This window comes from Heptranchias perlo, chromosome 38, assembly GCF_035084215.1.
Source record: "Heptranchias perlo isolate sHepPer1 chromosome 38, sHepPer1.hap1, whole genome shotgun sequence".
NCBI classification, from domain to species: Eukaryota; Metazoa; Chordata; class Chondrichthyes; order Hexanchiformes; family Hexanchidae; genus Heptranchias; species Heptranchias perlo.
In genome coordinates, this window is record NC_090362.1 from 19,439,607 (window position 1) to 19,678,546 (window position 238,940).

Consider the following 238,940-nt stretch of genomic DNA (forward strand, 5'->3'; position numbering starts at 1 on the left):
CCGTCCTTTCCACCTGCTCACTTGTGCTTGCTGTATCACCCAGAGTGGACCCCTCTAACTTACTATCTACACCACGCAGGGCGCTGATTTTTGTGCTGGTCCACGGAAGGGTGAGAGCGAATAATGGCACATCTTAGGGAGCGTTCTCCCCCTCAGTCTGTGTGACTGCGATGCCCGAATTGTCTGACCTAGAAGAAGGGGAGTGGTACAAGGGTTAGCACATAGAGGCAAAGCTAAGCAGTAGGCGGCATAATGCAGCACCAGGTTGTCATACTGAGTGTGTGAGTTCAGCAGAAAGCAAAAAGTGTGGATGCCCAAACACCCTGCTGTTCTTGGCCTCCAGCCTGGCCATCTCCAATGCTGTGTGCCCTCTCTCTGCCAAACGATGTTGATGCCAGTCTCTTTCATTGGTGCCAGTGTCTGTGGAGTTGTCGGACTGCCTCCTGTTCTGGTTGGCCCCTTGCTGTTGTGTGCCACCTTCTCCTGTAAGAAGAGTGGAGGTGAATTCATATGTGGGTTTTCAAGATGTATGAAGCAGATTAACATAGTGTGTACGATGACAGGAAACGCAGCAAGTGAGCCTAGAGAGAGATGTACTTGTGAGAGCAATGGCAGGTTTTGATGGGGTGAGTGCAAGTGGAAAAGAGGAGCAGTGAATTGTTGTATACTGACTTGAGGAGATGCATGGGAAGCAGGGAAGGGAAGGATTGATAGTGCTGAGACTAAAGTAGGGTCACGCAGAGCTAAATAGAGAGTAAGAGAGATGTGAAGGGGAATCTTACCTTGGTCGTTCTGGTCAGATTATTTATTGTTTTTTCTCGCACAGTAGCCAGGTCTTGGGGACAATTTTTGTGGCACTTACATGCCTTGAGAAGGTGGTAGGGGCCACTTCACAGGGCACCAAAGACACCCCACCTCCTGTTTAAGGTGTTGCAGGTTGCCTATAAATAGCGGGCTCCTCATTGTATGTTCCACCCTCCCAATTGATGAACTACCTATAGGGAGCATGCTTCATGCTGGCAGATCACCGATTTAATTTAAGTATGGCCCGATCATAAAAGTGGCACAGACCCCCAGTATATTCCTTCAGGTGGGCACAGCACATGCCCTGTCCATTGCCCACTTGATTAATGGCTGTATGTGAAAATCACCTCCCTGTGATATGTAGTTACAGTGAAAGTTCTGTGTGACGTGGGCTTGTCACAACTTAAGATGCCAACCCAACGTTCCATCATTGTATATTGGAAGAGTTTAGAACTTCTGGGGGGATTTTCCTTCCTTTCTTGCTGAGAAATTGAAGGCTTTTTGTGGCTATTCATTGATATTGCCTGTTAAATGCGATTGTTAAATTGTTGTAAAATTATTTATGCGGTTGTCACCAAAATATTCTTCTCTTCCCCGCCCTCAATTCGCTCATTCATTCTTCTCTTCTCCCTCTCCCTCCCCAACCTCAGTTTATATTGGAGCTCTTTGCCCCCGTTCACCTGACCTGAACCCGCTTGGATTTCTGGAGCTAACATTTCCCTGGTGCAGGCCTACCCTTGGCCTGGAGCAGAGGAGCAAAATCAACTGCAAGCCTAAGAGGAGGAATGGAGGAGTGACTGTGGAGCCTGGCTAAAATCCAACAGCCAGAAGGTCTCCAACTCCAAACACCCTTCGCTGCACCTTGTAGGGAGGAAAATGACTGCCTCCAGATGTTTGCTGCTTGCTCCTCCGATCTGAGCTGGGCACAAAGCCCTAAGCTGAGGGTGAACCTCTGGTGTGGCCTCTGCCAAATGGAGACCCAGGAAAATGAGGCAGGAGCTAAGTTGATGTTAGTCTTACTTAATTTCCACGTTATTACCACACGCAGGGCGTTTAAACCTGTTGCAGGTATAAACGCCCTGCCCCTCCATGGGAAATTCCCGGAAGTCCCATTGCTGAGTACAAGGGGGCAGAAGTTATGCTGCAGCTATACAAAACCTTGGTCAGACCGCACCTGGAGTACCGTGAGCAGTTCTGGGCACCGCACCTTCGGAAGGACTTATTGGCCTTGGAGGGAGTGCAGCGTAGGTTTACTAGAATGATACCCAGACTTCAAGGGTTAAGTTACGAGGAGAGATTACACAAATTGGGGTTGTATCCTCTAGAGTTTCGAAGGTTAAGGGGTGATCTGATCGAAGTTTATAAGATATTAAGGGGAACAGATAGGGTGGATAGAGAGAAACTATTTCCGCTGGTTGGGGATTCTAGGAGTAGGGGGCACAGTCTAAAAGTTAGAGCCAGACCTTTCAGGAGCGAGATTAGAAAACATTTCTACACACAAAGGGTGGTAGAAGTTTGGAACTCTCTTCCGCAAACGGCAATTGATACTAGCTCAATTGCTAAATTTAAATCTGAGATCGATAGCTTTTTGGCAACTAAAGGTATTAAGGGATATGGGCCAAAGGCAGGTATATGGAGTTAGATCACAGATCAGCCATGATCTTATCAAATGGCGGAGCAGGCACGAGGGGCTGAATGGCCTACTCCTGTTCCTATGTTCCTACGTTTCCTAAAAGAACCAAAGGGGAGATGAGAAGAATTTGTTTTAAGGAGCGAGTTGTAATGATCTGGAATTCACTGCCTGAAAGGGTGGGGGAAGCAGATTCAATAGTGACTTTCAAAAGGGAACTGGATAAATATTTGAAAAGGAAAAGAATTTGCAGGCCAAGGGGAAAGAGCAGGGGAGTGGGACTAATTGGATAGTTTTTTCAAAGATCCGGCTCAGGTACGATGGGCCAAATGGCCTCCTTCTACACTGTATGATTCTAAGAGGGTGAAGATCAGAAAAGGTTTCTGCCCTTTTCTTCCCTTTACTTTGTGCCTGTAAAATAAGAGTTCCCTGCACGCACATCAGAGGACAGTCAACCCTTTGGTATTCTTTTCGTGTACACGGACACTTATCAGTACATTGAACAAAAATAATTTGTCCTAGATTTAGCTTCCCCTTTAAGAATTTTCTCTTCAACCTTTGCATTAGAAAACAGCAATAAGGGGCCTTTCATATATAGACTTCAAGGAATTTTGACAGCAGGATTAACGCACTCCATATTTTGTTTTTAAAAGAGAAGCATGTTGAAATTTATATCAGGAGGACTCTGCTCCCTTCTTATTAATACAAAGTTAGGTGTCAAAGATTAATTTTTCTTCAGCATATGTAAACTAATTTGGTTGATTGCAGCCAATGGAGCTGAAAATACTGAATATTAAATTAATATGCACAGGACTATAATTCTCTCGTGGTTTATATTTTTATTACTAAGATATTAATGAAGCAATGACACAGAGGTTGAAAGATTTGTGTGTTTGCATCCTTTTCACCATGCTTCTGCACCCCTTAGTTTCACTTTCTCAACAACTACAGAAGTGGTTCAGTAGATTAAGGGGAACTGAATGAAAAGGCTGTGTGAGGATTTCAGTTCTGATGCTTCCGAAGGCTTCCCCGGTCAGTTTTAATCAGGATCACGCTTTCAAGGCCCGATGCTCCCTTCTCTCCCCCTTGTCCCCCACCCCCTCTGACTCTGAAGGAAATCACCAGTTGGCATAGTGACCAGTTGTTCCGACGGCTAGCGCTCACTCCATTCCCAGCGCCGTTTTACAATTACGATTGTGCGACCGTACGCACAGGAACAGCAGTAGGCCATTCAGCCCCTCGAGCATCTTCTACCATTCAATTAGATCATGGCTGATCGGTATCTGAACACCGGCAGCAGCTTCTGGCAGTTTTGGTGCTGAATGTCTCCACTGAAATGGTGTTAGGAATGAGGCACATCATTGGTGCAGAGTAGGAGGGAGCATGACTGTCCATGTAACTGCGTTGCGCCTGACCTGGGAGTGCAGGATGCTGATACCTGGTGCTCAAAATAGGCCCATTACCAGGCTCTAACATTTCTCAGCTTGATAAGCACACAAATCCACAAAACCAAGTGAAATAAATGTCTCATAAATAGTGCATTAAGGCAGCTTGAATCCATGCAGTTCTCAATCCCAATTAAAGCTTCACCTATCCCAGTCCTGTCACCAGTAATTGGCCTGATACTGACTAAAGCAGTCCAATGCTCTATATATATCTTCTATGTATAGCAATACTTTGTGGAATTCAAACAAGTCATGCACCCGTAGTGATTTGATGCCTTGTGCTTTGTGGCAATTGGATGAAGATATCAGTACCTACAGAAGGCAGTGGTAAATCAAACTCTGCTCGTACTTTAGCAGCCAAGAATGTGCTATTAACAAAACTAAAAGGGGTTAGATGTTATATGTCTACGGAAGACTGCTGCCCTCCTACGTCTGATTAGACTGTACTAATGAGTTGAGCAATGCAACACTGTTTATAAATAATGCAGGATCCCTAATGGGGTCTCAGATAGCGGCACAGTGCTAAGAACATTAGAAATAGGAGCAGGAGTAAGTCAGTCGGCCCCTCGAGCCTGCTCCGCCATTCAATCAGATCATGGCTGATCTTCGACCTCAACTCAACTTACCCGCCCGATTCCCATATCCCTTGTTTCCAAAAAGAGTCCAAAAATCTATCGATCTCAGCCTCGAATATAAGAACATAAGAAATAGGAGCAGGAGTAGGCCAATCGGCCCCTCGAGCCTGCTCCGCCATTCAATAAGATCATGGCTGATCTGATCCTAACCTCAAATCCAAATTCATGTCCAATTTCCTGCCCACTCCCCGTAACCCCTAATTCCCTTTACTTCTAGGAAACGGTTTATTTCTGTTTTAAATTTATTTAATGATGTAGCTTCCACAGCTTCCTGGGGCAGCAAATTCCACAGACCAACTACCCTCTGAGTGAAGAAGTTTCTCCTCATCTCAGTTTTGAAAGAGCAGCCCCTTATTCTAAGATTATGCCCCCTCGTTCTAGTTTCACCCATCCTTGGGAACATCCTTACCGCATCCACCCGATCAAGCCCCTTCACAATCTTATATGTTTCAATAAGATCGCCTCTCATTCTTCTGAACTCCAATGAGTTGAGTCCCAATCTACTCAACCTCTCCTCATATGTCCGCCCCCTCATCCCCGGGATTAACCGAGTGAACCTTCTTTGTACTGCCTCGAGAGCAAGTATGTCTTTTCTTAAGTATGGAGACCAAAACTGTATGCAGTATTCCAGGTGCGGTCTCACCAATACCTTATATAACTGCAGCAATACCTCCCTGTTTTTATATTCTATCCCCCTAGCAATAAAAGCCAACATTCCATTGGCCTTCTTGATCACCTGCTGCACCTGCATACTAACTTTTTGATTTTCTTGCACTATACTCAACCACCGAGCATCCACAACCCTCTGGGGTAGAGAATTCCAAAGATTCACAACCCTCTGAGTGAAGAAATTCCTCCTCATCTCAATCTTGAATGACCAACTCCTTATCCTGAGACCATGCCCCCTAGTTCTAGACTCTCTTGCCAGGGGAAATAACCTGTCAGCATCTAGCCTGTCAAGCCCCCTCAGGATCTTATATGTTTCAATGAGATTAGTATGTTTCTAATGAGATTAAATGAGTGCTAACCGATGAATGTTCATGTTAGTGTTTGTCCTATAAGGCTTCCTTTGCTGACATGTGTAATGACAGGTGGACCTTTGGTATACCACAGGAAAAATTTTTGACCAAAATGTATCTTATTGCGAATAATTTAGTGTGGCAGTCGCCAACAGGAAAAAAGAACACAAATAACATTGAATTCAAGGATGTGAATCCTGGGTGATTTAGTGATCCAGAAGATCTCATTAGTCTAGATGTTGACATATAAAGGGTAATTTTGCACAGCTTTGTTCCCAGTATGGAGTCTTGCTTGATAGAATCGTGGGTCACAGAGTCAGATCTGTTGTGTTATCGTTCTATCTCTGACTTGAGCTCCCATCTAATGATGCTCCATTCTGGTAGGAGCGTCTTACCACAGCAGTGAAAAGTTCAGTCGCCCTACAGGATTCTTCACTTTTCCCTTATCTTGACGATCCGCTCAGGTCTCCTACGCCAAGTCTTGTCATTCATCTCTTCTGTATGAGGCTGAAGTGTCTCAGTCGAGCCAGGAGACTTTTAAGTTCTAGCTTGACCTTTCTGTGACCAACCCCAATCTTCTATTCCTCCCTTTCAGATCTATTTCTCGAGCTTTGCTCTCTTTCTTCACAGGATAAGGAAATCAGAGAAATGGAACTCCTTCAACAAATAAAAAAAAACAATGTATGCTTGTATCATTTTTCACTACCGAGAGAAGTCCCACTGATCCTCATACAATGCACACCTTATTGTCTAGATTTGTTAGTACAAAACTGAACAGTAGCAATTTATGAGATTTATGAGATTGTGATCCCATCAGGAGCGAGTATCAAGATTTCAGACACACACCTCCATCTCCCATCATTTTCCGTACGTTATTTTAATGGATGGTAAGTCATGGACAGCATGTACCTGAATTCCTGATATGTGATTCCGACAAGCAAGACTCTACATTATGGGTGCAAACTCTTAAAATGACCCCTCACAGCTCTAAAATGGAACGTTCCAAAATGTTGATCAGTAACACATTTCTATTTTGTCTTTATTTCTGAGCTAAAAAAAAAAGTTGTATCGCAATGCTGCGCCTTGGTTAATAAAAGAAAGTTTTAAAAATCTTTCTGACCCTTTGAGCAAAGAATTTTCTTTTGCAATGTAAACGTTTCTTCATAAATTAAGGTTTTCTCCCCCCCCACCACCTTGGATTACACTTTCTCACACATCTGGAAAGAGGTTGAAACCATTGCTGTGAAAGTAAGGACAGAACAAAAAAGAGCTGTTGACACACAGGAATTTGGAATATAAGCCACTAAAAAATTAGAATGCATCTCCTGCATCCTTGACCCAACTCCCTTTGCCCCACCGTTGGCGGCCGTGCCTTTAGCCGTCTAGGTCCTAAGCTCTGGAATTCCCTCCCTAAACCTCTCCGCCTCTCCTCCTTTAAGATGCTTCATAAAACCTACCTCTTTGACCAATCTGTTCGTCACCTGTCCTAATGTCTCCTTCTTTGGCTCGCTTGTCAAATTTGGTTTGATAACGCTCCTATGAAATGCCTTGGGACATTTTCCTACGTTAAAGGCACTATATAAATGGAAATTGTTATCGATATTTGTGTAAAAGACTGTACAGATTTAAGGAACGAGAACAAATGCACCGTATCTTTAAATGTCAGAACTGAGTTCCTTTAAACTAAAAAGACTGCAAGGTTTATGGTGTGGCATTAGCATAACCTGGGAAGGGAGGAGGAATTTGGTCAGAATCTGTTTCCGCTCCATCTTGGCTTCATAGAGAAATTCTGACTTTTATTTCATTCACTTGCCCCCTCCCTCACCCCATCCTCAACTCACTTTTGAAGACGGATCTGGCAAGATAGAGGGATTCCCCCAGAAATCCCATCAGTTCCGCTCAACATATAGCCAGTCGTAAGTATGTCTGCAGGTGCTCTGATTGTACAAGTGCCGTAAGTAAGCCCCACAGTGCCGTATCCAAAAGGCAATAGATCGCAGATGCTTCTCCAAAATCCCGCTGGCTCCGTGAGTGCCTCAATAGTGAGTGCCGTTACTGGTGTGGGTTCGTGCCCCCTTATCACATACCCTCGTCCCTAGGATTTAGGACAAGGTCAGGGCTAGGGCAACCGGGTGGGCAGAAGGTCCCGACCACCACACACTTCCGAGAGCTGAGTGGGGCCTCCAAAATTTCGACCCTAAAGTTACCAATGAAACCTGGCTGTCAGGCCGACTTCGCTAACTGCCAGCACAGCTTTCACTGAAGGAGGGAGTGCCTTTTGTTGAGAAAACTAATTGAATGGCCAAGGGTCACGGTACAAGATGCTGCCAAAGATTAAAAAAAACAACAGTTGGAGAAAAAGGCTGCACAGATAAAGAAGCAGTGTCACAATTTGGGATGTAGCATTGACATCAATGGAAATAAAAATCAGGGAGAGATGTAAAACGGGCTGCTGATTTGCTATCATCCGTTTTACACTATCACATAAAGTCAAAATGGCCCCTTGAATGGTCTCAATCTCATTGGCCTCTGAAGAGGCCCCATACCACGTTCTCGCAGTAATTAGGGGTGGGCAAATAAATGCGGCCGTGCCAGCTTCACCCACGTCCCGAGTACAAATAAAAAAGATCCCTCGTGATCGATGAAGTTGCTGTGTGTTTAGAAACGGTGACTAATTCTGGTACAAAATTCCACCCAGTAGAGAGATCCAGTTCAAAGAAAATTTGTATTGAAAATTTTACAACCTTTTAAAGCTTGTGCATGGAAGCTTTTCTTTAATTACTCAATTGTGTGCTGGTTGCTATTGAGTTATAGATGTCTATTTTTAAAGAGACTGAACTTTTATTAATGGCTTAATGATAATTTAGGACCGTATTGCAAAATACAGTGGTTTATTTTAGTGCTGCCTGGCCTGTGATATCTGGGTTATTCATGGATTCAGTAGACAATGAGTAAAAATAATCTTCCCTCAACAAATGAAGAAGGCAATCTTAGTAGGCATAGTTGCTATGGCAATAGGTTTTTAGTAGAGGCAATTGAAATGGGTTTTTATCATTCTTGAACTAATGTACACGGAGAGGGAAGAAAGGCACGATTGAAACCCAGCGTAGTGTAAACATTACCAGATCTCCCTCTTTTGCCACCTTTAAAAATGTTTTCTACTAAATTGTCACAAAATCTTAACTATTTTAAGATAATTGGCAATAGAACCAGAGGGGAGATGAAGAGAATTTTAACACAGCGAGTTGTTACGATCTGGAATGTGCTGCCTGAAAGGGCGGTGGAAGCAGATTCAATAGTAACTTTCAAAAGGGAATTCGAAATATACTTGAAAAGGAAAAATTTGCAGGGCTATGGGGAAAGAGCAAGGGGGTGGGACTAATTGGATAGCTCTTTCAAAGAGCCGGCAAAAGGTTCGATGGGCTGAATGGCCTCCTCCTGTGCTGTATGATTCTATTATAAGCAGATACCTGAACACGTATCCAGTCACCAGATCAGGTGCCATCTTTTGGACGAGCCATTAAAACCAAAACCCCCTCTGTATGTTTAGGTAGATGTAAAGAACTAATGGCACAATTTAGAGAAATGCAGATGTTCCAGGACATTCATCAACATGACCATAATAAAAACATATTTTAAAGCAGAAAACATTATCAGACATTATCAATTGATGACTGTCTTGAGACTAATTCCAGTAGCCCAATATCATAGATACGCCGTGAAGGTTATGATTTACGTGTTCATATTAGTGACAGACTTGCACTGAGGGTTGTCCAGCAGCTGTTGTATTAAATTGTTGGACAGTCAGTTAGGAGATCCAAGTTTGAATCGCAGTCTTCACGACGAACTCCTCTTATTCGTCTCCTTGTCCGCATGTTGCCATTCTTGGGCAAGGTGAGCTAGAGAAAGAGGAGGGGAAAAGTGCTCCAGAAGGTGTCAGCATGTCTTCTGCTGGATCAGAAAGATGTACTGATGGTTTCCAAGTCTAAACCAACCCAACCTCCTAGCTGAGCAAGAAAAGACAGAGGAAAAGAAGGAAGAAGCGTTTGGAAAGTTAGCCTCCTCATCACTTTAAATCTTCTCCAGGAATATAGTTGAGATCTGCTGGATCAATCTGGCAGGACTGCAATTAACTTTGAGCAGTTCCAATGGACCATAAAGAAGGAAAGTAATATAGTATTTGCCTTTTCCAGATCACTAGCTGCAGTATTGGTATTAGCAAACACAAAGACAGCCTATAATTTCACATTAGAATAAGAAAATACAGATGGATATTTCTTTTGACAAGTTCAGCCACTGTAAAACTGGGGTCTAGTATTTGTGTCAAGCTTGGCTGATATTGGAATAATTAAACAGAAGAGATTTCCCTGACTCCCAGGGATAGTTGGCATCCATATTACACCCACAACAAGCTTCAACCCAAGCCAGGAGAAAATGTTTCACCTCAAATAGGCTGCAAAGTATATACTTTATTGTGTTGTGATGTGTTATAATTGGTTAACTGCGGGTGTGTAGGAATGGATTAATATGGATTTATAATAGTAACGAATCTTGTGTGGTGTTGGTTATAATCAGTTGGAGGATGTGCTGTTTTATGATTGAGAGAAGTGTTAGTTCTTGTGATGCATAGTGTGTTATTCTGCTTGTTTTGAAGGCGCTATATAAATGTAATTTGTTGTTGAGGTGGAGTGTGTTTCATGTGGCCTCTCTGTAAGGTCACAAAATCTAATTGCTGTGATTAGGCACATCCTGTGGTCAGTTGCTGTTTTATGAGTATGACATTTGAGCCAATTAGGGTGCAATTGATTTTTTTTTGCCTCTCCCAGAAGATTGTGAGATCGTAGGGAAGGTGGGGGTTGGGGCAAATGGACAGAGTTGATGGTGTGTGTAGGTTGTACAGTGTTGGGATGGGTCAGGTTTGATGGAGCAGTCAGTCTTTACCTGTCCTTTTTGTATGTAAGACCATAAGAGATAGGAGCAGGAGTAGGCCATTCGGCCCCTCGAGCCTGCTCCGCCATTCAATGAGATCATGGCTGATCTGATTTTTACCTCAACTCCACTTTCCCGCCCTTTCCCCATATCCTTTGACTCCCTTGTTGATCAAAAATTTGTCTAACTCAGCCTTGAATATATTCAATGACTCGGCCTCCACAGCTTTTTGGGGTAAAGAATTCCAAAGATTCACGACCGTCAGGGAGAAGAAATTCCTCCTAATTTCCGTCTTAAATGGACGATCCCTTATTCTGAGACTGTGCCCCTAGTTTTAGATTCCTCCATGAGGGGTAACATCCTCTCAGCATCTACCCTATCGAGTCCCCTCAGAATCTTGTGTGTTTCAATAAGATCTCCTCTCATTCTTCTGAACTCCAATGAGTATAGACCCAACCTGTTCAATCTTTCCTCATAAGACAACCCTTCCATACCCGGAATCAACCTAGTGAACCTTCTCTGAACTGCCTCCAATGCAAGTATGTCCTTCCTTAAATAAGGGCACCAGAACTGTACGCAGTGCTCCAGGTGTGGTCTCACCAGCACCTTGTACAGTTGTAGCATGACTTCCCTGTTTCGTAAGCCTGATGCAGACTTGCGCATGTGACAATTTCAAGTATGATGGACGCATTCGTTGCAACCAGAATTTTGTTTTTTATATATATATAGTGTAACATACATAGAAATAAATCCCAATATTAATGCAGATCAAGATGCAGGGTTGAACCTGTGTTCCTGGTGGTGAAGGGAGTGGGGTTGGAGGCGAGGTTGTAATGTTGTGGCTGATTTATAAGCCTGTGCTCCCTGCGAGTGCAGCTCCCCACCAGGAGCCCGGGATGGCAGAATCGGCCCCTTGATTCAAGTCATGTGATTCAACTGTAGAAACCTAGGGGTAGGTCTCGACTTTATGCCATACTGTAAAACAGGTGATAGTGAGTTGGCAGCCCCTTTTACATTGCTCCCGATTTTAATTTCTGTTGAAGTCACAAAGGCAAGATTTACCCCCTCTTGCCCATCACAATTGCACCATGAGACTTAACAGCAAGGGAAAGGTACAAACTTGTTCATAATCTATAAAACTCCCCCACCCCCACTCCCTTGCCACAGAAATTCCAACCATAAGGTTCATTCAGTGAACTGGACCTCCCAGCATGGAGCTTTACTTGACAGGAGTATCAGTCGGAGAATCAGCATTAGCACCAGGAATAAATGATTGTGAAAGTCGCCGGTTTATCTTAAAAGTTCAACTGGTTTACTAATGTCCAAAAGAAAGGGGATCTACCACCCCTCTGTGATTCCTTGATTAAAACCAAGATTAAAAATAATAATTGTTAGTGGTGGACAAAGTAGGCAATGCAGGAGTTACATGACTAGTCCTGATATTGTGCCCTTTTCATTTATTACATAGAGAGTACAGCACAGAAACAGGCCATTTGGCCCAACTAGTCTATGCCGGTGTTTATGCTCCACCCAAGCCTCTGCCCACCCCTCTTCATCTAACCCTATCAGCATATAAACAAACGAAAGTAAGTTAAGACCAGACACGTCAGCACAATAACACTGGCCCTTTAAGCACTTCAGTAATAGCATCTCCAAAACATGTCTGCATTTCATTGTGTAATATTAGTTGTCTTTGAAATAGATAAAGATATTTTTATATATCAGAGTGGCGACAGCAAATGTTCAGCATTATCTTCTGGGACCATTCATAATCATCACAAACCTTTACATTTATTGATAATTGTACACAAGTCTCTGCAGCCATTGCTAAATCCCAGAAACCTCCATAGCCCACGATGAACTCACTGGTCCTTTCTTGCTTTGTATTTTCTTATGTCCTTGTTACACTCAATTAGATCTGAGACTGAAATTAAAACAGAAAATGCTGGAAAACACTCAGCAGGTCAGGCAGCATCTGTGGTGATAACTTTTCACCAGAACTGGAAAGATTACACAAATTGGGGTTGTATTCTCTGGAGTTTCGAAGGTTAAGGGGTGATCTGATCGAAGTTTATAAGATATTAAGGGGAACAGATAGGGTGGATAGAGAGAAACTATTTCCACTGGTTGGGGATTCTAGGAGTAGGGGGCGCAGTCTAAAAATTAGAGCCAGACCTTTCTGGAGCGAGATTAGAAAACATTTCTACACACAAAGGGTGGTAGAAGTTTGGAACTCTCTTCCGCAAACGGCAATTGATACTAGCTCAATTGCTAAATTTAAATGTGAGATAGATAGCTTTTTGGCAACCAAAGGTATTAAGGGATATGGGCCAAAGGCAGGTATATGGAGTTAGATCACAGATCAGCCATGATCTTATCAAATGGCGGAGCAGGCACGAGGGGCTGAATGGCCTACTCCTGTTCCTATGTTCCTGTGATGAACAGCTTTTAAACAAGTGCAGAGTCAGGGATAAGGGAGGCAGGAAAGGAACAAAGAATGATGGGATTTTATAGAGTGGAGGGTGGGGGTGATTTAATGACAAAAGGGGTGATGGTGCAAGGCAAAAGGTAATGGGACAAGTGGTGGGTGCAGAGACGGTGTAAATTGTTACAGAATGTCCAAGAGAAAATGGGTGATAAAGTTGTTGAACTCAATGTTAAGGCCAGAAGGCTGTAAAGTGCTGAGTCTGGATTGGCCTGGCAGGGGTGGGGGGTGGGGGTGGGTCGGGGGGGGGGGGGGTGGGTGGGTCGGGGGGGGGTGGGTCGGTGGGGGGGGGTGGAGTCGGGGGGGTGGGGAGCAGCACAAAGCTAGATTATCAGGGGTAGTTGATAATTTTGTTTCTCGCTCTGTATACAGCAGCGATGCTGGGTCTGTAGTGGCGGGCAGTTCCCTTCAGAAGTGTGTAATTCTCCATCCTGATGGATATAATTATTTCATATCCCAATTCAATTCCTCAGCCCGTGTCAATAACAGGACAAAATCTGTTCCTTCTCACATCACACCTTTGGACCAGAGGGAATATGTTGGTGACAGGTTTTGACATGTGGCCCTGTCAGATGCTTGAGAAGGATACAGCATGGCTGTTCGATGGACAAGTGTCTTTCTTGAGATGAAGTGCTATAATTGGAGCTCTTGTCTCCTGGTTCTTGATATCGTATAGAATGAAACATTATTATCTATTCATGAGAAACAAAATAATTTCTGCTAGCTGGCAACCAGATAACTGAATCTAAATGTGGTAGAAAGCATGTTATCAGTCTGCTTATAGACTGGATTTTCAAAGCATGCGTCACCGAGTCACCTTAATATTATCAAAGCACTCAAGTATTCCTTTCAGGCCGACCAGCAAAATGATCACTTTAATTTTTGGAAGAACTGTATTTAAAAAAAATCAACCTGACTATATTTGCTCAGCTATTTAAGATGTATATAAATACATTAAAAGGATTGCACACAGCATGCACTTCCTGTGTCACATTTACTTCCTGTAACACTTTCCCCAATCTTATTTTGTTGATAATATTTCTATTGTTATAAAGCAGCATATCCTCCAAATGCTACAGGGGATTTTTTTCTCTCTCTCTCTCTCTCTCTCTGTCTCCCTCTCTCTCTCACACACACACACACACACACACTCTCACTTTCTCTCAGTCTCACACACACATACACAGACACACACTCTTTCTCTCTCACTCTCACATGCTCTCTTTCTCTCACACGCACTGTCATATATATGAAAGGGATATACCTTGTGAAACAACAAAGTGGCATTTGCTGTCAGAGGTCCAAAGTACACTGCTAAAAATAATAGGGAAACAAGAAAAACTTTCACCTATTGTCAAGTCCATAGCTAAAGGAGCAAGTAAGGGGTACAATCATTTCTTGTTTGCTCTGATGGTGAAATTCATTGACAGCTTTAATAATTTTAATAACTATCTAGTCAATCTCCTGTTTTGCACACAGAAAGTCAAGTTGAAGTGTAGTTTTTATGAGAAGCAGTGTACAACCCTACCTCGCTGCTTCTCAAATTGCTGTAAATTTTATAAAATCAAAGTATATTATTAATAAAAATAATGACAATGTATGACTTTAAAATGCGGATTGAATTACATCTGCACACTCAGGTCCAATCATCTCTCGTCCTCTAATGTTAAAGACTACACTTCAACTTGACTTTCAAGTTAGTTTTTTAAATTATTAAAGCTTTCAATGAATTTCACCATCAGAGCAAACGAGGAATTATTGTGCCCTTTACTCACTCCTTTAGCTTTTGGGATTGACAATAAGTGAAAGCCCTATTTGTTTGCCTATTATTTTTGGCACTGTATTGCTGTTCACAAGTTTTTCATCTGATATTTCCGTCTGAATTTGAGTATTGTTTTTAAAACAAAACAAATCATGGTTATATCAGGTTAAAATGGAGCTTTTGACCAAGGTTTTACAACGCGAATGAAAATCTATGGGCCTTTGAAATTATGCTGGTCAATATTAGCTTGTAAATATTAACCATCTTATAAAAAGAAAGAGGTTAATTCCTCAGTTAAATTAGCAAACAAAAGAATTAAGTACAAGCTCATTCGAAGTTCAGGCACAGTGTATCTTCAAGGCTTCTGAAATCAGAATATTCCTTCGAAACCAGTCACTGACTGACTTCAGCTTAGAGCCATCTCAAACAATTATCTTGTGATTACCTAGAAACGGAAACCTATTTCCCAGCACTGCAGACTGATTGTATAAATTTTAGATTGAATGTAATCTTACAGCACAAGTTCTGGGGAGCAAGATCTTAGCAGATGTGTTATGTTGGGTCAGCTGACAGCAGAGACCGCATCTAAAGAATTATAAGTGGGCGTGGGAATGAGAAGAAAATCAGGTGAAATTAGACATCCCCCACACACACACACACACACACACACACACAACCGCAATTCCCTAGGGATAACTACAAACTGAAGATAATCTGCATGATTTTTTAACTGGGTCCGGAAACCCATCAGTTTACTGTAATTGTCGCTGGCATATCAGTAATTGAAAAACCTATCAGTAATTCAGATTCAAACAAGAGTTACAAGGCTCACAAATGTGGGGGATGGGAAATAGTCACCTTAGCCTCACAAAGCACCAGAATGAAGATCACGCTGGTCGTTAGATCATCAGAACTCTGATTGGAAGGTGGTGGGGAGCTTTCCTCTGCTTGTTATATGTTAGCAACATTATAAACATACGGGGATAGGGCGGGGGGAGTGGGACCAGCTGGATTGCTCTTGCATAGAGCTGGAGCGGACTCGATGGGCTGAGTGCCCTCCTTCCATGCTGTAACCTTTCTATGATTCTATTCTATCATAGCGGGAGGATTTTCACTGACAATGTAACCTTGTCTTTCGTGGTTTGCTGAGAAAAGGGGAGAAAATTGCAGGGCTACAGGGAAAGAGCAGGGGGAGTCAGTCTAATTAGATAGCTCTTTCAAAGAGCCAGTGCAGGCACGATGGGCCGAATGGCCTCCTTCTGTGCTGTAAGATTCTATGAAACAGCAACCCAATAATGTCTAACCAAGGCAGTGAGCTCACTGGTGCTGAAATGACTATCTCCATCTAAGGTAAGAGATAGCTACAAATTGGTTATAAAGCAATCACATCAGATAATAAAAAATACTGCAGGTGCTGGAAATCTGAAATAAAGAAACAGGGAATACTGGAAACACTTAGGTGAGTCAGAAACCCATTTGCTGCACTGTCGATAACCTGGCAGTATTATTGTAGAAGTTGGGAGCAGCCAGAGGTTTTTAAAAAAAAAAATACTTTCAGGTTAAAACAAAACTTGAAAAATTTTTCAAATTTATTCGAAACACCTGTTGAAAGGAGGTTTGGAGACTCTCGATTATCGACCAGGGGCAATCCCCTCCATTATGGTGAGTAATTGTAGCTTTGAATTGGACCATTATGTGTGTACACTCACACACACATACACACACATACTCTCGCGCGCACACTCTCTCTCTCTCACACACACACACACACTCCCTCCCTCTTACACACACCCCCACTCACCTCTCTCTCTCTCACACAAACACACACCCCCACTGGTCTGCCCCTTCCTCCATAATACAGAAACCCCATTATTCTTTGGTTTCCAGTGAATCATCTAAAAATACAAGGAGTCACTTTGGTGCACATTTTATTTGCGTATTTATTGTAATAAATGAGCTAAGAATTTACATTTGCTTATTTTCCAAATACATTTTATTCTACATTCAACAAGTAAATAAAAATCAGTGAGGTGGTATTAAAACTGCATCCCCCATCCCCCCCCCCCTCCCCGATGCCAACACAGAGAGAAAGCATCCTCGATTGGTGACTGCTGTTTTTATTTAATCAGTCCCGGTAATTTTAATTCCCTCACAATGAGACTTTTTTCCCCCTTCAAATAATACACAGTAGGAACTGAACTGACAGCATTGTGCAGTCAAGGGCTTTGTATAACCTACACTGGCCATAGCTCTGCGCACTGAGACCCATGTGACAAAATGATACCACTGTTTTGCTGGTACAAAGCAGGGTGGCTTTAGTGATACGAAAATTTCAAAAAAGCGAATACTGTAAGGTATATTTTTTTGATATAAATACATCTTTTATATACAGTAAAGTAAAAGTAATCCCAGTATTACCAAACAACTTGTTCTTAGTTTCTGACCTCTTCCCTGATCACATTTCTGTCTCATTCATGTACTGGATTTGCCACTTTTAGATTTAGTCCAAGTGTGTGTGCTGGATCGATAATCCTGAGCAGTGAGAGACACACTGGATAATAAAGGATGGCTAGGAACATATAACAGAGCTATAAAACAGAGCTTGATATATAACAGAGATACCAGTTCAGTGATGTTTCAAATCGAATGTTGCTCACTAACTTTTTGTCAAGGTCCACAATCCTGACCAACAACTTCCCTGAGGGTCACTCATAATCATCGTCTTCCCTGAGGGTCACTCATAACCATCGTCTGCCCTAAGGGTCACTCATAACCATCGTCTGCCCTGAGGGTCACTCATAACCATCGTCTGCCCTGAGGGTCACTCATAACCATCGTCTGCCCTGAGGGTCACTCATAACCATCGTCTGCCCTGAGGGTCACTCATAACCATCGTCTGCCCTGAGGGTCACTCATAACCATCGTCTGCCCTGAGGGTCACTCATAACCATCGTCTGCCCTGAGGGTCACTCATAACCATCGTCTGCCCTGAGGGTCACTCATAACCATCGTCTGCCCTGAGGGTCACTCATAACCATCGTCTTCCATGAGGGTCACTCATAACCATCGTCTTCCCTGAGGGTCACTCATAACCATCGTCTTCCCCGAAGGTCACTCATAACCATCGTCTTCCCCGAAGGTCACTCAGAACCATCGTCTTCCCCGAGGGTCACTCAGAACCATCGTCTTCCCCGAGGGTCACTCAGAACCATCGTCTTCCCCGAGGGTCACTCAGAACCATCGTCTTCCCCGAGGGTCACTCAGAACCATCGTCTTCCCCGAGGGTCACTCAGAACCATCGTCTTCCCCGAGGGTCACTCAGAACCATCGTCTTCCCCGAGGGTCACTCAGAACCATCGTCTTCCCCGAGGGTCACTCAGAACCATCGTCTTCCCCGAGGGTCACTCAGAACCATCGTCTTCCCCGAGGGTCACTCAGAACCAGCGTCTTCCCCGAGGGTCACTCAGAACCAGCGTCTTCCCCGAGGGTCACTCAGAACCATCGTCTTCCCCGAGGGTCACTCAGAACCATCGTCTTCCCCGAGGGTCACTCAGAACCATCGTCTTCCCCGAGGGTCACTCAGAACCAGCGTCCTGCCCGAGGGTCACTCAGAACCAGCGTCCTGCCCGAGGGTCACTCAGAACCAGCGTCCTGCCCGAGGGTCACTCAGAACCAGCGTCCTGCCCGAGGGTCACTCAGAACCAGCGTCCTGCCCGAGGGTCACTCAGAACCAGCGTCCTGCCCGAGGGTCACTCAGAACCAGCGTCCTGCCCGAGGGTCACTCAGAACCAGCGTCCTGCCCGAGGGTCACTCAGAACCAGCGTCCTGCCCGAGGGTCACTCAGAACCAGCGTCCTGCCCGAGGGTCACTCAGAACCAGCGTCCTGCCCGAGGGTCACTCAGAACCAGCGTCCTGCCCGAGGGTCACTCAGAACCAGCGTCCTGCCCGAGGGTCACTCAGAACCAGCGTCCTGCCCGAGGGTCACTCAGAACCAGCGTCCTGCCCGAGGGTCACTCAGAACCAGCGTCCTGCCCGAGGGTCACTCAGAACCAGCGTCCTGCCCGAGGGTCACTCAGAACCAGCGTCCTGCCCGAGGGTCACTCAGAACCAGCGTCCTGCCCGAGGGTCACTCAGAACCAGCGTCCTGCCCGAGGGTCACTCAGAACCAGCGTCCTGCCCGAGGGTCACTCAGAACCAGCGTCCTGCCCGAGGGTCACTCTCAGTAATGCTGCACTACAGGGTGATGGGGCATGGGTCTGCAGCAGTGAGCTGTTGTGCACAGGCGCTGAACGCAGATGATGCGCTCTCCCACGGGGAGAAGAACATCGTTGGATCAATAGTTTTAATTTTACTATGACTGTTTCACTTACTGTTTGGTAGGTGAGATGGCCCCGCCTTCTAATAGTGTTGCCTTCCTTTCTTTTGGGGGGACCAAAAAAATGGAGGGAATAACACTGAACACCAGTTTGGACAACATTCTACAGTGAGGAGGTTTAGAGGCACACGGGACAGGGGGTCTGTCGAGAGCCAATGGGAGATCGGTCACAAATAGTCTCTGGGCTGCATTAGGAATATCAGCCTCTTAAAACATGAATCAAAAGTTGACGTTTGTTATGCAAGCCCAGAGATTATGGGGTTGAATTTCCATGGGGGTTCTCCTGATCGTCTCCTGAAACTTTGGCACAATCTGGAGAAATGGTATAATTGGCATTTACTCTATTCCTGGAGTTTCCTCGAACCTTCCACCGAAGCTACAATTGGCAGATCCTCCGCAGAAATTCACCCCCTCTGTTACAGCCTTCACTTATTCCTAGCCATCTCTCATTTCTGTGTAATGTCTACATTTTTAGGAATATTATGATAAAAGATTACTCATCAAGCCATTATCTTTCAAGTTGAAGTTGAATCTTGCCAAAAGTGGACTGTCCCAGTATCTGTGATGAAAGCATTCGCAGTGAGACAGGAACGTGTGACACGAGGGAAAATGTGACTAGAATTTTTGCAGTCTGTTGCTATGTCGGTATATACAGCAAAACCCAACCTTTCTCATTCATTGAAAAGATTTTAGAATGCAGTGTTACAGTCCCTGCTACAATGTACACAGTTGTTGGCTTTTTCTTTGAGAAACCGTATAAAGTACCCTCTTTTTATAACTTAGTTTTCATATTCCAAAAGATATCATTGTAAAAGGTCTACTGTGTTATGTACATTTTAAGAAAAACGAGGCATTATATAACATTGTTAAATTAATTGATACTTGAACAATATCACAAAATACTATACAGGTCAATGTCCTCATTAACCCTTGGAGATAAAGCCTTTCTCTGCAAAAGTATACAATTATTATTGTTTCCATTCACTTGTGTCACCTACTGTACACTAAAGTGGCATTTGGTTGAGAAACCTGTGAGAGGTTGAGGTGAAGGTGAGAGGCCGAGGCCCATAGTGTTAGGATATCACTGAGGATGAAAAAGTAAGTGAGAGTTAAGGTAAATCATGATGTAGTGATTAGATGACACCAAACTTGGGTTTTGAAAGCTTTGGATTGTAGGAGGTAAAGAGTTCCCCAGTTTTGAGGTTCTGAGGATTTTGATGGTATAGCAAGTCTTGGGCCGCCGCCATAACTTTGCTGGAGATGCAGCGGAGACCCAGAGTACACGCGTAAACAGGGTGTCCACTCCATCTCCGGCAAAGATACAACAGCAGAGCGAGAGCAGCTCCAAGGAAATTCCTGGTCTTGATTTCAAACGGTGAAGATGCAGAAAGGAGGAAGACGTGTAGGATGGGGAATCACGAGGCAAAGGAGAGAAACATTCAGAAGAACATTGATCATAGTTGCATTAACAAAATTAAAAGCGACAAGAAAGATTGTGATGAAGAAAGAGAAGTTGGAGGCTAGAACTTAGGTTGCCTCTCAAATGAGAATTTTTTAATATCCTCTCCAAGAAGGATTTGAAAATATAAAACCAAGCAAATTAAAAAAAAAATATTATCTGGGATGCTTGTCTTAGGAACATAGGAACAGAAGTAGCCAATCAGGCCCTCGAGCCTGTTCTGCCAATCAGTTAGATCATGGCTGATCTGTATCATAACTCCATTTACTTGCCTTGGTTCCATAACCCTTAATACTCTTGCCTAACAAAAATCTATCAATCTCAGTTTTGAAATTTTCAATTGACTCCCAGCCTCAACAGCTTTTTTGGGGAGAGAGTTCCAGATTCCCACTGCCCTTTGTGTGAAGAAGTGCTTCCTGACATCACCCCTGAATGGCCTAGCTCTAATTTTAAGGTTATGTCCCCTTGTACTGGACACCCCCACCAGAGGAAATAGTTTCTCCTTATCTACCCTATCAACTCCTTTAACCATCTTAAACAGCTCAATTACATCATCCCTTAATCTTCTGCACTCGAGGGAATACAAGCCTAGTCTATGCAGCAAGATGTCTATGTCTTATTTAATCCTTGAAACCCCATCCACATCAACATTCAATAGATGTGATACATGGATGGCACTGACAAATGGTAATTTGTCTACTTTAATCTGAGAGGCTCAGTCCTGAATATCTTGGGCAATGTTTCCATCATTTAATACCTACAAAAGTCATCTTCTGCAAGAATTTACTACGAAACTTAAGATTATTGGCAAAAGAGAGGAGATGAGGAGAAATCTTTTTAAGCAGAGGAGTGAGACTAATTGGATAGCTCTTGCAAAGAGTTGGCACAGGCATGATGGGCTGAATGGCCTCCTTCTGTGCTGTAAGATTCTACGATTCCATGAAATATTGTAAGATATAATTAGAAAAATGGGAGGAGCCACACATTTCTTAACTCACAATTGGTGGATGGTTCGCAAACTGCTCTCAACTCAATCCTGACACACTCTTCATGCACATAAAAAAAATCAGCCATTGGTTTTCTCCCCTCCTCTCCTCTTGAAGGCATTGATGATGTACATGGATCCATGGGTGATTATCATCATGTGGTACTTCACCCAAGGGGCCATTCGTCATACATGAGCCGCGACGGTCAGTTTTAGTACGCTACTTGACCCCAACAAGGTCACAAAGGAGCCTCATCCTTTACTCACCTGATGTCTACACACCCACATTCACCAGGGAATGCTGGACCTTGATCGGAAGTGGATGTAAAAGTCAGATAGTCAGGTGGTGAAGGATAGAATACTAGAGCCTAGTCTTCAGTTGTTTCCGAGCCTTTATTCTCAGAGATCCCCATTACACACCCAGCACCCCCTAGATAAGCTCCCTCCGATAAATGGATACAAGAGAGTCCCCAATTGATACCCACCACCTAAATACAATTAACACTGATTGATATAAATCGCATGATACAATTAACAATGGAAACCCTGCTTGATTTTCCCTCTCTTTCTAGCTCATAGGTTTGAGGCCGATTTTAGTGATCCTACCACTGTCCTATCTCAGCACAGACTCATGTTAGAATCAAGGACCTTCCTGGCCTGAATGGGTCAGTTATTCACTCGGCTATATCAGGGGAGCACTTCTGTGCACCTTCTAATTGCATATTTAAGATTCTTGTCAACAGAAAAGAAAACAAGAATAAAACTATCAGCCCAAGTAATTGTTAAAACGGTTCACCACGGTCCAGTGGATGCAGTGTAGAAGGAACTGGGCACTCATAGGACAATGAGAATGTAGCAACAGGATTAGGCTATTTAGCCCCTCAAGCCTGCTCCATTCAATGAGATCATGGCTGTTCTGTGACCTAACTCTATATATTCACCTTAGCCCCATATCCCTTAATAACTTTAGTCAACAAAAACCTATCGATCTCCGATTCAAAATTAACAATTGAGCTAACATCAACTGCCGTTTGCGGAAGAGAGTTCCAAACGTCTCCCACCCTTTGCGCGTAGAAATATTTCCTAACTTCACTCCTGAAAGTCCTGGCTCTAATTTTTAGGCTCTGTCCCCTAGTCCGAGACTCCCCAACCAGCGGAAATAGTTTCTCTCTATCCACCCTATCAGTTCCCCTTAATATCTTGAAAACTTCAATCAAATCACCCCTTAATCTTCTAAATTCCAGGGAATACAACCCTAGTTTGTGTAATCTCTCCTCGTAATTTAACCATGGAGTCTAGGTACCATTCTAGTGAATCTACGCTGCACTCCCTCCAAGGCCAATATATCCTTCTTAAAGTGCGGTGGCCAGAACTGAATGCAGTACTCCAGGTGTGGACTAACCAGGGCTTTGTTTGGCTGTAGCATAACCTCTATCCCCTTGTATTCTAGTCCTCTAGATATAAAGTATATCATCATTGTGATTGTGAGTTCCAAGTATTTTAATGCAAATTACCATCCTAATTTGCTCTTGCCTGAAATATTAAAGAGATCTTGGCCTTCACACTCATGAAAGTAATTTACCACCACTATATAGAGGAGACATGATGAAGAGCACTTGATTGTAGAAAATGAACTATTCAGTGTCATTAGTTATGCAATCCTAAACACCGGAGGCACAGTTGAGTTACATCATTCCTGTCAGAGATTATTTGCATTCAATTTGTACTACACGTGTTTGTGTATAGTAGTTAAACCCTTAAGATATTTTGGAACATTTTTTTTCCATTGAACTCTTGTGGTGGTGTTTTGTGGTTGTAATTATGATACTGTAGGGAGTAGTGGTGGATTGTTGAGAAAGTTGAAGGGTTAGATGTAGTCCAGCCATCGATCTTTACAAACCTCAATGTTGAGTAATGACACCTACTGTGTTTACAACAGTGAGGTCTTGTGTATCCTTTCATTGAATAATTCAGTGAAAAAGGAGACAATTCAGCCATTCATGCCAGGGCTAGCCCCTGCAAAAGGACCTATCTACTCAGCCCATTTTTATGCTTCTTGCTAATCATTTTGGGAAGTATTTTTTTTCAGATCAGTGGACAGTATTTCTGCTGTTTCCACCCAGGGAGATAACTAGATTATCAATTGTGACTGTTGGTGTTGGAGGAGATTAAGATAAAGTGAGCTTACTCACTGTAGGACATTGGGCAGCTTCTTTTTCTCTTTAGTAAGTGTGGCTCAGTAATATAACTATGTTGAACAGCAGCTTCTAGAGATAAGGACAAAGAGTGTGTCAACACAGTGAGGCTGAGTTGGGGGATGAGTGAGGATGTGCAGGTGGGTTGTTTTTGCAAAAGATATCGGATGGCCTACACTGGTCATGTGGGAATGGGAAATACAGCAATTGAGCAATTAAGTATTTTAATTTCAGTTGTTTGGACTTCCTTGATTGTGCCAGCTGCCTAATGTTTGTCACTGGTTATTAATGATGTGGAGATGCCGGTGATGGACTGGGGTTGACAATTGTAAACAATTTTACAACACCAAGTTATAGTCCAGCAATTTTATTTGAAATTCACAAGCTTTCGGAGGCTTCCTCCTTCCTCAGGTGAATGCTGTGGAAATGAAATCCTCGAACCTCTCGCATTTATAAATCACAGAACAATACCTGGTGATTACAGACGTTCTTTCCAACTGCCCGTTGCCAAGGCAATCAGTGTGCAGACAGACAGGTGTTACCTACAAGGTCTCCGAATATACAAACCACCAAAAAAAACAGAGATAGAGAGGCAGAAACATGGAAAAGATTTCATGTTTCCATGTTTCTGCCTCTCTATCTCTTTTTTTTGGTGGTTTGTATATTCGGAGACCTTGTAGGTAACACCTGTCTGTCTGCACACTGATTGCCTTGGCAACGGGCAGTTGGAAAGAACGTCTGTAATCACCAGGTATTGTTCTGTGATTTATAAATGCGAGAGGTTCGAGGATTTCATTTCCACAGCATTCACCTGAGGAAGGAGGAAGCCTCCGAAAGCTTGTGAATTTCAAATAAAATTGCTGGACTATAACTTGGTGTTGTAAAATTGTTTACACTGGTTATTAAGAAACTGATCCCTAAGCTACCTCATCTCCTACCCTGTGGAGAAAGGTTATGGTAGTTAAAGTAATTCCAGTAGTGGATTGTGGGAGGCATAAACCAGTGGTGGGATTACGAGTAAAGCAAATATTTCCCTTTCAATACTGTAGTTCAACTCTGGTCCTCATATAAGTTAAGGTGCAAGTTGAGAGTTGAATAATTTACCACTCTGAATTCACTGATCACTGAGACACGTCTATGATCCCGTTTAGTAAAGCTGCATTACCCTACATTGCCCTGACAACGCATCTCCACTCCACCCTAAGAAAAGCAACTCTTTGCTGCTGTAACAAGCTGGATTCTCTGTATTTGCTCTTCAGAGCTGAGAGTGTTCCATTGATTTCTGAGCTCAAGGTAGATCTGTGCTGTAGACGTAGGTAATTGTGAGTCAGGTGGAGGGAGCCTGATATTGGGTTAAGTACAATATTCCTTTAGCAGGAATAAATTTATAACCTTATAAGAGTTTATTTTCTTTCCTTGCATCACACTGAAACTTAGAACTCAAAGGTAAAGGTTACCAGTATCTTTTCTACTATTTTTATAGCAATACTGATGTAACCAGGTGCCAGCCAATAATATGACTATTACAAGATAAGGCACGGCCAAATAAACTACTACTTTCTTTCAATTTCTTCCGAACATGTTCATCTTAACAATTTTTCCCAGATTACAAACTCAACGAAACACATTTGCGTTACATAATCTATAATATATTAAAAGCCTTGTGTATATCTCACACATCCTGCAGGCACCACATTTCGTTTGTCACACTTTCCCCATTATACTTTATTGCTAACATCCCCATTATAAAGCAGTGTATCCTCTGATTTGCTGTAAGCAACACCACGTGAGATCTGCTAGTAATAAATCGAAGTTTGAAGCCTTCTTTCTCTCCATCACTGTCTGGGTTGCACAGGTATATGTGTGGACTGGCTCTTTTCCCATCGGTCTCGGTGAAATCATTTGGTGTAAGTTTAAAGTGACACGAATACAAATTTGCTACACTTTTGTCTAACTCTGAACTTCAGATACATAATTTTGTTTGAAAAAATCCTTCCTTATTTGTATTTCAAAACAAAATGAGAGACTATACAATATTTCTTCAGCATTGTATTGTCCTGCTAGGGCTGTGATAAACATTTGTACGGGCAGTAATGTGACACATCTGGTCCAATGGGATGTTTAGGGCATTGCTTCAAGTATTACAGCAGGGACCATTGTCCAGTTACAGTCAGATTAGTTGGTCATTGATGGTTGGCTGATTGCATTCAATGATTGTTCTTGGTTTGAAAGACTGACTACCTGTCCATAGTGGTAGGAGAGGCAGACATCTCTTTGGAAGTTTCTTTCTGTGGGCTGCACTCCTTCACTTTCTCAGTGTGCTGGGTTTGGCTTCTTATTCTAGATGACCCAGATATTTTTCCAAGTCTATAATTACTTTACAAAAACGTTTTACTTTCTCTTTAGTTGACCCTCAGAAGGTAGCGTAGTGTAGTGCTAATGTTACTGGACTAGTAATGTAGCGTAGGACTAATGTTACTGGACTAGTAATGTAGCGTAGGACTAATGTTACTGGACTAGTAATGTAGCGTAGGACTAATGTTACTGGACTAGTAATCTGTAATCCAGCGAGAACGTGAGTTCAAATTCCATCATGAGAATTTAAATTCAGTTTTTTTTACAAAATCTGGAAATAAAAAGCTGCTATCAGTAAAAGTGACCACAAAGCTGTCGGATTGTCATAAAAACCCAACTGGTTCAGTAATGTCCTTTAGGGAAGGAAAGCTGCAATCCTTAATATGGTTAATATGGCCATAAAAAAGGCAAACCAAGCACTAGGGTTCATTTCTAGAGGGATAGAATTGAAAAGCAGAGAAGTTATGTTAAACTTGTATAGAACCTTGGTTAGACCACACTTGGAGCACTGTGCATAGTTCTGGTCTCAATATTATAGAAAGGATATAGGGGCATTGGAGAGGGTGCAAAAAAGATTCATACAGATGATACCAGAACTGAGAGGATATACTTACCAGGAAAGGCTGAACAGGCTGGGACTCTTTTCTCTAGAAAAGAGAAAAATGAGGGTTGGTCTGATAGAGGTCTTTAAGATAATGATAGGGTAGACGTAGAGAAAATATTTCCACTTGTGGGGCAGTCCAAAACCAGAGGCCATAAATATAAGATATAAGGAGAAACTTTACCCAGAGTGGCAAGAATGTGGAACGTGCTACCACAAGGAATAGTTGAGGTGAATAGCATAGATGCATTTAAGGGGAAGCTGGATAAGCACATGAGGGAGAAAGGAAGAGAAGGATATGGTGATAGGGTGAGATGAAGTAGAGAGGGAGGAGGCTGGTGTGGAGCCGGCACAGATCAGTTGGGCAAATGGCCTGTTTTGATGTAATACATCTCTCATTTTGGCAGACATTTTTAACTTGTTCTGCTCTTCAAATATTGAATATGAGCTTTTATGTTTCAATGCATCTCTCTTTGCTTATACAATGACATCTTTATGATTAAAAAAATATTAATGACACCAAGCTTTTAAAATTTATTGAGCCCTCCAATGTACTCCACTGAAGGCACGCACTAACAGCTCCAAAGGCACTGGCCATATTCCAGGACCTCACCCAAATGATTATCCTTCATGTGTGAGCCTAGACAGTGAGTGCTGCCGGGCTATTTGAGTGTGATAGTCTCACAGCTAAACTTGATCCTCCTCTCACCTGGCAGCTACACATGGCACTTTCTAGCAGGATTTACTGGATAGAGACCAGGAGAAGGATACCTGTCTGATTTTTCTTTTATCCTCCGGCTTAGTCTAAGGGCACTGATGACAATTATGGCGCCTGAACTGCTTTCTTGGCTGAGATCAGCTAACTCACTATAGACTGGGAATGGAACCTGGATCATTATGGTCTGTACAGGTCAGCTTTACACTGATCCGTGAATCAACCATCTGAGCCATCGAGAGAGTTACTTAATCCTGCTTAATGTTTCTCTTATATTTTTAAATCTTACTTAATAAGGTATTAACACCTCATTTGGGGAGTTTTTGGTATAGTCTATCTATGTATAATAGATACCTCATTGAACAAATTCCAAGAGTCACTCTACTAAAGAAAAAAATCCACATAAATCTTTGCTTTTGAAGCCCTTTATGTAATGCTGCATGTTATGTGCAAGGAATAAGATGGAATACTTTGTCGCTTCCTTGTAGGTAACAACCATGCTATGTTTTAACTTACCTTGCAGTCCCCTCACTCGCCCATTGTTAGTAGAAAACATTTTCAAATTGCAGTACGTTATGAAGTTTACCAGGGTACTCAGCTATCAATTGCTGGGGAAAGCCCATTGTTAGTAATATAACTAATAGAACTGCGATAGATAGTGATGGGATGTAAGGAGAAAAAGTTACCTACAATAAGCGTCTCATGTAAAGGATACTCCAATGAGGTCTCTTCGACTCAAACTCCCAATTTTAATACCTGAAAATTACTTTTTTTTTACTTTCCTTGGTCTGACGCCTGCCCCTATGCAGAACACATCTGCATCAGGCCATGACAAACTGACCGTCTCCTTGCCTTGACCCTAATTAATATACATTATCAATATCAATTAACATTGGAGTCCCAGAACATTTTGACAGCTCTAAAAACCTGAGAGCAGAGGTTTCTCCCACTCATGTATATCTGATAGTGTAGAGCCATACATCAATTGAACTTCTTCTACTATAGTCCTGACCCTGGATGCATTACTGGGCCATTTGTTGGTGCTAAATTGTTTCTGACCTTTAATGAAGCTTCAAGAGTCATTGAATATTGTTTTTTTCAAAAACATTACATTTTAGTGTCTCTATATCATTCTGCTATTAGTTCTAGTACTGCGAAAGAGGCCATACTTTGTTTATCTGCAGCAGTTTATACAGTTTATCAATTATCCATTCCCTTTGTATGAAAAATTTATAAAATAATGTGACACAAAACTATAGCTCTAGAGTAACTGGTTATCTAAAAAAAAAATCACAGTTATACAGAAGAAAAGAGAATTATATATAATAAACTAGAGAGCATGTGACCTGCTAGGTCCTCATATAACCTCACAAGTTGGAAGGGAGCTTAGACCGGACAGGTTCCAAATCAGAACCAAAGCTTACTGATCCCTTCCGAGGAACAGATTCGTCCTTAGATAATGTAGTTGGGAAAGTAGCAGCAGATGCTCCAAGTACTTGTCCTTGTGGTTGAGGTAAAGACCCTGAGGACAACTGCCTAGGTAGAGTCATACGCTCAGGGATGGAGCTGCATGGTTTGCTTAGACGTGCGGGTCTAGAAAAGGTTGTTAAACTGCCCGCGGATTCTCTGACTGAGGAAGGGCTGCTTCGATGCATTGCTTGAGCCAACTCTTGGGGCAAGGATGGCTGAGAAGCAGAAATCACCTTAATGTCCTGCGTGAGACGGCCGATTGGCTGCGTACTTTTTACAGTGATGATTTGTTGAAGTGCTGGAGGAGTTTGTGGCATCAGGAGAGAGCTATGGGATCCTGATACATCAGGTGGGCCACAATGAAATGTTCTTTTAGTCACTGGACTTTGAACTGGAGGATTTGGAGCATGAGGGGTGTAGCACAGAGACGCGGTGCCTGAATGTTGCAGCTGTGACACAGGAGCTGACGGATAACTGGGTTTTTCTGGTTGAATTTGGACCATGGTGCTTGGTTGTTGTCCTAATCCACTTTGTGGCATTTGAAAGTGTGCTGATGGAGAGCTTGAACTGGCTTGAGGAAGGAGACTTAAACTGGGTGAAGGAGATCTGCTTGCAGCTTGATGAAGCTGGCTTAGATTAGCTGAGGGAGAACTAGGTGTCAGTTGCTGGAACTGGTTCAGTCCAGCTGATTGTGCGCTGCTTGGAAACTGAAGATGACCGGGGTTCACCTGAGGTGATTTGGAGGCAGGTTGAAATTGGCTAAAGCCAGTGGTGGCAGGGCTAGACAAAGGCTGGTGGAGCTGCGGGAAGGTAGGGGAGGACGATCCTAGGGTACACTGTTGTAGACCAGATATAGGTGAGCTGCTTAAAAACTGCTGGAGTTGTCCTAGGCTGGCTGAAGGTGAGCTAGCCCTAGACTGTTGAATTTGACTTAAACTAGTTGAAGTCGCACCTGAACGAACATGTCCTGAGCTTGCAGAAGGAGAACCAGTTGCAAGTTGCTGGAGTTGATTCAAACTGCTGGATGCTGAGCCGCTTATGAGCTGATGTGTCTGAAATAAAGAAGCCGAGGGTGATTCTGCACAGGGTGTCTGTAATTGTGATGGTGTACTAGATGGAGAGCCCACTGAAGAAGGTCCTGTGGTTGGAGCAGAATATTGCACCCTCCGTAGCTGTCTTGGTGTTTGGCTGGATTGTTGTCCCAGCGAACTTAGAATGGATACGGGAGGCTGGAATATACTTCCAGGGAGGCCTGGGTGGTGATGTGTGAGTGCGATAGCCACAGATGTGGTGGCAGCTGCTGCCTGTAGTGGTGCTTGGACCAGTGGTGTCCAGATGACTGGCGCTGGAGAGGAAACCGTGGGTGCCGGATTCTGGATGTTCTGTGCCATCTCCCTGTCGTGCTGTACAATCTGCTGTATGATCTCATTCTCCTGATAGTTCAAGGCACCAGAGTTCAGGTCATGCTGCACTTTATGGAGCAAAATAGAATTTTTCTTGCCTGCAGAAACAGAAAGTGGGAACATGTTAGAATATATGAGGAAGCTTCTCGTCCCTCACATTTTTATGGTCCCTTCTCAGTTACTGTGTTCACTCTACGACGGCAGAATTCCTTTGTTGAGGCATTAGAAGTCATCGAGGTAATTCCACCATCCAGTTCTCTCAGTGGGCTTGTGCGCCTGTGATCTCCTGATCCATGAGTCCTGCTCTTCACCCCTCACATGCAGCCTTCAGCAAAGCCACTACCTGGCGGAAACCAGGCTGGGGGGCAGTTAAAATAATGCCAGGCACTTACCCCCTCTGATCCCTCTGCCTTCCCACCGTGTGCCGGTATTAACCTGCACTTTTGAGCCGGTGAGGAGGACAATCGCAGGAAGGAAGCAGGATCCTACTTTAAATATCCAGATCAGGGCCGATGATGCCATTAGGACCCGATCTGCAATTTTAACCTGAGGCCTGAGCGGAGGAGCAGCGTCTGGCGGGGCTCTGCAAAGATTTATTTAAATAAGGCCCTGCCGTTAAGATCGGCAAAGTCGCCACGTCCCTGGGTTCGTTATCTGCTTACGGGCCCCCCCCGTATCCTTCCCGCCACCTCTACCCCTGTGAAAATCGAGGTCTTCGAATCTGATTACACACTGTATAATGTTCTGTTTCTTTTCTCTGTTGTCTGATATAATAGTTTACATGTTTTCTGTAATTAAAAAGAGAGTTTAAGATACACTGCAATCATCTCAGTCAGATTTAAAAGCATGAAACCGTTCTGTTCTGATACTGAGCCCTAAAGACGGGCAAAATCAGAGGTTTGATACCAGATCCGTGCCGAGTTAGCGAATCTTGGCCAGGGTTGCTATAGGAGCGGCACAAGTGGCCGTGACTACGCAGGAGGGAAGAAACAGCCGCTCCTATTTGCTGCCCAGTGACCTCTGGTGTCAATAGCAGATGTAGGAGGTGGGTGAGGGCTTGGCTGTAGCACCTCCGTGACTGAATAACCTGATGTTATTCACTGTCTAGGCTCATATGAGACAAGAAGATGGGTACTTTGGTGAGATAACGCAGGGCTGTCGTTTCCCATAGTAAAGTGTGGAGCGTGAATCAGCACCTTCAGGGAGTGGAAAGGAAACACATAAGAAAAATAACTCTAGAACAAAATATACTGTGAGTAGTTTGTGTCATGTATTGTCAGACTATTGCGTGGATCTGATTAAACCCTATTATAAATATTACTATAGTTATCTACAGTGTATAATCTTGCCATACAGTAATTAAAATGTCAGTTCTAAAGTGTGCAATGAGTTCAATTTCATCAGTTAATTAAACGGCTGCAAACAGATCTTCACACTAGCAATTCATTTAAATCATGGTGTGATGGATTACAGGCTGCATACCTGACGTCTATATTCAAACATTTTAGCCCTGAAAGCCTATAGGCCAGAATTTGCTGCAACAAAGCATCTAACGACGTCTGCCATTAAGTTAGACTTGCCTCTGCTCCCTTCAACTTAAAAAATGTTCGCCCACAAAAGTGATAACAGCGCAGCGAGGGAAACAGGGCATCTGGGACCTGAGTGAGCAGAGCTGAAGGCATGGCCACCAATGGTGGAGCAATTAAAATCGGGGCTGCGCAAGAGGCCAGAATTGGAGGAGCGCAGAGATTTCGGAGGGTTGTAGGGCCGGGATCTACCATACGCTCAAGGTTGGAGATTGGTTTTTTCCTATCAGCCAAGATTACACTGCTGCTGGAAATGCACGTGTAGATGTGATGCGAGGACAGTTTCGGGCTTGGCTCTGAGTCTGAGCCCAACTGTTGAATAGCCTGTCGGTGCCAATAATCACATGGGAATAATGGTCGCTTGGGTGAGATAGTAGAGGGCAACTCGCAGCCAAGGCAGCATAACCCTTCAGGAGAGGAAAGAAGATTGGTGAGAGAAAGAAAGTTCTTCACTTTAGCCGATTTTATATTCAAGATGCCCGCCATAGCATTGGACACACTGGCCAATGCAGATAGGCCTTAACCCATTTGAAATTTGAGATACATTCACAGAGCAATGTGTCGTATGGACCCTTAGGGCCTAGAGTGGAGCATTACCTTTCATCTCCAAACCTAGTTCTATAAATGAGAGAGTTTAACACAGTGTAATTCTCTCCAGACCAATTAACTGTATTCTTTTTGGCTAATCGAACTATTCACAATTAATAAATGTACATTTGTGTACACTGTAGCTCTTCCGACATCATGGGAACATTATCACCTCCAATGTCCTCCTACAAATCACACACCATCCTGACTGATGGAACTATATCGCTGTTCCATCATTGTCGTTGGGTCAAAATCCTGGAATTTCCAACCTAACACCATCACGGCAGAACCACCAGCACAAAGACTCCAGTGGTTCATCAAAGAGACCCACTGCCACTTATTAGAGCAACTGGGAGCGGGCGAGAAGTGCGGCCCTGTCTTCCTTGCCCACACGACAAGAACAAATTAAATAAGACACACCGCCCTTTGGTTTCTTTCTCATAAAAGAAAATAAGCAAAATTGCTGGAGAATGGAACATTCATCCACTTTCAACCCCATTACCAGCATCGAGCATGTTTTAGGCCAGGCGCTGAGCAGACCAATAAAAGAATTTGCCCAGGCTGGATTCAAATCCAGGACATAGATTGCCTTTTATTTCACTGTACAATCCAGTTCCCATTAGTCTGTTCTCTTTAAAAGAACAATCAATTCCTACAAATGACACATTTTGCCTGAAAACTGAGCTGATTATATCGGGCTCCTCTGTACGACAGCCATTCAGAAAGATTTCTAAGGCGCACAGAATACAAGGACCACTTCAATGTGAGCCACTTATCCTATCTAATAACCTGTTTGTTGTGCGTTTTATCTGTGTCCTGGTTCCTGCCCAACAATATTTAAGTGCAGATTAAAAGTGCATAATATTTAAGAACAGCAAAATACATTGAAGTGCTTAAGTAGAGATTGCAGAACAACATAACCTGTTTTAATACCATAAGTGGTAATCATGTTCATAATAGCAGATAATCCCGACATTCTCCACACTGAGTATTAAAGGCCACATTGGTTTTATGTTTGAACTTTATTTAGACTATTCATCTGAGTGATGAGTAACATTGGCATGGGCTTGATGGGCTGAATGGCTTCCTTCTGTGCTGTAACCATTCTATGATAAATAGGCAGGATTATGTCCATTCTTTGGCTATTTTATGATTTTCACTCATTAGGGTAAATTCAGTGCTTCTAAGGTTCCAGCAGGCAAGCCACATAGAATTACATAGAATTTACAGCACAGAAACAGGCCATTCGGCCCAACTGATCTGTGCTGGTACTTATCCTTCACACGAGTCTCCTCCCAGCCCTCTTCATCTAACCCTATCAGCAAACCCTTCTATTCCTTTCTCCCTCATGTGTTTATCTAGATTCCCCTTAAATGCATCGATGCTATTCACCTCAACTATTCCTTGGGGTAGTGAGTTCCACATTCTCACCACCCCCTGGGCTAAGAAGTTTCTCCTGAATTCCCTATTGGATTTATTAATGACTATCTTATATTTATATTTATAGTTTTAAAGGGAGCATGGATCAGAGCTAGGATTATAAAATGTGTTATCCCCATTCTCTATCCTGTGCTCCCTACGGGTGCAGCTCCCCACTGAGAGTGTTGAATATACCCTAGTATTTAGTATTTTTAATCTTTAGACAAAAGATTGCATTGTGTGGTACGCATGTCTGTGCCTCTCTTAAAAAAGCTGAAGAGCACTTTGCAGAATTTGAATCCAGTAAATCTCTCGGCAATTCTTTTATCAGACAAGGGACAAAACTGAATGAGATATTTATATAGAAGATCAAAGGCTCCCATGGCCTAGGGGATAAAGGCACTGTCCAGTGTAATATTAAGTCTTACAGACCAGTAATTCCCAATTCAACGCCTATTCTGTGCCGAATTAGCTAATCCCACTCAAGGTATCAGTCGAAGTGCTCCAGTTGGCCTGGGCTGGAGAGGGGAAAAGTCAGTCAGGGTTCCTAATGAAAACTATTCACCAGTGACTCCTGTTGGAAAGTACATATGCGAGGTTATCGAGTGAGAGCAGGACCAGGTCAGAGTGGCCATTTTGGTAAGAATCATATAATGACACAGCAAAGAAGGAGGCCATTCGGCCCATCATGCCAGTGCCGGCTTTGTGAAAGAGCTATCCAATTTTTTCCCATAGCCCAGCAAATTTTTCCTTTTCAAGTATTTATCCAATTCCCTTTTGAAAGTTGCTACTGAGTCTACTTCCACCTCCTTTCAGGCAGCACATTCCAGATCATGACAACTCGCGGCATAAAAAAAATTCTCTTCTCCTCTCTGGTTCTTTTGCCAATTATCTTAAATCTGTATCCTCTGGTTACTGTTCCTCCTGCCAGTGGAAACAGTTTCTCCTTATTTACTCTATCAAAACCCCTCATAATTTTTGAACACCTCTATTTAATCTCCCCTTAACCTTCTCTAAGGAGAACAATCCCAGTTTCTCCAATCTGAGAATAATTGAAGTCCCTCATCCCTGGCATCATTCTAGTAAATCTCCTCTGCATCTTCGCCAAGGCCCTGACATTTTTCCTAAACTTTAAGAACTGTAAATGTGGAACTCTACTGCAGTGTGGGTCAGTAGCTTAGGAAAAATGGAACAAATACATCTAGATCATCATCAAATTTCATAGGAAAGAACAGTATTATGAATTATTATTCCATAGAATACGAGGGATTAATGCTGCTTAATATTAATGAACCTTCTTCTGACCCATATTCGGAATGTAAGTCACATGTTATTTAAGTATCTCAAGATGAATAAGAATTACTCAAACTGGCTAGCAGGTCACTGAGGGCTAAAATTTTGACGGCGTCACATTACGAACTCTGCTTGTATGTATATGTATGTGGATATCTAGGCTTTGGATTATACCTAAATCATTAGCTCATACACCTATTAAAAATAAATTGAATTTGGGTTCAAGCTTCAAAGAATACTGAACACCGTCTGCTGATTAAACAGACCATGTTGCATTTCCCTTTCTGCTCCTTGAATGTTGTTCTAAAATTATATCACAGAAATATCACTTCACAGGAAATGATGGGACTGCTGCTGTTTAATATTTATGAAATTCAACCTTGTCTGACCCAGAAAAATCAGCATTTTTTAAAATACATTTATTGCCTCTGTAGGTTGCTAACCACAATTCTCTCTGCTCTAAATACAATGGTGGCGGGGCTGGGCTGTGCATTTCCCATGCCAATGTTAATGCCGCTCCATGGCATGGGAGGACACCAAGAAGTGTAGAGGAACAAGGGGACCTTGGAGTGCATGTGCACAGATCCCTGAAGGTAGCAGGACAGGTAGATAAGGTGGTTAAAAAGGCATACGGGATACTTTCCTTTATTAGCCGAGGCATAGAATATAAGAGCAGGGAGGTTATGCTAGAACTGTATAAAACAATGGTTAGGCCACAGCTGGAGTACTGTGTACAGTTCTGGTCACCACATTACAAGGAAGATGTGATTGCACTAGAGAGGGTACAGAGGAGATTTACGAGGATGTTGCCAGGACTGGAGAATTTTAGTTATGAGAAAAAATTGGATAGGCTGGGGTTGTTTTCTTTGGAACCAAGGAGGCTGAGGAGATTTAATTGAGGTATATAAAATTATGATGGGACGAGATCGAGCCGATAGGAAGGACCTATTTCCCTTAGCAGAGGGGTCAGTGACCAGGGGGCATAGATTCATAGTATTTGGTTAAAGGATTGGAGGGGAGCTGAGGAGAAATTTTTCATCCAGAGGGTGGTGGGGGTTTGGAACTCACTGCCTGAAAGGGTGGTAGAGGCAGAAACCCTCAACTCATTTTAAAAAGTACTTGGATGTGCACTTGAAGTGCCGTAACCTACAGAGCTACGGACCAAGTGCTGGAAAGTGGGATTAAACTGGGTGGCTCTTTTTCGGCCGGCACGGACACGATGGGCTGAATGGCCTCCTTCCGTGCTGTAACTTTCTATGATTCTATGATAGGTCAAGAGGGCAGCGTCACACAAGGTCAATTTACCTCAAGCATTAGAAGATGGAGCACCTTGTTTCCACTTGGCACTCCATCTGTGCCCTGGTTCAACAGGCAACTGAGGTAAGTGGGCTTGAAGAGCAGACGGCTTTTGGAATTGAAAGCTGCTCACATACTGATGCTTGTTGAGGCTGGATTCTGGGAGGTCGGTGTCTATGAGTCAACTCCCAGTGTTTATCGGACTCAATTCAGCTCCCTAATCCAGATGGTGGAATCACAGACCCAGTTTCTTGTGTGTCTATGATTCTGCAGCTGCGATAAAGGAACCCTGATAGAGTAGTATAGTGCTTTGAACAATGGCATGGGGTCTTCAAAGGCCCAAATTATGAGGGTCTGCTTGAGCGTGGGATGGAGATAGAGCAATAACATTATCATCCCAATTCTCTGACTCAAGCTTGCTGCTAGTTCTGTGCCAACAATGGAGCCTCACAATTTTGGCTCTTTAATGTTTTCTGAACAGGCAGACAGGGCTTTGAATGAACATCTCATTGAAGAATAACCTATGAATACAGCACATATGCTTTTTTCAACATGTTAACACCTCCATTAAAGTAGCAATCAAAATAATGCATTAAACATTCTATTGCTAGTGCTGCATACTGTAATTCATAGGCTACAGCATTCAGTAATTGTGAGATCCAGTGGGATATCACCCATACGACACCATTCTTTTTATTATTCTTGTCATCAGATTTTCCACCACACTACTTGGGATGAGGCAACCTGGCCGTTCTAAGAACATAAGAAATAGGAGCAGCTAGGCCATTCGGCCCCTCGGGCCTGCTCCGCCATTCAATAAGATCTTGCCTGATCTTCGACATCAACTCCACTTTCCCGCCCGATCCCCATATCCCTTGATTCCCTTCAAGTCCAAAAATCTATCGATCTCGGCCTTGAATATACTCAATGACTGAGCATCCACAGCCCTCTGGGGTAGAGAATTCCAAAGATTCACAATCCTCTGAGTGAAGAAATTTTTCCTCATCTCAGTTCTATCCTGAGACTGTGCCCCTAGTTCTACACTCTCCAGCTAGTGGAAAAAGCCTCTCAGCATTAACCCTGTCAAGCCCTCTCAGAATCTTATATATTTCAATGAGATCACCTCTCATTCTTCTAAACTCCAGAGAGTATAGGCCCATTCTACTCAATCTCTCCTCAGAGGACAACCCTCACATCCCGAGAATCAATCTAGTGAACCTTTGTTGTACCCCCTCTAAGGCAAGTATATCTTTCCTTAGGTAAGGAGACCAAAACTGTACACAGTACACCAGGTGTGGTCTCAACAAAACCCCTGTACAATTGCAGTAAGACTTCCTTACTCTTGTACTCCAACCTCCTTGCAATAAAGGCCAACATACCATTTGCCTTCCTTATTGCTTGCTATACCTGCATGATAACTTTTTGTGTTTCTTGTACGAGGACAGGCAAATCACTCTGAACACCAACATATTTAATAGTTTCTCACCATTTAAAAAATATTCTGTTTTTTTATTCTTTCTACCAAAGTGAATAATCTTACATCTCCCCACATTATAATCCATCTGCCACCTTCTTGCTCACTCACTTAACCTTTCTATATCCCTTTGCAGGCTCTTTGCATCCTCCTCACAGCTTACTTTCCCACCTAGCTTTGTATCGTTAGCGAACTTGGATACATTATACTCGGTCCCTTCATCTAAGTCATTAATATAGATTGTAAACAGCTGAGGCCCAAACACCGATCCTTGCGGCACCCCACTAGTTACAGCCCGCCAACCTGAGAATGGCCCGTTTATTCCTACTCTCTGTTTTCTGTCCATTAACCAATCCTTTATCCATGCTAATATATTACCCCCAACTCCATGAGCCCTTACCTTGTGTAACAACCTTTTATGTGGCACCTTATGTATGGTAAGGGATGAGATTTCGTCTGGTTGGCATTTCTAGAGAAATCATAAACGTAGTCGAGAAAGGAAATCTTCACCGCAAGACTCTTGATTACAAAACAACAGCCCCTGCACCTCAAAGTAATTCATTATATGTGAAGCACTTGGAGACATTTCTGAGGTAATTCTTTCTTTCAGTTCTCCAACCCTGTGGTGAACTTAATGACATCCAGCTCGCACCTTCCCCAGATCGACTGCTGTAACTGGGGCATTATCACATGAGGAAATCCAGGTGCAAACCTTCATGTCAACACATTGAGTTATTCATTTTGACCTGGGTTTTTGTTCATATATTTTGAGTGAATGATTTCACTATTCGAACCGAAGCTGCTTTTACATTGCATGGGACTTGCCCGAGTGCAGCCAGGCTCCCGAAGCACGGAGCTGCTACACGGCCAATAGCGAGCCAAATCTGCTGGAACTTTCTAAGTCTGGTAGGGAGTCCCACCTTTAACAGGCCTTCTGGGGCATTGATTGCATGAGACCTGCACTTCAGGATCCAACAGCAGGAGAGCAAAATAAAAACACCTAAAACGATATAAAATTTAGAGTGTCTTTTTTCTGTGACTTGCGCGCACGTGAGCAGTTCAATCCTTTCTGACTAAAACGCCAGTTGGTGGGACATCCATGGCAGCAGATGGATATTTCAAACCTTTTGATGTCTCATCTGCAGAAACTATAAATTGTTCCCGCAATGGAAAGCAGTAATGTAAAACAAACCTACTTCTCAGAGCCAAGGGGTTAATCCAACAGCATTCATCTCTTGCCTGCTTTTATCGGCAAAGCTACATTGTTGAGGTCACATACAGTCAGTGAGGGTCATCCATAGTAATCAACTCTAACATCAGTCAGGGAAATGAATTGCCTCAGCCTAATTAATAATTTATATACCATTTGATTGCACAGATTTATAACGGTGAGAGATGAAGGTTGGATGATGTTAAAGATCACCTGTTAGGAGGAGAAAGGAATTCCTAGTCGGTTTTCAATGTAGCTACCCAGAACATGCAGTAAAAGGCGATTCCATGCCACTGCTAATATTGAGCAAAATCAAAATAATTTGAATAATTAGCTATTGGATGGCAAACGTTAATACCTGAAAATCAGGTAACGCTTTTCAAATGGTATCAGCTAACTATCATTTGTTGATTTACTTGAACTTATCTTACTCTTTTCAATCGCGGTGCTTTTCAAATAAATAAAGAGAGTATGTGCTTAGCCATATTTTGTTTTCATGTCGTTGAATGGCTTAATTCCAAATAATCCTTCGTGGAGCCCTGAAAGGAGTCTGGTGTTAATCACCAGCAGTGGGGTCCATCGTTAAGATGTTATAAACCAGTAGCATCCACCTAAAATGGTCTGGATAATGTACGTGAGACACTTGATTGCTAAGGAGACTGGTCCATTCTATCATTTCAACCCCTAATATTGCCATTTCACACTTCTAAAATCTTGCTCTGATAAAACTTGGAGTTACACATTTTAAAAACACAAGTAACATTTCTTGCTCACTGAAAATTAAAAAAATAAATCATTGGAAGCAGAATTACTTGATTGTAATGGCATGACCAAAAATTGTGAAAAGGTAGTGTGCACAAACACAAGATGTTTAATAATTATATAAATAGTTTTAAATAAGGTGCAACAGCCACTATTAGGTTAATCTTTCTGGATTCATGTCTTATTATAAGTAGCATACTGTCACTTCTAAGCTGTTCTTCCTTTCGTTCTCCTTTGGCTTGTGAATAAAAGTACCTTGGAGAAGGCGTGAAAAAGATTCATAAGGATGATACCAGAGCTGAGAGGATATATTTATCAGGAAAGGCTGAACAGGCTGGGGCTCTTTTCTCTAGAAAAGAGAAGGCTGAGGGGTGACCTGATAGAGGCCTTTGAGATAATGAAAGGGTTTGATAGGGTCGATGTAGAGAAAATGTTTCCACTTGTGGGGAAGTCCAAAACTAGAGGTCGTAAATATAAGATAGTCAATAATAAATCCAATAGGGAATTCAAGAGAAATTTCTTTACCCAAAGAGTGGTTAGAATGTGGAACTCGCTACCACAAAGAGTAGTTGAGGCGAATAGCATTGATGCATTTAAAGGGAAGCTAGATAAACACATGAGGGAGAAAGGAATAGAAGGATATGCTGATAGGGTGAGATGAAGAGGAGGCGTGCATGGAGCATAAACACGAGCATTGACCAATTGGGCCGAATGGCCTGTTTCTGTGCTGTAGACTCGATGTAACTCGATGTCAGGTACACCGTGATTCTAGCTAGACTTTTCTCTGAGGTGGTGCGTATGTTGCTAGTGGCACTATTTGGTCGTTGGCTACCAGGAATGCTGACCAAATCCCCTCTCCCTCTTAAACCCTCAGTAGTAGTTTTTTACTGCCATTGCTGGAAGGAGGGTGGGTTTTGCCTGCCTGCTAGCTCGTGGGTACTTCGTCGCCCCGCAAACACAACCAGTGTTCGCCCCAGAGCAGCAGGCGTGACTGTTATTATCAAACTGTAATGGGTTGGCACATCCACAGATTTCAATATTCCCAAACATCCTGCTGTTTGTGTTCAGGAATAGCTTGCCTTGCAAGCCAGCAATTCCTGGGGACAATGCATATTCAAAGGGAGATTGTAAAATTATCTTTTTTAGTTGTTTGATTCATTTCAAATTCTCCTCTGGTAAGACAAATGGATCATATCCAGTTCTGTCACATCTTAGAGGAAATGGCAAACAGCTGGCAGATGTTTATTCTGACGGTGTCAGAACTCGCTCCTCCAAATGCTTTACTCACAAATTAAGCTTGACCTTAAAGATCAATTGCATTGTTTCATTCATTTTAGTGAAAAAGGCAGATGTGGGTATAAAGTAGGAGTTCCCTTTGTACTCATCCTAACCTTTGCACTAAAATTAGTGGAGGAAAATATACTGGCCAGTGATGAGGTTGAGAACTTCACATGAAAGGCTAATGAATTATGTAGAGCGGAGTGCAATCTAATGACATATTTGCTTCTGTTAATTACATTGTGATAATAAGTGTAAACTAGATTATCTGGTCTTTCGTCTTGTTGTTTCTGGGATTTTGCTGTGGCAAAATGAATGCCTTGCTTGCTCCCGTATCAGTCACCGGTCTTTAGAGTAATGCATTATACATGAAATGCTCTGAGACATTTCCGTGATAAGGGGCTATGTAAGTGTAAGCCTTTCGTGCTTTGAAAGGACAATCAGAGGGTTTCATGCCAACCCGATATAAGTTTCCTTAAAAAAAGATTCAAGATTGACCAATTTTGCACCAACGCTTGTAAAATAAGATGGTTCCTTTATTCCTCTGGAAAATTTGTGGACAATTTCACTTCATTTTCGTCGGTTGTTGGATTTTTGCAGGTACGTTTTATAAAATGATCATCTGAAGCGTAAGACGGTCGATACAACTATCTTGTTGGTCTGTTAAACTACACTTTTTGGATCAGTCTGAGTCAGTTTCAATGTAGGCAAGTAGTGGACGAGTACTTCAAGGAAGCAATCTGACATTGCTGCACTGAAGCAAAGTTTAAAAAGTTCATGTGGGATAAAGGACCACTTCAACTTTCATTCAAATTGTACCAGTGGGAGTCGTGTCAATTTTAGCTGTCACTATTCATATGAAAATTGTACCAGCATTTCAATTGAAAGACAGCACTTCTGAAAGTGCAGCACTCCCTCAGTACAGCATTAAAGTGTCAGCTTAGATTATGTGCTCAAGTCTCCAGGGTGCGGGGTTGAACTCATGACCTTCCGACTCAGAGACAAGTGCGCTATCACTGAGACAAGGCTGACACTACTAAATTACCCATGACATTGCTCACAGTCAGTTCACAGGCTAATTAAAGACGAGGAAGGTCATTCGGCCCATCTTGGTTCAACCATCCAGAAAAACCCGATGTTCCACCACCACCACCCCCACCCATTGCAGTGTTTACATAGAAACATGGAAAATAGGAGCAAGAGTAGGCCATTCGGCCCTTCTGGCCTGCTCCGCCATTCAAAATGATCATGACTGATCGTCTAACTCAGTACCCCGTTCCCACTTTTTCCCCATATCCCTTGCTCCCTTTAGCATTAAGAAATATATCTATCTCTTTCTTGGATACATCTAATGACTTGGTCTCCACTGCCTTCTGTGGTAGAGAATTCCACAGGTTCACCACCCTCTGAGTGAAGAAATTTCTCCTCATCTCAGTTCTAAATGGCATACCCCATATCCTGAGACTGTGACTCCTGGTTCTGGACTCCCCAGCCATCGCGAACATCCTCCCTGCATCTAGTCTGTCTAGTCCTGTTAGAATTTTATATGTTTCGATGAGATCACCTCTCATTCTTCTAAACTCTAGTGAATATAGGCCTAGTCAACCCAATCTCTCCTCATACGTCAGTCCTGCCATTCCAGGAATCAGTCTGGTAAACCTTTGTTGCACTCCCTCCATGGCAAGGACATCCTTCCTCAGATAAGGAGACCAAAACTACACACAATACTCCAGATGTGGTCTCACCAAGGCCCTGTATAACTGCAGTAAGACATCCCTGCTCCTGTACTCAAATCCTCTTGCAATGAAGGCCAACATACCATTCGCCTTCCTAACTGCTGGCTGCACCTGAATGCTTGCTTCCAGCGACTGGTGTACAAGGACACCCAGGTCTCGTTGCACCTCCCCTTTTCCCAATCTATCACCATTCAGATAATAATCTGCCTTTCTGTTTTTACAACCAGCGTGGAAAACCTCACATTTATCCACGTTATACTGCATCTGCCATGTTCTTGTTCTTAAATAATCCCAGTGTTTTCACCACCACTACTCTATCCAGCAGTCTATCCCATGTGTTGACCACTACTTATGTGAAGAAGAACTTCCTGATATCAGCCTTAAATTTGCCAATTACTAGTTTGAACCGGTGTCCGCTTGTCCTACTCTCACAATTTAGTTTAGTCCTGGTCCAGATTTACCTTTTCCAGACCCTTAAAATTATCTTGTACATCTCTCTCCGATGGCTCCCTTATTATAGACAAGATGGTGACAGAATTGGGAGAAACCTCAGGAACTCGGTCCACAGTGCGACCCAGTGGCCAGAGCATGCAGCTACATCATGACTGTTGACATAGCAAATTTGAATGACAAAATGTTGATGTATATACAATGTTAAACCTAGATAGGAAAGCATGAACAAAAGTCATGACAACAAGAGGCATTATGATCAGGACGTCCCAAAGTGCTTTACAGCCAATGAAGTACTTTTGAAGCGCAGTCACTGTTGTAACGAGGCAGCCGATTTGCGAACAGCAAGATCTCACAAACAGCAATGTGATAATGACCAGATAATCTGTTTTAGTGATGTTGGTTGACGGATAAATGTTGGCCAGGACACCGGGAAAAAATCCCCTGCTCTTCTTCGCAATAGTGCCATGGGATCTTTTACGTCCACCTGAGAGGGCAGACGGGGCTTTGTTGAACGTCTCATCCAAAAGACGGCACTTCCGACAGTGCAGCACTCCCTCAGTACTGCACTGACAATCTACATTTTGTGCTCAAGTCCCCAGAGTGAGACTTGAACCCACAATCTTCTGATTCAGAGGTGAGAGTGCTGCCACTGATTATAATATATCCCTTGGGGAAACCTAGGGACTAAAATTCTGGTCTTCATTAATTTTAGTGAAAATGTTGAAATGAGTAGATGGATTGCATTTTACTTTCATATTTTTCCGCTAAACTTAACAAAGACAGGATTTTCAGTCTCCAAATAATTCCCATTTTATTTCCTTAAATGTCACGTTCCCTTTGACAACGTGTCCCAAATCTCCTGTTATTTCTCCAATTATCAGTCATAGGGTTTTAATCATCTTTTTCTATACTCATGAAGCCTCTATAAGTTCAGTCCACTATCAGTACATGCATGTGATTATCTTATTTTATCGCATAAATGAGATTTGTCAAGGATACATTAGTGGAAAATTCGCATTCAGATTTCAGCGGCCCAGTTCTATCTGTGGTTTCTACACGCTGACCTGTAGAGTTTGACCATCGATTGTGGAGAAGATTCTGGCCTCTTGCGCATCACCGATTTCCACTAATCCATCAATGGCGGCCGTGCCTTCGGCTGCCTGGGCCCTAAGCTCTGGAATTCCCTCCCTAAACCTCTCCGCCTCTCTCTCCTCCTTTGAGACGCTCCTTAAAACCTACTTCTTTGACCAAGCTTTTGGTCACCTGTCCTAATATCTCCTTATGTGGCTTGGTGTCATATTTTGTTTGATAACACTCCTGTAAAGTACCTTGGGACATTTTATTACATTAAAGGCTCTATGTAAATACAAATTGTTGTTGAGTGAGGTAAACTAATTCAGCACATACTAAGAACTGAACATAAATCCTTCCACATTAGCCTAGATTTTCTGATTGGCATTACTTCAATATTGGACCCTAAAGGGTTATAACTGGCATTAAAATAATTCATTTGGACCAAGTGTCCACCAATAGAGCTTGTTGGGGAGACACTGTTCTTTTTTAACTAAAAAGCAGTAACACCATTGATTATTTTTTACGTCCATCGTGCACTAAGTCAACCAAAGAGAACTCAATTCACAGTTCATTAAAAACCTGCAATCAATCTGTTTGATACACCTTCCCAATACTTTTTCCATACTGTTGCACTCACAACACTGATGTTTCAATGCCATTCCTAGAATTATTTTAGTTTGCGTCACTGGAATCGTGAATTAATTGATGGAAGATCACTACATGTAATTCAAGCCTTAGGAATGTTTCCTCGGCTGCGGCTTGTTAAACCAAACTAATCTAAGCATCACCGACTCAATGAAACTTTATTGAAATGCAATGAAATCCATCTTATCAGCTTGACGTCTGCAACGCAGTAAATCCTCGCCATTCGATAACCTGCGACACATTTAATCAGACTGGCTGCTCCTTGTAGTATATTGGAGAATTCATACTTATTCATATTTTTTCTATTGAAGTGACACTTATTATCAGGAATTTGTGATTTGCGAGCTAGGAATTCTTACTTGCAAAGGAGGAACGATACCAGAAACTGTGAGAACAATTAGAAGGAGCACGAATGAAATTGTTTGAAAATTAATTGTAGTGTAAGTTAAATTTGACTTGCATAGATGTTACATAGAAATTACTATACAGAAACCAGTCATTATGCCCAACTAGTCAGTGTTGGTGATCTTGTTTAGACAGGTATGGTAGATTTGTGCATTTTCTGCGATTTTTGATGTTCCTGAGTTTGCCTGTGTTACACACAGGAATCTGTGACTAGTGACACGTGCTGACATTTTAGAATGGAATGCCAACCCAAAAGGCAAGGTTTCTCAAAATAATGTTACCCGCTAGACGTGTATGGCAAATGAAGGCAACTGGTCAAGAATGAATAAAGGCCTCGATATTTACGAGGAGGCGGGGAGGGAGCAGGGGAGCGTGCTTGCGGGGGTGATAGCCGGAAATCCCGGGAACGCGGAGGCCCTGCCGAATTTAACAGCAGGACCTCATTATCATTTTTCTACTCTGTTTCCCGCCCAGCAGCCAGCCAGATTGACAGGCTGGCCGGCCGGCTGGCGGGCGGGAAAACCAGTGGCAGAAGGTCGCAGCTTTGATCTCCCTAAGGTCGTGGGTTCAAGACCCACTCCAGAGACTTGAGCACATAATCTAGGCTGACACTTCAGTGCAGTACTGAGGGAGTGCTGCACTGTTGGTGGTGCCGTCTTTTGGATGAGACGTTAAACCAAGGCCCCGTCTGCCCTCTCAGGTGGATGTAAAAGATCCCACGGCCACTATTTCGAAGAAGAGCAGGGGAGCTCGCCCCAGCGTCCTGGCCAATATTTAACCCACACCTAAAACACATGATCTGGTAAATTTATTTCTTTGCTGTTTGTGGGAGCTTGCTCTGCACAAATTGGCTGTCACGTTTCCTACATTACAACAGTAACTACACGTCAAAACTACTTAATTGGCTGTAAAGCACTTTGGGATGTCCTGAGGTTGTGAAAGGCGCTATATAAATGCAAGTCTTTCTTTCATGACATTCCATTCCTCTTCTCATTCTCTTTTAATCATTTATGCCACTTATGGCTGCTATTCACCCTCCCTCCAAGCTCCCCACCCCCATACCCTATTTCTCCCGGTCCCTAGATTGATCACAAGTCGGTCATTTTCATTCTTATTAATCCTTCCTCATTCTCTTTTTCCATTTCGCTCCCATTTGTACAATTGATAAGCTGCTGATGTTTTACGCTTTGTCTTGTTTCCCAACTACTCCAGCACTTGACCCAGCTTTGACAAATGAAGACCGCGGGCTTTCAATTCTATAGCGCAACTGTCATCTAATGCAATGATGCAGCTGAGAGCCAAGAACTCCTGCACATGACTCAATTCTCCTTCACTGATAGTAATTCAACAAGCATTTCACAGTGCACATCGTGAAACCCTTTGTAATGCTGAGGTCTAGTCGTCGAGTCTTTTAATGCTTGGTACATCAGCTTCTCACAACAACCCAGATCTTCCTCAGCTAGTACAAATCAAACCAATATCATTCATAAAGTGACTCTTTCTACACCAATTCTCTCAGTATTTCTGCCATCATTGGTGTTATTACTGCTTCCAGTCTGACTTAAATAAGTAAAGGAATGGTTTGTATTCTCATCAAACTTCCATATTCATTTAAAACCTGTCAGCTCTCCATTAATTCCCACCATGCTCGTTAGCTTACATTATTCATTTCATGATGTTGAGTGGTTCCTGAGAGATACCTTTAGTTTCTCATTGCTCTTCCTGTAAGGCAGTATCAGACATTGCTTTGAAGTGGTGAATTTATTACACACTGCCTTTTTAGCTTCAGTGGAAAGCTGTGTGCTACAAAGGACCTGTCATCCATTCTGCAGCTATTCCAAATACAGCTTTTCCTTCTGGTTATAGTTTTGATGCTAGATTGTCGCTCTTCGTGAGTCACTTCACTTACAAGGCTTAAATTTATTCTCTGATAGCTCATATATTCTACCTATTTTTATCTTTCTTTTGATACAAAGGAACAATGATTGCTTTACACCAGTCACCAGGTTGATCCACATGCTATCACTAATACAGAGCATCACCTCCTCTGTTTTTCCCCTTTTTAAGAGTCATCTCAGATGTGATCAAATGTGTCCTCGATGACTGCATTTCTCCACTTCTCTCTCTAACAGAATTGATGCCTCCACCACAGGCATTTCTGACAAATGCTGAGTGACTCTTAGCATTGGTGGAATTTGGATGGTTGTGCAATTTATGTTCCGTTCTGCGGTTCCATTACTTTGGTCATTTATTTCTGATGATTACTCTGCTCATCTCTCGCTTTGCATGTTGCTGTGTTGTCCACTATGGAGGCAGCTATTGCCCTATTGTAGTGTCCATTAGCTGCTTCTGTGCTCTTGCATGTCTCTGCATTGCCTTCTCTTCTTGGCACTGTTTATGCTTCCTTTGCATTTCTTGTGCAGTTTTGTTGTATTTTTCTTCCTTTTTTATCAACTACCATCTCACCAGAGATATAAGGTCCATTAAGTAGTGTTTGAAGAGATTTGGAAAGAGGGTTCTATCTAACCATCCATCTATCTGCTGAAACTTAACTTTTTATAAATACCCAAATATTAATGGGGTGGGGGGAAAATAACATCCCCTGCACCAAACAGATACAGGTTTGAGTTCCAGCAAGTGTGGATGTTCTAATTTATTATCCTTGGGATGAAAAAGGACAATGAACTACCAAGGCCAACAAAATGGTAGAGCTTTGTGTTCAAAACTGATATTACCCTAAGTCTGAGGAGATCAAGTAACTTGCAAATGGCTTGTGCCACATATTTATGTTGGTCCTCTCATTTTCAATACCTAAAGCTAACTGGTCTGCATGTATGAACATATGTAAATGATGGGCAGGAAAACACATCGTCAGTGTGGTATTAACCTGTACACATGAGGACACTCCAAGGTTCAATCTTGAGTCGGTGCTGAGTTAGACAAGAGAACCAAAAGAGCAGCATTTCAAAGTAATTTGTTGTGATGACATTTCTAAGAGGGGGTGTTAAGGCATCATATAAATCCAAGTCTTTCTTTCAAATACCAGGCAATCAGCGATCACCTGAGGGGAAAGATTTCTTCTGTGCTTCTGGGTGTAACAACATTTTGAATTGATAGTTCTTTCTAAATTCTTTGGTGATATCACTACAGCTAAGCTGTTGATTTAAAGAAAATTCTTTACGCAAGGAAGCAGTGAGGCTACACTTGATGAATCTACTGAAGACTCTGGCCAAATAGGAAGTCACTGTGTGTAATAACATAGCAGGCGTAAAGTCCCACCACTGTATGCTACAGCATGTTGGTACAGCAAGCTTACTGTGCTACCAGCCGACCGTATGTAGGTTGATGACTTATGGTGTTTCTGTTATACCAAGTTCCTCCTCCTTCACACCAATTGTGTGACTGTGGATGATAGAAATTGCTGATATTAGGTACAAGAACTGCAAAAACAGATGACAGCTTTTCACTGCTTTATAGCAGGCAAGGTGAACTCCTGTAAAAATGAAAACACTGATTTGGAGTAGATTGTGTTGGAGCACTGTGCATTGACGTTAGTGCTGTAAAAACTACAGGTAATTGAAGCGGATATAAAAAGGTACTTACTTTAGAATTTCAATCAGAAACATCCGGCAGTATTTCCTGAATGTTAAATTTAATGCTGCTCAATATTAAATTTAATTGTTGGTTAAAGGGGAGATGCACTCAATTTCAGGGCAAAAATATATAAAGGTTAGTAGAATATAACCATAAATAGGGTATATTGTATAAACCTGAATCTGAATATTTCCATATCAATAATGATCCCAAATCAAACATGTTACAAGGGAGAACGACAATTAATTTCTCCTTTTTATTAGGAGAAAAATATCCAATTTTTTTCTGCTCCTACCCTGAAGCCATTAGAATAGATATTCATAGAATCATAGAAATCTACGGAACAGAAGGAGGCCAGTCGGCCCATTGTGACTTTGCTGGCCGAAAAAGAGCTTTCCACCTTAATCCCGCTTTCCACCTTAATCCCACTTTCCACCTTAATCCCACTTTCCAGCTTTTGGTCCATAACCTCGTAGGTTACGGCACTTCAAGTGCACATCCAAGTACTTTTTAAATGCAATGGGGGGTTTCTGCCTCTACCACCCTTTCAGGCAGTGAGTTCCAGACCCCCACCACCCTCTGGGTGAAAAAAATTCTCCTCAACTCTCCTCTAATCCTTCTACCAATTCCTTTAAATCTATGCCCCCTGGTTATTGACCTCTCTGCTAAGGGACAATAGGTCCTTCCGATCCACGCTATCTAGGCCTCTCATAATTTTATACACCTCATTTAAATCTCCCTCAGCCTCCTCTGTTCCAAAGAAAACAATCCCAGCATCCAATCTTTCCTCATGGCTAAAATTCTCCAGCCCTGGCAACATCCTCGTAAATCTCCTCTGTACCCTCTCTAGTGCAATCACATCTTTCCTGTAATGTGGTGTCCAGAACAGCACGCAGGATTCAAGCTGTGGCCTTCGGTGGCAGCACAAAAATGCCTGTTATACGCCTCTCCCGACACTGATTCCAATAGAACTGAATATCGGATGGGGAATATAACAGGTGGTCGATGCAACACCGCCCGTTCTGTACTGCCATCCAGGTTGGATGTCTATCCCCATTGACTCTTTGACAAGGTACAGGGCCATGGGTAGAGGGCCATGGGTAGAGGGCCATGGATACAGGGTCATGGGTGCTGGACACCCTCTGGCACCTCACCCAAAGTGACAGATATTCATGTATCTGCCTCAATGCAAGCATCAGCAAATAATTGATCAGAACTACAACTAGAATGAGAGTCTAGAACTACCACCCCCCACCCCCCCCACCACCCCCCCACCCCACCATCCCCCCCCATCCCACCCCACCATCCCCCCCCACCCTCCACCCCCCACTCCCCACCCCACCCCCCCAACCCATCTCCCCACCCACCCCCCCACCCATCTCCCACCCATCCCCCCACCACCCCCCCACCCATCCCCCCACCCATCCCCCCCACCACCCCCACACCCATCCCCCCACACCCATCCCCCCACACCCATCCCCCCACACCCATCCCCCCACACCCATCCCCCCACACCCATCCCCCCACCCATCCCCCCACCCATCCCCGTCTCTCTTTCAGCTCCTCTCCTTTCTTCTCCCCCTCCACTTCTTCCCCTCCTTTGCTCCCCCTCCTCTCCTCTCTGCTCCTCCTCCGCTCCTCCCCTTGCTCTCTTCTCCCGCCTCCTCTCCTTGCTCTCATATCTACTGCCCCTTTTCTTCACTGCTCTCCTCTCCTTAAAAAAAAGTGCCCTCGGTCTTTGTTAATTGTATCCAGATGATTTATATCAATTAGTGTTAATTGTATTCAGGTGGTGTGTACCAATTGGGGACTCTCTTGTATCCATTTATATGAGAACTTATCTTAGGGTATGGAGAGAGTAATGTTGATCTCTGTGAATAAAGGCTTGGAAGCAACTGAAGACCAGGCTTCAGTATTCTATCCCTCACCACCTGGCTATCTGACTAATTTCAGTCTTGACTCCCCGTGTCCAACGCCATGAGACATCGATCAGTTATAATATAACATTGAGGGAAGTGCCTTGATGCCTCTTCCCAAAGCTGTCTGCTGCTAAGACGGAGTTACGTTGAAGCTAGCCTTCCCCTTTAAGGCTGTAAAATGTAACTCAATCAGAACACAAATCTGATCTACATCCTCAACTATGCCTAATGGGGAATTGCTCTAAATAGGCACATTGTGAAGTCAATTAGAGGCTTAATTTTTGTTTCTGAAGATTGTTTTAAAATAAACACTCTCTGATGCAGTAATAACACCCCTCTTCCTCAGAGTCAGCAGAAGGAAATGGTTTATTGGTCTCAATGCTGTAGGTTGACAGCTGCTTGTAAATCCCCAATTCCTTTCCTGGGAGAGGAGCCAGATTATCAAGATTAGCAGAAACCAACAGGAAATGTCTGGATTTTTTTTTTCTTATTTTATACCTTAGATAATTCTGGTTTATTTTACATAAATATGATATTTGAGCCAATTGGGGGACTTTGCATATGGCACCTTTCATGCCATGATATTTCACACAAATTACTTTTGAAGTGTAGTCACTGTTTTGTAGGAACATTTTCCAGACAAATTATGCACAGCAAGATCCCACAAAACCACAGTGAGTTAATTTGTTTGATGATGTTAGTTGAAGAATAAATGTTTGCCAGGAGAACTCCCCAGTCTTTTTTGAATAGTGCCCTAAGATCTTTCGGGACCTGAACAGCCAAGTGTACCAGCTCACCCGAAAGACAGCACCTCCGACAATGCGGCACTACCTCAGCGCTGTGCCGAAGCGTCAGCCTGGATTGTGTGTTCAGGTCCTGGGGGAGTGGTTGAATCCACAAACTTGACTCAGAGTTGAGAGCGCTACAAGTGGATGAAGCTGACACTTAATGGATGGATGGATACGCAAAGCTTTGTCATGTTACCACTTCAAAGTTTCCTCACGGCAAAGACCAGGCCAAGGCATTAGAAGCAGGTTCTCTCTACAAGATAAGTTGGCCCAGAATTTGCTGGAGTGGGGCATCTCAGGGTGAACTCCGGGAGTTGGATTTTTTTTTCCTCACCCTTCAGCTCCAATTATTTTTGTGCCGCAAATTGATCGAAGTGCGAATTGATGACGGGGCAGCTGGGACTTTGGTGAATGACAGGACCAACTGTCTACCCTCCTTAACCAATGAAATTTAAGGATAGTGAAAGAAACAGAACGAACGACAGCGAAGGAAATAGGGTGAATTGGAGTCAAATAAAGGGAAGGGAAAGAAAGATCGGATTAAGGGAGAGAGAGAGAAAAAACAGGCAGAAAGGAAAAGTTTTAAAAAATTAACTTTAAACAATGTAACATTTAAATTTAATAAACCCCTAGGAACAATTTACTACCTACAGGAGTGAGACTCCACAATCCAATTGTTCCCTTTCTGGACCTCCAAAGTTAAGTGGCATTCAGGATTATAAATCACAACAACTACTTGCATTTATATAGCACCTTTAACGTAGTAAAACGTCCCAAGGTGCTTCACACGAAAGTTATCAAACAAAATTTGACACCGAGTCACATAAGAAGATATTAGGACAGGTGATCAAAAACTTGGTCAAAGAGGTAGGTTTTAAGGACCATCTTAAAGGACGAGGAGAGAAAGGTGGAGAGGGGGAGAGGTTTAGGGAGGGAATTCCGGAGCTTAGGGCCTGGGCAGCTGAAGGCACGGCCGCCAATGGTGGAGTGATTAAAATCAGGGATGCGCAAGAGGCCAGAATTGGAGGAGCGCAGAGATCTTTGTAGGGCTGGAGGAGGTTAGAGATAGGGAGGGGGCGAGGGCCATGGAGGGATTTGAACACAAGGATGAGAATTTTAAAATCGAGGCATTCCTGAATCGGAGCCAATGTAGGTCAGCGAGCACAAGGGTGATGGGAGAACGGGACTGGGTGTGAGTTAGGATACGGGCAGCAGAATTTTGCATGAGCTCAAGTTTATGGAGGGTGGAAGATGGGAGGCCGGCCAGGAGAGCATTGGAATAGTCCAGTACGGACGTAACAAAGGCATGGATGAGGGTTTCAGCAGCAGATGAGCTGAGGCAGGGGCGGAGACAAGTGATGTGCAAGTAGGTGGTCTCGGTGATGGAGAGGATATGTGGTTGGAAGCTCATCTCAGGGTCAAGTAGGACGCCAAGGTTGTGAACGGTCTGGTTCAGCCTCAGAGTGCGGCCCCGAAGAGGGATGGTGGTTAGGGAACGGAGTTTACGACAGGGACCAAAGACAATGGCTTCGGGCTTCCCAATATTTAGTTGGAGGAAATTTTTGCTCATCCAGTACTGAATGTCGGACAAGCAATGCGACATATGACAGTGGAGGGGTCGAATTAACAGCATCATTAGGCCATGAAATAGCAGCCCTAACTTTCTGCGGTGAGTTTAATTTGTACTTATGGCACAAATGCTGCAATTTCTTGACACTCATCAGAAGGTTGAGGGCCAGCTTCTGTTTTTGCGAGGCTAACTGCAGAGCGGCTCAAATCGTCCAGCAATTTGTGGTGATTCAGAACTAATGGTGTATCTCTTCCTCACCACAAGTTATTGGGTTTTGTACACACTAATAACAACACGCGCCATTAAACTCGTCGTTATTTCCCCAGCAAATTCTGGCCCATCATTCCTGGCCAAGAGAAAGGTTATACAAACTGCTCTGTCAATGCCATTACAAGGAGTTTGACAACAGTTGAACACAATTTAATCTGGTCATCATCACATTGCTGTTTGTGGGAGCTTGCTGTGTGCAAATTGGCTGCCGTGTTTTCTACAACAGTGACAACACTTCAAAAGTACTTCATTAGCTGTAAAGCACTTGAGACATCCTGAGGTGCTGAAACATGTTATATAAATGTCTTTCTTTCTTTCATTCATTCATTCATTCTTATCTTCTTCCTAATGTTTTCTGATGTACTCATCTAATCAGCTGGAGGCAGCCTTAAGGTAACAAGGTGACGTTATGAGGCGCGATAAAAGAGGGCGGTGTACTTTTTTCCCCCTTTTACTGTAGAGTGGGCACAGTACTGAGGATTAGCAAGGTTACAGTGGCTGGGATGTTGCTGTAATGACGAGCAGTATTTACTTAAGTAACGACCTGTATCCAGCACAGACTGCCTCTGTCCCTAGAAAGTACTACTGTCAAGAAAGTAGGTTATCATTATTAATTTGTGTGCTCACAAGGCAAGGAAAATAAGTCCAAAAAATTAGAACATTCTTCTCATGGACAAACTGTATTGCACCATTTTCTATTCAGTTTGATTTTAAATATGGTCCACATCGAGGTGAAGGACGAGGAATTAAATATTAGAGTCATAGAGTTATACAGCACGGATAGAGGCCCTTCGGCCCATCGTGTCCGCGCCGGCCATCAACCCTGTTTACTCTAATCCCATATTCCAGCATTTGGTCCGTAGCCTTGTATGCTATGGCATTTCAAGTGCTCATCCAAATGCTTCTTGAATGTTGTGAGGGTTCCTGCCTCCACAACCCTTTCAGGCAGTGAGTTCCAGACTCCAACCACCCTCTGGGTGAAAAAGTTCTTTCTCAAATCCCCTCGAAACCTCCCGCCTTTTACCTTGAATCTATGTCCCCTTGTTATAGAACCCTCAACGAAGGGAAAAAGCTCCTTAGTATCCATCCTATCTGTGCCCCTCATAATTTTGTACACCTCAATCATGTCCCCCCTCAGCCTCCTCTGCTCCAAGGAAAACAAACCCAATCTTCCCAGTCTCTCTTCATAGCTGAAGCGCTCCAGCCCTGGTAACATCCTGGTGAATCTCCTCTGCACCCTCTCCAAAGCGATCACATCCTTCCTGTAGTGTGGCGACCAGAACTGCACACAGTACTCCAGCTGTGGCCTAACCATTGTTTTATACAGCTCCATCATAACCTCCTTGCTCTTATATTCTATGCCTCGGCTAATAAATGTAAGGAATCTTACAACACCAGGTTATAGTCCAACAAATTTATTTTAAAATCACAAGCTTTCGGGAGACGAAGGAGATAATCTCCGAAAGCTTGTGATTTTAAAATAAATTTGTTGGACTATAACCTGGTGTTGTAAGATTCCTTACATTTGTCCACCCCAGTCCATCACCGGCATCTCCACATCTCGGCTAATAAAGGCAAGTATCCCATATGCCTTCTTTACCACCTTATCTACCTGTTCCGCCGCCTTCAGGGATCTGTGAACTTGCACACCAAGATCCCTCTGACCCTCTGTCTTGCCTAGGGTCCTCCCATTCATTGTGTATTCCCTTGCCTTGTTCGTCCCTCCAAAGTGCATCACCTCGCACTTTTCCGGGTTAAATTCCATTTGCCACTGTTCCGCCCATCTGACCAACCCATCTATATCGTCCTGCAGACTGAGGCTATCCTCCTCGCTATTTACCACCCTACCAATCTTTGTATCATCAGCGAACTTACTGATCATACCTTTTACATTCATATCCAAGTCATTAATGTAGACCACAAACAGCAAGGGACCCAGCACCGATCCCTGTGGTACCCCACTGGCCACAGGCTTCCAGTCACAAAAACAACCTTCGACCATCACCCTCTGCCTCTGCCACTAAGCCAGTTTTGTATCCAAAGTGCCAAGGCACCCTGGATTCCATGGGCTCGTACCTTCTTGACCAGTCTCCTGTGTGGGACTTTATCGAAGGCCTTACTGAAATCCATGTATACCACATCCACTGCGTTACCCTCATCCACACGCCTAGTCACCCCCTCAAAAAATTCAATCAAATTAGTCAGACATGATCTTCCCTTGACAAAGCCATGTTGACTATCCCTGATTAATCCTTGCTTCTCCAAGTGGAGACTAATTTTGTCCTTCAGAATTTTTTCCAATAATTTTCCTACCACTGATGTTAGGCTCACTGGCCTGTAGTTCCCCGGTTTTTCCCTACTCCCCTTCTTGAATAATGGTATTACATTAGCGGTTCTCCAGTCCTCTGACACATCCCCTGTGGCCAGAGAGGTTCTGAATATATGTGTCAGAGCCCCCGCAATCTCCTCCTTTGCCTCACACAGTAGCCTGGGATACATTTCGTCCGGGCCTGGGGATTTATCCATTTTTAGGCCTGCTAAAACCACCAATACCTCCTCCCGCTCGATGTTAATATGTTCGAGTATATTACAGTCCCCCTGCCGTATTTCTATGTCTACATCGTCCTTCTCCATAGTGAAAACAGATGCAAAAAATTCATTTGGAACCCCTCCTACATCTGCCGGCTCCACACACAGATTGCCATTTTTGTCCCTAATGGGCCCTATTTTTTCCCTAGTCATCCTCTTACCCTTAATATACTTATAAAACATCTTAGGATTTTCCTTTATTTTGCTCGCCAGTGTTATTTCATGGCCCCTCCTTGATCTCCTAATTTCTTTTTTAAGTATCCCCCTGCACTTTTTGTACTCCTCTAGGGCTTCCTCCGTCTTTAGCCTTTTGTATCTGCCAAAAGCCCTCCTTTTTTTCCTAATCCATTCTCGTATATCCCCTGACATCCAAGGTTCCCTGGAGTTCTTGGAACCACCCTTGACCTTTACGGGAACATGTTGCCATTGTATGGTCTCAATCTCCCTTCTGAAAGACTCCCATTGCTCCGATGCGGATTTTCCTACAAGCAGCTGATCCCAGTCCATTTTGGCCAGATCCTGCCTTATCCTATTAAAATCGGCCTTCCCCCAATTTAGAACCTTTATTTCTGGCCCCTCCCTGTCCTTTTCCATGACCACCTTAAATCTCACCGAATTATGGCCGCTTTTTTGCAGCATCAAGCACCCTAGGTCAAGTATATCATGGGGGAGATGTAATGAGTGAGAGTAAAGAAGGCTAGTTTCCTTTGGGTCGTCAACCCCCTCCCAACTGAACCTGGGAGCTGGTCAGGTGGATTACTCCTGGAGTGCATTCTGTCTGATACGCCTGAATCTGCCTCAGTTTCTCTGTTAATAGCACTAGCCTAGACCAGTTGTTTCCCCAGTATAGGCCCATCCCCTGTTGGGGTCTTGCATCTGGAAGTGGGGGTGGAAATTCAACCACTGCTGCAGGCTTGAGAGGCCTGCAGTAATGGTAATGGCCACCAGCCATGGGGAATTCTAGTTACAGTCCATAAACAGCAGCTAGCGGGCCTGCACACACACAAAATAGCGTTTAGTTCCTGTAAAGGAAAGGTACTTAACTTTCTCTGGGCTCCGCCTGGTCCTTTCTCCGATCCTCAGAAGCAAGTTTATTTTCTTGCGTGTTTGTTTGATGGTGAGAGATGCTGCATTAGAAGAATTTGCAGGTAGTGTGGTGGTGTTAGCTGGGGATGGATATGTTTTGGGGACTGAAATATTTCGAGTCCCACATTAATGGAAGGAATTTTAGATTTGACAAAACAGTGCAAAATCCACACAAAAATGAAAATTAAAAATTGTTCTTTGACCTTATTTTGTGACTATGATAAAGTACTTATGAAAGTCTGAATGTTGCAGGAATTAGGTCAGAGATCATTAATGGAGGGTCAAAAGCTGTGGGCAAGGTTAAAAGTTGCAGCGGTGGGTGTCAAAGGTCACATGGCTACAGAAGGGTTAGTACAGTCTTATAATTTAAAATAATTTTTCACACCAAAAAAATCCAATTATCTAATCATTTGAATTAAGCAATGTTATCAATAAAGCAACCTTAATGCTAAAAAAATTAAATTATCAGATATCTTGAATTAAGAAACTTTGAATTTGTAGTAGACTGTACTTGTTCACAAATTCTCCTTGAAACACTGCTGGTGAAAGTACTGGTTCATTATCCTGCGCACCCACTGGAGGAGATGGCGTAGAGCGTCTCCATTTCAACACAGTGAGGATACAGAGAGAAGCAAGAATGTGCAGGATAACATATTCAGAGCTTAGGAGGCACAAAGTAGGAGAGTTCAGAGGAGCAATGACCATGACTATATCCAAACAATGGAGAAAGGTGAGAAAGATTGCAATGGAGAGTGCAAGGTTGCAGGTCAGTGGCTAGAGATGCATCACTTATCAATGCTTCCATTTTGTAATAACCATTCCATTCTGCTAATTTGATGCGATAATTTCCCATTGTCAGTTCATCAGAAGAACAAGAATATATTTAGTCAAAACAACTTTGCGACTGGATGCTATTCATAGTGCTTTAATAAGCCTTAACATTCTGAAGGGTTCTAATTAGCCTGAGGGAAGCAGCATTTGTCTTCCTGTGTTTCTGTCATCGTTACTTCAGGAAGTGTGATCTAAACCTCTGGCAGCATGTTGTCATTATATGAAAACATTCTTTTGACAGAAAATCTACAGGGAATACCGGCCCAGAAGTCATTGCTGGTGATATAAGTGGATGCACGTTTAAGAGCCAATATCTGACACTCCCTTGTCCACTTTGAATGGCAGTGTTTAAATCCTATTATTTTAAACGTGTAAACTTCTCTGTTAAAATAGTGGACCATATGAGCATGTCAAGTGTTCGCTCACTCAGATCATTAACAGTAGTTTCTCAGCTACTGTCTGTTCCACTGAGGTGGATACTTCTGTCAGTGCTGAACAAACAAGAAACTGCAACAGTAAATGCGTTGACTAATAACTGAATGTGAAAGAGGTATAAAGACAGTCCCTAAAGGGTAGTCACTTATTATATTGGCAGCCAATTTGCACACGACAAGGTCCCATTAATCGTGGCTTTCAGAAGGGAATTGGATAAGTACTTGAAAGGAAAAAAATTGCAGGGCTACGGGGATAGGGCGGGGGAGTGGGACGAGCTGGATTGCTCGAGTATAGTGCCAGCACGGATTAGATGGGTCGAATGGCCTCCTTCCGTGCTGTCACCATTCTATGATTCCATAAACAGCAATGAGATAAATTACCAATTAATCTATTTTGGTAATGTTAGGTGAGGGATAAATATTGGCCAGGACACTGGCGAATTCGCCTGCTCTTCTTCGAATAGTGCCACTCGACCTTTTCCATCCACTTAAGTAGTTAGATGGGGCCTCCTTTTAACAACTTATCTGAGAAAGGGCACATCCAACACTCTCTCAGTACTGCATTACTGAAATGCCAGACTAGATTATGTACACATGTTCTGCATTGGTGTTTGAACCCACAACCTTCTGACTCAGAGGTGAAAGTATGATCAGCCGGCCCATTACAACCAAGGCATTATTTTATATATTTTTAAAAATAATAATATTTTATATTAAACGGCAATTGGAATTAGGGATGCAAAAGCACCACCAGTGATGTGATCATATATCCCTCTACTTTCTAACCTAGTAAACTGTCTCCCAAGAATGTTTACCATTCCCCTTTAAGTGAATAAACATTTTCATTTGAAATCAATTTCTATGAATTCATAGCCAAACACCCAATGATATAGTTGCACACTCAATTCGCACTAAGGTGCAACCACAATAAATACCCCTCCTAAATCATTATAAGCACACGCTGAAAATCTGACAAGTAACAGATTACTTATTAAAATTATAATATTCTGAGGTTTCAATTATATTGTCAAATTTACTTTGCTTCCTCCTGCTCTCAAAGGACTGTTCTGCTGATTAGGTCACAGGCTGAATCTCAGTCATACTCCTTCCATTATCTGCTCAACTCATTACTTCATTCAGACAACAAAAAAAGAAAAGAGCAACATAATTTTGGCAATTAAAAATGAAAGGTCTAGATTCAAGATTGCAAACTTTTGAACGCTGACTGAATTGAAAAGATGTTAGGTTAGGGATTGAAATTTTTTGAACTTGCAGTTCAGTGGTTATAAAAGGTTCTCAATACTTTAATCGATATTACAATTTGGATTAATGATGAAATTCATTTGCACCTTTGTCAATTCTCTTCACTGCTGCATGTCTGTACTCCGTGTTTGGGCTTGTATTGGTTGTTGTGTACGCCCAATACCCTGTGAAGATCTTGCAAATATCAACATTGAAAATCACATATTGGCATACTATCAGTAGATGAGATCATCTGTGAGAATTCATACATTTTTCCTCCCTTCCAATTTTTCCCCAGCTCTTGTTGGGGTATGGTTCTATTGGCACCAGAAACCCTCTGCTCCATCACCAAAGGGCCAATCCACATGAGGCAGCAAATGTTGGCAAGCTGATCAGGTGTCAGTCGTGGCTCAGTGATGGCCATTTGTGTTCTTCAACCACTTTCCCGATGAAGATTAGCTAGCTCAGCACCACTCTTGTCTATGTGGCTCAGTGTCACAGCAGCTGGTGTAAGTACTTACCAAGTGTGTGACTTCACACTTTACAGAGAGAACACAGTGCAATGTTCTAAATCTCCTGAATGAAAGTAACATTGATGCAGGAGCTGTGCAGGATCTAAGAATTAAGCATACTTCTTATCATTTTTCTAGGTGTTCTTATGGAAGTGAGAGTGAGAGGCTAAGAAAGCCAATCAGGAAAAGAGGAGTCCACATCTCAAATAGGATAAAAAGGAGATATACCTATTCTGTCGAGTCTGTCGAGAGCCACTGTTTCAAAGGCACGCCTCATCATTGGATATTCTTCCAGCACTTCATTGAAGTGGTCCACAGAGAGCGAGTACAGCCTGCAGTAAGTGTCGGCTCGCACACTCGCTGTTCGTCGGCCAAGGGTCAACAAGCAAATTTCTACAGAGAGGGAAAGAAAGTGCAATCGATTAATATAGTCATTTACTTCACTGACCAACAAAGCACCTGTCCAAATCTGAATGCTTCCAAATTGGGCCAAAAGCTGATGAGTTGGAAAAAAAACCCTGAATTTTACAACGCATTCACACTACAAGTGTAACCTTAGTGTGAAGCAGTTTCACTTTGTATCAATGCTGCCGTTATTGTGTAAATGCAGCCCTGGCCTGACACTGGAATGAAGGAGGGATTCTGATTCTACATCACTACAGAGTCTCACACACCTTCACACCCAATTTACGCTCCAGCTTTAGAATTGTTACAAAGTGGTTTTGGCTTTGCCCCGATGCAAAAACGCGCAGAGTGTAAGTGTGCCGTTATTTTAAAATCAAGGCTGGAAAGGATATCGAGGCATCCAAGTGAAAATAGGTCACAGTCGCAAAAACTCTGAGAAATGTGAGAGAGGAAAAATTGGAAGTCACCAAGGACACAAATCTTTAGAAAAATGCTCCCACTGACTACTTTGTTCACTGCAAAGCTTCAGTGTGCTTGCAGTTCGGTAATACAGATTAGATAGAATGATTAAGTAACAGAACAAAACCCCCTTGGTTCAAACTCTTCGTAACGTAAGTTCTTTTCAACTACATGTGCCTAGGGCTCTGACTGATTTGAGCCAGTGCATGTCACACAATAGATTCCACAAATATGATTCTGACTCAAATAAAGGGATGCCAATCCACTAGTCAATTTCCTATTCATTCAAACCATATAGGATCTTACTGAATAAACCACTTCACATTCACTCACATTGTACACAATCCCAAGAGACCAAAACCATTTCCCATTTATTCCCATTGTAACAAATGTCTATGGACCAAACCACATCCCATTCATTCACTCTTTTTTTACAAAGAAATAATTTCTTCTTCACCAATTGCTTCTTCATTCCCATTGCATACAAATTGATGCCTCCCATTTTTCTATTGTTGATATTAAGCGCACATTAAGTCAACCCAATACCAAACCTCACCTTGTGAAGCACACTTAGAAGTTTAATCACTGTTATCTGAATATCTATTATTTTCTGTTTAGATTTATATTGATCTGCTGAATGAATGATTAAATAAATGTACCCACTAGCCATTTTAATTTACGCTTTGTGGGATTTACGATTTGAAAAGAATTAATTTAGCAACCCAGTCATATATATTAACTGGGACTTAGCTGTATTGTATTATTCTTAGCCTCCCTCACAAGCATTGTTGGAAAAATTGCAGAGTGAGATTTAGTGCAGTTAACAAATGCCACCCATGATGCATTTATAATGCATTGCTTTTCACACCAGCATTATAACTGGATTGGGTAGTTCCAATCACCTGGAAATGTAACTAATCATCTTGTAATGTGCTTAATGCATGTTCTTTACTTATCCTCCCCCATTCCCACCATCCACGTGTCAAAATAAGAGCTAGCACTCAACAAAAGGAACCTTAAAAGCAAAGTCCTGCTTGAGGCAAATTGATTATCTCATGTCAGAAACAGCAGAAGGCTGAAATAAATCTTTCATTTTTCATTAGCAGAAATAAAGCCATTCTTGTGTACAGCACCAGCCAGGCTGAGAGATGCTGGGGATTTATCCTAGTCTTGATGGCCAAGTATTAGTGTCGAGCAACTTTGGGATTTAGACTTGTGACCTCTGTTGCTAAGAAAGAAAGACTTTGCATTTATTTAGGCCCCTTTCATGTCCTCAGGATGTTCCAACACGGTTCGCAGCCAATGAGTTACTTTTGAAGTGTAGTCACTGTTCTGAGTTATATTGTTCTTTTGGGGTTACATTGTTTGGGACCAGGCTCAAATTGTGCTATTTTTCCCACCTTGTTTTCTGCTGATCTGAGTTTTGTATTATTGTTTACATGTCTGAATGCAGAATTCTCTACCACAGCCATTGTTGAAGCAGAGTCCGTAACCACTTCTAAAGTACTTAAGTAATTGTTAGAAAAAGCAGAGTGTTAAAGGGTATGGGGTATGAGCAAGACAGTAGGGATTGAACTAGGTAGCTCTTGTGGGGGAAAAGACTGGCAGAGATTTGATCGGCTGAATGGCCTGTTTCAGTGCTGTAACATCCTACGATTCTACGAAGGTGTGCAAATGTTCTAATAGGGATCATAAAAATAAAATGTACCTCGTCAAAAAGATGTAAAAAAAAGATGTAAAAAAATACCTAATAAAATAGCAATAGAAAAAAAGTTGCATTTACATTGGGTCTTATTATGTCTAAGAACATGGGAACAGGAGGAGGCCATTCAGCCCCTTCAGCCTGTTCTGCCATTCAAATAGATCATGGCTGATCCGTGCTCTTAGAAATGTCCCAGAGAAGCAACTCACATATAGTGAATTACGTTGAAGTGCAGTGATTATTATGTAGGCAGACTCGGTAGCCAATTTTCGCATTGCAAGATCCCACACACAGCCATGAGATGAATGAGCAGTGAATCTGTTTTTGGCTTTGTTGGTTGAGGGAGGAATGTTGGCCAGGACCCCAGGACAATTCACTGCTCTTTATTCGAATAGTGTCCAGGACTTTTTAACAACCATTGGAATAGGCAGACAGGACCTCATTTTAATGACTCATCTGAAGGCCACTAGTTATAACAGTGCAGCACTCACTCCCAGTTTAGACCAAGCAGGGGGTACAAATGACTAAGCTAAACCAATAGTTAAAAGGGGTGATTATCTGAATGCCCACTACCACCAAGAAGCCTCACCAGCCAGCTGCACATTTCAGGAAATTGCAGGCATGCTGCCCAGGAGTTTCTATTTATTAGTATGCACAGTTGGTTAGTAGACCACTTTCGAAAAATCAGCCCTGAACATATTTTTAAAAATTTGTTCTTGGGATGTGGGTGATGCTGGCAAAGCGATGGTGTTTGTCCGCTTCCTTGAACCTCAGCAGTCCTTGTAGCGATGATGTTAAATAGGGAATTCCAGGATTTTGACCCAGTGACCATACAGGGGGGAGATGAGGAGAATTATTTTTTAACTCAGTGAACTGTTATGATCTGGAATTCACTGCCTGAAAGGGCGGTGGAAGCAGATTCAACAATAACTTTCAAAAGGGAATTGGGTATATTGTTGAAAAGGAAAAATTTGCAGGGCTATGGGGAAAGCGCAGGGGCAGTGGGACTAATTGGACAGCTCTTTCAGAGAGCCGGCACACGCACGAAGGGCCGAATGGCCTCCTTATGGTTCTGTATGACTCTATGATTCTATTCTATGGTGTGTGAATTGGAGGGAGAACTTGGAGGTGACGTTGTTGCCCTGACATTGCTGCTCTCGTCTTTCTCAGTGGTAAATGTCATGGGGCTGGGAGGTGCAGTCGAAGTAAGCTTGGCGTTCAGACAATTGTCTTTGGGGGTTTTAACACAATTAAATTTATTTTCCAAGCTGCCTACAGAGCAGCCTTTTGGGCAAAAAGTTTATGTAAGAGTATGAGATGAAGTTCTTCAATGGACATGTTTTCATTCCAACCCCTATGTCGACAGGTGCAAACCTATTTAAATGTAATACCCTGCTGCTGTTCACTTGATTCCTTTTCTCTGAATATCGCTCAGTTTGAGAACATGTTCAGACAATACTGCAGCTGTTGAAGTGATTAAAATTCACAGACAGTAATAAAAGCTGACTATTTTACTACTGCCTGTTAATTGGACTGGCACAAACTACTTCAGTTTTCTCGAAGAAAGCAGTGAGTGCACCTTGAGAAACAGGGTGGTGCTGGGAGAGCTAATGGGTTGTGAACAGCGGAGCGGTTCGATGAAGGGTTTAAGTATCTCCAGAGATGGTTTTAAGCACGCAGCAGACAAGGATATGTGAAGGGTAGTACTGTCGGACTAAACCATGGAGAAGGGATTGTAAGATCGAAGAAAGAGATTGTTGTATTATAAATCCACTGACAAGAAGGGGTACCAATGCAGGAGAAAGTATGAAGAAGGGAAAGACAGTAACGTAGGTGCAAAGTGTGGACAAGGGAAGGTCAAGACTGTAGGCTCAAAATGTAGAGAAGGAAGGTAGGACTGTAGGTCCACAAGTTGAAGAGAGGCTGAGAACAGACCATTTTAAACAATGGCATGTAAGGGAATGACTGAATGGAGTAACAATATGGAACAGCAAATATATTCATGCTAATTATCTCTTTATGTCTTGGGGCATTATCAATTACCTATGTTGCCCAGCTCATACAAATTGGACACTGAAACGAGGCCTAATGTAACAACACAAAGCTTCTCGGGTTCAGTAGTAGCTCTGGAACTACAACACAACTCCACACTTCTGCCCACCTGGTCTTCCCTTTCTCCCCATTCTTTTTCTTTTCTATCTTGACCATTTTAACACTTTAAGCACCACAGGTACAGCCAGGTACTGTTGGGCTGTGGAATTCACCAGTGAGTATACTGTCACCAGCCTTTCGGGTTTCATGAATAAGAACGTTTCCTGGTCACTAGAAATCTACCCTTAAATTCCAGTCCTCAGTCGATGAAAGCTCTTTCTTTAAAAACCATCCTTAATTACAACCTTGTGTATTTTTCAAATGCACTGGGGGTAGATCTTGACTCTGTGCAATGCTGTAAAACAGGTGATAGTGAGTCAGCAGCCCGTGTTACATCTCTCCCCACTACTTGAATGGAAATAAAAATCGGGAAGAGATGTAAAACGAGCTGCCGACTCGCTATCACCCGTTTTACACTGTCGCACACAAAGTCAAGATCTACCCCAGTCTGTTCCTTAACTAGGGAGCCCTGTACCTAGTCAGGGGTTCCTGATCTCCTTTCAAATTCTAGTCGACACTTGCCACCAGATAAATTGACTGACCACCTTACCTCCAAAGTAGGAACCATCCGAAAGCTTGGTCTCCTTATTGCCTTTTGTAAGTACACTGACTATGCCGTGCTGAATGAAGTACATCTTCTTCCCTATCGTCCCCTCGCGGATAATGTAATCCCCGGGCTGAAAGACTTCAAAGCGCAGCTTAGTCAACATGGATGTGACGAAGTTAGGATCTGCGTTCGCAAAGAGGGGCATGGAAGCCACTAGTTTCCGGCAGTTAAAGTTTATGATTTCCTGCAAAAAGGATGAAGGGAGAACAGAATTAAAACTCAGGTGCAGGCAACATCTCAGCTGCAATACGCGAATGATGGAATGGTTTGCAAAAAAAAATTGCCGTGGTTCATTTGGCTTTGGCATCAGGTTCATTGCTACACCATGTCATTATAAATTGTGGCTTTACTCCAGGTGAGTCACCAGTGACATTAATCAGTACGAGGCAGAGGTCTGAAGTTACTGAGACTTATGTATACATCTGCTGTCCATCTGTTACCTGGCAACCACTGATATTGCCTCCATGTCGTGTCTTCAAATCTAAATCTGAAACTAAGCTGGAGCAAACACTCAAGGGGACGCTGGGGGAAGGTCTATGAGTGAGTGGTAGATCAGGGTCTATGAGTGAGTGGTAGATCAGGGTCTATGAGTGAGTGGTAGATCAGGGTCTATGATTGAGTGGTAGATCAGGGTCTATGAGTGAGTGGTAGATCAGGGTCTATGAGTGAGTGGTAGATCAGGGTTTATAGTAAACTGAGTTGGAAGGGCGCAATACAATATGGGTTGAGGCCTACCTCCACGATAACCGTTTGACTGAGCCAGAGATATCACATGAGCTCAGGGCACACGTTAATAAAAGCTTGTCAGCATTTGGGAGAGGGTGTTTTTTCCAATTCGATTGTCTCACATTGAAGAGGGTCTGCGATCATAGGGAGCGCAGTTCAGAGAATTGGAGACTGCAGAGTTGTATCCTGTCTCGAATCTGTGCGTCCTTTGAATGTACCTCCCCCTTAACTTGGAATAGGCTCACAATTCAGAGAATTCCCTCGACTGGATCTTATAATGGAATGAGGCGGAGGCTGTGCTAACAATGTCAGTTACAGATATCAGGGCTGATTCTGTGATCCTTCGCTCCCAGTGAGATGCAGAGCTCGCAAAGGAGAGCAGGTGAGGAGATCGTGGGCCTAGAGCCCATGATTTTCCATCCATTACAATCCCTATGAATGCCATTCTTTGCTAGGAGCGTCTGATCGAAGAATTATGAGCTTATACCAAATTGAATGGATTCATAGGAACAGGAGGAGGCTATACAGCCCCTAGAGCCTGTCCTGCCATTCAATGAGATCACGGCTGATCTATAGGTAAATGCGGGTACTAACTCCATTTAACCTTCTTGGCTCCATTTCCCTCAATGCCCTTGGCTAGAAAAAATCTATCGACCTCAGATTTAAAATGATTAATTGAGCTAGGATCAACTGCTTTTAGTTTTTTGTCCATTTGTTAAGGGGAGAGATCTAAGATCTAAGTGTTGCAGATGTTGTGTTTCTTTCGCTGGTACTAACCTGCTTAGTACTTAGCAATGGCATTTCATAAAGATCTTGTACGGCTAATCAGAGCTATTGAGTGCTAGAACTAAAACTCTAGTTGAGGTAGTGACTCTCTGCTCCCACCCAGCCCCAAGCCCCGTTCTCACTAAAGGCTTGATCTTTGGAAAATAACTTAATGTTGTGGAGAACTTTGTTCATTGATTTTTTTTAATCTCTTCTCTTCTCTCCTGAAGACTCTGACTCCCACTGACATACAGTTCCACAGTAACTCTCTAATAACTCACCCAAGTGCCCATTCTTTATGTGTGAACTTTGACGGTAAACGTCAACAGAACATTCACTCATGGACGGTGTCACAGCCAAGGCCGATCCTGTTCTCACCTGATATCCAGATGGGTTCACTTTGCAAGAGATCATCACTGGATAGAGATTACAAACTGATTTTGGTCCTCTTCCCACCCCTTGGACGTTGAGGCCCATTGTAGCACTGGAACTGGTATCCAGTTGAGATCAAACCTAGTCTGTGCAGCTTAGTACTGCATTAGGTGGTCTTCTACCGATTGGCCTCTTGAGAGAGCTGAGGCTGCATCTTTGAACCGAGAGCATCAAATTCAAAACGATCTCTTTAAACGTTCTGTTGTTATTTTTCTTCCTAAAGTCTGCCTTTGTCGTGATTCTTTTAAGGTTAAAACGACTGGCCGGAAACCTACTCTAAGACCTCTGACCATCCTGCTTTTTTGGCCGTTGTTGCAAGTAGACAAGTGTGACACAGGGTGACCGATGCGTGCATTTTTTCCTCCCTCTTTCTACAGTGCCTTTGTTTGGTAACTCCCCAAGGTGACATGGCTGAGATCTGTTGACCTGTAAGGAACCTACATTTACCCACAGTAAGGGCATTTACCCACATCCCAAAATCTGTGGCACGGAGTGATAGGCCTCCAGGGAAATGCCTTCCATCCACCATGACCTTTTTTTAAAAACGCTGTTACCAAGAATTATCATCAACACTAACCTCCTTTTGTTTGCTCTTAATTGAATCTGTGTGTTTGAACAGCAATGACATAATGGGGACTAGTTATTATCGCGGCCCACAGACTGAGGGAGCAGAGCTCATACTGATTCACCCCAGGTCAAGAACAGCATCTAGCCACTAATGTTATTTTGGCTCCAGCAAACACTGACGAGCTCAGAAATTCCTTCAAGCTAGTTCCTCCTTGGATGCCATCAACACTTTTTAATCACAAATTGCCAAAGAAAAAAAATATCAACAAAACCAGACATAAAAAGGGTAAAGTTAATTCTTTGTAAGAGTTTGATTTCCAAGAAGGAGGGGGGTCTTTAGAATGTTGCTTGCTCTTTAAGCTTGCGAAAGGTTTCATCTCTCTATAAGGCTCAGTGGGCAGATAAGTGAACAATGGACTTCATTTTGATGCTAAGGCCCTCGGCTTTAAGTTGACAGGAGGTACACCTGCTGCAAGACGAAACTCGTAGGTCTGTTTTTCTCTCTAAGATAAGACTGCTTCACCGTAGCTAGGTATTCTGCTAAGCAGCCCCTCCATGCAGTAATGACACGCTATACTCTTGTGGCTGGCCAATGTATGCTTGGACCAGGGACTGAGTTGCAATATAGAATGCAGGACAGAATCTGTATTCACACGTCAGCAGTGTTAAATAGCATGAGTGTCCTCGTGTGGCATTGCCCCTGAAAGTTATCCCATAACCCCATTTATTATTACAGAGCTGACTTTGGAGGGCAGCACATTTTAGGTTGCATATATGCCTCTGGAGGCATAGAACATCACTTCAGGAGGTGATGTCTTTCCTTGGCCAGCAAAGTGCTGCCAATAACAAAGGTTAATAGTTGCTGCTGGCACCAGTTGCCGATCTTTCAACTCACTCGTACCATGGGATGAGGGGATGCCCACAGCCAGTACGGGAAAATCAGTCACACTTTCTGATTGGATCTTGAGAAATTTCAGTGTATCGAAAAATACGTCCCTGAGCACATCTTTAATAAAATTCTTTCCAAAGCTCAGCTCTGCTTTCCACCTTGGATCGCTCTTCCGTTCTGTGTACAACTTACGCCATACTGACACCGCAGTCATGCAAATGGCCATTAGTAATGCCACTGGCGATCTACTAGCAGTGTAAACCAAATCTTTGGATGTTATAGAAAGCGAGAATCATAAAGGTTTGGTCCCAACTATCTGAAAACATTAAGGGCCAATTTTGTGGAAACATTTAAAACTTCACAGCCAAGCCAGGAGAGTTCTGTGTTTGACCGCTGCTCACCTCACGCAACGGTTCGCTCAACTCCCCGAGTATACTCTCCTCATCAAACATCTTGCCCTGAAAGCGATGCTCGTAATAATCGTGGATTCGCTGACGCATGTCGGCAGGCAGCTTGTTGAAGGACATATACTGCTCCACTTGCTTGTACTGCGAAGGGGGGAAAAAAGACGATAGGTTATTGGACATTGATGTGAGAGACAGAGAGTATTTGATAAGCTGCTGGTCCAAGGCTAACAGAACTTTTAATGCTGTAGCAGCAAACACCGTAACAGCCACAATACCTGAACAGGACACTGGACGATAACCAAAGCATTCTAGTGAAGGGTTTGGAATATTAACTTATTCTATCCTTTCTGTGCTCTCCCCCTCCCACTGAGACTCATCTTGTAGCTGTGTGAAAAATGGCAAAGAGTACGAGTTACTGGCACCCCCCCCAAACACCCCTCCCGACCAGGCTAGGCATTTTCGAGGCCATGGGAAAGAGGAAAGGTGCAGCTCTCCACCGCCCCTCTTCATTGAGTAGGAAATAGGGCCTAAGGTGGAGGGAAGGACAGTTAACCGCAGCCCTTACCCCACTCGGATGGAAATCCTGGCCACCCCTCCCCTCCTTTGAACCCCCTACCCCTTTGCCTTCCAGTCACAGGCAGGTGTTGGCGTTTCTGGCGACTTGGGGGTGGTGGGCAGCCCAAATTCCGACCGTCGTGCTGCAAGCATCCGCCGGCTCCGTGCCAATGGAGGGCCCGGCCACTGACTCCGCACACCGTGGCAGGAATTCAGTGCTGGAGGGCACCAACGGACATGATCCCAGCAGAACTGCCGGCATCGTGATTTTCGGGTTCAAACCATTTGCTCCGATTAACAACGAACAATTCACATGGCCAATTCACTGGTACTCTTTCATTTCAAACAGAATATCAACGCAAAAGCTGAAGAAACACTCGGGAGTATAACCAGAGATATGAAACCCTCTCAAATTAGTGTTGCCAACCCTTCAGGATTGCCCTCGAGTCTCCAGGAATTAAAAATTAATCTCCAGGACACCCAGGAGAAATATCAAAGGGTCATTAAAACAATTGTGTTTGTATTTTCATTTCCTTTGAATGCTTTCCTTTATTAGTTATAACTAGGCTGTTTGATCAGGTGGGGTGTTGGAGGCGGGAGGCCATGTGATGAAACCTCCAGGGATGCGTCCAACCATAGTTGGCAATCCCGTCTCCAATAGTTGTTCCACTACCTCTTCTGTTATGTACAGGCTGAACAACTCTAACCTACCCACAAAGCAACATGTTGGAAGACCATGCTTCGTTATGACTGCAGGAACCACATTGGCAAAGCCCTTGATGAGAGAGATGCTTCTCCCAACGAGTCCAGTGCTTTTACTGTGAGCTGTTACTTATCCATCTCTCGATAAATGAGCACGCAAGCATCGTCAAGCCAACGCCAATGATATGGGCACGTCCAGGAAACCAAGAATAACTTTCAGAGCACAACCGGTTCACTTAAGCTGAGGGATGCAACAACTCTTTCTAATGGGGGTGCATTGGACTTTCTTTTTACAAAAGTTGTGCTCCTCTTTGGAGGTTCAGGCATTGACCCAGTGTAGATCCCCAGGTGGGCCCCGCTTCTGCCCCCATCAGTGAGGTAACGCCTGGTCTGTCCTGGCACAGCTCCACCAACCATATGCTGGGTCCCAGTGAAGTGTGCGAGAGACCCCAACTTGGGGCATGGTGTCCTATTCCCCCCCAGGGACCCCCGCCATCCAGCCCCACGTCGCCCGGCATTCCCTTATGACGATGGCCATATTTGGAGTAGGTGGACCAACAGGTCACTGCGGAATCCGTGACTTAAGGTCAGAACTTGCCGTATCCAGGTCCCAGCCTCGTTACCCCCATTCCACTGAAGTTACAATGGGAGTACATCAAAATGACCATGGTCTTTTTGCCCCAGTAAGTTTATTGTATGACTGCACTGTATGAGTCAAAGTAGTCTCCATGACTTCTAGCAAACCTGTCACTCGGTGGTGATGATACCTCTGGGCTGACTTGGGCTACACTGACGTTGCAGAAGCGCTTCAGTACTAATGTCCAGAGCTCCCAGTGCTGTGGAATTTGTCCCAGTTATATTGCAGGGGCAGAATCCACAACACCAGGATAACAAACATAACTGCGCAGGGAGAGAATCGCACGTACATACACATATTTTAAAGTCGTGAGTTACAGCTTTATTTTCTGACAGTGGCTGGGGAAGTTTTAGGCCAGTGGGAGATCAAATGCATCACTGGCCTAGCATGGACAAGCTCAGCCTGCTCGTGCCATCGCAGCAGTGCTGCAAGGTAAATGGTCCATTCAATATGGTGTTGCCTACATAACCACAGTCACTGTGCTCCGAAAAGCAATTCATCATGCGAAGCACTTTGAGACATTTCCATGGTACGAAAAGCTTCTATATAAATGCAGGCATTTCTTTAAATAGGCCTCGCGTAATCCAGGGTAGAGGTTGGTCAGTATTTAGTCACAGTTACGATCGAATGAATTATCCCTTAAAACACGTGGTGTCACATGACTGGCAAACAATCAACCTATTTCCTGGACTCTACCAACCCTGCCCCTTCACTCAGGAGGCTCAAAGTCCAGTGCGTGGGCTACATGCAGTCTCAAGCTCTTCCATCAAGCCCTCAGATCCCTGGTTGCTAGTCCTACTTGCACTTCTAATTCTTATTCACTGGTTTGAATTTCGTGAGCCTGAAGGTTGGAAAGAGCCGTTCCTAAGCATCGTTAACTCATCGGTGAATAAACCCTAAATCAGAACACGGAGATCTGTCAGTATCAGCAGGTAGCTGCGAATTAATAGAAACATGGTTACAAACTCTACACGTGGCTCCCATGGCATGAAACCAATGGGGCATTCAAAGACAGAAGCTTGGACTTACTGCCATAACCCCCTCATCCTCTGATTTTTGTTCTAGCTCTTTTGGGATGTATAAGCCAATTATCCATTCGGAAGCCAAAGGTAAAAATGCCTTTTGACTCATTGTTACTCTATAATCTGGTATTACGATGATAACAAGATTTTTGACTTTAGATTCTCACAGGTGCTGGTGCCTACTGCCAGATCTGTTGGACTTCTTACTGGTGTTATTGATGACAGATCACGCTGTGAGCAGATGTGAGAGAAACATCAACATAAGTTATTCTGGGAATACTTCATTCATGCAGAGACTCAAACTCTTGCATCAGTGGACTGGGGAAATCAATCATATTTCATGCATACATTAAACTGGCATCCTAATTTTTCAATGGATTAGGTCCAACCAGAATGGATTGGCTGCGATATTTAATAAATAAGACAGGAGCAAACTGACAATTTCTTGTATCAATGAATGGAATTGTAGTGAGAGAACTGGAAAAATTAACATTGGTGACCTTTTCTCCCTTCCTCTCCTCTCCTGAAGGCATTGATTCTTATTGGGATAGGGTCCAAATTCACTACCATTCTTTAAGTGTGAGCCCATAAAATGAGTGCCTGTAGGCTATTCAACTGTGAGGTCATCGCAACCAAGCCTGATTCTGCGCACACACATAGCAACAACAACATCTTGCATTTAATAAATGTTGGTGTTCAGAGGGATTTCCTCGTACAAGAAACACAGAAAGTTAGCATGCAGGTACAGCAAGCAATTAGGAAGGCAAACGGTATATTGGCCTTTATTCCATGGGGGTTGGAGTATAAGAGTAAGGAAGTCTCATTACAATTGTACAGGGCTTTGGTGAGACCTCACCTGGAGTACCGTGTACAGTTTTGGTCTCCTTACCTAAGGAAGGATATACTTGCCTTAGAGGCGGTGCAACAAAGATTCACTAGATTGATTCCTGGGATGAGAGGGTTGTCTTTGAGGAGAGATTGAGTAGAATGGGCCTATACTCTCTAGAGTTTGGAAGAATGAGAGGTGATCTCATAGAAACATGTAGGATTCTGAGATGGCTTGTCAGGGTAGATGCTGAGAGGGTGTTTCCCCTGGCTGGAGAGTCTAGAACTAGGGGACATAGTCTCAGGAAAAGGGGTCGGCCATTTAAGACTGAGATAAGGAGGAATTTCTTCACTCAGAGGGTTGTGGGTCTTTGGAATTCTCTACCCCAGAGGGCTGTGAATGCTGAGTCATTGAGTATATTCAAGGCTGAGAGCGATAGATTTTTGAACTCTAGGGATATGGGGATTGGGCGGGAAAGAGAAGTTGAGTTTGAAGACCAGCCATGATCTTATTGAATGGCGGAGCAGGCTCGAGGGGCCGTGTGGCCTACTCCTGCTCCTATTTCTTATCTCTTTATGTTCTTATTTAGCACCTTTAACATTGTATAACATCCCAAGACGCTTCACAGGAGAGTTATCATACAAAATTTAACACTGAGCCACGTAAGCAGATATTAGAACAGGCGACCAAATGCTTGGTCAAAGAGCTGGGTTTTAAGGAGCACCTTAAAGGAGGAGAGAGAGGTAGAGAGGCGGAGAGGTTTAGGGAGGGAATTCCAGAGCTTAGGGCCTTTCACAGCTGAAGGCACGGCCGCCAATGGTTGAGCGATTAAATTCAGGGATGCGCAAGAGGCCAGAATTGGAGGAGCGCAGAGATCTCAGAGGGTTGTAGGGCTAGGGGAGGTTACAGAAATAGGGAGGGGCGAGGCCATGGAGGGATTTATACACGAGGATGAGAATTTTAAATTTGAGGCGTTGCCGTACTGGAAGCCAGTGTATTTCAATCATAGGGGTGATAGGAGGGTCTCTGGACAGGGGTTGGAAAAAGGTTCCTCTCCTGAATGCTGAGGTGAATTGTACACTCCATCTGCGGCCATAGATGGAATCAGCTAGTTCATTGTAGACCTGGGATTCAAACCCAGGGCTATTTGGTCTGTACAGCTTAGTTCTGGTGGTGCCTTTACCAACAAGACCATCAGGGGAGCTCTACTTGCCCGCCTTAACGTCAGTAGACAAACTTGGAAAGGAAAATAAGGAATGTGGAATGACATGGGGATTTCTCACTGAACACTGAGTGCTATAGATTGCAAGCAAGCAACGCTCGCTTTGTTCAAATCACTACTTGTTTTAGCAAAAACATCATAAGGACTTTGTGAAGATAAAAGCAATAACAAAACACACCTCTCCATTACATAACATGCTGCTCGGGGATAATTGCTTTATAACTGCAAGTGCTTGGATAATCTATGTGCTTTTAGATTTTTCACCCCAGGGAAGGCAATCTACCAAGTTATTATTGTATAGAGTCATCGTCTCAACAGCCTCGCTAGAATATATCCAGCAAATAAAGCACTTTTGCAGAACATGCTTTTTGCTGTGTAGTGTGAAAACATATAGTACAAGAGAGAAAATTACCAGCATCAAAGGATTAAAGGAGGACTCAATATCCCCCATGTACAGAAAGTACTTTCTCTGCACTTTTATTCCCTGCGCTAATAGCTGTGCGAACCTTTCAAAGTTTATTTCAATTTTTTCATCTCACTATTCTCCTTCTCCCTCACACATAAGTCCTCTTCCTCCTAACAAGTTGACATGACAGTCTGGACCCCACATATCTCTCCAGCTTTGCCTTTCTTGACGGTAGCAGGCTGCCGCAGTTTGCAGTGTTGTTTGTTGCCGAGTCACAAGGTTGTGCATTTAAGTCCCACTCCAACACAGAATCTAGGCTGACACTCTAGTGCAGGACTGAGGGAGTGCTGTACTGTCACAGGTGCCATCTTGTGGATGAGGCATTAAACCGATGCTCTGTCTGCCAGTTCAGCTAGATGTCAAAGATTCCACGGTGCTATTTGAAGAAGTTCCAGGAGTGGTCTTGAGATCCTGCTCAATATTCCTCCCTCAACTAATGCCACCAAAAACAGATTGATTGTTCTTTCTTCTCATTGCTGTTCGTGCGATCTTTGTGCAATAAATGGCTTCCACATTTACCTACACCAACAGTCACTGCATTTCAAACAAATTCATTGTATGTGAAGTGCTTTGAAACATAATGCTCGAGAGCGTGCCATATAAATGCACGAGTTCTTGCCTGCAGCAACAAGTGAGGTAATCCAGCCACTTTGTAAATCATTGGTGCGACCACAATTAGAGCAATGTGTACAGTTCTGTACAAAAAGGATATTGCAGCTATTGAAAGGATATAGAAGAGAACAACCAGAATGATTCAGGGGATGGAGGGATTGGATTACGAGGAGCGAATTACGAGGAGTAAATTGGATATATTCTTATTGGAAAAGAGAAGGCTGAGAGGTGATCTGATTGCTGTTTTTAGGATTCTAAAGGGACTAGATAATGTGGACCGTGACAAGTTGTTTCACCTTCTCCAAAACAGTAGAACCAGGGGACGCAGCCTGCGCTTGAAGTGGGGTAAATTCAAAACTGATCTGCAGAAACACGAGCAGGTCAGAGGCTGGGTATTCTGTGGCGAGTGACTCACCTCCTGACTCCCCAAAGCCTTTCCACCATCTACAAGGCACAAGGCATACTCTCCACTTGCCTGGATGAGTGCAGCTCCAACAACACTCAAGAAGCTCGACACCATCCAGGACAAAGCAGCCCGCTTGATTGGTACCCCATCCACCACCCTAAACATTCACTCCCTTCACCACTGGCCCAGAGTGGCTGCAGTGTGTACCATCCACAGGATGCACTGCAGCAACTCGCCAAGGCTTCTTTGATAGCACCTCCCAAACTCACGACCTCTACCACCTAGAAGACAAGGGCAGCAGGTACATGGGTACACCACCTGCACATTCCCCTCCAAGTCACACACCATCCCGACTTGGAAATATATCGCCGTTCCTTCATCGTCGCTGGGTCAAAATCCTGGAACTCCCTTCCTAACAGCATTGTGGGAGAACCTTCACCACACGGGACTGCAGCGGTTCAAGGCGGCGGCTCACCACCATCTTCTCAAGGGCAATTAGGGGTGGGCATTAAATGCCGGCCTCGCCAGCGACGCCCACATCCCATGAACGAATAAAAAAAAAAACAATTTCAGTGAGTGAGTTGTCAATCTGTGGAACCGACTCCCTAGAGAGACGGTGGAAGCAGTTGGCATTGATTCATTCAAATGCAAACTGGATAGATTTCTTTCAGATTTCAGAAAATAATATTTTGGAATACAGTATATGAGTAATTTGAGACATGACATGTGGTGAGTGTAACAGGCTCCGGAGGAATAGGTGACTTTGGACCTATGGTTCCAAGAGCTCTCCACCACTGAGGGTTTTCCTCACCTCATGTCTGGGTCTGTTGTAGACTAATTGATGGAGATTGATTGCTTTGATTGGTCAACAACTCCATTATCATTGTATCATGCAACTACCAGGATGGCAGAAGATGAATTAGGTGGGTCCTAGCCTTTTTTTGCCTCGCAAATATTACGTTCCTAAGTAGGGGCTCGGGAGAGACAACGTTGGTCTTCACAGAAAAAATTGAGAAAACAAATCAGAACATTCACAAAAAAAAATCAATGGGGATAGAAACAAAAGCTGAAAAACCAACTGACTTTTATAAAAAAAAGTTTGCACTCCTGACGCAGAGCTTTGCTGCTGAGAGCACATAAGGGAATATAAGGCACGGAGGTTAGTGTGCCCTTACACAGTCTGGCCAATGTTCCACCCATAAAGAAGAGAAGGTTGATGGGTGACCTGTTAGAGGTCTTTAAAATTATGAAAGGGTTTGTTAGGGTAGATGTAGAGAAGATGTTTCCACTTGTGGGGGAGTCCAAAACTAGGGGGTCATAAATAAAAGATAATCACTAATAAATCCAATAGGGAATTCAGGAGAAACCTCTTTACCCAGAGAGTGATTAGAATGTGGAACTCGCTCCCACAAGGAGCAGTTGAGACAAATAGAATAGATGGATTTAAGAGGAAGCTAGATAAACACATGAGGGAGAAAGGAATAGAAGGATATGCTGATAGGGTGAGATAAAGAGATGTGGGATGAGGCTTGTGTGAAGTATAAACACCAGCATAGACCAGTTGGGCCAAATGGCCTGTTTCTGTGCTGTACATTCTATGGAATTCTATGTTGATATGAATAAAGAATAAAGTCAGCTACAAAATACAGACACTGACTAATGCACACTGTGCCGGCAATGCAAACTCATAAATTTACTCTGAAATGCCACAATTAAAATCACTAAAGTTTTATTATTGGATACAGAAAAATCTATGACCTGACCTCTCCCTAACATTACCAGGGCTGCCATTTTGGGATCAAATCTCCAAACAGGCACTTCTTGCAACCCCTTGGTATAGTTTTACCCAAAGCAAAATCATATATTGTGAAACTGCTAAAAGAAATACATCGTGCTGGTGGCATCTGCAGTTAACCCTAAGTTAAAATGTACTAGAGCTGATCTTTTTCTTTTGGTTAGGGGAGACAGTTACCTGCATGTATCCTCCCTTGCGCTACCCAGGCACCCTTGAGGTACAGGCCCGCCCTCTGTCTGGGCCTAGCACCAGAAGGTCAGAGGTGAATAAGATGTTAAACCGAGGCCCTGTCTGCCAATTCAAGGAGATGTAAAGGGTCCCCACGGTAGTATTCACAGAAGAGCAGGAGTATTTTCCTGGTGTCCTTGGCTAACATTTATCCCACCGCCAAAACAGACAAACTGGTCATTTATCTCATTTGCTGTTTGTGGGACCTTGCTGTGCGCAAATTGGCTGCCGCGCTTGCTTACAAAACAACAGTGACTGCACTTCGCATCACTCTGGGGTGTCCTGGGGGTTTGAAAGGTGCTGTATAATCAATAGTTTTTTTCCTCAAACTTGAAACGAGCATTGCTTCCATCTCAAGTACAAAAATGCCAAGAAACCTTAATCCAGTCCTCTCGAATGTACAGTGGCCTCATAAATTCTAAATTCCTGAAAATATATCATTTAAAAAATGAGGAAACAAAGGGATGAGAGGGTGAGAATAATTGTATTGGTGAAATTTTTTATTAAAATTGTCTTATTTTGGTATTCAGTGATATGAAATAGTGAAAAAGCTCTATTACTGTAATTTGTTTCAGTGTTTTTTTAATTCATTCTTGGGATATGGGCATCGCTGGCAAGGCCGGCATTTATTGCCCATCCTTAGTTGCCCTGAGAAGATGGTGACGGGCTGCCTTTTTGAACCATTGGTTAGTAGTTTAATACAACTGAGTGCCTTGCTAGGCCACTTCAGAAGGCAGTTAAGAGTCAACCACATTGATGTGGGACTGGAGTCCGTATCGGGTCAGACCGGGTAAGGACGGCAGGTTTCCTTCCCTAAAGCACATTAGAGAACTAGTTGGGTTTTTACGACAATCTGACGGCTTTTAACTTTTACTGATGCATGATGAATAAAATGAATGCAGGAATTTACAGACGCAGAAAACTAACTGATTCATCAGTACCTTCCAGAAGGTGAAATGCTGCCCATTTCCTTTCATTCTGAGTTATGCTAGGTGTTCCCTGCAGTCCTTTGCTCAGTGCCTCACGCCTGCCAATTTTCAGTACAAAGGACAATCATCAGGCAGAGACGGCTGATTTTATCATTTAGCCCCATTTCATCACTCGGTTGCGGCCGATAGATTTATCAACTTCCCTGGTATTAGTTGGTTTCCCCTTAACTCACTCAGGGCTGATTTACAGCTCACTGCTTGGGAAGTACACAGTCTGGAGTCAAGGAGCGAGGCAGAGCTGAGACTGGGAGTTAACACATCGAGTCTACAGCACAGAAACAGGCCATTTGGCCAAACTGGTCTATGCCGGCCTTTATACTCCACATGAACCAAAGAGTGAGATAGAAGTATTGTATACAATTTTACAACACCAAGTTATAGTCCAGCAATTTTATTTTAAATTCACAAGCTTTCGGAGGCTTCCTCCTTCCTCAGGTGAATGTTGTTTTCCACAACATTCACCTGAGGAAGGAGGAAGCCTCCGAAAGCTTGTGAATTTAAAATAAAATTGCTGGACTATAACTTGGTGTTGTAAAATTGCTTACAGTTGTCAACCCCAGTCCATCACCGGCATCTCCACATCATGAGATAGAAGTAAGCATGAGGACAAGTTGCAGCATAGAAGGTGAGGCTAAGTTGATAATATTGTATAACCACTGCTGAGCCTTTTGATGAGCTTATAAAAAAACAAATTTTTAATTGCAGGGTGGAAATTCGAGTGGTGGTTGTTGTTTTTGTATCTTCCCTTGAGGAATAGTGCAAAATAGTGGAAGGATTCGCAGGTCGATTGACAGTGTGCGACATGAGCACTCCTTCCAAGGAAGTAACTGTCTTTACACCAGCTGATAGGTTATGGCAGGAGGGCCACAACACATACAATGAAGTGGGGGGGACACCCACACCCCCCCAGACAAGAGTATCCCACCGGATGTCAACCCCGAATTCACATTCAGTGTTAAGAAGCAATTCAGTGAAACATTTGAGAGATCCGGGTGAAGAAATTTTGTAAGAAGAAAAGACCACCCGGCCCATCAATACAGTCGGCTGCATCTGAGGGAAAGCACTGAAAAATTACTCCCTCTACCCCCAAAAGCAAAACACCAGAACAACGTTGCATCCTGCATCTTACATCCTGGCCAAGCAGCCTTCCTTGGCATGACCCTCCATGATTGCAGCAGTTCAGGACCCAGAGTATTTGACGCAGCATTCAATTATCTCTAACTGGCGGCAGATTTGCTCTGTACAAACAGTTGCAGCAGAATCATAAATGCTGCATTTATTGCGCAGACGATATCCATCCAGATCTCAAACAGCATCAACTGGTTGTTGCAGATATTCATAATTCTTCAGGGGAAAACATTCCTTCTAATCCCAAGACTTCACAAAATAATTACAGACAAGGAAGGCCATTTGGCCCATCTTAATTCATCTATCCAGAGTGACCCTACAGTCCCTCAATGCAGCATTCAATTGTTTCTTAAACGGTTCCAGGGCTTTTGCCTTCGCTACTCTGTTTGGAACTCTATTCAAAGTGTTCTTGTGAAGAAAAACTTCCTGACATCAGTCCTAAATCAAATTTTTTAGCTTAAAGTGATAAATTGCCACATAATAGACTTGTTTGCAAAATTGAAGCCCATGGGATTAAAGGGGCAGGTGCAGTGGCGATACAGAATTGGCTAAGAGACTGAAAGCAGAGAGTAGTAGAGTAGTGGTGAACGGTTGTTTTTCAGACTGGAGGGAAGTTTACAGTGGTGTTCCCCAGGGGTCAGTATTAGGACCACTGCCCTTTTTGATATATATTAATGACCTGGACTTGGGAATAAAGGGCATAATTTCAAAGTTTGCAGATGACGCAAAACTTGGAAATGTAGTAAACAGAGAGGAGAATAGAAACAGACTTCAGGGGGACATAGACGGACACATTGCAGGTGAAATTTAATGCGGAGAAGTGTGAAGGAATAACAAGGAGAGGCAATATAAACTAAATGGTACAATTTCAAAAGGGGTGCAGGAATAGAGAGACCTGGGGGTTCACGTACACAAATCTTTGAAGGTAGCAGGACAGGTTCATTAGGCTGTTAAAATAACCATACGGGATCCTGGGTTTTATAAATAGAGGTAAAGAGTACAAAAGCAAGGAAATTATGCTAAACCTTTATAAATCATTGGTTAGGCCCCAGCTGGAGTATTGTGTTCAATTCTGGGCACCTCACTTCAAGAAGGATGCTTCAGGTGACGAAGGAGGAAGCCTCCGAAAGCTTGTGATTTTCAAATAAAACTGCTGGACTATAACCTGGTGTTGTAAGATTCCTTCTTTATTATAGCAGTGAGGGATAATACAAGAGTTAGAGAGGAAAGCAAAAATGCTGACTCTCTCCCTTGGGATTTTTCTCCAACTAGTGAAGTAGGTTTCATCCTCCCACCGAATACAATGGCACCATCATTATTGTCTAATTAAAAGTCAGAGTGTCGTCATTACATGTTTTTACAGCTGTCTGTATATTCCGTTTGTGTTTCTTGTAAGTTATTTTATATTTTCTTCATTGTCCGGGGAGGATCTTGATCTCAGACTTCTGACAATGCTGCTCTTGATTTGGCTGTTTGAAAGGTGCATGAGGCATTAATGAGGAAGTTGAAGGATTTTTTTTTGATCCACCCCTAGGCTTGTTAGATTATCAAATCCATTCCCATAAATGTTTATCAAGGCCAAGTCAGCCATGAGGTTTAAAAGGGAATCAGAGGGTCGCTTCCCCCTGGGACCGCCTGATCTTCAAGGGTGTGAGGAAAAGACAGAGAAATTAGATTAGGATAGATAGCAGTAACATGAAGCTCGCAAGAACACAGGCACGGGGACAGAAGGCTAAATGGCAGCTTCCTGTGCTGAAGCTTCTGTGATTCTGAGTGTGTGGCTTGAGCAAGCTATCCTCCAATCTTTCCCCCTTCACTGTGGGGAAACCACCTGATCTCCACCTTGGGTCTCCAACCCCCTCAATAATCTGTCTGTAAGGATCAATATTTCATGCGGGGCGATGGAAGATTTGGATTTTAATTGGGAAGGCTTGTAACAAGTACAGACTGCACTGCAAAGTTTTCCTGTTGCTCTGAGGCATGCTAACACACATATTTATATCTATACTGTTAGCTGCTGCCTCTAAGCACTGCACCTTCAAACGAGAGTCTCACAGCAATGCTGTCACGTCACCCCCACACAAGATCAATTTTTCATATCAGTTAATGTGCGGTTTTGTCATTTCCTATCATGTCCAGACAGCGAAGGAAGTCAAGTCAACTCACTGCTTTCATTTTATTCTCCGTGGTACCGAAACTTGCCTGACAGATGCTGAACATGTGTCCACTGGCTCTGACAGTCAATAAGCGATGATGTAAATAATGAAACTTACACCAGAGGGAGCAGGTTGGAAGTTAATTAGGGCCTCAAACTTGTAAGATTATATAAATTTCTCCAGAGACAGTCACAATTTATTAAAAAAATATGAAAATAACCAGATGTAAGAGTCCTAACTGTTGGGCAGAGGATTGTACACTGAATTTAACTGATTAGAGCCAATGTGAACAGTAACTTGCAATTCTGTCTAAATTAAGAGTTGTTTCTCTTCATTGGTCTGGAGTTATACAAACACCAATTTGGATATCCATCACTGTTCAATACAGTTTATTAACTTAAAGAATAATCTTTGAAATCAGATACACAGTAATACAAATACGTGAACTGATTGGAGTGTATTTGTGAATGATTGGAGTGTATATGTGAATGATTGGAGTGTATATGTGAATGATTGGAGTGTATATGTGAATGATTGGAGTGTATTTGTGAATGATTGGAGTGTATATGTGAATGATTGGAGTGTATATGTGAATGATTGGAGTGTATATGTGAATGATTGGAGTGTATTTGTGAATGATTGGAGTGTATATGTGAATGATTGGAGTGTATATGTGAATGATTGGAGTGTATTTGTGAATGATTGGAGTGTATATGTGAATGATTGGAGTGTATATGTGAATGATTGGAGTGTATATGTGAACTGATTGGAGTGTATTTGTGAATGATTGGAGTGTATATGTGAATGATTGGAGTGTATATGTGAATGATTGGAGTGTATATGTGAATGATTGGAGTGTATTTGTGAATGATTGGAGTGTATATGTGAATGATTGGAGTGTATATGTGAATGATTGGAGTGTATATGTGAACTGATTGGAGTGGGCACAGGAAAGGACATCGAGGTGAGGGCTTGTCAGCACCAGAAAAGCAAATCTCTCCTAGTTCAGTCAGCCAGTGGCAGCATCAAGAGCAGATAATAGTAAAATTTGTATTAGCAAAAAAAATAGTGCTAGGGAAATTAATGGAGCTAAAGGCCGACAAATCCCCAGGGCCTGATAATCTACATCGCAGAGTACTAAAGGAAGTGGTCCTGGAAATAGTGGATGCATTGGTGATCATCTTCCAAAATTCTACAGACTCTGGAACAGTTCCTACAGATTGGAGGGCGGCAAATGTAACCCCACTATTTAAAAAAGGAGGGAGAGAAAAAACAGGGAATTACAGACCAGTTAGCCTCACATCAGTAGCGGGGAAAATGCTAGAGTCTATTCTAAAAGATGTGATAACAGAACACTTGGAGGGCATTAACGGGATTGGACAAAGTCAGCATGGGTTTATGAAAGGGAAATCATGCTTAACAAATCTACTGGAGTTTTTTGAGGATGTAACTAGTAGAATAGATAGGAGAGAACCAGTGGATGTGGTGTATTTGGATTTTCAGAAGGCTTTTGATAAGGTCCCACACAAGAGGTGAGTGTGCAAAATTAAAACACGTGGGATTGGAGGGAATATACTGGCATAGATTCGAATTGGTTGACAGACAGGAAACAGAGAGTAGGAATAAACGGGTGGCAGGCAGTGACTAGTGGGGTACCGCAGGGATCAGTGCTTGGGCCCCAGCTATTCACAATATATATCAATGATTTGGATGAGGGAACTAAATGTAACATTTCCAAGTTTGCAGACAACACAAAGCTGGGGTGGAATGTGAGCTGTGAGGAGGATGCAAAGAGGCTCCAATGTGATTCAGACAAGTTGGGTGAGTGGGCAAGAACATGGCAGATGCAATATAACGTGGATAAATGTGAGGTTATCCACTCTGGTTGTAAAAACAGAAAGGCAGATTACTATCTGAATGGTGATAGATTGGGAAAAGGGGAGGTGCAACGAGACCTGGGTGTCCTTGTACACCAGTCGCTGGAAGCAAGCATTCAGGTGCAGCAAGCAGTTAGGAAGGCGAATGGTATGTTGGCCTTCATTGCAAGAGGATTTGAGTACAGGAGCAGGGATGTCTTACTGCAGCTATACAGGGCCTTGGTGAGACCACATCTGGAGTATTGTGTGCAGTTTTGGTCTCCTTATGTGAGGAAGGATGTCCTTGCCATGGAGGGAGTGCAACAAAGGTTTACCAGACTGATTCCTGAAATGGCAGGACTGACGTATGAGGAGAGATTGGGTCGACTAGGCCTATATTCACTAGAGTTTAGAAGAATGAGAGGTGATCTCATCGAAAAATATAAAATTCTAACAGGACTAGACAGACTAGATGCAGGGAGGATGTTCCCGATGGCTGGGGAGTCCAGAACCAGGGGTCACAGTCTCAGGATACGGGGTATGCCATTTAGAACTGAGATGAGGAGAAATTTCTTCACTCAGAGGGTGGTGAACCTGTGGAATTCTCTACCACAGAAGGCAGTGGAGGCCAAGTCATTACATGTATTCAAGAAAGAGATAGATATATTTCTTAATGCTAAAGGGAGCAAGGGATATGGGGAAAAAGCGGGAACGGGGTACTGAGTTAGACGATCAGCCATGATCATTTTGAATGGCGGAGCAGGCCTGAAGGGCCGAATGGCCTACTCTTGCTCCTATTTTCTATGTTTCTATGTAAGATACATTGTAGTTAGATTCAGAGTAAAGCTCCTTCTGTGCCCCAAGATGCCTCAGTTCCAATCTTAGAACAGCACATCTACTACACCAATGTGATATTTTCCATTTCTAGTCATCTCTGAGTGAGATGCAACAGTTAGTATCAATTGTTTTGTACTGTTGGACCATGTCAAATAGGAACTGCTTTTAAACTGTCCAAACCATGTATGACCCTTGAATGTGAATGAAGGTGCAAAGGCCTCATCTTAACTTATTGTGCAACTGATTATCCAAAGGAGGTAACAGGAGGGGTAGATTTTCTCCATATGAACCTAGACACTGGCTGTTGGCAGACAATTTTAATACGAAGAGTATCACTGGCAATTTGACCATCCAAAGTCTGCTGATGTGCAATATTCCAGCAGGGATTACTGAGTAATAATCAGAAATAGATGTTCTGGCTGATTTTAACCCTCCCTTATCTCTGGAATACTGAGGCCAGGTGTAGCATCCCTATTACAGTCGCAACTAAGATCAATTGACTAAACACAGACTGAAACTGAAACCATCTTCATCTCTATGGCTCAGTAGTGCAGCATCTGATGAGTCCCAGTAGCTCAATCCCACGGTTCCCATCAGCCTATCTAAAGTAGAACATGTTGACTGATAACTACTCCTGTGTGAATTACCCTGCATTTATATTCACATTAACATCCATCTGTCAGATCTCAGCCCACATACAAGTATTTGTATTTGGTTTAATTACAATTACAGCACAGAAACAGGCCATTTAGCTCAACCAGTCCGTGTTGGTGTTTATTCTCCCCAGGGGCAGTAGTCCTAAACCCATGTTCCCATATCACTTTATTCCCCATTCCTTCAACCACCTATATAAACTATCCATAAACATTGACATGGTCTCTGCTTCAATCACAAAGTTTGGTACTGCATTCCACAGCTCACAACTTCCCAATCTTAATCTTATATTTATGTCCCCTTCATTCTAGATTCCACAACCACGAGGAACAATCTGTTTCTATCCACCCTGTCCCATCCTCTCACAATTCTGAACACCTCTGTCAAATTATCCTGTAACCTCCTCTGTTCCAACAAAAGCAGCCCCAATTTTTCAAGTCTTTCTTCACATTTGTATTTCCTCACACCAGACTTCACCCCAGTGAATCCATGCTGCACCTTCTCTACTGTCTCAACATCTTTCTTATAGTGTGGAGACCAAAATGGCGCACAGTCCTCCAACTGTGGCCTCACTCAGGTTTGATACGGATTCACCTCAACTTTTATATTCTCTTGCTGCAAAACTCGTATTCCATTTGCATTCCATTCTCCACTTGAGGTGCTGCTTTTCATGTCTTGTGAACCTGAGCCCCCAAATCCTTCCGCTCTTCCACATTGCTCAGTCTTCTCTCATTTAATTACTTTTTTGTAAATCAAAATTTACCACCTCATGTTTACTGACATTGAATTCCATCTGCCACTATTTTGCTCATTCCACCATCTTATCAATATCGACTCACAGCTTCCTTTGGCCCTCAGAATTATTAACTATACCTCCAAATTTAGTATTGTCTGCAAATTTTGACACCACGCCCTCTAAACCATTGATGTATACAATAAACAGACGCAGTCCGGAACCAATCCCTGTGGGGACACTGCGACCCACTTCCAACCACTCTAAGAAACTTCCCTTAACTCCTACTCTCTGCTTTCTAACCAGTTTTTAATCCAATTTGCTTACCTCCCTCTTTTTCCATTCCTCTTTAATCCAATAGTCTCCTCTGGTACCTTGTCAAAATCTTTCTGAAAGTCCATGTTTGCCACATCCACTCCTCCATCCACCATACCTGCCACCTCCTCGGTCAGGTTTGTCAAGCAAGATCTTCCTTTCTGAAATCCATGGCTGCTTTTAATTATTTTCTCTTCATTTCAACATTTCATTAAAGATTCCAAAACTGTCCCTACTATAGATGTTAAGCTAACTTGCCTGTAACTACCCACCTTAGTACTTTTTTGAAAATGGGTGTAACATTGGCTATTCTCCAGTCCTCTGGCACAAGGCTATGCTGTATTACTTTAACACAGTGCTGTCCACAAACCGATCATACAAACTGAATTCAGAGGGAGCGGCAGTCACTAGGTATGAAAAATAAAACAAAAACTAATACAGCCCACTAATCAGTGACGCAGCTTCTTGTGTATCAGGACTGTGTATATGTAAACTTGATTAAATTCATAAATCTTTAGAAGGAGGTAATTATAGTTCATGGGATTAGGTGCACAGATTTTGTTACTATAATTCAGTTCTGAGGCAATCAATTATTTTGTTAATCAAATATCCTATTGATTGATGAAAATTATTAAATGAACATTTAATGACTTTAAACAATGCTATAATTGTTTTACCTGTTTATTCAGCATCCTGTGCAATACCGTGTTATACCAATGCTGCACTGGCGTTACACTGCATGTTCCTGTCAATCTGCGGCCTCAGGCCTTTGCAAGGGGACTGACAGACATAACCCCAGGTCTGCTGGGAAGTGGGACCAGCTGGGCATAAGATGGGCAGCAGCACCACCAACAACTTGCACTTACATGGCACCTCTAATGGAACAAAGTAACCCAAGGAGCTTCACTGAGTGAGGGTGTGAGGGAGTGAAGGAGTGACATGTGGTCAGAGCTGAGCACCAGTAGGAAGGAGGGTTAGGGGAGATGGTTAAAGGTGCAGTGGAAGAGATTGGCTTTTGAAAGTAGGAGGGACGCAACAAGGCATTTCGGAAGAGAATTGTAGAGTGCAGGGATGTGATGGATGAAGGTCCTGCCACTGTTGGCAGAGCAAGAGCAGGAGCAAATGTACGGTAGACCAGATTTAGAGGAGCAGAGGTTTCTGTGTAGAAGCAGAGCTGGAGGAGGTTGCAAAGGTAAGCTACAGTGAAGCAGCTGAACGATTTTAAAATTTTCATCCTTATTTACAAATCCATGTGCTGGGGTCAAGGGAACCAGTATGGATTGGGTGATAGATGATCAGGATTTACTGTGAAACACGATGTGGGCAGAGAGGTGTCTGGATGAGTTGGAGTTACGCAGGGTGAAGCTCAGCAGTCCGGAGTGAAGAGCATTCGAGAAGTCGAGCCTGGAGTTGACAAAGGCATGGATGAAGGTTTCAGTGGCAGGTGACGCAGGGATACCGAAAGGCAATATCTTGGAGATGCAGGGTATGCAGTCCTGGTGATAGATTGGACATGAGGTTTAAAGCTCAACTCAGGGGCAAAGGGGATAGCGAGGTTGCACACTGTTGTATTTGGCGAGTAGCTGTATTACTGGGTGACCAAGTACACCACTAAACCCCTCTCCCGCACAAGTACCTCTCCTCAATCCAATACTTGCTGTCATCGCCAACTACTCTTCCCCACCTCTGTGAAGCATCCTGGGTCCTTTTTCTCCCCATTAAAAATGCTAAATATATAGAAGCTGCTATTGTAAGGAAAGGAAGACTTGCAATTACAAAGCTCCTTTTCACATCTACCGTAAACGTTTCAAAGTGTTTCCCATGTAATGCATTACATTAAGTGCAGTGACCGTTGTTATGCAGGCAAATGTATCAGTCATTTTGTGTAGAACAAGATTCCACAAACAGCAGCGAGATGAATGAATAGTTAACCTGTTTTTGGACATGGTGATTGAAGGAAGAATGTTGGCCAGGAAACTAAGAAGGTGCTTCTTCGAATAGCCACCATAAATCTTTAATGCCTACCTGAAGCACCAGAGCAAGCAGATGGGGCCTTGGTTTAACACCTTATCCAAACTAAGGCATCTCCAACAATGCAGTGCTCCTTCAGCACTATAGTCCGAGATCTCTTCCAATTCTGGCCTCTTGCGAATCCCAGATTTCCATCACCCCACCATTGGCGGCCGTGCCTTCGGTTGCATCGGCCCTCTTAGCTCTGGAATTCCCTCCCTAAATCTTTCTCTCTCTCTCTCTCCTTCTTTAAGATGCTCCTTAAACCCTACCTCTTTGACCAAGCTTTTGGTCACAAGTCCTAATATCTCTTTATGTGGCCCGGTGTCAAATTTTGTCTGATAATCGCTCCTACGTTAAGGGCACTATATAAATGCAAGTTGTTGTTATTGTTGTACTACAGCGTTAGCTTCGATTAAATGTTCAAGTCCTGGAGGAAGCCGTGAACCCATGATCTTCTGGCACAGAGGCAAGAATGCTACCAACTGAGGCAAATTGAAAGCAGGTCACTTTCAGAGACCTCAATATTGGACAAATCCAAGGAGCGAGGCTTTCAGTTGCAGGTCGTGTATCAGAGATCTTACTTTCTCTCTTCATGGTTCACCTAGCTGTGGGATTTGTGTGTAAACTGCTGGGTTTAATGGGCATTATCTACATACTTGTGTTTGCAATCCAAAGGTTGGGAGTCGGGCAAGATCACAATTCCATGCCTGAGGCTTGTGCCAAAAGCAGGAGAGTTGCCAGGTATATTAACTTGCCCATCATGTCAGCCAGAAGCAGTGAGTAAAGTGGGGAACCCCTCCTCCCTTTCCTTTGAAACGGAGCCCAGAGTTCAGCCTGCAGAGACTTGTGACCCAAAGCAATGAATTGTCCCCTGATCCCTGAGTCAGGCAGCAATATTGATGAAACCTTCACACTCTTCAGACATTAATCATGCTTTTCACTTGGGAAGGTGATTGCCACTCTCTCAATATCACATCTGTTATTTTTCATTTAAAAGTAACACCACAGGATAAAGAGAAATCTTACATTTTATTTCTAATTGAACTGCTGTGAGTTTGCAGAGTCCTGGTTGAATTGCTGTAGTGTAACATCCTTAGTGTCGAGGGTCTGAGCTATGATGAGAGACTCAGACTTGACAGCCTGGATAGAAGGCCTTTGAGAGGCGATCTTATATAAGATGATCAAGGGAATGGAAAAGATAAAGCCAGAATATTACTTTAAATTAAATTGCAGTAGGACAAGGGGACACAGGTTCACACTAAAGAAAGAAAGAAAGAACATGCATTTATACAGCACCTTTCATGACCTCAGGATGTCCCAAAACTCTTTACAGCCAATTAATTACTTTTGAAGTGTAGTCACTGTTGTAACGTCGGAAACTAATAAAAAGGAAGACTGATGGCAGGAAGTTCTTCTTCACACAAAGAGTGATCAGCACATGGGATGAACCTTCAGGCAGAATGATGGCTGCTGAAATGGAGGTGATGCTGCAGAAGATGCAGAAGATTCACCACGTATCAGCATCATCCCCAAGGATCAGCACTGTGGAATGGCAGGATGTAGGTTGGAGACAGGTTGGAGGCAGCACCTGACTGTTACTGTCACTGGCTACACCGACCCAACGCTGCATGTTAGCTGCAGTTTTGATCTGTCTTATCGGTTGACCTAGAGCCTTGAAGTCCACTACAATCGCTAGCAGATAGGTGCCAGGTGGCACCTTGGCAGATACTGCCTGTCTGTTCGCCACCCTGGACTTCTTTCATGCCGTACCGATGGAAACGTAACCCGCTGTGATTGGGGTGCTTCTGAAGAACCATCCAGCATTGGTTATTCAAGGCTTCACATGTTGTCTCTGTGACATTAGGTCTGCTGCTGCCACAGACAGTGGGCAGAATGACGTGGTGTCATCCCACCCGCATTTTAGTATTTTAATTAACTTCGCTCTCTGGTCATGTTTTAAATGCCAGTGGAAATGCACGCAATACGCAAACTGGCATGCTGGACAGGAAAATGGGCATAATGGGTCTCTCTTGGCGGTCTGTTACGCCGTGCGTGCACCAGTGTATGAGGCTTAATGAACATGAATAGCTGTATAGCTCACCTACTTACCTAGGTCACAGGGCACAGCTTGCTGCATTTACGTAAATCGTAGTGCAATGATTGACGTTAGTCACACACAGGGCATGTCTCACCTTATTTAACCAAGACACTGATCTAGATATTCCACGCAGTGAGTTGCACCACTTTTCTGCCAATGGAAAACGAATTGAACCGGCCGATGATCTGGAGAGGCATTTACGTCTGAATTTTCAGAGTCAGCTCATTTGCATAGCCATTGGCTTAGCGATTGGCGTAAAGCGAGGGAGATCTGTGCTGGGTCGCATGGAAGTTAGAGTGTAGCCTTTAAAAAGCCAGTTCTGGGTGAAGATTGCAGCAGCAGGCTGGGGACGCAGCAGGTAAGTAAGGATCAGTGCTTGGCTCAGTCAGTTCACTGTCAGCTAGCTTGACTCAATGACTGTTTTTGTATGGCTCCCTTCCTGCAGGTCCACCATAGCTTCTGCCCCATTTTTGCTGCCAAAAAAGTTACTTGCCCAGATTATGTGCTGAAATTACATTGAAACCAGCACGGAATTTCCAGGCTGCAATGTTTATCTTACCCTGTAAATCTGCGGCAATAATGCAAGATAAAATTAAAGTGGCAATCTGTGGAGAATGATGGTAAGAGTCCTAAACTCATCCTTGTCAGTGGTACCACACCGTATGGTACAGCTCAATTAAGCTAAATTATACAATATGGGCACAAAACAGAAGGGAAGATTGTATGTCATGTAAAACAGCACAGGTACGAACATATGAATTAAGAGCAGGAGTAGGCCATTCGGCCCCTCGAGCCTGCTCTGCCATTTGATAAGATCATGGCTGATCTGATTGTGACCTCAACCCTACTTTCCCGTCTACCTACTGTAACCTTTGGCTCCCTTGTTAATCAGGAATCTATCTAGCTCAGCCTTAAAAAATATTCAATGACCCTGCCTCCACCGCTCTCTGGGGAAGGGAGTTCCACAGACCCACGACCCTCGGAGAGAAAAAATTTCTCCTCATCTCCGCCTTAAATGGGAGACTCCTTATTTTTAAACTGTGGCCCCCTTGTTCTAGTCTCTCCCACAAGGGGAAACATCCTCTCAGCATCTACCCCTTCTAGTCCCCTCAGGATCTTGTATGTTTCAATAAGGTGTAGGAGTGCATGTTCTAGTTTGCAACAGAATCGCAGAACCTTGTAACAAACTGATAACCAACAGAAATGTGATACGATCATCTTTAATTGGAAACTATGGTGCATAAACCAGAATGCTGTGTTGGATTAATTTTCAGTTACCTAAAATTGAGTCTCTGTAGGTCCAAGAGTTTTTTTTACATATAATATGCCTAATAATGCAGCCATGCATGGACTGTTATTTTAAGAAGCCCTTCAAGACTAACCTTCCTTTAAAGCCTTGTCTTTGTGTGTCAGGGCCTCAGCTGTTGGAAGGTGCCTGTAATTATTTCCTTTATAGATCTTGTTTGGAGATGCCAATCCTTTTAGTAGTGTAGCGGCTGGTGTCTTGAAGAGTGTGACAGCACTGCGATATACAGTAGACCCTGAGCAAAGCAAGAACTCGCAGTTCATGGTGACGAGTGACACACTTTGTTAAACACCAGGCACTCACCGCTCTTGTCCTTTCCCAAGATATGTAATGCAGACTCATATCATAATTGCAACCATCTGGACTATCAGCAGACTGGCCTGCTGTACACTGTGACACTGCCGTGACCTCTCGAGCTAGTTTGCATGCATTACCATTCTAAGATTTTGTCAGAATCCATTCATATTGGTGAGTTATCGGGCTCGATATTAACCCCCCTCACAACCCACGACAGGCGGGAGAGGGTCAAGGGTGGGTTAAAAATGAATAATCGTGAAATGCGAGCCCAACCTGCCATTTTTAAGGCGGTGGGTTCCGAGCCGTGTCTGTGTCCCGCTCTCGAGAGACGGGACACCTCATTATAATATTTAAATCAGGCTCCCCCAGTGCTGCTAACGAGGCAGGGGGTGCAGGAGTGCTTCCCCACGGCCCCCCCAAGCAAACCTTAAGCCGATCGCAGCCCTTCCTCGCTGCTGCGATCAGCCGACCCCCTCCCTCCAAACCTACAACCCTGAGCCTTCTGCCGCCCCCCACCCTTCAGCCCCGCGATCTGCCGACCACCCGCCCTTCAACCTGCGATCTTTCCCGATTGCCGGGGGACTATCCCCAACGGGGCAAAGAAAAGAATATCTCACAAATACATTAAGGGTTCAATTGTTAATATTCACATAGTGTGTGCAGAGAAAGAGGGTGAAGTGATTCAAGGGATATGTGGAAACTGGAGAAAAGAGTCTCTGTTGGACGGAGAAATCAGAAACCATGGGGGGCAATTTTAACCTAACAGGCCCGTCGGGAAACTGGTGAGCATCCGGTGCAATGCTGGTTTCACATCCCACCCGATCTTACTCTCCATTGAAGTCAATACAGGGTGTAAAAACGGCGTTCCACCCGATCCCGTGGGATTCCCACCCGGTGAGTTAGGTTGGAATTATCCCCATGGATATTTTCTGCACCACACCCAATGTCCTGTTTATGCAACCTCTCCAATGGATGTTTCTCCTCAACTCAACGAAAGGGATTTTTCTGTGTCTGAAAGTGAATGTGACGATGCCTGAGGAGAGGAAACCAGCAACCAAGAAGGGCACCAAGAATAATGTGAGTAAAGTCACCGCAAAGAGCGGCAAGAAGAGGAGAAGGTCGAGGAAGGAGAGTTACTCTATTTACTATCTACAAAGTGATGAAGCAGGTTCACCTCGATACAGGCCTCTCCTCCAAGGCCATGAGCATCATGAACTCATGTTCGATATTTTTTGAGCGCAGCGCAGGTGAAGCTTCCCCTCTGGTCCATTACAGCAAGAGCTCAACCATCAGCTCCCGGGAGATCCAGACCGCCATGAGCCTTTTGCTGACTGGGGAGCTGGCCAAACACGCCATGTCGGAAGGGACAAAGACTGTGACCAAGTACACCAGCTCCAAGTAAAACTCCAGAGTCTACTGGAACAATACCAAAATTGGGTTGTTTAGACCACCAGTGTGTGTCGATCTGGAAGAAACCCTTCCAACCTGGGGGCATTCACAATGTTTACAGACCATTGTAAATGACAGCTACTTGCATTTATACAGCATTCAGCACATGAGCAAGATGCCTGAGAGCATGTTACAATAAGGAGGAATGGGACACAGTGGACACTCAGCACTGGAGAAAGGGGAGAGCAATGTAAAGGTTAGGATAAGCAAGTGAAGTCAAGGAGGAGAATTTTGAAAACGGGGAGGGAGGTGGCAAGGCAAAGGGAACTCGGTAGAGAATTCCAATGGTGCAGGAGCTGAGTGCCATTGGTAGAGGGTCTGAGGGGTGAGGAGAAGCCGGGTGTTGGAGGAGTGGAGGGTGTCCCTACGGTAAGATGAGGTGAGGCCACCGAGTGATTTGAGAACCAGAACATATCGGAAATGTAGAGCATTACAGTTTCCAAGTGACAGTCTAGACAGAGCATTAAGCATGAATGATTAAACCTGATAAATCTCTGCCTTTTACTCATAAATTTAATGTCATGGGTATTTTGTTTTTCTAAAGATTGTTACAAAGGGTGCTGCCTAGCCTCATCTGCAAAGCAATCGCATTTTAATCAGTTTTAAGCACAGTTAGTGTAAGGAACCTTTAACTCAGTCAGTAATACTTTCCGCTGTGCTGTCTCCAGGTCAGATACAGTGACAGACATGATAGCAGGCCTGCTGTGTTTGTCCCTGTATCACTTGTTGCCTAGGAAACTGGGTCGGACTGCAGGTACGGTAGTAACACAGAGTCACAAGTCCCTCTTCCCAGACACATTGAAAACAGCTACTTAGGTTTTGATTTTTTTTGTTAAAGATATAGACGGGAGATATTTTGAAAATAAATGATCTTTAATGAAATTTAGTTTGCCAATTTGGTAGGGTGAGGAATATTAGCAATTATGCCACTATAATTCCTGTCTATGGCATACCAACTGATCCAGCATACATGATAAGTACTGTAACGAAGTAACTGAAAATGTTATAGTTGCACATTTTCAAGCAACGTTCTCAACTTTTCATTTCTTTCCGATAAATCAGACAAAGAAGCAAGATATATAGTGAATAGATACCTTAAAAAGAAAAGAATTGCAGGGCTATGGGGAAAGAGCAGGGGAGTGGGACTAATTGGATAGCTCTTTCAAAGAGCCGGCACAGGCACGACGGGCCGAACGGCCTCCTTCTGTGCTGTGTCATTCCAAGTTCTCGTCACTCTGGGGGAAATTTTAACCATATAACGCTGCTGGCACAGAGCTTCACGCATCGTTACCGCTTGTCAGGAATGCAAGCCTGGAGGTCGGTGCACCCAATTTGCAACCCACATGATTTTCCGTTCAGTAATGGTGCAGGCCGCAAATCGTCTCCACCGGCCTCTGCACCGGAATTCCCGACATGCGCTCCAGCCAGGCGAAGCTCCGTGCCACGAGAGCTGAAGCAGAAAATTTAGCTTATCAAATAAAAGAAAGAAAGAGTTGTATTTATACAGTGCCTTTCACAACCTCGGGACGTCCCATGATACTTTACAGCCATTGACGTAGTTTTGAAGTGGAATCACTGTTGTAATGTAGGAAACGCAGCAGCCAATTCGCGCACAGCAAGATCCCACAAACAGCAATGTGATAATGATCAGATAATCTCTTTAGTGATGTTGGTTGAGGAATAAATATTGGCCAGAACCCCCCAGCTCTTCTTCAAATAGTGCAGCAGGATCTTTTATGCCCACCTGAGAGGGCAGACGGGGCCTCGGTTTAATGTCTCATCCGAAAGACGGCACCTCCGACAGTGCAGCGCTCCCTCAGTACTATATTGGAGTGTCAGCCTAGATTATGTGCTTGAGACTCTGGAGTGTGGTTTGAACTGATAACGTTCTGACTGAGAGGCGAGGGTGCTGCCACTGAGCCACAGCTGACGCCTTGTGTAGTGACATAAGCTGCTTTTATACCAGTGCTTGTCCAGGCCGGATTCTAGGCGAGCAACGCCCACGAGCTGGCTCCCTGCATCTGTGCGAAATCCGATTGACTTATCCAAGAGGTGGGAGGGGTAGATTCAAAGACATATGAGAAACTGGGCTTACGAATCTACCGCTGGGGTAAGGGGAGCTGGATTTTATAACGCGCACGGTCATCGAAGCTGATCTCCTAGTCCAACCTAGACAGGCACCAGTATAAAGGTGGCAATGTTCCTCACAAAAGCACAATCTTTGTGTTTATGGTTTAACTGGAAGCAGTGAATGAAGGAAATATTCACAAAGGAAATCTTCACAAATGCATTTATGACGTTGCCAAATGCAGCAAGCATGTGTCAAGAAAGATCAGTGCTGCAGCGTTGCGTGATATTACTGTGACGGAGACAATGTGCAGTTTTTAAGTTTTTCTCCTTCCCATACTGCCTCTTTAGAGACTCGTGTCAACTTGGCTTAGTTGTAGCGCTGTCCCCTCCGAGTTAGAAAGCTGTGGGTTGATGCTCCACTGCAGGGCTTGAGCACATAATCCAGGCTGACATTTCAGGGCAGGAGGGAAAAAGACTGCTGCGCTGTCAGTTGTGCCGTCTTTTCCAATGAGATGTTTAAATGGAGGCCTCGTCTGCTTGTTCAGGACCTCACCGCACGATTTGATAAAGAGCAGGGGAATTCCTGGCCAACATTAATCCCTCAACCATCGCCAGCAGAATAGATTAACTGGTCATTTATCTCGTTGCTATTTGTGGGACCTTGCTGTGGGAAAGTTGGCTGCTGTGCTTGCCTACAAAACTGTAAACAATTTTACAACACCAAGTTATAGTCCAACAAATTTATTTTAAATTCCACAAGCTTTCGGAGGCTTCCTCCTTCCTCAGGTGAATGGTGTGGAACAACAGTGACTACACTTCAAAAAGTAATTAATTGGCTGTGAAGCACTTTGGAATGCCCTGAGGATGTGAGAGGGGCTATATACAAATGCAAGTTTTTCTCTTTCTTTCTTCATATAGACTGGAAATTACACTGGGTGATATCATACGAATTGTAAAAAAAAAATCACACTGCTCTAAGTTCATCTAAAGTTAATGTATCATTACAATTTTTGGGAAGAAATTGGAGAGCTTTACTCTGCATCTGACCATGTTATATCTGGCCTAGAAACACCAATGTTGATACTGGATACCAAAAATGTTCCATTTATCAGAACTGACATTTGTCATATGGATCAGCACAGTTAATCTCCTGATATCTATATATTATGTTAAAAATCTTCTGTTTGTATGCATTTCCTGTCCAAAAATATCACTACCTGTTGTCACAATTTTTGGTCACGCTTTACATGTCAACATTTAACATTAAAAATGCCTACATAATCAGTTATAATGAATATTCACTATGTAAACAAGTTCTAGTGATTCTGTAGTTGCAGATTGTGACCATTAGGTGGCATTGTAGCTCCACTGTATCCTGTACCACTCTATCCTCTGACAAGCCATGAGCAATGCCACAGGAGGTCCACTGATACATACAAAGTAATGAAGGGCAGTTTTTGCAAAGTGAAGCCTAAGGCAAAACAACCTTGTGTCATCCGTGTTCCTACCGAACAGAAAATAGTCCCTGGTATCATCAAAAGGGAAACTGAGAAAGGCTGCATTAATATAATAGCATTTTACTTAGCAGCTAAAAGAATCAGACTTTACCCACTGATGTGAAAAAAAGATATGACTCAAGTAAATGGTTATCAAAATCATTTTTTTTACATGAATGCACTTGATCTGATTGAATACTTATGTGGTGAATTACTTCATTCAGAACAAATCAGCTGCACAAAAAAATTTGGCAAGTTTAGTGGTAATTCTTTAAATGTTGGTGGGAGTGAAGAGTTTTCAGTTGTGACTAGAGCCACCATTAATAGCTTCTGCCTTCTTTGTTGGAAAAGTAATTATAGCAGGCTTCTATTTTGATCATAGATCATCTTAATATTGGCTAACATGCCTCACTGCTTTCCCCTTTCACAGGAACTGTAAACCACATCAAGCATGTAAAGGCAGAGTTTCCCTCATAAATCTTACTGTCAGTGTCTGTGTTAGTGGGAATCCTAATAGTAACCATGTTAGCTACGGCAGGAACGTCCAAGCTATTATATTCACAGGCCCTGTTGGCATCACGGTGTCGTATGTACTCATTAATTTGCATCATCTCAAGTTGCTGGTCCTAAGGGATATTGGGGTTCTGATTTAGGATTTGTCCAGTATCGAGGCAACAGCATGAATTCCAACTCTTTCCAAATCTCCAGGCCCGCCAAATTCAAACAACAACAACAACTTGCGTTTATATCGCACCTTTAACGTAGTAAAGTGTCCCAAGCCGCTTCACAGGAACGTTATCAAATAAAATTTGACACCAAGCCACATAAGACAGGTGACCAAAAGCTTGGACAAAGAAGGAGCTTTTAAGGAACATCTTAAAAGAAGAGAGGTAGAGAGGCGAAGAGGTTTAGTGAGGGAATTCCAGAGCTTAGGCCGCCAATGGCGGAGTGATGAAAATAGGTGACAGGACAAGCTAGCAAAAAAAAAACGAAACATAAACACAAAAGGACTGAGTTTTCTGGTTTTCGAGGGCTGGGTTGCTGGGGTTCAGGGGCCGTGAAAAGTTGGACATTCTTGCATGACAAGACCAAAAAGGGATTTTATTTGATACCACAGTGTGATTTATATCCTTTCAGGTAAATATCTACATACACGTCTTTCCAGATGTACACTGTCAGCAACTGCTCATCCTTACGTTATGGGGTCTAAATATAACTATGGAGGATAGCAAGCGATGGACCAGCAACTCAACTGAGGAGAACTTAGTAGCATTTACAGGCGGAGGCCTTTGCTGAAAAATTTGTACCCTTCAGTTCGTGCAAGTTACAATATAACAAGGAGAATTTCCCTGTCCTTATCTCTACTCGGTATTGAGGTTCCAAAACCTAACGCTACAGTCTGTGAGTGGGTGGGGAGAGGATTATATTTTCTGACCTACTACAAAAAAAATTGATACTTGAGTGCGCATTAGGATAAATGCTATTTAGTGGTGCTGTGACTGGGGTGGAACCTTGCTCTGATGTGTCCATGTGATGTGGCCATGGTCAAATAGCCTGCTGACAGCCAGGAGGTGATTTTTTTCGAATGCTCACTCCCAGCTTAGAGCCTTGCCCACCAGAGACACGTGTCAAGAAATTGGCCCTTCAGTGTCTAGGCCTCCTGCACGATGAATGTACGTGGATGTGTTACTAGTGAGAGGGCAGCATCCGTGAAGACGCTCACCAGCAAGGTGGTGGAGAGGGACAGAAAGGGAAGGAAAAATCCACATAATTAAACTTTCTGTGTTCCTGAGATCATGTCTGAGCTTTCCCGTTGATTGAGTGTTCCTACTATTTTTGATTGGTGCTTTTCTTCTTTCTGATCGGCTCCAATCACATTTTGCAAAAACAACAAAAGCAATACTACGAAAAATAAGTCAGCTGCCCTGATAGTTCCTGCTTGAAACTCCAAAACCAACCCAGCAAAGATACAAAAGCAAAGAGGTAAGTACTAAATACTTCCATAATGCCTGCCAATAAGTTCAGCAATGCCTTAAGCAGCTGATTCCCTTGCAGTCTCTCCACCTTTTTTTGTATTCGTTCATGGGATGTGGGCGTCGCTGGCGAGGCCGGCATTTATTGCCCATCCCTAATTGCCCTTGAGAAGGTGGTGGTGAGCTGCCTTCTTGAACCGCTGCAGTCCGTGTGGTGACTGTTCTCCCACAGTGCTGTTAGGAAGGGAGTTCCAGGATTTTGACCCAGCGACGATGAAGGAACGGCGATATATTTCCAAGTCGGAATGGTGTGTGACTTGGAGGGGAACGTGCAGGCGGTGTTGTTCCCATGTGCCTGCTGCCCTTGTCCTTCTAGGTGGTAGAGGTCGCGGGTTTGGGAGGTGCTGTCGAAGAAGCCTTGGCGAGTTGCTGCAGTGCATCCTGTGGATGGTACACACTGCAGCCACGGTGCGCCGGTGGTGAAGGGAGTGAATGTTTAGGGTGGTGGATATGAGCATCACTTCAGCCCTAAGCTGCTGCTTGCGTACCTCCCACTTAACAGTTTTGGCCTTCTGTGCCTCTTGATTTCTGGGTCGCCCACTTTCTGAAGGGTTTTGCCACTTGCCCGTTGCTTGCTCCCCACCTTGCCTGGGTCCTGTCCTCCTACTTGTCCCCAGGCCTGTATGTCCACTAAGATTTGACCAGTCTCATACATGACCCATAAACAATGTTGCAGGAGATGTACCAGTAAATATGTAACATGTTATGATGTGGAATACACTGCCTGAAAGGGAGGTGGAAGCAGAATCAATAGTAACTTTCAAAAGGGAATTGGGTCTTTACTTAAAAAGGAAAAATGTGCAGGGCTACAGGGAAAGAGCGGGGAATGGGACTAAACGGTAGCTTTTTCAGAGAGTTGGCACAGGCACGATGGGCTGAATAGCCTCCTTCTGTGCTGTAAGATTCTATGATTCTATGATAGGAGAAAACCTGGTTTGAAATTCACAACAACTTAAACCTGGTTTGAAATTCACAACAACTTAAACCTGGTTTGAAATTCACAACAACTTAAAAGCCTCGATACCTTTAAGCTATATGGAGGATGCAGAAGGTTTCTCTTAATACATGCGATTTTCAGTCATATAGAAAGAGGCCTTTGCATATTCATCACACAGCTTGATGTTATGTTATTTCTAAGAGTAAGACTGCTTGGGAGTTTGCATTTTTTTCCCTTTAATTGATGTACGGAGAAAAACAGCTTCTGGGTTTTACTTGTGAGGCTAATTATAAAGATCAACAAGAAAGAAAATTCCTTCTGCTTTACAAGGTTGCTCAACTGTGAATATTTATTATGTATTGTTCTATTAATTAATACTTAACTATTGTTGCTCCTTTCATCTTAAGGTGGTTTTCTTATTTACTTTTGAATTTGTTATATAGCACCTTTCACGCCCGCACACTTTATAACCAATACATTACTCTTGAAGTGTGCTCACTGTTATGCAGGAAATCGCGACTGCTAATTTGCACACAGCAAGATCCCATAAACAGCAGATGAATGATTGACCAGCTAATCTGTTTTGTTGGTGTTAGTTGAGGGAGGAATGTTGGCCAGGGTGCCGGGAGAACTTCTTTAGACAACGCCACTGTCTCCTTTACCAGCAGATGGGACCTCGGTTTAACCTTTCATCTGAAAGATGGCACCCGTGAAAGTGCAGCGGTCCCTCAGTATTGCATTGAAGTGGCAGCTTAGATTATGCGTAAAATATGAAAAGCTCCTTTTAATGCTCTTCATTGAGTTACCGTGAAGCCTTTATGTTTTGGGGTCCAATGGCGGTACAGAGCTCTGGGAGTGAGAAAAGGCCATTCAGTCCATCCAGTTTGTTTCATATCCTGGTCTTCTTTCAAGATGGAGTCTGATCATTATTTTTCCATTCATCTTTTTTCTATCCCAAACAAATATATCTCTTCTCTCTGCTGAATTGGGAATTGATCTGATTCAATTATCTGTTAACAGAAGTAATCTTCCAAAGAAAGGCTTTATTTACAGGTAAACAGCAATTAAGCATTATTTTATATTATTTTCTCAAAGAGGAACAAGTTAGTCAGTCTTTCTGGCTTGTGCTCCAGCATTATTGTTAATCCATCTGAATTTGTCGTTTGACAAATCATCGATTCTCTTCTTCACTTGCCTTCCACCCTCTCTCAGTGTGATACTTATGCTGGTAATATGTTTAATGGACCATTCTGAAAGTACTGGCATCATAACGCATTACCTGACAGTCTTAGATTACTGGGGACAAACTGATTGGGGAAGATTTTGACAGGAATGAACCACCCTTTTTATTTTTTATTGAAATCAACATTTAATTTTACTCTTCTGTATCTATATTAATATAGCTATATCAGCAGATTTAAAGGGCGAATGATTTTTTTACAAAGTAATAAATCAGGTAACCAGAATCTATATTTGTATATATAAATATACAACCTATGCATTGGCTCTGATTCACTATTAAAATTTTCAGGCAACTTCTTATTTTTTGCACTAAGTGACATTCTGCTCCAAAAGTCAATGACTAAAGCCAAGATTTTCCAATCGACATTATTTTAATACCGAAAGTAACCCATTTATTTTAAATATATTAATGTCAGACAGGAAATCTAGGCTTAAATATGAAGATATGATTCCTAACATTAAATTCAGTTTGTGATTACTTTTGCGTCTGACCATGTTCTTTGGTTCTTCTGTCCTGATTTTATACATAATGTACCTCCATATCGACCATTGTTGATTCTCTTCATTATCATAAAAGCTTGGATCATAGCCCCTCCTTAATACTTTTCTTCCAGTGAGTGTAGAGTTAGCTTCTTTTCTTTATAACTCAACAATCTGAATCCTGGAATTACCTTGGTTGCCGTTCTTTGATAGTCTTCCACTCCCTCTTCATCTTTACCCCATAGTGTGCTGTTCGAGTTATCAGGCGAGGTTCTCTTCTCCTGTCCCAGCTTATGATTTCCCGCCTATTAAAATGGTCGGCTGGAAATTGGGGCAGCGCACAAGTGGAAAATCTGCCCATTAAATCTGGGCATGAGTGAGTTGCGGAGACTAGGATTACTATAATTTATACAGCACTTGGGCTCCTCTACTTGACGCTGGCAAATCACAGCAAAGGTCTATGATGTGACCATGTCAATCTTCAGACAACTGCAGCAACCACATCTTTTATAAAAAGCCTATCAAGGTGCTACTCGGAGGAGAAAAGTAGCAGATGCTGAGACAAGATGGAAGGGTTGGGAGAGGTAACAGAAGGCTTGGTTGCAAAGTTGGGTTTTGAGAAACCTTTTCAAGGTAGGGAGGTAGTGAGGTAGAGGTATTTAGGAAGGGTGTTCCAGGCAGTAGGGCTGAGACATCTGAAGGCTTCCTTACCAAATTGGAAGAGAGGGAGAGAAGTGCAGAGAGGATTGGAGGCCATTGGAGGGGCTTAAAGCTAGAGAAGGTTGCAGAGGTAGGGTGGGATGAGACAATGGGGGGTTTTGTAGATGAGGTTGAGGACTTTAAATCTGCAGGAAAGAGAGCCAGTTTACGTCAGCGAACATAGAGGGCTGGGCAGAGTGGGACAGAGGGGACAAAGTGTTTTAGTGGCAGCCTCCTTCTGATCAGTGGCTAACTTTTCGTGTTAAGAAAGTGCATGTGGGTGTGCCTGAATTCTCCTAGCATTAGAAATATTGAAAGGTGAGTTTATAAAGTTCCAATATATAGGCTGGGTACTGGGTTAAATGCAGCTTTACTTCAGGCCGGAGTTATTTTGCACCTAGTGCAAAAGGACATGTGGCACGATCCCTGTTACTGGAGGTGATCTTGGATCTCTTGCTTTAGTGCGCACGGAAGTCAGATCACTGACCCAAGTTATACTGCAATTTTCACATTTATGCAAACACAAATACACTTCACATCGCTGCGAGAACTGCAGTATAATTGCATTGTTATTTGCTGGAGATTTTTACAGTAGTAAATTTTTACAGATAGTAAATCAAGAAGTATTAGCTTTTTACATCTGAATACAGGCTCTCCAAGTAACAAAACTGGATTTTCACAGATGAAGGGAATTGAAGACAAGGAAACTCTTTCATCAACGTTGCACGCGTATAATCAGAATGTTACCTGTCTTTGAGATCTCAAGTTCATCCTTGCTTTAGTTAGTCCGATTCACAGAGAGTGAGGCTGATTAAGCACCATTTTGAAAACAGTGCTAATTTAAAGGTTTTATAGATATATCCATACATAGATTTTGGTTACCTGATCTACTACTTTGTAAAAAAATCATTAGCCCTTTAAATCTGCTTATATAGCCAAATTAATACAGATACGGAAGAGAAAATTAAATGTTGGTTTAAATAAAAAATAAAAAGGGTGGTTCATTCCTGTCAAAATCTTCCCCAATCAGTTTGTCCCCAGTAATCTAAGACTGTCAGGTAATGCATTATGATTCCAGTACTTTCAGAATGGTCCATTAAACATATTACCAGCATAAGTATCACACTGAGAGAGGGTGGAAGGCAAGTGAAGAAGAGAATCGATGATTTGTCAAACGACAAATTCAGATGGATTAACAATAATGCTGGAGTACAAGCCAGAAAGACTGACTAAGTTGCTCCTCTATTTGAGAGAATAACATAAAATAATGCTTAATTGTTGTTTATCTGTAAGTGTAGCCTTTCTTTGGAAGATTACTTCTGTAAAAGATTTTTTAAAAATTGACAATTCCAATAAAGAACTGGCATCATAAATTAATGAATTAGTACAATGTGGGTCCTCTGATTATTCAGTGACTAGCTGAGTCATATAGACTAGCATGATTCAAGGATCAATCCCCAGTCTGTGCTGGAGTTAACTGATCTCAGCCTGGGCAGTGGTGAGGCTGGTACAAGTGACCGCTGCCCCTAATAAGGAAGGGAAAGTTGTCTTGAATTTCTGTTCCTGATCGCGATCCAGCAATGCCTGTTTGAAGTGTGCGCAGGATGTGAGGATAGAATCGAGGGCAAGCTGTGATGCCACTGTAGTGGAATAACCAGTGAAGGCTCAAATGAATAACGACACTTGGGTGGGGTACCAGAAGGTAACTGTACCCATGGAACTGTCTCCTAGTAAAGAATCAAGATAAATTCATCCTTTGCTTGTACCTGTTACAATTCATGGTTACAGGAAGTGTTCAAGTTAACAAGCTTAACCCACCAGTGATCCCATCTAATTTACCGAAAAGCTTTCACTTCACCACTAATTCTTGACTGCTATAAAAACATAGAGGACTTTGCACTGGTAACCAATATGAAGGGTCCATAATTCGTAAGGTTTGAAAATTGGCCAGACTGATGGGTTGAAAAGGTTCTTTATCTGCTGGCTGCAAGGGTCCCATGTGAAACATGGTTAGACGGTCTCAACCCAGTTCAAATGGGCCCACTTTAAATTATTAATCTCAGTCAAAGGTCCCCCACTTCCACAAGGATAGGTTGCATCAGAAATGCAAATGTCACACTGCTGCAGTAGCGGGTTCTTTGAGTTTGAGTTAAAACATATTGTTGGGAGCTTTATTTTGCATCTAACCTACGCTTTTTATCCACCTTGGAAAAATTCAGCGCTGGTACTTAGTGCAAGTAATGAAAAGCTGTTGCAATCTCCAGTGCTGGCATCTCTCTCCTTGATGAGTACTAAAAATTCGCACAAAAGAAGATACCTAATCCATTTACTCACCTTCCTTCAGTCCCTTCTCTTCCCAGAAATTAATTGAATTGCCTCTTGAGGCCATTTCTGTTGTTTGCACCATCGACCATCTCTGGTAATTCCACTCATCTATTATCTTCTGGGTGAAAAAAGTTCACCTGACTTCTCTTCTTACTCTTAATTTTTAAACTTGTGTCCCCCGGGGTTTGAACCCTTCACCATAGTGAACCATATCCATGGATCACTTTCGTCATCCCCTTCATAACCTTGAAAACTTCAATTAAGTTACTTTTCGGGTTAATTTAACGCTGTTACTATGGTTAGCAAAGTTTTGGAAAAAGGAACTTAAAATATCCTATTATATTGATCTGGCCTCATGATATTTTTGAATTCAGAGTTACCCCAGCCTCCTTTTCAGGATAATTATGAATTATGGTAAATGATATCAGAGTAGATTATTAGGGGTTTAATTAACTAATAATGGGAATACAAGAGGGTGGAAAGGTTGTATCTTGCTCTGAGCAGAAACATTTCTGCCCGTGTACTCCTGTTGTCTTCAGTGATTGAAGAAGGTTATTGTCACAAGCTGGTTTGTGACCTAATCACCTTGGGCTCAAAGCATCTTTTAAAACAAAATGAGAGAATATCTGTTTCTTGCCATTATTAACAACCCGCTAACAAAATTGTGGGACTTTGCAACTTTGAAAAGTACTGTGCATGATGATGTTGTTGGCAGATCACTAATTGCACAGTAAAAGAAACTTTCTTTCATTTTCGTTAAAGAACCTCACTTTCTGAGATATACTGGCCGATTCTGCACACCCAGCAGGGAAGCATGCTCACAAGGAGCGCGATGCAGGTAATTGGGGTCCTCCTTCATCTGCCCACTTATATGAACAGATGGAAAATCGTGGGTTGTTGCCCACGTCCTCCATGGCTGTGCTTCCTGAGAGCTCTGCTTTCCACTGGGAATGCAGAATCCACCCGTAAAGAGCAGCTATAGGAAACACACATTGCGCAAAACAAAACTTTTAAAAAACTCAGATCACTTACCTGCTCAAAAAGTCTGAAATGAAAATCCATACTGACTGAGGTGTTATTTTATTACCTTGGATAGATTGTACAAAGCCTTTTATGCCTGTGATCCACCCTTGGTCCCAAAGCAAGTCAATAATCTGTCACCCTACAACCAATGTACAAATGTAATAAAATAGACACACTCTCACAGGTAATGTAGCTGGTGAGCTATCAGTAATAAGCATAAATGTTACTGGTATCATAGATGCATTTAAGGGGAAGTTAAATAAGTGCATGAGGGAGAAGGATATGCTGATAGGGTGAGATGAATTAGGGCTGTAGGAGGCTCGTGTGGAGCATAAACGCCGACACCAGCCAGTTGGGCTGAATGATCTATTTCTGTGCTGTAAGTTCTATGTAATCTTGCCAGAAACCTTGCAACTTCTCTGCAGGCTGCTTTTTTGTCAAGTGAGGTTGAGTGAACTGTTTCGGCCCAACTTGTTTGTGTCGGTGTTTTTGCTCCACACGAGCCTCCTCCCTCCCTACTTCATCTAACCCTATCAGCATATCCTTCTATTCCTTTCTCCCTCATGTACTTATCTAGCTCCCCCTTAAATGCATCTGTGCTGTTCACCTCAACTACTCCTTGTGGTAGCAAATTCCACATTCTAACCACTCTCTGAGTAAAGAAGTTTCTCCTGAATTCTTTGTTGGATTTATTATTGACTATCTTATATTTATGACCCCTGGTTTTGGTCTCCTCAAGGGGAAACATCTTCTCTACGTCCACCCTATCAATCTCCTTCATAATTTTAAAGTCCTCTATTAGGTCACCCCTCAGCCTTCTCTTTGCTAGAGAAAAAAGCCCCAGTCTGTTTAGTCTTTCCTGATAGTTATGACCTCTTAGTTCTGGTGTCATCCTTGTGAATCTTTTTTGCACCTTCTCCAGTGCCTCTATATCCTTTTTGTAATATGGAGACCAGAACTGTGCAACAATTTTGGACTGGTAATGTGTTTTTATAAGGTCAGGCAGCTTTGGATCAGCTCCCAGCCCAGTCTGAAGTTCATATGATTTGGGTATGAATAGGCCACCTTATGACCAAATTATGTAACTCTTAATGTCAAGCAATAAGGCAGGAGAGACACCCTCTATTCAAATTGTATATAACTACATGTCACAAAACATGGAAGTGAGGTTCAGACAGTGAATTTGAACACCAAGATTGTGTTATAGTTGCATGATAGACTATTCAAGTCAGACATTGTTTAAACGTATGTACAGTATGCTCTCAAAGTCTTTGGAATCTGTAAAAAAAATCTGTATTACAAGCAACATACGTATTATAAATGGAGTGGTTTGTATAATTTCAGCATTAGAAAGAGAACCATAACATTTTGTGATTGAGGTATACCATAATCTCAGATAGAGTGTTGGATGGACAACTTTTCTTCTTGCCCTCTTGGTCTATCAAAATGGTTCAGATGGGTAGAAAGGGTGAGCAAATTTCCAAGTGAAATAAAAGCAGAAAATGCTGGAAATGTGCAGCAGGTGAATCACCGTTCGAAAGGGAAAGACAGGTTAATGTATGACTTCCTCTGCAGAACCAGCACCATCAAGCCTCTTTTGCAGGACTGATGTGGACAAGTCAGGAGATACCCAATAACCCTATAAAGGCACCTCTCCTTTCTGACCATGCCAGATTGATGAACCTCAATGTAAATCTATCACCCTTTCTCGTGTCAATTGACCAGCTATGCAAATCCAGAATTTTCTCATTTGTATTTCAGATAGAATCATAGAATCATAGAAGTAACAACATGGAAACAGGCCCTTTGGCCCAACATGTCCATGTCGCCCAGTTTATACCACGAAGCTAGTTCCAATTTCCTGCACTTGGCCCATATCCCTCTATACCCATCTTACCCATGATTTCCAGCAGCTGTTATTTCTGCTGTGTTAGTTGGGTAATTCCTAAGCTATCAACATTATTATGGTATTTGATGCTACATTTTTGCATTTTGTTTCTTTTCTTTTTAGTTTGCTGTTAGACCTAATCGAAAACTAAGTAGAAGAATTTGAAACGGTTTAATTTTCACTCATCAAAGAGGTGCCATCTCTCTCTGGCTGTGAGCGACGATGAGGATTCTGTCAGCAGCTTTGCTGAAACCTCTTTCCTAGCAGAGGTGAATAGAGCTGGCCGGCTTGTGCAATGACCGACTGGTGCTTGGCATGTGGCAAGGTCACCGACTTGGAAATCTTGTCAACTGTTCAAACAGTTAGCGACTGCAGTCTGTGACAGCACAAAGGGAGCATTTGCTTTGCTGCTTAAAACCACTGTGACAAGATGTAATATCAGCACTGCTCACCTACAGCTACGTTGCATTAGTTGTCATGCTAAATAATAAAAGCAGAGAATCTAATCGCGATACCTGCAATGAGGCTGCTGTGGTCAAAGCTTACAAATCACATTTACACTGATATTGCTCATATTTTTAGGCGTCAGCTTCTCTGCGAGATTTCAAGCCCAGATGGCTGAGGACAAGGTCAACCCTAGATGCGATGCTACCTTGTTGAATAGCTTGTTATCTAGGCTCACACGTGGGAGATTGGTCACTTGAGCAAAGTACTGGAAGGCAACCAGTATCTGTGGGGACAGGCTCCAGCATAAGCCAATAACTTTGGGAGGGGAAGCAAGCAAAAAGACGAAAATTGGGGGTTGGAGTCGGGGTGGGGGGAAAGACTCATTTAAAAGCAAACACAATAATTTCAGAGGCTGCTAACAAAGTAGAGGAAGCACTAGGAAAAAAATTTCCAAATATTGCCCCTGTTTCTGGACCAATTTCCTGTTTTAAAAGTTGAAGAAAGTCTTGTAAGATGTTAGAATCTTCTTGTTATCTTTAGAATCCATTTCACCTTGTAGCCATCCTCCTATCCTTTACCCTTCATAAATTCAAACTTGTCCAAAGCTCTACCTTTCCCACACAAAGTCCAGCTCACCCACCACCTTGCTTACTTACACTAGCTGTCTGTTCCCCAAAGCGCTGAATTAAAATCCTCGTCCTCATCTTCAATTCCTTTCATGGCTTTGCGCTACCCTACCTCTTCAACCTGCTCGGCCTCACATCTTCTTCCACTACCCATCCCTCCCTCCCTTCATCCCTCCATCGGTGGACAAGCCTTCAGCGCCTCAGTCCTAGACCCCTCCCTATACCCCTCCTCCTCTCCATTCTCTCCCTGCCTTTAAAATTTTTCTCAAAACTCGTCTCTTTGACAAAACAGTTGGTCACTTCCGCTAAGTCTCCTTCTATAGCTTGAGATCCATTCCTATTTTTTCCCCACTGTACCTTTTTTTAACATTAAAGGTAATATATAAATGCAAGTTGTTGTTGTAATTGTTAGTGACAATGTTAATAGCACTGATTTCAATACTGGAAATATATTTCTTGATGCCTTGTTTATCTGCTTATTGCTAAGACAAAAATAGTGTTTTATATATACACCAGCCATAGAATTCTCCATGAAATTAACTGAATATTATTTCTTAGTAAACCTTCATTGTAATCATTAAACCTTCAGGTGACCACCACCTTACATCAACAACGCAGAGCATATTGGAGCACAAATAAATTAACCCAAAATCAAACGATGGCATCCTTCCATTGAATTAACGGTGTTATGTTAACTTGGAGCAATTTAAAAACAGCAATACAATCTCTGAGTTCAGGTGACACACCTAAACATTCTCGCAGCTTAGGACAAGAATGGAACCCCCGATTAAATTACAGCCTTGTATTCACTCTCAGGTATATATTATTCACTACAATATTGCGTGTTCCTGAATTAAGAATATGTCCGCAAAATAAAACTGACAGCTTTAGTATCAGGTGTACTGGTTCACCACCAGTGTCTAGCCATTCAATATTATCAAGAGATCCCTGCAACAGCACCTCATCACTTAAGACACAAATGAAGCAACATGTTTATATGTCCTTACCTTCTCTTGATACTGCCTCCGAGAAGAGTCCAATGATTGGATGAGAGCTGTGGCATGCCCGATGAACATGGCATAGCAGGTAGCTCCTACTATCATACTGAGCATGGTCAGCCAGACGTCAGACATGCCAACCGGTGCCTGCTGTCCATATCCAATGCACAGCATGTGACTCATTGCTTTGAACAGCGCATAGGAGTACTGCTTTCCCCAGGAGTCATCCTGTGAAAGAGAACAAACCACCAGAGTGTAAAAACAGAAGCAGGATTGATGTAACCCAAACAAGTCAGGAGTGGCCTAAATAGACTTGAAGAGGCTGTAGTCCTGTCATTAGACGGAGAAGAAAAAGAGCCAGATCCACTTAATTTTCTACACTGCATATGCTGTCCTTGCCACAGTGGTCAAGCAACTGAGCTATGTCAAAATATAACAGACAACAGTCAGCATATTTAATAAGGAAGCATAAATAATTAAGTTGCATCTTTTGTTTCCTTCTTTCTCTACATCAATTTCCTCCCCCCTTTCCTGAAGGACTTGATACATGCTGGAGTACAGATCAGTGGAAACTGGTAGCCACTGCCTCACCCAAACATCCATTCTTAATATGTGAGCTCAGGCAGCAAGTGCTGGCAGTTATTCAACAGTAGAGGATATCACAGCAGAGCAGACAACACTAACACACAGACTTTCCAGCAGAAGTCACTAGTTAGCGATCAGGCTGAATTTTTCCCGTCCCTGATACAGAGTTACTGAGGGTAGTTGTAACACCCAGTACAATTATAACAACCACAACAATTTGCATTTATTATAATGCCTTCAACGTAGCAAAATGTCCCAAGACGCTTCACAGGAGCATAATCAGACAAAATTTAACACAAGGATATTGGACAGGTGACCAAAAGCTTGGTCAAAGGGGTTGCGTCTTAAAGGAGAGAGAGGTAGAGAGGCGGAGAGGTTTAGGGAGGGAATTCCACAGCTTAAGGCCTAGGCAGCTGAAGGCATAGAATCATAGAAAAGTTACAGCACGGAAGGAGGCCATTCGGCCCATCGAGTCCATGCCGGCTCTACACAAGAGCAATCATGCTAGTCCGACTCCCCCGCCCTATCCCCGTAGCCCTGCAAATTTTTCCTTTTCAAGTACTTATCCAATTCCCTTTTGAAAGCCACGGTTGAATCTGCCTCCACCACCCTCCCTGGCAGTGCATTCCAGATCACAATCACTCGCTGCGTGAAAAAGTTTTTCCTCATTTCACCTTTGGTTCTTTTGCCAATCACCTTCAATCTATGTCCTCTAGTTCTTGACCCTTCCACCAATGGGAACAGTTTCTCTCTATCTATTCTGTCTAGACCCTTCATGATTTTGAATACCTCTATCAAATCTCTTCTCAATCTTCTCTGTTTCAAGGATAACAACCCCAGCTTCTCCAGTCAATCCACGTAACTAAAGTCCTTCATTCCTGGAATCATTCTAATAAATCTTTTCTGCACCCACTCTAAGGCCTTCACATCTTTCCTAAAGTATGGTGCCCAGAATTGGACACAATGCTCCAGTTCTGGTCGAACCAGTGTTTTATAAAACTTCATTAAGATTTGCTTGCTATTGTACTCTATGCCTCCATTTATGAAGCCCAATATCCCGTGTGCTTTTTTAACCACTTTCTCAACCTGCCCTGCCACTTTCAATGATTTGTGCACATATACCCCCAGATCTCTCTGTTCCTGCACCCCCTTTAGAATTGTACCCTTTAGTTTATATTGCCTCTCCTCGTTCTTCTTACTGAAATGTTTCACTTCGCATTTTTCTGCATTAAATTTCATCTGCCACGTGTACGCCCATTCCACCAGCCTGTCTATATCCTCTTGAAGACAATCACTATCCTCCTCACTGTTTGCTACACTTCCAAGTTTTGTGTTATTGTGGCATAGCCGTCAAAGGCGGAGCGATGAAAATCAGGGATGCGCAAGAGGCCAGAATTGGAGGAGAATTACCCCTGCGGAGATCAAACTTGGAACCTTTCTGATCTGTGTGGCTTAGCTTCACACTGGTCACTTATCAATTGAGCTATCGGAGAAGATGTAGTTATAAGCTGAATTTTAAGTTACTTTAACTTTTTCCCATCACCCCCTATTTGGCTCGCCCTGCCCATGGTTCCTGTATGATTCCCTTGTCAGGCTTGTGACCTGTTTCCAACTAATGCTATTCCCATACTAATGGGGTGCAAAAAAGGGCAGCCTGGATGGCTCATTCTTGGACTTTCCCTCAATCCTCTGCAGGAAGCTATCTGGCTTCACTGATTCGACTCCTACGACAGGATGGTTGAATGAAGGGTACAAAACTACATGCTGTCAGCAGGTGACACAGCATGTTTCTGTCCCTGTGCATTGTGTCTCTGTGCAACACCTTAAAATTAAATTTGTAAAGAAACAACACCCAACATTTCTGTACAATGCATATATTTAACATGGATATATTTAATGCACTATCCTCATAACTAACTTTTTATGGAGCTATAAGTTAATTTGACGTTGAAGGAGAACACGGCCTCTTTATTCTGGATGTATATGTGACCACAATCATTCTTATCGATACTGCAGTGACCTTTCTCGTTTCTTACAGATATGTAAAGGTGAGCCAATCAGCTGTGGCGTTACTCACAGTAAACCAGATGAAAAGCTCATGATGTGATTTGTTGCATGTTGTTGCCATGACAGTAATGATGCACAACTATTTCCCCTCTTGAACCATAAAAATTAGGTTTGCCAAACATCTTTTCTTGAAGGCAGCATCCCTTTAACAAATGAAGGTCGGTCAAATCCATAATTGACGATTTGCTGCCATATGAAACAGTATTCTTAATCATGAAAAATTCGACTACAGTGTGAATATAACAGTTCTGTAAACAACAGGGGGGAAATCATGCTAAGTAATATCAGTTTATATATGTCAACCTCATGTAGCACAATTTCATCCCAAAGGTTTTTTAAGGTGGACCATCACTGTTTCTGATCTCGTCCTTCATTTCAGACGCCCTCCTGTTTATTTTAAGGTGCCAACATATATTTTAGAGTGTATTTGCCCCGTAACATTTCAATGAATACAATCTCATAATAAAAGTGGTTGAGGGATATAACAATGCACAGTGGTAACTGATATATTTATTTGCAGCGTGTGTTATTATAAAACCTCAATGTGTATTGCAACCTTAGTCGCCACAGCAAGAAAGCAGGCCTCGCTCCCCGCCCCCTCATCAGTCAATACCAGCCTGCTCAGAGGTGCATGACAGCATTGGATTGACTTGCCCTCTGATTGTGCCTGTTCTTGGTGCATTGCCTTGATGACCCAGCTGCTGCTGAAAGCTCCCCATGTGGGAGAAATCACAGAAGCGAACCAATGTTCTACTGGTCTGTGGCAGAGGGCATCACTGTAGCAACATGCTGTGCCAGCATCCCGCACAGCAAAATCGATACTCTATTTGGAAAGTGATAGAGCCATGCGTTGTGCTTATTAGGTTTGCTGCTACACTTAGCTCGTATGTAGAGGACATTATGACATGTTCCAGGCACCAGACACTCAATCATCATCATCATCGTCATCACTATCTGGAATAGCCCACACTTGTAAAGAACATATTTAACACTTTATTGTACTATACTTGACTGTGTAACTGTGACAGTTAAATGAGATGCATGTGCGTTTACTCCATACACCACATCATGTAGTAAAGAGGACAATGTGGCCTTTAGAGATAGAGCCAATTGTAAAAAATTGTTGGGTGCGTCGTGGAATTCATTAAATATGTGCCAACTGTCAGAATCTTTGAAAATGTCCCGCTATGAAAGGAAAGCTGCAGCCTCCCCCAGCTCCCTGCAAAGCTCCGTCCCTTCCCCTCCTCCAAATATATTCTAGATTGGATGACATCACGGGGTTGCTGCGCACTCTATGATGTCCAGCTATCCATCAGCATTTGGCATCGATCATTATTATCATTATTTCTCAGCAATACCTTCTGCATAATGTTGTATAAAATGACGACAGGACATTCTATCCAGAAAGCCTTGCAGAGAGAAGCACGAGGACTCCTAATGCCAAGAAAATGCAATATTAGACGCATATATTCTTTTCATTCCCTACATGGTTGAGAATTATTTTTTGGGTCAACTATTGAAAGGTATTTTTCCAACTTATTTTGTATCACCTTGGTTTTAAAATGTTTTTATCCCCTGAAGTTCTCTTGTAGCACATACTGTTCCCAACAAAGAGGACCAGCAGGAGGCCTAGTTCCAGGTCTCTGCTAATAAGAACATAAGAACATAAGAAATTGGAGCAGGAGTAGGCCAATCGGCCCCTCGAGCCTGCTCCGCCATTCAATAAGATCATGGCTGATCTGATCCCAACCACAAATCTAAAGAACACAAGAAGTCGGAGCAGGACCCGGCCACATAGCCCCTGGGCCCTCTCCGCCACCCATAGGGCATTGACCGATCCGAACTCAGCTTCATGTCCAATTTCCTGCCCGCTCCCCATAACCCCTAATTCCCTTTACTTCTAGGAAACTGTCTATTTCTGTTTTAAATTTATCTAATGATGTAGCTTCCACAGCTTCCTGGGGCAGCAAATTCCACAGACCTACCACCCTCTGAGTGAAGAAGTTTCTCCTCATCTCAGTTTTGAAAGAGCAGCCCCTTATTCTAAGATTATGCCCCCTAGTTCTAGTTTCACCCATCTTTGGGAACATCCTTACTGCATCCACCCGATCAAGACCCTTCACAATCTTATATGTTTCAATAAGATCGCCTCTCATTCTTCTGAACTCCAATGAGTAGAGTCCCAATCTACTCAACCTCTCCTCATATGTCCGCCCCCTCATCCCCAGGATTAACCGAGTGAACCTTCTTTGTACTGCCTCGAGAGCAAGTATGTCTTTTCTTAAGTATGGAGACCAAAACTGTATGCAGTATTCCAGGTGCGGTCTCACCAATACCTTATATAACTGCAGCAATACCTCCTTGTTTTTATATTCTATCCCCCTAGCAATAAAAGCCAACATTCCGTTGGCTTTCTTGATCACCTGCTGCCACTCCGGAGCTAACCGTTCGGATAAGTGTCTGATCTCCACTTTGAGCTTCCTCACACTGCGACGTAGCTGAGATCAGGCACTCGGTGTATGAGAAATCAAGGCTGCATTTTACCACAACGTGGCAAAGTTTGGATGCTGATAAATGCAGTCACTATTCCTTCTGTTAATTTAAAGAAAATACAGGTACAAAGGTAAACTTTCCCCGTCAATAAAAGCTGGACCGATGTAAAATCATAGTTAGGTCTATTTGATGCTACGTTACCTCTTGCATTGTAGATGGAGAGCAAGACACAGATTTCAAAAGCAACAAAAAAATTGCCAAATTTGCATAATTGCCCGTGGTTGAGAACTGTGCTGCCACGGGTTCATTTATTATATCCAAACTAAAGGTTAACAACTTTGCCTAATTATTTGTGTAAATGCTAGATTTACATATGATCCATGGTTCAGTTATGGAACTGTCAGTTTTGGTCATTTTATTTATTGCACTAGTAGATCTCCTATGGCATTGCTCGGGGTAAGTCAGAGAATGCTCTGTTTTATAAGGTGCAGGTAATATGCAATGTGCTATGTAATAATGAGGGGAGTACTCATGTCCTGATCGCCTTTCCAAATAGCTGTAAAGGGGCTGTCTGCTGCTCCACGATTGAATGCAGAGCACATTGGAGCCCAAATAAATGAACCCAGAATTAAATGAAGCCTTTGTTCCATTGTGTTAGCATTGCACATGTTATATTTCCCTCCCTCCCTCTCCCTATCTCTGTAACCTCCTCCAGCCCTACAACCCTCCGAGATCTCTGCGCTTTTCCAATTCTGGCCTCTTGCACATCCCCGATTTTCATCCCTCCACCATTGGCGGCCGTGCCTTCAGCTGCCTAGGCCCTAAGCTCTGGAGTTTTCTCCCTAAAGCTCTCCGCCTCGCTACTTCTCTCTCCTCCTTTAAGACTCTCTTTAAAACCTACCTCTTTGACCAAGCTTTTGGTCGCCTGTCCTAATATCTCCTTACGTGGTTCGGTGTCAAATTTTGTTTGAAAATCGCTCCTGTGAAGCGCCTTGGGGCGTTTTACTACATTAAAGGCGCTACGTAAATGCAAGTTGTTGTTATTGTTTTGATCAGCTTATTATTCTTACGCTAAGATGCAACTGTGTTAAAGCTGGCCTGCCCTAGTCAGGTAATAAAGTCTAACTCGAGCAATGTAAAAAAATCTTTTTCTAGTCAATACTCCCTGTAGAGAAGTAATCTAAATAAGCATATACTGAGGTTAGTCAGAAGCTAATTGCTGTTGCTGATGGAAGTTTGTCTGTAAAAAGAGCCCCATAAGCAGGAAATGCCACCTTATCCTGAGACTTATCAGATCAGTGTGGCATTTTTAGGTGTGACAGATGCATTAGATGCAGTACTGTCATGATAGATATATACAGATTCATTATCTTATTCGTTTCTCCATTCATTGCTTTAATTTAATTTGACACAGATAATTGTCAAACGAACTAGGGGGAGATGAGAAGAAATTATTTATCGCAGTGAGTTGTTATGATCTGAAATGCGCTGCCTGAAGGGACGGTGGAAGCAGCTTCATTTCGTAACTTTCAAAAGGGAATTGGATAAATACTTGAAAAGGAAATAAAATTGCAGGGCCATGGGGAAAGAGCAGGGGAGTGGGATTAATTGGATAGCTCTTTCAAAGAGGCACGATGGGCCGAATGGCCTCCTCCTGTGGTGTATGATTCTATGTTATCCCACTTGAATCATAAAAGCATTCCATTGCACGATCACAGGAGGGACCATACCTCATGATTGTGTCCATTACCACCCAGCCCCGCCCTAACCAAAGTGAGTCCATGTACGAATGTGTCATAATTTACCTTAGTAACTCAACCCAATCTAAAAATACCCTAAATTTTGATAAAAGGGGAGTCGAATATCTAGAGAGATTTAAGGGGAAAAAAAAGTAAAGTTTTGATCAGTAAAAATTGGTCACTCAATTGTAACTTAGACAATATATTCTGGACATTAAAAGTAAAGATTGTCTTGTATTTATATCTATTCATTAAAAAGCTAAATGAATATAGAATCATAGAATCATAGAAGTTACAACATGGAAACAGGCCCTTCGGCCCAACATGTCCATGTCGCCCAGTTTATACCACTAAGCTAGTCCCAGTTGCCTGCACTTGGCCCATATCCCTCGATACCCATCTTAACCATGTAACTGTCCAAATGCTTTTTAAAAGACAAAATTGTACCCGCCTCTACTACTGCCTCTGGCAGCTCGTTCCAGACACTCACCACCCTTTGAGTGAAAAAATTGCCCTTCTGGACCCTTTTGTATCTCTCCCCTCTCACCTTAAATCTATGCCCCCTCGTTATAGACTCCCCTACCTTTGGGAAAAGATTTTGACTATCTACCTTATCTATGCCCCTCATTATTTTATAGACTTCTATAAGATCACCCCCAAACCTCCTACTCTCCAGGGAAAAAAGTCCCAGTCTATCCAACCTCTCCCTATATGTCAAACCATCAAGTCCCGGCAGCATCCTAGTAAATCTTTTCTGCACTCTTTCTAGTTTAATAATATCCTTTCTATAATAGGGTGACCAGAACTGTACACAGTATTCTAAGTGTGGCCTAACTAATGTCTTGTACAACTTCAACAAGACATCCCAACTCCTGTATTCAATGTTCTGACCAATGAAACCAAGCATGCTGAATGCCTTCTTCACCACCCTATCCACCTGTGACTCCACTTTCAAGGAGCTATGAACCTGTACTCCTAGATCTCTTTGTTTTATAACTCTCCCCAACGCCCTACCATTAACGGAGTAGGTCCTGGCCCGATTTGATCTACCAAAATGCATCACCTCACATTTATCTAAATTAAACTCCATCTGCCATTCATCGGCCCACTGGCCCAATTTATCAAGATCCTGTTGCAATCCTAGATAACCTTCTTCACTGTCCACAATGCCACCAATCTTGGTGTCATCTGCAAACTTACTAACCATGCCTCCTAAATTCTCATCCAAATCATTAATATAAATAACAAATAACAGCGGACCCAGCACCGATCCCTGAGGCACACCGCTGGTCACAGGCCTCCAGTTTGAAAAACAACCCTTTACAACCACCCTCTGTCTTCTGCCGTCAATCCAATTTTGTATCCAATTGGCTACCTCACCTTGGATCCCGTGAGATCTAACCTTATGTAACAACCTACCATGCGGTACCTTGTCAAAGGCTTTGCTAAAGTCCATGTAGACCTCGTCTACTGCACAGCCCTCATCTATCTTCTTGGTTACCCCTTCAAAAAACTCAATCAAATTTGTGAGACATGATTTTCCTCTCACAAAACAATGCTGACTGTTCCTAATCAGTCCCTGCCTCTCCAAATGCCCGTAGATCCTGTCTCTCAGAATACCCTCAAACAACTTACCCACTACAGATGTCAGGCTCACCGGTCTGTAGTTCCCAGGCTTCTTCCTGCCGCCCTTCTTAAACAAAGGCACAACATTTGCTACCCTCCAATCTTCAGGCACCTCACCTGTAGCTGTCGATGATAATATGTTTAATAATGTGATATTGAGTTATGAGAATAAGTACAGATCGAGTTAATTGAATACTGTGTGGGAATGATGGGCCTTGAGCTGTTGGAACGATGGAAATGTCAGGCGAAGGAAGCCAACCAGTCAAGGATGTAAAATGTAGCATGTAAGGTCACATAAATATTCTGCTTTATTTGTCTTTGAGCACAGATAGAAGCTTCCAGAACCTTTCCTCAGGAAATTAAGTGGGTTGGGCAGAGTCCAACATAGAGCAAATTGTACATGGTCTATGATGGGACAAATAACCTTTGTCTTTTTGTTTTTATGATATATTTTTGAGGAGTATGATAAAAGGAGACAACAGACAACAGAAGAATTGGGAGCAGGAATAGGCCACGCAGCCCCTCGAGCCTGCTCCGCCATTCAGGAAGATCATGGCTGATCGTCGACCTCAACTCCACTTTCCTGCCCGATCCCCATCCCTGTACCCCGATGCCCCCTAGTTCCAGACTCTCCAGCCAGGGGAAACAACCTCACAGCATCTATGACGTCAAGCCCCCTCAGAATCTTATATGTTTCTATGAGATCACCTCTCACTCGTCTAAACTCCAGAGAATATAGACCCATTTTACTCAATCTCTCCTCATAGGACAACCCTCTCATCCCAGGAATCAATCTGGTGAACCTCCGTTGTACCCCCTCTATGGCAAGTATATCCTTCCTTAGATAAGGAGAACAAAACTGTACACAGTACTCCAGGTGAGGTCTCACCAAAGCTCTGTACAATTGTAGTAAGACTTCCTTACTCTTATACTCTAACCGCCTTGCAATAAAGGCCAACATTCCATTTGCCTTCCTAATTGCTTGCTGTACCTGCATGATAACTTTCTGTGTTTCTTGTAGGAGGACACCCAGATCTCTCTGAACACCAACTTTTAATAGTTTCTCACCATTTAAAAAATATTCTGCTTTGCTATTCTTTCTACCATAGTGAATAACCTCACATTTCCCCACATTATACTCCATTTGCCACCTTCTTGCCCACTCACTTAACCTGTCTATATCCCTTTGCAGACTCTTTGGGCTCGATTTTACCGTCGGGTTTCCTGTGGGTTTCCAGCGGGGGGGCCCCGAAAATCCCGATATCCAGTCACGTGATGGGAACCCGCCACGATCCCGCCGACTTCCGGGTTCCCCGATGACGTGCGGGGGTGCGTGCGTGGCCCCCGCTGGTGGGAATCCCGCAGGCAATTAAAGCCAGCGGGATGCCACTTGAGGTTATTTATTTCGCTTGTTCAGGTCATTAACTGACCTGATTAAGGGACTGTGTGTGATTTTGGGGAAACATGGAACTGTTTCACACACTGGGGGAAACAGTCCTAGTTGAACTGGACGTGTTGCAGCCGTCAGCCTGTGGCAGCTGCAAAGGTCCATTTGACAGGTGTGGGGGGAGACCCTCACTCATTGCAGGAGGCCGCTCTGTCACTTGGGACAAAGTGTGGCCTCCACCACCCCCCTCCGGACGGTCAAAGTCACCAACCTGCACACTCACCCCGGGGTCCGGAGACATGTGCCTACCTTGCGGACCCCCTCAGATGTACATATTGCGGATGGGGGCCGCCGTAGCTGCAGTCATGACCCCCTCGGAGGGCGAACAGCATCACCAGCCTCGCCATCCACGCCGTCCACCTCTGACACGTGGAGCTCCACAACAGAGTGCTGTGACACATCCACCTGTACAGCAGGAGGGAGGGCTACCGCAGAGAGAGACGCGTTGCAGAGGGCACTACCCTCGCCACAGGGTCCACAGACCGAGGCGCAGCTCCCCGGACCTCTCTAAGCAGCAGTGCACACGAAGGCGCAGATTCACTCGACATGTAGTCGTGGAGATCTGCAGCCTCTTTCATGCCGAGCTGCTGCTGGCTGGCCCCAGCACCATCTGCTTACCTGTCGCTGCCAAAGTCACCACTGCCCCCCACAACTTCTCCTCCGCATCCTTCCAGGGTGCAGCCGGGTACACCGCCGATGTCTCTCAGTCGTCTGCGCGGAAGAGCCCTGCAAATACACCTGCACCTACTCTGCAGTGACACAATGGGTGGCATCAGTGGTGGGTCCTCATAGTGATACCCAGGAGCGGGCATTATTGGACACAACAGACAGGATTCGCGGAGACATGGCAGTGGTGGTACCAATATAATGTGTGATGTTTGTTGCTCTGAAATTCAATATAGGTAACACCCATGGCAAACCCTCAGACACCCTTGTGCATCCCCTTCATGCTCATGACACGTTTGCCTTACGCTGCCTACTGCACATATGCGATGCATGCCCTGTGGCTGCAGCACAGGTGGTGGCAGGTTGAGTGAGGCTGGCCGTGAGAGAGATGCACGAGAGGGTGAGTATGGGATAGAGCCATGAGATTGTATGATGATTGGGTTGAGTGGTAGTGGCGGGGTGAGTACTGGCGAGGTGAGTAGGTGCAGGTAAGATGAGGATGGGGTTTGAGTGGGTATGAGGGGTGATGTGACAGAGTAGTGTTGGCGGTGCCGAAGGAGATGTGGGGTGGGGGCAGTGTTGTGGCAGACGGCGTGTAGGGGAAAGACTACGTCTTCTCACTGTGGCTGACCTACTGAGGTCATTGGAGCGCCTCCTGCACTGTATGCAGGTGGGCGATATGTTGGTGGCGCAGGTGACCCCCTCTGCCACCTCGAGCCAGGCCTTCTTGGTGGCAGAGGCAGGCCGCTTCCTCCCGCCCGCCGGGTGGAAGATCTCTGTCCTCCCCCTCCTCCTCACCCCATCTGATGATACCTGGGGTGAGGCATCATTAAACTGGGAGCAGCCTTCCCCTTGGGCTGCTCCATGCTGTAATTTGTTCCATTGGTTGCAGCATCTGTCAGTGGAGGACTGCCCCTTTAACTAGAGAGCCTCCAGCTGACAGATCGTACTGCGCATGCGCAGCCCGCCCGACGCGCAGACCAGCAGCGCGGACCCCGGAGGAGCAGGTAAGTGATTCCAATTAGTGGATTGCCTGCTACGATCGCGCGGGCAACCCACTAATTTCACCGGGCGCGGAGGCCACGCACCCGAAACCCAACCCGCCGGAAACCCGCAGGCCTGGTAAAATCAGGCCCCTTGTGTCCTCCTCAGAGCTTACTTTCCCACCTGGCTTTGTATTGTCAGCAAACTTGGATACATTACACTCGGTCCCTTCATCTAAGTCATTAATATAGATTGTAAATAGCTGAGGCCCAAGCACTGATCCTTGTGGTACCCCACTAATTACAGCCCGCCAACCTGAAAATGACCCGTTTATCCCTACTATCTGTTTTCTGTCCGTTAACCAATCCTCTATCTATGCTAATATATCACCCCCAAACCCATGAGTCCTTATCTTGCGTAGCAACCTTTTATGTGGCACCTTATTGAATGCCTTTTGGAAATCCAAATATACTATATCCGCTGGTTCTCCTTTGTCTACCCTGTTAGTTACATCCTCAAAGAAATCTAATAAATTTGTTAAACACGATTTCCCTTTCATAAAACCATGTTGACTCTGCCTAATCATATTATTTTAAATTCACAAGCTTTCGGAGATTTTCTCCTTCCTCAGGCAAATGTTTCAAGATCTCCTTGAAGCCTACGCATTTATACATATTGAACAATACATGGTGTTTACAGACTGCCCCTGCAACTGCCCGTTGCCAAGGCAATCACCGTGTTCAGACAGAGAGGTGTTACCTGCAGAACCCCCGAATACACATTCAACAAAAAAACAAACAGGGAAAAAAAAGAGAAAAAAAAACAGAGAGAGGCAGAAACATCCGGAAGGCAGAGAGAGCCAGCAAATGACCCATTATATTAAAAACAGATAACATTTGTTCGCTGGTGGGGTAACGTGTAGCGTGACATGAACCCAAGATCCCGGTTGAGGCCGTCCTCATGGGTGCGGAACTTGGCTATCAATTTCTGCTCGACGATTTTGCGTTGTCGTGTGTCTCGAAGGCCGCCTTGGAGTACGCTTACCCGAAGGTCGGTGGATGAATGTCCATGACTGCTGAAGTGTTCCCCGACTGGGTCATTTGCTGGCTCTCTCTGCCTTCCGGATGTTTCTGCCTCTCTCTGTGTTTTTTTTTCTCTGTTTTTTTTCCCTGTTTGTTTTTTTGTTGAATGTGTATTCGGGGGTTCTGCAGGTAACACCTCTCTGTCTGAACACGGTGATTGCCTTGGCAACGGGCAGTTGCAGGGGCAGTCTGTAAACACCATGTATTGTTCAATATGTATAAATGCGTAGGCTTCAAGGAGATCTTGAAACATTTGCCTGAGGAAGGAGAAAATCTCCGAAAGCTTGTGAATTTAAAATAAAATTGCTGGACTATAACTTGGTGTTGTAAAATTGTTTACAATTGTCAACCCCAGTCCATCACCGGCATCTCCACATCATAATCATATTATGATTTTCTAAGTGCCCTGTCACTACTTCCTTGATAATGGATTCCAGCATTTTCCCGACGACTGATGTCAGGCTAACTGGCCTATAGTTGCCTGTTTTCTCTCTCCCTCCTTTCTTGAATAGTGGGGTTACATTTACTACCTTCCAATCCGCAGGAGCTGTTCCAGAATCTGGGGAATTTTGGAAGATCACAATCAATGCATCCACTATCTCTGCAGCCACCTCTTTTCGAACCCTAGGATGTAGGCCATCAGGTCCGGGGGATTTGTCGGCTTTTAGTCCCATTAGTTTCTCAAGTACTTTTTCTCTACTGATATTAATTGTTTTAAGTTCCTCACTCTCATTTGCTCCTTGGTTACCCACTATCTTTAGTATGCTTTTTGTGTCTTCTACTGTGAAGACAGATACAAAATATTTGTTTAACGCATCTGCTATTTTCTTATTCCTCATTATAATTTCTCTTGTCTCAGCCTCTAAGGGACCAACGTTTACTTTTGCTACTCTCTTCCTTTTTACGTACTTGTAGAAGTGGTTACACTCTGTTTTTATATTTCTTGCTAGTTTACTCTCATATTCTATTTTCTCCCTTCCCATCAATTTTTTGGTCATCCTTTGCTGGTTTCTAGAACTCCCAATCCTCAGGCTTACTACTGTTCTTCGCAACATTATAAGCCTCTTCTTTTAATCTAATACAATCCTTAACTTCTTTAGTTAGCCACGGGTGGATCGCTTTTCCCATGGTGTTTTTATTTCTCAATGGAATGTATATTCATTAAGAATTCTGAAATATTTCTTTAAATATCTGCTACTGCTTATCTACCATCATACCTTTTAATCTAGTTTCCCTATCTACCTTAGCCAATTCACCTCTCATACCTATGTAATTGGCTTTATTTAGGTTTAACACTCTAGTTTCAGACTTAAGTATGTCACTCTCAGACTCAATGTGAAATTCTATTATATTATGATTACTCTTCCCCAGAGGATCTTTTACTATGAGATTACAAATTAACCCTGTCTCATTACACAATACAAGATCTAAAGATCTAAATTCCCTGATTGGTTCCAGGATGTATTGCTCTAGGAAACTGTCTCTTATGAATTCCATGAACTCGTCCTCCAAACTACCTTTGCCAATTTGATTTGCCCAGTCTATAAGAAGATTAAAGCCCCCATGATTATTACATTAAATTTGTTACAAGCTCCTATACAACAGCAAGCGGTTGAAGAGAACAGACAGAGAGTTGAGAGACTATTGAACTGTTCAATCCTGTAACTAGAGTTCCCTTCCCTCTACATGTTATATTGTGTTGACATTTCTTAGTACTTTCTACTCGCTTGAGATTGGTATGACTTGGCTTATTTTTTCACAACCAGTGACTGAATGAGTCACAACACAGTCACTCGTGTTCAGTCAGGTCATGATGTGAACAAAGATCGTGCCACACCAATCATGAGGAAGTATGCTTTGTTCTTTCTTTTCCACTGATCAGTTAGGTTACTTTATGTCCATGAAGCAGAACCAGTTTGCCAATGACGCTGACATCAACCTTATTCCACAGAAAAGTACATTCTAATCATTGTTCATTTATGCTGCCAATCTTTGGGTCACATGTAGCAGTAGAAGCAACATTTTGTACGTGGAGTATTAGGATTCTGACCACTTCAGAGTTGAAATGGTAGCTTTTGCATGACGGCCACAGCTTCTGTCTGTCTTCTTTTCAAAGGAGGAAGTAACTCGATAGGTTTAATTTTCCAAGCTTGCATTACTGGCTATTTGGGTGCCCATTGCTCAGAACTTTCCAACTATTAATTAAATGATTGGAAAAATCACTTCCGAATTACTAATACATGCTCCTGGCTGGCATACCTGCCCCTCAAGAGAGCAAAGTCAGAAAATTAACACATACAGGCAACTATTAATTAGTGGAAATTAATGGACAGCTTTAACCAGAAAAAAATTAGCATTTATGTACCTCATCGCATCTCTCAAAACACTTCACTTAATGAACTCCTTAGAAATACAGTGACTGCTTTGTGGCAGCAAAAGTTGCAGCCATTTTGTGTACAAGATCCCATGCACCATAGAACCATAGAATTTTACAGCACAGAAGGAGGCCATTTGACGATTATGTCTGTGGCAGCTCTTTGCTACAGCAATTCAAAACTAATCCCATTGCACTGTTCAGTCCCCATAGCCTCATATCTTTTTCTGCTTCACAGGTGAATGGGCCAGTTTTCAAGGAAAGTTTTTTGGCCAAGGCAGTGGGAGAACTCTTTTCTGAATAGTTCCATGAGATCTTAATCACACACCTAAACAGCCAGTTGGGGCCTCATTTTAATGTCTTGTCCAAAGGGAAACACGTCCAACAGAGTAGCAATTCCTCAGTATTGCACTGGAGCGTCAGTCTCTGATATGTCCTGAATCATAGAATCATAGAAAGTTACAGCACAGAAGGAGGCCATTTGGCCCATCATGTCCCTGCCGGCCGAAAAAGACCTATCCAGTTTAATCTCAATTTCCAGCACTTGGTCCGTAGCCCTGTAGGTTACGGCACTTCAGGTACACATCCAAGTACTTTTTAAATGAGTTGAGGATTTCTGCCTCTACCACCCTTTCAGGCAGTGAGTTCCAGACCCCCACCACCCTCTGGGTGAAAAAATTTCTCCTCAGCTCCCCTCTAATCCTTCTACCAATCACCTTAAATCTATGCTCCCTGATTATTGACCTCTCTGCTAAGGGAAATAGGTCCTTCCTATCCACTCTATCTAGGCCCCTCATAATCTTATACACCTCAATTAAATCACCCCTCAGCCTCCTCTGTTCCAATAAAAACCACCCCAGTCTATCCAATCTTTCCTCATAGCTAAAATTCTCCAGTCCTGGCAACATCCTCGTAAATCCCCTCTGCACCCTCTCTAGTGCAAACACATCTTTCCTGTAACGTGGTGACCAGAACTGTACACAGTACTCAAGCTGTGGCCTAACTAGTGTTTTATACAGTTCTAGCATAATCTCCCTGCTCTTATATTCTATGCCTCAGCTAACAAAGGAAGGTATTCCATATGCCTTTTTAACCACCTTATCTACCTGTCCTGCTACCTTCAAGGATTTGTGGAGAAGCACTTCAAGGACCCTCTGTTCCTCCACATCTCTCAGTATTGTGTATTCCCTTGCCTTGATTGCCCTCCCCAAATGCATTACCTCACACTTCTCTGGATTGAATTCAATTTGCCACTTTTCTGCCCACCTGACCAGTCCATTGATATCTTCCTGCAGTCTACAGCTTTCCTCCTCACCATCAACCACACGGCGAATTTTTGTATCATCTGCAAACTTCTTAATCATGCCCCTTACATTTAGGTCTAAATCATTAATATATATCACAAAAAGCAAGAAACCTAGTACTGAACCATGTGGAACCCCACTGGAACCAACCTTCCAAACACAAAAACACCCATCGACTATTACCCTTTGCTTCCTGCCACTGAGCCAATTTTGGATCCAACTTGCCACTTTCCCTTGGGTCCCATGGGCTTTTACTTTTCTGACCAGTCTGCCATGTGGGACCTTGTCATAAGCCTTGCTAAAATCCATTAGGGTTAGACTACATCAAATGTGCTACCCTCATCAACCCTCCTTGATACCACCTCAAAAATTCAATCCAGTTAGTCAAACACGACCTTCCCTTAACAAATCCTGCTGATTGTCCTTGATTAATCCGTGCCTTCCTAAATGATGATTTATGCCGTCCCTCAGAATTGTTTCCAATAATTTGCCCACCACCGAGGTAAGGCTGACAGCCCTGTAATTACTCGGTCCGTCCTTTTCTCCCTTTTTAAACAACGGTACAACATTAGCAGTCCTCCAATCCTCCGGCACCACGCCTGTAGCCAGAGAAGATTTGAAAATGGTCAGAGCCTCCGCTATTTCCTCCCTTGCTTCTCTTAACAGCCTGGCGATTTATCTACTTTCAAAGATGCTAATCCCCTTAATATTTCCTCTTTCACTATGTTTATCCCATCCAATATTTCACACTCCTCCTCCTTAACTACAATCTCTGCATCATCCCTCTCGTTTGTGAAGACAGACACAAAGTATTCATTAAGAACCAGACCCACATCTTCCGCCTCCACACATGGGTTACCTTTTTGTTCTCGAAAAGGCCCTATTTTTTCCTTAGTTATCCTTTTCCTCTTTACGTATTTACAAAACATCTTTGGGTTTTCCATGATTTTACTTGTCAGTATTTTTTCATGCCCTCTCTTTGCTTTCCTAATTTTGTTTTTAATTTCACCCCTGCACTTTCTATACTCCTCTAGGCTTTCTGCAGTATTGAGTTCTCGGTGTCTGACATAAGCTTCCCTTTTTTGCCTTATCCTACCCTGTATGCTCCTTGTCATCCAGGGGCTCTAGATTTGGGAGTCCCTCCCTTTTTCTTTGTGGGAACATGTTTACTCTGAACCCCTTGAATCTCCCCCTTGAATGCCTCCCACTGCTCTGACACTGATTTATCTTGAAGTAACTGTTTCCAGTCCACTTTTGCTAAATCACTTCTCAGCTTAGTAAAATTGGCCTTTCCCCAATTGAGAACTTTTACTCCTGTTCTATCTTTGTCCTTTTCCATAACTATGTTAAATCTAACTGAATTATGATCACTACCACCAAAATACTCTCCCACTGATTTTTTTTTACTTTTCCCTTCTGTCTCTTTTATTTAATTTGATTATTTCTTACCCTCTCTTTTTTTTGCTGTCTATAACTGTTTTTACAATGATTTTAATGTTGTACCTTTCACTTCCTGTATTTAACGTTCCAAGCCTGCAGAGACAGTTAACGCAGCTTGTCAAAAATGCTGCAATCTGATTGGCGGAGGGGAGAGATCGATCCTCTCGCTTCTCCCATTGGTCCTAGCTTCGCTTGAACTAACACTGGGCTCTTCTCCGCTTCCTATTGGAGGAAGTGCATCCATAAAAGACCGTGGTAAGTTAATGGGTTAGTATAAATCTATGGAACGCCGAGGAGTGTTGGTTTGCCGCTCCGCGCAATTTCTGCTCCAATATTTGCATCTCTTCTGCTAAAAGAACAAACTACTTGAATGCATCACTTGAGCTTTCTCAGTGGCTCAGCAGGTAAGTGTAGGCATTCCATCTCCTCGTAAACCTCTGCGTAAAAAGTATTCTCCTAATCTCTCCCTCGTTCTTTTGGCGATGATCATAAATTTAGAGAAGGGGTAGAAAAGATTTACTAGAATGATTCCAGTGATGAAGGAGTTCAGTTACATGGATAGACTGGAGAAGCTGGGTTGTTCTCCTTAGAGCAGAGAAGGTTGCGAGGAGATTTGATAGAGGTGTTCAAAATCATGAAGAGTCTAGACAGAGTAGATAGAGAGAAACTGTTCCCATTGGCAGAAGGGTCAAGAACCAGAGGACATAGATTTAAGGTGATTGGCAAAAGAACCAAAGGTGACATGAGTAAAAACTTTTTTACACAGCGAGTGATTAAGATCTGGAATGCACTGCCTGAGGGGGTGGTGGAGGCAGATTCAATCTTGGCTTTCAAAATGGAACTGGATAAGTACTTGAAGGGAAAAAATTTGCAGGGCTACGGGGAAAGGGCGGGGGAGTGGGACTAACTGGATTGCTCTTGCATAGAGCCGGCACAGACTCAACGGGCCGAATGGCCTCCTTCCGTGCTGTAACCATTCTATGATTCTAAAGTCTGATTTTTGCGAGGATTGTTTTACCACTCACGGGACACCGGACGTCAGATTGACTTGAAGGCTGATCTTACCTTGATTTCCATTGGGTTGTCTTTCCTTCGGCTAGCTGGATGCAACTTGCTTCAAGCTCTGCCATCGTGAATGATCCTTTGCCACTTGTTCCTGCCACAAGCATCATGCTCCCATGTGTCAGCTGAAAGGCCACATTTTTTTTAGATTGGTCTTGAACTGGCCACCACGAAAGCATCTTGGGTAGTCTATTATTAGGGCATTCAGACAAGGTGTCCAGACCACTGTAGCTGTGCCTTTACTATCATTGCCTCTGTGGCTGGCATATTTGCTCCCCAAATTGCAACTCCACGCGACTTTCAATTAGAACAACATGGCTCTCCAAACAAGGTGCAAAACCAATTTAACAGCAAATATGATAGCTTTCTGGAGTAGCTGACACTTAACTGGAAAATCACTGCAGAAAGGGGACAGAGGAATGACTCAAGGAAACTCAAACAGTTCCGAGGGCAGCCGTGCGCTGAACAGAAACGCTGTTTCCATCCAATTCCGTAAGTGGTTCAGGTAATAAGCAAATCAAAACATTATTTTCCACAAAGTGCTAGCTAGCGCCTGCTACACTGTACAATCCAGGGCTCTACAAAACAATTACTTCTCTATCTCAACAAAAATCAATTCCAAACCAAATTGCTTGTGTGAAATATTTTAATGAACACTCGCACCAACTCAATCTGTTTGTTCCGGATTAAAAGTGTTTTTTTGGTTCACAATATATTGTGCTGTTGGGTGAAGCGATCAATCAGAGCAGTGTTTCTCTCCAACTCTGTGATCTGTACGTGTTCCAGCCCCAACAGCGTTGAAGAAGGTATGTTCTCACTGATAGCTATCAAGGGGATCAACTGAAATGAAAAAGCCACATATCTGCTCACCTGTGAAAATGATTCCCCGACACAAAACCCTCCGAAACTGATCAGTGTGAATTTAATGAGAATTTATTGCACAAGTGTAGTAAGCTCGAGGCAGCTTTGTTTCGCACCGACGCTGAAGTTTATAGGGGTTGGGATGAGTTTTCCAAGACCCTGTGCTATCAACGGCATCTCAAGACCCCAGCCCCAGTCTCCCTCTTGATCTCCGATCGCCCTTAAGACCCCTTTTCCCACGGGTCCCCGGCTGCGGCCTCCTGCCGCCAAGTTCCTGCTCCCACCTGCCCGCCAGCGCACTGCCTACTATTTGTTCTGTCCATTTATCTCTATGGGCAGTAAACCAGGAGCTGTACGCCTGTGATTTTCTGCACCACACCAGCTGCGCGCAAGACCCTGGTGGTGCTGTGGTGTCTCGACGAAATTACCCACAGTGTAGATGCAGCATTACAGCCTGACCTGACGTCGCAGTGAAACAGACTAGGACTCCCTGGGGGAGGGAGCATCGTTCCGCTTTGCCTCTGGCTCAATTCGAGCTTTAAATCCCAAATTAAACACTGAACAAGTTTAGTGCCAGGACAAAGCTTCATACCCATCCCACGCTGCCGTGTAAATAGGCCATGAGGATAGTGCGGATGAGAAATGGAGAAGATATCCCAGGGCAGTAAGTGTAATTACTTTGGAGGCTGGATTTGAGTTGCGAAACCCTGTTTATTGAGTGCCAAATTCAAAGTGTTCAAGCACTATTTTGCCTCACGTTTGTAAGCATAGACTTAACATCACACAAACATAAACTGACACCAGTATGTTACGACCTCATTCCAGTGCAGTATTGAGGGAGCACTGCACTGTCGGAAGTGTCGTCCTTCTGCTTTCTCAGGCGGACATAAAAGATCCCATGGCACTATTCGAAGCAGAGCAGAGGAGTTCACCCCGGTGTCCTGGCCAACATTCATCCCTCAACCGACATCACTAAAACAGATGCTCTGATTTTTTATCTCATCGGTGTTTGTGGGATCTTGCTGTGCACAAATTGGCTGCCGCGTTTCCTGCATTACAACAGTGACTACACTTCAAAAGTACTCCATTGGTTGTAAAGCGGTGTCCTGAAATCGGGAAAAGCGCTGTATAAATGCAGGTCTTTCTTTCTGTTTACATAAAACAAAAACTATATGAAATTTACTGCAATCAATGTGGAATTTGATTGCAATGAAAAGCTGTTTTGATGGGAATACTTGAAAAAGAAATGCTAAATTTTATTCAAGCAATTTGTCTAAGATTGATTTTTGTTTTTGAAGTGCAGAGGTACACGAGCACTTCAGTGTGATGTTAGATTAATCTCTGATCAAGGCAAATTCTGCAGTTATTGGGATTTGTAGAACAGTGTTTGTAAATGTCAGAGCACAAAAACACGCTCAGACATTCTGAAAAAAACAGAACTGCTGTAATCTACACTGGGGGTGAACACAGGAACAAAGGGACTGAAATTCATATTTTCCCCAAGGTGAGATAAATTTGTTCAAAATTAAGGGACCACCAACAAAATTGCAGGAATATGAAAATCTTTTTAGTGTCTGTGCTAGACTTTGTCAATACATTTTTACAGTGGTAAGAATAGTCAGAGCAGTGCTAAACACCAACGAACAGTCTGTGCACACTACCCACTTTTCAATCACATCTGCATTTTAGCTAAAGTTAGCAAGAACAGGAATTTTATCTCTAAGTGTAAACTTGTAGCATTGCAGTGCAAAAAGCAAATTTTATTCAGGGTTACAACACGAGACTTAATGGTACCAGGTGAATACTCAGGCTTTTATCTGAATATATTTTGTGATTTGTTCTCACACTGCCGCCATTTTGATTACCCTGAAGAAATGAGCCCACAAAATGGCTGCTGCCCCTACCATAGGAACTTAGGAACAGGAGCAGGCCATTTAGCCCCTCGAGCCTGTTCCACCATTCAGTGAGATTATAACTGCTCTGTGACCTAACTCCATAAACCCACCTTAGCCCCATATCCCTTAATACCTTTAGTTAACAAAAATCTATCAATCTTAGATTTAAAATTAACAATTGAGCTAGCATCAACTGCCATTTGCAGAAGAGAATTCTAAATTTCTAGCACCCTTTGCTCATAGAAGTGTTTCCTAACTTCAATCCTGAAAGTCCTGTTTCTAATTTTTAGGCTATGTCCTCTAGTCCTAGACTCCCCAACCAGCGGAAATAGTTTCTCTCTATCTACCCTATCAGTTCCTTAATATCTTGAAAACGTCGATCAAATCACCTTTTAATCTTCTAAATTCCAAAGACTACAACCCGAGTTTGTGTAATCTCTCCTCATAATTTAACCCTTGGAGTCCAAGTATCATTCTAGTGAATCTACGCTGCATTCCCTTCAAGGCCAATTTATCCTTCCTAAGGTGCAGTGTCCAGAACTGAACACAGTACTCCAGGTGTGGTCTAACCAGGGCTTTGTATGGCTGTAGCATAACTTCTACCCCCTTGTATTCTAGTCCTCCAGATATAAAAGCCAGCATTCCATTAGCCTTTTTGATTATTTTCTGTACCAGTCCATGACATTTTAATGATGTATGTACATGGATCTCTAAGTCTCTTTGGACCTCCATTGTTTCGAGCTTTTCACCATTTAGAAAGTACTCTGATCTATCCTTTTTAGGTCCAAAGTGGATGACCTCACACTTGCCTGCATTGAAATCCATTTGTCACAGTTTTGCCCATTCACTTAATCTATTAATATCGCTCTGTAATTTTATGCTTCCGTCTACACTGCTTACAATGCTGCCTATCTTTGTGTCATCGACACACTTGGATATGTGGCTCTCTAACCCGTCATCTAAGTCGTTAATAAATACAGTGAATGGTTGAGGCCCCAACACAGATCCCTGTGGGACACCACTAGTCACATCCTGCCAATTTGAGTACCTGCCCATTATCCCTACTCTCTGTCTCCTGTCACTCAGCCAATTTCCTAACCAGGTTAACAATTTGCCCTCAATTCCATGAGCTCGACTCTAGCCAACAGTCTCTTATGGTGGACTTTATCGAATTCCTTCTGGAAGTCCATATAAACAACATCCATAGACATTCCCCTGTCCACTACTTTAGTTACCTCTTCAAAAAATTAAATCAGGTTCGTCAGGCATGACCTACGCTTTACAAATCCATGCTGGCTCTCTCTGATCAGCTGAAAATTTTCATAGTGTTCAGTCACTCTCTCCTTAATTATAGACTCTAGTAATTTCCTGATAACAGATGTTAGGCTAACTGGTCTATAATTTCCTGGTTTCCCTCTCTCCCCTTTCTTAAATAACAGAGTGACATGCACAATTTTCCAATCTAATGGAATGGTTCCTTAATGGAGAGAACTTTGGAAGATTATAGTTAGGGCATCTGCAATGTTCTCAACTACTTCCTTTAAAACCCTGGGATGGGAACCATCTGGTCCTGGGCATTTGTCGCTCTTTAGTGCTGTTATTTTCTTCATTACTGATCATTTGCTTACGTTAATTATGGTAAGTCCCCATCTTTGATTCAAAATTAGTTTCCTTGGGGTGTCCGGCATGCTATGCTCTTCCTCTACTGTAAATACTGACGCAAAGTAATTATTTAACACAGAAACATAGAAAATAGGAGCAGCAGTAGGCCATTCAGCCCTTCGAGCCTGCTCCACCATTCAATATGATCATGGCTGATCCTCTACCTCAATACCATATTCCTGCTCTCTCCCCATAGCCCTTGATGTCCACCATTTCCTTATTTTCATTTGCAATATCACCATTACCAGTTCTTAAGAGGCCCACATTGCTCTTGACCACCCTCATTTTCCTAATATAGTTGTAAACATTTTTTGTGTTGATTTTGATAATCCTTACAAGTTTATTTTCATACTTCCTTTTTGTAGCTTTTACTATCTGTTTTGTCATCTTTAGCTGTCCTTTGTATCTCTCCCAGTCGCCAGGATCTGTGCTACATTTTGCATTTTTGTATGCTTTTTCTTTTAGTTTTATGTTGTCTCTTATCTCTTTCATCATCCGTGGCTGTTTTCTTTTGGCAAGTAGAACCCTTTGCCCCTTAGGGTTACAAACCCATCCTGAAAGACTGATAAAGGAATAAACTTCATAAATTGGATAACCTTTTCTCATTCCTTGCTTTTGTACGTGTGAGCTTTGGTGACTGCCAAAATTACCTCGAGTGGCAACCTTAGGTATCATTTGCCTTCCCTCTGAGCTGGACAGTGTTGGTTGGCAGTGCGAGGAGCTGAACGGGTAGAGGGCAATTTTGAAACGGGAATTCAAAAAGAAATCAACAGTGTTCCTGAAGTTAGATAATAGTGATTAAGAGAGAGAGCAGCTACTCTCCCAGTTTATCAGACTGTGCAAAGCTGCACAATGCGATTCCTGTTGTTATCACTGTCAGTTTTTGTTAGTCAGATTATACCTTTCTGTTACTGCAGGAGCTGTAAACTAAAATGTCGGGGACTTATCTGTAATGAAATTTTAATTGAGATACTGTAGGAGCTGCTGGACTTGTGTCTGATGTGATAAGAAAATCATAATGAATTGGATTATAAACAGTCTCTTGAGCATTTTGCATTTTTAAAATGAGCCTTAGATTTTTCCAGTCGCAAGAATTGATTAAACGTGTTTCCACTGTTATTTTGTATTTCATTCATTTTTCACTGTTACTAATTACAGCTTCAGACGTAACCACACCCATATTTTACTGTCTAATCCAAAACAACCATTGTTAACACAGCTACAGCTTTATACCTTACATTTAGACCCAACCTAGGAACATGAGGGGTGACGTCATGATATTATATTCCCGCCACACAATCTCACTCACCGGGACACAGATTGAGATTTGGGGCATGGCCTACCCATAATTTTATATATATAATGTTGGAAAATCATTGGGAGCACACACCTGAATTCCTAGCAGGAAGCATGATTTTGTAAAATTACTCCTAGACCGGCTGAAATGAACTGTACACATAAAGAAAGAACTTGCATTTCTATAGCGCCTTTCACAACCTCAGGACATCCCAAAGCACTTTACAGCCAGTTAAGTACTTCTTGAAGTGTAGTCACTGTTGTAATGTAGGAAGCAAGGTCCCACAAACAGCAATGAGATACCAACCAGATAATCTGGTATTTTAGTGATGTTGGTTGAGGGGTAAATATTGGCCAGGACACCGGAGAGAACTCCCCTGTTTCTCCTTCAAAGCTACAGATGAAGTGTTAGCACTGGCTGAAAGACTGTGCTCTTTTGTGATCTATAATTCTGCAAGTGTGTATTTTTAGGCCATTGATTGAAACACAATGTCCTAACTACAAAAATATAATTTCTGAAGACAAGTTTGGAATGTCACGTGCAATATTTTGGCATCTTAAGGACAGCGACCCATTGAAGAAGATTAAAAGAGTGACGGAGACGATTTGGGGTTTATGACTGTAAACTATGAAGCGGAACCTGCTGAATTGAGCTTGTGTTCAGGGAAGAAAATAAAATCGAGGGGAGACATGATTCAGGTTTTCAAATGTTCACCGGGATGGCTATGGTAACTTGAGCTGTCAGACAGAAGTGGAGGACATGAGGATACAGGTTGCCAGCCTTCAATTTTGAGATTTTTTTTCCCCCCACAGAGTACTGGATACATACAACAGAAACGGAACACGATGGTGCCTGAGCTGCTGGAACTTGGCAAAAAATGGGGTTGTACTGGTTCATTGTGATTGACTCTTAACTGCCCTCTGAAGTGGCCTAGCAAACCATTCAGTCAGGGCACCTAGCGATGGGCAATAAATGCCGACCTTGCTAGTGACGCCCACACCCCAAGAATGAATAATAATTTTAAAAATGGCTAAACTTTGTGGCAGCCCGCCTTATGAAGAGGAGGTAATGCTGGGTGTAGTCAAAATGCCTCGGGGGTCATTTGTTGTCCTCTCACTAACTCCTCTTCCTCATTTCACTTGCGCAATGCAATCGGAACCCACTAAGAAATACTTATCCTTCTCTCTTATCATGGTGCGATTTAAATGCCAACAACGTCCAAGAATAATGGAAAAAAAAAGGTTTGCCAAGGAAAGAAAAAATAGAGGACAGTCCAGCAAAACTAACCAAAAGCAGGAACAAAATGCAGCGAGAGGAATTTAAAATAGAAAATAAAATGAAAGCAGAAACCAGCATTTCCCTTTAAGAAGCCTCCTCGAGCAGACCAAGTCCCAAGACTCTTCATCCGGCAACTTTTTATGGGTGAGGCTTATGTTGTGGGCAGAGACATGACATTTGGCTTTAAACTGGTGATTTACATGTTGAAATGGGGCCATGCATGCCCGTATTTCAGAGTAGACATAGAAATGATGTGGTTAGAATGTGGAACTTGCTGCCACATGGAGTAGTTGAGGCGAATAGCAGGGAAGCTGGATAAGTACATGAGGGAGAAAGGAATAGAAGGAGATGCTGATAGGGTGAGATGAAGTAGAGTGGGAGGAGGCTGGTGTGGAGCATAAACACCGGCATGGACCAGTTGGGCCGAATGGCCTGTATCTGTGCTGTATGTTCCATGTAATTCTTAGCCTTTGCCTTCAAAACACTTAATTGGAACATTAGATGCCTCACAAATAGATCATGTGAGATCGCACACCACTTACAAAATCTATGCAGTCATGCCAAGGAGGGAAACCAGTCAATGATTAATAAGGCAGGATGGAACATCAGAGAGACATTCTAAACTTTTGCCTGAATTATATCCACAGTGCCAAGAAGTAACCTTACAGATGTTTTCCTTTGGGTATATTTGGTCGAGTCCATGGTGGAACTGATTCATTAAAGATCTGTGGGAGGAATGGACTTGACGGTCTGTAGGGCCTTTCTTTCATATTCTTATCTGGCTTTATCTGGTCTTAGAGGGGCATTGGTTTCATGAAAAAATCTTTACCAAATCTTTTCCATTTGTTTATAAGTGCACAGCACAATGACACAAATCCCATCAAGATGTTCTTTAGATGTGAGCTCATGATCAGGAGCATAATGCACAGCTTTTCTGTCTTATGAAGTTGTTCAATTCTGTTTAAAGCTCCACAAAGACACAGACACAAGCACAGGTCAACGATTCACAGACAATACCAGTGACAACTGCCAGTCTTGCCTACTTAGAGAGAGCAGGAAAATGGAATCCAGTGTCAGCCTGATCCATGTGGAAAATAATGGCCACTTACGTGTTAAAATTGATTGCTCACTATGAACTTGGTTACGGCTGCTCAAACTCATTTTACTTTAGGACTCTCGCAGCATGCAGAGAGAATAGATTTTCATGTTATCAAATTAAATCGTATTGTACAAATTAAAATCCAGGGCCGAGCGGTGAAAGTGTTCTCAACCATTGTCCTACCAAATCTCCCTTCTCTATATAATTTAAGAGAAGATATTTCTTTTACCTGTAGGGCTAACCATGTTACTTAATGAAAACATCAACGATTCATCTGTAAGATATGCCTTATCCCAGGAGACATATACTGAGAGAAGAAAGCATGATAGATATCATCAATTATTGGCACTATGCCAGAACCAATAAGGGAGAATGTCTGTACAAAATGGCTACCAACGAGACAACCTTTTATATTTTTTTTAGTAGACTTGCATTGCTTCTTTCTAAGGGAAGCTATTACAAAAAAATCATGAACAACCCAAAGAAAGATATTCCTTTTAGTATAGAAAATATAGTTGATCTAATTAAGATGTTTAAGATGATTAAAGGAGTTGATAGGGTAGATAGAGAGAAATTATTTCCTTTGGTGGGAGAGTCCAGAACAAGGGGGCATGACCTTAAAATTAGAGCTAGGCCGTTCAGGGGTGATGTCAGGAAGCACTTCTTCACACAAAGGGGAGTGGGAATCTGGAACTCTCTTCACCAAAAAGCTGTTGAGGCCGGGGGTCAATTGAAAATTTCAAAACTGAGATTGATAAATGTTTGTTAGGCAAGAGTATTAAGGGATATGGAACCGAGGCGGGGAGATGGAGTTAAGATACAGATCAGCCATGATCTAATTGAATGGTGAAACAGGTGCGAGGGGCTGAATGGCCTATTCCTATTCCGATGTTCTTAAATGATTTGTTTCAAACCAATTAGATGAGCAGTACAAATCAAAAATAAACTAGGATTGGAGAATACAGATACAGTACCCAACCCATAGAAATTCCAATGATTTTTTTTGTGCTGTATGCTACCATTATTAACAATTCTATATTACAGTTTAAACATAAGAAACTATCTATATATTGTTAAAATCGGTATATCCTCTCTTATTTCCATTCAAAAGTCCTATGAGATTTTCAGTGCTGATGTGCCCACATCTGGTGACCCCTGTCCTGTCACATTTTCCCATTAACCCGACAGCCTGTGATGCTGCAGTTCCATTGCTAAGGTGGCTCTGCAAGGCAATTCCTGGCTTCTTAAACAGCTCCGTCAGCCATCTTGGTAAAAGTGAGTATTAACTTCTTCGAATAATAATCATGTTATTTATAGAACACTTTGTTCTTCCGCCCTGCTTTTTTTATCCCATAAAATGATTGGAACGCCACTGTGCCTCCGCCACTGGTCTGCAGACATTCTAGCCCCCTTCTCCTGGGCATCGCCCAGTCACCATTACCTGCCATGCTGCCATCATACTCCGCCCCTTCTAGCTCCTGCTGCACACCCCTGTGGGTCAGCTTCTGTATCCCTCGTTACTCCCCAGTGGGCAATTAGGGGCGGGCAATAAATGCTGGCCTTGCCAGCGACGCCCACATCCCGTGAACGAATAAAAGAAAAGTGGAGGTGAGGGGGGGGGAAGGGGAGTGGTGGGATACAGAGAGCAAGTGGATTGGCTTTCTCCTGGGAAGGTAATGGAGGCAGACGGTGTCAGAGCATTCAAGAAGGAGCGGAACACAATCTTTTAAAAAAAAACTGCTAGAGATTGAAAACAATAAACCAAAAATGCTGGAGAACCCTCAGTCTCTGCAAAGAGAAAAGAGAGGCTCACATTTCAAGTGTTTTGCTTTCCTCAGAACTGAAAGTTAAAGGATAAGTAAGCTTTTTGTAGGATGGAAAACAGGGGGAAAAAGAAAAGAGGGAGAGGAAAGCAGACAACAGATACTCCACTCATTGAGAGAAGGTTAATTGGTCCATATCTTACAGTTAAGAAAAACTAAACCAACATACAAGCGTAAAATCCAACAAAAAGTTAGATTGATTGCAGGACATGCTGATTACTCTGGAAGATTCTAGGCATTATCTATTACTGATAAAATAATGGGTTAATGAAACAACAACAACGTGCATTTATGTAGCGCCTTTAACGTAATGAAACGTCCCAACGCATTTCACAGGAGCGTAATCAAACACAAATTGACACCTAGAATCATAGAAAGTTTATGGCACAGAAGGAGGCCATTCGGCCCAGTGTGTCCGCGCCAGCTGAGAAACGAGCCACCCGGCCTAATCCCACTTTCCCGCATTTGGTCCGTAGCCCTGCAGGTCTTGGCTCTTCGCGTGCACCTCGCCAAAGAATGAGACATACGCACCGAGTTGTTACGATCTGGACTGCACTGCCTGAAAAGGTGATGGAAGCAGATCCAATAGTAACTTTCAAATGGAAATTGGATAAATACTTGGAAAAGGAAAAAATTTGCAGGGCTGTGAGGAAAGAGCAGGGGAGCGTGGTTAATTGGGTAGCTCTTTCAAATAGCCGGTACAGGCACAATGGGCCGAATGGCCTCCTTCTATAATATACGATTCTATGATTAGAACAAATGACCAAAAACTCGGTCAAAGCGGTAGGTTTTAAGGATGGTCTTAAAGGAGGAGGGAGAGGTTTAGGGAGGGAATTTCAGAGCTTAGGGCCTAGACACCTAAGGGCACGGCCGCCAATGGTGGAGCGAAGAAAATCGGGGTATAAATAAATATGTTTGATGTAAGTGGATGCTGTTTGTTTTTGTTGGCAACATGTGTAAACATTGAAGAGAATTGGGTACCGGTTTAGTGCAACATTTGTTAATCTTTCAAACTTGACAGAGCTGGACGTTTTATCATCTTGAGAGAGCACTCACTATAAGCTGCACTGCGACCATCAATGGCTCCATTACATACAGGTTTTGTTTTCCCAATGAATCAGTGGTTAACTAATTACACTTTTTGTTAATGTGTTGACGTGATCTGGGCAATTCGTTCGTAACTTGACAGAATCCTGAGAAACGGAGACACACAGTGCTCTACAGTGGCTAAAGGCAGGTGAGGGAGTTGAACTGAGGGGGCACTGTGGAAATAACACCATCAATCACTGTCTGTTTACACCACCATGTGGAATGGGAAGTCAGTCTGTTAGAGGCGGATGTTTTCACTCCCAGGACTGCACATGCCAGAACCAATTTTCTAAAAGAGGTGCGGGTGGAGAGAGGCTTTTTTCTTTACACCTAGTCCAGTTCTAATGAAAATCACAAAAGGAAGATTAGCAATCTGTATGATCATTGCACAATTAAATAATGTTGAATTTACACTCAGTTGTGCAGAATGGGGGCGAATAAAGTCACTAAGAGATACAGAGAATCTTTGCTTGTATGGGCTGATCTGAAGTAAAACATTGTTGTTTTCAACTTAGTCTGCATAGAAATCCTTCTTGGATTCATCCCTTCTAGAGTTAATGGGGGTTATATTGGACAACCCCCGAAACCGGGCGCGAGGGTCATGGTGCGTGATTAACCAGCACCCGGTCGTTGAAATGCAGGCTGCACGTAACATTCGTGCTGCCTGGTGATTTACCTGATTGCTGCGTCCAGCCAGGCCTAGCTGCGCTGTTGAGTGGCTGTTCACCAGCAGTGGGCCCCAATATCATGAGTGGCTAACACCTCTTAAAGGCAGTCTCCACGCTCTTAAAGGCAGCCTGCACGCTCTTAAAGGCAGCCTGCACCTCTTACTTGCAAAATATAAGATACGAGTCCGCACCGAGTCTGAATGGAGATCAGACATCGCACATGTAAAACACAGATCCTGTCCATATGTTTACAAACTGTTGAGTTACTTTATAACATTGAATGAGGGGTACATACTGCTAAATCCCACATCGTCCAATCTGCGTGCCAGACCTCACCAATCTGCCGATCTGAGTTTGTACCAGGCCTGTGAGAGAGCGTGAACCCAGGTTCTCTGATGATGCTCTAGAGGCCTTGTTGCAAGAGGTGGACAGAAGGAAGGGCATCCTATATCCACATGGGGGCAAGAGGCCCTCCAGACATATGCTCCCGAGGCAGTGGCAGGCAGTAGGAGATAAAGTCAATGCCAGACGCGTAGCACCACGAACATGGATGCAGTACAGGAAGAAGTTCAATGCTTTGACACGAGTGGTCAAGGTGAGTGAGGTCAACTGTCAAGTGGCGTCTCCTACCAACTGCTTCATGCACTATACCCCCCCATCACCCACATACCAACAAACTCTTTCCATCAGTACTCAACTTTTCCAATCAGACGCTTCCTCTCACCATCGCACTTTACCACTGTTGCAAGCTGCACACCCACAACTCACAGGTCACACAGACTGGCAGCTATTCTACCATGACAGGCACATCACCCAAACATCTTGCAGGACACTCACCGACACACGTCCCACTTTCTTGCAGGAGAAGGTGGCGCATAACAGGAGGCAACAAGTGGCAGTGGCTCCGTGGAACATGAACCTGCTGTCCTCTCTCAGGATGACAGCATTCCTGAACCACCCCTGCCACTCTGACAGTGCCCTTGCTGTTGCCTGTGAGCTAGCCAGCCCACTCCCTGTAGAGTATTGAAACTTTATTATAGGAACATAGGAAGAAAGGAACAGGAGTGGGCCATTTAGCCCCTCGAGCCTGTTCCACCATTCAATGAGATCATGGTTGATCTGTGACCTAACTCCATATACCTGCCTTAGCCTCATATCCCTTAATACCTTTGGTTAATAAAAATCTATCACTCTCAATTAACAATTGAGCTAGCATCAACTACCATTTGTCGAACAGCGTTCCAAACTTCTACCACCCTTTGCGTGTGGAAGCAATTCCTAACTTCACTCCTGCAAGTCTAATTTTTAGGCTATGTCCCCTCGTCCTAGTATTCAAGTATAGGAGACCTCCAAAAACAGGTACAAATGCATCAGCAGCTAGAAGCAATAATCCAGCAACTAACCTGTAACTTCTGCATTGTCCCTTTAAATAGCATTGGTGGGGGGGTCCTCCATGCTGTTTACGACCTGTTCAGCTGTGCGTTGGCTGGAGCGTTGAGTTCTAAAATCGCACCTGTCCCTTTAAATCAGCGTCGCACACTGATCTACCGCATATCCTCCCCACTTTACATGCTGCCGGTGTTCGTTATCTGCGCGTGCGCAAACGCCTTTACCAAGATGGCGTCTGGCGCAGGTCACTCTAGAACATTCCGGATGCCATTTTGGGTCCTTAGGAGGCTGCATAGCACCCACAATTTATAGCCCTATAACTCTTATAAACAAATTGTTCTTGTGCTCTATGTTGAGACTCTCTTTAAAAGATTAGAGGTGGAAATACTCTGATTTAAAGGGTTTCAGCTGTCGAGACGTTTTTTTGAAAAGGAAACAGTTCACGTAACTCTCTTCCAAGAGCGTAAATGAAAATTTCCTCTTTAATGGGGTTTATGTGGCAAGACTGTCCTTTTACAATGGGTGAAAATGGTGAGAGTCTCTTTAAAAACAAGGTGACAAGAATCTGTTAATAACAACAATAACAACTTGCATTTATATAGTGCCTTTAACATCGGAAAACGTGCCAAGGCGCTTCACAGGAGCGATTATCAGAGAAAATTTGACACCGAGTCTCATAAAGAGATATTAGGACAGGTGACCAAAAGCTTCGTCAAAGAGGTAGGTTTTAAGGAACGACTCAAAGGAGAGAGAGGTGGAGAGGTTTAGGGATGGAATTCCAGAACTTTGGGCCTAGGCAGCTGAAGGCACGGCCGCCAATGGTGGAGCGAAGAAAATCGGGGATTCGTAAGAGGCCAGAATTGGAGGAGCGCAGAGATCTCGGAGGGTTGTAAGGCTGGAGGAGGTTACAGAGATAGGGAGTGGGCGAGGCCACGGTGGGATTTAAAAACAAGGATGAGAATTTTAAAATCGAGGCATTGCCAGACTGGGAGCCAACGCAGGTCAGCGAGCACAGGGGTGATGGGTGAACGGGACTCGGTGCTGTTGGACTATAACCTGGTGTTGTAAGATTCCTTACATTTGTCCACCCCAGTCCATCACCAGCATCTCCACATCATCGGTGCGAGTTAGGATACGAGCAGCAGAGTTTTGGATGAGCTCAAGTTTATGGAGGGTGGAAGGCGGGAGGCCAGCCAGGAGAGCATTGGAATAGTAGAGTCTAAAGACAAGGGTTAAGTGGCAAGATCGTCTTTTTACTATAGATGAAAGTGGTGAGACTCTTCAAAAAAAGAGAGGTGACAAGAATCTGTTTAATAGGAACAGAAGTGACCACTTTAAAAAGGGTAGAAGTAACAAGACTCTCTCTTGAAAAGTAGAGCTGGCGAGACTTTTTAAAAGGAATAGAGGTAATAAGATTCTCTTTAAAAGGGTCAATGGTGAAAAGACCCTCTCTTTAAAATAACTGAAGGTGGTGAGACTCTCTGTGAAGAGTTAGCGATGATGAGAATCTTTTTAGAAAGGACAGAAGTGATGAGATTCTCGCTCTGAAAGAAGCAGAGCAGTGGGATTCGCTTTGTAACGGATACAGGTGACAGAATTCTCTCTGTAAGCCAATTTAATTCAGCATCAATTGGTCTGGAAAAAATGCGACAAAAGGGATTAATGAAAGCCAGACTACAATGTCAGCAACTCTGACACATTCAAAGGAATATAGCCAACGTTATTGTAACATAGTTGAATAGCTTGAATAATAAATAAGGGATTAGCCTGACAGCTTACCTCATGCTGCCTGCTATTCATTGCAGAAGCCCTCAATCATTTCTATTGTATTTAAAGAGTTACTGTCTCTCATAGTGTTCCTTTTTTAAAAAAAAATCAAAAAGTCACAATTATCAATAATTTGAAATCCTTTTGTTTTTTATTCGGATTATTTTAAATATTTCTGATTAAACAGTGACTCCTGTTGACAACGCTGGAGCTATTGGCAGTGCGACAGGACCGAATTAACATACACAGTTGACGCTGAATTATCACTGTGTTAACAACTGTCTCTCTGCTGAGCTTAATGCAGCTGTCAGGCTTACTAACTCCTCCAAGCCTTCACCTCTGAAGCCATCGGCACTTACTGATTAAAAAGAAATACTCCAACAAGAAAAGTAATAGAAATAAATAAAAAGAGTATGATGATTTTCTGCCATACTGTAACTGATGATACCAAATCATTAAAATCTAGGTGTCAGCTGTCCCACTCGAGACTTGAGCACAAAATCTAGGCTGACACTCTAGTACAGCACTGAGGGAGTGCTGCACTGTTGGAGGTGCCGTCTTTCGGATGAGATGTTAAACCAAAGTCTTGTTTGCCCTCTCAGGTGGATGTAATAGATCCATTGGCACTATTTTGAAGAAGAGCAGGGGAGTTCTCTCCGGTGTCCTGGCCAATATTTATCCTTTAACCAACATCACTAAAACAGATTATCTGGTCATTGCTGTTTGTGGGACCTTGCTGTGTGCAAATTGTCTGCGGCATTTCCTACATTATAATAGTGACTATACTTCAAAAGTACTCCATTCGCTGTAAAGCACTTTGGGACGTCCTGAGGTCGTAAAAGGCGCTATATAAATGCAAGTCTTTCTTTCTCTCTCTCTCTCGCTGAGTGACAATTGCAAGTGTTTGGACATTCCAGTTCCTAGTGAGTCAATGAGTTTCCAATAACTGGTATCAATGACACTTGCTGTTCATCCAACAGGGAGGCAAAGCACTTTGAAATGGCGGCATTTATTCCTGCTTCTCTGCGATGGCCCCTGTACCACAGTAAAGTGTTCCATCTAGTTGCACAAAACTGTGGCTTTGCAACTTACAAACATCATTGTTGTTTGTTTAAGGAAAGTTGAACTGAGAACAGCTGGAAAAGGTTAATCTTTTAAACTGTCCCAAGGTACCTCAGTTGGATAGTAGGAATTCCCCACTATCCCTTGCAGACAGCAGAGACTTCAATATCAGTAGATTGACATTTATATTTCAGGCGCTGTGTTTATCACAGTATGTGTCAGGTGTGAGCTCCTGAGAAGAATGACAACATGCATTGACTTAACAACCCTATTGTATTAGTCACTGACTCATTCATCCTCCAGGCTCTGCACATCAACGCACAATTTCTGTTTACAGTTTCCGTCTTCACCTTCCCATTGTTCGAGCTTTAGGGTTAAATTTAGTCCATGCGAAACATGGTAACGCACTTGTATGAAATTCCATTGTCTGCTATTTAGCATTAAAGTTGTAAACAATTTTACAACACCAAGTTATAGTCCAGCAATTTTATTTTAAATTCACAAGCTTTCGGAGGCTTCCTCCTTCGTCAGGTTTTCACATCGTTCACCTGACGAAGGAGGAAGCCTCCGAAAGCTTGTGAATTTAAAATAAAATTGCTGGACTATAACTTGGTGTTGTAAAATTGTTTACAATTGTCAACCCCAGTCCATCACTGGCATCTCCACATCATAGCATTAAAGTAGCAGGCAAAGGAACTTCATGTGAACATGTGAATATCTGTCTGTGATGCCTCACAGGAGGAAGTCAACCCATCTATTTCTTAGATTTTTGCACACCTGGTTGTGATACTTTAGTAAGTGAGGGAGTGCTGCACTGTCGGAGGTGCCGTCTTTCGGATGAGACATTAAGCCGAGGCAACATCTGCCCCCTGAGGTGGACATAAAAGATCCCATGGCACTATTTCGAAGAGCAGGGGAGTTCTCCCCGGTGTCCTGGCCAATATTTATACCTCAACCAACATCTCACAAAAGCCAACTCTCCGAATGAAAATGCCAATCAGTGTCGAATTCCGAGCAGTTTTGCAATGTGGGATCAGTCTCATTTCACTTGGATGTTTTTTGCTAGATTCTATCATTGGTATTTTATTGCAATACTGTGTAGTATAATGTAGAGGGAGGTACAAAATCACTAAATGGTTCTTTATGATATTTTTAGGGATAATTCCCTTTGGGATCTAGGCTCAAATCCAACCCAATCTAATGAGATCTGAGGGGGGGGGGGGGCTGGGGGGTTGGAATTCACCTCTTCATGGTGCAGTTCGGGTGGGGTGGAATTTCTGCCTGCCCTTTTGGATCCACCTCAACCAATTTTCCTGGATCGGGATTAATTCCGTATGCAGGGTGGGCTCCCGGAGGGATTCCTGGTATAAAGAGGGAGCACACCCGTGCAAGGCTGGAAAATCCCAGAGATGGCGCAGCACCAGAAGGGGCGGAGAGTGACCTTAAAGGGGCAGGAGCGCCAGAAAGATCGGTATCAAGGCTCATACTGAAGGCCTTCAGCAGTTAAGCGCCGGGCTCGACTTGGAGGGGAGGCCAATGAAAGGACCTCTCCCCTCCACTAGAGGAACTGGGGGCTTTGGCTGGCGCTTCCCAGGACCTGCTACCACCTTCCACATGGCAGCCCTGGGAAGCGGCAGTAAGTCGGGTGGACGGGAGGGAAATCCATAAGGGACTCAGGTCCTGCGCCCCTGTTGCCATTTGCATGAGGCGGGTGGTGGAGGAGTGGCCAACGCTGGTCCCGGTTTGGGGAGGGAAATCCCAGTCAGAGCAGCAGGCCTCACTGCCCGAATTTTCCCTCATTCTCCGCCACAACCCCGCCCAATTTCGGATCGCAGAGGAGAATTGCCTCCCCCAAGGTCTTTTGTCTTTGTTGATTGTGTGGGAAATCCCAATTCCATTTTTAATGGTTGGACATCCACAGTAGAGTACTGCTCATAATTTAGTGCTAAGTGACGAAAGAGATCATAAGATGGCTGGTGCAAGATTTGAAATGGTAAACTGCTCTTCTGAGGTTGGGTTTAAAGTACGTCGGGGCATAGTACAGGGAGCTTTCCACTGCATGTAATCTATGGCATACCGAACCTTGGCATGCTTGACGCTAACGTTAGGTGCAAAAATTGTTAAAATGTTTCATTCCCGTTTTGAGCATAAAATTCACCTAAAGTTAAAAAAACACAAGAAAGAGCTCCCATGATGTGCCAGTAGGTAAATGCACCACGGAGTGTGGTACTGAACCATACAAACCAGGAAGATGTCAGGTTGAGCCCCCTGGACTGTGCAGAGTCTCTTGATCTCAGTGACTGTAGTGATGGAGATGCTACAATTATCCGTGCTGTCTCTTGGAAAAAATTGGCCAGGATTCCGACCACTTGCTGTGAACTAGTTATAACTGTTAGAACGTGTGTGTGTATAGCCTGAGGAGCTGGGAGACACATAACTGGAGTGCTACAGCACCACTAAAAAGAAAGATTTGCATTTCTATAGCACCTTTCACATCCTCAGGACGTCCCAAAGTGCTTTGATGAAAATTTTGAAGTGTAGTCACTGTTGCAATGTAGGAAACACGGCAGTTAATTTGCGCACAGTAAGGTCCCACAAACAGCGATGTGATAATCACCAGATAATCTGTTTCAGTAATGTTGGTTGTGGGATAAATATTGGCCAGGACACCGGGGAGAACTCCTCTGCTCTTCTTCCAATAATGCCATGAGATCTTTCCCATCCACCTGAGAGGGCAGAAAGCTTAACGTCTCATCCGAAAGACGGCACCTCTGACAGTGCAGCACTCCCTCAGTACTGCACTGGAGAGTCAGCCTAAAGGTGGATGGATATAATTACAGCGTGACAAGGTCACATGGCAGTTTCCATTATAAATGTGGACATAGGAATGGGAAAATATGACACAAAAGTGTGACAAAAACACAACGGCAGAAAGTAAGGTTGCACAGAGACAGGAAGTATGCACAAAGATTAGATTTTTTATATATTATGGTTTGTAATTGGATTCCTTTTTCAGCTTGGTGAAAGACCCAAGCCTATTGTGCAGGACTTCACCAAGACTGAACAGAGAGAGATTAGGTAAATCAAACATTGGTGATTAATTATTGCCAAGATTGGGTTGTAAAAGCCTGTAGGTGGTAGGAGGAGGGGAAGACTAAGAGAAGTAAGGAGCCCAGTGGTATTGAGGTCCTGGGAAAGAGTGTGTTAGAGTAGGAGACAACAAAATGAGTCTTGATTTCAACACAGTGTGGTTTAGAAAGGAGGAAGAGTGTGCAGGAAGGCATATTTGGAACTTTAAAAAAAAACAAGAGATGAAAGTTCACAGGAGTAAAGATCAAAACAGTACTGATAAAATAGAGAAAGGTTGCAACAGGTTGGTTGCTAAAGGTGAGAGAGAAAGATCACCCATCAGGCAACAAGTTTTTCCCATAAGTCAGTAATTCTTGCAAAATATGTTCCAAGTGACCATATAGGCAGTGTCTGCTTTTCAAAAGGAACCCAGTGGCTCATTCTCTCAAATTCTATTTTCAGTGTAGCTCCTTCTTAACTTGAGGTGTAAAATAGAAGAAATTAGTTTTATTTACGTTGTCGCTCTACGCTTGGGATCCAGTGGATTTACAACGATCAGAACGTTGCATCAAAATCACAAGCAAAAAAAAAACCCACGACTGGCTGGTAAGGATACAAATCCTCAGTCTCCACAGCAGTTACGATGGATTTCTGTGCAAATCACCGGTGTGTGTGTGTCCCAAGATGATGGGAAAAGATGAAACCTTTACCTCAAACTGAAGGAAAGTATCAGTTTAAAGGGATGATAAGCAGAACAGCTGAACAATGTAAAGCAGAAAATATGGAACAAGAAAAGACCATTCGAATATCAAAAGGCTAGTAAATATGATCAATATCATTGAAAATATTTTCTATTAACGTATAATGGAATAACCCCTAGATTTTCCCATCATTGTTAGTTTAATATTGGCATTAATCTGCGTAAAATGAACTGTTTAAATCGACATCTATTCCGATGGGAAAATCTATGCCGACATTTCCAAAGTTGTCAACAATGGACCAAATCCAATGTGTTTATTTTCAGTTCTGATGAAAGGTCATTGACCTGAAACATTAACTGTTTCTCTCTCTCCACAGATGCTGCCTGACCTGCTGACTGTTTTCTAGCATTTTCTGTCTTTCTGTCTTTATTTCAGATGTCCAGCATCCTCAATATTTTGTTTATTTCCAGTGGTGACTTAGGTGCATTCTCAAGACAATGCCTGGCGTCAAAAACAGAAAAGCAGCAAGCCGCTTCCATTGCACAAGTCAGAGGAAAGTGTATAAAGGCCTTAACCTAAGTTTGCTGACCTGTTTCTGCTGATTTGGCTCCTCGAGTTGCCTCTCCCGATAGCTACAGGAAGAAGCACTTTCAGTCCCATGGGACTGACGGCTGGGGGTGAGAGGGTTCAAATGTGACAGCGCCACCTCCATCGAGAGCTCTTGTTTTCACTTACTGGAGGGAAAGTTTTGAAGCCGAGATTTATTGGCACACTAGAGAGGCAAGAAACCACGGTCCTCTGGTGGGGATGGGAGATTAGGATTTTATGCATGAGGTTCACACTGGATGCCACAGCTTTGTAGGCCTGAATATTTCATGATTAAATCGACAATGCCTTCTTTTCTTTTTAAATAAAAGTATTTAAAAACAAAATCATGAGACTACAGGATAATCATCTCATTCCTGTGGGAAACATATGCAGCTCCCTCACAACCAGTATCCCTGTCCCCTGTACTCAGGTGGGTCTACGGCACACATGGCATTGTAGCCTTACTGGTGTCTGCAAACAATAAGGCCATGAGTGGGACTGGAATCACAACACTGCAGACTTTCACCCGTCCTTCTCTCCAATTCAATCTTCTTTTGTCTGCTTCAGACTGACTGCCAATTGCAAACCGAGTCCAAATGATAAGGATCATTGCCAGCCTCATCTAACACACTGCCATCATCCAATTCAAAATATTCTGACTCACATGATGTGTGGGGAACGTATTCTTCAATTCAACCAGCCATTACAGAGTGCCTGGCTAGTGCTGGGGATTTACTCCTCGCTCCCGTGGTGACCATCACACAGTGACAGATGCTAGTCTTAGGAATCAGTAGGAGGGAAATCAGCAGACTTCCTATCAAGATAATATGGTATGGGCTATTTTCACTGTGACTGGAAGGCCAGTCATTACAACTTGAGAATATTATAAATCGGCAAGTCAGTTCTTCATTTGCACCTCAGTGCTTCAGGACATTGGGGAAAGGGTTTATGTAATATTGCTCTGACTCTGCGAAATGAGAGTAAAAAATGGTTTTAAAGGGGTACCGCACTCACGAGAGAAGCATCCTCTTCGTCTTGTTCACAAATACAGAAAACAACATGAATTGTCTGAAAAGGCATCATGGTGACACTTGCGCTCGATGGCCATGCTTCCACTCTGTCATCACCAGCCCACTATTTTCCTCTCCATTAAGATGAATGGGGGGTGGGGGGAAGAGGCGGGGTGAATCATGGGCTGGCAAAAGAAACAGTGGAAAACCCTGGCCGATAAGGCATTAGTGATGCACGTGTCAGACGTGGCTCAGTGGTAGGACACTCGCATCTGAGTCAGAAGGTCGTGGGTACAAGTCCCACTCCACTGACTCGAGCACAAAATCCAGGCTAACACTGCCAGTGCAGTACTGAGGGAGTGCTGCACTGTCGGAGATGCCGTCTCTCGGATGAAACGTTAAACCGAGGCCCGAGGGCGGACGTAAAAGATCCCATTTTGAAGAAGAGCTGGGGAGTTTTCACTGGTTTCCTGGCCAATATTTATCCCTCAATGGACATCACTAAAAACAGATTATCTGGTCATTATCACATTGCTGTTTGCGGGATCTTGCTGTGCGCAAATTGGCTGCCGCATTTCCTACATTACAACAGTACTTGATTGGCTGTAAAGCACTTTGGGACATCCTGAGGTAGTGAAAGGCACTATATAAATGCAAGTTCTAGCCTTCTCATTCCACAAATATAAGAAGGTTTACCAAGCACTTCTCACGAAGAGGCTGTCCCTTTAAACATCGTACACAGGGGAGCAGACGCATCTACTTTGTGATATCACACCTCGAGAGATCTGCAGCTAACAATCGCACATATATTTCTTGCACACTTTGAAAATGAATGCATTTTTATTTAAGAAAATACATTGCTGGCACAAACCTGTTACATTTCACGAGTACATCATAAATCTAAATGGCAAAGTCATTTGCAGCACTGTAAATATTTTGAAAAATAGGATTCCATTCATTGACGAGCAGTTATAAAGTGTACGTTAAAATCTAGTGAGAGCCTCCAGCAGCCCGGTTCATTTAGTTCATGTAGTGCAGGCAGAGTAACAAAAAGGATTCCCATCTCAAGAAGAATTGAGTAGAATCCTCATGGCCGTCAAGAACCAGTGCAGCTGACTGTGATTGCTTGTCGCACATAATTTTTACCAGTGATTTCAAGCATTAGCATTTCAGAGGCTCCAGACAGGCAATTTCTCATCCTTTGATCTGACGCCAAGACTGTGTGAGGTGTATGTGACAGATTTCACATGATCGCGTGCTTGCGATCAAAGGGAACAAAAGCCTATAGTTCCCTTGGTGGGAGTTACCAGTTATTCTATGAAATGTTTATACAGAAGGAAAGGTTGGTGCATTGATCAATTGTTTGAAGTATCAAGAAGATCCTCGACCTCACTGAATGAAACCAAACTCATCGTCTGTGTTTAGGAGACGGCAAGCAATGGATGGAAACTCACATGGGCTCCATTGGGGGAATGCAACAACAACAACAACAACAACAACAACAACAAGCATTTATATAGCATTTCCATGCACTCCTCTACACCCGATTTTCCTGCCTTCTGTGCATAGGAACAGGAAAATCTGTCCCTAACATCTATTAAATCCACAGCCGGACCCACTCAGCGTACGTTTGATGGGACATCTTCAATGAATGGTCTATAGCCACATCCAAATCTTTTCCCTTTTCCACCCATGCACGTGGGCATCTAAGGCATTTGTTGAACTTTTTACCCAATTTTGAGGAAAAGGTTTGATACGTTGGATACCTTCCGAGACACTGGGACGTTTGGACTCTTTGTCCTATTTGACCTGATAATACTGTTTTGAATTCCCTCTGTGCCTCTCTCGGCATTCTCCAAAGGGCCCATTGAGGCATTCATCATTGCTTCCTTACAAGCAGCAAACCCAACTGTCTCATCCTCCTTTCTCGATGATGTTCCCAACCAGCGCGCCGCGCCCACTGGGGTCTGATCTTGCCATCCTCCTTCCCGTCCCCTATTATCGCTGACCCCATGGACAGGCATGCAATCTCCCTCCAGAACTTGTGAACAAGGCCCTTGCCATCCATGATCTTATTGTGGATGATTGCATTGACATCATGGCCTTGACGGAAGCTTGGCTCACTGAAACCTGCCCGCCCTAACTGTCGCGGTGGCGGTGTGGTCCTTTATCACTAAATCTCACCTTGATCTGCCCCCTACCACTCCTCCTTTGAGAACCTCACCTTGTTCCACCCCTGTCACCTCTCTTAAAATCCTAGTTCTCTACTGCCCACTCAAGCCCCGCTCCAAGTTTCTCACTGAGCTTATTACAGTTTAGGATTTTTGCAATGGTCTTCTCTCTCAACAGTGATCCGGAAGTTTTACCTTTTCTATCTTCTGTCCCGTTTACCCCACTTGCAGTAATCTGCTCACTGGATTTTATGATGTTCTGGCATTTTGCTGCCAGACACTCTTCGAAATGCTAAATATTGCCAAGCGAGCCAGAGGTTTAATGATCAATTTTGCAAGGCCTGCACCACCAGTGGGCCCCTTGTATGCAGTCAGCGCTCGTATTGGAAAACTGCGGGCGCAGTGCCCACGATTTCCATCCACTGATTTAGAAAGGGGTATATTTTCCGTCACGCAGTGGCTGTGTGCACGGTCCTTCACGTCCAGCACAAAATGAGTCAAATCTTTATTTACAATTCAACAGTAAAAAATAGTCAGCAAATACTGAAAGAAATCATGCAGGGCAGAAAGAGGCCATTTGGCCCATCGTGTCTGTGCCAGCTCTTTGAACGTTATCCAATTCCAAAGTACAAATATGCAAGCATATACAATGGGAAAGTCCATAATGAGTTAATTAGCCTTCATACGAACAGCTTTAAACTGAGTCTAGAAGTATCTGTAAGTTCAATGAACAAGGTTCTGTTTTTTTGGATGGTAAATTCAGCCTGCTTCACCTTCCTACAACGCTCTGTATGGGCATGATTTTAAATGGGAAAAACAGGTGGGTTGAGGGTGGGGAAGAGGGGGGGGGGGGGCAGTAAAAATTTTTAAAACTAAACCCGATCCCCCAACCCGCCCACTTCCGGTTTTCACGGAGGCAGAACAGCAGGCGACCAGCCTCATTAAAACCGTTCAAGGAGGCTGCGAGCGTCCATTTTGACAGGTTTCTTGTTTTTAACCCCTGGGGGCCGTGATTCCTGGGCCTTCACGCCACGTGAGAGGAGGCAAGAAGGCCAGAAACTGAGGGTAATTGCCTTTATAGCACAGCCCATGGGAGTAGGAGTGCTTCCCCCAGCCCAACAAGCCTACCTGCAGTGATCCTACAAACGCTATCGATCCCCCCATAACGATCTCCGACCCCCCCCCACGATCTCCGACCCCCCCCCACGATCTCCGACCCCAACCCCTGATGACTGACCCCCCCGATGAACCCCAATGACTGACTCCCCCCATGACTGACCCCCGCTCCGATGACCCCCAACGCCCTGATGACCCCCCCCCCCACCACCTAACATTTATCTGTTCCCGTCCTCTTCCTTCCTCTTCTTCCGTCAAGAGGACAGAATTGGAGGAACGCGAAGTTCTCAGAGGGTTGTTGGACTGGAGGAGGTTTTAGAGATAGGTAGGGGCGAGGCCATGGAGGGATTTGAACACAAGGATGTAAACTTTAAAATCAAGACTTTGCCGGACCGGGAGCCAATGTAGGTCAGTGATCAAGGGGTGATGGGAGAAAGGGACTTGGTGCAAGTTAGTCTACGGGCAGCAGAGTTTAGGATAAGCTCAAGTTTATGGATGATGGTGGATGGGAGGCCGGCCAGGAGAGCAGTGAATGAAACCTAAGCCACTCGTTCTCATCAAAAACCAGCACCGGGAATTTCCACGGGGTTTCTCCCGTAACTTTGGCACCCTACCTTTGACAGAAACGCTCTTTATTTCTGCCAAATCTTCACCAAAGTTAGCCGGTGGAGGGGGAGAAGTCCCAAAGAAATTCCTGGTGCAGATTTGGACTGAATTCTCACATTGTTCTAAACTCGTTTGAACTCCTCAAATCGTGAAACCAGCACTTCTGTCAAAGCCTTGATGTAGAGTTTCCCAGACATCCTTGCCAATACTTTGTAGAATTAAACACTAGATGTCACAAATACAACAGCAACTATCCAGGAACAAATGAACAATGAACAAGTCTGGGTTGAACAAACAAAATCTTCACAATTGAACAAAGCAGTTGATTGCACTTCAAAGGAACAATGCTATGAATCAAATCAAAGAAACAATCAATTTGATCTTTTGCTTAAAAACATAAGGTGAGCTTTTTAAATAAATAAACCTTTGTTACCGAGCTCATAAAAATATTACTCAGAGCCTCGCCTATTTCTTCTCCCATTTCCTTAAGAATACTGTGCATGTGTAGTCGGTGCTCATCCATGCAGCTCTGCCATTTCCCCCCAGTCCACAATGCGCTGGAATCCTTTGAGAAAGGAAGAAAGGATGTGCATTTATATAGCGCCTTTCACAACCTCAGGAATTCTCAAAGCGCTTTGCAGCCAATGTACTGTTGAAGTGTAGCCACTGTTGCAATGTAGGGAATTACATTAAGGCAAGGTGATTAAGTTCGTGGATGAGGGCTGTCCGGTGTATATGATAACAGTTGGATTTGATAAGGTTCCACATTTGGAGCTTTCGAAGAAGATAGAAATACATGGACCTGGAATTTCCTCGGTCCTGCGCCATAACTTCACCGGAAATCCCGGTCTCGCGCACGCAAATGGGATTTCCAACGCACTGTGACGGTAGTGGAGCAGGAACAGCCCCAAGCAAATTCCAGGCTAGGGTATTACTGTTATATGGATAGCTAACCCGCAAAGTAGAGTGGCGAGAATGGGCTTGACGTGCCAAGCGACCTTTTTCCCATTTTTATGTCTTTATCTCCAAAGCTGCCCACTCACAACACTGTTAAAGGTGGACGTAATACTACAATGTACTTCATTAGCTGTAAAGTTCTTTGGGACAATCTGAGGTTGTGAAAGGCGCTATATAAATGCAAGTTCTTTCTTCACATCAGGGGTGCAGTATTACATGCACGTCCTTGAACAAAATAAAAACTTTTGATCACTGGTCATGAATAATTTTCCATAAGGTCGGTGATTATTACAATTGTAATCTGTAGTGCCAGTGCTGTCTGGGGCTATTTTATCCTGTGGAGCAACCTATGAGCTCCATACAGAAGGGTGTTCATGAGAAATGCCCTGAAAGACATTAGATGTGTTCTAACCTCAGTTTGCTGGTGTAAGTAAGACTATAAGGCCCTGTGAATAAGTTTATCTCAGTAGTAACCCAGAAGGAGTAAATGGAACCACTGCAGAGGGAAATGCAGAGAGGGGCCGTGATTGTTGGCAGAATCCATGGGGTTAGCGGTGGTAGGGGTGAGTAGGACGGGGAGGATGTTGGCATGATTAGGCTCCAGTGGGCGCGCTGGGCGGGAAGGTTGGCAAGAGAGGAGGATGAGGCAGTTGGGGGTTGCTCCTCGTAAGGAAACAGCGACAAGTGCCTCGGTGGGCCCTTCGTGCCAAGAGGGGCACAGAGAGAATTCAAAACAGTGTTATCAGATGAAATAGTAACTTATGAAGAAACAACTATGCAAAGCTTTTTGGGATCTGGTGCCCCCCCTCCTGACCACCCACCCCGCCACCCTCCAAAGCTCCTGTCAGCAGCTGCCTTTCTGTATGTAAGTAAAACATTGAGCCAGCTCCTTACTCAGATGTAAAGAGGTTTTGCAAGTGTGTTGATTTATTTAAGTCATTTTCTGGCTTCCTGACGAATGCATTTTTGTCGTACCATTCAGTGCAAGGTGCAGACTAAATCAGAGGTCATAAATTTTCTATGAAGCCAGTACTCTGTCAAGTCCCTTATGGGATTAATTATCATTTTCCACTTTAACATTTATCACTTGTGTGCAAACCGCCTTTGGATATGTTTCCTCTACATATATTACATATTTTCCCTCTCAGTTACATTTTAATTTGACGTGGGCAGGAAGTCTCTAAATACAATAAATTGATGAATTCAAACTCTGACACGATGGATCATTTTCATTGCTGTTTTGAAACATTAAATAATAGTCTCTCACTCCTTCCTGTGCTGTAATTGTACAATGATATTGGTGGGCTTTGCATGGCATTGCTCTTGGTAAACTGGGGAATGTTTCGTAACAACAGGTCACAAGCGATGTATTATTCTGCTGCTAGGTGGGACCTATGCATAATCTGACCTGCCCCTTTAATGCCATAGATTATTCCTCAGGCAAATCCTGAGCTCAATTACAGGCTAATTGCTCTTCGACACATCCTGAGGTCAGTTAAAGGGTTTTTTTTTTGCAAGAGAAGATTCTATGAAAGGAGGGAAAATCAGAGTAAGGATCATCATCAAGTCAATCTTGTGTGGCCTCCCTGCTCCAGGTCAAAATCCTGCTGTGCTCTATTAGTAACAAATATCTTAATATGTTTGCATGAAATTCGTTTGTATACTATTTTACATGCATCTTCAGCAATGACTTCTCCTTTCACCCCTGCACCATGACCTCTGCAATTGGTCAAGGATCTATCTTTGGCCCCATTCTCTTTCTCATCTACATGTTGCCCCTCGGTGACATCATCTGTGGGCACAGGGTCAGCTTCCACAAGCAAGCTGGTGACACCTGGCTCTAACTCTCCGCCATCTCTTCCAACCCCACAATTGCCTCTGTGCTATCAAGGATGAGTCGTAGCTTCCTTCAACTGGGTATTGGGCAGATGGCAGCAATTGTTTTCACCCATCACCATAAACTCCACTGCCTTGTTCCATCCCCACCCTCAGCCACACACTCAGACTGAACCGGGTCATGTGAAATTTTGACACCTGCTCAACCCAGAGATGAGCTTGAAACCCCCACATCTAGCCAACCAAAATGGTTTATTCCCCCCCACCCCGACAACATTGCTTGCCTCCACCCCTCCCTCAGCACTCCACAACTGAAACCCTTATCCAGGCTTTTTTAAAAACTCATTCTAGGGATATGGGCATTGTTGGCAAAGCCAGCATTTATTGCCCATCCCCAGTTACCCTTGAGAAGGTGGTGGTGAGCCTTCTTCTTGAACCGCTGCAGTCCATGTGGTGACGGTTCTCCCACAGTGCTGGTACGTAGGGAGTTCCAGGATTTTGACCCAGTGACAAAGAAGGAACGGCGATATATTTCCAAAGTCAGGATATTGTGTAACTTTTAGGGTAACTTGGAGGTGATGGTGGTGGAGGTCATGGGTTTGGGAGGTCGTGGGTTTGTTACCTCTATATTAATCTAATGCCCTTCTTGCCAGCATTCCCCATCCTTCAAATTACATAAACTCCAACTTTTCCAAATCTATGCTGCCCTATTCCTGTCCCATTCATCCATCACCCCCGTCCTCACTAACCTATATTGGTTCCCTAACACATAAAATTTAAAATCCTTGTCCTCATCTTCAAACATCTTTGACTGATTTCAACTCCTTGAACTTCAGAAAGATATTGAAAACCATGTCAATGGCAAAATGTGAAACAAAAAGCACGTAAAAGAAAATGATCCTGGTATGTTGTTGATTCTAATTCACTTCAGTGAAATGGGACATGATTAGATATTGGCCTTCTACTCCTAAATTAAAACTAGCAATACCCTGTCATGAATACTCCAGCTGTGCTGTGTAACACATTTCTGTTGTGTATGGTGACATAAGTCACGTGTAATATCTGGGAGAAAAAAAAATTTAATCAGCCTACTCAAATTCCTGAGAATATGGAGCTTCGTGCAAACTCTACGCCCAGGAGGTTACTGTAACACTTATACTTTGTATTTTTAGATACTCTAACACCTTGAAGACGTATGTAATGTTTAGATAAGGGTGAAGGCATGTAAGATTGATTGAATGTTGTGATAAATGGCCAGCTAATCCACTGAAGGTGCTTAGTGTAAAATGGCAGCTTGTCAGTGGCCATTATCTCCTTCACTTTATGCCTGTTCTTATCAGGATCCCGGCAGTAACACTAGTGCAACACATGAAGAATGCCAGAGGAGAGGAGTGAGTAACAAGTTTGTTATCAGGCGACTTGGTTAATATCACAACGTCTGCACGACTAATGGACATCAATGTGGACGGGATAAATAGGAGAGCTTTCAAGCAAGTTCAGTTCTTGGAAAGCCCTGCTCAAGAATTCCGTTCCAACATTGCTGTGTGGGCCAATGCAGATTGTAAAGAAGCTGTGTTTTCCTCAACAGAAAACTTGGTGTATCAGTTCTCCATTTTACATTCTAATATTTAGTAAAAACTTTTAAAAAAATTAAACCTTGATCTCCAATCTGATAAAGTGCTATTCCGAGAGCTTGATTTCATTTTGGGAGATTTAACACAGGCAATAAGACACACAGAGACCCATCCATGTAAGGATAGCCCACCATGTCAGCATAACCTGGAAACTATTGCTACGGACACAAGCAGAAGAATGCTTAACATGTTTATATGGCATTTCTCGATCTGTTAATTAATTGATCGCAACTGGGGCGGCAGTCTAGGTACTACAATTGGCTCCTGTGGTATACCCCATCTTCTAATTATGATTAAGTAAGATCTACACATATTCTACTAGTGTTGAGAGAGCTACTCACCACCATACTGTTGAGAGCCACCCAGCAGTCCTCTGGGAAATCCTGCAGCATGGGTACCAGGAACTGGAGGCAGCCATCCCAGTGACATAACAACAGCATCATCCCAATCAGGTTAACAATCCGTACCACCGCACTTGCCAGGTCGTAAGTCATGTGGAAGATCTACCCAATCAAAGATAATGGTATAATTTGTTAGCTTCTTTTGAGACAGGCCTTTATTGATTAGAAGATTAATGAATGGTAATAGATTTGCAGGAGAAACTAATTTCGGTGCAGGAGGCAATCTGACATCCTCTTTTTATTAAATTCACTTGTCCGATTCATTCAATTCAGTCTACTGCTGTTCAGTACATTGGGACCGGAAAATGGAATGACCTTTAGGGTTCAAAGGTGAAGGAATTTCAAGGATGTCATTGATAGATTGGAATATCTGATGCTGCTTGAGACACCATTAACATTCCTTTATTGTTTAGCCCTCAGAGGTGGCTCAGCCTTCCTGCCATGATATCATGAACAGACAAAATGCTATTCTGAGAGCTTTCCTTCATTTTTGGAAATTTTAACCAAGGCATTGAGACACACGGAGACCCATCCATGTCTTATCCAGCCCAGTATGGATAGCCTATCGTGTCAGTATAACCTAGAAACTATTGCTAGGGACACAAGCAGAACAATGCTTAGCATGTTTATAAGGCATTTCTCTATCTGTTAAACAGTGGACAGAAAGGTGTTAAGCATTCATGCACTCTTATTGCCAACAGTCTACCCTAAAATGACTAGACTCAAAAATGATGATATTCACATTATCTGCTGTTCCCTGCAGGATATAATATGCATAGTCCACGTGATCTCCTGGACTGGTTTCGACTGCCTGAGGGGTCGGAGAGGGATTTTCCAGATTTTGTTTTACCTATTTGGCCCTGATTTTTTTTCCTGTTTTTTTTTTTGCCTCTCCCAGGGGGGAGGGAATGTCTATCATTTTCGTATATTCGCAATAAACGAAGCTCATGAAAATGGTGAGAGATGAGCTGAAAACATTTAGAAGGACCAATTCTAAAGTACAAAACATTTAATCATTTTGAGTTTTTCCAATTCCTAAACATTTTCATCAACCATTTAAGAGATGCCGATGATGTATCTTAGGTCGTATTATAGAGACATTAGTAAAGAAACTACACATAAACTACAAGCTGCGGTAAACCTGTTATCCCAGGTATGTATTTAAGGCAAACATATTGATTGCTAGACAGGATGCAACAATCCCAGAATCTTGTTAAAGCAATATTACCAACATACCAATAAGGGTGCAAATATTTTCCTGAATAATATTTTCAATCATGGTGATTATACATGTCTTTTTATATATTATATAGAGGCTACCCAATGTAATCATTTAAATGGCTAGTTTCACTCACTGAGTAGTTACCAATATCCATATTCATAGCATCATTATAAAAAACAGGAATTTTTTTCTGTATCATTTAGTGTATCATTGCACCAGTGGAGTGAGGCATGCAATGATAGGAGTTTGTACAGCACATTTCCTAGACTGTAAGAGCTTTAATGGACCCTCTACATTTCAACAGAGGAAATGAGAGGACTGATCACTCCATCGTACTCAAACACACTCCCTAGCAGTCAGTTACACCGTAGGATTTACGTCACTCGTCCATCCTCTTGGTTGGGAAATGGTTTACGATGTGATTAGAGGAAACATAAATAACGAAGGAAGAAATAACAAAGAATTAGGGACACAAAACAAGGGGAAAATATGAAACGACATACTACAGAACGGAAAGTGAGGAGAATGGCAAACTTATTTCTAGATATTGCATTAAAATGTTATTTTACTAACAGTTTATTTATTTATTTTTGAAATTCAGACATTGATTCTGGCAATGATGCCTCTGGCAGTTTTTATTCTGCCGGCCCTATCCATCGTTGCTTTGCTATACAAATTATTGTGATGATGCCTCTGGCTGAGGGTTCGCTACTCCCTGCCGTTACTATAGAAACAGCAAAAATACAAGGACAAATCAGCAAACACCAGACACTTTTATCCCAGCAGACAATCACCGTCTGATTTGCCCTTTGATCTTTAAGAATAAACTAAACTTTTTCATAGACCGTTTATTTTGAAATCTTCCGACTCAAACCAACTGACTTCACTTATTAAGGTGCAATGCTCGTATCAATTGATCTGAATATTCTGGCGAATGACTTTTTCACAAAACACTGCAGATTCAGTTGGCAGTGAAATGTGTGGATTTCGAACCTTGAGAAAGGAAATTGAAAAGATAACAACAATTTGCATTTATATAGCGCCTTTAACATAGTAAAACGTCCCAAGGCGCTTCTCAGGAGCGATTATCAAACAAACTCTGACACCGAGCCAGATAAGGAGATATTAGGACAGGCGACCAAAAGCTTGGTCAAAGAGGTAGGTTCTAATGAATGTCTTAAGGGGGAGAGAGAGGTAGAGAGGTGAAGAGATTTAGGGAGGAAATGCCAGAGCTTAGTGCCTAGGCAACTAAAGGCTAATGATGGAGCGATGAAAATTGGGGATGCGCAGGAGGCCATAATTGGCCAAAAAGCACAATGATGCGCAATAAAGGTGTGGGGTGGGGGTAACCAGGAGCATTGAGTGGGGGAGCTGTAATTTAGCAGATTGCCCTTTCACCTACGGAATCAGAGTTCAAATCCAATCATGACTGATTGGATGACGGTGACCTCTTTCTGCGAACTAATAAGATGAAAATATGTTTGGAAAATCTGAAGCCATATTTTAGTGGCTGAAGATCAACAGGACAAAATTACCTCTAATGCAGCAAAAATTGGCATTGAATTGACAATCTCACTCAAAGAGCTACAAGGGTGACTGCTGGAGGAGCTGATATAGGATGCTATTATCGTCAAGCCAGATTAGATGAATATCTTTCTCTGCTGGCTGTAAAGATTTGAATAAATTGAGCTCTGCCTGTCCATTGCTAGTAGATATGAGGCCACCGCACTAAAGTTCAATGATGCAGCATTAAACTGACAATCTACCTTAGAGACATCGGATGGTTGGTATTTGAAATGGAAATATCAAATTGGTCCGATAGTGGAAGGGGAGTTGAAGTTGTGTTTATAGCGCGTTGCGGAAGAATTGCTGAGTGGCGCCGTAAATTTGTTCATTTTTTGAACACATTTCGATGGCGATACCAACCAGAGAAACCCTTTATGCTGTCGCTACACGTAGTGACCACAGCTATGCTTCCTCCATTGTTGAGACAATGCAAAGGGAACTTTACCATTCAGCTGACCAGGACTACACCTGACCTGGGAGTACCAAAGAGTTGGCATTAAAGGGGTAAAGGTTTACAGGTTTGTACGTTCGGTGTGGAACCTTATGTGCTGGTAACGTAGATTAGGCATGTGTTCAATCTCTGGATACGTCTTCATCGTCGCTGAGTCAAAAATCCTTGAACTCCCTACCTAGCAGCACTGTGGGAGAACCTTCACCACACGGACTGCAGCGGTTCAAGAAGACGGCTCGCCACCACCTTCTCAAGGGGAAATTAGGGATGGACATAAATGCTGGCCTTGACAGCGGCGCCCACATCACATGAACAAATAAAATAAAACGTACCCTGGGTAGATGAGGCTCATGGCATGACTATAAAAATGAGCCCTTTTGTGGTGTAAATACTAAAGTATTTAATTCTCCAAAACACTGAAGATCACAAAAAAAATCTCTGAAAAAGTGTTGCATCACTATTAAACATTAAAGTTGATAAAAAAGCATTAATTTTGCCTCTTTGACAGGTACATTAGGAATGTTACAATCATTATTATTTTACTGATTCATCTCTTGCTCTTTAGGGTCTCAGACATTTTGCAGCATCACCTCACCATGACTCGAAGTAATCAGATGAACGAACACAGTTGAGCTGACAAAGATTATTGCAGCACTTTGGGGAAAATTACTTGCAAAAAGCAGAATAGTCATCTCATTCCACTCCAGCAGCTTCTTAGAAATGAATCCTCACCACCAGAAAATCTTTTATAAATCAAGTCATCACAAAAAAATTGGATTATCCTTTTTTTTTCCTGTCCATATCTGTTTCTTTAGGCCCTGTGAACATTTTGCTTAAAAGGTGAGCACTGATATCATTATTGAGAAAGCACACTAGGAAAGTTACTGAGCTTGGCAGTGTAACATTAGGGAACTGAATTAACGTACGGAGGGGAACTGAATTAACATATGGAGGTACAATCATTAGACCCAGGGTACTGCAGTGTGCATGTTAATTCGACTCTCTTGCACAGTTGCAAACTGACTTTCAAAATTAACAACTTACATGTTTCCAGTGGCAGAAGGGTAGGTAACCAGAAGACACAGATGTAAGGTGATCGGCAAAAGAGCCAGAGGCGACATGAGGAAACATTTTTTTAACGCAGTGAATTGTTATGATGCGAGTTGTGGAATGCACTGCCTGAAAGGGTGGTGGAAGCAGATTCTGTAGTAACTTTCAAAAAGAAATTGGATAAATACTTGAAAAGAAAAGAATTACAGGGCTATGGGAAAAGAGCAGGGGAATGGGACTAATTGGATTGATCTTTCAAAGAGCTAGCACAAGCACGATGGGCCGAATGGCCTCCTCCTGTGCTGTACCTACTATGAAACTATGATACTACAGTAGCACCCTTAATAGAGCAAAATGTGCCAAAGTGCTTCATAGTTGGGGCTCAGGTCCAAGCAAGAGTAAAAGTGAAACTAGAGGAGGTAGCCATAAGCATGGCCACAGAAGTAGAGGCACGAAGGAGGTTATAGAAGGTGGAGAGAGATGTAGTGCAGAGGAGTTGAGAAAGATTTCCAACATGTGGGGAAAGAGGGCTGAAGCCTCTGCCCCTGATTGCAGAAGAGAGAGGAGGGAATGCATAGTAGATCAGAGTTAGTAGTGTGGAGGGTGTGAACAGGAATGTGGGAGAGGTAGAGAGGGAGAAACAAGGCCACGGATGGGTTTGTACAAAAGGATGAGATTTTGAAATAGAAGCACTAAGGGACAGGAAGGCAATATAGGTCGGATTATCTGTAACAACAAGTTGCATTTATATAGCACACTTAACTTACTAAAACGTCCAAAGGCACTTCACAGGAGCGATTATCAGACAAAGTTTGACACCGAGCCACATGAAGAGATATTAGGACAGCTTGGTCAAAGAGGTAGGTTTTAAGGAGCATCTTAAAGGAGGAGAGAGAAGAAGAGAGGCGAAGTGGTTTAGGGAGGGAATTCCAGAGCTTAGGGCCTCGGCAGCTGAAGGCACGGCCGCCAATGGTGGAGCGATGGAAATCGGGGATGTGCAACAGGCCAGAATTGGAGGAGCGCAGAGATCTCGGAGGGTTGTAGGGCTGGAGGAGGTTACAGAGATAGGGAGGGGCGAGGCCACGGAGGGATTTGAAAACAGGGATGAAAATTTTAAAATCGAGGAGTTGCTGGACCAGGAGCCAATGTAGGTCAGTGAGCACGGGGGTAATGGGTGAAGGGGACTTGGTGCGAGTTAGGATATGGGCAGCAGAGTTTTGGATGAGCTCAAGTTTACAGAGGAAGCAAGGTGGGAGGCCGGCCAGAAGATCATTGGAATGCAGGAGAGTCTGGAGGTAACAAAGGCATGAATGAGGGTTTTAGCATCAGATGAGCTGAGGCAATGTTTGAATGAAGTAATGTGTCCTTACAGACATCAGGAATAGTCACAGCAAAGGGGAATTGAAGTGGAGTTATGCTGACTTTCTGAGCAGATATATTTCACATGTAGAAAGATCCGAGAATTCAGATATTGAACATCTATTACCTCTCACTCTGCAATCCCAAAATCCCAGGATTTTTCAGCTGCAAATCCTGGGACTTCAGGAAAATTAAGCTGGCAAGGACCCCAGTTTTGCAAGCCCTAATTCACACTCATTGTTACGGTTAAATTGGAAATAAAAATACATAAAACTCAAAAAAAATGTCAAAGCTGATCGTTTTGAAAACTATGATTTCAGCACACCCAACATTTGTGATTCACTTACAAGTAACGTGATTTGCGATTCAGGCACGAAGTTTAAACATGTAGAAAACCACAGTAAAATTTTACAAGTGAACTGCGAGCCCTAAGATTTATCCCTCAACCAACATCACTAAAATAAAAACAGATTATCTGGTCATTATCACATTGCTGTTTGTGGGATCTTGCTGTGTGCAAATTGGCTGCCGTGTTTCCTACGTTATAACAGTGACCACACTTCATTGGCTGTAAAGCACTTTGGGATGTCTAAGGTCGTGAAAGGAGCTAAAGCAATGCAAGTTCTTTCTTTTAGGGAATTTCTGCAAATTCCGGGATTCACAAGTCGGGGCAGTGATTACATGACAAAAGGGATGATGGTGCAAGACAAGGAGAGTGGGAATGGGACAAGTAAAGAAACAAAAGATGGGTCTTGAGGAGCTGTAAATGGCAACATTAGAACCATTACCAGCACTTGCTGTCAACCTGGTGTTGTAAGATTCCTTACAAGAAAATGGGAGCAGTGGTTATGATCTGAAGTTGTTGAAATCAGTGTTGAGTCTGGAAGGTTGTAAAGTGCCTAAACAAAAGGCAAGGTGCTGTTCCTCAAGCTTCCATTGAGCTTCATTGGAACAGTGTAAGAGGGCGAGGACAGAGAGGTCAGAGCGGGAGTGGGACGGAGAATTAAAATGACAAGCGACCGGAAGGTCAGGGTCACGCTTGCGGACAGAGCGGAGGTGTTCAGCAAAGCCATCACCCAGTCTGTGTTTGGTCTCCCCGATGTAGAGGAGACCGCATCGTGAGCAGTGAATACAGTATAGTAAATTGAAAGAAGTACAAGTAAATCACTGTTTCACCTGGAAGGAGTGTTTGGGGCCCTGGACGGTGGCAAGGGAGGAGGCGAAAGGGCAGGTGTTGCATCTCCTGCACTTTAACGGGAAGGTGTCGTGAGAAGGGGAGTGGGTGTGGGGGTGACCGAAGAGTGGACCAGGGTGTCTTCGGAATGCTGAAAGGAGAGGGGAAGGGAAGATGTGTTTGGTGATGGGATCGCGCTGGAGGTGGCGGAAATGGCAGAGGATGATACGCGAACGTGGTGGCTGGTGGGGTGGAAGGTGAGAACAAGGAGGACCCTATCATGGTTCTGGGAGGAAGGTGAGGGCAGAAGTGCGGGTAATGGGACAGACACGGTCGAGGGCCCTGTCAGCTACAGTGGAGGGGAATCCTCGGTTGAGGAGAAAGGAAGACATATCGAACGCACTGGTGTGGAAGGTGGCATAGTCAGAACAGATGCGATGGAGACGGAGAAACTGGGAGAATATAGTATCATCTAATGTACAGGCTGAGCAATTATCTGCCTCTTTGTTGATATACAGTATAAATCTTTGTGGAATAGAGACAGAAAATGCTGGAAACACTCAGCAGGTCAGGCAGCATCTGTGGAGAGAGAAACAGAGTTAACGTTTCAGGTCGATGACCTTTCATCAGAACTAGAAGAAGTTACAGAGATTTAACAGTTTAATAGCAAATGCAGAGCCAGGGGAAAAAAGGCGAGGGGGTAGGGGGGGGGAAGAGAGTGTTTGGGGGGAGGAAGAAAGAACAAAGGGAAAGGTCTGTGATAGGGTGGAGGGCTGGACTGATTAAATGATGAAAGGGATGATGGTGCAAGGCAAAAGGGGGGTAGAAATAGGACAATAAAGAAACAAAAGATGGATCCAGAGGAGGTGTAATTAGTTACAACAGAACCATTACCAGCACCAAGTTAAAAGAGACAAACAGAATTCCTGTTGGAGAGAAGAGCAGTACTTCTTCAAGGTTGTCCTAAATCTTTATGGAGATGGATGCAGGGAGATAGCAAGCAATAATAAATATATATTATAAATGGAGTCTTCTTATTTGGAACATACAGACTCTGACTTCTTAACAATGTAAAGAACCTTCAGAAGAAGCAGCGCTGCCGCAGGCAAATATAAATGCTGCCGCTGCAGGAGCTAGCCGTCACTTTGACTAACTAAAAAAGAACATTCTGGAAATACACAGCAGTCTTCAGTTTTCAGTTTTCAAAGCCTTCACTCAGAGGGTTGTGAATCTTTGGGATTCTCTACCCCAGAGGGCTGTGGATCCTTATTCATTGAGTATATTCAAGACTGAGATCGATCGATTTTTGGACTCTAAGGGAATCAAGGGATATGGGGATCAGGCAGGAAAGTGGAGTTGAGGTCGAAGGTCAGCCACGATCTTACTGAATGACGGAGCAGGCTCGAGGGGCCGTCTGGCCTACTCCTGCTGCTATTTCTTATGTCACTTTATCTGGTGATGGGCAGGTTGAGTACTCAGGTCTGTACAGGGGAAGGTTTATACACCAATGGGAAAATGCTCCTTCAAGAAGCAGGTCTGCGATATAAATGCGCCACCAAAAGGCTATTGGTAGTGAGACTTCATCTTTCAAAGGGCCAATGGTTGGATGGCCCTCCTGAATACTGAATGCCTTCGTGTTACTTGTTTTAACAGTTGCTTAATATTGTGAATCAGCACCTTTAGATGAATCTGCACAACAAAGATGCTAAAAGCTTCTCTGTACAGGGAACATTAAAGGGACTCGTACAAGACCAAGCATAATGATGCCTAAGGAAACCTCTTGCCTACTGTTAATAAGCGTTTCCTGCTTAGAAACACTTACTTAATATGCTTTTATATAAAATGCAGATGGAAAAGTTGGTGTTCAAAAAAGGAATGCCTTCTGATTAAAATAGTTTTACGTCAGCAAGGCTTCATTGTGAATTTGGTTTATCCTTGTCGGTACATCTCATTAGTGTAAAGCAAAAACAAAAGCAGAATTTAATTTTAATTCCACTTGAGTGAATGATAATTCAAATGGCCAGAGAGATAATTTTTTTAAAATTCGTTCATGGGATGTGGGCGTCGCTGGCGAGGCCGGCATTTATTGCCCATCCCTAAATGCCCTCGAGAAGGTGGTGGTGAGCCACCTTCTTGAACCGCTGCAGTCCGTGTGGTGACGGTTCTCCCACAGTGCTGTTAGGAAGGGAGTTCCAGGATTTTGACCCAGCGACGATGAAGGAACGGCGATATATTTCCAAGTCGGGATGGTGTGTGACTTGGAGGGGAACGTGCAGGTGGTGTTGTTCCCATGTGCCTGCTGCTCTTGTCCTTCTAGGTGGTAGAGGTCGCGGGTTTGGGAGGTGCTGTCGAAGAAGCTTTGGTGAGTTGCTGCAGTGCATCCTGTGGATGGTACACACTGCAGCCACTGTGCGCCGGTGGTGAAGGGAGTGAATGTTTAGGTTGCTGGATGGGGTGCCAATCAAGCGGGCTGCTTTGTCCTGGATGGTGTCGAGCTTCTTGAGTGTTGTTGGAGCTGCACTCATCCAGGCAAGTGGAGAGTATTCCATCACACTCCTGACTTGTGCCTTGTAGATGGTGGAAAAGCTTTGGGGAGTCAGGAGGTGAGTCACTCGCCGCAGAATACCCAGCCTCTGACCTGCTCTTGTAGCCACAGTATTTATTTGGCTGGTCCATATTATTCACGATGTGGAGATGCCGGTGATGGACTGGGGTTGACAATTGTAAACAATTTTACAACACCAAGTTATAGTCCAGCAATTTTATTTTAAATTCACAAGCTTTCGGAGGCTTCCCCCTTCGTCACATCGTTCACCTGACGAAGGGGGAAGCCTCCGAAAGCTTGTGAATTTAAAATAAAATTGCTGGACTATAACTTGGTGTTGTAAAATTGTTTACATATTATTCACAACAGGGATACTTCAGGGTATAGTGATAGCTATGAGGCTATAGGGCATTGGGCCTCCTGGATGCCTAATCCTGGCATTCCCAACCAGATTTCATTAGATGGAGGGGGCCAGGGAAATACTGGGTCCCTCTTTCAAGATGTGTGAGCACATGTACGGTCATATGAAATTAAAGGGAGAGAAAGGAGCATCAGGCTTATCAAGCTCACCCATCCAGTGGATAGTCTAACTTCACACCTCATCCTCCTACCACCTTTTAATAATGCTGCCTCCTGGGAGTGGCAAAAAAAAAAGAGGAAAAAGCCTGCAGCCAATTCAGGAAAAATTCTGGCAATTCCTCTCCATCTTCCTAAAGCAATTAAGCAGGCTCGAGCCGATCACGGTTGCCTATGATATATTATAATTTAACCAACCATTTACCCGCTACATCCGACAATGTTCTCCAAGTTAAACCATCCAAAAGATATCTATGAGCTGCTCTATTCTATTGAGAAACAATGAGATCATAGAATCATAGAAAATTTACGGCACAGAAGGAGGCCATTTGGCCCATCGTGTCCGCGCCGGCCGAAAATGAGATCAAATAGCCCCGGGCCTGATTGGAGAAAGAAGATTGGGGGAAATAAAGAAAAGCAAAACAAATGGTTAATGTTTAACATAACATGTAGAGCATAAATAATCGGCACAGGCCGGTTAGGTCAAATGGCCTGTTTCTGTAGATTCTATGTAACCCATTTAAGATTTTTCATTGTTTTTTCTTGTCAAATTTTATTAACTTTCTCCCTGTTTTCAATATCTCCCTCTCCCTTGTGCCTCACCCCCTTCCATGGCCAAGACATTGGAAAGGAAATCTGTTCCCATGTCTTTGTTGCAGATTGGGATCTTTCCAAAACACAATGGTTCAGAATAACTGGACCAAAAGACTTTGATAACTGAAAGTGGGTGTAACTATGTTGCTGAAAGAAAACATAATTTGGTCTGCAACACCTGGGCACCCAATTCAAATTTTTATTGCAATTTTTGTTTTAAGGACAATGCAAATTTCTACATGATGTGAGCTGATTAAGTGGTAAATTGGTAATTAAAGGAAGGAAGTACATGTAGGGATGGATGCTGTGAATGTTAAAGCATTGGTTTTCAAATTCTTGTCTATGGGGCCGATGAGTCAGCTGATTTCAGTATTTATTGATTCACTGAGTACATTTAAAAAAATGAGTTCTACAAGAACAACACTGCCTTTCAGATTTTAGGACAGGGAATCCCTTGGAATATATCAATATTTGCCCATTCAGAAAACTTTGAAAACAGTTGTGTTAAAGGACAGAGAAACTCTGGGAGTCAACACTGTAAATGTTAAAAGAGAATGGACCTCTAAGGGGAAATGCTTTCAGCGTTTAAACACATCAGCTCCCTACCACTGGTGTCAGGGCATTTGGTCTGAGTTGAGTCTATTGTCATGGTCTTTGTTTATATTATAGTTTCTGTCAGATTGCTTGCTATAGCAGAAAGAAGTTTAGCTTCACGTTTACGGGCAATGTTATTAGGTTTCTAACTGTTAAACTATATGTATAAGCATATAGGCGAACCATGAATTTTTAAAATTTAATTTAGTGAATTGGGGACACTTCTATAATCAGTAGATAAATGCAGTTCAACAGATTAAGTGATGAATTCCCTTGGTTTCTCTCCTAGATTGCTCGTAGCAGTGTCCGGGAGATTAATCTTTAATTCCTGGAGCCTCGAGGACAATCCTGGAGGGTTAGCAACTCCAGTCAGGGCATCCCCTGCTCTCCTTCAAATAGTGTCATAGGATAATTTACATCCACCTCAACAGGCGGGTGGGGCCTTGGTTTAACACCTCATCTGATAGACAGCACTCCCGCAGTACTACACTGAAGTCAACTTAAGTGCTGAAGCAGGGTTTGAACCAACAACCTTCTGACTTAGAAGTAATAGTGCTACCATTGAAAGAAAGACTTGCATTTATATAGCACTCTTCATGACCTCAGGGTGTTCCAAAGCGCTTTACAGCCAATGAAGTACTTTTTGAAGTGTAGTCACTGTTATAATGTAGGAAACGTGGCAACCAATATGCGATCAGCAATGTGATAATGACTAGATAATGTGTTTTTAGTGATGTTGGTCGAGGGATAAATATCTTCTTCAAAATAGTGCCATGGGGTCTTTTACGCCCACCTAAGAGGGCAGACGGGGCCTCAGTTTAATGCCTCATCCGAAAGATGTCAGCTCCGACAATGCAGCACTCCCTCAGTACTGTAACAAAGTGTCAGTCTAGATTTCGTGCTCGAGTCTCTGGAGTGGGACTTGAACCCACAACCTTCTGATTCAGAAGAGAGAGTGTTACCAACTGAGCAACAGCTGACACTGAACTAAGATGTGACTGAGTTAATTAAGAAAAGAGAATTTGAAAATCCCCAGCCGAGTGTGAACTATTTGATATGTCACAATAAAAATTGGTACTGCAGAATTTAAGATGCAGTAGCAGGAAGCCATTATGGTTTTATTTGGGTATTAGCTCAGGGAAAAACATAGGATCACACAGAACCAAAAGCGGCCATTGTGGTCCATTTGTCATTCCCAGAGTTTGAAAAAGATTTCACATCATCTCTCATACCCATCAATTCCTTTCGCTGCCTAAATTCTATCTAGTTCCTACTCAAATTTGCCCACCGAATCCTTCATCCACCGTTCAGTTGATAGTCCGTTCAATATATTTCCCACCTTCAACAACTTGCATTTAACGTAATAAAACATTCCAAAGCTCTTCATAAGAACGTTATTAAACAAATTTGACACTGAGCCACATTAGGAGATATTAGGAAAGCTTGGTCAAAGAGGTAGCTTTAAAGGAGTATCTTCAAGGAGGAGAGAGAGGTAGAGAGACAAAGAGGTTTGGGGGGGAATTCAAGGTCTTTGGGCCGAGGAAGATGAAGGCATGGCTGCCAATGGTGGAGTGAGTAAAATCGGGGATGTGCAAGAGGCCAGAATTGGAGCAGCGCAGAGATTTCGGAGGGTTGTAGGGCTGGAGGAGGTTACAGAGATAGAGAGGGACAAGGCCATGGAGGGATTGAAAATAAGAGTGAGAATTTAAAAATCGAGGCTTTGCCAGACCGGCAACCAAGGTAGGTCAGCGAGCACAGGGGTGATGGGTGAATGGGACTTCACGCGAGTTAGGTACGGGCAGCAGAGTTTTGGATGAGCTCAAGTTTATGGAGGATGCAAGGTGGGAGGCCAGCCAGGAGAGCATTAGAATAGTCAAGTCTTGAGGTAGCAAAGGCATGGATGAGGGTGAAGTGTTCAAATTTAACTCTTCAGAATTTGATTTTGTGACCCTTTGTTGTAGAGCTTATGAATGTGTTAAACATGTAAGGATGAAGCTATTTCAGTTATCACAAGCCCAGTTATATAAATCACATTCAGCTAGCTTGTATTCCATAGGTTCGAGTTGGGCAACTGGGCTACAGACGCCCTGTGGCGCCATTGGTTCAATCAATAAAAGGAAGCTGGAACACCTTTAATATCTGGGATTGTTTTTAATCTGTGCCACCTTCATCTTCTAAACTTCCCAAGTATCGTTTCCAAACCTCATCGAAAATACAGGAAACTCAATTTTAACAAACACAGAAAGTAGGCATGGAAGGAAAGTCAGTAATGAGAGAAAGCCATTCGACCATTGAAGCCCATCCCTCCAACGTAGGGTCGCCAACTTTGGTTGCATGTATTCCTGGACGTTTCATCATATGATCTCCTGCCTTTATCTGCCCTGCCCCACATGCCCGCCATTGGTCAACCAACTTGTCCATCCTCACAGCACACCGCCTTCCCGTAATAATTGAAAAGCCGATTGGCCGTCTTCAATTTTTTTTTAACAACTAAATGAAAGTGTTCAAAAGGAAATTTAAAAAAAACTTTTTTTTTAATGCCGCTATGATTTTTCTCCTGGGTCGTTCACAGCAGTATCCTGGAGATTAATTTTCAATTCCTGGAGACTCCAGGACAATCCTGGAGGGTTGGCAACCCTACTCCAATTCTCTAACACTCCCTGCATCTTGTTTGTCCATGACCGGTGCCACATTCACCAGTGTTTGAGCACAGAAGTTCTTCCACATTTATCGATTTTAAACTTTACTTTCTTACTCATTTAAATTTACATCCTTCACATATTGATTTTTTTAAAATCGAAATCTGGTGGAACTTGCCACATTGTTTCTCAGAGTCCTGATGCAGTAAAACCAAAGCTCGCACAAAAGAATTGAATGACTTCTAGATGAAATATTGATTGAAATGTTAAAGTTTGCAGCGCTGAGACTGAGTGAAGCTTAGGCACATTAAAGACATGTTGGTATTAATTTAATGGTCTTAGTTGTCTCAGGATTTAATCTGGAGGTGAGGGAGGGACACAAAAGTTTGAAATAGAATTCTGGATTTACTTTTCCTAAACTGTTCATCATCTTGTATATCACTGTAAGGTCACCTTGTAATTATCTCCGTTCAAGGCTGGAAAAGCCAAAGTTTCCCCAGTCGTTGAATGTGTTTCCTTAGTGCAATCTGCTTCTGAGAACTTTTATCAAATCAAGTACGCTGGAGGCTGCCGATGACCTCTCAAAACAGCTGAACAGATAATAGCCTAGAAATTCGATCATGCCTGAAAACAGGTGCACAGGGGACAGGGCATGCATCTGCATGGGCCTGTTCACAAGCTTAGCATCCAGCACATGGCTGCAATGCCGGAAAAAGTTAAATGACCTGACCACAGTTGTCAAGATAAGACTCTTACCTCTCACATCAATTACTCTCTTCTCACACCTGAAGCCACACTACACTCACTATTCCCCTCCCCTCCGCTTCTCTTTGCTTTCCTCTAATCATTGCACTATACTTCACTCCACCTCATTCTCCTCCTGCTGGAGATTCCAAGTATTCATCAACCATCATCGAAGTAGGGGAATTTGATTGAAATTGCATTTACTAAGTGAAATAGGGATACAAAATCTAATTTCAACAAATAGCAAGAATTTTATGCATGGACTCCCTCAGACTCTACTACTTTAGCTAAACAGGTTTATTGACCGCTCCAAGAGCTGGAGGCTAACTCATACTGGTTTGAGTTTACAAAGGGTGTGGTATAATTCTGGCTCCAGCATTAAACTGGTGCTTTAAACACAGCTTTATGATGTAAAGTTGTCATTGCAATGTCACTCCCAAAAGAAATAATTTTCATGTAAATTAAACTATATTTAACTTAAAACTTTCCTTGTCCCTCATTTATTTCTGCTTAGAACTACTTTTCACTATCATTTAAGCAAGTTTTGTTGGTGATTGCTATGTTAAAATGTAAGTGAATTTGAGAAGCTGTATAAAGGGTCAGCCTGCATTAAGTCCCATCTGTCTACTCAATGACAGTCGAACATGATTCATAGTGAGGTTTGATTTTCCTGTTGTGTTCTCAAGTTCACAGTTGAATTTATGTTACCGTTTTGTGATAAGTTCTCCTCTACCCCACGCTGTACACAATTTTAATTATGCTGAGTTTCAAATTACTGTTGTGCTGTGCATTGATATTCGCTGTGAACTTGATTTGATACTGTCCAATCCTACCTCATTGTGGATTCTTACAGCTGCAATTCAGAAATGCTATTACTGCATTTAAGCACTCCTGAAGCAGGCAACCCCTCTATTTTGTGGGCGTTCAGTACAGCATATAAACTAGAGACTTGTACAGAGGGAGTTGGAGGCCTGTTATTAAGAATATGCCCCAAGAGTTCACAGACAAGTTTGTCTTTCTGTGGGTCTGCTTCAGTGTTTGACCTCAAGTTCCTTAGATCATTTATTATTATAATTATTTTTATAATTATCGCAAGGGTACAGAGTGTTCAGGATGGGGGGAATTAACAGTCCACATGCAATGCTCCATTATTATGGGGCATTATGCAATGCATACTGGAATAAAAAGGAGAAATCTGTGCCTAAATATCACATAATGCATCTTAATTAAAATAAATCCCAATCTATAAGAATACTTATGGTCAGATTTACATTTAAGCACTGCAAGTAGTGAGTGAATAGTACCATAAAACCTCAAACATGTCAGAACGAAGGGAACCCATTCGCTGTCATTTATATTGTCACTTTTGCACGGTGATTTGGGTGCAAATTGACAGTGGCAGCAAAACTCCACAGTCAGATGCCGATCTGATTCTAGAAGGCGTTAAGATCAAGTGATATTAGATCCCCTCAGGGAGGTTCTCTCACATCACTGGGGCTTAGCACCATGTGGAGTATAACTTCGGAAAGGCGTGAAGCGGTCACACCTTATGTTGGATTCCCTGACACTTTATAAACTTGCTGTGGAGATTTTTTTTTAAAAACGGTCTGAAAAAGTGCACACACCTGCACTCCCATTACAATATTTTAAAAAATCGCAGTCAGGAGAGCAAACCTCTGTGCAAGTGTGTAAGCAGGCAGAGTGTGATTTACAGCCAGAGTTAGTCGCAAAATATCATGGATCTTCATAGAATGCCCCCCATAATCAAATAGGCTCAGCAAGAGAAGAATGGCTACTTGACCAACAGACTGGAGAGTGGCTGCTGCCCATGGAACCAAGGCTGACTCAACATCTCCAGGAGAGAACTGAGGACGATGGGTGGGTAAGGGGGGGTGGGAGCTATTCCACAAACTATATTATGAAAAATAAAACAACAGGTTGAGCGTAGTGATCTAGAGGATCACACTTCATGCCTCGCAATGCATATTGGGAATTTGCACATCAAGATCACCAATCTTGCGTGATTTTCTATTCATATTGTGGAGGGCGCAGTGACTCCCATTTCCAAAATCTCGATATACCCCAACCAATGTGTGAAGCTCTGCAATGAGAGCCCTGTTTCATAAACCTTCCCCCCAGCAGTTGGTTTTGGATGGCATAATAAATCATAAGTTCAGAAACCAGAGGTCAAAAAGTATTATTTTTTGTATTTATTCCGCTCCCTGTGCGTGCATCCAACACTAGCACAAGGAAAAGAAGAAAGGATCGCAAAATAGTCATGACCGACTCTATAATATTGCCTGAGATGTGCATTAACATTTTGTACCTTAATGGTTCATGATGCGACAAAAGCTTGTCAACCATTCAGTAGGAGTAGTTGCTTGGTTTTGATATTGATTGGCATGTTTTGGTAGGGGCAGCATACTCAGCAATAAGTGACAGCAATGTGTGAGATCAGGTACAGCACGGAACGGGCACCGAATCAGCACTCAGTCGGGTCATCGAAGGCATGCAGAGGAAAATACCACAGTGCAGTGCAACTCAAATCAAGTTGCTCCTCTCCAATTAATTTTCAAAACACAACCTTGCTGTGAAAAATAATAGCTATCTCACCACGGCATTAATTGTGTTTCGAATACTCCCCAACGTTTTTGCCTGGTGATACTGATTCATCTCCCTTTTGTGGGAGCATTGTTAGGGGCTGATGTGTGAAAAAGCTCCCAGGAAGAGAGGGGCCAAGTTTCCTCTTTTTACCCCAGTTCCAGGCAGATGTTACAGAGTACTTATTTGGGTTGGCATATCTGCAGGTGCTTTTGCTGTAAGATGTCCTTCATCATACACGGGGATACATCTGTGCAGGGCACAGACCTTTAATGAAAAGACTTGGCTAATCCTTTTCCAAGTTTGTCAAGCACGGCGATGTGATAATGCAATTTGCATCGCCTGTGCATGACGCAAATAATGATTGCTGTTCCCCATGACCAACGCAGTTATATAGTGCCTTTAACGTAGCAAAATACCCCAAGGCGCTTCTCAGGAGCGATTATCAAACACAATTTGACACCAAGCCACATAAGGAAATATTAGGATAGGTGACCAAAAGCTTGGTCAAAGAGTTAGGTTTTAAGGAGCGTCTTAAAGGAGGGAGAGGTAGAGAGGTGGCGAGATTTAAGGAGGGAGTTACAGAGCTTAGGGCCCAGGCAGCTGAAGGCATGGCCGCCAATGGTGGAGTGATGAAAATCGGGGATGCCCAAGTAGCCAGAATTGGAGGAGCGCAGAGATCTTGGGGGGTTGTAGGGTTAGAAGAGGTTACAGAGATAGGGAGGGTTTTGAAAACAAGGAAGAGAACTTTAAAATTTTAAAGTGACAACCATGCCTATTGCACCCAGATGAGAACATCATTATTGAGCACTGATTTGTAACTGATGCCTTGTTTAGTGTTAAAACAGCATCAGGATTGGTTTGACTTTGCGTCCAACGCCCTATGTGTATAATTACTAAATGAAGTATAACTGCCATCCGACTAGACCTGGTGTGTGCGACTTCGAACTTTGCTGCATTTGTTCTCCTTTATTTATACCGTTTTATCAGCTGCTACATGTGAAAGAATGCCAGAGTGAGTCACACCAACATCAGGTTGTGACGAATTACAGACAAGAGGGTTACACATCTGCTAACACACATACCACCGTATGCTATTTTAGTGACTGGTATTATCTCAAATGTTAGAGGTTACTCCAGTCAGCGTGCTGCCTCTCCTGCTTAATCCACCAAGGTTGTAAAAGCAAATTGTCAGCTGCTCTTTGTGCCAGAGGTAAGTGCCTTTTACCCTTTCACTGGCCAACTTTGACGTGTTTAACTTCTTAAAAGGATTTTATAGGGTAGAGACAGAGAAACTATTTCCTCTGGTGGGGGAATCAAGAACAAGGGGGCACAATCTTAAAATTAGAGCTAGGCCATTCAGGAGCGAAATCTGGAGGCACTTTTTCACACAAAGGGTAGTAAAAATTTGGAACTCTCTCTCCCAAAAAGGCTGTGGATGCTGGAGGTCAATTGGAACTTTCAAGACTGAGATAAGTAGATATTTTATTAGATTTAAGGGCATCAAGTGATATGGAGCAAAGGCAGGTAAATGGAGTTGAGGTGCAGATCAGCCATGATCTAATTGAATGGTGGAGAAGGCCTGAGGGGCTGAATGGCCCCCTCCTGTTCCTATGTTCCTAACTGTGATTATGCAGAACTCAGCACTGTATGAAGCTATTTTCTAGTTCTTTTGTTAACAATTATTTAACTGCAGTTCATTGCTGCTTTTTTTTGTCTGTGAAGCGTTGGTAATTACATAGGAGATAATGGAGTGATTGCAATGCAGAAAATCAGATTGATGGGTTCAGATGCCAAAAGTCACAAGAGTGAAGCACAAGTGATTTAAACCGTCATTTGTAATTCTTCAGTGCTTTAGTGGGTAACTGCTACCCCAGTGCGCTGCTGAGTCTTATAGACCAAGAAAGTGCTAGGTCTCGTCCCTGGCTTGGGCTGAGTTAGCTGATTGCCAGGAAAGCAGTAGAAGCATTACAATTGTCAACAGCATCTCTGTACTAGGGTGGAGACAAACCTGGCAAGGGTTCCCATTTCGTAATAGCTGTCCAGTGGCACCAGCTGGAAAGTTTGTGTGTGCATGTTGGAGGAGGAAAGGATCGGGTATAATCTGTCACGCCCCTCATGGTAAAATAGTCTGCGACACTTCGACAGCAATTCCCAAACCCGTGACCTCTACCACCTAGAAGAACAAGAGCAGCAGCTACATGGGAACAACACCACCTCCAAGTTCCCCTCCAAGTCACACACCATCCCGAATTGGACATACATCGCTGTTCCTTCATGGTCGCTGGGTCAAAATCCTTGAACTCCCTACCTAACAGCACCTTCACCACACAGACTGCAGCGGTTCAAGAAGAAGGCCCACCACCACCGGCCTTGACAGCGAAGCCCATATCCTCAATGATTTTTTTTAAAGCTCACCCTCGTGAAGAATGGCCACACTAATCCATTAAGCTTCACATGACTGTTATAAACGACGTGCGTTCCATTCTTGTGATTTATACTATCTGAATCCATCGGTGAGACTTCTGCCTTGAAATCACTCCCTGGGTATCCATTATTTTGTATGTAATTGCCAATTCTTGACAGATAAACAAAGTAGCATTGAACTGCAGCTAAATAACTGAGTGAAAAAAAACTGGAAAAGAACCTGGTACCAGAGGGAAGCTGGTGCCTGTGGAATAGTACTCTAGCAAAGGTCAGTGCCTTTACAACAACAACTTGCATTTATATAGTGCCTTTAATGTAGTAAAATGTCCTAAGGCACTTCATAGGCGTGTAATCAGACAAAAATTGACACTGAGCCAAAGAAGGAGACATTAGGACAGGTGACCAAAAGCCTGGTCAAAGAGGTAGATTTTGATGAGCGTCTTAAAGGAGGAGACAGAGGCAAAGAGGTCTAGGGAGGGAATTTCAGAGCTTAAGGCCTAATAGGCTGAAGGAAAGGGACGCCAAGAATGGGGTGAAGGAAGTGGGGGATGGACAAGAGGCCGGAATTGGAGGAACTCAAAGTTCTCAGAGGGTTGTAGGGCTGGAGGAGGTTACGGAGAAAGGGAGGGGTGAGAGTTTTCAAATCAAGACATTGCTGGACTGGGAGCCAATGTAGGTCATCAAACGCAGGAGTGATGGGTGAACTGGACTTTAGGAAGAGAAGGGAGAAAATAGATGAATAAAATAATTCATGGAATCATAGAATCATAGAAAATTTACGGCACAGAAGGAGGCCATTCGGCCCATCGTGTCCGCGCCAGCTGAGAAACGAGCCACCCAGCCTAATCCCACTTTCCCGCATTTGGTCCGTAGCCCTGCAGGTCACGGCTCTTCAGGTGCACATCCAGGTATTTTTTTTAAATCAGTTGAGGATTTCTGCCTCTACCACCCTCTCCGGCAGTGAGCTCCAGACCTCCACCAGCCTCTGGGTGAAAATTTTTTTCCTCATTTCCACTCTAATCCTTCTACCAATCACTTTATATCTATGCCTCCTGGTTATTGGCCCTCTCCGCTAAGGGAAATAGGTCCTTCCTATCCACTCTATCCAGGCCCCTCATAATTTTGTACACCGCAATCAAATCACTCCCCAGCCTCCTCTGATCCAAGGAAAACAACCCCAGCCTATCCAATCTTTCCTCATAGCTAAAATTCTCCAGTCCTGGCAACATCCTCGTAAATCTCCTCTGCACCCTCTCTAGTGCAATTACATCCTTCCTGTAATGTGGTGACCAGAACTGTGCGCAATACTCAAGCTGTGGCCTAACTAGTGTTTTATACAGTTCCAGCATAACATCCCTGCTTTTATATTCTATGCCTCGGCTAATAAAGGAAAGCATTCCATATGCCTTCTTAACCACCTTATCTACCTGTCCTGCTACCTTCAGGGATCTGTGGACATGCACTCCAAGGTCCCTCACTTCCTCTACCCCTTTCAGTATCCTCCCATTTATTGTGTATTCCCTTGCCTTGTTTGCTCTCCCCAAATGCATTACCTCACACTTCTCCGGATTGAACTCCATTTGCCACTTTTCTGCCCACCTGACCAGTCCGTTGATATCTTCCTGCAGTCTACAGCTTTCCTCCTCACTATCAACCTCACAGCCTATATATTTGTGTCATCTGCAAATTTTATCACCTGAATGCTGAGATTAGATTGCTGCCTTGATATTGATTCTCATGATTAGGAACAGCATTGAAGGATGTTATCCTCAATTTTCTTTTCCTCCCCTAATTTTCCTCACCTCTTCTCCTGAAGTCATTGATTGCTTTCTGGAATACAAGTTCCATGGTCACCTCGTGCCTTTTGGTACCTTGCCCAAGTGGCCATTCTTCATGACTAAGCCGTGGATGGTACAGATGAGCCCAATCTTGTCTTCCCCTGACGTTCACAAACAGCCGGTGTCCCTGGAAAGTGATCAGGAGCACTGATCAGGAGTCTATTTCTTGGCCCTTCCACTGCAGTCCTGCTGGAGTCACAGCAGGGATCCATTGGAAGACCAAAGCATTTTCAGGGCCCAGATTTCTTGGCTTTGGGAACTCAGCTGCAGAAAGGTGTAAAATGTGGGTGTCTACAAAGCCAATGATCTGCTCACAGTCATGCCTAACAACATTCCTAGATTTGGCAGAATGTGAGAACGTGGTCTCGCAACCTCCAGCCTGAAGTTCACCATCTCCCACAAGTGCAGACTATGCCAATAATCCCCAGCAATTCTCTTGCTGAATATGGCTCATGACTGAAAATCTCCCATCTAGAATTGATCCAGTGTCCAATACCACTGGCCTGAATCTCCATAGACCACAAACGAAAGAACTTGCATTTACATAGTACCTTATACCACATCCTCAGGTCATCCCAAATTGCGTTACAACCAATGGATTAGGATTGAAGTTCAGTCATTGTCATGTCAGCAGTCTCTGTTAGGAAGGGACAAAACCCACCTACCTCTCTGATTGTACCAAAAAGAAAAATGGGAACATATTCAACTCTACACTCCCTGATACTGAAAGCAAAAGCCACTCTAACCAAGCAGCCCATCGACAACATCACCATAAGACTGTCTGTGAAAATGTGCACTGCCTGCCTCTCCCTTAATTAGACTGAATGTAAAATGGATGTAAATTAGACCGCCAGGAATCAGATGTTCCCCACTAGGCTGCCAGCTGGCAGCTAATTTCTTTTTGATTAAAAGAAGACTGGAACTAGCTTTGTTGCAATGGCTCGATCCTCAACCAGCAGCTACTCAACCATTGCCTATAAGGACAGTGAGAAAACATGCAGCATAGAATCATGGAAAGGTTACAGCACGGAAGGAGGCCATTCGGCCCGTCGAGTCCACACCGGATTAAGCATGTTAAGAAAAATTGCACTACACTCTCACAGACTGACAATCTGCACCTCTGCACATATTCACCATCACTAACCCGAGCTCAAGATGTCCTAAAGTGAGAAAAAATGGAGCATTTAGTAAACCAACCAAAAATAGGCAGATTCAAAATCTGAGCTAGAAACAAAAACAAAAATACTGGAATATGGGCTGTGATTACCCCCACCCGAACCCCATGGTCAAACAGCCCAACAACACTCCGTTTCTAAGTTTGCATGTTAAGAATTGCTGTCATGTTTGTATTTCCCTACATTATAACAGTGGCTACATTTCAAACGTACTTCATTGGCTCTAAAGCACTTTGGGACGTCCTGAGGTGGTGAAAGGTCCTGTATAAATGCAAATTCTTTCTTTCCATGTAAACACTGATTATCCATGCACAAAATGCCCTTGACTGTTACAAGCGATACAATCACCACATGGTGCTTGTTCCAACAGAAAACGTCTAGTTACTAACACACGGACAATGACGGACAGGAAAAGACCCTCTGGTCCATCCAGCCTGTCCCACACAATTGTGATACCTTGTGCATCCCTATCCCTACCCCACCCAAAACCATGTGATCTCCTGGGAGAGGCAAAAAACCAGGTAAAAAACCCAGGTCAATTTGGGAAAAAATAATCTGGGAAATTCCTCTCCCACCCCCTTAGGCGATGGAAACTCGTCCAGGAGACCACTCTAGCCCAGATAATTCTATGCATTACCCACTTTCTGAATGAACACATCTTATTCCTCTCTTCCTTGAAGATACATTTTAAAAATAACTAGGCTTTCAAAAATGCAAGGCGAAACTTTTTAAAACAACATAGTCCTTCAAATACAATGGAGCTCGCCTGTGCCTGTAAGGGAGAACATGTTGCATCATCTGGTTCATTACCACTAAAATCGATGTTTGTGTTTGGAGTCTGTGATATGTTGAGATTCCATCAGCGCTATTACTTTCTTGAAGATACATTTCTGGGTATTTGATGGGTGCTTCTTTGAGCAATTATATTGGAACCAAGTCTGTGAATCACAGTGTAGACGAATGATTTGTATGGGGGTAATGGTTTTCCTTGCTCATTATTTCTCAATAGATCGTGATCGTCAACTTTGATTTCACTGGGTTGAGCATGATGTTTTCAATCATGATAGCATCCTAAGTGACTCATAGTTCATGTCAAACCAGCCATAGCTGTCAGCAGCCAACCTTCAACTTCTGCCATTGATTTGTGTGTAGACACTATATGGTTGCTTGCAGTGTAATATTCTCCAGTGTAGCTTGCTTGATCTCAGCTGGAGCAATTGTGATAGGGAATATTGAGCTACAAATTAATGAATTCCTCAGTTCTTTCCAAATACTAATTTGTGGCAGCATCCAGACCTGGGGGTTATGATGTAGTCAATAGGATTATCAAATCAGAATAATAGTCAATGATCACATCATTCAACTGAACTTTCAGCAACTAGCGCTGTATCCTGGAAGGAGGTTTAGACTACAGCGTGGAAAATATGGGGGTCAAAGACTTATGATCAGTAAACATCAGTGAGATTGTTGCCTAGTCCATATAATTGCCAATATTTCTGGCTCAATCTCGCTGCGGCACTGCTCTGTAGAACTGATTATTATCAACAGATTATGTTCATGGCTCCTGAATCCACCAGATTGCATCAATATAGATCTCCTTGGCCTTATTAATATCAGGATAAACCACAACCTTTGACTAGGTAGCCATTGCTTGATAGTGATCATGATTGTCTTCCCACTTGAAGAAGTTACCTTTAGGTGTTAGTCCTCACAGTGGCTCTGCAATTGTAGCCAAATTGGAGACAAAATGGGTGAAATAGATAAATATGTCTAAAAGACTACAGTCGTCTAATGTGTTACTTGGGGCTGCAGAATTGTGAATAGAGTTGACCTTCTTGGGGCCTGGTGACATTCCCCATTTTGTGAAGACTAGACCAAAATATTCTAAGTGCTGCTTATCAAAATTGCACTTCTGGTGTGTGAGTCATAGAACCATAGAAATTTACGGCATAGAAGGAGGCCATTCAGCCCATCGTGTCTGTGCCGGCCAATAGAGCTATCCAGCTTAATCCCACTTTCCAGCTCTTGGTCCGTAGCCCTGTAGGTTACGGCACTTCAAGTGCATATCCAAGTACTTTTTAAATGCAATGAGGGTTTCTGCCTCCAGTACCCTTTCAAGCAGTGAGTTCCAGACCCCCACCAATCTCTGGGTGAACAACTTTCTCCTCAACACCCCTCTAATCCTTCTACCAATTACTTTAAATCTATCCCCCCTGGTTATTGACCTCTCTGCTAAGGGAAATAGGTCCTTCCTATCCAATCTATCTAGGCCCCTCATAATTTTATACACCTCGATTAAAGTGAGTGTAAGGCCATTTTGTTGTAGGTTCTGAAAAACGCTACTAAGGGACATTATGTTCTACTTGGCTGGGTGCATGTATCCAAATATCACTGTTTACATTAAAGATGGCTGGAATTCATCCAGTCAGGCACTGGGATGATATGCTGCAATATTTCTACTGCTGAAGATGTACCGAAAATATGCCTTTTTTAATCCTTTAGACCAATATGTATTGCAAGCATTTTAATATAGCAGTTCTCCTCATTCAGCTCTAGTTAGTGATACCCAGATTTCAAGTTAGCTTTGATAAAGCATATGATCCATTTATCTCTGCAGTAATTATCTGCAGGGTTTGAGTATAATGTCACTCACACTTAATTGCTTGTTTACTGCTCTCATATTGGCAGAAAACGTGTGTTGTTCGGATTCCTGGGCGTGGTGATGATTACAAGAGGTGAGACCCAAGGTGTAGGACCATCTGCACCTTCAATTTTATCTGTTATCCTCCAATTCTTTCAGCTTTGCCTCAATTGTCTCCCACTGAGGAAATGTTATCTTACAATGACGCTGAGCAATAGGACATGTCAACATACAGCTGACCCATGTCGTCAAATACGTGAGAGAATTTATTGCAAATAGTGTCCTCTAACTTTGGTATTTTGATGATATGTACTGCTAAAAGTGGATGGAGGAGTAGATCTTGAGCCTTATGTAGGCCAAATAGACAACTAAACATTTTTTTCATGACCAACACATTAGCTAAGGCTGCCAACTTCATGGACTCAATGTGAGCAAAAAAACGAAGCAGTGGAAGACATGCCTTACCCAATGGAACTAAGTCAGGTGCCACCATTGCAAGCGTGTAAAGCAAGGAGAGCCTGAGTACGATGACTTAGTGTCAGCCGTGGCTCAGTGGTAGCACTCTCACCTCTGAGTTAGAAGGTTGTGGGTTCAATTCCCCCTCCAGAGACTTGAGCACAAAATCTAAGCAGTACTGAGGGAGCGCTGCACTGTCGGAGGTGCTGTCCTTTGGATGAGATGTTAAACCGAGCCCCTATACGCTGTCTCAGGCGGAAGTAAAAGATCCCATGGCACTATTTCGAAGAAGAGGAGGGGAGTTCAACCCAGTGTCCTTGTCAATATTTATCCCTCAACTGACATCACTAAAAAACACATTGCTGTTTGTGGGATCTTGTGTGCAAATTGGCTGCTGCATTTCCTACATTACAAAGTGACTACACTTCAAAAATACTTAATTGGCTGTAAAGTGTTTTGGGGCGCTCTAGAAAGGCAAGTTCATTCTTTTAAATGCGAACTCCTTTATCGTTCTTGTATTTTCTCCCTCAGTTCCCTGTTGCGGTGCTCACTATTGCTTGCTGAGTGGGTGAACGAGTTCTGTTCACGCTATCGGTGTTAGTGGATTCTGCAGCATCTCCTAAATGGTCGATTCTAATGTTTCTCACCCATCATTCGGTAAAATGCCTGGCCTCTGAACCGCAGTAGCATGGCTGAGATTGGCAATTCACTGTTTGGGGACGTCATCTGACCATTTCATTATGCCTTTACCATCCCCTCATCAAGAAAGGCTTCCCCACAAATCCTCTAGTTTGGGCTACAAAACAAAACATGATTTTAAATCAAACCAGGAAAATTAAAATATTAGAATTTAATTTTTTTTAAAAGCAACAAATTCTTCAACCCTTCAGTTATAAAGGAAATAGTGAGTGTACTTGGTGACTGAATTCGCCTCACGGCTCATCATCACTGATGCCAGTTGAACTTTAAGTCCCTGTTATTGATTGATATTTAACTGCATTGTAAGATTGCAGCACAAAAACATTTCATTTAATAGTGTGTGTCAGTGGCCGGCTATTTTATCTCTATTGTAACTACAGAATTTGCTGTGCATTGTGAAACAACACCGGAATCTAGAGGTGAAGAGTAATGCCGGGGCTAGATTTCCTCTGCTCCCTATCTGAAATGAACATGGGAACACAGGAATTGCGAGACGATAAAAGATCAAGGTCCATCTAGTTCGCCTTCTACCTTCCCGGTAGTCGCATAATACAATGATAATGGAGCTGTTGACTACCATAGCAATCAATCTCTAACAATTAGCACACAGACATGACATGAGGAAACCCCCAGTGGTGGAGAGCTCTGGGAACCATAGGTCCAAAGTCACCTGTTCCTCCCGAGCCTCCTGCACTTACCACATGAAATTAGGAAGAATGCATTAAGATTTCACCATGAATAGCAAAAAGAGGAAATGTTTTCCTGATGTTTCTTAATTTCAGTGTGAAGCTGCTATTGTTTACTATTGTTTTTATTTTATTAAATTAACAGATTTGCTTAAAAATTTGGCAGTGCTTTAAAAACAATATGTCTGGTGTATGGATTAATTTTCTGCATCAAACTCCCTCAGTATCATATTTTCCTGCCACACCTTGACATCAAACTTTCTTGTGAGCAAATTATGGAAATTTCTTACATCCAAATGTGCGTCTTTAAGATTTTTACTTGAATGTCACAGCTTCTCTCAAAAGCCTGGGTGTGCAGTTAATGTTTTTCCCACAGCTCGCATTCTGTGCCCGCTATTGTCTTGATGCTGCAATCTGAGCCTGTGTAGAGGGCAGAATTTCTCAGCGTGCACGAGGATGATATTCTCAGTGTAGAGCTTGCAGAATTTCTAAATTACTTTGTTTTCCTGAATTATTTGAAAACCAACTGGAGGATGAATTTTAACAGCTCTATTCAGGTAAAAAAAAATTTGTATAAAAATACAGCTAATGATGTAAATGATTAACTTTAAGGCTTTTATATGAGATGAATTATGTTTATATGATTAAAATTATAATAATTTTCATGATTGACAGCTAGACTGGCTATTCAGAGCATGCAAGTAACAATCTACAGAATTAATTTTAAAAGCTTTCTTCAGATAAAGTTTCAAACCTAAATTTTTTTATCAAATAATTCAATTTTACTTCGGAGGCAAAGAGAAAGCAAGAGGGGAAAGGTAAGATGCCCATTGTTTCCAGAGGCAGAAGGGTCGGTAATCAGAGGACACAGATTCAAGGTGATCAAAATTCAAAAGGGAATTGCATAAATACTTGAAGGGAAAAAAATTTACAGGGCGATGGGGAAGGAGCAGGGGAGTGGGACTAATTGGATAAGATCTTTCAAAGAGCCGGCACAGGCATGAGAAGCTGAGTGGCCTCCTCCTGTGCTGTACCTACGATGATACATGACCTATAGTCATTTGGCCAAGATTGTCCGCAGCTTGTATGGATGACCAAAACCATAATGCAGGACACCACTAAGGTTGAAAAGAGTAAGACAGAAGATGAGGTGAATCAGGAAATGGTGATTAGGTGAAGTCAACCTTAGATTCCTTTCTAACATTTTTGAGTCCAAAGTGAGGGATAATAGTCTTCGGAATGGACCTCTGCCCATTTCAGGCCTCCTGGGGTAGATTTTCAAATTGCTGCCCAGCCGTTAACCTGGTGTTACAGATTGGCCCCATGATGTTAAAAACTACCCAATTTTCAATTCCATTGAATTTGATGGAAATGAAACTCAGGCAGCTTCTATAACGGGGGGGGATGACCCACGATACCAGTTTTACGCCCCAGCAACAAGTTGAAAATCTACCCCCCAACCCACCCTCCCACCACCTATCAGCATCAAGCAATCTTAGGACACATGCAGAGTGAAGCTCCCTCGACTCTGCCCCACCAAAAGGCCTCAGTCGCAACCTCAGAAAATCACCTCCTACTTCACCTGTGTGACATTTTTTTCCCATTTTCCACACCAGCCATCCTGTGGTCTCTCTGAGTGAAATCGTGAATTGGCAGCAAATTAAAGTAGGCCCACACCCACTCGAAGCTGCATTCAGATTGGCAAAACTCATTTCAGATAGGAAACCCACCCCATGGGCTGATTTGAAACCATGGGCGAGAAATTGGGCTGCATAATGCCCGTTGTTTCGGCACTTACGCGGCCTCCTGAAGTGCCAAGATGGCGTCTTGGCTGTGCACGCACGTTTCCAGCATGACGTGCGCCGGACGACATCTTGGTATAGGTATTAGCGAATGCACATTTCAGGCCTCTGCTCGCGGCATGTGCCACATCTCACAGAGTGCAGTGCACTGCTGCATAAGGGAGGTCACAGACACACCGTACGAGATGAGGAACAGGTTCATCACCTTCCCTCTTGACAGATACAAGCAGGTCGACTGAGCACAGGGGTTTGCTTGCATTCCCCATAGTGCAGGGTGCTATTGACTGCATGCACATTGCCCTGCGTGCCCCGTATATCAACTCGGCCTTCTTCGTCAACCGAAAGGGCTTTCACTCCATCGATGTGCAGTTGGTGTGCGACCACACGCATCAAATCATGGAAGTGTTTAACCACGTGCAGATCCCTCCTCTGAACTAGCCTCGTTCTCTCTCTCACACGAGTGAGAGAGTCATGAAGAGGTGTGTGTGTGTGTGTGTGTGTGTGTGTGTGTGTGTGTGTGTCCCGGCCCCGCCCCCCCCACCCCGCGCGCCCCGCCCACCCCCCCCTGCCCCCCGGCCCCGCCCCCCCACCCCGCTCGCCCCGCCCCCACCCCCCCCCTCATACTGCTGAACGGTCACTGCCTCATCCATTTCACCACCGAGGTTCCTCAAACTTAGATTTTAAAAATCCTGTAGATTGAAGGAGGGAGGAAAGACTGGAGATCCTTGGAAAATTAGCTGGAGTATGATACGGTGCAATGAGTATCCATTTCAACATAATGAGAGGGCATGTAGGAGAGCATATTTGGAGGTTCGCAGGAACAAGAGAGAACAATGACCGTTGTAATCATCTGTAAAATAGAGACAAGAAAGATTTCCAGAGAGGCTTGCACTGAGAAAATTACTGCCTATCAGAAGACTGGCTTTTTCTTGTATTCCTGTCCAGGAATAGAACCTTTTAGTACATTGGTTATTATACCAATGTCTTCTGTAGGATATTTTAAGAAAATGGGACAATTTAGTAGTATACAGCCCTCCCTTCAGGTTTTTTTAAATTCGTTCATGGGATGTGGGCATCGCTGGCGAGGCCGGCATTTATTGCCCATCCCTAATTGCCCTTGAGAAGGTGGTGGTGAGCCGCCTTCTTGAACCGCTACAGTCCGTGTGGTGACGGTTCTCCCACAGTGCTGTTAGGTAGGGAGTTCCAGGATTTTGACCCAGCGACGATGAAGGAACGGCGATATATTTCCAAGTCGGGATGGTGTGTGACTTGGAGGGGAACGTGCAGGTGGTGTTGTTCCCATGTACCTGCTGCCCTTGTGCTTCTAGGTGGTAGAGGTTGTGGGTTTGGGAGGTGCTGTCAAAAAAGCCATGGCGAGTTGCTGCAGTGCATCCTGTGGATGGTACACACTGCAGCCACGGTGCGCCGGTGGTGGAGGGAGTGAATGTTTAGGGTGGTGGATGGGGTGCCAATCAAGCGGGCTGCTTTGTCCTGGATGGTGTTGAGCTTCTTGAGTGTTGTTGGAGCTGCACTCATCCAGGCAAGTGGAGAGTATTCCATCACACTCCTGACTTGTGCCTTGTAGATGGTGGAAAGGCTTTGGGGAGTCAGGAGGTGAGTCACTCGCCGCAGAATACCCAGCCTCTGACCTGCTCTTGTAGCCACAGTATTTAAATGGCTGGTCCAGTTAAGTTTCTGGTCAATGGTGACACCCAGGATGTTGACGGTGGAGGGTTTGGTGATGGTAATGCCATTGAACGTCAAGGAGAGGTGGTTAGATTCTATCTCGTTAGAGATGGTCATTGCCTGGCACTTGTCTGGTGCGAATGTTACTTGCCACTTATCAGCCCAAGCCTGGATGTTGTCCAGGTCTTGCTGCATGCGGGCTCGGACTGCTTCATTATTTGAGGGGTTGCGAATGGAACTGAACACTGTGCAATCATCAGCAAACATCCCCATTTCTGACCTTATGATGGAGGGAAGGTCATTGATGAAGCAGCTAGGACACTGCCTTGAGGAACTCTTGCAGCAATGTCCTGGGGCTGAGATGATTGGCCTCCAACAACCACTACCAGTTTCCTTTGTGCTAGGTATGACTCCAGCCACTGGAGAGTTTTCCCCTCGATTCCCATTGACTTCAATTTTACTTGGACTCCTTGGTGCCACACTCGGTCAAATGCTGCCTTGATGTCAAGGGCAGTCACTCTCATCTCACCTCTGGAATTCAGCTCTTTTGTCCATGTTTGGACCAAGGCTGTAAAGAGGTCTGGAGCCAAGTGGTCCTGGTTGAACCCAAACTGAGCATTGGTGAGCAGGTTATTGGTGAGTAAGTGCCACTTGATAGCGCTGTCGATGACACCTTCCATCACTTTGCTGATGATTGAGAGTAGACTGATGGGGCGGTAATTGGCCGGATTGGATTTGTCCTGCTTTTTGTGGACAGGACATACCTGGGCAATTTTCCACATTGTCGGGTAGATGCCAGTTTTGTAGCTGTACTGGAACAATTTGGCTAGAGGCGCAGCTAGTTCTGGAGCACAAGTCTTCAGCACTACAGCCGGGATGTTGTCGGGGCCCATAGCCTTTGCTGTATCCAGTGCACTCAGCCGTTTCTTGATATCACGTGGAGTGAATCGAATTGGCTGAAGACTGGCTTCTGTGATGGTGGGGATATCGGGAGGAGGCCGAGATGGATCATCCACTCGGCACTTCTGGCTGAAGATGGTTGCAAACGCTTCAGCCTTGTCTTTTGCACTCACGTGCTGGAGGATGGGGATGTTTACAGCGCCTCCTCCTCCCGCTAGTTGTTTAACTGTCCACCACCATTCACGACTGGATGTGGCAGGACTGCAGATCTGATTCGTTGGTTGTGGAATCGCGTAGCTCTGTCTATAGCATGTTGCTTCCGCTGTTTAGCATGCACGTAGTCCTGTGTTGTAGCTTCACCAGGATTGCACCTCATTTTTAGGTACGCCTAGTGCTGCTCCTGGCATGCTCTTCTACACTCCTCATTGAACCAGGGTTGATTCCCTGGCTTGTTGGTAATGGTAGAGTGAGGAATATGCCAGGCCATGAGGTTACAGATTATGCTGGAATACAAATCTGCTGTTGCTGATGGCCCACAGTGCCTCATGGATGTCCAGTTTTGAGCTGCTAGATCTGTTCTGAATCTATCCCATTTAGCACGGTGGTAGTGCCACACAACACGTTGGATGGTGTCCTCAGTGCGAAGACGGGACTTTGTCTCCACGAGGACTGTGTGGTAGTCATTCCTACCAATACTGTCATGGATAGATGCATTTGCGACATGTAGATTGGTGAGGACGAGGTCAAGTAAGTTTTTCCCTCGTGTTCGTTCGCTCACCACCTGCCGCAGGCCCAGTCTGGCAGCTATTTCCTTCAGGACTCGGCCAGCTCGGTCAGTAGTGGTGCTACCGAGCCACTCTTGGTGATGGACATTGAAGTCCCCCACCCAGAGTACATTCTGTGCCCTTGCTACCCTCCGTGCTTCCTCCAAGCGGTGCTCAACATGGAGGAGGACTGATTCATCAGCTGAGGGAGGGTGGTAGGTAGCAATCAGCAGGAGGTTTCCTTGCCCATGTTTGACCTGATGCCATGAGATTTCATGGGGTCCAGAGTCAATGTTGAGGACTCCCAGGGCCACTCCCTCCTGACGGTATATCACTGTACCGCCACCTCTGGTGCGTCAGGACATACCCAGGGATGGTGATGGAAGAGTCTGGGACGTTGGCTGAAAGGTATGATTCTGTGAGTATGGCTGTGTCAGGCTGTTGCTTGACTAGCCTGTGGAACAGCTCTCTCAATTTTGGCACAAGTCCCTAGATGTTAGTGAGGAGGACTCTGCAGGGTCGACTGGGCTTGGTTTGCCTTTGTCGTGTCCGGTGCCTTCAGGTAAACACGTTCTATTTCATTTCTTAATCTAACACTTACCAACAGGAAGCACAGCTCACTGCACACATAATGGAAAATCAACAGAATTAAATGCTTGACAGGGCTGGACACTAAACAAACACAGATGTTACATTTAGAAATCTGTGTACATTATATATGACTAGGGATTCACAAAAGAAACAACACATGTTCAATTATGTTGCAATTTAAATCAGGGTACTTGATCTTGTATTGTCCTAGGATGAAGCTGCTTTGTTTTTGTTTTAAGCTTGTAAACTATAATTGCATTATATATTTGCTGCAAGGGATCATACGCATGCTGCTGTACACAGTAATGTCAACATCGTGCTTACATAACTCAGCTTCTTTCACCAAGTCATTGAAACTAAATTACAAACAAAAAACGTCACACTCCATTTTTCTTTCCTGAAGGCAGTTTCATGACCAATGTCTGTCCTCTTGCATCTCACCTGGTGGTCACACTTAGTTTATGAATTAGCGACTGAAGGGGTAATTTCACGAGTTTGCACTCCCTGAAGGGAGTTTCACCTGCCTGGAGCTCATTACAGAAATTCAGGTGCATTGCTCACGATTTTCTGATCATAAATTCATGCAAACAAGCCTACCCTCACCCAATGTCCTCAAGATTACACTTTTCCACAAGGATAGCAATCTGGAGAGAGATTCCGAGTTGACTTTTCTACTCACAATCCCAACAGCGCTGGGACCAATCGTAGCACCTCTGTGGCCAGCAGAGCTGAAATCAGAGAACCCTCCACGGCCGAGGAATTGAATACGGAATCTTCATGGTGTGTTTGGCTCAGATAAACATTGGGAATTTGGGGGGCAACCAATGGCTTTTTCCCAATGCTTTGCAGTTCTCTACTTTCCCACCCCATTAATTTTTGTTTTCATTAAAATAAGGAAAGCCTGTGCAGAGAAAATGAAGACTTTCTTAATTTCATGTGAGTGTTTGGATCAGAAATGTCTGTTCCTGGGGACTGTAACGAAGTGTTTGTTTTTTTTGGCTACCTGCTTTCAAGTCCAACTAACTTTCTTTGAGATGTCACGAGGCTTGTACTGGGGGATTACACCACTCTCATTGTAGCTGTGCAATGACTGCAAGTTATAAGAACATAAGAAATAAGAGCAGCAGGGGCCTTACGGCCATTCAATCAGATCATGGCTGATCTTCAACCTCAACTCCATTTTCCTGCCCGATCCCCTTATCCTTTGATTCCCCTAGTGGTCCACGCAAGCCTCTTCCTTTCATTATTGGAGATCATTTGGATCATTGGAGTAAGTGAAGAGATGTTCTCCTTCACAAGGCTTGGTCCTGAAAGGTCAAATTTCTCAATCTCCTGAGGTTGAGACTATTCCAATGCTCTCCTGGCTGGCCTCCTTCCTTGCACCTTCTGTAAACTTGAGGTCATCCAAAACTCTGCTGCTCGATTCCTAATTCTCACCAACTCCCGTTTAGAATCATCCCCGTGCACGCTGAGCTACGTTGGCTCCCAGTCCGGCAATGCCTTGATTTTAAAATTCCGATCCTTGTTTTCAAATCCCTCCATGGCCTCGCCCCTCCCTATCTCTGTAACCTCCTCCAGCCCTACAACCCTCCGAGATCTCTGCGCTCCTCCAATTCTGGCCTCTTGTACATCACCGATTTTCTTCGCTGCACCATTGGCGGCCGTGACTTCAGCTGCCTAGGCCCTAAGCTTTTGAATTCCTTCTCTAAAGCTCTCTCTCCTCCTTTAAGATGCTCCTTAAAACCTACCTCTTTGACCAAGCTTTTGGTTACCTGTCCTAATATCTCCTTATGTGGCTCGGTGTCAAATTTTGTTTGATGATCACTCCTGTGAAGCACCTTGGGACGTTGTACTATGTTAAAGGCGCTATATAAATGCAAGTTGTTGTTGTTGTCTACAAACTGATGCCAGGTAGTCGTGTAGGCATTTGTCGCCAGCCTTCTTAAAGTGGTCAATGGCTTTCCAAGGGAAAAGTGCTATTGTAAAAATCTCAAATTCTCCAAACCCAAACAAGGAAAGTTCAGCAAAGTCTCATTGAAAGGCCGAGTGTGAATCATGTATTTCTGGCTGGGCCTTGTACTCATTTCTCTGAGCGTATTGACTATTTATGGTGTTATTTTCATATCATGCTTTAGGATTCTGTGTTTCAAACACTTTGATGTGATATATCTTTCAAAGGGGTGTATATTTTTTCATTCAAGTATTTGCATGTGTTTCATGTGTTGTTGCTAACGGGAAAGGCCATTAAATTGATGTTAAGAAAAAACAACAGCTGTTGGACTGAAATTTCACTACTCGTTCCACATCTCAGACCGACGTAATTTTCTCCTGGAGTGAAGCCAGACAGAAAATGCATCGTAACTTTGTCCTGAATTCCAAATGATTGCCGTGGAAACTGCTTTACACGTGGGCAAGCAAATCGAGAGAGGTACTTACTTGGAGTGTCCTGAATAACATTGGTTTCAATGTGGGAGCACAAGGAACTTTCAGGAGCAGGAAAGGCCTATCGGGCCAACAAGCCTATCCCCTTTTTGACAATTCTCAATCATGCACACCTGCCATTTTACCATCTTTCAATCCCTCCCTCTGCCAAAACACAGTTAATTCTCTGTTGAACCTATTTATAATGGTCCACTTCAACAGCTTTTTCTTAATCCACAGGTCTATTACCCAGTCAGTTCTGCCAGACTTCCCTTCTTATTCCCAACTTCTTAATTTTTACTGCTGTCCCTTGGTATTTGAACCCGTCCCCATATTGAATGACTTCCCACATCAACTCCTTGATAAACCATGAAAACTTTAGTTAGGTCGTCTCAGAGTCTCTTTTCCTAAAATAAAAGCCCAAATTTTCAGAGATAAGTGGGATTTCAAAAGTTTTGATGTTTGCTGCTAAACTTTCACAAGATCAGGAAAGTGTACCTACTTAGAGAAGCACTAAAGGAATAGCTTACCGAACTAACCCCAATTTAAGCAATTGTAACAGGCCAAACTTCCTTTATCATCTTGCCATAGAAACAAAAAAATTACAAAATTTTTAAGAAATCTAATGGAAACAATACGGAGCAGTGGAGATGATAGGACCAAGATAGAAATTACGGTCAGTTTTGTTCTCACACAAACAACCTGACTGCCCCAGATTCTTCTCTGTGCAACTTGAACAAGTGCTCACCTGCTTAAATGGGCTAAAGCAATTGTAAATTCATGAGAAGTGCCTCCTAAAGGAAATCTGCCCATGCTGGTTTATATAGAGACAAGAGAAGGCCATCCCTATTCCCCACTGGTTTTCCTTTGTGTGCCTCGATGCAGTATTACTTGTTCCACACGCAAAGCGATTCTGGCCTTGCACTGATAACTGTGGAATTGTCCCTGTCTGACCTTTCCCAGTGTTAGGAGGGTAATGGTGCTACAGCATTGGGATGGATTGAGAGAAACACACTGGTCAAAAATCAGTGTGGGTTTTCACACCAGGTGACTCATCGTTTTACCGTTACCCTTAAACATCAGTGCACTAATTAATCTTGTATGCATAATTAAAACTGAATAGAAATGTTGTATTGGATTAATGACTTAGTTAAAATAGTGCACAGAGGAATTTTACACAAGCACATTAACCAGCATGCTAAAAATAATACTTAGAATTGCAACTCCTGTGCAGTATATACACAAATTTTATTTAGCCCAATAAACAAGAGTATATTTTTCACGAAAATACTCCTTTCCTGTCACTATATGGCTGGGATCAGAGTTACGGAGGTGGGTCTTCCACTTGCCCCTCTGATTCTGTTCCAATTCCAATCAAGAACCGAGTCTTATTATCGATGCATGGCAGGCTTCCGGCACGACTCCCACTGCTCCCCACAGAGCCATGGCTCAGTTAGTAGCACTCTCGCTTCTGAGTTCAAAGATTGTGGGTTCAAGTCCCACTCCAGGAACTTTGAGCACAAAATCTAAGCTGATACTCCAGTGCAATACTGTACTATCAGAGGTGCTGACATTTGGGTAAAACATTAAACCGAGGCCCCGTCTGCCCTCTCAAGTGGACGTAAAAGATCCCACAGCACTCTTCATAGAAGAGCAGGGGAGTTCTCCCCGGTGTCCTGGCCAATATTTATCCCTCAATCAAAACCTTCAAAAAAAAAGATTATCTGGCCATTATCACATTGCTATTTGTGGGAGCTTGTTGTGTGCAAAATGGCTGCCATGTTACCTACATTACAACAGTGACTACACTTTAAAAGTGCTTCATTAGCTGTAAACGTATTGGGACGTCATGAAGTCGTGAAAGGTGCTATATAAATGCAAGTCTTTCTTTCTTCTTTCAGATGGCGCCCGCCATTGGGTCTGAAGGAAATATGAGCAGGGCTGTACCATGAGGCAGGGCTGGAATTAAAGGGGCAGAAGCTGCATCCCTGTAGACCTCAGCGGAGACTAAGGCCTACAGAGGTAAGTCACTGGGTTTAGAATGGAAGGAGTAGAGGCCGCTACAAGGCCTTTTCCCTCCATGGGGGCACCATGAGGCTGTACTACAACTTCCCAGGGCCTACTGCCACCTTTCCCATGGTGGTCAGGAAGCGGTGGTAACGGGATGGGTGTGAGGAAAATCCACTGCAGATCCCAGCCCCGCCATCATTTGTGTGCGGTAGGTGGGGAAGGAGCGGACGCAGAGAAGGAGGGCGAGGAGGGAATTCCCAATTGGGACAGTGAGGCGTGGGAAGTCTCACTATCCGAATTTGCTGACATTCTTTGCTTTGATCCAGCACGATTGTGAAGGAGAAATCTCAGTCTACGTTTCATAGTGCAGTTTAATTCTCTGGTTCGGCATCAGAACCTTGTTAGAAACCAATTTTTCTGCCTCATTGCATAGAATTTACAGCACAGAAACAGGCCATTCGGCCCAACTGGTCTGTGCCAGTGTTTATGCTCCACACCAGCCTCCTCCCACCCCTACATAAGGTTGCTTGGAAAAAAAAAATCACCAGTGGTGTCGAAGTCCTCAAACAGTAGGTCAAGATTTAACAGAAACTCTGCTGTATAGAGAAAAGGAGACTTACCTCTTCCCATTGGTGGATATAACGAATTAGTCGTGATAAGCGCAGCAACCGAAGAAGACTGAGGATTTTGGTAAACCTCACAATCCGCAGCGCCCGGGCAGTCTTATAAACTTCAGAGTCAATCCTCGTTTCAACTATTAGAAAAATGTAGTCCACTGGAATGGAAGATATGAAGTCCACCACAAACCAGCTTTTCAGGTACTTCATCTTGATTTTCTGCGGATCTAAAATAATCTCCGTGTTGTCCTCCACCACAATCCCAGTTCTGAAATTCAGCACTAGGTCAACGAGAAAGAAAGTGTCGGACACAACATTGAAGACAATCCATGGAGTGGTGTTTTCGTCCTTGAAGAACGTGATTCCTACAGGAATGATGATCAGGTTTCCCACCATGAGAAGCAGCATAGTCAAGTCCCAGTAGAACCTGTAAACACAGACATTTTGTTTTCAACTTTCACTTCATTAAAACTGAAAGCAATTGAAACAGTTACACAGAATTACATAGAATTTACAGCACAGAAACAGGCCATTAGGTCCAACTCCTCCATGTTAGTGTTTATGCTCCACTTGAGCCTCCTCCCAACCCCTCTTCATCTAGCCCTATCAGCATATCCTCCTATTCCTTTCTCCCTCATGTGTTTATTTAGCTTCCCCTTAAATGCATCTATGCTATTCGCCTCAACTACTCCTTGTGGTAGTGAGTTCCACATTCTGGTAGAAAGTTCCACATTACCGTCATATCCCACGCACCATTAATTTGAATTTCTCTCTAAAGATTAATCTCCATCAACAAGAATCTCAGTGGATTGCAGAAATCTGCCCCAAACCATCGAGCATATGTTCACATTTTTAGATGTCTCCTGCTTTATATTCGCAACTACTTTTTCGTTAAAAATAGCTGACGGCAGAAAATATGCCTCTTAATGTCAACGTAAAGAAGAAGGAAAGGCTTTCTGTTCAAAATACATCCCAGTGCCTGTGTAATGGGGGCCACAAAACTTCAGACTGGGCTGGGAGCTGATCCAGAGCTGCCTTACATTATAAAAACACATTACCAGTCCAAAGTTGTTGTACAGTTCTGGTCTCGATATTACAAAAAGGATATAGAGGCACTGGAGAAGGTGCAAAAAAGATGATACCAGAACTGAGAGGTTATAACTATCAGGAAAGACTGAACAGGCTGGGGCTCTTTACTCTAGAAAAGGGAAGGCTAAGTGGTGACCTAATGGAGATCTTTGAAATTATGGAGGGGTTTTATGGGGTAGACGTAGAGAAGGTGCTTCTACTTGTGGGGGAATCCAAAACTAGGGGCCATTAATATAAGATAGTTACTAATAAATCCATAAAGGATTCAGGAGAAACTTCTTTACCCAGCGAGTGGTGAGATTGTGGAACTCGCTACCACATGGAGTAGCTGAGGCGACTAGCGTAGATGCATTTAAGGGGAAGCTAGATGAGTACATGAGGGAGAATGAAATAAAAGGATATGCAGTATCATAAGCCCCTAGGGGCACAGCGAGCAGTGTAGGAATCAGGGCAGGGCCATTGGTTACATAAAGAAGCTCGTTATTAGCTGCTTTAGTGGCCCAAGGAATCTGGGCTGGGAGAGCAATCAAAGTGCACCACTCTCCTCGTTCATGTCTAAACAGCGCAACAGATCTCCTTCTAGACCTTGTGCACACTTAATCCTGGCATTCTGCACATGTGCAGACCAGTTGTGACAGTTTGTATGCATGAATATTGTCATGACATGAACAAGTGATGCCACAACAACTGAAACGTCTAAGGATTCGTTCTGTAGCCAATGCGTCGTGACACCTCAAACCAGATCACCGTCTTCACTAGAGCCCCGAAGGCTGGCACCAATCAATAATGAGTCTCCCCAGCTGCCAGTCTTATCAAATTCAGCAAAATTATTTTTGTGTTGTTGCTAGCTGCATATGTCAGGAGCTGGTAGCTTTACATCAATAAAAGTAAAGCAGCTATAGTCAGCAATGGTCAATGGAAGATTCCTGGGGCCAAATTCTCCGCACCCATGCGAATCTTTAAGACCCCCCTCTCATTCCTCTCTTCTCCAAAGAGTAAAATCACAGGTTAGACAATCTTTCCTCATAAATCAGCCCTCTAAGTTCAAGAATCAGCCCTGTAGCCGTCCTTTGCACTCTCTCCAATAAATGTACATCTTTCCTGTAATAGACACAAAAATTGAAAACAAACGTGCCCTCAGATTCAGAGGAAGTTAATATACCGTTTGAGCTGTCAGTGTCTCACGTCCCCTGTAATACCCTACACCCTACATTGTATTAATGTCTCTGTTACCGATAACAATTTTCACTAATAGAGCACCCTCAACATAGTAACATCCCAAGGTGTTTCGCAGTGGAGATATGCTGTACCATGGAGGGAGAGATTAGAAAGGGGGACCAAAAGCTTAGTCAAAGAGATGGGTTTTGAGTAGAAATGACATCCTTCTCTTTGATAAGCACTAAAACTACAAGAGACAAAAATGACAAAAGGGTGGTGAGGCCTAATTGCAGAGGCTTTAAAGGAAAAAAATATACATTCTTAGAACCCGTGATTAGAACTGGTGATTTTCTGTAATAACACATTCTGCGAATAGTTATGCAAACAAGCTGCTACATCTATTTATATTTTAACAAATTCCACCGATTTCACACAACAAAACCTTCCTCTTTTAGCAGGGTGGTTAAATCAGTAACACTGAACACATTCTCTCAACTTCCATCATCAAATGAAAGGCTTGCAATTAATTAGTCAGATTGCCTCAAATCAGCCTCACAGTCTGTTCCAACAAAAATTGTGACCCGAAATAAGTGAAGAACTTCTAAAAAAAAATTTACAAGCATCTATCCAGAAAGATCTGGAGACGAGTGGAAATGTTAGCCGGCCTAAAAGAAAACCTTAGCCCAGCGTCAGCTAGGCATGGCAAGCTTGGCAACGGTTGCCATGGAGAGAGAGAGAGAGAGTCATCAAATTCATTGGTTTCTGGACAAAATCAGCAAGGGAGTGACTGGCATGAGATAAAACCAGTTCAAAACTACTGTGCAGCCAAAGGTAGCCTAAAACAATTGTAATTAAACTGCTATACTGATGCAGTCTTTTTTTTTTCCCTTTGCCAGCCGAGCACATTTGACATTGCCAGAAATGGGAAACTGTAGTTATGAGTAGAGACTCCAGATACTCAGACTATTTCCACCGGAGCAGAGTAGGCCAAGAGAAGATTTAATAGAGGTTCATAAATGATTAAGGGTTTTGATAGAGTGAACGGTTGGGGTGTCAGTTTAAAATGGTCACCGAGAGAGAGGAGAGGGGTTCGGAGAAATGTTTTCACACCGAGGGTTGTTGGGGCATGGGATGCTTTGCCATATGGAGTGCTTGAGGTAGAGACACTCGCATCTTTTAATGGAAAATTGGATAAATATTTGACGCAAAGGAGGGTACAGAGCAAGGGCGTGGCAGTGGGATTAATCTTGGTTTGCTCTAGCGAAGACTTGGCACAAACACAGTGTTCCGAATCGCGGCCTCCTGTGCCGAAAGTGTCTATAGTTCGAAGTTTAGGCTGGCAGTTTCCTGTAACTTGGACAAGGAATGGGCTTTTATTTGAGAGCAATGATCTGAGGACAAGGGCTCGTGTCTGCTTCGTTGTAGCATAGGAACGGAGCTTGGTGAGGAAACAGGGAGAAAAGTGTTTAGGGTGGCTGAACGTAGCAATTGGACAGCTTGACATGAGTCTAACCCTCATCCTATCACATTTTCTATTAGCGCAACTTCTAAAGGAAATTTGATTATCAAAGAAAAAACAAGTCGTGATACAGCCAAGGCACGACATTATTGACTTTATAAAATTATAACCAGTTTATTGACGTAATTCATTCCCCAGCCAAGAACAAGAACACCACAGGCTAGATTTTCCGTTTGAACAGGAATGGAACGGCAGTGATATCTGTGCCTGGCCCTGGCTCCTGATGTTGGCCCAGTCCAATTTTCCGGGTCAGCTCCAATTGAATATTTCTGACGAGCTCCTGGTGGTTTTTCTGCCGCTGCTGACTGCTCACCTTGGGAGGGGTGAGATGGAAGTCACTGTGGCAAGTGGCCAGCGGCCCCAAGGCTGGAAAAAGATTGTTTTTGGGGAGAATTATTTTTTTTTTAAAAAGGGTACCTTGCCCCCTCAATCAATTGCATTAAGGCAAGGTGGTCCTTTAATTTTTTAACACGTCCGCTCCAACTTTAGCAACACTAGATGCCAAATCCAATAGCGTGCCAAATGCCCCATGTTGCTAAGGCGTTAACAATGAGAAGTATGTTCGTTGATGTAGTCTCATTATTAATGTACCACGTGAATTCATGACCAAATATAAGCAGATATGTCACTTATGGTGGAAAATTCCAGAAGTGGCAGAGGACGTGGGGGAAGCAGCGATCGATCAGAATTCCTGCTCCCGACCGCCTTGCTACCACCTGATGTCCAGGTCTACTTGTTGCCAGTCCTCGTGCAACGTGCAAGATCCTTCAAATTTCCTTCCCTCTCTCTCTTTAAAAGATATTTTCCCGTCTTGACACCTTTCCAAGACAGCCTGGGAGATAGTTTGAGATAAGAAATCACCTTGCGGGAAATGTAATAATGCTCTGTGGCGCCATGTATTAGTGCATCAGCAAGGCAGTGGGCTACCCTGTAACATCTTAGATGATTCATTTGTTGGTTTTCTTATTCCGACACCTCACCAGTATGTGGCACAAATTGAACAGATGGCTTTCTAGTTGTTGTCTACACAAATAATCCGACTTGCGATGGAAACAAATAGACTATAATACCACTTGGTGGGTTACTGCTGCAAGAACAACCACTCCCTGCTGTTTAATTAACACTTATCTAGAACAATTTATAATCATCTATTGAGATCTATAATATTGCCTTTATATTGCAGGTGCCAATTTGACGTGGAATTTTATCGCCAATTTTATACTGCTTTTTACGCAGGCAAAGTGGATCTCTGAGAAAGGATATTTAAGCACAAGCGTGAACTCCATTTACAGGTGTTGAAATGATATAGGAAAGCTAACTGTGCTGCCTGTTCATTAAAAGAAAGAATTTGCATTCATCCAGTGCCTTCCCACATCCTCACAATGTCCCAAAGTGCTTGGCAGCAGATGAATTACTTTTGAAGTGTAGTCACTATTGTTATGGAGGCAAATGCAGCAGCCAATTTGCGCACAGCAAAAGCAAATGAGATAAATGACCAGTTAATCTGGTGATGTTGGTTGAGGTAGGAAAGTTGGTGAGATCACGGGGATAACTCCCTTTGCCCTTCTTCAAATAGTTTTCTTTAATTAATTGTAGGGACATGGGCGTCGCTGGCAAGGTCAGCATTTATTGTCCATTATTGCCCTGGAGAAGGTGGTGGTGGGCCTTCTTCTTGAACCGCTGCAGTCCATGTGCTCAAGGTGCTCCCACAGTGCTGTTAGGTAGGGAGTTCCAGGATTTTGACCCAGCAACGATGAAAAATAGTGCCACAGGATCTTTCCCATCAGGTAGGGTCTCAGTTTAACATCTCATCTGAAAGACTGCACTTCCAACAATGCAGGATCCCCTCAAGACTGAAATGAAATGCCAGGCCTGATTACATACTTGGGTCCCAGGGTGGGGCTTAAACCCATAACCTTCTATATTAGAGGTGAGAGTGCTGGCAACTGAGCTATGCTAACTAGAAGCAGCACATTTGCCTTTGGTTCAAGTCCAATGCAGTACTGAGGGAGTGCTCCATTGTTGGGGGTACTGCCCCTTGGATGAAGCATAAAACAAAGGCCCTATCTCACTTTTGTGGTGGTTCTGGTAGATGTTAAATTTTCTGTGTCTCTATTCAAGGAACAGCAAGGAATCATTCTGGTATTCTGGCCACACGTTCTTCCCTCAGACAACACCAAAAGCAGATTAACTGTTCATTCACCTCAGAGTTGTTTGTGAGATTTTGCTGTGAGCAAAATGGCCGATGCTTTGCTGCCAAAACAATAGAATAACAGAATGGTTACAAGCACAGAAGGGGGCCATTCAGCCCATTGAGCCTGTGGGTTCAAGCGCCAATAGTCAGTGAACTTTAAAGTAATTCATTGTTTCTGAAGCACTCAGATATTGTACACTTGCTAAGGTGCTATATAAATGCCAGTCTTTATTTTCTGCTTAAAAAAATTAGAGCTGGTTGACTGTGAACTTTTAAACTTTAAAAGTAAAACTGCAGTTGTAGTTATACTGTAACCCCTAGTAGTATGAAACCACCTTCTGGGAAAAGTTAATTAGACTCACACATTAGTAAACAGCAAAGCCACAATACAAAATAAAACCACTAACCCACATCTTAACACTCTGGTACAGCGCTACCTCTGATAAGACACATTTTATGGCTCCCTCAGTAACACAGAAGCTATATCAAGCACCCCCTCCATAACATAGCCCTTTCCCGTATAGAGAAATCTGTTCGGCTATCACTAAATTATAATGTGGAGATGCCGGTGATGGACTGGGGTTGACAAATGTAAACAATCTTACAACACCAAGTTATAGTCCAACAATTTTATTTGAAAATCACATGCTTTCGGAGGCTTCCTCCTTCGTCACCTGACGAAGGAGGAAGCCTCCGAAAGCTTGTGATTTTCAAATAAAATTGTTGGACTATAACTTGGTGTTGTAAGACTAAATTATAAGACATTAATTCAATTGCATGATGCAGACAACATTATAAATACTAAGTCTAAATTACTATCTTGTAACTCACTGATGGCCATCCAGTATCCTTTAAATACTGAACTTGATGGGAGCCAGTTTGTTTGATGGTACGGGTGTATTTAGATTGTCTGCAGACCTGCAGCCTCAAATTACAGTGCATTAATGCAGCACAAGACTCACGTTGCAATGACTCAGAAACTACTATCTATGAAGAAAAATAAAAAGGTACACAGTTCATAGTCTGAATTTTCTGATTATTTCAGTATATTAGCCAAGAAACTCCTGTTGCCGATATTAGCAGATAAATACTTTCCACGACCTCCCTCTGTTCATTATATTAATGGAGGAGTTAATCCATTTCTAAAAATTCATTCTTGGGCATTGCTGGCATTTATTGCCCATGCCTAGTTGCCCTGAGAAAGTTTGGTACAACTGAGTGGCTTGCTAGGTCATGTCAGAGGGCAGTTACGAGTCAAGAGGTATAGAACGGGAGATGTATATAGACCAGCCCTATAAGTGTCAGCTGTGGCTCAGTTAGTTACACACTCACCTCTGAGTTAAGAAGGTTGTAGCTTTAAGTCCCACTCTAGAGACTTAAGCACATAATCTAGGCTGGCACAGGTCAAGTGCGGCACAGTAGGAGGTGCTGTCTTTCAGATGAGATGTTAAACTAAGGCCCCGGCTGCTCTTTTAGGTGGATATATAAGATCCTATGGTACTATTCGAAGAAGAGCAGGGGAGTTCTCCCTGGTGTCCTAGCCAATGTTTATCTGGTCATTATGAAGAAGAGCAGAGGAGTTCTTCCTGGCCAATATTTATCCCTCAACCAACATCACTAAAACAGATTATCTGGTCATTATCACATTGCTGTTTGTGGGAGCTTGCTGTGTGCAAATTGGCTGCTGCGTTTCCCACATTACAACAGTGACTACTACACGTCAAAAAAAGTACTTCACTGGCTGAAAAGCACTTTGGGTTGTCCTGAGGTTGTGAAAAGTGCTATATTATTGCAAGTCAAGGTCAAAAGAAAGAAAGACCTGTGCCTCAGCACTCCCATCACTCTGTGAGAGAACAGAGTGCAGTAGTGATGTGACACTCTGGAATCCCCCGTCAACTCTGGATCCCAGAGCCAAGATGGCGAAGTGGCAACGCTGGAGGAGATGTCGCTCGGGGTTTCTTCACACCTTACCCTCTTTTCGCCTTCTTACTTCTATCTCACCTTACACACTGCAGGACAAACTGCAGCTGCTTCCAGCAGCCACTCATTTCTCTCTGCTGTCTCTTCAGGTTAAAAGCTGACCCTTGTCCCTCCCTTTCAGATCAGGTGCTGAAACCGTCGAGGCCCCTCTGCCATTTCAGGAAGAGGAAGCCAGACTTCCTAAAGATGCATCGTCACTCGGTCTGACCCAAGCAGGCACCAGCTCGGGGACTGCGTACTTTAGAGACTAGGTTAGAGTAGACGTCTTCCAGTGGTGAATCATTGGCCCCAAGTATGCAGGAGCTAGGGTAGGGGGACAGGGCGCCATAGGTGCCGGAGGGAAAGATCACATACTAGCTCTCCTGCAGAAGGCTCAGGTGCAGACTTCAAGGGCCCAGGCTACCGAAGGCGGCCGATAGGCGCACACCAGGAAATGCTAGGTGCACTGGGCAGCCTGCCAGCGAGCTAGGATGATGGTTACAAATGCTCAAGCTTTCCTGTTATTGTCTACGGTGCTGTATAAAGGCCGAATAATCTTTCTTTATAATCCCCTGAGAAGTGCCCATTATTCTGTGTATACACTATTTAAATATTAACGTTATTCAAATGTATTTTTTTTTCCCCCAGAGAACAATTGATATGTAGCATGGATTCCCATCAGAAATATTTGATGCAGTATTGATTAAAAAAAAAGTTTAAAACTTTCACACTCAAACATTATTTTAAGTATTAAAGGGTTAACAAATGAATTCATTCTTTAGGCCATCTTGGAGTGTCACTTGTGGAATGCTGGCTGCAGTAACATTACATTGACATCCCTGATTGCCTTCAGGGGACAGTTTTATTTGTTTGGAATTGTTACTTCATCTCAGTCTCAGAAACATAGAATATTACAGCTCCGATGCAAACCACTGACTCGAGCACATAACGTAGGCTTGCACTCCAGTGCGGTATTGTCGGTGGTGCCGTCTTTCAGACCAAGGGCCCGTCTGCCACCTCAGGTAGACATAAAAGATCCCATTGGCCTATGCGAAGAAAAGCAAGGGAGTTCGCCCAGTGTTCTGGCCAACGTATATCCCTCAACCATCAACCAAAACACATGATCTGGCCATTTATTTCATTGCTGTTTGTGGGATCTCGCTGTGCATAAATTAGCTGCCCCGTTTCCTACATTACAACAGTGACTGCACTTCAAAAGTACTTCTTTGGCCGTAAAGTGCTTTGGGACGTCCTGAGGTCGTGAAAGGCGCTATATAAATGCAAGTTCTTTTTTTGAAGTCTTTTTTATTAGGCCCATCCACTCTATGCCAGGCTGGATTCCCTTCTTCACAGCTACTGTGGTGGGGTGGGATTTCTACCTACTGCCACGACTCACAACCCATTTTCCCGGATGGGGACTGTACATTTAGAAAGGCAGTGTCCCAGTAGGATCCCTGCAACCAGCAGGCAGCCCAGCCAGTACCGGAGCGCAGTGCAACAACGGGACTGCTAATGCAGCACCAGAAGAGGCGGCCTGGCCGTTTGAAGGGGGCGGAAGAGCCCTGAGGAGAATTCCAAGAGTTTGTTTTTAGGGCATCAGCCAAGGGGCAAAACTGGCCGGGAATCCAAGCACAGTCCCCTGCTGGCATTTACAGGCAGTAATGTTGTGGCCCACGGCGGTCCCAGCAACAGCAGAGGGAAGGAAACGGGACTCGTCAGTGGAACACTGGGGTAAGCCTCACCATCCGATTTCCCCTCACAACTTTATCGCCTTAATGTTGGGGTGGGATAGCTGAGTACAGTCCAGCCTACCTAGTTTAATCCCACTTGCCTGCCTGGTCTCCGATCCCATTAATATTTCTCTTTTTCAACCAACTATCTAATTCCCTTTTCAAAGAATTGATGGACTCTGCTTTTAGGAACAGTTTATGGCAGACAATTCAACATTCTACCCCGCCCTCAGTGCATATCATTTTTTTTCCTAACCATCCCCTTTAATTCTATCACCTGAAATATGTGCCCTCTCATTATCATGTTGCCAACCAGGAGAAATAATCTTATCACTATTTATTTTACCATAACGCTTCTATCAAACCTTCTCCACTTCAGTGGAAAAAAATCTCTAAAGTCTCTAGTCTCTCTTCATAATTGTAACTGCTCATCCTGATAATGTTCTAACTAATCTGCACGGCACCTTTTCCATTGTTTTTATATCCTTCCTGGAATGGAGTGCTCAAAGATCGCACACAGTACTCCAGTTGTGGCCTAAGGTCATAAACCAGTTCAAGATTATTTCCTTGCTTTTGTATTCTATGCCTATAGATACGAAACCAAGGAATTAATTTACTGTTTTAATACCTTATCTACTTGCACTGCCACCTTTAACGACCTGTGTATCACCTCACTAAGGTCCGTCTGCTTCTCTACTCCATTTAAAGTCTTAGCGTTTAAGGTGTATTTCCTTTCCCTGTTCTTAATTCCAAAGTGTATTTCTCCACATTTTTCTGCCATGAGATGAATCAACCATCTATCCACTCACCCTGCAATCTTTCACAATTTTCACCACAATTTGCCATACCCCCCCCCCCAATTTAATATCACCAGCAAATTTTGATATTTCTAAATCCAGATTATTTGTATAAATGGCAGATAAGAGCAGCCCAACGTGGAGCCCAATGGACCAGCAGTCACTATACCTTTCCATTCTAAGAAATGTCCTTTTACGCCCAAGCTTTGCTTTCTGCCCTCCAAACATCTCCTTATCCATGTGGCCACGTTCTCTTTAATTCCATGTGCCACTATCACATAAATCTTTTGCGTGGTCAATTTTAATGAGCTATTCACCTTCCTCAAAAGGATTAAAAGGAACCAGTGAGAATCCATCATTTTGGAAGAAGTGGGAACAATAGGTTGGATGACCTTTTCTCATCCCACGTTTTCTTTCGGCATTATGCAACGATTAAAGGTGAAATTAGTTACGGGATGTTGAAATTTGTGCAGACAACAAGGTTACGGTCTCGTACAAGGGTAATTGCATTCATTCACCGTGCCAATGATTTTGACTTTCATCGACTTGAAAGCAGTGTTTTTACTGTTCTATAAAATATAGCACGTACTGCCATTGCCACAATATGCATAACAATGCCTATCTGATCTTCCTGTGTCACCTTTTTCCTTTTTACAAACAGGCCGTAAGCCCTTGAAGTCCCTCTGCTATAGTACGATCATAGAATCATAGAAGTTACAACATGGAAACAGGCCCTTCGGCCCAACATGTCCATGTCGCCCAGTTTATACCACTAAGCTAGTCCCAATTGCCTGCACTTGGCCCATATCCCTCTATACCCATCTTACCCATGTAATCATCACAGCACTCTGCACCACTGACACTGCTTGAAGCAGACACCAGCCTTGGAGCAGATCAGTGAGGTTTCAGGAGGGGATGCAGGGTGAATCACTGATGTGTGAAGAAGGGGCAGAAGAGGTGGATGAAGAAGGGCTGGCTGGCTTTCTGAATCTGATCTCACTGATGAATGGAGGGGAGTTCCTGAGAAATGAGTGCTGAAAGTCATTTGTCTCTTTGCAGTAGATGATATAAGTTGGTCAACTTATGTTGGTGACTTGAAGCTCGACTTTTATTCCCCACAGTTACTAATTATCTAAAATCTACAGTTGTGTAAAGCCTGACCAACAATCAGTGTATCTAGAGGGCCAAGGAACCCACTCAGACTCTTTCTAAGATTTTTCAAACTTCCAAATGATTGACTTAATCATTGTGACTCAGGTGATGTCATTTGCACTGCTGCTGAAACAGCTGTAAATTTTGCATTACTATATCAAAGCTACTCCTAAACTAAATTGTGGGAAGTGACAGCCCACCATGATTTTTACAGTAATGCCTTTTGAGAGCTAGAGGAGTTCAGGCCTTGTGTGGAAGCTTTCACTTGAAGATTAAACTGTCCAAACAATTACCATAAAGCTTCCGACAAACTCAGATTTTCCATCTCTTATTGAGCAGTTCCAAGTTCAGCACTAACAATGACATCATACAGATAATGTTGCTGCGGTTACAATTTAGCTTGTTCTAATCTGTTACCAGCATTATCTCTGTAAGCTCCTCCAGCCCTACAATCCTCCAAGATCCCTGCGCTCCGCCAATTCTGGCCTCTTGCGCAGCTCCGATTTTCATCGCTCCAGCATTGGGAGCCGTGCCTTCAGCTGCCTTGGCCCTAAGCTCTGGAATTCACTCCCTAAGCCTCTCCGCCTCTAACTCTCTCTCCTCCTTTAAGACGCTTCTTAAAACCTACCTCTTTGAAGAAGCTTTTGGTCACCTGTCCTACTATCTCTTTATGTGACTCAGTGTCAAATTCTGTTTGACATCGCTCCTATGAAGCGCCTTGGGACATTTTGCTACGTTAAAGACGCTATATAAATGCAAGTTGTTGTTGTTATTAGACTATTGTCTAACTGAATGCAACTAAAAATGAGGAGCTAACTTATGAAGTATCCTCGGAGACAACTCTCTGTGGGAACAGAAGGATAAGATGATGCACCTTAATGACCCAACCATCAAAGCTACTTGTGGAGGACAAGCAAGAAGCTAAGTCATAGATACCTTCACGAAAATGGAAAATATTGGCCCTTTTAAATGAAGGAAAGAAATAGATTTTATGCCAACATCATTAATTTACTCCCAAATAAATCAGGCCCCAAACAATCAGCTATTTCTCATCGAACATAAAAGAAACTCAAAATAAAATGGATAAGGTAATGAAAATCCTTGTGAGTATTATCGTTGAATTGGTTACTGTTGATAACATTAAAGGTACAGGAACAGAAGAATTTTATGGAGAAGCCATCAGCCTTTCCCTTTTTGACAGATCAACTTTCAACGATCCCCATTCTTGCCATGTCCCGCAATGCGTTCTCTCTTCAAAAGTACATCACGGGTTTAAGGCTTAATGCACGGGTTAAATGAGATTTCACTTTTTCTTCCTTTTTTTTGTACAATTACAGGAATACACAAATTTAATCAGCATGGATTTTTGGAGTTCAGATGCATTGCAACTTTGTTGAATATACTATGTTGAACGTGAAAAAAGAAAGGGAAAAATTTGAAGGGGAAACATTTGCAGGACAATGGAGAAAGAGCTGGGGAATGGTACTAATTGGATAGCTCTTTCAAAGAGCCGGCATAGGCACGATGGGCCGAACGGCCTCCTTCTGTGCTGTATCATTCTATGATTCCACGATTCTATAACTAACATATAACTCAGCAGCCAATCACAACAAACGTGTTGACTCATTAACCGACACGATGACAAATACTATAAACAACGGTCCGTCCAGTAATCCAGTGCAAATTGGAGTGTTGATGGGAGATGTAAGGGATGGAGAGGCCTGTTACACTGGGGAGGCTCATCAGACGACTATAGATCAATGGATCACGTCAGTCAGTGAAGGGCAGAATAGCAGCCTACCAACAAGCAAAGGGTGCAGCAAGTAGAATCATTGAATTTTACAGCACAGAAGGGGTAATGCATGATAAAGAATATGACAATAAGTATGCAAAGCACAGGGGGACAGCACAATAGTGCATTGTGGTTTACATATTCGCATGGAATTGCAGCGGGGCTGAGCTTGATATACTGCAGTAACTTTAGTGGAGCCCCTGGAGGATCAGTATAAAGATACTGCAGGAAATCGGGAGAAGCACCGCGGAAATTCGCCCCCCGCATTGTACACACGTACGTTGGGAGTCGATTTTCACTGCCTTCGTAAACAGCCCCAAAATGGGATTCGAAGTCTTGCTGTCCCGTTAACACCGGCGATATGGTCAGCTCCATTTTGAAAAGGGCCTCCCGAAGGGCACCCAAAGCGCCCCCCTGTTTCAGGAGATAGGCCCTTTTTAATATGGAGATTGGAGTCCTATGACGTAAATAGGGCCCTGATTGGCATTTTTGGTCAGAGCCTGCAATCAGTTCCTTGGGGGATGGAACCAAAGAGGCCAGCCGATGGTAATTTATTGCTCTGGGCCCCGGAGGAGCAGGGGTGCCCACAAAAATAATCTGGGGACGCTGCCGCCCCCGGACCCCAACTCTCCGCGATCGCGACTCCCCCACCTCACCCGTAACTTACCTTGCTGGCGGCCACCCCGGCCCGATCTTGTGGCCGCAAACCGGCGAGCTGCATCGGGACACCTGTTTTGTGCTCCCCTGCCAAATTTAAACAAGGTCGGGGTCTCGAAATCACGGGGTAGGGGCCTCTTCACCCCCAACCCCCACCCCACCCCACCCCCGAACGGGTAGCGAGCCAACACGCTCCGCCGATCGGTCGCCCAAAATGTCAAACTCGATCCCGTTGACTTTTAATAACATCGAGTGCTGAAAATTGTAGCGATTGTTGTTTATTTTAATTACTTAACAACAAAACCAGAAAAATAACCAGGCAACTTTCATTAAAATATTTTCACACTGTTCTGAATTTTGCCTTTTGTTTGCAGGGGTGTCGTCATAGATCAAATACTCCAGCAGCAATTTGCATTTATATAACTCCTTTAATGTAAAAAGACGTCCAAAAGCATGGCAGTGTCACTGGGTTAAAGGCAGAATTAAGTTCTATCTGTCACAGTTCAGCTTCAAAGTAAGTCGTGGCAATTCTTTAACTTCTGTCATTGCAGATTGTTTCTTTCATTTTTTGGTTGTGGTTCCTTTTTTGAGCTTTCTTTACTTCTTCGTGGAGCTGTCAAGGTGCCTGCCTTTAAACATAAGAGCAGGAAGAGGCCATTCAGCCCCTCGAGCCCGTTCTGCCATTCAATTAGATCATGGCTGATCTGTATTCTTAACACCATCTACCCGCCTTGGTTCCATATCCCTTAATACCATTGCCTAACAAAAATCTATCAATCTCAGTTTTGATATTTTCAATTGACCCCCAGCCTCAACAGCTTTTTGGGGGAAGAGAGTTCCAGATTTCCACTCCCCTTTGTGTGAAGAAGTGCTTCCTGACATCACCCATGAACGGCCTGGCTCTAATTTTAAGGTTAACCCACCTTGTTCTGGACTCTCCCAACAGAGGAAATAGTTTCACCCTATCTATTCTATCAACTCCTTTAACCATTCCTTTAAAGATTACACCCGCCCACCGGTTCTATTCCCAACATTGCATTCGCAACGGGAACTCCTTAGGGTCGATTTTCACTCCCTTCGCCTGGCGTGAACAGGGCGGTAAAGGCCTCAAAATGGGGTCTTAAGCTTTACCGTCTCATTAACGCCAGCGATGCGTCGGGCTCCATTTTGAAAGGGGGCCTACCTCCAGGTGTCCAAAGCGCCCGCCTGTTTGAGGCAATAGACCACTTTTAATATGGAAATAGGGACATAAATAGGACCCTGATTGCCATTTTTGGTCAGAGGTGGTCGGGGCTTACGCCGTCGACTTCAACAGAAAGGGAGACGGGGACGGACTGCATAAACGGGCGGCAGATCGGCCTTCACCAGTTTTACACCCCCAACAGAGTTGAAAATTCCCCCCCCCCCCGCCGAGTCGCATTAACAAAAACAATCCCCTCTTCTCCTCCAGATGTTGACAGTTGATGATGAAGGAACGATCATATCAGTGCTGGGGAAGCAGGAAGGCTTTGCTCAGTCATGCTGGCGACAGCCATCTTTCTTGACCAACTGTGACTTCATGTTCAGAGCTAGTGGCAGAAAAGCAAAATCAGGATACGTTGATTCTTGGAAACACCCCAAAACAAGCAGGTTTTGTGTAATTAGGTTCTTTTAACGTGTGACATTGATAGTAGCAAACAAGAGCTAAACATACATTCAGCTGTTGTTTGTTTCTATTAAATGGGATAAATGAAAAGAAAGAATTCCATTTAAATATTGCCTTTCTGCAGAGTATCCCAAAGCATTTCACATGCAATGAAGTAGAGTGAGTTTTGTTACTTAAAAAAAAACAGCCACCATTTTGTACACAGCAAGAGCCCGCTCAATGAATGACAGGCCGATCCCGTTTTTGCTATGGGTGGAACGCTTGTTACGACAGTGGGCGAACGCCCTGTTCTTCTTCAAACTGTGCCGTGCAATCTTTAATGGCCACCTGAGCCAACAGACAGGACTTCGGGTCAACACCTCATTCAGAGAATGGTACCATCAGCAATGTAGTACTGCACCGAGATGTCGGCCTAGGTTGTGTACAACCATGTGAGCCAAGCTAGGACTTGACAAGCTTACAGTGGAAGACAACAAACACTAATTTAAATGAATAGGACAAAATCTTTTACAAATGCAATGGGGTAGAAATTCATTTTGGGGGGTGTGGCGCCAAACGAGCGGTTTCGAATCAGCACCCGTTACACACCCCACCCGATATTCACCCGTTATACGCCCCACCTGATATTCACCGTTACACACCCCACCCAATATTCACCCGTTATACGCCCCACCTGATATTCACCGTTACACATCCCACCCGATATTCACCCGTTATACGCCCCACCTGATATTCACCCATTATACGCCCAACCTGATATTCACCGTTACACACCCCACCCGATATTCACCCGTTATATGGCCCACCTGATATTCACCCATTATACGCCCAACCTGATATTCACCCGTTATACGGCCCACCCAATATTCACCCGTTATACGGCCCACCCATCTCATTCACTTCAATGGGATAACGCCCATTTAGTTCTCCCACCCAAGACCAATTTCTACCCCCAGTAATCCAATTGCTCCTCAGTGTTATTTTTTATGTTGATGAAGGTGAGAGATGTCATTACTGGGAAATGGAGTTTTCTATTCTGGACATCCAAACCTGGATTTTCTGATTAAACGTGACCGGTTTATGCTTCAGCAAAGACTGCTGATGGGTTCAGTTGCCTTTTGATCCTTTCCAATGGTTTTCAGAATTATTGTCACCCTATTTTGATTCCTCCCCCCCCCACCCCCACTTTAATTGCGCACATCTCTTTAATTTCACTTACACATAATTTTTCATTCCCACCACTAGACCTAGATATTTTCACTCCAGTGAATTCCAGAATGGAAGTACTGCAAGAGCACGATTCGTGCTTTCCCAGTAGGCTGATGTAGTAATGGCTTCCAGGAGCAACATAATTTGTTAAAGTGCTTGACTTGTTTTCCGTCAATGCCCAGGAGGCAGCATGGTGTCCTTTACACCTCCAACCTTCATCTACAAGTATTCCTTCACTCACTGGCTGGCATGCTTGCACAATACTGAAAGCCTCACATGGAATCTAATTGTTTGTTCTATGAAGATGTCATCACACCCATTATGGGTTGTGTGTTGGGTTTAAATGCGTGAGGTACTGAGACCCATAGGTTGATCCGGTGGTGGGGAGGGAGTCAGCAAATGATTGTGGTCAGGGAAGTGGAGGGGGGGGGGGGGGGGGGGGGAAACGTTGGGATTTCCTCGTGGGGCACGGAGGAGCACTTCAAAAATTGAAAGAAACTTAACTTGCCGGACCTCTCCAGGATTTCCCTGGATTCAGCTCCAGGTGAAACTTTGTGGGGAAGCCATTACTGTTCTCCCGCTTAGGCCTCAGATTAATATTGCACTCAGGCCCCCAAAAGATATCACCCGAGTCCGATCTGCAGATTTAAAGAAGGACTCGCTTTTTAAAATTGCAGTCGGCCAAATCGGATGGGGAAGCCAGTGGGTACGTCCCCTGCTCCATTTTAATTGCCCCCCTGGTTTCCGTTGGGTGGTGGGGGCAGGGAGTGTGATAGTTAAAATTCTTCCCCCCCCACAAGTGTCTGTTGAGAGGGTAAGTGGAGATGTGTGGAGCTTGTGCATATAGTGTGTGTGGGAGAAAAAGCAAGATGGAATGAGGATGGGGTGGTGATGAATGTAAAGTGTGTGGAATGTGAAGTGAGGAAGGAATGGTGAGATTAGTTGGTGTTGTGCAAGTGCTAGTATATAAGAAGAGAATGGCATTAGCGTGTGGTGTGGAGAGAGGAAAGGAAGAGGCGAGTGACTTTGGAAGAAAGACAGGTGAAGGATGTGATGGAGGGGAGGGAATTGTTGAGCGTGTTGTGAGGTGCTGCTGAGAGGTGGAGAGCTATAGTCATCCTTGCTGCTCTTGTGAGGTAATTGGACCTCTTCCTGCATTGAACTCAAGTCCTGGGGGGATCTGGTGACACTGACCCTTTCATCCACTTCTGTCTGACGCCCTTTGGGACCAGCTGCTCCCTCCTGGCCCACACTCCCTCCACTAGGACCTCTAGGGAGGCTGCTGAAAAGCAGGGGTGGGGAGGTGGCACATGGGGGCGGTTAGCAATTTGATTAATTGGAGTAGGCAAGAAGTCTTCCAGAGTTGTTCAACAATAAATGCAGGCAGGGAATGCTACCTTGCTTTAAGAAGTGAATCCTCGCTTTAAGTGGGCCTCACGTGGGCACAGTGGCACGTTCGGGTGGGTAGCCCATCAATCTTATTAAATTGAGAGCCCCGGGAGTTAAAATTGCCTGGGCCTCACTCTGCAAACACCATGGGGGCTTGCTGCCTGGCCCATTCCCCTGCACGCCCAATTCCCGCCCAGGGTTAAAATCGGGGCTCGCGTTTTACAGGCCAGTTTTATATTGAGTGTTACCATAGGTGAAGTGACTTTGATTTTCTTTATATCCTGAAAAGAGGTATAGTTAAGTAATACCATTACTGTAAACCTATGGTTTGCTCTTGTAACCGAACATATATTTGTTTAATGTTAAATAAATCTGTCTAGTAGTTTATAGCCTAAGCGACAGTCTCATAGAGGATTTATTCTTTTGCCTTTTGAAGTCGAGAAATCATGGGGTGGCGTGTGTTATATTCAGTAAGTTGAATAACAATGACAAGGGTTCAACTCCTGGGCCTGTTACATTTACATAGACATTGGGCGAGGAAAGACACACACCAGATCATAGGGAGCGAGTGCTTAAGGGGGGAAGGGAACAGTTACACTGAACTCAAGAAATTTATCTAGTGTAAAATCCAAAAATGTAGCAACAGTATTAAGAATGGCCATCACCACTGGTGGTAATTTGAAAAACCCAACGAGCCAGGTAGCAACCCTATGCCCCAGGGCTTAAAGGGTTAAATTATGAGGATAGTTTGCATAAACTTGGCTTGTATTCCCTTGAGTTTAGAAGATTGAGGGGTGATCTAATTGAGGTGTTTAAAATGATTAAGGGATTTGATAGTTTCTCTCCATCTATCCTATTTCCTCTGATGGAGGAATCCAGAACAAGGGGGGCACAATCTTAAAATTAGAGCTAGGCCGTTTAGGAGTGAAATCAGGAAGCACTTTTTCACACAAAGGGTAGTGGAAATCTGGAACGCTCTCCCCAAAAGGCTGTGGATGCTGGACCAATTGAAATTTTCACGGCTAAGATCGATATATTTTTGTTGGGTCAGGGTATGGAGGGATCGGGGGTAAAAGTGAGAAAATGGAGTTGAGGTTCAGATCAGCCATTATCTAATTGAATGGTGGATCAGGCTCTAGGGGCTGAATGGCCTCCTCGTGATCCTATGTTCCTAACACCGCCTGATGGCCCAGCTGAAATTAGCAACTCACTGTATGGAAAGTCTCAACACAGCACAGCTCCTGTAAACACCCGCACAGCCCCTGTAAACACCCGCACAGCCCCTGAAATGCAGCACCACCCCGGTAAATACAGCACCGCTCAAACACAGCACAGCTCCTGTAAACACCCGCACAGCCCCTGTAAACACCCGCACAGCCCCTGTAAACACCCGCACAGCCCCTGAAATACAGCACCGCCCCTGAAAACACAGCACCGCCCCTGAAAACACAGCACCGCCCCTGTAAACACAGCACCGCCCCTGTAAATACAGCCCCTGTAAATACATCACAGCCCCTGTAAACACAGCACAGCCCCTGTAAACACAGCACAGCCCCTGTAAACACAGCACAGCCCCTGTAAACACAGCACAGCCCCTGTAAACACAGCACAGCCCCTGTAAACACAGCACAGCCCCTGTAAATATAACTGAACCACCAATCAAGTAGCCCCTGTAAATATGACTGAACCACCAATCAAAGCATTGATTAAATTTCAGCACCTCAATATAAAACCGCAAAATAACTGTGGACAGGAAACAATAATGAGTGTTTTCAGCACCAAAGACATTAACTAGACACCGTGATCTCATCTGGAAGTATCCATGATTTTATGTGCAGAAATTCTCAATCTGATGCAGACTGTTCCTATAATAATGAGAAATTTGTAAATATGCAGAGTCAGTCAAGGAGGTTCATGAGACAGAGGGAATCCCCTAGGATTAGCTCTTATCGACTGATCTTTATTCATAAAGCCATAGAACGTATTTTGCTGCTCTTGAACTAAACAGTCCAAGGAAACAGCAGAAAGCTTTTCAGATGAATCAAAACACTTAAGCAGTATTTTTTCCCTAATTTATTCATCAGAAGTCAGTTCTGATGAATGGTCCTATTCAAAATATTGCTACCCTTTCTTCTCCTTTTAGATATTGAACAACCTACTGTGTATTTTCAGAATTTCTTTTTACATTTCAGATTTCCAGAATTTTGCAGTTTTTTTTCTATCTCATCTCCACTTATAAATCTATATTTGGGTTGGTATTATAATAACTATCTAGAAATAAGACTCAATGAATGAAAATATGAATAGAAGCAATTCACAAGTTTATGCCAATGAGAATAATGAAAGCGAAATTCAAACTGAATTTCACACCAACCAAAACTGTTTGCTAAAGGCAACATACACATACACCATGAGCTGGCAGTTACAAAATGAGACCAGACAACATAGAAGGGAGCAATTATTAACATTTTAAAAAAAGAGACTTGCATTTATATAGCGCCTTTCACGACCTCAGGACATCCCAAAGCATCTTACAGCCAATTAAGTACTTTTGAAGTGTAGTCACTGTTGTAACGTAGGAAACACGGCAGCCAATTTGTGCACAGCAAGGTCCCACAAACAACAATTTGATAATGACCGGGTAATCTGTTTTAGTGGCAGAGTCCGTTCTGTAAACTGTTTATTTTAACAGTCATTGCATTAACTTCCAAACTGGCTTGAGGATGTGCCACACTCGTTTGCACTGTTCCCCGTACCTCACAAAATGTTGAAAGGATGGAGCTGTCGTTTCTGCTTAGGGACGAGTGCAATTGTCTATGGAACTGGCAAGTCAGCTGCTTTTGCCAGCTTGGGGTCCCTGCATGCTGCTGCTGTTTTCTTTAATGGTGCTGTGTAAAGTTGCATGTCCCAAACAAAATAGGGTGGTTGGGAGGTATGCTCACTCCCACTTTCAGCAGGAATGCTGAAGTTTAGGTGACAGATTCTTAAATCGGGCAAAAATAAATATTACATTTTTAGTTCCAGTTACTATTTGCAAAATTCTAAATGAATATTTTTTAAAGTTTTTTTTTCCTTTTTACAATATAACCGTATCATATTTAAAACTGTGCTTCAAAAGTGTTTAAATGTAGTTTTTTAAAAATGTTATTTTTGATGGAAATGTGGTTTTCTGCCTTTATTTTATGTGATTTTTAGATGGATAAAGCATATTTGACATGAAAAAATGGTTTAGGTCTTTGTGTTAGGAACTCTTTGTCCTGTGGCTACATAACGATTATATGTTGTCTGACTCACAGCTAGAGAACTCATTTTGTCTAATTGAAACTGTTTCTTGCCTCCCTCCTGAGGTGGTGAAAAATGTAGTCTCCTCTTTCATCAGGTGTCATGAACCATTGCAAATGGAAAGTTGTGAACAGCACTCAGATGATACTCATTTGCTGGGCTATTAATGGACGGTTTGCTAGTATGTGTGTTTGATAAGAATAATCTTCAGAGGGTCTGCATTTTTATAAAGAAAGTAATCCAGGGACGGTCTCATGGTCTACAGTCTTTGTATCTTGCCTAGCCTTATCACGGAGTGCGAATAGGAATTGTGGGAGTTACCTCTTGCTGCGATCACCGAAGATTACTATGAAGAACTTGCTGGAAAGAAGTGCAAAGATTTCTGAGGGGGGTTTTCTACTTGTTCATGGGTTGTGTAAGATTGATTATTGTACGCTTCTAGTATGTCTTTTTTCTTCTGTATATTAATTCACCCATAAATAAATCTGAACAGGTAGGCGTACGTACATTGCTCTCGTGGATCTTATTTTGTGTTCTGAGGGGATGGGAAAATTTGGTGGCTTTCCCATGTATTCTCCAGTGAGCGATATACCATGATTAGGGGTTAGTAGGAACTAATTGCTAAACTGGGCACACTCATCCATACTTGGCAATAAGCAAAGACTCAAGGCTTCAGTTCCTAAGAGAATTAGCCTACTTATGAAAACTGTAGTCTGACTGCAAAACACAAGGAAAAGAACTGGGGAAAGCCCCAAACTGTAAAAGTGCTCTTTTCTGTTGATCCCTCCCACTCTGATAAATCTGCAGACATACGAGTAAAGGCTTTGAAAACACTATTTGATCTTCTGTGGTATTACTCACAGACAGAAAAAAAAGTGGTGCTTTTTTCTTCCTGTAACTGTTGATCTGCTTGAATTCTGCTCACTCATTTTTAGCATGACGTAAAAAGTACTTTTGCTTGAAAATGCAGAGAATATTTTTTCTCTCCAGCATAATTTTAACAGACCCCCAAAATATTTTAACCAGAACAAGAGCATCAGCATCATTTTTATATCACAGTTGAACACAGCACAGTGTACAGTCTGATTATCTGAATAATATCCCTTTTCATGTCAATGCTATGCATTAGTCCACAGTATACAAACAAACATTTATACTTCAGCACAAGCCAAATAATATCCCATGTGCTGTTGGCCACTACACTTTCAAATATTGTTATTTGTTATATTGGAGAAATATTTATTTGCATCTCATGTTTTTACTAAAATACTACCACTAGGAGAGAAGGAGAGAGAGAGATAAATAAATAAATAAACAGAGAATGGGGGAAAAAAGCAGAAAAATTGCAACATTTTAAAGGTCAATGGGAAACATTTAGAATAAGTAAAATACAGTAAATTGTTTAGATAAAAGGGTGAAATTAAAATAAAAGCAATGTTTGAGTGAAGATAAGATGAGGAAAAGAAAGTTAGTAGAACAGAGAATGACTGGGTGACAACAGGTAAAAGTGTTAAAATATAACTTGAAATTAAATTAGAAGTGTTTTTTTTTTATTGGTAGTACATAGTTAACATTACAGTAATAAAATCAATTTTGACATTTGAGTAGATTTATTCTTGTAAGATTAATATTGATTTCAACATCAGAATGTGTGAAATAAGAAAGAAGGCTCACCCACGGAGACTGAATTTACCTGTAAGCAATTTAAGAGTTAACAGAGTGAATTTTCATTTTCTTCAGACTAAACAAAAAGACCATTCCACAGATTAACAGTTTTTTATATTCTGTAATACTAATATTTTAAGAAAAGAAGGCTGGTGGAAAGTAAATTTAAAAGGTCAAACCGCAGCTTAATTATTGTTCATTTTGTCAACGAGAACCATAATGACGAGTTTACAAAATATAAGTGTTTAGAACAAACAAAGGGAAATATTTTCCTTTGTATGTAAAGTCAAAAGAAACATTATTTCAATAAACTATTATAAGCCAATATTTAGACATAGTATTGCCCAATTGAGAAAATAAAATATTATTTTATGCTACCGCAGGTCACTTTTTTGACATTAGTGCCGATCAGTTCTCACATCACTAATTCCACTCTAAGCACATTAATTATGTAGCAGGTAAAGTAAACTCATTAGTCACAAATAAAATATTAATTGACTTAGTTGACTTTTGTAAACAAGAATTTAAACAACGTGTGCATCCATTCCTAGGGATGTAAATTAGAGAATTTTAGAAGGGAATTCTTAACAGGGTTGGAGGATATAGGTGTGAGCCCTGTGTCCTGCACTTCCCACAATGGCACAGCTAAATGGGAATCTGTACAAGTTGATTCACTGCAGTGTTTTTCCCATTAAGTTGTATCGTTGTAGGAGGTGCAGGATGGAGGCGAGACCCTCCTCAACAGGGAAGAAAGGAGACTCCCCAGTCATTTATAAATACCTCCTGATAGTCGGAATAGAGGCTGAGCAATAGCAGCTCATATCTCAAAGTGTTGTGTGGCACAGAAGGAAAGTTTTGCAGGTAATAGTGAATAAATAGGAAATAATCTGAGCACCGCAGGCAAACTTACCGATGAGGGAGTTGTTAAACTGTGAGAGCAGATTATGAGTTCTCATCAACAGACGTGGGGTCAGCTTCCACATGTATGCTGAAGACACCCAGCTCTACCTCTCCATCACCTCCCTCAACCCTCGCCACCAAATCCATTGCCCTCCCTCGCCACTTGATCTTGGTGTCCTATTCAACCCTGAGCTGAACTTCCAACACCATATCCTAAAACGCCGACTTCCACCTCCATAACATCACCCTCCTTGGCCTCAACCTCTGCCCATCTGCTGCTGAAGCCCTCATCCATGCCTTTGTCAGCTCCAAATTTTACTATTCCAAAGCTCTCCTGGCCAGCCTTCCATGCTACACCTTCTGTACACTTCAGCTCGTTCAAAACTCTGCTGCCCCTTGCAAAAATCAACAAATATTTGTGTCAACCGAATGACAAATTCTTGATTTGAAATGGGACAGGTGACTAGAAGCATAGAAGTTTACAACATGGAAACAGGCCCTTCGGCCCAACATGTCCATGTCGCCCAGTTTATACCACTAAGCTAGTCCCAATTGCCTGCACTTGGCCCATATCCCTCTATACCCATCTTACCCATGTAACTATCCAAATGCTTTTTAAAAGACAAAATTGTACCCGCCTCTACTACTGCCTCTGGCAGCTCGTTCCAGACACTCACCACCCTTTGAGTGAAAAAATTGCCCCTCTGGACCCTTTTGTATCTCTCCCCTCTCACCTTAAATCTATGCCCCCTCGTTATAGACTCCCCTACCTTTGGGAAAAGATTTTGACTATCTACCTTATCTATGCCCCTCATTATTTTATAGACTTCTATAAGATCACCCCCAAACCTCCTACTCTCCAGGGAAAAAAGTCTCAGTCTATCCAACCTCTCCCTATAAGTCAAACCATCAAGTCCCGGTAGCATCCTAGTAAATCTTTTCTGCACTCTTTCTAGTTTAATAATATCCTTTCTATAATAGGGTGACCAGAACTGTACACAGTATTCCAAGTGTGGCCTAACTAATGTCTTGTACAACTTCAACAAGACATCCCAACTCCTGTATTCAATGTTCTGACCAATGAAACCAAGCATGCTGAATGCCTTCTTCACCACCCTATCCACCTGTGACTCCACTTTCAAGGAGCTATGAACCTGTACTCCTAGATCTCTTTGTTCTATAACTCTCCCCAGCGCCCTACCATTAACGGAGTAGGTCCTGGCCCGATTCGATCTACCAAAATGCATCACCTCACATTTATCTAAATTAAACTCCATCTGCCATTCATCGGCCCACTGGCCCAATTTATCAAGATCCCGTTGCAATCCTAGCTATCCTTCTTCACTGTCCACAATGTCACCAATCTTGATGTCATCTGCAAACTTATTAACCATGCCTCCTAAATTCTCATCCAAATCATTAATATAAATAACAAATAACAGCGGACCCAGCACCGATCCCTGAGGCACACCGCTGGTCACAGGCCTCCAGTTTGAAAAACAACCCTCTACAACCACCCTCTGTCTTCTGTCGTCAATCCAATTTTGTATCCAATTGGCTACCTCACCTTGGATCCCGTGAGATTTAACCTTATGTAACAACCTACCATGCGGTACCTTGTCAAAGGCTTTGCTAAAGTCCATGTAGACCACGTCTACTGCACAGCCCTCATCTATCTTCTTGGTTACCCCTTCAAAAAACTCAATCAAATTCGTGAGACATGATTTTCCACTCACAAAACCATGCTGACTGTTCCTAATCAGTCCTTGCCTCTCCAAATGCCTGTAGATCCTGTCTCTCAGAATACCCTCAAACAACTTACCCACTACAGATGTCAGGCTCACCGGTCTGTAGTTCCCAGGCTTTTCCCTGCCGCCCTTCTTAAACAAAGGCACAACATTTGCTACCCTCCAATCTTCAGGCACCTCACCTGTAGCTGTCGATGATTCAAATATCTCTGCTAGGGGACCCGCAATTTCCTCCCTAACCTCCCATAACGTCCTGGGATACATTTCATCAGGTCCCGGAGATTTATCTACCTTGATGCACGTTAAGACTTCCAGCACCTCCCTCTCTGTAATATGTACACTCCTCAAGACATCACTATTTATTTCCCCAAGTTCCCTAACATCCATGCCTTTCTCAACCGTAAATACCGATGTGAAATATTCATTTAGGATCTCACCCATCTCTTGTGGTTCCGCACATAGATGACCTTGTTGATCCTTAGGAGGCCCTACTCTCTCCCTAGTTACTCTTTTGCCCTTTATGTATTTGTAGAAGCTCTTTGGATTCTCCTTTGCCTTATCTGCCAAAGCAATCTCATGTCCCCTTTTTGCCCTCCTGATTTCTCTCTTAACTCTACTCCGGCAATCTCTATACTCTTCAAGGGATCCACTTGATCCCAGCTGCCTATGCATGTCATATGCCTCCTTCTTCTTTTTGACTAGGGCCTCAATCCCCCGAGTCATCCAAGGTTCCCTACTTCTACCAGCCTTGCCCTTCACTTTATAAGGAATGTGCTTACCCTGAACCCTGGTTAACACACTTTTGAAAGCCTCCCACTTACCAGACGTCCCTTTGCCTGCCAACAGACTCTCCCAATCAACTTCTGAAAGTTCCTGTCTAATACCATCAAAATTGGCCTTTCCCCAATTTAGAATTTTAACTTTTGGGCCAGACCTATCATTCTCCATAGCTATCTTAAAACTAATGGAATTATGATCACTGGTCCCAAAGTGATCCCTCACTAACACTTCTGTCACCTGCCCTTCCTTATTTCCCAAGAGGAGGTCAAGTTTTGCCCCCTCTCTAGTCAGGCCATCCACATACTGAATGAGAAATTCCTCCTGAATACACTCAACAAATTTCTCTCCATCCAAGCCCCTAATGCTATGGCTGTCCCAGTCAATGTTGAGAAAGTTAAAGTCCCCTACTATTACCACCCTATTTTTCTTGCAGCTGTCTGTAATCTCCTTACATATTTGCTCCTCAATTTCCCGTTGACTATTTGGGGGTCTGTAGTACAATCCTATCAAAGTGATCTCTCCCTTCTTATTCTTCAGTTCTACCCATATAGACTCAGTGGGCGAACCCTCGGAAAGGCGTGGCATTTCCCCTACAGCAGGGGCAAGAGACTTTAAGTGGCCGGACCGAGCATCACTGGCAGAAGTCTCACCGCAGCTCACCTGCTCCCCATCTCGGTAAGGGAATAATTGCTCAGAAAACCAAAAGAGAGATGGAGAATTAAATAACCAAAAAAAGGGGTGGGTGGGAAATAATGTCTTGGCTGAACTACATTTATAACATCAAATTATAATTTTAATACTTTCTTTACTCTAGTTATTGTCACCGTAGATTCTCACTGACATAGTAACATTCTGCAACTGAAGAAGTGACATCTCTAAATACACTGTAAGAGCTATTTATTCACAAAGACCATCAATCTAACTTTCCACATCAACAAAAACATCCATTAGATATGTTATCAATCATGATGTGTTATTTGCTTAGTGTCACAAGTTATATTCTAAGGTCCACATTCTCAGTTGCCTTACTGCCGTACATTATAGGCTGCAAATGGCAATAGATTACAAATGGACTAAAACACCACCATAATGCGTCTGTCCCAGCAACTTTACAGTTCTATTAAATTATATTTCTCTCAGTCGGCACTGTTACAGCTGGGGATTTGAAATGAACAAGTGGAATGAATTTATGTTGTTTATAACAGTTCCACAGAATGGCCCCGTGTTGCCCTCTGTATTGTAAAACTGACACCAGAAGTAGCTCAACTATCAATTTAAAACACAGGGGGCAGCTTTGAGCAGATAAAATGTGATAGGTACATTGACGGAAAAAAGCAACTGATTGCCAACTAGTCGGAGTTTATGCGTCCCTCTTTATGTACAAGTACTGTGATTCTTCCCTGTATATAAACAACATGGATTCCTCTCGATAACAGCTTATTTATTTATAGCTGGCTTGGCAGGAAGTGGGCTCATTCCTGAGGTTTCCCAGGGAGTGAGTTCCCAATTTCAGGCATCCAGGGAGACTCACCCTGGGAAATTCTCGCAAGCCTGCTACGGGCCAGTTTCACAGGGGCGCTGGCAGGCGCTCGGATGTCTGCCTACTTGCCCTCACTGCCAGGGGTGCTACGTGGCACAGGAAAACCTACAGTGGGAAAATTGGTACAAAAATGCACATATCACACCATAGAACTTTGTTTTTACTTTTTTTTATAATTATTACTTTAGGAAAAAGAAAATGTTAATGAGCATGAAGGTAAGAGCGACAGTAATAAGCTGAATCCAGTGCATTCTACTGCTCCCAGAGTGAGAATAAGTACTGCATGCATTGAACGACTTTCTGTAAATATATACTTTATGTATAATTATTCTTTTTAAATATTCTAATACTGAAAGCTGGGAAAAGTTTTTTTTTTAAAAACATTTTTAAATGTTCATACGAAAATAGCATATTCTGGAAAATACTCAGCAATAACTGAGGAGCAGTTATACATTTAAACCACATGAATTAGTTGCACTATTGTTAAAAGACAGTTCTACATTTTAAAATAAAGTGATGTACAGCCCTACAAGATGCAGTCAGCAGTTAAAATAAACTGGTGTCTTATGAGTAGCTGAACCATATGTGAGAAAGACGGTCCCAAGATTGATTCTTGGTGTGTGCTGACTCAGCTGATCTCAGCCAGAGTGGCAGTGCTACAGTTGGCTTCAGTGCCTCTTGGTTAACAAGGGAAAATTCGGCCAGGTTTCCCACTCCCGAGCCTCGTCCAGAAGGTCCGTGGGTGTTGGGTGAGGACAGGATCGAGCTCGATACTGCTGCCCCCATGGTTGAAACCCACCGCTGAAACACGCTGTCAAAGCTCACATATGGATGAATGATTGCCAGTTGGGATGAGGTACTGGAGGGTGACTGGTGCCCATGGTATCCCAGCAAGGAATCAATACATTCGGTGGTGGGAGGGGGGGGGGCGGAAGGAGAATATTGGTGACAAAATAAATAAATAAGCTGATAAAAATGTTACATAAAACTAGGAAAACCGTCCTTTACAAACTCTGAATATGTAATTTAGATATCCTCGCTGAATAAAACTAAGGACTCCTCATTATTTTTGTTAATTGATGCCTTTCCTTCACTCTTATTATCTGGTGCTAATTTTACACTGTGATAGTCCAGAGAAATATTTTTAATAAGTTTAAATACAAATTTATTACAAATACTGATATTTAACTCAACATTGATATCATCAGTTTTAAAAACCATGGAACATCCAGCACGATATTCCAAATATAGCCCTGCATCTGCATTCTTACATTCAACATTTTAAAAAAGGTGCTTCATTTTGCCCTACATCCACCCTTCTACACTTCCCCCACCTCTGAAAGCAGGATTTGAATTCATTCCTGAATTAACTTACTGGTAGAGGTCATCCCTCTACTCATCCTCAGAAGAGGATTTTCATCCCCCAATCCTGCACTCCAATGGTCTTCCCCATCGTGTTCCAAATTCGTTGGTAGAGTCCCACCTTTACCACATCAGAAAATCACATTGCCACAGATTCTTATACTTGAAAATTTTGTAAGTGGCTATTTTATGATCTTTTTCCTTTTTCTCTCCTTAAATCTTCTTTTGTTACACACCATACATCCCCCAACTGAAATGGCAAACTGGTGACCATCAGGCCCCTGCCAATACTGCTCTGTAAACTTGAGCACATAAAAAACTCTGATGCCCGTATCCTAACTTGCACTAAGTCCCGTTCACCCATCTCTCCTTTGCTCGCTGAACTACATTGGCTGCCGCTCTGGGAACGCCTCGACTTAAAAATTCTCATCCTTGTTTTCAAATCTCTCCATGGCCTCATCCCTCCCTATCTCTGTAACCTCCTTCAGCTCCACAACCCTCTGAGATCTCTGTGCTCCTCCAATTCTGGCCTCTTATCCCTCCCCGACTTTCACTCACTTACATTGATGATGTGCCTTCAGCTGCCTAGGCCCTAAGCTCTGGAATTCCCTCCCTAAGCTTCTCCACCTCTCTACCTCTCTCTCTCCTCCTTTAAGACACTCATTAAAACCTCCCTCTTTGATCAAGATTTTGGTTACCTGTTCTAATATCTGCTTATGTGGCTCGGTGTCAAATTTTGTTTGATAATCGCTCCTGTGAAGCGCCTTGGGATGTTTTATTACATTAAAGCTGCTATATAAATGCAGTTTGTTGTTGTTATTGTTGTTGTTGTTGAAGTCTCCAATACGAGCAGCAGTCCAGAATGAATCGCATGTTTATTTTGCCTTCTTCCCTATGGGGATATATTTGACTTTCACTTGGCGCCTCTCTTTGTTGAGATCTGGAAATGACCAAGTTGGAATCAGGGACCTGAATTAATGTCCTACCATTACCTATTGCCTTGCCAACCTCCAGTACACAGACTGTGCCTTTTTATTTTGCTCCTTAAATTGAAGTAGATACATTAATCAAACCTTTCCATTCTTGTGCTCAGGACGAGCGAACCTCTCACTTACATCAATGAAACCACGATGTGCTACCCACATACTACACCCTGCAGTTTACTGAATATGAAGAGGAGGTGATGAAATGTACCACATTCAAATTGTTTGTGACTCATTAAACCACAGTATAACTTTACAATCAATGTTGCTCAGATCATTTAAGGTTTAATCTGCTGGGACGAAGCGTGGTTGAAAGAATAATATATTTTTACACTAAGAGCTGTCACAACACATTCCAAAGCTACATCATAAGTTGTTTGCACATAGTGACATACAGCATGTTTTAAACTTTGGAAAACCATTAACTGTGTTTTTAATGACTTGAAGCTTAATCAGATTTAAGATGTGACATCTCAGTACTGGGATATGACAATACATTAAGTTAAAATATGAATAAGGCAGTGGAAACAGAAACAGATTTCTTTGATCATGAATTTATGGTATCACTGGCGCGGTCATGGTTTTCAGGTAGTACTGCTTATTATTTTAATTAAAACACTAGCTATTCCTTTATGTTACATAATCTGCAGAAACCATTACTTTATAAAATCGATTAAGGATATCCCATGGCCAGCTAGGTGATATGATGAACGTCTCCACGTTGCCTGGATAATGCATGAGTGACAAAGTCAATAGTGGGTTAGAGTCAGCTTCAAGAGGCAATACTCGTCATTTTGCATGACATTTTCCAATCACTTTAATAAGTATTTCTTTGTAGTGTTAGAAAAATCATTGATATTGTTTTGTGTTATTACACTATCATTATCAGATACCGGTGGAAATGTGGTCGTACTCTTACTTCGATAATGAGTGGTACATGTTAAGCATGGTAAATATTGGCATTGCACCGTGTATTTGATAGAATAAGTTTAGAATTGAGATATTTACCAATTACTCGTGTATTTAAAGACAAGAACATGAAAGCGAATCGTTAAATGAATGGGTTAATGTCTCCGTTAAAGTAACAGACAAGTTAATTGCACCTGAAAGCATTGAACGCATTTGCGAATATGCCGCGGTGTAATTTAAGGACCCTAAAGAATAATGGGAGTGATGGAAAGGATGGAATCTCATCTCAGGGTTCAGGTGACAGTTATAAACTATTTGTACTTTGCTGTCACGATTTATCATGTCATCTGAACGCATGGACAAGATTATAGCCTTGTAATCGCTTCCATACATCCATCTGTAAAAATGATGCAGGTGCTGCCATATTTCTTGCAGGTAATGGACACCTTGGCGGTTGAGGGATATTCCGCACAAGAGAAAAAATTAAGGGCTGTGATAGAATCACCGCACGTTTCTGGGGTGAGAATCAACAGGTAACTGCCGAGAAATAAAATTATCAGTGCATATTATAAAAGGACAGAGACAGATGGAGAGGACGATGTGTGGGGATCAGATTTCCGATGCTAAAGTTCTACTGTTTTTAGATCTAGGGCTTTTGGAGACCTTAATCTCGACCAAAAAAAAAAGTAAAATCACATTGTCCAGGATTAAATCCGCGATTTCCCCCCAACCCAATAGTTTATTCTTTACAATTCTAACTTCGTATTGCTGCTGAATCGAACAACTTATTGTGAGTCCTTGAACCCGCCAAAGGGAATCTGCAGCGTTTGCATTAACTGAACTCGTTCTACTGACTTTGTTACAGTGGAGATGGCATTAACTTTGTTGCAAACACATTCGCTCGGAAGACGGGTTTTCCCGAAACAGTCAGGACTGAGCCCGAGACACGCAGCAATTAACGGGAGCGTTCAGGACCGGGGACAGCGGCCGCCCAGCGATCAGCATCGATGCGATGGAGCGCGGAGCCAACGCGTGCGGGCAACTTTTCCAGTCCTCTCCCCAACCTCATGTTGGTCTTAAACACACATTAGGGTCAGATGCTATCGGCAATCAAAGGGCTGGTTGTTGGGTGAGAGCTTGTCCAAATGCTCACCCTCCAAGGCTCGCTTTCACCCTTTGCAAAGTGTAATATTTACTGGGTCGCAGAGACTTAATGTTCTCGCTCATCTCTCATTCCCTGGTGATTCACTCTCGCCGTGTACAATGGATGGGAATACGATATATAAGTAAATGATGAAACTATACTTTGCGACGAGATATGGCAGTGGACCTATTTACATAGAATTTACAGCACAGAAACAGGCCATTCGGCCCGACTGGTCTATTCTGGTGTTAATGCTCCACACGAGCCTCCTCCCTCCCTGCTTCATCTCAGCCGATCAGCACATCCTTCTAAAATTCTATATAGGTGTACAAGGGCAGGCAACTTCAAACCTCATTGTGAATAAATGTGTGTTAAAATGGGTAATCAAAACCATTTGCAATACTGACGTATTGCTGAATTCTGACTTACTTTAAAAAGGTACGATAACAAGCCATCCAAACGAGCTGGTCTCATAAAAAAACACTTTGCTGTGATTTCCCGGCATTGTAAAAAGTGTAATTCAGAGTTGAGAGAGAAAGAGCAGTATGTGTATCTCTAGCTATGTACAGTACATCAGTCACAGTATGTACACGGTTCACTGAGCTTTTATAACATCGAACTCTATATATTAAATCTTACCGAGCCCTTTTATAAAACCTTGTACTGAGTTTCTAGTGCAGTTTTCATGGCTTATTATACGGGAGTTGAAACTCAATAGAATATAAACCAATAATAACTTCTTAAATTACACTCCCACAGTTCCAGTGTGTTGTTCCCAATCGTTTTATCAGCAGTAACTCCCTTATTTCAAACTTTATCTCAGTTCCCTGTTCTTATATTGGGATATCTTGCTTCTATCGTCTACACGTGTGCAATGTGCAGAATATGAAGGAGAAATTGTTTCTAAATGATATTTTGAGCGGGATGATGAGTAACATTGTCGTTTATTGAAATGTGCGAAAAGAATTTTAAAAAGTGATCTCAATCAGCCGGAGATGATGTGCAGAGTCGGTGGGGCACAACAGTCATAGAGTCATAGAGTTATACAGCACGGATAGAGGCCCTTCGGCCCATCGTGTCCGCGCCGGCCATCAAGCCCAGTCTACTCTAATCCCACATTCCAGCATTTGGTCCGTAGCCTTGTATGCTATGGCATTTCAAGTGCTCATCCAAATGCTTCTTGAATGTTGTGAGGGTTCCTGCCTCCACAACCCTCTCAGGCAGTGAGTTCCAGACTCCAACCACCCTCTGGGTGAAAAAGTTCTTTCTCAAATCCCCTCTAAACCTCCCGCCTTTTACCTTGAATCTATGCCCCCTTGTTATAGAACCCTGAACGAAGGGAAAAAAGCTCCTTAGTATCCATCCTATCATTACAGTGGGAGGGGGAAAGAGTAAATCAGTACCTGAAGTCACTGTAAGGGTGAACTATCCAAAACCCAGCCGATTTGACGCGTTCCTGCTCCCTCTCCACAGCCTTTTGGCTCCCAAACATCCTCAGGGAAAACTTGTTAACTCCCGGCTGCAGCATGGCCCCAAACTGCCTCTGCATGAAGCCGGCTTGGCTGGCCCGCAGATCGTCGTCCAGGAAGAGCTGGTCGGCACCGTCTACTTTGAGGAAAGCCGAGTTCGGCTGCTGGCCGGCTGTCGGATGCTGTTTGGAGGCTGCCTGGCAGCTCTGGTCGGACGCGGAGCCATCGCTGCCGAGGTTGGTGTCCTCGCTCGGGGTGGACTCCCCTTCCACGATCAGCCGTTTCTCCTCCGCCGCATCGGGGTCGTGAAGGTGCCTGCTCGCAACCGAGGAAAGGCTCCCCCGGAACCGCCGGCAGTCCCCGTTCGTGCTGCTTTTAAAGGTCTTGCTGACATCTGTTTCCATGATGTTGCTTTCCCCTGCCCTGGGCTCTCCTACACCTTTCGCACCTCCCCCAGAAGGGGATGGAAGTGGCTTCATTTTAATGCTCCTTCTCCCGGTGTCCCCGCCGCCGCCGCCGTCTTCTTCTTCTTCTTCTTCTTCTTCATCATCCATGATGCTAGCTTTGGTCCCAATCTGTTGGGGGAGGCTGTAGAGCCTCTTCCGCATCGAAGGAGGCAGCTTGTCCATTTCCGCTCGAACCGGAGCCCCAAACTTATCCCTTTCCTCCAGCATCCAGTGTGTGTGGAATGAGAACCTGTCACAGGCATCTCAGCCACGGGATCTCCATTACATGGCACATCTCACCCCAGACACCGTGATGCATTAAGGAAACAAAACAGCCCCTTCCCCTCCCTCCCTCCTCTTCTCCTCCTCCTCTTCTCTCTCCTGTCCTCCCCTCTCTTCTTCCTCTCTTCTCTTCTCTCCTCTCTCTTCTTCCTCTCTTCTCTTCCTTCTCTCCTCTCTTCTCTTCTCTCCTCTCTTCTCTTCTCTCCTCCTTTATGGCACAAGAAATGTTGAGGCTCTTTTTTTTTTACTTTTTACTTGAGAAGAGAGAAATTGCCTCTAATTCTTGGTCCAAGGAGTGCGAGTCCCAGGAGGGAAAGAAAACAAAAAGGAGAGAAAAGAGCGACAACAAGAAGGGGGGGAATTCAAGAGCCGTTCACCCTTTGGTTGCAAAGGAGGCACAAAAACAGTTCACAAGTGGTCCCTGCGCGGCTGCGCGCATCAGCCCAGACTGAAGCGGTTTCCAGCTGTGGTGAGAAAAAGTGTCCTGATGTTTAGCAAGGATTAAATTGCAAAGCAAAAAATGAAATCTTATTGCAATCGAAGGCAGCCGACTGCTACTGAATAAGAAAATGCGATGCACTGGGTCGCTCCAGGAGCTAGCCTGATGTGGGGCTGGATTGGCACTGGTCCAGGGGGAAGGTGCCATTCCACGGTTTGTACAGCGGTTTTATATTGCTGAGAGCACAGCTGGCAGGGATGGGAATCATCTCCAAACTGCACAATTGTTGTTAACTTTGAGCGCAACTATGGGCAATGAAGACATTTTTAATCAATCTACTTGACACTGGCCTCAACTGGCCGACTGGTAATGGGCAGGCATCGTGTTTCTTAGTTAACCTGCAATAAAGTAAAACCTTAAGAGTCTAAGCTGAGAAGCGGAATGGTTTCTGTGTAGCGTTCTAAAATTAAAACAACACGAAATCAATAATACTCTGCAATTTTAAAGGACGTTTAATAGGGGGAAAAACTTGCAATCTCTCAGAAGTCTCGAAGCATTTCATATTAATTACCTCGAAATGCAGTGACTCTTACGGAGGCGAATGGTAACCATTCTTCACACGGTAAGATCCCGCAATCAGCAATGAGCCAGTTAATTTGCTTTTGTTTGGGATACTGGAATCGTTAACGCCAGCTGCACCGTGCAGACAGCGCCTCGGTTTTAATGTTTCATCCAAAGCGTAAAAAAATGTGACAATGCAGCACTCCCCCTCCCCCAGTGAGGCACTGAAATGTTAGCCTAGATTATATGCTCAAATCAAGGAACGGGTTTGAACGTCTCACCTTCTGCCTCAGAGGCAAAAGTCACAGGACCAACCAGTCAAGCTGACACCCCTGAATTAAAACACTACACATTATAGCAGCAGAGCATTTACTTAGGTCTATTGCTTTGAGGCCATCAAAAGAAAGAATTTTGCCCATTGTCCCGAATTGTGCTATCTCTGGCACATTAACACCTTGTCCATACACCACAGAAGGAGGACATTGGGGCCCATCGTGCCTGTGCAGTATCTTTGATAGAGCTATCCAATTAGTCCCATCCCCCTGCTCGTTCCCAATATCCCTGCTAATTTTTCCTTTTTAAGTATTTATCCAATTCCCTTTCGAAAGTTACTTTTGAATCTGCTTCCACCGCCCTTTCAGGTAGTGCATTCCAGATCATAACAACTCGCTGAGTAAAAAAAATTCTCCTCATCTCCCCCCTAGCTTTTTTGCCAATTATTTTAAATTTGTGTTCTCTGGTTACCGACCCACCTGCCAATAGAAACAGTTTCTCTCTATCCACAAGATCAAAATCCCTCATAATTTTGAAAAGATGTGTTATCTTTGCCCTAAAGTGTCATGTTGCTTTTAGGTGACTGTTTTCAATAATAATCTAAGTGTCACAAGTATGTTTCCATGATAAAATGAGGCCTTAAGGTTGGTGCTGATGCTAGGGGAATAAATTATGTTTAAGAGTATATAATTAAAAGCGTTGCCTATAAAAATGCTACAAGGCTTTTCCTGGCACTTTGGGACAAAACTCATCCACATTGTTACTCACAGTTATAAGAGACAAAACCAGTTGGTACTAACTTAGTCATTGCAGTGGAAATTGTGTCAGTGGGTAAATTCAACTCTCAGCATGTGTCTTTTTGTGATCGCTACACTATGTTGATGTATTCTCTTAAAAATAATTCTATATTACAGGGGGTTTTCTGTTTGTTCTTAGTTTTGTTGTCTCATGGAGGCATCAGTGTTTTGTAATTATTGTCCTTTTTGCTCCACAAAACACAATAATTACAGCTCCTTGTTATATTTGTGCCTATTACTAGGCGGATATTTGAAAGCCCCATTTACTTTAGCTTTTAGATTGCTGGCAGCTCCAGGGAAATTCCTCTCCTCTGAGCTGATTAGATTTATTTTTAGCTCACTTGCTGTGATGTCGTATATTACAGTAATAAATCTACTCAAACATCAGGAATATCTTGGATCATTCTGTGCGATAAAGGAGCTATATAAGTGAGAGTTGTTGTAATATTAACCATAAACTAAAAACAAAATTACATTTTTAAAAAATTGAACACCATCAATTCTCAGCCTGCTGTTCTTCTTATTTTCCCCTTTTACGAATCTCAATCTGACCTATTTTTGTTTTACTTTTCTCTCTAAAAGTTACATTTAAAAGCTACTACCTACCTTATTTTCTTCTGCTTCCCACCCTCCATTTGGAGCTGGGAGCAAGAGCTGAATATTTGGGGTGCATATTTTTCCCTTTCTTTGAAATAAGGGCCAGGTGCTCTTTTTTCATAGATTTTCATGGCGTCAGCTAAATAGTGAATGAGTGTAATTTTGCTATGGCTGATTTTATACAATCAAATTAGGTAACAGAAAGAATGGAAAATCAGCCAATCATGGCACACCTGTAGGAATACTCTTTCACACTTCAATTAGCCACTTAATCAGTATAAATTTAAAAAAATAGTTGATCCAGCTTTTGAGTGTAAAAATTTTAGGGTGTTGCAAAGGTAAAAGTTTAATCCTTATAGATTGTGCAATAGAGAACAACAACAACTTGCACTTATATAGCACCTTTAACGTAGTGATATGTCCCAAGGTGCTTAACAGGAGCGATTATCAAACAAAATTTGACACCGAGCCACATGAGATATTAGGACAGGTGACCACAAGCTTGGTCGAAGAGGTAGGTTTTAAGGAGCGTCTTAAAGAAGGAGAGAGAGGCGGAGAGGCAAAGAGGGAAATCCAGAGCTTTGGCCCTAGTTTCTGAAGGCACATCCATCAATGGTGGGGAAATGAAAATTGGGGATGCACAAGAGGCCAGAATTGGAGAAGTGCAGAGATCTCGGAGGGCTATAAGGCTGGAGGAGGTAACAGAGATAGGGAGGGATGAGGCCATGGAGGGATTTGGGAGCCAAGGAAGGTGAGGGAGCATAGGGGTGATGGGTGAATGGAAGGACACTCTTGGTCAGGCAGGGCAACCCACTTAAGAGAACACTTGCCTTGTTCTGTTGGTACCAAGTCACCAAATTCTCCCTGACTCATACCCTCAATGGCACTCACAACCATGATTTCTATACCTGCCTCTTCATGGCAGCTCAAAGCATGTGGGCTGGCACGGCCACAATCAACCCAGTTTCTCTCTCATTTAGGCAGCCTTTCCCTTTAAAATCAGACAAAATAAAGGCTTTCAGCATTTTGATCCAATATGAGTTGCACCCCAGTGCCCAGCCTGCTTTCATATCCACAATCTCCACATTGAAGGGGGCAGTTATGCCTCAGTTCTTAGCCAGATTCCACTATTGTCGCACAACAAACAAATGTTTTGAAAGAGCAGCAGCCCTTTAAGAGCTGCTAGTCTTTTCAGTCACGCTGACCTTTAGTGCCCCCATTTGCTCGTGGCATTAATAAAATGATAATTATTAAAATGAGCTGACCTCACTGAATCCAGTGAAATCCACTCCCTATTCCCAATGCACAGTATTTCTCTCACAAGTAGCAATTCTGGCACCATTTTCCCAGGATGCCAGAATCAGACCTCGAGGATGTTGATGAGAGAAAAAATATTATTTGGTAATTTGTGAAAGAATTCTTCCTAACCCCCCAGCAAGATCACCCAAATTTTGGAAAGGATTTGCTCCTCTCCCTCAGCACTCACCCAATCATCAAAACTATTGTTTGTGGAGAAATCTCATCACTCATTGTATTCAGCGATTGACCATGATATCCCCACTGCTCAAGCTTATCTCTATGGCACTAGCACCATTCATTGCGATCATTATTTTCCCAATACTCGTGGAGACTATGAAAATATTTTCATTGCTCACTGTAATGCTTGTATTTATCACAGGAAGTCAGTGCCATTTATCTATCTTTTGCATATAATATAGAATTCTCAAAGAGATTCATCAAGTTTCTTGTCTTTCTTGCAAGGATCTGACGACTGTGATTCAAAAATATTTAATTATTGATCAACTATGTACCATCAATAACATTTTTAAAAATCTTTAAATCACTGTAATTCATCATTCTCAAACAACTTCTGTGTAACAGAGTCTGGAGTTATATATCACCTCATTATTTTATGCATCACTGTAAAATTTTAGCCTAGAAATTACTATTTGTGATATTAGCAGATCATATGACATTCTTTTGTCTCCTATTTTAGTCAAACCCATTTGAAATAAACAATTCCCCAGTAGAGGAGAGATAAGATTGGAGTCAGTTTGATCCCAGCTGTTGCTACTTTTTGAGTCGGTACCTTATTTTTCTGCTCTTTTGTCACTTTGATAAATAGCTGGCTCAAGGCTCAAACCGTGGGGAGAACTCTCCTGACATGGTAAAATGTGTGACTGATTGCTACTTTGTCACATGCCAGGTTGTCATCTGCAGGTTTCCTCAATCAGGCCCAAACACCTTTTAATTGAACGTGCAGTGTTCAGCCAATCAATGTACCATATTTTCAAATATTTAGATGGTATTTTCAATCAAGCAATTTAATTATGTATCAAATTTCATAAGGAATGTCAGATTTTGAGTTCCACAAAAGTAAGTAATGTACATTATTGGTTTTATTTTTAATCTTTGTTACATTACTATTTTACTATTTCATGTACACACTTAAGCAAAAATTCTTGGTATCAAAGAGGTTTACATTTTTTTTTAGGATCTTCAATTTCTGTAGTCACAGTTGTAACATATCTCTGCGTATTTGCAAAACACCCGAGAAAGGGGTACAATTAACAAAATTGTTCTTTGATTAGTTATGTCACCTGAAGTGGACATTCCTTCTTGGTAGTTTAAAGGGGTAAAAGAAGGTTCATAAAAGTTGAAGGATAAAGACATTTTTTTGGAAAAGGAATTTTGGGGAGTGAGAAGAGGAAGATTTAGGAAACTATTTTCAGACCACGAAGTTGAAAGAAAATTTTTCAAAGGGTTTGGAAAGTCTTAGAACGCTGAGATAGATTTTAAGAATGTAAAATATTTAACAGGATAAGTTCCTAAGCACTGAGAAAAGAACAGTATAAGTCAACAGCAAAAGCTGCAGTATGTGCCAAGTGACCTAAACTAGGAAGAAAGAAGACAATTGAAGAATGAATATGACCATGACATGGCCCAGAGGTGACTTCAGAGCATCGTGGAGTAAAGGAGCACTGCCTCATATAACAGCTCAAGAACAGATTGTATTATTTTATGTTGTCATCAAGAGACACTCAACTCTAGATGTCTACCAGTGATGCACTAAATGTAGATCTTGAACTTAAATACACATTGTAGTCTTGAACATCAAATGCAACCCTGTGAGAATGTTACTAAGTGAAACCCAACTAATCACCAACACTTAACCTTGTGATGCAATTGACTATATCATAGCAGATGTAGTTAAATAAGGTACTGTTCGTAATATGTCTCTGTGTCCGCTCCAGTCTTTGATATCGGTGACAGTAACAATTAAGCTGCCCTTCGCCTTGTGTTAGATTGTGGCCTGGCCATTGATGGATTCAGCTTGGTTAACTATCAGTAAGACTGATGTATGCGGGATAGTTGAAAAATAAGGTAATTTTGGTATCATACCCTAGACACAAAATAGTAGATCCCTTTCTAATTCTCAGATGTGTATATATTGGTGAAAGGGGGGGCGGGGGGGGAGATTCATCTAATATAGGTTCTGCATTGAAAATATTTACCATAGGAGTTATCATTTGTCAGTCCTACATATAGGAGTCCTCTGTTTGGGTGACACCAGCTGCTTCTGTATAGAGTAAACCTCCATTTTTGTCTGAATAACAAAATCACAGCAGGGAATTAACTCCTGTAACAGGTTAACTACAGGTCTCTTGCATTCCTAAGATGAGCAATGTTATACTGGGAATTATAACAACTCACCACTTCTAAATACTCCTTCTTTGAGTTTTTATTCATCTCTTGGTTCGGTTTTTGTATTTTGTTGTCCTACTAGGAATCCATTGTATTCTAGTCTATTTTCATTCTCTCCTGGATTTATATGTCACCTCATTTTAAGCAGTTCTGCTCTATTATACCACACAAAGTGAAACATTGTCAGTAACCATACCGGGTGTATTAGACCTTGAGATCAGGGAATTCTTACCTTTCACTTGAGCTGTTTTGTTGTCTTATTTCACAAGTCAGTACACTTGTGTTTTTTTCCCATCTAGTTCCAATTTGTTTCATCTCCTTTTGTTGAGCTTTTAAGCACTGGTCATTTTTCTTTCTTTTTAAATTCCGATTATACTTGGATTGTGCAGTTGTAATTTTAGCCCGTGAGATACTGGTCATCACCAGATTTAAGCTAGTTTAATCTTTGGAGACCTGAGATTGATCCTCAGCAATATTGTATTTGATAGGAAGCTTTGCAATTGTTCTGCTTTTTCTTTCAGTTTTCTTCCATCTTCACATAAAGACACGGGCTCTTTCTGCGGTATGGTTCAAGTGTCTCACCTAAGTCGTTATTCTCCACTGATAATCCTGCACAATGAATGTCCAAGCTATAGTTCTGCAGCAGGAACCCTCACTAATTTGGAAGAGTCCGGGTGGTGTTTCTGCCTCTTTCCAGGACACAGCATATGCAATTAATGTAGGATAGAACAACTTTCAGTTCTTTGATTGGACAGAACATCCCACCAAGTGAAGATTTGCTTTATTTAGGTTGCAGGGATAGGGAAGTACTTTTCAGAACCATCGCCCAGAAGATTAAATGCGTGGAGCAAATCCGTGACACTGTCTCTTGAGAGGAATAGGTTTGATGAGCTGAGTTGACTTTCCTTGTTCCATGCTGTTTTACGTTCACAAAGTGGCTGCAGAGGACTGGACGACCCTATTTGTATTCATTAATGTTAGCAAGTATTCCTCTTCATAGCATCAAGATTCAGGCTGAATGTGGATGGAGGGGCTCTGCGGTCCCCTGACCTCTCATGTTTACTCTACACTGGAAAGTTTTGGGTAGTGAACAAT

The 238,940-nt window shown here is 43.2% G+C and overlaps 1 protein-coding gene across 1 annotated transcript; it reads right to left on the minus strand.

Annotated features, from left to right (window-relative positions):
* Positions 1-28,572: 28,572 nt before the first annotated feature.
* On the minus strand, positions 28,573-231,374 carry LOC137304598 (potassium/sodium hyperpolarization-activated cyclic nucleotide-gated channel 3-like). The gene is made up of 9 exons (XM_067973240.1): positions 230,680-231,374; positions 196,677-197,100; positions 158,786-158,947; positions 110,007-110,225; positions 69,426-69,572; positions 65,589-65,829; positions 60,550-60,714; positions 28,891-30,365; positions 28,573-28,845 (listed from the first exon to the last, which is right to left on the minus strand). Exons 1-9 carry the CDS (start codon positions 231,372-231,374, stop codon positions 28,762-28,764), a joined length of 3,612 nt encoding a protein of 1,203 aa, XP_067829341.1. The 3' UTR covers positions 28,573-28,761.
* Between the last annotated feature and the right edge of the window lie 7,566 nt (positions 231,375-238,940).

Bases quoted from the DNA above. Each gene is read 5' to 3' on its own strand.
- LOC137304598 (XM_067973240.1), bottom strand. From the start codon at position 231,374: ATGGACAAGCTGCCTCCTTCGATGCGGAAGAGGCTCTACAGCCTCCCC. The intron at 69,573-110,006 runs GTAAGGACATAT...CCCCCTTCGCAG, and splicing joins GGAGGCAGTATCAAGAGAAG to TACAAGCAAGTGGAGCAGTA. The intron at 28,846-28,890 runs GTACTTGGAGCA...ACATTATCTAAG, and splicing joins TACCTCAACCACAAGGACAA to GACGAATCTGTTCCTCGGAA.